Source organism: Oncorhynchus masou, chromosome 2, assembly GCF_036934945.1.
Source record: "Oncorhynchus masou masou isolate Uvic2021 chromosome 2, UVic_Omas_1.1, whole genome shotgun sequence".
NCBI classification, from domain to species: domain Eukaryota; kingdom Metazoa; phylum Chordata; class Actinopteri; order Salmoniformes; family Salmonidae; genus Oncorhynchus; species Oncorhynchus masou.
This window is the reverse complement of record NC_088213.1, coordinates 33,701,539-33,957,358: the sequence shown is the minus strand read 5'-3', so window position 1 is coordinate 33,957,358 and position 255,820 is coordinate 33,701,539. Positions and strand designations below refer to the sequence as shown.

The 255,820-nt window shown below is 46.7% G+C and overlaps 5 protein-coding genes across 6 annotated transcripts; 3 read left to right on the top strand and 2 right to left on the bottom strand.

Moving 5' to 3' along the window:
• Positions 1–34,339: 34,339 nt before the first annotated feature.
• zgc:162592 (uncharacterized protein LOC561993 homolog) lies at positions 34,340–37,614 on the top strand. The gene is made up of 2 exons (XM_064986069.1): positions 34,340–35,138; positions 36,147–37,614. Exons 1-2 carry the CDS (start codon positions 34,340–34,342, stop codon positions 36,443–36,445), a joined length of 1,098 nt encoding a protein of 365 aa, XP_064842141.1. The 3' UTR covers positions 36,446–37,614.
• A 24,305-nt stretch (positions 37,615–61,919) lies between these two features.
• On the top strand, positions 61,920–63,668 carry LOC135552988 (cytochrome b5-like). Its single transcript, XM_064984993.1, has 3 exons — positions 61,920–62,242; positions 63,300–63,428; positions 63,597–63,668. The coding sequence occupies exons 1-3, from the start codon at positions 62,048–62,050 to the stop codon at positions 63,666–63,668; spliced, it is 396 nt and encodes a 131-aa protein (XP_064841065.1). The 5' UTR covers positions 61,920–62,047.
• A 3,679-nt stretch (positions 63,669–67,347) lies between these two features.
• LOC135559391 (pre-mRNA-splicing factor ATP-dependent RNA helicase PRP16-like) lies at positions 67,348–85,283 on the top strand. Of its 2 annotated transcripts, none has more exons than XM_064993558.1 (25): positions 67,348–67,624; positions 68,081–68,418; positions 68,574–68,776; positions 68,891–69,049; positions 69,161–69,329; positions 69,466–69,584; positions 69,692–69,765; positions 69,870–70,025; positions 70,178–70,339; positions 73,918–74,025; positions 74,112–74,236; positions 74,352–74,489; positions 74,834–75,020; positions 75,521–75,706; positions 75,994–76,134; positions 76,881–77,108; positions 77,305–77,412; positions 77,501–77,613; positions 79,187–79,395; positions 80,058–80,212; positions 80,348–80,503; positions 80,678–80,938; positions 81,194–81,289; positions 81,398–81,519; positions 83,285–85,283. In XM_064993558.1, exons 2-25 carry the CDS (start codon positions 68,093–68,095, stop codon positions 83,364–83,366), a joined length of 3,783 nt encoding a protein of 1,260 aa, XP_064849630.1. In that variant the 5' UTR covers positions 67,348–67,624; positions 68,081–68,092; the 3' UTR covers positions 83,367–85,283. The 2 variants fall into 2 exon arrangements, with proteins under 2 accessions (XP_064849630.1, XP_064849624.1); XM_064993552.1 differs by having other exon boundaries at positions 68,571–68,776.
• Positions 85,284–95,948: 10,665 nt separating this feature from the next.
• On the bottom strand, positions 95,949–116,616 carry LOC135559371 (polyamine-modulated factor 1-binding protein 1-like). Its single transcript, XM_064993535.1, has 15 exons — positions 116,506–116,616; positions 116,022–116,268; positions 115,187–115,376; positions 112,703–112,856; positions 112,061–112,228; positions 110,695–110,850; positions 110,445–110,612; positions 110,099–110,266; positions 103,969–104,136; positions 103,584–103,646; positions 103,371–103,480; positions 103,198–103,272; positions 102,634–102,727; positions 102,414–102,490; positions 95,949–97,822 (listed from the first exon to the last, which is right to left on the bottom strand). The coding sequence occupies exons 1-15, from the start codon at positions 116,614–116,616 to the stop codon at positions 97,732–97,734; spliced, it is 2,040 nt and encodes a 679-aa protein (XP_064849607.1). The 3' UTR covers positions 95,949–97,731.
• Positions 116,617–116,737: 121 nt separating this feature from the next.
• Positions 116,738–221,322, bottom strand: LOC135552979 (golgin subfamily A member 6-like protein 24). Its single transcript, XM_064984983.1, has 19 exons — positions 221,233–221,322; positions 219,189–219,272; positions 216,653–216,799; positions 212,110–212,193; positions 211,109–211,243; positions 209,878–209,952; positions 138,431–138,577; positions 137,336–137,428; positions 134,276–134,338; positions 132,875–133,159; positions 130,774–130,932; positions 130,602–130,694; positions 130,315–130,470; positions 127,888–128,055; positions 122,793–123,014; positions 122,387–122,617; positions 120,502–120,732; positions 118,175–118,297; positions 116,738–116,912 (listed from the first exon to the last, which is right to left on the bottom strand). The coding sequence occupies exons 3-19, from the start codon at positions 216,761–216,763 to the stop codon at positions 116,763–116,765; spliced, it is 2,526 nt and encodes an 841-aa protein (XP_064841055.1). The 5' UTR covers positions 216,764–216,799; positions 219,189–219,272; positions 221,233–221,322; the 3' UTR covers positions 116,738–116,762.
• Between the last annotated feature and the right edge of the window lie 34,498 nt (positions 221,323–255,820).

The following is a 255,820-nucleotide window of genomic DNA, read 5'->3' as shown; positions in this document are numbered from 1 at the left end:
AGAGTACAGTATATACGTATGCATATGAGATGAATAATGTAGGGTAAGTAACATTATATAAGGTAGCATTGTTTAAAGTGGCTAGTGATATATTTACATCATTTCCCATCAATTCCCATTATTAAAGTGGCTGGAGTTGAGTCAGTGTCAGTGTGTTGGCAGCAGCCACTCAATGTTAGTGGTGGCTGTTTAACAGTCTGATGGCCTTGAGATAGAAGCTGTTTTTCAGTCTCTCGGTCCCAGCTTTGATGCACCTGTACTGACCTCGCCTTCTGGATGATAGCGGGGTGAACAGGCAGTGGCTCGGGTGGTTGATGTCCTTGATGATCTTTATGGCCTTCCTGTAACATCGGGTGGTGTAGGTGTCCTGGAGGGCAGGTAGTTTGCCCCCGGTGATGCGTTGTGCAGACCTCACTACCCTCTGGAGAGCCTTACGGTTGAGGGCGGAGCAGTTGCCGTACCAGGCGGTGATACAGCCCGCCAGGATGCTCTCGATTGTGCATCTGTAGAAGTTCGTGAGTGCTTTTGGTGACAAGCTGAATTTCTTCAGCCTCCTGAGGTTGAAGAGGCGCTGCTGCGCCTTCTTCACGATGCTGTCTGTGTGAGTGGACCAATTCAGTTTGTCTGTGATGTGTATGCCGAGGAACTTAAAACTTGCTACTCTCTCCACTACTGTTCCATCGATGTGGATAGGGGGGTGTTCCCTCTGCTGTTTCCTGAAGTCCACAATCATCTCCTTAGTTCTGTTGACGTTGAGTGTGAGGTTATTTTCCTGACACCACACTCCGAGGGCCCTCACCTCCTCCCTGTAGGCCGTCTCGTCGTTGTTGGTAATCAAGCCTACCACTGTTGTGTCGTCCGCAAACTTGATGATTGAGTTGAAAGCGTGCATGGCCACGCAGTCGTGGGTGAACAGGGAGTACAGGAGAGGGCTCAGAACGCACCCTTGTGGGGCCCCAGTGTTGAGGATCAGCGGGGAGGAGATGTTGTTAACTACCCTCACCACCTGGGGGCGGCCCGTCAGGAAGTCCAGTACCCAGTTGCACAGGGCGGGGTCGAGACCCAGGGTCTCGAGCTTGATGACGAGCTTGGAGGGTACTATGGTGTTGAATGCCGAGCTGTAGTCAATGAACAGCATTCTCACATAGGTATTCCTCTTGTCCAGATGGGTTAGGGCAGTGTGCAGTGTGGTTGAGATAGCATCGTCTGTGGACCTATTTGAGCGGTAAGCAAATTGGAGTGGGTCTAGGGTGTCAGGTAGGGTGGAGGTGATATGGTCCTTGACTAGTCTCTCAAAGCACTTCATGATGACGGAAGTGAGTGCTACGGGGCGGTAGTCGTTTAGCTCAGTTACCTTAGCTTTCTTGGGAACAGGAACAATGGTGGCCCTCTTGAAGCATGTGGGAACAGCAGACTGGTATAGGGATTGATTGAATATGTCCGTAAACACACCAGCCAGCTGGTCTGCGCATGCTCTGAGGGTGCGGCTGGGGATGCCGTCTGGGCCTGCAGCCTTGCGAGGGTTAACACGTTTAAATGTTTTACTCACCTCGGCTGCAGTGAAGGAGAGACAGCATATTTCCGTTGCAGGCAGTGTCAGTGGCACTGTATTGTCCTCAAAGCGGGCAGAAAAATCAGGTCTTGCTTGACTGATCTTATGTCTTATGTCTGAAATATGCCGCTAACCCAAAAGTTCACATAGGTTTGTGGGGGTATGATTAATTAGGCCATCAATGGTCGAGAAGAGCACTCTCAAATTATTCTGATTAATAGTGATCAAGTTAGAAAAATGAGCCCGTCTGTCATTTCTAATTGCCTTGTTATATATGCCAAGTTGCTCTCTCAGAATATCATAATGGACCTGTAACTTTGACTTTCTACACTTCCGCTCTGCCTTTCTGCAAATTCTCTTTAATTGATTAGTTTCCTCACTCATCTAAAGTGCTCTCCGTTTTGATGTGGCCTTTTTCAAGTTTACTGGAACTATGTTGTCAATGGTTGCCCTTCATTTGCTATTAAAGTTATAAACGAAACAATCACAAGAAGAAGGCAGAATAGGTGGAGGAGTATTATGCATACACTCAAAATCTGTAGCAACTTCAGAGGTAAGATAGCGTTTATTAATAATTCATTCAGTAATACCCTGTGCTATGGGCAACAAGATAGTAAAAAACACACAGTGGTGACCAGATAAAGCAACATCAACAATAGAGGATATGTCAATAGAAAGCCCCTTGGTAATAACCAAGTCCAGAGTATGGCTATGTATGGGTGGGCCCAGTAACATGATGGATAAAGTCCATAGAGCTCAAAAGATTCATATATTCAATGGCCTTGGACTCAGACTCTTAGTCAACATGAATATTAAAATCGGTCAACACAACAATTTCATCATAGTTCTCAAGGACAACAAAAAATCATTCAGATAGATCAGTAAAGAAAGTGGGGCAGTGCTTATGTGGCCATTACAAGGTCATGGCCAGCACTGGTGGCTGACATTTAAACAGTATAGCATGATGCTCAAAAGACCCAAAGTCACCAAACAAAAATGTCCTTACAGCTGAGAGCATTAGTTAAAATAGAGGCTGTCCCACCAACTTTTTCCCTTTTCTGATAGAGTATGAAAAGCTGTACTCCAGGGGGAGGCTTCATTAACAGCGGCACTACAGTCTGATGACAGTGAGAAATATGCTATCAACTTTGCGCTCAGTAATGAGGTCATTCATGAGAAAAGGTTTTACTTGTGATTGCTCTAACATTTAAAAGCGCCATATTCAATGAGTGTGGGCCACTCTGCCTCGAGGTAAGTAATGGAATAAACAAACAAATTACGAACCTGCCAAGCCGCACTGCTTCTTGACACAATGCTCGCTTAACCCGGAAGCGAGGCGCACCAATGTGTCAGAGGAAACAACGCTGGGCCAATTGTGTGCCCCGTCGTGGGTCTCCCGCTCATGGCCTCAAGCACTGCAATGCAGTGCCTTAGACCGCTGCACCACTCTGGGCCCAAGGGTCAGCTTTTGAAGACCACATGTCCACCAAGAAAATAACCTGCAGCCGTCCGGCTCTGCAAACTTGCGCACTAATCATTACTTGATTGCCTCCACCTGTGGGCTTAATAATACTTGGCATAGCACCTGCCCCTGACTCGGTTGGTGCTGCCACCTGGGGATAGAGTGTGGAAGTGTATCCAGGTAGTGTGGTGCCTATGTGCCAACACGAACTACCCCCCATATCATAACACACGTTCAGTAAATATTGGGTTGCTGTCATAATAATACAGTTATTATAACATTCAGTAATTTAACAATTTGAGGGTTCCCCTGTTAATGACAGCATACTGTATTTGACTGTCACATTCTTGTTCAATTGAATAATCATAGCCATTCCATCGCTTCACACTGACTGTGAAAGTAGCATGCAGTATGTATTTTAGTAAATTATGTACCAGTTCTTTGTTAGTTTAGTCTGATATTCTCTTTGGCTGCGACAGTTTTTATGTACAAACCCTCTGGCCGGTGAAAATGGAAATGAAAATAACCTATAGGAGGAGATGAAAGAGAGCTGTCAAGGCACTGACAAATATATGACTAAAGCCAGGCACTCACCTTTCGCTTACTGCCAGAGCTAAAATGCCCACACACTACAGCTTGTGTGGACATGTAGAGGTAACCCATCACACATCATTGAGGCCATCAGGACCTATGATGACATGCATCTAAACCTAAGCTGACGAGGTGGAGCAGGCAATTTACCTCCTCTCTCAGAGCCACGGGAGTTTGCGGACATGTGTTTCTCACCCATTACTAACTCATGGGTAAATTTGGCAGTGATTATGGGAGTGTGATGAGGCACAGATTATCCATTATATTGACCAGATACTCAAGTGGCCAGACTAACAATGACAATAAATGTCTTGAAAAATGGAAGGCAGTCGGGAGGGGGCAAGATCAGTTGGGATCATTCTAGCCAATGAGAGGGCAGATATGCGTGTGAACAATAGGTTTGAACGGTGTCCACTAGTTACCACAGCCACAAAGTCACAATTGGCGAGATCCTAAAAATGTATGAAAACAAAAAATTGCTTTTTGGTCTTAAATTAAGGTTAGGGTTAGGCATAATGTTAGCAGTGTGGTTAGGGTTAGGTCTAAAAGCACATTTTAAGAAGAGAAATTGTAGAAATAGGCAAGGTTTATGACTTTGTGGTAACTAGTGATGACCAGGCATAACGCTGATATGGTGTTTTTTTGTCACCTGTCCTACTTATATCAGTACACTTGGTAAAAACCTAATCATTATGAAACTTATATTCGATCAAATAAGCCACCAACAGCTAACAAATAACAACATTTGACACTCTCATTGACCTCCAGTTTGGCCCAGAGGCTTTGGCCCACGGGCCCAATTATGCCTCTCACTTCACCTCATCCTCTCTGGATGAGAGCAGGGTTGGCAGAGTGAGAAGAACAGCAGAAAAGACAGAGACAGGTCAGAGACAGGCCAGGAAGGCGAGATGATGGGGTGCTGGTGAAGGTCTCTGGTCCTCTGTGGGCCCGTCCATCCATCATAGGAAGTCACCTCATGGAGCAACAGTTTGGATTTCACACCTGAGGGGAGAGGAGAGAAAAGGAGGCCTGACCTTATCTAGATAGTGTGCCATTTAGACTGCTGAACAGGTCTGAGCATAGACAAGGGTAGAGAATCTATTTCTACTTGACTGGGTACAGAAATTTCTCTCTCTCTCTCTCTCTCTCTCTCTCTCTCTCTCTCTCTCTCTCTCTCCTTATATATGCCTCGGAGCGAGGGTCATGTTTTATCTGCTGTGATTGGAACTTAATTATTGTGTCATTGCATGTGTTGGCTCATTAGTGATTACTGGGATTACTTTTACTGTGCTTCCTTAGCACTCCTGGCATTGCTCTTAGCAAACGAGGTAATGACGATGACTTACAGTACCTTCTGTTCAAGGACAGCTGAAGACCTTACTGTACTTGCAGGGTTAGCTCACCAATGGTGTGTATGCACCTTGAGGTAGCTAGTGGGATGGAGAGGAATCATCTCCACATGCCTCATGCTGACCACCATCATTAGTGTTCCCAATAATTCTAAGGCTACCTGCCACAATGACTACTGCCCTGTAGCACTCACATCTGTGATCATTAAGTGCTTTGAAAGGCTGGTCATGGCACACATCAACTATTATTCCAGACACCCTAGACCACATATGTCAGAGTCAAGGCCCGCGGGCCACATCCGGCCCGCGAGAAGGTTTTTTACGGCCCCTGGGATGATCTTGATTTATTATTAGAACCGGCCCGCAGACCGCAGCAAGCCGGCAGCCCGCAGATCTTTTACACGCACCAATACTACATTTCCCACAATGCAACGGTGACGCACCGAGCAGTAGGCTGCTTCATTTCAATATTTATTGGCACAGCAGTCGTCAGCATCACAGTAAAATTAACTTTCAGATACCCATCAAAAATGGCAAAACGGAAGGTGGACACTGAGAACCGGGGTTTCAAACAAGGTGGGAGTCGGAGTATATGTTCACGGAGGTAGCTGGAAAACCTGTGTGTCTTCTGTGTGGAGAAAGTGTGGCGGTACTGAAAGAGTATAATCTGAGACGACATTATGAAACGAAACACGCGGACAAAAACAAGAATATGGACATGGAACAAAGGCTACAAAAGGCAGAGGAATTAAAACGAGGCCTCAAATCTCGACAGGCTCTGTTCAAAAAAGCCAAATCACAAGGCCAGGCTGCTGTCAAGGCCAGTTTTATTTTGGCAGAAGAGATCGCTAAATCAGCCCGGCCATTTCCTCCCCGACACAATGCCCCAGCTGCGCATCCAGGCTGCTCAAACGTTGTCTATGTTTGGCAGCACATACCTGTGTGAACAACTTTTTTCTTTGATGAACCTGAACAAAACATCACACAGAAGTCGACTTACTGCTGAACACCTCCACTCAATTCTGAGGATTTCCTCAGCTCAGAGCCTTACCCCGAACATTGATGAACTTGTGGAAAAGATGGGACACCACCAAGTATCACCCTCAACCTCAAACAAGTGAACATTACTGTGCAATCACATATTTAGAGTTTTTACTCAGTTCAAGTTTAAAAGTTAAAGTTTAATATTTGTTTTCACTGCATGTTACTTCTCCTTAAACAAAGTGTTGTTTTTGATTAATAGATTTTTGCACTTTATTTTATTGTATTTCAATCCAATTATATTTTAAAAATATTTCAGTTGAGTGGATGATAGAAAATTGCTATTATTGTTTTTTTCTTTGAAGTAAATTTAGCCCACTTTTGCTAAAATAGAAAATATAGGCTACTGATGGTGCCTTGAATACCGGTTTCTTTCATTTAATGTTCATGTTATGGGGATTTTTATATAAAGGAAATTTGTCTTTTGTGTCTGTTGAAAATTAAAGATTACTGACAGAGCCATAAGAAAATATTGCTTTATTTATCTGATCATATTGGAATATATTTGTTAGGTTTTCAGTAGGTTCAATTAGGTTCACTAGACTATATGCGTCATTTAAAAATTTTTCAATGAACATTCGAACAGTCCGGCCCTCGGCTTGTAGCTAAATTTTTTATTTGGCCCTCCGTCCATTTGACTTTGACACCCCTGCCCTAGACCCACTCCAATTTGCATACTGTCCCAACAGATCTACAGATGATGCAAACACAATTGACACTCCACACTGCACTCTCCCACCTGGACAAGAGGAATGCCTATGAGAGAATGCTGTTCATTGACTACAGTTCAGCGTTTAACACCATAGTACCCTCCAAGCTTGTCACCAAGCTCAGAACCCTGGGACTGAACACCTCCCTCTGCAACTGGATCATGGGCTTCCTGACAGGCCGAACCCAGGTGGTGAGGATTGGCAACAACACCTCTGCCACGCTGACCCTCAACATGGGGGCCTCCCAGGGGTGTGTGCTTGTCCCCTTATTGTACTCCCTGTTTACCCACGTCTGTGTGGCTATGCATGACTCCAACTCCATTATCAAGTTTGCTGACGACACAACGGTGGTGGGCCTGACCACATACAGTGCCTTGCAAATGTATTCATCCCGTAGGTGTTTTTCCTATTTTGCTGCATCACAACCTGTAATTTAAATTGATTTTTATTTGGATTTCATGGAATGGACATACACAAATAGTCCAAATTGTTGAAGTGAAATTCAAAAAATTACTTGTTTCAAAAAATGTTAAAAATGTAAAACTGAAAAGTGGTGCATGCATATGAATTCACCCCCTTTGCTATGAAGCCCCTAAACAAGATCTGGTGGAACCAAGCAGAAGTCACATAATTAGTTAAATAAAGTCCACCTGTGTGCAATCGAAGTGTCACATTATCTCAGTATATATACACCTATTCCGAAAGACCCCAGAGTCTGCAACACCACTAAGCAAGGGGCACCACCAAGCAAGCGGCACCATGAAGACCAAGGAGCTCTCCAAACAGGTCAGGGACAAAGTTGTGGAGAAGTACAGATTAAGGTTGGGTTATAAAAAAAATATCAGAAACTTTGAACATCCCACGGAGCACCATCAAATCCATTATTAAAAAATGGAAAGAACATGGCACCACAACAAACCTGCCAAGAGAGGGCCGCCCACCAAAACTCATGGACCAGGCAAGGAGGGCATTAATCAGAGAGGCAACAAAGAGACCAAAGATTACCCTGAAGGAGCTGCAAAGCTCCACAACGGAGATTGGAGTAGCTGTCCATAGGACCACTTTAAGCCACACACTCCACAGAGCTGGGCTTTACGGAAGAACGGCCAGAAAAAGCCATTACTTAAAGAATAAAATAAGCAAACACGTTTGGTGTTCACCAAAAGGCATGTTGGAGACTCCCCAAACATGTGGAAGGAGGTACTCTGGTCAGATTAGATTAAAATGTTGCTTTTTGGCCATCAAGGAAAGCGCTGTCTGGCGCAAACCCAACACCTCTCATCACCCCAAGGACATCATCCCCTGTCACCACCATGCTGTGGGGATGTTTTTCATGGACAGGGACTGGGAAAATGGTCAGAATTGAAGGAATGATGGATGGCGCTAAATACAGCGAAATTCTTAAGGGAAACCTGTTTCAGTCTCCAGTCTTGAGACTGGAACGGAGATTCATCTTCCAGAAGGAAAATGACCCTAATTATACTGCTAAAGCAACACTTGAGTGATTTAAGGGGAAACATTTAAATGTCTTGGAATGGCCTAGTCAAAGCCCAGACCTCAATCCAATTGAGAATCTGTGGTATGACCTAAAGATTGCTGTATATCAGCGGAACCCATCCAACTTGAAGGAGCTGGAGCAATTTTGCCTTGAAGAATGTAAAAAAATTCCATTGGCTAGATGTGTCAAGCTTATAGAGACATACCCCAAGAGACTTGCAGCTGTAATTGTTGCAAAAGGTGGCTCTACAAAGTATTGACTTTGGGGGGGTGATTAGTTATGCACGCTCAAGTTTTCAGTTTTTTTCTTTTTTTTCTTGTTTGTTTCAAAATAAAAAATATTTTGCATCTTCAAAGTGGTAGGCATGTTGTGTAAATCAAATGATACAAACCCCCCAAAAATCTATTTTAATTCCAGGTTGTAAGGCAACAAAATAGGAAAAATGCCAAGGGGGGTGAATACTTTCACAAGCCTCTGTATGGAGCTGAGACAACCTACAGGGAGGAGGTCAGAGACCTGGCAACAACTTCTCTCTTAATGTCAGTAAGACCAAGGAGCTGATTGTGTACTTTAGGAAACAGGGGGGAGAGGGCCAAGGAGAGGAGGAGAGGGTCAAGAGCTTCAAGTTCCTTGTGTCAACATCACTGATGTCTTAACATGGTCCCCTCACACCAGCACAGCAGCACCTCCTCTCCTCAGGAGGCTGAAACAGTATATGGCATGGCCCCTTAGATCCTCAAGAAATTTTATAGCTACACCATGTATCACTGTCTGGTATGGCAACTGGAGCAACCTATGACAGGAGGGGCCTACAAATAGTTGTGTGGACAGATCAGCACATCACTGGGGGTGAGCTCCCAGCCATCAAGGATGTACATGCTAGGCAGTGTCTGAGAAAGGCCCCCAAAAATTGTACTGTACTGTTCTCTATGCTCACATTCGGCAGGCGATACCGGTGCATCAAGGCTCAGACCAAATGACCCCATAAAGAACTTCTATCCCTTGGCCATAAGACTGTTAAATGACTAACAACTACTGCTTTCCCTCTCCCACAGACTATTAACACTGACTCTATGCCCATTCAAAGGTCTCTCAACACACCTTCACTGTCAGTCTTACTCACACAGACATACACTCACAACTGACACCATACACTTACACCCACACGCATACACCCCCTCACACCTACGCTGCTGCTAAAATGAATATTTATTAAAAGTATTACTACTATGCTACCTGCTGCTAAAATGATAACTGACTTGATGCATTACTATCATTACGCTGTTGTTTACATGTACATTTTACTATTAGTATATTACCATAAGTATTTATACAGTCCTGCTACCAGTCACTTTTCAGGCCTGTTTACATGTATATCCACCTATTACGCCTACACTGACACTCTTGCACCCACACACGTAAACACACATACACACACACCACCACGCACCCACCACCATTTATGCTACTGCCATACTATTTACTATTATTATTATTAATAATCCTGCTACCAGTCACTATCTCCTAATCCCTGCCTTTACGTACATATCTACCTCAACTACTCCAGTGTCCCTGCATTGTTTGGTACTGGCGGAAAAGGCGACTCCGGGATGCTGGCCTTCGATGCAGAGTTCCTCTGTCCAGTGTCTGTGTTCTTTTGCCCATCTTAGTATTTTATTTTTATTGGCCAGTCTGAGATATGGCTTTTTCTTTGCAACTCTGCCTAGAAGGCCAGAATCCCGGAGTCGCCTCTTCACTGTTGACGTTGAGACTGGTGTTTTGTGGGTACAATTTAATGAAGCTGCAAGTTGAGGACTTGTGAGACGTCTGTTTCTCAAACTAGACACTCTAATGCACACTCCTCTTGCTCAGTTGTACACCGGGGCCTCCCATTCCTCTTTCTATTCTGGTTAGAGACAGTTTGCTCTGTTCTGTGAAGGGAGTAGTACACTAATTTTGCACGCCCAATTTTTCAGTTTTTGATTTGTTAAAAAAGTTTGAAATATCCAATAAATGTCGTTCCACTTCATGATTGTGTCCCACTTGTTGTTGATTCTTCACAAAAAAAATCAGTTTTATATCTTTATGTTTGAAGCCTGAAATGTGGCAAAAGGTCGCAAAGTTCAAGGGGGCCGAATACTTTCGCAAGGTACTGTATATATGTTTTATTCCTCGTGTTTTTTAGTTATACTATTTTGGTATTGAATAATAAACTGCTGAGAAGGGCTTGCAAGTTAAGCATTTCACTGTACTTGAGCATGTGAGAAATACAACTTGAAACCTGAAACTTGGAACTCATACAACTCATGGGGGTAATTAGCTAGTTTTGGCACAGAGATGTGTGTATTGATTCAAAGAGAAAATACCTCCGTGAAACCTCTGGGACAAGCTATAATTGAAGTTTTGCTGTGCTTCACTGTACACAGAATAAGAGAGATTTTTCAAGTGTTCTCCTTTCATTTAGAACAAACAGACTCGGCTCTCTCATGTGCTCTCACCCACTAGCTGATCAGACGCGGATGGAAGGAGCGAGGTAGATCTGCACACAGGTGCTCATGCCTACAGCAGTGGGATAGAGGGATGGAGGATAAAAGACACCGATGCTGACAGCCAGATGTGTATTAGACACACCGGCAAGACACACTCCAGGTCTCCACACCGAACTCCACCACCACCTCAGTCTTCCGCTGTGCTAGTCTTGTCAGCTTCATTGTTACCCAGGATCCCCTGAGTGTTGTCAGTCTGACAGGATAACAACTTGGTCTCTACTCTCTATCACTCTGCTCAGTCTTCTATCACCTCTCCTCCTATCACACTGACAGGTAGGGAGTTCCTCTTCGAATCAAAGAGATCCACAAGAGAGCAAGGTCAGATGCTTAGTAAACAAAGAAGCTAACAGCAATTATTCAGCACCACTGATACAGACAACGACGGAATCAGAATGTCAGAGTTTCAGCGTCACTGAACAGTGGACAGCTCCTGGCTCATGCGCCCCAACTTCAGCATCACAGGAAAGTAGACAGCAATTGTATCCGGCGTCGGAAGTTCAGCGTCACATGAAAGTGGACAGCGATCGCCTCCAGGAAATAAGTGAACCTGGGAAGTAGACCTAAACAGAAAGAATCCTAGAAACCTGGGAGAGAAAGGGCAGGGAATAAAATAAACCCCTCCATTGTTTCTGATACCATATGATACCATATGACCTTTCAGGCACAGATGGACAACTAACAGGTTTCATTAGAAGTCAAGAAAATCATGAAAAACAATTACAAGGAATTTGCGATTAATTTATATTACTATATTAGGTTATATTACTACACAGTATCACGTTTCAGGAGATGTTCACAGAAAGCTATTCCCACTGTCTTTAAGAAAGCTATGAGGCAGATTCATTCATGTCAGCCGGATCTATTTTGAGTCTGTGTTATCCTTCTCAGTGATTTTACATGCTGCATTATGTCATTTTAGACAATGAGACTCCACCTCTCAGTCAACAGTTCTCTCTCACTGGTGTCAAACTAAACGTGAGTACAGCACTGGAACCGGCAGAGGTGTTACAAGCTCAATAGAAAAACACAATCCTGGTGTATTATTCGGCAAGCACTGGCTCCCACTTAGATCAACAGCAGCCAAGCCAGAACAAGGGGAGATGGAGACCTAGCGCTGGCTTCAGGCAAGAACTGGAGGTGAGAGAAATAGAGAGAGAGAAAGAGAGAGAGCTGGGTGGGGCTTTGGACGTTTGGATGGCAGCAGATATTTGTAATGCTGAATGGTCTCCAGAATAACAGTGTGCTCTCACTCATTCATTAAAGAAACATTGCTATTGTCTCACAAGGATAAAACAAAAGATGAAATGATTATCATGCTTTGATTATGTCCTGATTGTCTGCACTTTGTACTACTGCTACATGCAATGACAAGAGAGCAACAAGAGCCTCTTGGTTGATGGCTGTTGGCTTTTGAATAAAATTCTAACCACACAGACAATTCATGGTAATCCAAGTTGGCATTGCAGTCGGACGTGTGTTTTGTCTTGTCCCGTCCTGTCCCATGTATATTTCATTTTCTTCATGTATATTTAGTATATATTTTAATCTCACTTTCCATCTACGGACTGCAACCCCCCTTACCCAATGTGGTATGGATCTGCTATTTTTATACTTTAGAACCGGAACCCACCATCAGAAGCTAGCCAGCTAACACGTCTGTTAGCCTCTGCTAGCGGTCCTTTCCGTTAACTCGGACATCAGCCAGCCTCAGCCCAGTCAATTCCTGCCAGTCTCCACAGTGCGATATCAACCCAAAGCATATCGGACTGCTTTTTCTCTACCACATCTTCGGATTCCTATCGCAAGCTCTGAACCTTTACACCGGATCATCGCAGCTAGCTAGCTGCTATCCGAGTGTCTACTCCTAGCCTGGAGCTAGGCCCATCTACTGGCTAGCCAAAGAGGTTCACCAGTCAATTCTTGGGCTACAATACCGCTTTTGCCAATTGGCCTGGAACCTTTACTGCCGACATGGAGCCCCGCCGATCCATCATGACTTGTCTGCCGATGTAACCGTCCGAGGTGGTTTCAACAGGCTCTTCCGTTGCTACGTCGCTGGAGGCCCATCTGCTAGCTGCAGCTCGCTAGCTGTCTGAATCACCGTGTCTCCAGCTCGCCAAGCGTAGTATCGACAACTGAATTGGCTCCCTGACTCATCTATCGCTACTCTTTGGACCCTATGATCACTTGGCTACACATGCCTCTCCCTAATGTCAATATGCCTTGTCCATTGCTGTTTTGGTTAGTGATTATTGTCTTATTTCACTGTAGAGCCCCCAGTCCTGCCCAATACTCCTTAGGTAGCCCTTTTGTCCCACCCCCCACACATACAGTGACCTCACCTGGCTTAACTGGTGCCTCTAGAGACAAAACCTCTCTCAGCATCACTCAATGCTTAAGTTTACCCCCACTGTACTCACATCCTACCATACCCTTGTCTGTACATTATGCCTTGAATCCATTCTTCCGCTCCCAGAAATCTGCTCGTTTTACTCTCTGTTCCGAACTCACTAGACAACCATTACTTATAGCCTTTAGCCTAGTCCTCCTCTGTTCCTCTGGTGATGTAGAGGTTAACCCAGGCCCTGCAGCCCCCAGCACCACTCCCATTCCCTAGGGGCTCTAATTTGTTGACTTCTGTAACCGTTAAAGCTTTGGTTTCATGCACGTTAACATTAGAACCTCCTCCCTAAGTTTTTTTTATTCACTGCTTTAGCGCACTCCGCCAACCCTAGCCGTGTCTGAATCCTGGCTTAGGAAGTCTACCAAAAATCCTGAAATGTCCATCCCTATCTATAACATCATCCGACAAGATAGAACTGCCAAAGGGGGCGGAGTTGCAATCTACTGCAGAGATAGCCTGCAGAGTTACTTACTATCCAGGTCTGTGCCCAAACAAATCGAGCTTCTACTTTTAAAAATCAATGAGGCAGTGATCGCTGAGATCCTGGTTGAAGACAGCAGAGGTGTATTTAGAGGGAAATGGTTACGGATTTAGGGTTGTACCTGGTATGTTCATTGATAATTTGTGTGAGATTGAGGGCATCTAGCTTAGATTGTAGGATGCTCTTTCTAAAATTATCTGCCGGAATTGTTGCAACCCCTATTACTCGCCTGTTCAACCTCTCTTTCGTATCATCTGAGATCCCCAAAGATTGGAAAGCTGCCACGGTCATCCCCCTCTTCAAAGGGGGAGACACTCTAGACCCAAACTGTTATAGACCTACAGTTGAAGTCAGAAGTTTACATGCACTTAAATTGGAGTCATTAAAACTAGTTTTTCAACTACTCCACAAGTTTCTTGTTAACAAACCACAGTTTTGGCAAGTTAGTTAGGACATCTACTTTGTGCATGACACAAGTAATATTTCCAACAATTGTTTACAGACAGATTATGTCACTTATAATTCACTGTATCACAATTCCAGTGGGTCAGAAGTTTACATACACTAAGTTGACTGTGCTTTTAAACAGCCTGGAAAATTCCAAAAAACGACGTCATGGCTTTAGAAGCTTCTGTGGATGTATTTCAAGGCCAACCTTCAAACTCAGTGCCTCTTTGCTTGACATCAAATCAAAAGAAATCAGCCAAGGCCTCAGAATACAAATCGCAGACCTCCACAAGTCTGTGTTATCCTTGGGAGCAATTTTCAAATGCCTGAAGACACCACGTTCATCTGTACAAACAATAGTACGCAAGTAGGAACACCATGAGACCACACAGCCATCATACCGCTCAGGAAGGAGACGCGTTCTGTCTCCTAGAGATGAACATACTCTTGTGTGAAAAGTGCAAATCAATCCCAGAGCAACAGTATCAATATCCACAGTAAAATGAGTCCTATATCGACATAACCTGAAAGGCCGCTCAGCAAGGAAGAAGCCAGTGCTCCAGAACCACCATAAAAAAGCCAGACTACGGTTTGCAACTGCACATGGAGACAAAGATCGTACTTTTTGGAGAAATGTGCTCTGGTCTGATGAAACAAAAATAGAACTGTTTGGCCATAATGACCATCGTTATGTTTGGAGGAAAAAGGGGGAGGCTTGCAAGCCGAAGAACACCATCCCATCCTTGAAGCATGGGGGTGGCAGCTTCATGATGTGGGTGTGCTTTGCTGCAGCAGGGACTGGTGCACTTCACAAAATAGATGGCATCATGAAGGAGGAAAATTATGTGTATAGATTGAAGCAACATCTGAAGACATCAGTCAGGTAGTTAAAACAAATGTTCATCCAAATGGACAATGACCCCAAGCATACTTCCAAAGTTATGGCAAAATGGCTTAAGGACAACAACGTCATAGTATTGGAGTGGTCAACACAAAGCCCTGACCTCCATCCTATATAAAATTTGTGGGCAGAACTGAAAAAGTGTGTGAGAGAAAGGAGGCCAACAAACCTGACTCAGTTACACCACCTCTGTCAGGAGGAATGGGCCAAAATTCACCCAACTTATTGTGGGAAGTTTGTGGAAGGCTGCCCGAAACGTTTGATCGAAGTTAAACAATTTAATGGCAATGCTACCAAATACTAATTGAGTGTATGTAAACGTCTGATCCACTGGGAATGTGATGAAAGAAATAAAAGTTTAAATAAATCATTATCTCTACTATTATTCTGACATTTCACATTCCTAAAATAAAGTGGTGATCCTAACTGACCTAAGACAGGGAATTTTTACTTGGATTAAATGTCCGAAATTGTGAAAAACTGAGTTTAAATGTATTTATCTTAGGTGTATGTAACCTTCCGACTTCAAATGTAGTTAGTGATTTTGTCAGCCTGAAAAGATGATTCCACTGAATGACACACACACACACACCCACACACACACACACACACACACACACACACACACACACACACACACACACACACACACACACACACACACACACACACACACACACACACACACACACACACACACACACACACACACACACACACACACACACTGACGGAGAGAGAGAGGGGGGGAGAGCGAGAGAAAGAAAGATACATTATTGTAGTGTAATTCATAACTTTTACATTATCACAAATTGCATTCTGAATGAATGTTCTAATGTTAAGTGCAAACTAGGCCAAGGCTGGTTGCTCATGATATTTTATGTTACTTTTAACAGACCCATATGTCTCTTATATTGAATATTGATGATGTTGCCTGTTTTTTCTCCTAATGTAGCTGCATTTCTTGCGTGTTATGTATCATTAAAACAGTATCTGTTTTTTTGCCATACTGTCTGGAAATACAAATTACAGATTCAACAATGTATGCAGTTACAAGCAACTCTCCCTGAATGGATGTCCTCTTTGGAATACAGCAGTCCCATTTGAGAGGACAAGACACATAACACAGAGAAGGAAACAGGAAACAGTCCAGTGGCCCTTAAATTCAATTTTCCAGCTCTCAGTTTTGATCATCCATTAGTGTCCTTTCAAAGGAGAAATACAACTTTTTGAGAGATTACTAGCTATGCTTTAAAAAGGAACATGACGTTATTATCATTTCATTTTCTGCATGATGTGATAATTGTGTGGAGTCATAACTATGACAGGCTTTAAAATTGCATTACACTGTAAAACATTCAAGATTTGAACGCCCCTTTGGAATTGTTTTGCATGTACTTGAGTCCAATCGAAACTATAGCATAAACTATTAAGCTTGGGGTTGTATCACACTAATGGTATATATTATATCCCCAGACATAGTTATCTCTTTGATCCTAAAGTTTACAGCAGTGTTTCACTAAGGAGAGGCTTTTTTTGCCTTGGGTTGAAACAACTTAAAGTTATTATACTGTCTGTGTGGTGTGCTGGATGTCTTTATGGCTCCTGTCTCCAGTGGGAAACAGGGTTAAGTAGACTGTAACGCACCTCCATGCTCCGTCAGTCATGCAGACTGCTAATGAATTAGTAGCCCTCTGGGAGAAGACATGCATTGCCAATTACACAGGAAAAAAAGTTACAGTATGAGGTCTCAAGTTGGATGACCTACCCTTGAAAACTCTCCATGAAAGATTTCCTCCACACCATGTCAAAGGGCATACGGCGGAGCAGGCACCTCCATCTGTTAAAGAAAAGCAAGAGGCTCTGTCCCTGTCATCACCACTGGTGGACAGGTCTGCTCTCTGATAGAAATAATAGGTGTCTGAAAGGCCAATCAACAAACAAGTCTTGGGAGCTGCTCAGTAAGCTAGGCCACCAGAGGGATGTGCTGTTTTGATTGCCTACTAAATACCGTGTCCAGGAAGTAAGATGATTCAAAGACCAGGCTTAGCCCTACAGTACAGTAAGTTAGAGGTGAAGTTTATTTAGCAGTTCCAACAGCCAAACGTTTCCGAGCCACATCATCTTCACATTTCATGATGAATGTATACATTTATTCAAAACTTTGTTCCCTCGTGAAAAGGGGGTTGATCTGGTAAAGATGTGGGCTGGTTCTCTTCCTCCTTGCCTGCATTTTAATGATTGGTTATGAAACTTTAATGAAGGGAACCTGCAGGCTCTCCAAGAGGATGATTACCATTGCCACACTTTCATTTATTCATTAATTCTTCATGCTTTATTTATTTATTCATAGCAAAGAGAGATCATGCTCTCGAAGGCGAGGTGCCAATAGACTGCAGATGCGGACGGTATCCACCACTGCATGTTCTGGAAACCTTACCGGGCCCTCTCCCCTCCGTTGCCTCCCCACACCGTCTGTGGGGAGAGCAGCAAACAAAGGAGCCTTAACATTATGCAGTGCACAGCTTCCCTGCATCTAGCAACCAGCCTCTGCACTCCCAAGAGCAGAGAGGAGGGGTTAGGGGTTACAATCAATGTTGTGGCATAGAAAAACAACAGAAGAGGCAAGACATTTAATGAATGTCAATAGCTCATACCATAGCAGAGCTCTTTTCGTGTGAGAGGGGAGGAGTGATTATGTAATGCTGAAATGCTCTAGCCTCAGGATTGGCATTCCTGTGTGAGGGTGGGAGGCAGAAGCACAGTGGCATAGGTATTGCATAACTCTGTCAATATATGAACTAGTGCAGCAGGTCTTACCCAGGAGGAAAAACAGTTAATGGTCATCATTCATACCCACCACACAGATAATTGAAAAGGACTTCGCTGTATTTTTTATTTAACATTTAAATAGGTAAGTCAGTTAAGAACACAATCTTATTTACAATGACGGCCTACCAAAAGGCCTTGTGCGTGGAGAGGGGCTGGGATTAAAAATGTAAATTAAAATAGGACAAAACTACATAGAGACCTAAGTCAACACAACATGGCAGCAACACAGCATGGCAGCAACACAGCATGGCAGCAACACAGCATGGCAGCATAACAAAAAAGGGTACTGACAACAGCAAAGGCCAAGGAGGTAGAGACAACACATCACGCAAAGCAGCCACAACTGTCAGAGTGTCCATGATTGAGTCTTTGAGATAAAGCATTGTTTAGCCAAAATGTTGCAAAGAACATACTTGTCTATTTATATTTCACCATCTATAGGGCTCTAACACTCAAACCCTATCAGGCTACTATGTGTGGTTTGGAGCTGTGGAGTTCAATGATATATGTCTGGTTATCAGACTATTAAATTACTGACTTTATGCCCTCATTGCCTTAGTAAAGTAAAACACTCTGTGCTTACTAATGGACTCACTTGTGCCTTGATCATGTAAATCTCAATGAGATGTCAGATTGCTGTGGGGATTGTGCACATGGCTCACTAAATGTTCTAATGAATCATGACAAGGAAAAAGTTCAAATAAGAGTTATAGTGCATAGACCACTTCTTGTCAGTGCCTTTTCCCGATTTGTAGTGGGTCTTGAAAGAACCAGAATCATCTGCATAAGATTTCACTGCTCTAATGACAGTTCCCAAGTGAAGAAATATGAGAAAGTCAATTTCTCTGGAGGAATATAAGTTTCCTTGAGTTGGGGTTTGGAGCCAAAGAGCCAATGTAATTATATGAATAGCTTTCCTCAATTATAATAGTCACATAAGAGAGGGGTCACATCAAGTGGGAGGTTGACATTATTCCTCTGGATACATTCTCACTGGCCACAGACATCAGTTCCATTGTCAAGTTTTGATTGATAGTTACCATTGTCAATTAAATGAAATAAGCATGCCATTGAAATTTGAACGAAAACGCTGTGAATCAAGAAGCAGGTGAAACGTTTAATAAAACAAACATGAATACCGACTGAGGAACAAACATAAGGGAGGGACAGATAAGAGGTGTGAATCATGATGATCAACATGTGCATGTAATGAAAAATCCCAGGCCCGGTGGTTAGTATTTTGGCAACGCCGGAGGAGCAGTAGACGTGACAGTAATCCCCCTGACGCGCTGCTCCTGCTGCAGGACGACTCCGACCAAAGAGACGACCTTGAGGAGCAGATCGGTCTGGACAGCGAAAGAGGAAATCACGGCTGATGTTGGGATCTTGAAAGTCCTCCACCGGAACCCTACATACCCCTCCCAGTCCACCAGGTACTGGAGCTGACCCCCACGACACCGGGAGTCCAGTAGGGCTCTGACAGCATATGTCACACTCCCCTCGATGTCCGGGGGGGGGGGGGGGGCTGAGGAAACATGAAAAGAATCAGCTAAAGGACTAGGAACCACCGGCCTGAGGTAACATGAAAAGCAGGTGAGATGCGATAGTGAATGGGAAGCTGTAACATATACATCACCTCGTTGACCCTCCAGAGAACCTTGAACAGCCCCCCAAACCAGGGGCTCAGTTTCTAGCAGGGCAGGCGGAGTGAAAGGTTCCTGGTAGAAAGCCAGACACGATCCCCAGGATGGAACACAGTGGTCTCACTGCAGTGGACGGCGTGCTGGAGTCTTACGTGAGCGTCATGCCACACTTCTGCACGCCAAAACCACTCAACCGCAGGAGCATTGGTCTGGCTCGGGGTCCACGGAGCCAGGGCTGGCTGAAAACACAAAACACACTGGAAGGTGGTCAACCCAGTGGAGGAGTGACGTAGCGCGTTCTGGGAGTACTCTGCCCATGGAAGGAAACGTGCCCACTCACCCTGCCGGTCCTGACAGTGACTGTTCAGGAAACTCCTGAGCTCCTGGTTCAGCCGCTATCTGCCCGTTTGTCTGAAGCCGGTACCAGGAAGTGAGGCTGACCGTGATCCCAAGCGTCTCCCTAAAGGCCCCCCATACTCGTGATGTGAATTCCGGGCCACGGTCAGAGACGATGTCCTCCAGAAGGCCATAATGCCAGAAGAGTGCCTCAGCGACCTGGAGAGCAGTGGGGAGACCAGGAAGAGTGATTAAAAACAGGATTTAGACACCCTATCCACTACCACCAAAATGGTGGTGAAAGCATTAGAGGAAGGGAGATCGGTTACAAAGTCAATTGATAGATGTGGCCAGGGTCGCTGAGGCACGGGAAGGGTGAAGGAGTTTGCCCTGCTGGAGCGTTCTGGGGGGGGTTGTTTGAGCACATATAGAACAGGAGTTGAAGTAGCGAGTGACATCCCGCGCTCAAGTGGGCCACCAGTATTTCCCATAGATGAAATGGATGGTGCGAGAAATACCTGGATGTCCAGCAACGACAGCTGTGTGCCCAGGTCAGCAGCAAATCCCTTATCAGTGGGAACGTAGATGTGTGTGCCCAGGTCAGCAGCCGATCCCTTATCAGTGGGAACGTAGATGTGTGTGCCCAGGTCAGCAGTCAATCCCTTATCAGTTCGAACGTAGATGTGTGTGCCCAGGTCAGCAGTCAATCCCTTATTAGTGGGAACGTAGATGTGTGTGCCCAGATCAGCAGCCGATCCCTTATCAGTGGGAACGTAGATGTGTGTGCCCAGGTCAGCAGTCGATCCCTTATCAGTGGGAACGTAGAAGAGTGTGCCCAGGTCAGCAGCCGATCCCTTATCAGTGGGAACGTAGATGTGTGTGCCCAGGTCAGCAGCCTATCCCTTATCAGTGGGAACGTAGATGCGTTCAGGAGGACAGTTAGTGGGTGCGGGCTCCTTCTCCAATGCCTGGCGGATGTCTGCATCTACGTGCCATACCACAAGAGCTATGACTAGGGAGGATGGGTCCACTCTGTATAGGACCCTCTCCCCCGAATCGTAGAGCCGGGACAGGGCATCAGCCTTGGTGTTCTTTGAACCTGGGCGATAAGTTGGCGTGAAGTCAAACCTTGAAGAACAGCACGGATTCAACCTCCTCGCTGTCCATATGTACTCCAGGTTCCGATGGTCAGTGAGAATGACGAATGGAGGGTGCCAAGGAACCAGCCAGTGTCTCCAATCCTCTAATGACAACTTTACCGCCAGGAGCTCCCGATCACACGACATCGGAATTCCTCTGCAGGGGACAGTTTTAGAGAAAGAAAAAAAAGCACAGGGGGTACAATTTCAGTGTCGTTGAGACAGAACTGCCCCCACGCCAACCTCTGAAGCATCCACCTCTACCACAAAGGATCTTGTGGGATCTGGATGTTTGAGCAGTGGGTGGAGGTGAATCGTCCCTTGGGACAGAAGGCCTCGTCGGCTAATGGGCTCCACACCAACCTACAGGGCCCTCCCTTAAGGAGAGGAGCAGCAACAGAGCTGACATTCCTGATGAAGAGGAGGTAGAAGTTGGTAAACCGCAAAAAAACGTTGTAATCCCTTTATGGTGGTTGGGACTGGCCATGTCATGACTGCATCTACCTACTGGTCTTCCATCCTCACACCCTGATTTGGTAACCTAAGGATACCGACCTCTGGTGGAATTGGAACTTCAGGCTTGACAAACAGATGGTCAGCCAGGATGCATTCCAGGACTGCTCGAACTGAGGTGATGTGATCCTCCAGGGTAGTCGAGTAGCTCAGGATGTTATCGATATACACAATCTGGCATCCGAGCATGTCCCTGAACACTAACGGAGCATTTGCTAAGCCAAAGGGCATCACCAAGTACTCGTAGTGACCAGACATGGTGCTGAATGATGTCTTCCACTCATCCCCCTCCCGGATGAGATCGTAAGCGCTCCGCAGGTCCACTTGAGTTTTTTAAAATAAAAAGCTGCGTGATGGCACCAATGGGAGAGGGTACCGATACTTGGTGCTGATTTCGTTGAGTCCTCTAGAGAATGCAGGGACATAACCCTCCATATTTCTTGGCTATGAAGAAAAATAAAGCTGACGCAGGACAAGTGGACTTGCGAATGAAACCTTGTTGGAACGCCACTTGAATGTAATCCTCCATGGCCTGGGTCTCAGCCACCGACAGAGGGTAGATGCATCTGCGCAGAACCTGAAAGCAGGTCGATGGCACAGTCCCAGGGGCAATGAGGAGGAAGACAGTCTTGGAGAATACCTCCTGCAGGTTCTGATATACCTCTGGGATGTTGGGCAACCATAGGACTCTCAACCGACATGGAACCACAAAGGACAGGGAAGCAGGTCTGCCGGCATTCAGGCGACCAGTCTGTAATTGTCATCCTTGACCATGAGATGGTAGGGTTATGGCGTTGAAGCCAAGGGAGGCCGAGGATGATCTTGTGGACTGGTAATGAAAAGGGGGATGGTCTCCTGATGACTGGACTCCACAGGGAGGGTGAGTGGCTGACTGGCCAGGGCTTGAAACGGAAAAGGAGAGGAGAGCGGGTATGAGTTATGATGTTAAGGGAGGAGGCAAGGGTCTGGTCAATAAAGTTCCCCCGCGGCACCAGAATCCACTAACGCTGTAGACACCGTACATAAGTGACAGTCAGTGTGAGTCCAAAAAGAGCCTAGTAGACAGTGATGGAACTCACTCTTGTCCCAGGGGGTGGAAGATCATGCGACTGTCCCTCTGCTCTTGTGAATCCCAAGTTTTGACCTGCCCGACAGCTCTGGAGCTTGTGTCCTCCTTGTACACAGTACAGACAAAGCCCCAGCTGTATCCGTCTGCGGCTATAGCTGGGGAGACGAGTGACCCCCTACCTCCATGGATTCAGGCTCTGATCCGAGTGTTCACTGAGGGAGGAAGCGATGAGTGTACCGGCGCTCCCGAAGTAGGTTATCCAGATGGATGGCCATCGCAATGAGTGCGTCCAAGGCAAGGTTGTCGTCGCGACAAGCCAATTACGTCTAGGACCTCTTCTAAATAGTGTATGGAGCGCCGGCTCATTCCATCCACTTGATGCCGCTACTGTCCGAAAGATGAGCACGTACTCTGCAGCCGTCTGGTTCTCCTGCTGCAATTGCAGTAGCCACTCACCTCCCTCTGACCTCCAGGGGATGATCAAAAATACATTTAAAACAGAGCCATGAACCCCTCATAAGAATCAAGCTCCTCTAACGGAGTGCCCAGACGGCCCTGGCACATTCCAACACCCTCCCAGTCAGCAAGGAAATCACAGTGGCAACCGTAGACCTCCGGGTGGTAGGAGCTCCCATTTAATGCCTAAAATAGAGGGAGTAGCTTACTAGGAAGCCATGGCATTTGGATGGTGTACCGTCATGTTTATCGGGGAGGGATAAACGGGCGTCGCTGACCTGAGTGGGGGTCACTGAATGGGCTGATGTGCTAGGGTGACTGGCTGAAGAGTATCCTCCGCTGGATGAAGGCAATGCCTCTCGTGTGTGTTTGAGACGTTGCATACTACGAAGAACCTCCATAGCCGATCCCAGTTGTTCCAGCTGGTCATGGTGTTGACGTAGAAGATAACCCTGTTCATTAACCATCTGAGAGAAAATTTAATTTCCTGCTGCAAGAGTAGACGTGACGGTAAAATAATCAGTATAAACATTCGGAATGCTTTCTTCAGCAAAGGTTCTTCTGTATAACTATATATGGCATCTGATTTAATTGAATCCCCTCCTCTGAACTGCCTTGTTTTTTTTACATCTTCTGGCTCAATTTGAAAGAAACTATGCCATGTTAAAATCACATGATAGCTTTAGAGTGCCTGTAAACTCATATTTATGCACTTGGTCCTGTTATTAATCTAATATTTTAACAAGCTAATCTGCATCATAAAGCAAAGAACACTTCACGCATGATTCCTCCATCATCACCTACCAAGCACAAATCATACATTAAGCTGTGTGGTTGGGGGATATTCCCAAAATGGAATTTCCATTGAAACCATATTGCTCAAGTACAAGTGAGCTGAGAGCAGTTGCGAATTACTAATTTCTGTTGTGGTTATATTACTGCTATCATACTGCACATTGTACCATTTACCACTTGACAGTGCCAGTTGCTTTACATTGTTTTGAATGCATTTGACCAACTTGGGGTTGATTAATGAAACAGTCAAGTGTTGTTATGTACTTGAGTGAAGACCCAAAAGCGGTTTAACAGAAACAGAGTTCTTTTAATGAAAAAACAGGAATGGCATAGATCCTCTTCCGACGTTGTCAATGGCACAATAGACTACCCGCAGAGAGGGCGACAAATGAAACATAAAGTCCCTCTGATGAATAGCTGGGTAGCGGCGACAGGCTGCAGGTCGCTCTGGGTCGGTGCGGGTCACAGAGGAACGGTGGTAGCTGATCACACGTAGCATATGATGAACTGGACACGGTGCAAACAAAAGATAGTTAGTAGTGTACAGGATGCACCTGCCAGGCAGACTCCGACAGGATAGGACTAGGAGGAAGCAAACGAGACGATAGCTTGCTTCTGGCATGAGAAACACAAACGAGAATCTGACACCGAAAGTAGCAGGAACAGAGAGAGAAATAGAGACCTAATCAGAGGGAAAAAAGGGAACAGGTGGGGAAAGGGTGAACGAGCTAGTTAGGGGAGATGAGGAACAGCTGGAGAAGGAGAGAAAGAGAAGGTAACCTAATAAGACCAGCAGAGAGAGACAGAGTGAAGAGAAAGGACAGGAACAGACATAATAAGACATGACAGTACCCCCCCCACTCACCGAGCGCCTCCTGGCGCACTCGAGGAGGAAACCTGGCGGCAACGGAGGAAATCATCGATCAGCGAACGGTCCAGCACGTCCCGAGAGGGAACCCAACTCCTCTCCTCAGGACCGTACCCCTCCCAATCCACTAGGTACCACCACCGTCCACCACGGCCCCGAGGACGCATGTCCAAAATCTTACGAACCCTGTAGATAGGTGCGCCCTCGACAAGGATGGGGGGGGGGAGGGACGAGCGGGGGCGCGAAGAACGGGCTTAACACAGGAGACATGGAAGACCGGGTGAACTCGACGAAGATATCGCGGGAGAAGAAGTCGCACTGCGACAGGATTAATGACTTGAGAAATACGGAACGGACCAATGAACCGCGGGGTCAACTTGCGAGAAGCTGTCTTAAGGGGAAGGTTCTGAGTGGAGAGCCATACTCTCTGACCGCAACAATATCTAGGACTCTTGGTTCTACGCTTATTAGCGGCCCTCACAGTCTGCGCCCTATAACGGCAAAGTGCCGACCTGACCCCCTTCCAGGTGCGCTCGCAACGCTGGACAAAAGCCTGAGCGGAGGGACGCAGGACTCGGCGAGCTGAGATGAGAACAGCGGAGGTTGGTACCCGAGGCTACTCTGAAAAGGAGATAGACCGGTCGCAGACGAAGGAAGCGAGTTGTGGGCGTACTCTGCCCAGGGGAGCTGTTCTGACCAAGACGCAGGGTTACGAAAAGAAAGACTGCGTAAGATGCGACCAACAGTCTGATTGGCCCGTTCGGCTTGACCGTTAGACTGGGGATGGAAGCCGGACGAGAGACTGACGGAAGCCCCAATCAAACGGCAAAACTCCCTCCAAAATTGAGACGTGAACTGCGGGCCTCTGTCCGAAACGACGTCTGACGGAAGGCCATGAATTCGGAAAGCATTCTCGATAATGATCTGAGCCGTCTCCTTAGCAGAAGGGAGCTTAGCGAGAGGAATAAAATGAGCCGCCTTAGAGAATCTATCGACAACCGTAAGAATAACTGTCTTCCCCGCTGATGAAGGCAGTCCGGTGATAAAATCTAAGGCGATGTGAGACCACGGTCGAGAGGGAATGGGAAGCGGTCTGAGACGGCCGGCAGGAGGAGAGTTCCCAGATTTAGTCTGCGCGCAGACCGAACAAGCAGCGACAAATCGACGCGTGTCACGTTCCCGAGTGGGCCACCAGAAACGCTGGCGAATGGAAGCGGCGTACCCGAACGCCGGGGTGGCCAGCTAACTTGGCAGAGTGGGCCCACTGAAGAACGGCCAGACGAGTAGGAACGGGAACGAACAGAAGGTTCCTAGGACAAGCTCGCGGCGACGGAGTGTGAGTGAGTGCTTGCTTTACCTGCCTCTCAATTCCCCAGACAGTCAACCCGACAACACGCCCCTCAGGGAGAATCCCCTCGGGGTCGGTGGAGACCTCAGAAGAACTGAAGAGACGAGATAAAGCATCAGGCTTGGTGTTCTTTGAGCCCGGACGATAAGTTATAACGAACTCGAAACGAGCGAAAAACAGAGCCCAACGAGCCTGACGCGCATTAAGTCGTTTGGCTGAACGGATGTACTCAAGGTTCCTATGGTCAGTCCAAACGACAAAAGGAACGGTCGCCCCCTCCAACCACTGTCGCCATTCGCCTAGGGCTAAGCGGATGGCGAGCAGTTCGCGATTACCAACATCATAGTTACGTTCCGACGGCGATAAGCGATGAGAAAAAAACGCGCAAGGATGGACCTTGCCGTCAGAGAGGGAGCGCTGAGAAAGAATGGCTCCCACGCCCACCTCTGACGCGTCAACCTCAACAACAAACTGTCTAGAGATGTCAGGTGTAACAAGAATAGGTGCGGATGTAAAACGATTCTGGCGAAGATCAAAAGCTCCCTGGGCGGAAACGGACCACTTAAAGCACGTCTTAACAGAAGTAAGGGCTGTGAGGGGAGCTGCCACCTGACCGAAATTACGGATGAAACGACGATAGAAATTAGCGAAGCCAAGAAAGCGCTGCAGCTCGACGCGTGACTTAGGAACGGGCCAATCAATGACAGCCTGGACCTTAGCGGGATCCATCTTAATGCCCTCAGCGGAAATAACGGAACCGAGAAAAGGGACAGAGGAGGCATGAAAAGTGCACTTCTCAGCCTTCACATAAAGACAGTTCTCTAAAAGGCGCTGGAGGACGCGTCGCACGTGCTGAACATGAATCGGGAGAGACGGTGAAAAAAATCAGGATATCGTCCATGTAAACGAAAACAAAAATGTTCAGCATGTCTCTCAGGACGTCGTTAACTAGTGCCTGAAAAACAGCTGGAGCGTTAACGAGGCCGAAAGGAAGAACCCGGTATTCAAAGTGCCCTAACGGAGTGTTAAACGCCGTCTTCCACTCGTCCCCCTCCCTGATGCGCACGAGATGGTAGGCGTTACGAAGGTCCAATTTGGTGAAAAACCTGCCTCCCTGCAGGATCTCGAAGGCTGAAGACATAAGAGGAAGCGGATAACGATTCTTAACTGTTATGTCATTCAGCCCTCGATAATCCACGCATGGGCGCAGGGACCCGTCCTTCTTCTGAACAAAAAAAAACCCCGCTCCGGCGGGAGAGGAGGAGGAGACTATGGTACCGGCGTCGAGCGATACAGACAAATAATCCTCGAGAGCCTTACGTTCGGGAGCCGACAGAGAGTATAATCTACCCCGGGGGAGTAGTTCCCGGAAGGAGATCAATACTACAGTCATACGACCGGTGTGGAGGGAGAGAAGTGGCCTTGGAACGACTGAACACCGTGCGCAGATCGTGATACTCCTCCGGCACCCCTGTCAAATCACCAGGCTCCTCCTGTGAAGAAGAGACAGAGGAAACAGGAGGGATAGCAGACATTAAACAGGTCACATGACAAGAGACATTCCAGGATAGGATAGTATTACTAGACCAATTAATAGAAGGGTTATGGCGAACTAGCCAGGGATGACCCAAAACAGGTGTAAAAGGTGAACGAAAAATTAAAAAAGAAATGGTTTCGCTATGATTACCAGAGACAGTGAGGGTTAAAGGCAGCGTTTCATGCTGAATCTTGGGGAGAGAACTACCATCTAAAGCGAACAAGGCCGTGGGATCCCTTAACTGTCTGAGAGGAATGTCATGTTCCCGAGCCCAGGTCTCGTCCATAAAACAGCCCTCCGCCCCAGAGTCTATCAAGGCACTGCAGGAAGCAGATGAACCGGTCCAGCGGAGATGGACCGGAAACGTAGTGCAGGATCTTGAAGGAGAGACCTGAGTAGTTGCGCTCACCAGTAGCCCTCCTCTTACTGATGAGCTCTGGCTTTTACTGGGCATGAGGTGACAAAATGACCAGCGGAGCCGCAGTAGAGACAGAGGCGGTTGGTGATTCTCCGTTCCTTCTCTTTGGCCGAGATGCGGATACCCCCCAGCTGCATAGGCTCAGCACCCGAGCCGGCGGAGGAGGGTGGCAGTGATGCGGCAGGTGGCAGTGATGCGGAGAGGGGGGCAACGGAGAACGCCAGCTCCTTTCCACGAGCTCGGCGACGAAGATCAAACCGTCGCTCTATGCGAATAGCGAGAGCTATTAAGGAGTCCAGGCTGGAAGGAACCTCCCGGGAGAGAATCTCATCCTTAACCTCGGCGAGGAGACCCTCCAGAAAATGAGCGAGCAAAGCCGGCTCGTTCCAGTCACTAGAGGCAGCGAGAGTGCGAAACTAAATAGAATAATCCGTTATGGATCGATTCCCCTGACATAGGGAAGACAGGGCCCTGGAAGCCTCTTCCCCAAAAACAGAACGGTCAAAAACCTGTATCATCTCCTCCTTAAAGTCCTGATACTGGTTAATACACTCAGCCCTCACCTCCCAGATTGCCGTGCCCCACTCACGCTCCCGTCCGGTAAGGAGAGAAATGACGTAGGCGATGCGAGCTGTGCTCCTGGAGTAAGTGTTGGGCTGGAGGGAAAACACCACATCACACTGAGTGAGGAATGAGCGGCACTCAGTGGGCTCCCCAGAGTAACACGGCGGGTTATTGATCCTGGGCTCCGGAGACTCGGAAACCCTGGAAGTGGGCGGTGGATCGAGGTGGAGTTGGTGAACCTGTCTTGTGAGGTCGGAGACTTGGGCGGCCAGGGTCTCAACGGCATGTCGAGCAGCAGACAATTCCTCCTCGTGTCTGCCTAGCATCGCTCCCTGGATCTCGACGGCGGAGTGAAAAGGGTCCGGAGCCGCTGGGTCCATTCCAGGTCAGATTCTTCTGTTATGTACTTGAGTGAAGACCCAAAAGCGGTTTAACAGAAACATAGATCCTCTTCCGACGTTGTCAATGGCACAATAGACTACCCGCAGAGAGGACGACAAATGAAACATAAAGTCCCTCTGATGAATAGCTGGGTAGCGGCGACAGGCTGCAGGTCGCTCTGGGTCGGTGCGGGTCACAGAGGAACGGTGGTAGCTGATCACACGTAGCATATGATGAACTGGACACGGTGCAAACAAAAGATAGTTAGTAGTGTACAGGATGCACCTGCCAGGCAGACTCCGACAGGATAGGACTAGGAGGAAGCAAACGAGACGATAGCTTGCTTCTGGCATGAGAAACACAAACGAGAATCTGACACCGAAAGTAGCAGGAACAGAGAGAGAAATAGAGACCTAATCAGAGGGAAAAAAGGGAACAGGTGGGGAAAGGGTGAACGAGCTAGTTAGGGGAGATGAGGAACAGCTGGAGAAGGAGAGAAAGAGAAGGTAACCTAATAAGACCAGCAGAGAGAGACAGAGTGAAGAGAAAGGACAGGAACAGACATAATAAGACATGACAAGTGTAAAGTGTTTTAAATATATTTCTGAAGTTCTCTTTAATGGTTTGTGTGATCATGGGACACCACAATCATTATGAATGATAGTTTTCATCCAAAGTGTATCAGTGAGGGTGTTTCATCCAGAGGTCGACCGATTAATCGGAATGGCCGATTAATTAGGGCCGATTTCAAGTTTTCATAACAATCGGAAATCTGTATTTTTGGGCGCCGATTTCAGATTTTTTTTATACCTTTATTTAACAAGGCAAGTCAGTTAAAGAACACATTCTTATTTTCAATGACGGCCTAGGAACAGTAGGTTAACTGCCTGTTCAGGGGCAGAAGGACAGATATTCACCTTGTCAGCTCAGGGGATCCAATCTTGCAACCGTAGAGATAACTAGTCCAATGCTCTAACCATTGCACTCCACGTGTTGCCTGCCTGTTACGCGAATGCAGTAGAAGCCAAGGTAAATTGCTAGCTGGCATTAAACTTATCTTATAAAAGACATTCAGTCATAATCACTAGTTATTTTTTATTTTATTTAACTTGGCAAGTCAGTTAAGAACAAATTCTTGTTTTCAATGACAGCCTAGGAACAGTGGGTTAACTGCCTGTTCAGGGGTAGAACAACAGATTTGTACCTTGTCAGCTCAGGGGTTTGAACTTGCAACCTTCCGGTTACTAGTCCAACGCTCTAACCACTAGGCTACCCTGTCGCCCCTAATCCTGCCGCTACTAATCCAATTTAGCAGGCAATATTAACCAGGTGAAATTGTGTAATTTCTCTTGCGTTCATTGCACGCAGAGTCAGGGTATATGCAACAGTTTGGGCTGCCTGGCTCATTGCGAACTAATTTGCCAGAATTTTACGTATTTATGACATAACATAGAAGGTTTGTTACGGTTGTTGGAAGGAGAGGACCAAGGTGCAGCGTGGTATGTGTCCATTTTTATTTAATGAGCACTGAAATGACAAAAATAACAACGCGAACGACCGAAACAGTTCTGGCTGGTGCAGACACACAACAGAAAACAAAACATAGAATACCCACCCACTTCACACCCTGACCAAACTAAAAATAGAAACATACAATGCAATCTACGGTCAGGGCATGACAAGGTTGTGCAATGTAAACAAGAATATTTAGACTTAGGGATGCCACCCGTTAGATAAAATACCGAACGGTTCCGTATTTCACTGAAATAATAAACGTTTTGTTTTCGAAATGATAATTCCCGGATCCGACCCTATTAATGATCAAAGGCTCGTATTTCTGTGTGCTATTATGTTATAATTAAGTCTGATTTGATAGAGCAGTCTGACTGAGCAGCAGCAGGCGCGTAATCATTCATTCAAACAGCACTTTTGTGCATTTTGCCAGCAGCTCTTCGCAAGCACAGCGCTGTTCATGACTTCAAGCCTATCAGCCTAATGCCTGGTGTAACCAATGTGAAATGGTTAGCTGGATGTGCGCTAATACTGTTTCAAACGTCACTCGCTTTTAGATTTGGAGTAGTTATTCCCCTTGCGCTGCAAGGACTGCGGCTTTTATGGAGCGATGGATAGCGTTGCTTCGAGTGTGGCTGTTGTCGATGTGTTCCTGGTTCGAGCCCAGGTAGGGGCGAGGAGGGGCACGGAAGCTATACTGTTACACTGGAAATACTATAGTGCCTATAAGAACATCCAATAGTCAAATGTATATGAAATACAAATGGTATAGAGAGAAATAGTCATATAAATACTATATTAACTACAACCTAAAACCTCTTACCTTGGAATATTGAAGTCTCATGTTAAAAGGAACCACCAACTTTCATATGTTCTCATGTTCTGAGTAAGGAACTTACACATGAGCTTTTTTACATAGCACATATTTTACATGGCACACATTTTTACATGGCACACATTTTTACATGGCACATATTGCATATTGGCACATATTACTTTCTTCTCCAACACTTTGTTTTTGCATTATTTAAACCAAATTGAACATGTTTCATTATTTATTTGAGGCTAAATTGATTTTATTGATGTATTATACTAAGTTAAAATAAGTGTTAATTCAGTATTGTTGTAATTGTCATTATTATAAATACATTTTTTTTAAATTGACGATTAATCGTATCGGCTTTTTTGGTCCTCCAATAATCGGTATCGGCGTCAGTCGACCTCTAGTTTCATCGTCACCCTGGAGATCTCATACCAGTGTGCATCTGTCAGAGTGCTTTTATACACAATGCCAGAGCCCTGTTATCATGTGGAGGTAGGGAGACTGTCAGACAGACAGAGAGCATAGTGCTGCTTATGTCCCTTCACATAAATCCTAGTGATAATGAAAGTTAGTAGTGGACCATCTACTACCCCCACATCCACCCTTCAGCCTCCATTCCAACTTGTGTTAGTCGCCTACTATCTCTCCTCAGCATATGTTATGTGTCACCATCCACTTGTAGAAGCACTCAGAGTGATGGAGCCCACGCAAAACAATCGAAGTCCACCCACTCACACAAAAAACAACACTGCACATTTTCCCTATCTTGCAGGAGCAGATACACAAAACATCATGTACACACACACACAGAAAAAACATCCTGTGTGCACACACACACCTACATGTGTACAATGGGCACACACACAAGGAAACCTACACGTGTACACGGACATACACACTCTTTCCCTAACAGCTACTCATTTAAAGTATTCACCCTATCCATATTTGAGCTGCACAGATAAAGACTCCCGTTAAATAAATTGATAATAGGAATTCATTCTACTTGTCACATCCCTATTTCTTAATGGGAATTCAAATTATTATTGAAAAGAGACGGAAAATTAACCAAACTATAGCACATAAGAGATTAGGGAAAACTTGCAGAGGGATTTAAGAAGATAACCCTGGTTGTTTTGCTTCGATGCCAGAACCATTTGACCTTCTGCACCCTCTTTTCTGTGAACTTCTAGAAGATTCTAATCCTGTTAGTCCTGCTATTCTGAGGAGGCACATGAGATAATTCAGAGGTTCAGTTGTCCAATATGGGATGATTGCTGCAGTGCAACACACTACTTACAATGTACATCAAAGTCAGATTTATCAAAGCATCCAATCATATTGTCCCTGCACTATTAAAAAAATACCATTTGCGATAATATTCTGACTAATTATATTTCCTGTGTCATTTTGATTATATTATGAAAGGGTGCTTGAATTCTGATTGAATGTGTCAAAAAACCCTAAAGCATCATTATCCTACCCCATGTATTACTGACTCAATGTAGGCTAATGATCTCCTACCTGACTTGAACCCTGGTTTATGAGTAATTCATCTTCACTGGGGTAGAAGTTTAGTTGTTGCAATGTAAAACTCACAAGCACAGAGCAGCCTCTCGAACAGAGAGAAACGGTCATAAATCAGCACAGAAAATCCAAAATATAATGAGGACACTTATCACCATGCTTCAGGTAACCAATGGCAAACCGAAATGTGCATCAGCCCCACTCTCCTGGGACTCAAAATAGAAAATGGATGTGCTGAGTGATTACAGAAAGGCACAAATTGGCCCTGTACTTTTAGCTTCAGACTGTTACAATGCCCTGTCTCTGAAGCATAGCGGTGCCTATCTACATCTCAACACATACATCTCCTTTTCATCCTTTTATGTGCATAAAAAATGTATGTAGCATGTGATCGTGATGGTGTTTTTTAATGGCCAATATGTATTTAAAATCTCACGGCAGCTTGTGTCTTCATTTGTTCTTGATGATTCGTGCTTATTCACCTCAACAGTTTGATTCATTTTGCAGACATTAGAAAGTAATGGAATATTATTTTTCTGGGCAAAATCTTTAAATTTAAAGATAAATTCACTCTATCAACTTGTCACATTTAGAAGAGCTAAGGAATGACTACAAGTAAGCCTTCTGGTAATAACCAAAAAATGGATTCCAACAATTTGTTACATCTTTTTTTCATACAAAGTGAAATATATTCTGTAGAACCAAATGAAATAACCTTGTATTGGGGTGTGGCGTAATGAAAATATTATTATCCGACTGATATTTCTCAAGAAGGCCCTTGGATAGATAAAATAAAAGTTCTGCCTCAGCCACTTCAATGAGAGAATGTGAACTATCTGTACAGTATCAATGTTTGAACAGTGAAGTCCTGCGGCTATGGAGGCCCATCAGAGGGGCTGCTTCCCCAGCAGGTAGGCTAGTAGTGTCAGCTAGCCATGAACATGCCACTCTGTGGAAGGAGGACGGTCTGGAATACGCCTTTGATATATGCACTTGTCACTGTCCTAATGACGAATCCATCTGTGCGGAGTCCAGCGCAGGGCTTGGAGGAGATGGTCTCATCCTTCAGCTATTGAGGTTAATGTCCTCGCACTCTTCCTCCCCAATCCACTCCCCCATGTAGCTCATCTCTGCCTGCTCACAGGTGGTCTTCACCTGATTCCGCCTGTAGAGGAATTGAGTGGCGATAGAGCCATTGCTCATACAACTGGGCCACAACAGAATGATCCTAGTGTAAATGAGTGTTTCAATACAATGTCGACTACATTACACAACAAAACAATGACAATACATGGTCACCAACTCTGAAATGTGTTGAAAGGTCCTTTGAATGTGTATATTATCATAATGGCCAATGAAGAATAATTTGCCTCTATGTTGATCTTTTTACTTGCATCAGATCCACGTATTTGATTGGGGCACGTGACTACCACCTAACGTGCCACAGGTGTGGTAGTGGTATTTATTGTTGTGCATACCACGGCTTGGTAAGTTGATTTTATCATGTAAATTCACCTGAAATAATTTTGAAGAGCATGCCCTTGGGTTTTCTTTTTTTAGGTTTCACAGAGGAAGTGGCTAACAATATGACCTACAATGTTTGCAACACTCAATTTGTCTGAGTCGGAGGACACCAATCTAACCAGCGCAGATACGCAAATGCTTCTAGAACGGCACAGGCCCATTAAAATTGGCATAATATCAGTTTTAGGAGCGATGATCACGTTGGGGAATATTGCAGTCATTCTGGTGATTTCTTCATCGGTGTCCGGCTGGTCAAGGAACTCTCGATACTTTTTACTCTCACTCACAGGTGCTGATTCGGCGTTTGGACTGATCATCACGCCCTTGAATCTGTGCGTCAGTCTGGCGAAAGACTACAGTGAAGGCCCAGACTCCCTCTGTCACATTGTGGCTTTCTTCAACGCGACGATTTATTCGACTTGCATGTACACGCTGGCTACAATAAGTCTAGAGCGATACATAGCAGTGTTTTACCCACTTAAGTACTCATCACTGATGACAAGGAGAAGAACGCTGTTTCTGATCGCGTTTGCATGGTGTTTTCCTCCATTTTTACTTGTGCCCATATCATTCCCTAACGGGATAATTGAGGTCCACTTTTCTACAGCGTCACTGGTTTGCAATCCATCGTACTCTACTAACGTTGTGTACACTCTAACGTTGACGTGCCTCATCTTCTTTCCTTGTTCAATCATCATGACTTGCGCAAACCTGCGCCTTTGGTTTGCTGCAAAGAGACAGCGGGTAAAGATGCGGGCACAACACCTGGGTCGTCACAACAGACCCGACGTAGCCTCCAGGGTGCTTGTCCCTGTAATGACCGTGTACTACACATGTTGGACGCCGTGCATGGCGGCAATTATCTATAATGGTGAGTAGGCCTATAGAAGGAACCAGTTGGTTTACATTTAGTGGATAAAGGAACTTTGTAGTTGGAACTTCTAAAATTCAGTCACGGTGCATGTTTTTCCCAAAGTCACTCACCACCCTTCTAAATGATCTCAGGAAAATGACCGTAACAAATGTAGGCTACAAGACTGTAAAGTGGAAATGCCAATGTGCTGGGTGTAAGATGACCGAGGTAGGCTGATGAATCAGACTGATATGGGCAGCTTCTGGTATACGGCCTGAAACTAAGCCGTCTCAACGGGAACGTTTCTTTACATTCAAGACCCTAGAATAAAATTACAATTTACACTACCGGTTGTCAGTATAGTTGGTTCATCAAATTGGCCCCAGGAAAGTGTTATTTACCCGACTTTTTGGAGCGCTGGTATTGCTGCTGAAATATCACCTGGCACATGCGAGAAACCATGTAAACACCTGCAAGACTTTGGTCAGTATGCATGCATCAAAGTGCAAGTCCTTCAGTCTTGTGCACGTGCCTTGGATCAGGAGCAAACGCATCTTGATTGTCCCCACATTTTGAAGTCTTTTAATAGTACTTTTCTGTGGATATTTTGAACCACTGATGAACCAATCCCACGGATAATCGGCAGTAAATTCAAATTGTATTCAACTTTCGTGATAGACAAGGGAAGATGGGTTATTTGTACATGTGTTTGCAGGGCACCGCATACTAGTTTGCTTGCTTTAACTCGGCTAATTGATGTTTTTGCAGAGAAGATCATAGTCGTGCAACGTTACATACAACTATGTTTGGTGCAGTATTTCTCAAGTGAAAATAATTGCATGAAAACTAGTCGTCTCATTTGAATGACAAAGAACACTTAATTGAAGATTCCTGTCCATAGTTCACACTCCTGCTAGAAGTAGTACTGTTGACAAACTTTCTTCGACTGACTATAGTCCGTCTTATTTCATAGCCTATGCTGTCCCTTTTTATGCATTTTTCTCTCTCTGTTATGTTTTCCACCAGCCATCTCGGGCAACAGAGTTCCAGAGTGGATGGAGTTTTTGGTGGTGTGGCTCCCAACCTCCAACGGTTTCCTCAACTGCATCTTCTACTTCTGGATCAACCGCAGCTTCCGTAGAAAGTTCTGCCTGCTCTTCCAGCGGCTGTGTCTCACATTGTGCCCAGATTTGGCCAAGGCCCTGGGCTGCACAGCCAGCTCACAGCATGTAGTCTGGGACAATAACAACACCCTCCAGGAGCGCTGCTCCAGTGTGTCATCAACCTGCACCCTGATCACCCTGGCCAGTGACACCCCCTTCTGAGGGATTAGGCTTCTCATAGACATGGTACTCACTCACATTATTCAATGATACATCTGGTAAGTTTCAACACCAAACACCCGAAGGACATTTAGGAGAGCTGCTTGTATTGAGATCGTGGTATCAGGTTATATTTAAAAACAACGTGTGGCAAGGAGACATGGGAGTGCTGTCAGGCCATGGTGTGGTGTTTGACAGGGGCTTTGAAGCATTTATCTTCCTCACCATCACTATGCAGTTAGAGTTAGTTTGAATATTTTTTTGTTTGTTTTTGGAACCCAAACATAATTCTTTAATTTTATTCATCCCCGATTGACAGTGTTTGATCCATGCTGGAATGTTTCTTTTTTTTATATAGATGTATTTTTTGTTTTACATTTTACTGTCACACCAAGTGTTGTCAGAATTCCATGCACCAACAGTGAAAACCTCTTAAACCACATTTTTAGTAACTTCTTTTAGTTTGTAAATCCATCTGAATGTAGCCCTCAACCAGCCATGTCTCCCGCCACCTTGTTTGTATTTGCATTATCAGTATTTTACGTGGTGCTACAATTTTATCTGCAGGTTGTCTACAGCCCCATCAATATGTTGCACTTAAATGTCAATAATGTTTAATTAATCGAAATATTTAGCCATCAAACAATAAAATGTATTTGGTGAACTTCACTAGGAAATGTTTCCAAGCTCTTTGATGGTCTGCAGGCCATCTACTCTGTACACCTATATCTTGTATATCAAAGGCCCGGCGTCTACATAGCAGCCTTGCAAGGTAAACCTTTAAGTCATTGAATTTCATCTCCTGAGAAAGGTCATTAAACGGCTCCAGTGTATAAAGGTCACCACCACACTCATGTCTGTCGGCGTTACCCTTTGCCTCCCTTTGACTTCTCATGTCACCAGGGTCACCTCCCAATTCGTGGTCCCTTTTTTAAAGCTGTTAAGACTACTTATGTGTAACCATCACTCCTACTGTCCGCCCGACATTGTTATGATATTGGGCAGCTCTCTTATACTATTTACAACTTCCTTTAGACATGCTATTATGGTAAATGTTGACAGTGAAACCTGTTGATTGTGAACCCATCTCTTTGAGATTCATGACCTGGCATGTATAGTGTTTGGCCGAAATCTGAAAATATAGTCCATAGTTATTATGAAACTTGCCAGACTCTTATTGGTGCTTTCAAATGTAAAAATAAGTACTTGGACTTTTACGAATGATGTATGTTTAAATTGTATTTTGTGAATAGTTGAGTGACTTGGCTGTGTACATAACAATTTTATATTGTTTATAAATAAGTGAAAATCCCCCAAAATGTTTGTGATTGGGAAATAAAGCATAATGCCTTTATTGTGTTAATTAGTCATTTAGTGTGGCATGGAAAAGGAGAGGCAGATTTGAGAAGCTGCCTAGATGGGAATTATGCTCTGCAAGAGGCTTCACTGAATATCACTGTTTTCCCACACCATATTTATTCCAGTTTGAGGTCAAGTCAGACTCACACAGGTTTCTGTGCCTTAGCTCAGGAGATCCAGTCATAGGTGGTGGGCTGACACATTGTATCTGCTTTAGTTTTCAAGATGATTGGTCTCTGCTGAGTGAGGGAGGAGCTGTTTTCTTTTACATAGTGTATATATTTTTTTCTGCACACATTTCTGTTTGATGGCATTGCCCTATTGTACATAAGCACAGTTGGTGACACCTCGAGAGAGAGAGAGAGAGAGAGAACTCAGTCCGACAAACTGCTATCAGGTAAAGTGTTATTTATTTTTTGGTATCTATTTAGTTATATAGACGTGATGCCATCAATGCAATCTGTAAAATAACTCCTAACTTTACGTAAAATGTAACCTTAAAAATGTAGCTAGCTACAAAAAGTAGACCTTTTGCTAGCTGGCAGGAGCAGATTACTTCATCACTAGCATGTCATTCTGGGACAGGGAGCTTTCGCTATTATTCCAACTAGCAATTTAAGACTACAAAAATCTATAGGACAAGTATTGTAAAGCTAATACAGTCATCAAGGCAGAACTCACTAATTGAATTCATGCTGACAAATAAGAAATTATACATTATCCCTGTAAATAGACCTAGTTATCGTAGAATGCAGAGCACCCTGCATTTATCCCCGTAGCCTAGTTGTAATTTAAGACTCAAGATGTCCATTTCTACAATCCTTTGCTGCTGTGATTTCTTTGATTCAATCTTGTCTCTCACGTTTTATCTTCCACAATCTATTCCGCTCTTTCCTGTGTCCTGCTCCCAGAGATCAACTAAGTGCTGCTCAGTTGATTCACTCACCTGTGTGGAGAACCATCCTACTGCAGTTTGAACTATCCCTGCCATCACTATTAAAAATTGAGGCCTCATATGCATTTGTCTGTGGATTTTGTCTTACACTAGACTTTGTATTTTAGAGCTGAGAAGCACCCACGACAGATACACATGCTTGTTAGACTAAATTCAATAATAAATCAATTTTGTTGAGGTGATAACAGATATATATTTTACTATTGTAACACAGTGGGGAGAATTCTGTTGTCCCTGTCAGGAGCCTAGGCTTTTGTTGTAGATGGTTGAGTTCTCGTCTCTGGACCACAAGATCTTAAGATTGCGTTGTGCTTAAAGCACTTCTCTACAGTGGGGACCAGGGTGTGATCCTTTCGATACAACTATGGGGCCTGGGCACACGATTGCTCGTAGAGAGGGGAAATACTGAAACGTGTTGTTCTACAGTCTCCATCAGAGGATCATGCTTTTGGCATAGATGGTAAAAGTTATCAATTCTGGACTACAACATTGTAAGTGTATTCTCTCTCTCTCTCATATATCTATATATATATATATATACTGGAAGCCTACAATTTATTTAGATACTTCAAATACTGCCTGAGTCACCTTTGCTGTTTGTCTCTGTACTCAATAAATGGTGAAACACAATGTGATGTTCTTTGTTTGAATATGTATGAAATGTACGTCTCACTCAGTCATAGTTAGTAGTAGAATAATGGATTGTCAAGAATTTGGCACTCAACTTTTAGAAGGTTAGTAGGAAAGTTAGGTTAATCATTTAAACCACAAATCTATTCACATTCACTGAACACTGAGTATTTGAAACTAGTGCTGCAGACTATCATTCTCCATATCTTCTATTGCAATGCATCCAACATTATGCAAGCCCTCTGTGGCATTGGGCAGCTCTGGTGTAGGAGTAAAACTGGTCATCTTATTACAGAGCACATTATATACAGTGGGGCAAAAAAGTATTTAGTCAGCCACCAATTGTGCAAGTTCTCCCACTTAAAAAGATGAGGCCTGTAATTTTCTTCATAGGTACACCTCAACTATGACAGACAAAATGAGAAAACAAAATCCAGAAAATAACATTGTAGGATTTTTAATGAATTTATTTGCAAATTATGGTGGAAAATAAGTATTTAGTCACCTACAAACAAGCAAGATTTCTGGCTCTCACAGACCTGTAACTTCTTTAAGAGGCTCCTCTGTCCTCCACTCGTTACCTGTATTAATGGCACCTGTTTGAACTTGTTATCAGTATAAAAGACACCTGTCCACAACCTCAAACAGTCACACTCCAAACTCCACTATGGCCAAGACCAAAGAGCTGTCAAAGGACACCAGAAACAAAATTGTAGACCTGCACCAGGCTGGGAAGACTGAATCTGCAATAGGTAAGCAGCTTGGTTTGAAGAAATCAACTGTGGGAGCAATTATTAGGAAATGGAAGACATACAAGACCACTGATAATCTCCCTCGATCTGGGGCTCCACGCAAGATCTGGGGTCAAAATGATCACAAGAACGGTGAGCAAAAATCCCAGAACCACACGGGGGGACCTAGTGGACGACCTGCAGAGAGCTGGGACCAAAGTAACAAAGCCTACCATCAGTAACACTACACCGCCAGGGACTCAAATCCTGCAGTGCCAAAAGTGTCCCCCTGCTTAAGCTAGTACATGTCCAGGCCCGTCTGAAGTTTACTAGAGAGCATTTGGATGATCCAGAAGAAGATTGGGAGAATGTCATATGGTCAGATGAAACCAAACTCAACTCGTCGTGTTTGGAGGACAAAGAATGCTGAGTTGCATCCAAAGAACACCATACCTACTGTGAAGCATGGGGGTGGAAACATCATGCTTTGGGGCTGTTTTTCTGCAAAGGGACCAGGACGACTGATCCGTGTAAAGGAAATGAATGGGGAATGAATGGGGCCATGTATCGTGAGATTTTGAGTGAAAACCTCCTTCCATCAGCAAGGGCATTGAAGATGAAATGTGGCTGGGTCTTTCAGCATGACAATGATCCCAAACACACTGCCCGGGCAACGAAGGAGTGGCTTCGTAAGAAGCATTTCAAGGTCCTGGAGTGGCCTAGCCAGTCTCCAGATCTCAACCCCATAGAAAATCTTTGGAGGGAGTTGAAAGTCCGTGTTGCCCAGCAACAGCCCCAAAACATCACTGCTCTAGAGATCTGCATGGAGGAATGGGCCAAAATACCAGCAACAGTGTGTGAAAACCTTGTGAAGACTTACAGAAAACGTTTGACTTCTGTCATTGCCAACAAAGGGTATATAACAAAGTATTGAGATAAACTGATGTTATTGACCAAATACTTATTTTCCACCATAATTTGCAAATAAATTTGTTAAAAATCCTACAATGTGATTTTCTGGATTTTGTTTCTCATTTTGTCTGTAATAGTTGAAGTGTGCCTATGATAAATTACAGGCCTCTCTCATCTTTTTAAGTGGGAGAACTTGCACAATTGGTGGCTGACTAAATACTTTTTTGCCCCACTGTTAATTTTTTCCAGCTGTTTTTAGAGTTTTTATTGCAAGGCATATGTGTAGGATACACCGTGTTGGCTAACATGAATATGCAACTGTTTTTAATTTAAACCACCAATTATGCATACGGTGCCTATAGAAAGTCTACATCCCCCTTGGGTGTCTTCAAATGTTATTGTTTTACAAAGGATTAAGGTGAATTCCTCTCCCAGTGTCCATGTATAGCAGACTGAAGCAGGTTTTCCTCTAGTGTTTTGCCTTTGCTTGGCTCCATTCCGTTTCTTTTCATCATTATAAAAAACTCCCCAGTCTTTGCCGATGTCAAGCATACTCATACCATGCAGGCACCGCCATGCTGGAAAATAAGGAGGCAGTTACTCAAATCAAATCAAATTTTATTTGTCACATACACATGGTTAGCAGATGTTAATGCGAGTGTAGCGAAATGCTTGTGCTTCTAGTTCCGACAATGCAGTAATAACCAACAAGTAATCTAACTAACAATTCCAAAACTACTGTCTTATACACAAGTGTAAGGGGATAAAGAATATGTACATAAAGATATATGAATGAGTGATGGTACAGAGCAGCATAGGCAAGGTACAGTAGATGGTATCGAGTACAGTATATACATATGAGATGAGTATGTAAACAAAGTGGCATAGTTAAAGTGGCTGGTGATACATGTATTACATAAGGATGCAGTAGATGATGTAGAGAACAGTATATACGTATACATATAAGATGAATAATGTAGGGTATGTAAGCATTATGTTAGGTAGCATTGTTTAAAGTGGCTAGTGATATATTTACATCATTTCCCATCAATTCCCATTATTAAAGTGGCTGGAGTTGAGTCAGTGTGTTGGCAGCAGCCACTCAATATTAGTGGTTGCTGTTTAACAGTCTGATGGCCTTGAGATAGAAGCTGTTTTTCAGTCTCTCGGTTCCAGCTTTGATGCACCTGTACTGACCTCGCCTTCTGGATGATAGCGGGGTGAACAGGTAGTGGCTCGGGTGGTTGTTGTCCTTGATGATCTTTATGGTCTTCCTGTAACATCGGATGGTGTAGGTGTCAGTGATGTGTTGTACTGATTTGCCTGAAACATTTGCATTTAGGCTAAGAAGTGTATTCCTTTGCTGTGCTTTTTTGCAGTATTACTTTAGTGCCTTGTTGCAAACAGATGCATGTTTTGGAATATTTGTATTCTGTATATTTGTATTCTTCTTTTCACTCTGTCATTTATTGTGGAGTCACTACAATGTTGTTGATCCATCCTCCGTTTTCTCCCATCACAGCAATTGAACTCTGTAGCTGTTTTAAAATCACTAATGGCCTCATGTTGACAGCCCTAAGCAGTTTTCTTCTTGTCATGCCGTCAGTTCAGTGCGTCTTTGATATGTCTGGGGGGTTAAATACATCACCCACAGTATAATTATTAACTTGACCATGCTTAAAGATATATTCAATGTCATTTGTTATTGTTACCAATCACAGAGACAGAGGAAGGGGTAGTCATTTAAAAAATCATGTCAACCCATATTATTTCACAAATTTGACTTCTGAACAAATTTAGGCTTGCCTAAACAAAGAGTTTGAATACCTATGCAACAATTATATTATAGTTATTATAAATTTGGTTAATTTGTAAAAATAAAAAATAAAAACCTTTTCACTTTGACATTATGGAATATTTTGTGTAGATAAATGACACAATATACAAATAAATCTATTTCAATCCCACTTTGTAATGCAACAAAATGTGAAGAAAGTTCAAGGGGGGTGTAGACTTTCTATAGGGACTGTACATGACACACACATATTTATATCAACATCAAATCACACTGTATTTGTCACATGCGCTGAATACTGCAGGTGCAGAACTTACAGTGAAATGCTTATTTACAAGCCCTTAACCAACAATGCTTTAAGGGGGGAAAAAAAGTGTTAACGAAAAAAAATAGAAAATAAAAGTAACAAATAATCAAACAGCAGCAGTAAAATAACAAGCGAGGCTATATACAGTGTCAATGTGCGGGGGCACCGGTTAGTTGAGGTAATTAAGGTAATATGTACATATAGGTAGAGTTAAAGTGACTAGTCATAGATTATAAACAGAGAGGAGCAGCCGCATAAAAGAGGTGTCTGGGTAGCCCTTTGATTAGCTGTTCAGGAGTCTTATGGCTTGGGGGTAGAAGCTGTTAAGAAGCCTTTTGGACCTCGACTTGGCGCTCCGGTACCACTTGTCATGCGGTAGCCGAGAGAACAGTCTATGACTAGGGTCGCTGGAGTCTTTGACAATTTTTAGAGCCTTCCTGTAACATCGCCTGGTATAGAGGTCCTTGATGGCAGGAAGCTTGGCCCCAGTGATGTATGGGCCGTACGCACTACCCTCTGTAGTGCCTTGCGGTCGGAGGCTGAGCAGTTGCCATACCAGGAATTGATGCAACCAGTCAGGATGCTCTCGATAGTGCAGCTTTTTGAGGATCTGAGGACCCATGCCAAATCATTTCAGTCTCCTGAGGGGAATTGGCTTTGTCGTGCCCTCTTCACGACTGTCTTGGTGTGTTTAGACCATGATTGTTAGTTGGTGATGTGGACACCAAGGAACTTGAAGCTTTCAACCTGTTCCACTACAGCCCTGTCGATGAGAATGGGGGCGTGCTCGGTCCTCCTTTTCCTGTAGTCCACAATCATCTCCTTTGTCTTGATCACGTTGAGAGAGAGGTTGTTGTCCTGGCCCATCAAGAAGTCCAGGATCCAGTTGCAGAGGGAGGTGTTTAGTCCAAGGGTCCTTAGCTTAGTGATGAGCTTTGAGGGCACTATGGTGTTGACCACTGAGCTGGAGTCAATGAAAAACATTCTCACATAGGTGTTCCTTTTGTCCAGGTGGGAAAGGTCAGTGTTGAGTGCAATGGAGATTGCATCATCTATGGATCTGTTGGGGTGGTACACAAATTTGAGTGGGTCTAGGGTTTCTGGGATAATGGTGATGATGTGAGCCATGACCAGCCTTTCAAAGCACTTCATGGCTATAGACGTGAGTGCTACGGGTCGGAAGTCATTTAGGCAAGTTACATTAGTGTTCTTGGGCACAGGGACTATGGTGGTCTGCTTGAAACATGTTGGTGTTACAGACTCAGTCAGGGACAGGTTGAAAATGTCAGTGAAGACACTTGCCAGTTGGTCAGCGCATGCTCGGAGTACAAGTCCTGTTAATCCGTCTGGCCCTGCAGCCTTGTGAATGTTGACTTGTTTATCACTCTACGGAGAGTGTGATCACAGTCGTCCGGAACAGCTGGTGCTCTCATGCATGTTTCAGTGTTACTTGCCTCGAAGCAACGCTTTGCCTGTTTGATGGTTCGTTGGAGGGCATAGTGGGATTTCTTATAAGCTTCCGGGTTAGAGTCCCGCTCCTTGAAAGTGGCAGCTCTACCCTTTATGTCAGTGCAGATGTTGCCTGTAAATCCATGGCTTGTGGTTGGGGTATGTACTTACTGTCACTGTTGGGATGACATCATCGATGCATTTATTGATGAAGCCAGTGACTGTTGTGGTGTACTCCTCAATGGCATCAGAAGAATCCCGGAACATATTCCAGTCTGTGCTAGAAAAACAATCCTGTATCTTAGCATCTGCTTCATCTGACCACTTTCTTATTAACCGAATCACGGGTGCTTCCTGCTTTAGTTTTTGCTTGTAAGCAGGAATCATGAGGATAGAATTATTGTCAGATTTGCCAAATGGAGGGCGAGGGAGAGCTTTGTACACACCTCTGTGTGTGGAGTAAAGGTGGTCTTTTCACCTCTGGTTGCACATGTAACATGCTGATAGAAATGAGGTTAAATGGATTTAAGTTTCCCTGCATTAAAGTCCCTGGCTACTAGGAGCGCCACCTCTGGATGAGCATTTTCCAACATGCTTTTATATGGGTTGATATGCAAATTAAATGATTTAATGTTTCTTTAAGCCTACAGCTAGTTACTTGAAATGAGACACATGACCATGACAGCACATGATTAAACATTTGAATTCACTGACAGAGAGAGTGCTAAAGAAAGAATAGCTTCCTGGAAATCAGGAGATCTGTTTCCTTTCAGAGAAACTGAACTGTGTAGTTTCAAGGACAACAAAGTTGTAGCCTATTTCTCAGAACTGTAATATGGAGTGATTTTTTAATGGGAAGGGTCAGTTTGTTTGAACCAAAAATCTGGCAAGCCTTTTCTTGTCAATAATAAAGGTGGACTAGACGAAGTCAGAATAACTGTGCATTTACACACTGATGTATTCATTTATTGGCATTATTACGGAATCAGAAATCTAAACGTTGAACTTCTGTAGTTGTGCTCTGCTGTAAAGGCCATACTCTTTGTGTCACCTTTCATATCTCTCCAATTATCTTGAATGAACAATTTAAGACCATTAATAAAATAATAGCAAATATGTGGATTAAAGGTTATTTCTCTTCTTTTTTTTCTCTCCTGTTTTTCCAGACATTATCACGTCTACCAAGATCCTATTACAGTGATGTCATGAAAACATCCCTCATTTGCTGTGCACTAGCTAGATTTCCATCCAACTGGCGACAGATTTTCATGCGAATATTCCAAAATCCACATTAAGAAAATATGCGCATTTTCCCACCAGTGGTGTGTTTCCACCAAACGTACTTGTTGCAGATAAAAATCGGTGCGTGATGACGTAGTGCACACAAAATGTAATTTTTCGCTCAGGTTTTCATGCAAAATCTAATGTTCAATGTGTTTCCATCGAATTTTCAAATTTACTGTTAGTTTTGTCACAAAACTGTTAAATAACAAATATGTCAAGTCTGTTTTTGACACATGCGCTCTAGCCAACAGCTCGTAGATACAGTGCGGGTAGGCTCTGTGGGTTGGTTAGTCTACAGTACACGATAAGATTATTGTGGATAAGAGCGATAATATTTGTATTTGTCAAAAGTCAGTCAAGCATCGATCATAAAGTCATCAGAATAAGACCAACATTTTAATTGCAAAGGAGCAACAAGCTCGTACTGTACACTTTCACCACCCTGTGAAATTCATCATAATTTATTTAATCTGTAGCCTAATAAACTGCATCGTTTCTTGAGCCGTAGTGGGAAGAGCACACGCCATGTCATTACGTGACTCCAAGTTTACTTCGATATGATGGTTATTATATCAACATTTGCGCATAAAGGCGTTTTCTTGCATCTGTCGACATAAAATTGTACAGAAACTTCCTGTTTCCATCACAGTTGTCGTGATTTTTAAAATATACGGTATGACTACACGCATAAAAACTGGATAGAAACGTTTGTGATATACAAAAAAATAAACTCCTCGCTCGACAGGGATCGATCAACTTCACGTTTTTCGGATTCGGCCCACCACCTAGCATTCTAAACTCCTTATTCCATTACCCTCCCAGTCTACAAAGAATGTATTTAGACAGGCAGCCCAATTTATATATTATTTCCTTCCACTAATTGGTCTTTTGACCAATCACATCAAATCTTTTTCTGAGCTTTTTCAAAGACCAATTAGTGAAAAAAAATATTGGAATTGGGCTGCCTGTCGAAATGCAGCCAGAGACATAATGCCTCTGCCTGCCATTTTGTGCTTGTTCTACATGTTCACAAAGCCAGGAGTCAGAAACATTGCAATTAAAACATCAGTTTACTGAGCAGGGACAGCTTGTGCAAACACCATCCTCCCCTTCTAATTTCCTCTTTGATAAGCTTCAGATGGCTGTGTCATGAGCCTGTTGTCTGTCAGAGCTGTGGATGAGAGCACAGCTGCATGCTTTTAGGGCCTTGTGTCATAAAGACTTCAGGCTGCTGACGGCAGGGTAGGAGGTGCCGGCTTGTCAGACAGTGTGGTTGGGTCTCTGTGATTTTATGGAGGACACACGAGCACTCAGCCATACAGCGGGGGCTATTTTGTCAGGGAAAGGTCTGATGTACTCAACGATTAAGTACCATTTACAGATACAGTTGAAGTCAGAAGTTTACATAAACCTTAGCCAAATACATTTAAACTCAGTTTTTCATAATTCCTGATATTTAATCCTGGTAAAAATTCCCTGTCTTAGGTCAGTTAGGATCAGCACTTTATTTTAAGAATATGAAATGTCAGAATAATAGTAGAGAGAATGATTTATTTCAGCTTTTATTTCTTCCATCACATTCCCAGCGGCTCAGAAGTGAACATACACTCAATTAGTATTTGGTAGCATTGCCTTTACATTGTTTAACTTGGGTCAAACGTTTTGAGTAGCCTTCCATAAGCTTCCCACAATAAGTTTTGGCCCATTCCTCCTAATAGAGCTGTTGTAACTAAGTCAGGCTTGTAGGTCTCCTTGCTCACACACGCTTTTTCAGTTCTACCCACAAATCTCCTGTAGGATTGAGGTCAGGGCTTTGTGATGGCCACTCCAATACCTTGACTTTGTTGTACTTAAGCCATTTTGCCACAACTTTGGAAGTATGCTTGGAGTCATTGTCCATTTGGAAGTCCTATTTGCGACCAAGATTTAACTTCCTGACTGATGTCTTGAGATGTTGCTTCAATATATCCACATCATTTTCCTTCCTCGTGATGCATCTATTTTGTGAAGTGCACCAGTCCCTCCTGCAGCAAAGCACCCCCACAACATGATGCTGCCACTCCCGTGCTTCACGTTTGGGATGTTGTTCTTTGGTTTGCAAGCCTCCCCCTTTTTCTTCCAAACATAACAATGGCCATGATGGCCAAACAGTTCTATTTTTGTTTCATCAGACCAGTTGACATTTCTCAAAAAAGTATGACCATTGTCCCGATGTGCAGTTGCAAACCGTAGTCTGGCTTTTTTTATGGTGGTTCTGGAGCAGTGGCTTCTTCCTTGCTGAGCGGCCTTTCAGGTTATGTCGATATAGGACTCGTTTTACTGTGGATATAGATACTTTTGTACCTGTTTCCTCCAGCATCTTCACAAGGTCCTTTGCTGTTGTTCTGGGATTGATTTGCACTTTTCACACCAAAGTATGTTCATCTCTTGGAGACAGAACGCGTTTCCTTCCTGAGCGGTATGATGGCTGCGTGGTCCCATGGTGTTCCTACTTGCGTACTATTGTTTGTACAGATGAATTTGGTGCCTTCAGGCGTTTGGAAATTGCTCCCAAGGATGAACCAGACTTGTGGAGGTCTACAATTGTTTCTCTGAGGTCTTGGCTGATTTCTTTTGATTTTCTCATGATGTCAAGCAAAGAGGCACGGACCTTTAAGGAAGGCCTTGAAATACATCCACAGGTACACTTCCAATTGACTCAATTTATGTCAATTAGCCTACCAGAAACTTCTAAAGCCATGACATCATTTTCTGGAATTGTCCAAGCTGTTTAAAGGCACAGTCAACTTAGTGTATGTTAACATTTGTTGGAAAAATGACTTGTGTTATGTACAAAGTAAATGTCCTAACCGACTTGCCAAAACTATAGTTTGTTAACAAGAAATTTGTGGAGTAGTTGAAAAACATGTTTTAATGACTCCAACCTAAGTGTATGTAAACTTTCGACTTCAACTGTACATTTTTCCTCCAGCTAGTATCCATGGATATGAATGAAGTGTGTCACCACTCTTGAATTCAACCAATTCAGTTTTATTGAACAGTGGCATGCCAGTTTTGTCCCAGAATTGGGCTAATGTTAATTAATTGCAAAATGTTGCATATGGTTGCATGCAGTACTGAGTAACATTGCACGGTGTTGAAAGATTAAATCAAGCCATGGGTATAATGTAAGTAAGTAGAACATTTTGATTAAGCAGATAAGAAAGTAGCAGCTGCCAGTAACATGGATTTACTTTAGGAGTAATTCTTAAGCAACCCCACACATCCTGATGAGGATCCCTGAGCACCTGCTGTGCTGTTCAGCACAGCGCAGCCTCTGCCTATTATGGGATGTGAAGGGGGCACCATCAAAGCAGTGCAGAGGCTGGCAGATTAAAACTATAGCCATTTCACTGCTTCTGAAAAGGGCAAATGAAGAGCAGATAAAGCAGCAGGGCCTGAACATAATACTCTTACTGTGATATATTTAGATCTATTTCACATGACGGCTCCCACACCACTCAGGGTTACCCTCCACATCATGTGATCATCCTTACAGGCCCTTCAGACGGATACTTTTGAATGGACTATACGTCAAGGTGGTCATATCGGGTTGTATATAAATTGAAGACATAGATTTTCTTTATGGCTCAGTAAAACTAAAGTGAAATCCTCTTCAGGAGTTATAGAGGACCTCTGGATGTGGTAAATGTCATATGATCAGATAATACAGATGGCCCTCACTGGACATTGAGTAATAAAAAAAGAGGTGGGGAAGTACATCAAGATGGATCCAATTTCTGCGCCTCAATGTGGAATTATACAATTAATGAACCTCTTTGGTGGCATAGGGCTTACCAATTAACGTTGGTCTTCCTATTCCTTGGAATTCATTCCACAGGGAAGGAAGGCCAAGATGATTGCCATCTTTTGGTTTGTGAAAACATCCTCTGACAACTTCGGAGGAATTCTATGCATATGGTACTTTGTAGACTGAACTGGGCAATCTTTATCATCTCAAAAATGGAATACACATTAAAGGGCTCTCCGCCTTCCCTGGTGTTTGATGCTGTCAGACACTCTTGGCGTAAGCTTTTTCTTATTTTGAGGTCCAAAGGCCCATCAAAGTGATGTCCAATAACTGGGACTATAGCAGCCCTACCAGGGGATTGGAACCATTATCATATTAGCCAAATTAGTATTATCTAAATCTGATTATCAGTCCGTCCAGCAATTTTTGGGCAAGTTGTGTATAGTAGCTTAGTGGATTCAGCAGATGATTTGATGCTAAAGCTGAGCTGGGTTTTGCTGAACTGACAGAGATAACTCTCCTTAGCCGTGGTCTCACGTTGTAACAGTGATTTAATGGGTCAATGACTGGGTACAACATTAATCCCTCCAATCCCAATGAAAAGGTCAACAGTCACAGGTCTGTCTATGACTCAGCTCATTGCCAGAGACTATGACTGTGCTAATTACTTGTTGTTAACACGCTGAATTAATCAGATCTTATGAAGGAATTCTTGATAGGAAGGAAGCACTTCAGGATAGTTCAGTTTCAGCTCTCGATACAATTGGTTTCATCTCATGAGTGTTTGGAGGTTTGTTTTTGTTATTTTATCTCCTCTCTCTGTGTCTATGCTCTCATGGCAGAGTGCATTTTCATTGATATGCTGACATCAAGGCAGATCTGTCAATCTTTAGAACAGGGGAACACTTTACTTGGCCTACCAGCAGACCCTGAGGACATGGCAACACACCACTGAGGTAGACTGGTAAGAATGTACTTTGTATTATAAGAGCACCGCATATTGCATTTCTGAAACCTCTCCATGAATCTGCTCACTGAAATATTGACATCCCAATATTGTGTGTCCTTCTGGAGGATTTTAGTTCAATATGACTGAATCCAAACACTTGGAAATAACGTTTTGAAAAAATGTAAAACAAGCTATGAAAAACTGTTTTGACATCTGTAAGTAAGAATTCATTGTCACAATGCAATTACATTTGTAACAATTGGTAGTTCTAGCCTACACTGTCGTGGGTGATATGCAGTTATTCAGTCATAGGTCTGATTTGGCGGAAATATCTCTGGGCTAACTTATTAATAAGTTCAGGAATTGATCTAATTTATCCAGTGAAAAGTAGAGCAGGATCCTCATTATCCCACAAAAGTTATACAGTACATCTTTTCAGCTGCAGTCATAGCCGGACTACAAACATTTTCAGTGATTTGAGAATAGAATAGAATAGAATAATAGTCCTTTGGAAAGGAAGTTTAATATCTGACAATTCACCAAGTATCAGCATCATATGAGACAAACACTGGCAAATTGACACTGTACAATTACCTATTTTATATTGACCACATCTGATATGGGCTCAGGCTTGGGTTTGGGCAAAATATTGGGCTTGAGAGCAGTGCCGGCTAGAGAGCAGTGCCGGCTGGTGGAAGGGGCCATAATAGGATGGGCTCATTGTCATGGCTGGAATGGACGGTATCAATCACATGGAAATCACATGCTTGACTCCATTCCATCGATTCCGTTCCAGCCATTACAATGAGCCCATCCTCCTATAGCTCCTCCCACCAGCCTCCATTGCTCGGCAGTATGCATGCTGTGTTTTCATAATTTTACTCAGTTTGATGGAATGTTCACTACATGTACAGTACAAAAATGTGTTGGTGGACCTTTCATACGAGGGTGGAGGCTGCTATTTATATTGTGTGTGCATCTGACATGAGTGTAAAGCTTGATTTTCATCTGAAGGTCCTTTGGCCACTCAAATGAAGTGGGATGAATCACTCATTCATTCTGCTCTGAATGGAAGTATTGTAAAAAGCAGTAGTTCTAAGTATGTAACTCTATGATATAGAAGGGATAGCATCACATAATACTAGAATGTTTAATTGATAAATTACAGTTTTTTGCAGTCTGAATATAATTGATTAATAGTGAAAGCAACAGAAGGCCTTGATAAATGTGTGTAATTTGATTGGCTCTAACCACTGCCTGTCATAGTCGATAGCACTGATATGGAAATACTAAAGGGACTGAATTGTCAGTGTTACTAATACCAACATATGCATCAGGTGTTTGTTTGACGGACACATGTATAGACAGGCTTTGGTCCAATCTGTTGATCATAGTCCCCAAATGTATTTAAATCTGGACCTGGGTATTGAATATATCTAGATTCAGTACTGATTCAGTACAGCTAGACATATTATTCATATATTGAATACTCCGTTGATTCCATTTATAGCCAAAAAGGTAATTCCAGGCCGGTGAGGATTTGACATAGTACGGAGACTGTCAGTCACCGTGGGCATTGTGATGTTGTGCATTGGCAGCCGAGGCTCTCCTTGAAGAGTGGCTGTGATGGATCTGACAGCTGCCTCAGCCATGGGGACTGATGTCTTCATCTGCTCCCAACCGTGCCGCAGATATATAGTACTACAGTCTACACTGTGATCTCCAATAACATTACTGCCTGCCCATTACCTTTTCCACAACCCAGAGAATAAATGTAGCCGACAAAATGCTCTGTGGCCAAGTGCACCTTACATAGTTGAGTCAGTAAGAAAGTTTAATGCTGGTATACAAAAATCAAGTATTTAGATTTTAATATTAGAGCTGCTTCTGCTACTTTCCTACTGCTTTTACCACATAAATGTTTATTCAGACTAATCTATTGACTTACCATACAATTAATATCAGGCTGACATCACTCCCTTTATGCAGCTTGGGGCTATTGAACATGTCTCATAGCTATGGGAAAAATGTTTTCTTCTTTGCAGTGATAACTTTGAAAACCTGTCACAAATATAAAGTATGTCTGTCTCAGGGGCAATATATGGGGCATCAGCGCTCCAGTCTAGATACTGTATATTATTCCTCAATAAATACACACAATGATTACAGTACTATACTGCAAATAGGGTGTTGTCATACAACAGGTTGGGTTGAGATATGGTGCAATGATTGACAGTGTCGACAGCTGTGTAACCAAATGGAAGATTATGCAAGGGCCGTGGATGCAACTGTGGTTGCTCTTAAGTCTCAGTCAGTCTGACCAGAATGAATGATCTAAATGCCCACTCCACATGGCAGATAGACACAGAGAGGCACAGAGCAGGGAAATCGCTGTCCAATTTTCTGTGTGTAAACACCACCATCTGTCTGGTCCAAAGAATCTGCTGTGTGCATAGTGTAAATCCAAGGAAAGGCAAGATAAAGGAGGTAACAGATAGAATGTTGTCATCAAATGACCTGCTTTAAGGAATAGGCTATTGTCAATGGGGCACATAGCAATTTTGTCATTAGATGGCCAAGAGGGTTTCTAGTGGCATCGAAATCTTTTCATGCGAATGTTTCCCCCAATTATCCATCATGATAGTCTTTGTTGGTTGTTGTTTGTTATTGCTGTTTTGGTTTGGTGTTTAATGTCTCTCCCATCATGCGTGACACCACCCACTGTGTTCACTTCCTGTGCCCCCTGGACATGCTGAGTGGTGTTCCTTTGATGAATATATTATAAATAGGAATAATGAATCTGGATGTGTGAATCAAATCAACCACGTGAATGTTGTGTTTTCTTTCTTTTCAGTTCTTCCTCTTCACAGAAAATGTAACAATTGATGCGACTGAGGAGTAAGTTGGCAGCATAAATTTGACCTTGTAGTGCCATCTAGTGTTCATGCATATTGGCCTACTGATATGTACAGTATGTTCCACAATGTGTGACGTGATCATATGGCTCTCTCTCGACACCTTTATGGTGACAGTCAGTTGTAAGAACTGAAGTAAAACTCAGACAATAATGTATAGATTAATGCACGGAAAAATGTCTAATCTGGTATCCAGCCTTCCAGTTAACAAGTAAACTCCATGTAGCTGGAGTTATGTCCATTTTCACCTGCTCTTTTGCCATCGTTTCTCTTTGTCTACTTGTCACATTCTGTGGAGTGGCCATTATGTTTTATGTTTGTGCCACACCTAATTATGATTGATGAATCAGTGACTGTTGATCTGTGCCACCTGTGGTTTGCCGGGCATGGGCACACTCTCCATGAGGGCTCTTGTTGGGACTGGAGGCGGCAAAGCTTTTATTTCAACAACCACCCACTCTTCATCACGGAAGTGCCTGGAGGAAGGAAGGCATTATTCAGTGTGTCTTTGTATTGTGCCATGGAATGACTGTTTAAGAGAACAATGAATATGAGTGGGTGGCCAGTGACCACATTACCTTTTTGTGTTTATGTGCCACCCTCCTCCCTCAAAGTCATTAGGTATTGGATGTGAAAATGAATGAATTGAGACAGCTAATTGAGACAACAGCTCTCCTAAAGGTTCTGTACATGTGAAAGTAATAGTTCATTAATTTGTAAGAACAGAGAAGTAGCTACTTGAGTTGTCACACAAATGCCTTTCTAAATTGGGCTTACTTAACCCATTTACTTTCATTCTCAATGGCAATTCATGGGAGTTACATGAACAACTGTCCTTGGATCAACATGATATTAAACAGCATATCTGCTGAAGATTAGGTGAATGTGTTATTTAGACATAGGTGCACCATGACTGAGACTGTGTGTGTGTGTAGAATAGAGTTTGCTGAACTGTCTGTGACAGGCTGAAAATAAGGAGAACGTGGTCTGTACCCTGTGACCCCTCTGAATATGGGCAGCAAAACACTAGCTTCATACAATTGATCTGAGGTGCTGTTGTTCATACAATAGGGTCACTAAGAATAAAAGCCTGCCAACAGAAGTCACATTACACAGATATCACAGGTCTCAGCTGTACTCTGCTAACCAACGTGAAGATCACAGTGGAAATGCCAGATGTCAAAGGTTCATATCATCATTCTCACAGTACTTTAACTAGTTTGTTGAATTTAGTTAAAAGGTGGTGGTTGACTAGGGGTGGACTGAATTTATGTCATAACACAGGGTCATTTTTAAGCTATGAAAATATACTTGATGGAAAGATAGGTCAGATGAAGTGCGGTCTTCCATACACAAATCCCAGGGGGAGCAGGAACTCTACAAGAATATGAAACGTCTTATTATGATTCCGCTTGCAGCCAGTCAGCTTCTAGACCAGTATCTACCTGCCTTGAGGGCAGGCCTAATTGCACAGATTATGTCACAGGGAGTGTGGCCTTTGGTGACACCGGGATGCCTTGTTTCCCCCTAGTGAGAGCAATTAGTCTGTGAGGGCAAGGACAAGACAGGAGTATTCATGACACACTGTTCCGCTGCTGGCTGACTGTTCCTTCTGTTATCGAAGTGTTTAACACGGGCCCCCCTGAGATGTGGCTACAGCTCGAGAGATAACTCAGACCCCTCCCCAAAGATCCCGGTTGAAGATGCAAACAATTTATCTGCTGGAGATTAGGTGAACGTGTTATTTTGAAATAAGTGCATTTGAAAGATTGAAAGAATGTTCTCCCGTTTATGGGAGGCTTAATTTTACTCAACATTAGAGTAGATATTTTCAGGGGAGATCTTTCATATAAGAGGTTGATGACACCTGTTTTGTTATTGGTGGATATTCTGTATGTATGGTTTGGCACTGCCATTCTTACACATTTCTTCATATCATTCCCTACAGATGTAGGATCTTAATTTGATCACTCTTTTAATGCTGAGAATTTTCCTGCACAGCAGGAAATGCAAACTTGTGGTGTATTCAAAGTTTGTAATTCCCACTTTAAAATGTCAGACTTGATTTGCTATAATTAAAAATGTATCAACCCCTACAAAAAAATGCAATTAATTGTAATCCGCATAATAATTCACATTTCCTGTTGCAGCAGGATTATTTTCCTGCTGTAGCAAACTAGCTAAAATTAAGATCCTACATCTGTACGTATATTGAATAGTGCAATGATGACCCAAGAGGGACCTCTGTGAACAAAGCAAAATAAATCCAAAAGTTCAAGGTGTTTGGTCTTTAGTTTAGACACAGGTGCCAAAGGGTATTAACTTACTGCCATCTTGTGGAGCATGTGAAGATCACCATTTTTGTTTTGTTTTGTAGCATTGTAGCAAACGGTGGGGCAGGGAAGCAAACCTGGGTCACTAGCGTGGAAGGCAAACACCCTGCACACCACGCCAATAGGGTTAACACACTTGGTGGGAATTGTAACGTGGCTCATACATTATAACATGGATTGCTACACTGCTTCCTTTCAAACGAGAAGGCACGTCCCTGTGCTTCGACATTTTTTCAAGCCCCTTCACACGTCTGCCCGTGTGTTCCGATGTCTTCATGGCCGCCATCCCACTTCTGACACCAATGCAGTGAATGGCAGGGAAGCGAACCCGCGAATTACATAACTTTTTATGAATTCCTATTCATGTTACTACATTATCATCTGTTATTAGTTCAAACTCAGAGCAATGTTTGCTTGGGGTTGTCTATGTTGGTGATGAGATGACAGTAATGCATGACATCTGTGTGTATGTTATTAGGCAGGCCTGATAAAAACTCTCTGCTACACTCCTGTCAGTGCCCCCCTTATCCAGCATATCAATGTTGTACATGTAGCCTCCCACTGCCTCCTTATCACTGGATGGAGAGAAACATACTACACTGAACAAAAATATAAACACATGTAAAGTGTTGGTGTTATAGGCCGTCATTGTAAATAAGAATGTGTTCTTAACTGACTTTCCTGCTTAAATAAAGTTTCAATAAAAATAACAAATGTTTCATGAGCTGAAATTAAAGATCCCATACATTTTACATAAGCACAAAAAGCTGATTTCTCTCAAATTTTGGATACACATCTGTTTACATTCTTGTTAGTGACCATTTCTCCTTTGCCAAGATAATCCATCCACCTGACAGGTGTGGCATATCAAGAAGCTGATTAAACAGCATAATCATTACACAGGTGAACCTTGTGCTAAAATGTGCAGTTTTACATTTACATTACATTTAAGTCATTTAGCAGACGCTCTTATCCAGAGCGACTTACAAATTGGTGAATTCACCTTCTGACATCCAGTGGAACAGCCACTTTACAATAGTGCATCTAAATCATTTAAGGGGGGGTGAGAAGGATTACTTATCCTATCCTAGGTATTCCTTGAAGAGGTGGGGTTTCAGGTGTCTCCGGAAGGTGGTGATTGACTCCGCTGTCCTGGCGTCGTGAGGGAGTTTGTTCCACCATTGGGGGCCAGAGCAGCGAACAGTTTTGACTGGGCTGAGCGGGAACTGTACTTCCTCAGTGGTAGGGAGGCGAGCAGGCCAGAGGTGGATGAACGCAGTGCCCTTGTTTGGGTGTAGGGCCTGATCAGAGCCTGGAGGTACTGCGGTGCCGTTCCCCTCACAGCTCCGTAGGCAAGCACCATGGTCTTGTAGCGGATGCGAGCTTCAACTGGAAGCCAGTGGAGAGAGCGGAGGAGCGGGGTGACGTGAGAGAACTTGGGAAGGTTGAACACCAGACGGGCTGCGGCGTTCTGGATGAGTTGTAGGGGTTTAATGGCACAGGCAGGGAGCCCAGCCAACAGCGAGTTGCAGTAATCCAGACGGGAGATGACAAGTGCCTGGATTAGGACCTGCGCCGCTTCCTGTGTGAGGCAGGGTCGTACTCTGCGGATGTTGTAGAGCATGAACCTACAGGAACGGGCCACCGCCATGATGTTGGTTGAGAACGACAGGGTGTTGTCCAGGATCACGCCAAGGTTCTTAGCGCTCTGGGAGGAGGACACAATGGAGTTGTCAACCGTGATGGCGAGATCATGGAACGGGCAGTCCTTCCCCGGGAGGAAGAGCAGCTCCGTCTTGCCGAGGTTCAGCTTGAGGTGGTGATCCGTCATCCACACTGATATGTCTGCCAGACATGCAGAGATGCGATTCGCCACCTGGTCATCAGAAGGGGGAAAGGAGAAGATTAATTGTGTGTCGTCTGCATAGCAATGATAGGAGAGACCATGTGAGGTTATGACAGAGCCAAGTGACTTGGTGTATAGCGAGAATAGGAGAGGGCCTAGAACAGAGCCCTGGGGACACCAGTGGTGAGAGCGCGTGGCGAGGAGACAGATTCTCGCCACGCCACCTGGTAGGAGCGACCTGTCAGGTAGGACGCAATCCAAGCGTGGGCCGCACCGGAGATGCCCAACTCGGAGAGGGTGGAGAGGAGGATCTGATGGTTCACAGTATCGAAGGCAGCCGATAGGTCTAGAAGGATGAGAGCAGAGGAGAGAGAGTTAGCTTTAGCAGTGCGGAGCGCCTCCGTGATACAGAGAAGAGCAGTCTCAGTTGAATGACTAGTCTTGAAACCTGACTGATTTGGATCAAGAAGGTCATTCTGAGAGAGATAGCGGGAGAGCTGGCCAAGGACGGCACGTTCAAGAGTTTTGGAGAGAAAAGAAAGAAGGGATACTGGTCTGTAGTTGTTGACATCGGAGGGATCGAGTGTAGGTTTTTTCAGAAGGGGTGCAACTCTCGCTCTCTTGAAGACGGAAGGGACGTAGCCAGCGGTCAGGGATGAGTTGATGAGCGAGGTGAGGTAAGGGAGAAGGTCTCCGGAAATGGTCTGGAGAAGAGAGGAGGGGTTAGGGTCAAGCGGGCAGGTTGTTGGGCAGCCGGCCGTCACAAGAAGCGAGATTTCATCTGGAGAGAGAGGGGAGAAAGAGGTCAGAGCACAGGGTAGGGCAGTGTGAGCAGAACCAGCGGTGTCGTTTGACTTAGCAAACGAGGATCGGATGTCGTCGACCTTCTTTTCAAAATGGTTGACGAAGTCATCTGCAGAGAGGGAGGAGGGGGAGGGGGAGGAGGATTCAGGAGGGAGGAGAAGGTGGCAAAGAGCTTCCTAGGGTTAGAGGCAGATGCTTGGAATTTAGAGTGGTAGAAAGTGGCTTTAGCAGCAGAGACAGAGGAGGAAAATGTAGAGAGGAGGGAGTGAAAGGATGCCAGGTCCGCAGGGAGGCGAGTTTTCCTCCATTTCCGCTCGGCTGCCCGGAGCTCTGTTCTGTGAGCTCGCAATGAGTCGTCGAGCCACGGAGCGGGAGGGGAGGACCGAGCCGGCCTGGAGGATAGGGGACATAGAGAGTCAAAGGATGCTGAAAGGGAAGAGAGGAGGGTTGTCATACAAGACAATGTCACAGATGTCTCAAGTTTTGAGGGAGCGTGCAATTGGCATGCTGACATTAGGAATGTCCACCTGAGCTGTTGACAGATAATTGAATGTTCATTTCTCTACAATAAGCCGCCTCCAACTTCGTTTTAGAGTGTTTGGCAGTACTTCCAAACGGCCTCACAACCGCAGACCACGTGTAATCACGCCAGCCCAGGACCTCCACATCTGGCTTCTTCACCTGCGGGATCGTCTGAGACCAGCCATGCGGACAGCTGATGAAACTGTGGGTTTGCACAGAATTTCTGCACAAACTGTCAGAAACCGTCTCAGGGAAGTTCATCTGTGTGCTATTGTGTGTGTGTTTTCATGTTATTTGTAACGTATTTTGTACATAATGTTTCTCCCACCGTCTCTTATGACCCAAAAGAGCTTCTGGATATCAGGACACGAAGGATTTACTTCAGACACAGGACAAGGCCCAAATCCCAGTCATTCGCATGAAGAAGAGACAGAGTGGGTAATCCGAGTGGGTAATCCGCCTCTACCATCAGTCCTATTAACCAATGTGTAATCACTGGATGTGCTCCGATCAAAACTATCCTACCAATGGGACATTAAAAACTGTAATATATTATATTTCACCAAGTCGTGGCTGAATGGCAACATGGATAACATACAGCTGGCTGGGTTTTCCATTCATCGGCAAGACAGAACAGCTGCCTCTGGTAAGACAACGGGTGGCGGTCTGTGACTATGACTGGTGGCAGTCTGTGACTATACTACAAAATCCAATATTAAGAGGAAGTCTCAAGATTTTGCTTGCCTTAGGTAGAACATCTCCATGATAAGCTGTGAACCACACTATTTCAGCTAGTGCACAAAATCTAATATTAAGAGGAAGTCTCAAGGTTTTGCTCGTCTGAGGTAGAGTATCTACATGATAAGCTGTGGACCACACTATTTACCAAGAGAGTTTTTTGTAGCTGTCTATTTACCACCACAAACCGATGCTGGCACTAAGACCGAACTCAACGAGCTGTATAAGGCCATAAGCGAACAAGAAAATTCTCATCCAGAGGTGGCGCTTGTAGTGGCTGGGGACTTCTTCACAATGCAGGGAAACTTAAATCCGTTTTAACTCATTTCTACCAGCATGTTACATGTGCAACCAGAGGGAAAAAAACTCTAAACCACCTTTACTCCACACACAGAGACGCATACAAAGCTCTCCTTCGACCTCCATTTGGCAAATCTGACCATAACTCTATCCTCCTGACTCCTGCTTACAAGCTAAAACTAAAGCTGGAAGTACAAGTGAATTGCTCAATACGAAAGTGGTCAGATGACACAGGTGCTAAGCTACAGGATTGTTATGCTAGCACAGACTGGAATATGTTCCGGGATTCTTCTGATGGCATTGAGGAGTACACCACATCAGTCACTTGCTTCATCAATAAGTGCATCGATTACATCGTCTCCAGAGTGACCGTACATACATACCTCAACCAGAAGCCATGGATTATGGGCAACATCCGCACTGAGCTGCCGCTTTCAAGGAGCGAGACTCTAACCTGGATGCTGACAGGAAATCCTGCTATGCCCTCCGACAAACCATCAAACAGGCAAAGCGTCAATACAGGACTAAGATTGAATCGTACGACACCGTACCACGGCTTGCAAACTATTACAGACTACAAACGGAAGCACAGCCGTGAGCTGCCCAGTGACACGAGCCTACCAGACGAGCTAAATTACTTCTATGCTTGCTTCGAAGCAAGTAACACTGAAGCATGCATGAGAGCACCAGCTGTTCCGGACGACTGTGTGATCACGCTCTCTGAACCGATGTGAGTAAGACATTTAAACAGGTCAACATTTACAAGGCCGCAGGGTCAGACGGATTACCAGAACGTGTACTCTAAGCATGCGCTGACCAACTGGCAAGTGTCTTCACTGACATTTTCAACCTGTCCCCTTGCTGAGTCTGTAATACCAACATGTTTCAAGCAGACCACCATAGTCCCTTTGCCCAAGAACACCAGGGTAACCTGCCTAAATGATTACTGACCCATAGCACTCACATCTGTAGCCATGAAGTACTTTGAAAGGCTGGTCATGGCTCACATCAAAACCATTATCCCAGAAACCCAAGACCTACTCCAAATTGCACCTTCGATAGTATTGTGTCAGGTTGCATCACTGCCTGGTATGGCAACTGCTCGGCCTCCGACCGCAAGGCGTACGACCCAGTACATCACTGGGGCCAAGCTTCCTGCTATCCAGGACCTATATATCAGGCGGTGTCAGAGGAAGGCCCTAAAAATGGTCAAAGACTCCAGCCACCCTAGTCATAGACTGTTCTCTCTGCTACCGCACGGCAAGTGGTACCGGAGTGCCAAGTCCAGGTCCAAGAGGCTTCTAAACAGCTTCTATCCCCCCAAGCCATAAGACTCCTGAATATGTAATCAAAGGGCTACCCAGACTATTTGCATTGTCCCCCCCCCCCCCTCTAGCTGCTGCTCCTCTCTGTTATGATCTATGTATAGTCACTTTAATAACTCTACCTACATGTACATATTACCTCAATTACCTCGACACTGGTGCCCCCTGTATATAGCACCATTATTATTATTTTACTGCTGCTATTTAATTATTTGTTATTCTTATCTCATACTTTTTTTTGGTATTTCCTTAATACTACATTGTTGGTTAAGGGCTTGTAAGTAAACGTTTCACTGTAAGGTCTACGACACCTGTTGTATTCGGCGCATGTGACAAATACAATTTGATTTGATTTGATGTGCTAATTGACGAGGTCTCGTGATCATCCAAAGGTCACCTGTGATTGGTTACAATTATACAATGTTGCCTTTCATTGGTTACTTGTCTAAAATGTAATATACGTTCATTGGAAGGTGACACCGGAGTGAAATCATTGGTCCTTTCCTTTCCATATGCCGGTTGAAAAGGGGGGAAACAGTGGCTTGCTGTGTATCTTCCTACGAAACACAGGTATTTGGATATACGAGCCGGCAGTCTGTCTCATTAACGTTGGATAATCAAAGTGTATAGCTAAGGGACTTAGCGTGTTAAACTGGACAGAATGGGCGAGGAAATTAAAGATAACATGACCAACACAAACGGTGCTGATAACGTGGACGTGACTCACACAGAAGAGACAGCAGACCGCGATGTGACATACTACACCTTGGAAGAAGTAAAAACTCATAATAAGCGCACGGACGCATGGCTTATCATCCACGATAAAGTCTATAACATCACCAGTTTCTTGGCAGAGGTAAGCTCAAAATACCACTGTTACAAGCTAACGTAACACATTCGCTAGATAACCACCTAATTTGCAAAGTAACAATGCGCCTGTGTGAAGGTATGGGTATTTCTAACTAGCTACCATAGCCTAACGTTAGTTATACAACACCCAGTCAACACAGGCTGAGGGAGGCAGCTTGCCAGCGATAGTATTTGCTATTTTGGCTAGTGTGTTTTGCCGGTTTAACTAGCTAGGTAATGTGGGTAACTTTGAACTGTTTGCTTTCTTTGTCTACCTGCATAGTCCCAATAATATTAACAGATGTGGTGTAATGTTGCGCCTGGAGATACGTTCCATAATGCAACGTTAGCTAGTTAACGCGCAAATAGTTTGCTAGATTTGAACTAGCTACTGGGTATCTTAATTTTCTAAATATAATTGTGCAACATTTTGAAACGACCACTCCTAATTCATTAGTTCATCCTTGCCTGGTCCTCTTATTGTACCTATAACTACTAGTGGGACTTTAGTCCACTCGTCACTTGTAACATTTGCCGAGGGCGGTTTCAAGAGGTCAGTTGCGCGACTCACTATGTAATGTTAAAGGTATAATGGGAAAATAAGTCCAAATACAATGCAAATGGCACAGCATCATGGTGTACCAGTCTGTTTAGTTATCATTCATTCCACTCCATGTCGTGCTTTACAATTTGACAATGGCAGAGTATAAGGAGTGGAATGTTAGGAAAACAGGTTCTGGATTTCAGGAGAACATCTTTCATGTGTTACATTATCACAGCTGTATTTGTGAAAAGCCACATTAAGATTTGTTTACCCTCAAAGAGTAAGCCTGCCAACAAAAAATTAAACAAAGCTTTGACCATTATGATGATTCAATCTATCCCAATATGTAATCATTTGAGGATATCAGAGAATAAGATTTCAGAGCTTTATTTAACACTTACCTTATTGATATTTATGTCAATATAAGCCATCATGTCATGCTACAATTGTCTAGTCTGTGATTACATTCCAACTGTTGGTAGTGACTGATCATGATTAATGTAAGTTTACTTGTTTCCAGCATCCAGGAGGTGAGGATGTTTTGATGTCACAGGCAGGTACAGATGCCACAGTGAGCTTTGAGGATGTTGGTCACTCTAAAGATGCCAGAGCGATGCTCATCAAGTACTACATTGGGGAGCTCCAGATGGTACAGAGATTACTTTCGCTCAGCTGTTGAACTCTCCATTGCAAAATCGTTTGTTTGTTCATTCAAAAGTGTCTTTGAAACAGCTTTCAATTTAATGATCGAACAAAAATCTGTGGCATGATTTATTCGGATTGTAAGTGTAAATTATTATTTCACCTTGTCTTTTAGGATGGCCGGCAGGACGGCGCAAAGGTACAGTATTCAAGTAAATGTTCTGTAAAAATGTTTTATAATATTTGAACACCTATTTTGCTAATGCTAACTCTTGAACTTTGTTTTAACAACATTCTCCCATAGGAAGAATTCATTACTTCAGGAGATGGCTCCAGGTCAGTCATAAGCGATAAGAATTTGATTATTCCATTTGCATTGACTAAGTATTCTGTCTCCTAATAATTCTTCACTGAGCTGTGTTTGTTCCCTGGCTGAATGTTTAAGTGCTCTCTGTCTTTCTGTAGCTCGTGGACAACATGGTTGATACCTGCCATAGTTGCAGTTGTTGTGGGTATCATGTATCGATACTACATGCAGGAGCGCAAGTCTCCCTGAGCCCTGATGCTTCTGTTATCATTCTTTCTGTCTGGAGGCCTTGACATGTTTGACCCCCCCCCCCCCCATTGAACACAACTTTTCAGAGGTGTGGACAAGGACAAAACAATCCCCTTGCCCCTCGGCTTTCTTTTCTACACCTCATCCAACAGGCATTGGGCGAGATTCATCTGAACTTTCTACCCTCAGTGTCTTTACATTGGTTTCTTATCTATTCATATTGTTTACTCACTCTGCCTTTTGTAGTCATTCTTGTGTGGTGTCTTAAGTTATTCATATGCAAATGATCTAAACTGTTGCTTTCTGCTTTGTGGGACTCTTACAGTAAGCTCCAAAGGTATTGGGTGATTATATTTTTTTGGGGCTCTGTACTCCAGCACTTTAACAGCAAGTCATTGTATCATTTAAAATCTAAAGTGCAGACTGTCAGGGTATTTGCATCCATATCAGGTGAAAGGTTTATAAATTACAGCATTTTTTGTTCATAGTCCTGGTCACTTCACTGTCACAATACTTTTGGAGCTTTCTGTATTACACGATTTGTTCAGTCATGTTTTGTGGCTAACCCCACATCTGTGACTGTAGGTCTAAGAAGTAGAAATATATTTGTGTAGTAGAGCATAGCAACACAGGTTATGGGGTCATATCTATAAGAAATAATGCTGTTTTCTTACGGAGAAATCTGAATAGCGTTGAGTTGCATACTCCTTGTTAGTCTTAATTCTCCTCAGACTGCTGCCTAGTTTAATTTCTGGTGACTGAATAACCTAGGAAAAGCTAGCAACAAAGCATTCTAATGTATGTTTGCATGAGAGTACATTGTCATGAAACTTGTTATTTCAAACTTAAATCATTGATTTGAACCAATGACTTGATTGCACAACATGCCTCATTAAAAGTACTTCATTTATGTTCAGCTATTCGTTGCATGCATTGCCTGATTTTGAGTAGGCCTCATTCTCTCAATCAACATGTATTATTACGAAGGCTGCACGCAATGTACAGTTATCTTTTGATGTATTGCTTTAAAGTGAAATGTACTTATCCCCAACTCCCCTTTTCTAGTCTTACACTAAGCATTTATTTGGTGATACTTTGTTTTTTTAAAGCATAGTATGAGAATTGGTGTGTATTGTAACCTGGATTAATTCAATTGCATAACACTGTGCAGGACATGTCTCTCTTCCTATGCACATCCTTTAGCACTTAACTGCTGCCCTGTGAGTGAATTCTAATGGTTGGATAAATTGTTGACCTCTTGCAGGCATAAAACACTTTTGCATTTGTCTTGTGTCAGCTGTTCATTTATTGTAGTGTTGCTCACCGTGCTATTTAAGTGTACATTTGGATCTGTGGCTAAATGGCAGTACTCGAAAGCATGTGGATATTCAATTGCACTACCAATTTCAATTGGTATGTCAACAATATATTTAAAATTTCAGTTGTCATATAAATGTTGCTATCCACTACTTGAGAAGCACCTGAAAACAATCTGCCCAAGACTCTATAATACTGTGTACATATAACCAACAGATTCCATTTGGACACTCAATGATTATACTTCACAAAGACCAGTCCCATTTGAAATTATAATTCCAGTCGAGTCTGACATTGCCCTTGTCGTGGAACGTAAAAGGCTGAATCGTGCTATCATTTTAATACAAATGTGAGTGACATGCTTCGATTTTATAAGCTTTGTGCTTTTATATGCTATTCATTTTCTATTTGAGGTGTACTCGTAAATATTAAGGAAATATTTGTTTACTGACAGCTCAGTTCATTCAGATATCCACTATGTAACCTCTACTGACATTTCCTATAAATCTTAAGTAATCTCACATATTTTGAAAGTTGTATTATAAAATTCCATTTAATAGCTACGGTCGGATTGTTAACATTCTGCAGTTGAATCATCACTTCAGTATACAGCATTCATGTAGTTCCTGCCTATATAATCTTGTCCTACACAGAAGTAGATTGTTGGGAATCTGGGTAGGACATTAGACAGCTGGAAGAAGTGCGATGGTGTGAAAGTGTAAGAATGGCACTTAAGATCATTTTTGTCTACTGAGTATATACCTTTGAGGTGTACATTTCCAGATTACAAACCAAGTAGTCTAACTAACCATATAGTGGGCCTACATGTAGTGACAGGTGTGGTAGTCTTCCAACGTTTGCTCTGGGAATCCTACCAAGGATGATTTTGGAACTGTAGGAGTGAGATATTTGGAAAGAGTGGATTCCTGTTTTTTGGCTGACCCATATGTTGTCACTGGGTTAAGGACAAACTGGGAATGGTAACATCTGTGTAAGTTTCAATTTCTTGTGTATGTGCCTCCCAGAGCAAGCGGGTGCTTCGAGTCATGCAGTTTGGGCTCAACCTGTGGTGTGCTTTGCTCTCCGGAGCAAGGTACAACTAAAAGGGGTGATCAATGAGGTAGCATTGAGTGTAGAGGTCGATCAAATTGAAGGGAATATGTTTGTGATTTCCACTGTTTGAGACGTAGACCCAGTGGCAATGGCTAGTCTGAGAATACCCTGTATGTCTTGTTGATCTTTGACACAGAGCTTCTACCTGATCAGGTTAGATTATATTTGCATTCTGTGAGGGTTCCGAACCCGCTTCGGTGCTTTAGGTGCCAAGGATTCAGACATGTTGCAGCAGTGTGTTGAAGAGAGGTCCCAAGATGTGAGAAATGTGCAGGAGGGCATAGTCAGAGGGAGTGTACAGCTGGGATAGAGAAAGCACTGTGTGTCAGCTGTGGGGGTGCCCATTCAGCTGGAGATCCAAAGTGCCCTGTGAGAGACAGGTTGAGATTGCCCGAGTTTGAGTGGGGCAGAACATTTCATATGCTGAGGCAGTGAAGAGAGTAGAGGATAGCTGAAGGGTGAGTGAGTTGATTGGGAGGTACCCAGTGAGTTAGCCCGAAGAGAGAGAGCCAGAGAAGAGCTTTTTAGTATGGTTGGATTTCTTGCGTTTATAGCCATGGTGATCAACTGCAATGCACTGATGGAGCGGAAATGATAAGTGAGAGATTTTAGTGCCGAAGAGCTACAGGTTGTTTTGAGAGAAGGGGTTCCATCCTCCCAGTCCAACGGCCGGGTGTAGGATAATTTAGGACCAAAATAGTGGGATGGGGTGGTGGATTTTTGGGGATAGTGTATAAGTGCAGAGTGAGATGGTGGTGCAATTGAAGTTTTTCCCCGTTATGCTTTTCCCTTATTTTGTGACAAAAAGGTGCAAATTGCACTCCAACCTGCGAATTGCAGCAATATGAAACTAGTCTGCCGGGAAAACCACAGGAAGAAGAAAGTAGATTGTCCATTGTTCATCGTTTTAATAAAGTTTTTTTAGGAATATCCCGTGGAATTGTGGGATAGCAATGGCGACTTCTGTCTTTGTAAACACAAAACGCATTATTTACAAAAGATAATAGCTATTTCATAATGGTTTGAATCATCTCAAGTGGGTGGCACAGTTTCGTACTTACATAAATGGTATTTTCCCAGTAACTCGGGTTAATGTAATTGAAGTTCGTTTTTTGAGTTACAATAAATACATGTGGCAGGTTTAGCTAACGTTAGCTCGCTTAAAACATACTAGCTAGCGTGTCAGGATCTTGATAGACTCACCACCTATTGTTAAGGTAAGCAAGCCGGTGTTAATGAATGGGATTTGACAACTGTAATATCAGGTGTATAGTCGTAGCTATTAGTTAATTTCCTTTTTGTAACGTAATAGCTTGCTAATTAATTCATTGGCTGAGCGATATCCAGTTAGCTATCTGGGTACTATAGCTACTTAAACAATATATATATTTGAAGTCACGTTTGTCATTAAGTTTATAATAGTTTCTGCTGGTTGTTCATTGGCGTTAGATGTAGTAGTAACAAATATACTATAATTAGCTAGTGCAGCTACAGTAGTGACTAAATAGCTGCGTACCTAGCTAGCTACTGTAGCAATCTAAAATACATCCCGTGAATTATTCGGGCGCAATTGTATACTTTGGATCGATTAGTTTAATGTAATTTCCATATGTAACATTACAGAATTAATAGTTGGCTAATCTCCCAAAAAATGTGGTATCCAATCCGGACAGTTGTTTGAGACCATGGAGGATGATGCGTCGCTGCACCGACTGGAGGGCAGTGACCCCACTGCGCAGGTCTGCGGGTTGATCGTGAAGAAGAGTGCAGCAGTAGAGCCTCATGTCTTTCGTGCACCCACTCCACGCACCTCTCTCCTGGGCCTGGATCTGCTGGCAGCTCAAAAGAGAAAGGAGCGAGAGGGCAAGGAGCAGGCTGAGGCTGACAGCGATGACAGGAATAACAAGAAATCCAAGGTGTCCTCCTACAAGGACTGGGAGGAAGGGAAAAGTGATTCTGGGTCTGATGAAGAAGACAAAGACGAGGAGGACCAAGGTGGTAGAAAAGAGAGGTATGTTGTTTTGAAGTGATTTGGTTTGAGTTAGTGTAGCCTCTTCGTAGTGGCATAGAATACATAATCTCTCCCTATCAAGAGATCACATCTAAACTGGTGTCATGCATGCAGTGTTGTCTTACTGACACTTTATTCTATGTTTCATAAAGCAGCAGGAAATACCGTGTGACTGGCTCAGAGACACCCTCTAACCCTGGAGGGGTCAGTGAAGAGTTCCGTCGCAAACACCAGCAGAGGGAGAAAGACCGGCGTGAGCATGGAATGTATGCCTCCTCCAAAGAGGACAAGAACAGAGAGAGGGAGAAGGACAGAGAGAGGATCAGAGATGCGGACAGAGATCGAAGGGGTGAAAGAGGTGAGTAAAAAATGTATACATCTGCATGCACAATGTTAATATTCAGGCAATAGCAATCTTTTCTATCTGTTGTGTATTTGTAACTGAAGTAATGACTAACTGTTTTGATGGCAGATGAGCGGGAGCGCAGTAACAGCCGCGGCAGCAGCCGGTCGGAGCGTGGAGACCGCAGTGAGAGGAGTGAGCGCTCACAGAGAGAAGGCTGGTCCTCCGAACGCATCAGCCGGGGTAGCAAGAGAGAGGAGCCTCCAACGCCCCAGACACGCCCCAAAGGTCAGTAACCCTGCCTCACCCCCGGATAGGCAGTTCTTTAAGGTCCTTAGGTCATGCTTAAAATACACTAAGCACTCTCTCTCCCTCCATTCCTCATACCCTTTGAATCAGATGGCACTCCCTCGCGCACCAGCTGGGATGAGGATGACGGTGGCTATGCCAGCTCACGCCGTTCCCACTGGGAATCTCCCTCTCCTGCCCCTTCACACAAGGATTCTGACAAGTCTGAACGGTCGGAGCGCAGCCCCCGCTCTGGACGGGAGAGCGAGAGGAAGGACAAGTAAGCAACTGCAGCTCAACACTCGTATGTTAATTTAACTGGGTTTTATACTACTATTAAAGGACACATTTTCTGTGGCTATTAGAAATGTGTTATTTTCAGCTTTGAAATGAACTTTTCTTGTTTCTGTTCCCAGGTCAGTCAGAGGCCGGTATCCTGATGACACGCCCCTTCCCACCCCATCATACAAGTACAACGAATGGGCCAATGACAGGAAGCACTTGGGCTCCACTCCTCGTCTGTCCCGTGGGAAAGGTAAGCCCCTCCTCCTTCCCCTCTGTCTTCCCCCAGTCACGTTTGAGCTCTTATTAATGCTCTGATAAGGCTTGCTGATGTTTGTGGATTGTGTCTCTGTGCCCCAGGTAAGAATGAAGGAGAGGATGGCATCGCCTTTGATAATGATGATGAGAAGCAGCAGTGGGAAGAGGACCAGAAGGTGTGTGGACATGTGGAGTTTTAGCAAGAACACAAATTAACAGTGTTCCCAACATTCATAAATGCACATTTCTTTGTATTTACTATTGCCCTGTGGTGTTGCAGCAAGCGGACAGAGACTGGTACATGATGGACGAAGGCTATGATGAGTTCCACAACCCACTGACCTCCACCTCTGAGGATTATGTGAAGAAGAGAGAGCAGATCCTGCAGAAGCAGACACAGAAACGCATCTCTGCCCAGAGACGACAGATCAATGAGGTATGGCACTGTGTTGCTACTCTATGACCACCACCAGCCCTGGGTGTATGTAGCCCGTTTAGTTATCGTTTTGATTGTTATTACCATCCGTGGATTAGAATTGTGTGTGTGTTGTCTGTGTTTAATGATGCGTGTTGTGTTCCTCCTGCCAGGATAATGAGCGCTGGGAGACTAACCGTATGCTGACCAGTGGAGTGGTCCAGAGGCTGGAGGTGGATGATGACTTTGAGGAGGACAACGCTGCCAAGGTTCACCTGCTGGTTCACAACCTGGTCCCTCCCTTCCTGGACGGGAGGATAGTCTTCACCAAGCAGGTAATGCATCATTACAGCATGTTATGGGCCAATGAAATGACTAACACTCTCCTACCTATTCATTTGGACAGAGAAGCTACAACTTTTAATTTGGCTCTGTACTCCAGCATTTTGGATTTGAGATCAAATGTTTTGTGAGGCGACACTAGGGCTCCGACGATACCAGTGTAGCAATATTTTTTTCCATGGCAAAAACGAAAACACAAAGCAGACCACTCTCTTAGGTCCTTTAAAAAACTGCTGTATGTAAAATATCATGTTCTATAGGAAAATAAATAAATGTGACTCTGGGTGACCGTAATGATTGTTTCTAACATTAGGGCAGTTTTCCTAAAGAAGTTAAAGTTGCTTTGTGTTTTTTTTCCTTTACCAATAACGGAGGGTAGCATTGTTTGGGGGGTATGAATGATATTTATGCCTCTAACTTTCTCACTCCTCATTCTTCACGATTCATTCATGATTATCTGTAATCATGCTATCCACATTTAAAGTAGAAGTGTTCAGAAACATATTCTCATTTACAATGAAAGTGACTACAAAATGACACAATTTACCATTGGGCACAACATAATCTGAAACGCAACCAAAACAAACTGCACATGCATCCAACACGTTTGTAGAGTCAAAGCTTAATGTTTTTTTTATTTATTTTACCTTTATTTAACCAGGCAAGTCAGTTAAGAACAAATTCTTATTTTCAATGACGGCCTAGGAACAGTGGGTTAACTGCCTGTTCAGGGGCAGAATGACAGATTTGTACCTTGTCAGCTCGGGGGTTTGAACTTGCAACCTTACGGTTACTAGTCCAATGCTCGAACCACTAGGCTACCCTGCCGCCCCAATGTATTCATTGCTTGCTAGGAATATGGGACCAAATACTAATCTTTCACAGAATTGAATACACTATAAGTGAATTTGTCCACAGGGCCTTTAGAAAGTATTCACACCCCTTTTCTTTTTCCACATTTTGTTTGTTGCAGCTTGGGTTAAAAATGTATTCAATTGAGATTTTGGGTCACTGCTACACACTACCGCATAATGTAAAAGTGGAATTATGTTTTTAGGAATGTTTGCAAATTAATTAAAAATGAAAATCTGAAATGTCTTGAGTCAATAAGTATTTAACTCCTTTGTTATGGCAAGCATAAATCAGTTCAGGAGTAAACATGTGCTTAACAAGTTGCATGGACTCACTCTGTGTGCAATAATAGTGTTCTACGGGATATTTTTATGAATACCTCTGTACCTCACACAAACAATTATCTGGGTAAGGTCCCTCAGTCGAGCAGTGAATTTCAAACAAAGATTCAACCACAAAGACCAGGGAGGTTTTCCAATGCCTCGTAAAGTAGGGCACCTATTGGTAGATTGGTAAGAAAAAACAAAAGCAGACATTGAATATTCCTTTGAGCATACTGAAGTTATTAATTACACTTTGGATGGCATATCAATACACCCAGTCACGACAAAGATACAGGTGTCCTTTCTAACTCAGTTGCCAGAGAGGAAGGAAACCACCCAGGGATTTCACCATGAGGCCAATGGTAACTTTAAAATAGTTACAGAGTTTAATGGCTGTGATAGGAGAACATTGAGGATGGATCATTAACATGGTCAGTTAGGGTAGTATTGTGGTGTAACTACAGAGTGAAAAGCAGGAAGCCGGTACACAATAAAGTATTCCAAAACATGCATCCTGTTTGCAATAAGGCACTAAAGTAAAACAGAAAATGTGGCAAAGAAATGTTTGGGGCAAATTCAACACAACACATCATGGAGTACCAATCATCATATTTTCAAGCATGGTTGGTGGTGGCTGCATCATGTTATGGGTCATTGGTGAGGAATAGGGAGTTTTTTTTTTAGCTAAGCGCAGACAAAATCCTAGAGCAAAACCTGGTTGTCTGCTTTCCACCAGACATTCGGGGAGGCAAATTTGCCTTTCAGCAGGACAATAACCTATAACACAAGGCCAAATATACAGTGCATTCAGAAAGTATTCAGACCCCTTGCCTTTACCTAATTTTGTTATGTTACAGCCATATTCTAAAATTAATTCAATCGTTTTTCCCCCTCATCAATCTACACAATACCCCATAATGACAAAGCAAGAAATGTTTGCAAATGTATTCACTTTTATTCATGCGTATTCCTGCCCATTTACTCAGTACTTTGTGGTGTACCTTTTAGCAGCGAATTACAGCCTCAAGTCTTCTTGGGTATGACGCTACAAGCTTGGCACACTTGTATTTGGGGAGTTTCTCCCATTCTTCTCTGGATCCTCTCAAGCTCTGTAAGGTTGGATGAGGAGCGTCGCTGCACAGCTTTTCCAGGTCTCTCCGGAGATGTTTGATTGGGTTCAACTCCGGGCTCTGGCTGGGCTACTAAAGGTCATTCGGAAACTTGTCCCGAAGCCACTCCTGTGTTGTCTTGGCTGTGTGCTTAGGGTCATTGTCTTGTTGGAAGGTGAACCTTTGCCTCAGTCTCAGGTCCTGAGCACTCTGGAGCAGGTTTTTATCAAGGATCTCTCTGTACTTTGCTCCGTTCATCTTTCCCTCGATCCTGACTAGTTTCCCAGTCCCTGCCGCTGAAAAACATCTCCACAGCATGAAGATGCTGCCACCACCATGCTTCACCGTAGTGATGGTGCCAGGTTTCCACCAGACGTGACACCTGGCAGTCAGGCCAAAGAGTTCAATCTTGGTTTCATCAGACCAAAGAATCTTGTTTTTCATGGTCTGAGAGTCCTTTACGTGCCTTTTGGCAAACTCCAAGCGGGCTGTCATGTGCCTTATACTGAGGAGTGGCTTCCTTCTGGCCATTCTACAATAAAGACCTGATTGGTGGAGTGATTCAGAGATTGTTGTCCTTCTGGAAGGTTATCCCATCTCCACAGAGGAACTGTGGAGCTCTGTCAGTGTGTCCATCAGTTCTTGGTCACCTCCCTGACCAAGGCCCTTCTCTCCCGTTTGGCCGGGTAGCCAGCTCTAGAAAGAGTGGTGGTTCCATTTAAGAATGATGGAGGCCACGGTGTTCTTGGGGACCTTCAATGCTGCAGACATTTTTTGGTACCCTTCTCTAAATCTTTTTGCTCTGGCGTGCACTATCAACTGAGACAGTGCACGCCACAGGTGTGTGCACCTTTCCAAATCATGTCCAATCAATTTGATTTTTACAACAGGTGGACTCCAAGGTGTAGAAACATCTCAAGGATGATCAATGGAAACAGGATGCACCTGAGCTCAATTTCGAGGTTCTTAGGAAAGCGTCTGAAATACTTATGTAAATAAGGTGACATTCTGTTCTGTCGCCTCATGTAAAACATTTGTTCTCAAATCCAAAATGTTGGAGTATAGAGACAAATATTTTTTTCTTTCTTCACTGTCCAAATATGTTGGGGAGTGTATATACTTTTAAGGTCTGAGCCATTGGGGGAGAGCTGTTGCAGGCTTGTTGAGGGATTGTAAGAATCTCCTGATTAAGTTTTTGGAACTGGCTGAGTAATAACTAGTAGACTTACTATCAGAATTGCTGTGTACTGAATAGGATACTGTTGCTGATGTCTCTCTGTGCTGTAGCCGGAGCCTGTCATCCCTGTGAAAGACGCCACCTCTGACATGGCCATCATCTCCCGCAAGGGCAGCCAGCTGGTCCGCAAGCACCGCGAGCAGAAGGAACGCAAGAAGGTAGGCAATGTTTAAAACAGCTATGCAGTACTTGATGGTATGGTACCTGGCTAAATATCTGACTGTCATTTTGATTGTTTCTTCAGGCTCAACAGAAACACTGGGAGCTGGCAGGCACCAAGCTGGGTGACATTATGGGCATCAAGAAGACCGAGGACGGGGATAGCTCTGGGGGAAAGCCAGTGGGCGAGGATGGCAAGGTGGACTACAGGTAACAAGCCTTTTACTAAAGGCTTATTTTGTGTCCATTTTGAATGTTTATTAAACATCCGTTGTGACAAGAACGACCTCATTATTTCCCTGTCTCTTCTCCTTCTTCCCTCCAGAACGGATCAGAAGTTTGCAGACCACATGAAAGATAAGAGTGAGGCCAGCAGTGAGTTTGCTAAGAAGAAGACCCTGCTGGAACAGAGGCAGTATCTGCCCATCTTTGCTGTGAGGCAGCAGCTGCTCAACATCATCAGGTAGCTACTCTACTGGACCCGGCCTGGCTGTCCTGGGACCACTTATCACCCCCAGCCTTCCCCCAGATGCAGGCTTTCATTCAGGGTGTAGGATAAGACATGTATGGCATTGAAGGGGGGAGTTGGGGGCTGTGAAGTCAGAATGATCATATGTGATTTAACTTTGGTTAGAGAATGACCACATTAATGCTAACTTAGGTAATGTTAAACAGCGTTTGTAAATAATTGACAAATACACTTCGGGATCTGTTTTCTTAAGCCGTTATTCATGTTTCCACAGTTTCGTAAGGTTGAACGTCCCATCAGGATTGTAATGTTATTGGTTGTGATGTGATTCTGTCCAGGGACAACAGCATTGTGATCGTGGTGGGGGAGACGGGCAGTGGGAAGACCACCCAGCTGACCCAGTACCTTCACGAGGACGGCTACACCAGTTACGGCATGGTGGGCTGCACCCAGCCCCGCAGAGTGGCAGCCATGAGCGTGGCCAAGAGAGTCAGCGAGGAGCTGGGCAGCAACCTGGGAGAGGAGGTGAGCATTCAGCTGGCTTATGGAGGAGCCACTAGACAAACATTAACTAGATCTTAGAAACAGTGATCTATGGATCAGTCAAAGCAGTAGATAACTAGTCTTATCAGTTAACCCAGTGTAACAGACCTGGCAAGAGTTTATGAACTGCAGTCAACTTGTTTATAGAGGGATGGAACTACCCCAGAACAGAATAAGTGTTTTTTTCCCACCAAATATCAATGTTCACTGTTTTTATAGAGGTCAATTGTTGGCGAGTCATGGTGTTGTCTTGGTTTTCTCCTTATGGAGTTGACGCTTGTATTCATATATTGTGCAACACTGCTATCTAGTGGTGATTCAGAGATTGTACACCGCTTCCATTCTACAACTTGTCATGGAACTCTCCTCGCCAGCTCGTTTCTTTGGTTGACCTGTAGCACTGTCGTTTGAACGCTGTAATTCATACGTGGAATGTAAATATATGTTGTTCACTACTAAACCATTTATTTTTTGCTTTGCAGGTGGGTTATGCGATCCGTTTTGAGGACTGTACGTCAGAGAAGACTGTGATAAAGTACATGACAGACGGCATCCTGCTGAGAGAGTCTCTCAGGGAGTCCGATCTGGACCACTACAGTGCTGTCATCATGGACGAGGCCCACGAACGCTCCCTCAACACAGACGTGCTGTTCGGCCTGCTACGAGAGGTCAGAGAGACACCTTTAAAAAAAGTATTTTGTATGTTTATTGGCATAGAGCGATATAGAGCTGAAAGGTTGGAGAGAGAGAGCTGAAAGAGCAGTGGACTGGATTCAAACTCATACTGGCAGTGATATGTGTTTCAGGGACAGTGGCTTAGACTGCTAGACCAGAGAGACATGTTCATAGCTCACTGGATGTTATTCAATTGTGATTATTTTGCATGCATATTTTTTATTCGGAGGCTTTGGTTGTCTTGTAAGCAGTAGTAGAACTCTCTGTCCTTTTCTTCCAGGTTGTATCGAGGCGTTCTGACCTCAAGCTGATAGTCACCTCAGCCACCATGGACTCTGACAAATTTGCTGCATTTTTCGGCAACGTTCCCATATTCCACATTCCAGGAAGAACATTCCCTGTAGACATCTTATTCAGCAAGGTATTGTGTCCAACTCTCCATTCAACATCCATTTATTGTTATTTGTTTCAACACAGCCATTTCATTTGTATAATGACTTACACCCTGACTAGACCGGCCACATTTCGTGGGCGGGCGCTGCAAAATAAATGTACACATGTACACAATGTACACATGCAATCATTTCATCCACACTACTTGGTTTTATTTCAGGTGCTCGATGCAATGCAAGTCCCGACTCTTCCATCTCCTTATTGGTTTTCACAAAGATACAAACCCACGTGGGTGCTTTAAAGACGAACAAGGAGAGATTAATCAAAGATAACTAAAAAAGTAACTTGGTTTCACTTTTGTCTATAGATTAATCGTCAGAGTAGAGGAACACACTAATTTGTAAATGTACATAGAACCAGCTAAAAAGTAGATTAATCGTCAGAGTAGAGGAACACACTAATTTGTAAATGGACAAAGAACCAGCTAAAAAGAGGACCATTTGCATGTCACGTAAAATAACATCCCTGGATAAACTGCTAGCAACAGCTATCTAGCTGAATGTTTCATGTGTTTTGACCTTCCCCGAAATGTATATAATTGATTCAGTTGGTTTTGGTATTTTAACATCATCGCTTCTGGTGGGGATTGACAAAATGATCATGTGCGGAATGGCAGCCGCGGGCCTGGTTTAGTCATGGAGTAAGACTACTGTTATTTGTACCGAGGTAGTGTGTGGTTGCTGTGTATTCTAACAGCGTTGTGTGTTTGTGCAGACTCCCCAGGAAGACTATGTGGAGGCAGCAGTGAAGCAGGCCCTACAGATCCACCTTAGCGGTATGGGGGGAGACATCCTCATCTTCATGCCTGGTCAGGAGGACATCGAGGTGACGTCAGACCAGATTGTGGAGCGTCTGGAGGATCTGGAGAGCGCCCCTCCTCTGACTGTACTGCCCATCTACTCCCAGCTGCCCTCTGACCTCCAGGCCAAGATCTTCCAGAAGGTAACCAATAACACCCAGTTACTGTTACACTAACATGTACAGTTGGAACTCTTAACATACTGCAGTATCCTTTGTACACAAGCATACTTGCTATTAGGTAGTTGGAATGCATATACTTAACACAAAAAAGAACTCGTCCTCCTTACTGGTAAAGTGACGTGTGGGTAATGTCTTTGTTGTGTTCTCTAACCGCCAGGCTCCTGATGGTGTGAGGAAGTGCATCGTTGCCACCAACATTGCCGAGACCTCCCTGACTGTGGATGGTATCATGTTTGTTGTGGATGCTGGATACTGCAAACTCAAGGTACCCTGTCACCCTCACTATCTTCCCCAGACTATCACATGATAAGACAAGCCATGTTAGGATAGTATTTCTGTGTTTTCTTTGACAGGTGTTCAACCCTCGTATTGGCATGGATGCCCTGCAGGTGTACCCCATCAGCCAGGCTAACGCCAACCAGCGTGCGGGCAGAGCAGGACGTACAGGGCCAGGCCAGTGTTACAGGTAAGTCACTGTCTACACACACACACTTACTCACAAGCAACCAGTCTCACACTCCAAATGTGCAGTCCTCCCACCTTCCTCAGTTTCAAGGGGGCTTCCTTTGTCCTCCAGTTGTGGTAGAGAAGTATGGAGCCATAATGAAGGTGTAATGAAAGGCAGTTATTTGAAGGTGTCACCTTGGTGTGATGTTTGAGTGTTCCAGTCAGGGCTAGCAGGAAGTAGTATTCACATGGCTGTCTATGTCAAGTGTCCTGTCTTCTAGAAAGATACTTCAGTACTCCTACACCTGACTGAAGCAGTCTGGAACTAAAACTTAGATCAGCCATATCATCCCCCTTTCATGTCTATCTGGTGCCTGGATACAGGAATAAACAGGCTGAATTACACAATTCTCCTCACTCTGCCTGCTATCTAATTCCAACCGCTCCTATCCTCCAAAAAGGTAGAAAGCCAGATACAAACATTAGCATCCTTTTGTATGGTGAGTCGTGCTGAAACGGGTGTCTATCTGAAGCTTGTGTGTGTGTGTGTGTGTTGTTGTGTAATGCCGCCGCCGGTGTTTCATCCTCTGGCTGATGCACATCAGAGCTCAGATGGGCTGTCCAGGCCTCGGATCTGCAAGGCGGCCGGGTTGCTTTCAAAGCCATCAGAGGCTGGGAGGGAGGGAGAATCCTAATCTCCACAGGATTTCATGCAGTTTAACTCTGTTTACTGCAGGGAAAATGTGACACAAAAGCCTGTTCTCTCTGAGATTTCACATGACCTTTCTCCTATCTGTCATACTTCCCCAAGTTGAGGGAGATGGTGACACACACCAGACACGTGATTGTTTTGCCTTGTAAATGAGCTGGGAATTTTATAAAAGCGCCCTCTACCAAGATTACGCCCCTCACACACACGCACAGATCTGTGAAGAATCAATTTGGGAGTGGAGCTTTAGAGTGAGTGGGGCCTAGGCGTTTGGAGGGGCGGGAGGTGACGTGTGTGTGCGCCGTGCTGGGTGACTCGACTTGTGTGGAGAATCTGCTACTCAAAGCACCTCTTAGCTGTGACCGCACATCTCCAGCCCCGAGGACATTCACACAACCTGGCGTAAACAAGCACAGATCATTCCCTCATAATGCACACACTTCAGAGGGATTAGCCACTAACTGAAATGGTTGAGAGATGCTTTGTTAGACCAGACCTATCAGTCTGAAGCAGCAATGGGAGCTGCTCTAAATAGTTTGGATAGTAAATACCTCATAAGTAGCTTGGTTAAATGTTTAATGTGCAGTAGGCCTGTTTCTTTGCCCTTCTCTAAATGTCAGTTGGGGAGAGTTCAGCTTTCATGGAAACGGAGGCTTCTCAATCACGGTGCCACTGTTACAGATGTGAGCATGGTGTGAAATCATATCGGTGCCATTCAGAGCGGGTTTAACCAGGTGGTGAAGACAGCGTCTCCAGACCTGTTACTCTATGGAGCATTTGTGCGTTTAGAAAAATGGTGCGTCTGCTAGATGATTCAATAACCTCCCCACTGTCATTGTCTCTGTCACGCCTTCTCTCCCTCTCTCCTTCTCTGTCCATCCAGGCTGTACACCCAGAGCGCCTTCAAGAATGAGATGTTGACCACCACCATCCCAGAGATTCAGCGGACCAACCTGGCCAACGTGGTGCTGCTGCTCAAATCCCTGGGGGTCCAGGACCTGCTGCTCTTCCACTTCATGGACCCCCCGCCTGAGGACAACATGCTGAACTCCATGTACCAGCTGTGGATCCTGGGGGCCCTGGACAACACAGGTGGGTCTCTGTCCTGGCCTGGACCACATCACTCAAGATTAGGCCACTAAATGTACAAACTGATCAAATAGAATAATTTATCTCAGAAAACAAGGTTAAAATATGTTGGGATAAGTATGTGTTCCTCACCAGCAATACAGCCAACAGATTAACAATAACTACTTCATGTGCGAGGAGAGACTTGGATGATGGAACTAGTCAATAGGTTGCTGTAATGGTATGTACATGCACTGCACACCGTAAAGTACAGAGCTAGGTAGCACTGTGGTGTAGGTAGTGGAGTAATTGCATAGTGCTTTATCCTCTGTTAGATTTGACTGGCTGAGTCTCATCTCTGTCATCTGAGCCAGATCCCTGGGGATTAGGGGATTTGGTGTCTGTGGAGGACTTTTGACGTTTGCCTGTGTGGTGTGTTAACGGCAGATCATCTCTGATTAAGGTTTACCTGGCCAATACAGCCTGTTCTGCCTCTGAACTTTCCCTCTAAGCTCCTTATAGTCAGTCTGTCATGTAATCATTTAAATCAGAGCTGGCAAAGTTTGATGTAAATATTTTTTACAACCCTCCTCCACTGTCAACATAGGAAGGTGTCACCTGTATTGTGTTCCCCCTCTCCTCTGTCTGTAGACAGGAAGTGCGTAAGTTATTTGTGTCCCCCTCAGGTTCCCTGACGCCCACTGGGAGGCTGATGGTGGAGTTCCCTCTGGACCCGGCTCTGTCCAAGATGCTGATTGTATCATGTGACATGGGCTGCAGTGCTGACATCCTCATCATCGTCTCCATGCTGTCTGTACCGGCCATCTTCTACAGGCCTAAGGTAGATGCCATTGAGATCACCAACCGATTCATGTCTTAATGTGTTGCTAATGTTTGTTTCTGTTAAGAAAAGTTCACATTACACACTGGACAGTTGTGTGACCCCTGTATTTCCTCTGTGTCCTGACCTTTCCAGGGTCGTGAGGAGGAGAGTGACCAGGTGAGGGAGAAGTTCTCTGTCCCAGAGAGTGACCACCTGACCTACCTGAACGTCTACCTGCAGTGGAAGAACAACAACTACTCCAGCATCTGGTGCAACGAACACTTCATCCACACCAAGGCCATGCGAAAGGTCAGACCACGCCCTTGTCCTTTACCCTCTCTGACCAGTCTCCTTGGCTTAGGATCGAAATGCACTTGATTACCACTTTGCATCACAATAGTCACACACTGAGCAATGTGTATTGAATGTCCTCTTGTGTTGGTTCTCCGGTAGCTAACGTGTCTCTGTGGGTGGGTGTTGCAGGTGCGTGAGGTGCGCTCCCAGCTCAAAGACATCATGGTGCAGCAGAGGATGAACCTGGTGTCCTGTGGCTCAGACTGGGACATCATCAGGAAGTGTATCTGTGCTGCCTACTTCCACCAGGCAGCCAAGCTGAAGGGCATAGGGGAGTATGTGAATGTGAGGACAGGCATGCCCTGCCACCTCCATCCCACCAGCTCTCTGTTTGGTATGGGCTACACCCCAGACTACATCACCTACCACGAGCTGGTCATGACCACCAAGGTAACAGACCCAGCCTCCACACAGCTACGCTATGATCTGGACTGTTCAGAGATGATGTTCTACACCTTGACTCACCAGAAAGAGCTGTCATTCATATATATATATATATATACATATATACACACACACATATATATACACACACACACACACACACACACACACACACACACACACACACACATATATACACATATCAGCCTTCAAGCGCTGTTACTGTGTTGTAACCTGTGTTGTTTGATGTCCCTCCTGTAGGAGTACATGCAGTGTGTGACTGCGGTGGATGGGGAGTGGCTGGCTGAGCTGGGGCCCATGTTCTACAGCGTCAAACAGGCAGGAAAGAGCAGGATGGTAAGCTCTTGTTACTCAGCCCTTCCTCTCTTCCTACGTCTCATGGTTAGTTCCTCCTCCCTCTGTCCTTTTCTCTCCTCTCACCCCTCTGTTCCTCTCTCTGTGCAGGAGAACCGGCGGCGGGCCAAGGAGGAGATCACTAACATGGAGGAGGAGATGTCTCTGGCGGAGCAGCAACTGAGGAGCAGGAGAGAGGATCAGGACAGGAAGAGTAACGTGGGCAGCGTCAGGTATACACTCATCTACCTTCATCTATTCTTCAGAGAGGTTTCACTCTGACACTAGTCCCAGTCGCTATTAAATAGACCGCCGAAGCCCCACCCGCCTGTGGGGAAAAACAACAGTGGTGTTAAACAGACTGTACTTAACAAGTTAAATGTCTTCCCTGTGATTTAAATGTTGTTTTTTTACACACATAGCTACGTGTAGCCTAATTGGACACCGCGCCCCTACATTTCCCACTCTGAATAGCCTGAGTCCACAGGGCTCTGCTCACAGGCTCTATTTCCCTACGTGGGGGCATTGCGAACCGTAGGTTGTGATTTTTGACCTGGCTACATGTACAGCAGCTTTTCTGCATATTTTGTTATTTCTGTATAAAAAAAAAAAAAAAAAATTGAAGTTTGCTCTTTGACAATGGGGGTCATTGGGAAACAATGTTAGTTTTCCAGAATCTGCCCCTTCTGAGTTGTAGAAACTGGTTCATTTAGCTGCTTCTCTACCCAGCTCTCTCTAATTCTCTCTGCCTTTCCTTCTCTCTTATCATCTGTCTTTTCTACCTCTCTCACTTTCCATGATGAGCTTTTCTCACCTCCAGTCCCTCCAGACGAGACAAAAAGAAATAATATTGACTCCTTGCTGACCCCCATTACTGCTGCAATTTAAATGGTGCCACAGCAGAGGGGAGAAAGGAGACAGTGTTAATTTTCAAATTAGAAAGGACATTTTTTCGCACCCGTTCGTTCCACAAGGCTCACAAAAGAGATGGGTTTGGGAGGACAGAAATAACACTATTGTTAATGAATCAGCAGATGTATTTCTATATCAGTCTGTGTGTCTGTCAGCCATTCTCCAAAATAATCACATTAAAACACGGAGGATTAAGGAATAGATTAGAGCGAAGGCCTTAGAATTATGATAATAAACATGGCTGGCTCTCAGCTGCTTTTGTCCTCCTCTGCCTGTGAACACAAGCATCCCTTCACTGTGCCGGGGCCCATGAAACACTTCTACTACACATTTTGATCTGGTTCCGGTCTGTCATTCAGCAACCCCCCCACCACCCATACTCAGATAAGTGGGCTCAAAGCTTTATGTCAGAACTTAGGGATGAAGGGAAGGACTGGGTTATGACCTGATGGCTGTAATTGCTGGTGTGTGTGAGGGCTGAGGAGAGAATGCTGGGTAGTGTCAGGGTGTTGAACTGAGGGCTGAGGAGAGAATGCTGGGTAGGGATGAACTGGGGCTGAGGAGAGAATACTGGGTAAGAGAATGCTGGGTAGTGTCAGGGTGTTGAACTGAGGGCTGAGGAGAGAATGCTGGGTAGTGTCAGGGTGTTGAACTGAGGGCTGAGGAGAGAATGCTGGGTAGTGTCTGGGTGTTGAACTGAGGGCTGAGGAGAGAATGCTGGGTAGTGTCAGGGTGTTGAACTGAGGGCTGAGGAGAGAATACTGGGTAGTGTCAGGGTGTTGAACTGAGGGCTGAGGAGAGAATGCTGGGTAGTGTCAGGGTGTTGTTCTCTGCTGTAATTAAAGATTAATTATAGATTTCTGTCAGCCTGTCCCTCCATACTATCCTCCCCTCTGCTGTAATTAAAGATTAATTATAGATTTCTGTCAGCCTGTCCCTCCATACTATCCTCCCCTTCGAGCCTGTCCCTCCCCATGACCCTGTCCCTCCCCGCGAGCCTGTCCCATTATGTTTGACATAGCAAGTTTTTTTTATTTTTACTTTTGTTATTTTTATTGCCAATTGTTTATTCTTTTGTCTCAATAGGGCTGTGAAAATCTGCACCCCAGGAAGGAAGGAGGAGGCACCTATGACCCCAAAGCGCACCCCAGCTCGTTTTGGGCTCTAGTACTTCTCTGTTAAAAGTTAAACACTTGAACTCCCCACCAAATATCACCTGTATGTGTACCATACCATCACTGGAGGAGCCTTGCTGAGAGGCCTTGGAACACTGTCCACCCTATTGTCTGGATCCAGCCGCAGTTCAGACAGAGGCCAGCAGAGGTAGAACTTGTATAAGGCATGAGGCTCCCATAAAAGACCTTTTCTGTCAGCAAATCCACATAGCGTCGTTCCATTTTTATGTGCAGAGATGTACGGCTGTTAGAATGCAGTATTTTCTATTTCTGTGATTGTAAAAAAAATATAAACACAATGATGAAACATCATTGAAAAGGTATCGTCTTTAAGGAGTATTTGATATACCTTGAAAATCTGTCAAAGCCTTTATCATAATCGTTCACTAGCTACAGTGTCCAAGCGGGAAATGTTTAGTTGTTCCATCTCCTGCTGTACCCTACAAGGGGCTGTTTTCTTGATGGTAGTCTCTCCCGATCAATATAAGCTGTGTTCAATAGGGCTGGGAATTGCCAGGGACCTCACGATACGATTTTAGCATGGTACTTTGGTGCCGATACGATGTGTATTGCGATTATCACGATTATGTATTGCGATTCGATACTGTGATTGAGTTGATGTTCCAAACATATTGCTCACCATATATCTTCTGCAGAGGGACGAGAGAGATCCATGAGAAACGAGTTTTGATCATTCATGGAAATAAAAGTTCTGAATATAAAAGAAGACGGAGAACAAGATATGAAGGAAAAATACTGGTGTTTGTGCAGTTGTGCAGTTTGTGTACAGCCAACTAGTGCGATATTGTCAAAACAATATATCCTGATATGTAACTGTATAGACCCTCCCCCCACATAGTGTGTTCATTGGGCTGTATGTCATTCAGTGTGAGTAGAGAGAGGAGGCCGAAGTAGTACTGTGTCGTGTGTTCATGAATTCTGCCCAATTTTCAATTTCATCATGTCCCTCTCAAATCTCCTTCAAGAGATAATTTTCACATTGTACAACTGGCTGACCTCTGTATCCTTTGTATGTTGTGTGTAGCAAATGGCCTGTGCCATGGTGAAGTGCCCCTTCACTGACTGAAGCATTATCCAAACTGTGCTTGTGGCATGAGTGTCTCAGACCTTATATCTGCAGCTACCTTAACAACACCCTTCATGCAAACTGTTTGGAGGACAAGCTTTAGCAACTGAGCTTTTCCTATTAGCCATTAGCCCTTCAAAGCACTGACAGGCGGCAGGTTTAGCAACTGGTTAGAGCGTTGGGCCAGTAACCGAAAGATTGCTAGATCGAATCCCGGAGCTGACAAGGTAAAAATCTGTTGTTCTTCCCCTGACCAAGGCAGTTAACCCACTGTTCCCCGGTAGGCAGTAATTGTAAATAAGAATGTTCTTAACTGACTTGCCTAGTTCACTTAAAAAAAAAAAAGAGTAAAATATTCCTCAGCTTCTCACCGTTTACACATGAATGTCAGAACCTGGATGAAACGCATGACGGCCTCAGCCTCATGATCCTTGTGTTAAAAATGCCCACCAATTTTTATCTTGAGATTCCCCTCTAAGTCAAGTGGGTGAATGATCCCAGAAATCATTAAGTTTTGAATCAGTTGTGTAGTGCTAGGGCAAAAACCCAACCGTGCACCTGGGGGGCCCCAGGACCCCAGACTGATATGTCCTGCACTTGAGTAGTCAGGTTCAGCAAGTTCCAGACTTGATTCTGAAGTCATTCATTCTCTGTACTAGATTGACTTTGTATAGTTTTGTACAGACTATATTGTCTTGTTGGTGGTCAGTGATTCTGTTTTGTGATGTGAAATTAGGCTCTGGTAACACCAGCACATGGTTTGCAAATATAATTTTTAACTTGACTACTTTTGGGAACTGAAAATAAATGGTCTTATTTTTTACTCTGTTGGTTTATGTGTCCGTGATTCACTCACCACAGGTAAAACAAAGTAAACACTAATTTAGTCAGAGCCTAAGGGCTCGATTCAATCCGTATTGCAGAAGTTATGTGGTATAGCGCAATTGAAATGTAAAGGTTATTTCTGATTGAGCCGACATGCAGCCTCCATGAACGTGGGAGCATTGCCTTTAAGGGCTGGAATCAATCTGTAGTGCCGAAGATCAGCATTATGGCGTGATTTGAAATTTAAAGGCAATGTATCCGCGGAGACTGCATGTCTGCTCAATCGAAAATGATCGTAACATTTGTACCGGGCTACAACGCTAATCTTCGGTACGGATTGAATCCAGCCCAACATTCCAATCATGCTATACCGCGGAACTTCAGCGATACGTATTGAATCCATCCCATAAACCTCATATCTGAACGAATGATCAATGCTTAAAGGGCTGGATTCAATCCGTATCAAGATCTGCGTTTATAGCTCGTTTCTAGTTTAAAGGCACTGTTCGCAGAGACTGCATTCACGGTAAACACTGCATATGCTATGTCGGCTCAATCGGAAATTACTTTTACATTTGAACACAGATCTTCTGTGATACGGATTTTATCCAGTCCATGTAGTTTATATACAGGTAAAAGACCGGACTAATCACCTGCTAATGATTGACAGGTGGATAGGTTTTCCTATATATTTAAGTCATTTAGCAGACGCTCTTATATATATAACCTGCTAATGTCTGACTAGTAGTGACTACAGTTCCAACAGCTTTTCTGCCAGAAAATGGTGAACCTTGCCTAACAACCAATGTGAATAAATAAGCAGATAGTCACTGCTCGCTCATTAGTGGCGCCAGACCTGTGCGTAATTAATTTTGCTTTTCCCAGCAGCCCTTAGGTTTTACACACACATGCTCGCACATACACACGCAATTCAATTATTGGCTGCAGCCAGAGAATATTTAATCAGCCGCTGATCTGGCAGAAAGGTGAGGTGACACTTTCTAATTCTAATTATGATGGATGACCCTCCTTGGCCAAACAAAGCAGTGTCCTTTTTACTCTTTTCTAAATGTTTCTCCCAGCCAGCTAGCATAGATCTACATGGCCTTTTGTGCTTTTTTCTCATGTTTGACCATAGTGGTGAAGTGCAATGGTCATGACTGATTTCACTGTGTAGTAGAGTAGATATGGCCCGGGTGCTCAACACTTGCTCTGACAGAAGATCAAATTGCGGTGACGTTTAATTGACATAGGAGAGTGAACACAATTTGAGTTTAGATGAGTAAACCTGTCAGATGAAACAATGCATCCCCCTCACACAAACACAGGTAGCCTGTCGTTAACAGTGTTCGGACAGTAACTGAAAGGTCGTTGGTTAGAATCCCTGAGCCGTCAAGGTGGAACTATCTGCTGTTCTGCCCTTGAGCAAGGCAGTTAACCCCAGACAACTACTCTGGACGTCGATTAAGCCAGCCCTCTCTGATTCTGAGGGGTTGGGTTAAATGCATTCAGTCGTGCAATTGACTAGCTATACCTTTTCCCTTCACATATGCAGTGGTTAAATTGAGCCAGGCTACCCAGAGCCAGACTCCTGCACCACGTTAATGGGAGTGTCAGACAAAGTTGAGCTTCAGCACCTTACGGGTCCAAAAGGAAAAGTAAAATAAAAGTATGATAAACCAAGGTTACGGTTATGCTAAAATTAGGGTTGCAGCCAGCTAGGGTTAGGATTTAACCATGATTAAAGCTGTGGTTGATGCTATGGTTGAACCTTGATGTGGACTTGAAGATAGTGTACTGAAACAGGCAGGGAGCAGGTCTCAAACCCTCGGCTCTTATAAACCCAGAGTCGTTACACTACTCCCTCCTTTCAAATGCGCGTCCTCGCGCTAGTACTCCCTCCTTTCAAAGAGCGCGTCCTCGCGCTAGCTTGCGACTCTACGTCTTACAGGAACGCGCTCACAGGCCAAGCCACTGTCGTGGATGCGAGGTCCGATCACTTCTGACACCAGTGTAATGAAACAGACAGGGAGCCGGTCTCGAACCCTTGACCCTCTAGCCCGAGTTCCGGCGCGCTATCTATGCCGGCGCGCTATCTATGCCGCAAAAGCATGCTCGTGCAGCAGGGTCGATTTTCGCGGTTATAAACTCAGGGTCGTTACAGTAGATAGGGTTGAGGCTAGGGTCAGATTTTAACTGTGATGTGGACTTGAAGCTAGGGTTGAACCGTGACGTGGACTTGAAGATAGGGTTAGGGATTGAGCTATTGTCCCAAGCCTTATATTTGACCGCTAGTTCAACCCTAACCCTAGCTCCAACCCTGCCTGCATATGCAGCGTATACCGTGAATGCAGTCGGCGCTAACGCAGGAACATTGCCTTTAAATTGTAATTGCACCAATAGTGCTGAACTTCCACAATATGTATTGAATTGAGCCCTATCCCTAATCTTGGCATAACTCCCCAACCTCTGAATTCCCAACTAAACCCCAGCACATAGGGTCCAATTCAGACATAGGAAATGTATGCCTCTTTACGCATTTTGATTTAAGCACTTCTCAGTATTTGGTATTCAGACTTACCCTATGCATGTGTGTAACGAGGTTTGCGGGTGTGGCTCCCTTTCCACGCACTGAATACATTTGTATTAAAGTGATCAGGGAGTTGTTCTTCAATTTGTTTTCCTCTTCATTTATCTAATGCAATCCCTGTAAATACTGTGTACCTTTTAATTTGATCAGCACAACAGTAGAATGGAGCACTAATATATATATATATAATTAATAAAAAAAAAGTGGTTGGATTCGTTCTGAAAATGGCCACATTCAGTTCTTCAACCCATGGTAATGTTGTAATACTAATGTGCGTATAATTATTATAGGGAGAATAGTATACCCTGACCAGTTGCTGACCTGACTGACTATGGAACTGTATGATGATACGCCAAGTATTGCACCATGCATCCGTTTCAATGCAGCATTTTTTATATATATTTTATCTCCGTATCAAATCATTTCTGGGTAACGATTAAGTACCTTACTGTAATTGATTTAAATGAAAATGGTAAACAAATAAACTAAAATAGCTTCTTAGCAAAGACCAATTTCTCAAGCAAGAACTTTGCTCGGACTGTCTGGGAGTTGTCTGAGTGGGGAGGGGAAAGCTGTTATTGGCAGAGAGGTTTGGAACTTTCTTATTGGTCTATTAAGTAAGTGATGTCACCAGGCAAGCCAAATACAGAAATTTCAGGCGCCTTTTCAACTAACACTAAAAGGGCATTACAGTTTCTACAAGTTCACAATATTATTCCAAACAAATTGCCAGTTAAATATGTGTGGTTATTACTGACAGCCAATACTGATAGAGGCTAATATTTGACATGAATAAATAGTAGGATACAGAGAAAGAAACCTAAATTTGTGTGTATTAGGTAGTTGATGTGGAATTGTTAGATTGCATGTTAGATATTGCTGCACTGTCGGAACTAGAAGCACAAGCATTTCGCTACACTATCAATAACATCTGACCATTTGTATGTGACCAATAACAATTTATTTTATTTGATTGATGTGAAGCCCATCTATGCTGTCTGGTCAAAAAGAGTATGACATTGTTGCCACTCATAGCATTGAATGCAAGGGAAGCCAGCGGGCATTTGGCCTCTTGCTATTTTTGTAAATAAAATAATAGCTAATCAGCGTTGAGCTGAACTGAGTGAGCTCAGCTGTGGATGGTCCTGTCGTACCAAAAAAAGTATTGACGGAAGCTAGTTTTGATTCGGCTTCACATCACATTAGAAGCCAAACGTTTTGAATTGTTCCATCTCCTTGTGTCGTTGTCCTCCAGTGGCTAGCTAAAAACATCCCTTTCCTAAACTAGCCATGGATGTAGATGTTACTTAATTCTCCGTACTGGCCAATGCTTTTAAATGTGATTCTGATCTAACCATAAATTCAGACATTTGCTCCTGGCCTGAGGATGGAAGTTAAACATGCAGCCGGATGTAGTAACGTTAGGCTAATGTTAACTCGCTGGACACGGCGCATCGTTGCCCATGAAAGGAATCTAGGCTAGCGAGCAAGCATTTTAGCCAGGTAGCCAAGGACAACAAAACTAAAAGTCTGTATGACAGAGTCATAGACCGTTTAGGCAACCTGAAAGAGGAGGATGGCATAGTAATTTTTCTACTAGTAGGGTGAGTAAAAATATATATAAATCTACTTACACACACATACATCAGTACCATTGACAGCCACATCATATTTAGCTTGGACTAAATTATTTTTGGTTTCTTTTAGTTATCACTGTATTAGACTAAGTATAGGTGATTAGATGATGTTGAAATGGTGCTGGAATAATAGTGGAGGCAGCGCTTGTTTTCTTTGCGACTTGCTGTAACTCTCTATGGTTCTATGTCAGTAGTTGTTTAGTAGTCAGAAAATGTCGGAAATATTAACTTTCTTGACCATGCTGTAGGTCATGTAACTGTTAATAGCATGCAATATGTTCCTTGGACAGTTGCTCTCTGATTTTGTGATGAAAGAAAGGTGTGGTTGAATTTATTCTGCCATTGTGTCTTATTGTCTCGGCCTTTGGCCTCTATATCACAGTGGCAAGGCCTATGCACTTACAGGTTATAGAGCAACAATACAATTATCACAACACAGGTTATAATGTGCTTTTTTTCCCCAGATTTGGCTTCCCTGGTGATTTTACCCACATGCAACCGATGTGAAATGGCTAGCTAGTTAGCGTGGTGCTCGCTCATAGGGTTTCAATCGGTGACGTCACTCGCTCTGAGACCTTGAAGTAGTTGATCCCCTTGCTCTGTAATGGTCGCGGCTTTAAAGGAGCGATGGGTAATGATGTTTCGAGGGTGGCTGTTGTCGATGTGTGCAGAGGATCCTTGGTTCGAGCCCAAGTAGGGACGAGGAGAGAGACTGACGCAATACTTATTAATTGATGCTATTTTCTCAGCTGTGAGTGTTAGATATAAAGAGAGGAGCTATGTAGATCTCTCTGAGTTTGAAGCCGTATGAAAATCCTCTGAGGTCACACCCAGTATGAAACAAACAGCCTTAATGATGTGCCAGTGTGTTGCTGGTGACATGGTTTGATATCTTTGTTTTCTAGTTGGCAACCATTTGGAGGACTAGATGGAAATTGGATGCTTTGTTGTGAATTATTCCTTCTTGAGTAGTGTGCAACAACTTGCTGCCTATGCTGTGTGGAGGCATCCTCCCTTTTGAATTTTCATTTCTACTTGGTCAATTTAGTTCTCTCTCCCAGTAACCCTTATGCAAATGAAGATGATTGTGAACATTTTCTTCAAACTCTCAATTCCCCAAGTCTGCTTGATTGAGAGTAGGTGGCTATAATGGACTTTAATGAGACATTTTTTAAACTAGGCAAGTCAGTTAGGAACAAATTCTTATTTACAATGACAACCTACCCCGGCCAAATCCAGACGATCCTATGGGCCTGGATTCAAACCAGGTACAGCAGTGACGCCTCTTGCACTAAGATGCAGTGTGTTAGACCACTCCGCCACTCAGGCTATAGACTGACATTTTGAAATAGTCCTTATGCATTTGTGTCAGCAGTCACCTTTAAATTTTTTTTTTGCCAATTTAATATACATAAACACCCAGCAAGACATACTGTATACCCCAAAATGGTATTCAATCACAACAATGGTATGCCTGGCACCTACTACCATATCCTTTTCAAAGGCACTTAAATACAATCCATTTCTCAATTGTCTCAAGGCTTAAAAATCCTTCTTTAACCTGTCTCCTCCCCTTTATCTACACTGATTGAAGTGGATTTAACAAGTGACATCAATAAGGGATCATAGTTTTCACCTGGATTCACCTGGTCCTGGAAAGAGCAGGTGTTCCTAATGTTTTTTACACTCAGTGTAGACAAAAAGGCAAATATACACACATAGAAAATCCCTCCAATAGAGCAGGGTGGTTTACATTATTAACCAAGCCCTGCAAGAGTGTTTTAAACTATGACTGTCAAACTGTTTTTATTGCAGCCAAGCCCTGCAAGAGTGTTTTAATTGGTAGAGTTTGTTCCACTCTACCAATGCTGTATATAAAAATGTTTCCCCCAGTCCACCTCTTAAAACATATCAAATGTTATTTGTCACATGCGGCGTGAAATGCATACTTACAAGCCCTTAACCAACAATGCAAGTTCAAGAAATAGAGGTTAAGAAATAACTAAATAAACTAAAGTAGAAAATATGGCACAATGTTTGTGGCACTGCCTCATGGCATAAGAACGTGAGTCCCTTATTGAAGTAAAATAGCTTTTTAGATACAGGGGGACTGTGTCATACAGGATTTTGTGAGTCAACAATTCCCTTTTATCAACTGTTAGCCACTGGAGTTCTCTGAGTTGAGAAGGGCCAACCTGAGAACGAGGCCTAAGATTCAGTATCACCCTTACCACTTTATTCTGCTCCGTTTGCAGTTTTGTTCTTAACGACCTTTGGGGAACTACTGTACCAGTAGTACAATCATAGTGGGGCTGCACTAAGGCTGTTGAAAGTATTTTCAAGGTATCCAGAAAGGTGGCTTTTCTGGCAAGAAATTTGACTTTCTGGTTCACCTTGGCAATAACTTTCTGTCCCATGCCCTCCTTGGTCAAAAACCTGTCAAGTTCACAGCCTAATACAGTTCTTGGCTGTAACCGATGTCACCAACCATGACTCTGAAGCGTGGTGATCTACCTAGCCTAATCTAGAGCCAAATAAAATTGACTCAGTTTCCCCCAAATTAATAGACAACTTGTTATCCATCCAACAGCCAGTTACAGATAACCTCCAGTTCTGCAAAAGCTGGCTACCTAGTCTCTACCATGGTCTTTGTGTGAGACCAAAATAGCTGAATTGTCTGCATACAGAAAAAGCTGACAGGAGCAAGCTGATTTCATATCGTTGATATGTAACAGGAAGAGGCCCTAAAACACTCCCTTGTGGTACTCCACAGCTGATTAACCTGGCATTAGACAAAGTGCCATTGAAATCAACCCTCTGATACCTTCCTGAAAGATACGACTTGAGCCACTCTACTGCCATGCTGTTAAAACCTATGGCCCTTAGCTTGTAGAGTAGAATCTAGTGGACTACTGTATCAAAAGCTTTCTGGAGGTCAAGCAACACCATGCCACAGAATTTCCCAGCATTAATTACCTGAGCTTGCCAGGTTTCCAGGGAGTCTGTGTAATGATGAAAGGAATTAAAATGGCCTCCAAGGTGACTGGGATGGGAGTTCCAGGATTAGGGGGTAAAGCCATACCTGACTGGTCTTCAGCCTCAACATCCCTGAATAAAGAAGAGGGCTGTCGTCCTCTCACAGAGCTGCAGTATCTACACCCACCCCCAACTTACATCCTCAATGGGAGAATTAAAGGTAGAAGAATCATGTTGTGTATTAGTTGTTGACCACAGAAAGATTTGCTGAAATATACTGTCCCTCATACCCCCTCCTCTCCCCTGCTGTGTGGCAGACCGGGACAAGCCTCACTGTCATTACAAACGTAATAAGAGCACAAGTGAGATTGATGAGGAAAACAGTGGCATCAACTGCTCTTTTAATTAACTCCAATCCCATAATGGCGCTGGGACAGAGCGGAGGGCGCAGAGTGGAGCGAGGCATTTATTTCCTTTCCACCCCTGTTTTGTTGCCTCACTCAGCCCCGATAATGAACAGCCTTCTGGGACCCAATTACATCCAAGGCTGCATTAGGAGCCCAGAAGGCCCAGTGGAAACTTAAGTTGAGTTTCCCCTCATCTCCCCCATCCATCCCCTCTCTCTCTCTCTGTGTCCCTGCCTGCTGGGGACGGCCTTCACTTTATTGAATTTAGAACCCCCCCACTTGTGGTTTTCAATGGAAAGAGGAGGTAGGAAATGTATGCTTGGAGTTTACTGTCCTTCACTTTCCACTGCTAGAGCGGCTGTTGTGTCGTGTGGAGTGGTGGTGCTTGAGCGAAATAAAAGCAATTCCGAGGGCCCCTCTCCCTTGAAGCAGTCCTACTCTTTCTGTTGCTGCCCACCCGATGGGAGATCTTGTCCTTGCAGCACGTACGTACAGTGTGTATTTAGGCCTTGTGAAAGGACGATGGCTTACATTTAAAACCTGTGAACTCTGACCTCGTACTTTCAGAATGAATTAACACATAATTGGATGGAATTCAAAACTCCATACAGGACAGCCCACATCCATGCTGGAGTAGATTCTCATGGTTAAGTCAATTTTGAAGTTGGATTCTTTATTACTTCCTGTAATATTAAAATACAGCAGATGAAAAGCATACTTCAGGAGGTAGGGTTGTTGGGAGAAAGGTCATATTTTAAAACATCAATTTTACTGTGATCTTATTCATATGGCAGGCAATGCCTAGAATTCATTTTTTTTTTTTTTTTTTTTTTAATCTTCCTGACAGAGCAGCTTCAAAGTGGCAGAGGTATAATTATGATCCTTGAGAAATCAGACAAAATTATCAATGCCTTTCTTTGGCTCTCAGAAAAAAGTCCTCTTGATCTTGGAGGCAAGGAGAAAGGCATTAAAATGTGCTATTTCTTTAATGTCTGTCATCATGTTTCATAACACTCCACAATCAACACAAATCCATTCCTCAGCACGTGGCCGGAATAACACCTGCTATTAAAGACACACACACAATGTTCAACATTTTATTAAATGCCATTATAAACCGGGTACTTTGGGTCCTGGATGCTGATTTGCTGAGACAGCATTCCAGCTGTGTGTATATCAGACAATTTACCATCAGGTATAACGCAAAACTACTTGTTAACTGTTATATTTATGTTGTTAATCAGTTTATAATAGCAATAAGACACCTCGGGTTTGTGGCATTATTATGCAATTAGGCACCAGGGGGTGTGTGGTGTATGGCCAATATAACATGGCTAAGGGCTGTTCTAACGCACAAAGCATTGCGGAGTGCCTGGATACAGCCCTTAGCCGTGGTATATTGGTTATATACCACAAACCCCCGAGCTGCCTTATTGATATTATACACTGGTTACCAATGTAATTAGAACAGTAAATATAAATGTTTTGTCATTCCCGTGGTATACGGTCTGATATACCACAGCTGTCAGCCAATCAGCATTCAGGGCTCAAACCAACCAGTATATAATTAAGCAATAAGGCACGAGAGGGTGTGGTATATGGCCAATATACCACGGCTAAGGGATGTTCTTAGGCCATTATAAACTGGGTGGTTCGGGCTATATCAGACTGCATACCACGGGTATGACAAACCATTTATTTGTTCTGCTCTAATTACATTGGTAACCAGTTTATAATAGTAATAAGGCACATCAGGGGTTTGTGGTATATGGCCAATATAACACGGCTAAGGGCTGTATCCAGGCACTCCGCATTATGTTGTCTTAGCACATCCCGTAGCCGTGGTATATTGGCCATATACCACACCCCCGTGCCTTATTGCTTAATATACCAAAGGCATATCAGGCATACTGATTAAACTAGCACCTATTGGATTTCAGTGAGACCAATTTCTCCATAAGGCCTGAACGGGCCAAGGTTTTACCCAGAGCACGGAGCTGTAGCTCACTACTCAGTACCATTATAGTATCAGACTCAAAAGAGCAATACCATTTATAATTGGGTTACAAACACTATACTTATTTGAAAAAAGGATACACTTACATTTTGTAGATTTTTTCCCCATCTTTGTATTTGTGTATAGGTTTCTTAAAATGTATACAATACGTCTCTGGAGGGCATTGGTGTTGTGTGTGTGATGTTGGTTGTCTGTTACACCGGAATTACCCTATAAATGCAGTACTTGGGGAAATCCTAGGCATTAATAACAATTATTGGCATTCTTTAGTTTCCTCAGACACCTTAAGTGTTGGGTATTGACTGCTGTGCTGGAGAGAATGTTGCCTATTGATCCGGCCAAGGCAGAAAGAGATGGTGTCTTCTTCCTGTAAGGCTGGGATTAATCCTAGCACGCTGCCAGTGAACAACAGCCACTGCTCGATCCCATCGACTGACTAGGGCCTCTTTAGGACACATAACTTCCCTGTTAACACACCTCCTCTAAAGTTCGCCCTGCATGCTGGTGTGGATCATTACAATGATGGGCATGGTTTATTACTGTATTTGGGGGGAGGGGGGCTATAGTTTGGATATCTTTAATATCTGCAAACAATAGTATTACATTTAGCTTTTAACTAGATCGATAAAATATAATTGTTTAATTTATTTTTGTCTATATATGTATTTAACGTTATGTTAAAATAAAACCACTGACCTCTATCAATAAATTAAGATCTAATCTCCAGTCTTGCTAGTATTGCCTGTTTCACATGTTTTATTCTTCACCACTGCACTATGTATAGTATGCTGCCATGTTGTCTCACTCCCAGTGGACTGTGTGCTTACTAACAGCTCATCTACTATTGCTTAGGGCTCTTATTTCTTCTAGTCAGAAAAAATACTTTCTACTGTCAAGCTCTGACATCCCCAGTGATTGAAAGCTGGTGGGCATGGAACTCAGAGTTGCTCTTAAAGCTGCAGCAATGCCTGGATTCACACAGCCGACTCATGATGAATAGAGTAGTGCTAGAACAAAGGAACACTTGTTATGGGTTTAGATGCCTTTACCAGACTTGTATTTGGCCACAAAGACTTCTCTGCCTACACAATTCATTAGGATTTACATGAATGAACTCAAGGATGTATTGCTCTAGGTGACTAAAAACATGAAATCCCCCAATACATTTATAGGACTTTTATCTAGACATCAAGTCATCATTTGACAACCACAGAAATAAGCAGGACACTTTCTCATACCACAATAAAAGGCTGGACACTTTTTTTCTGATTCTTTCTTTCTAGGTTTATATAAAAATGTAAATTAAACTCAAAAACCTGAATGGATAGATACAAGTATTTGTCAGATGGGTAGTTCCACGAAGAGTGCCTTTTGATATTTTAAGTAGAAATTGTCCACCAATATTGATTTTAAAAGCCTGTTATATTCAATGAAGTGCCCTTTAATATAGACCGCATGGAGAATTCAATAAAAAAGATTTTTGAATATGAATAAAGGCTTGCTAAAGTGCCAACCCTGTGTCACTTCTAGGAAGATTTCAACCCATTTAATCCAAACATTTCTCCATCATTGTAAATCTCTAGCTATTTTAAGTCATTTCTGAAGATATTTATTTCATTTGATTAGTGATTAATTTACATCTGTCCCTCATTTTAAGGTCAACTGTCTCGTTTGAATATGTTAACTATTCCGTTACAAAATAAACCTTGAAAATCTAATAGTTAAATCATAGTGTAAAAGCAGGTGAGCTGGTTCTACTTGTTTGGCCATTTTCTGTTTTGTTGTAGAAAACTAATGGGTCGAGCATAACACAAATAACCCTGTTACCCATAGATAGACAGGCTAGAAATGTTTTAGCAACTAGATTTTTTTTTGTGTGAAGCTTGCATTCAATTGCCACTCCCTGTTGCACACAACAAGCTTCCATTCACACTGTCACGAGGGGATTTATGGCTGATTGAAGATGAGATCATCAACCCTGATACAATCAACCCTGTTACAGTCAACCCTGATACGATTAACCCTGAGAATTTATTCGGTTCTTAATAGGCACTAACTATAGTAATTTTTTTATTTAACCTCTTGAGATGGCAAAGTGTTGAACATGTGCTCTTTAGGACAGAATGTCAACATTTTGTGAAATCACAAGTTTACACTTCTAAAAAGGCATCGAATTGGTGGAAGGACCCAGATACTGTACAGGTAAGATTGTAATCTCTTACCATTACTTCTTCAGCCCAATTCTACATTATGATAATCTACTTATTCACAACAGAATTTCTGTACATTCATACATAAAGTTGTAAATTACAATCTAAGTACTGAGCTGATTTCTCAATAAATTGTAAGGCAAAGGTAGTAGTGCCACAAAATCACATTAAGTCATCGAGAACACAGGAAAGAGAACATATTGTGCCACAAAGATAACATTTAGGAAAAAAAGGATATACTGAAAATAACAAAGAAATTAAAGTATTCAAGTTTAGTATTCTCATTAAATAATCTTAAATATAATACAATCATGTATTCATATCTATCAAACTACAAATCAAAAATATATATTTTTGTGCTGTATTCTCTTGAGTCATAATAACTACTTGTACTTCCCTTCTCACTGGTTCATACTAGCACCCATCAGTGTCCCTCCCTGAGATGTGTAGGGTGTGGACCGTCCCAGCTGAGAGAGCGGGGTCTGCTCCAGTGGTGGTGGCCACATGGCAGGGGTCTGCGCTCCAGGGCCCTAAGGGCCACTCTTCTGGCCACCTCCGCAGCAAACGTGGCCCCCCTCCCTGCCAGGCAGACACAGGCTGCGTCTGGGGCTAGCGCAGATGCAGATTGGCAGTTAGAGCCTTCCTCCTCCACAGGTTGTCTCCCTGACCTCTCAAGGTTCCTCTCGCAGTCAGAGCAGATCTGAGACAGAGCAGCGGCAGACAGAAACAGATTACTGTACATTCAAATAAGATACCGTCAATAGTCAGCCTCAGAGCTCAGTGTTACTATTGGTATGTTGGCATCACCATGGACCTTAACTTTGCATATTTATCATCATGAATATTATCCATAGAATTACTGTTAATACATGACTCATTATGAGGTATCATCCACCTCCCACTGCAGAAATACTGCCAATCATTCCCCTACCTAATACTATCCCACTGTGTCCTCTGTTGAGTTGATATCCATTTCCGTGTATTAACCTACCGGTACACTACTGAACAGGTCTCCTGCTGCTAGCTTGTCCCTGCTCTGGAACTGGCTCAGTTCTCTAAACTGCTGGGTCTCTCTAGAACTCTCCTCTTGGTGTGGGGCAGGGAGGGTCTCCCCACTGTAGGGGAGGAGAGGGCTGATGGTGGTCAATGGGTCAGAGTGGAGAGGATCTGCACTACCCACCTTAACCATGACCTCTATTGACTACAACTAGTTTAACTTCACCTCACTGCATGTATCCATGTCAAAACAGAGCCTGTCTCATTACCTGATGGACCAAATGTTGATGGCTCTGTTTGTCAACAGCCCTCTAACCAAATGCAAATTCTGTCTGCTTATTTTGGTAAACCTTCCACGATGTCCCAATCCCTGTTAAGCTTCTTGTTGACCGCGTCTGCCAGCTTTGTGTACACAACTGGTTCCTCGGCTATTCCAGTCGCATCGTTAATGTGTGCCCTTTTGTGCCGTTTCAGTCCGCCGGGATAAACAGGCTCACAGATGCAAAATTATTCCAACACAGATAATTAGCCGAAGAAACAATCACAAGTATGAATAATAATGTGCATTGGGAACATTAGAACTTTTAAACATGGGAACAGGGGGGATTCTGGGTACCAAGGGAAATGAGCTTATTAAATAAAGCTTGGAAAATGTGCAGTGAATGAAATAAGTCAATCATTTTAATGTGAGAGAGGAGCCCTGAGGAGAATAAATAAGCAATCGCCACATCATGCAGGAAGAACAAATGAGCATGGCGCACAATTAGGCAAGGTCACATTCTGTTGGAGCTGTGAGCACCGGGTGCGCTAATGAGCTCCCTGTGTGTGTGTGTGTGTGTGTGTGTGAGTGTGTCTATTTGTGTGCAAGAGTCCTGAGGGAGGAAGAAAGGAGAGAAGAAGAGTAAGAAATCAAAAACTCTTTCCATCAAAATTCTGATGATGTACAGGCTCCTTTAAGGCAGACAGATAGACAGATAAGGCGAGGGGCAGGCTTGAAAGTGAGAGGGCTATCAGACATCTGGGCCAAGTAGACATGTAGGCAGGCAGGCAGTCAGACAGACAGAGAAATAGGCAGGTGTGTCAGCCAGACAACAGGACGTTCAGCAGGAGCCACGTCACAGGCTTTCAAAGGAAAATCAAAGTTATTAACTATTCAATCACATGAAGGGGAGGTGAAGGTGTGAAAGGTTGCAGACCAAAGCACTTTCTCTCCCGCGCATTAAGAGCCTGGTCCAGTGCTTCGGTGCTCTGTGTGGAAGAGAAATAGATTGCCTCCCAGGAAGACGACTGCTCACACAGTCTTTTTTCACCTTTTTCTCCTGTAATAACAGCAATCTGCTGTGAAAATCTAATCCCAAATACCATTTACACTGCATCCAGATAACTTCTGCTTGGGAAAGCGGATGACATGAATATTTAATTTGCTGATATCCAAATAAACAGCACAAGCCATCAATCAGCAGGCCTTCTAACAGGAAGTGAACTGGAAAAGGACATTGATAATGAACACCATGCGTAGAAGGAAATGCACATCTCACATCAGCTGCATGCCTTTATTAATGGCTACTGGCCATGAGGGCTGGGAATGGCCCGGCACCTCGCCATACGATATTATTGTGATACTTAGGTGCTGATACGATGTGTACTGCGATTCTTACGATTCTATATGTATTGCGATTCAGTATTTGTGATCAAAACTCGTATTTGTGATCAAAACTGCAGCAGACAGTGATGAGAGTCATGAGAAAACGAGTTTTGATCAGTCATGGAGATAAGTGCAGAATTTTTTTGCTCCCGCATTAAAAAGAAAATGAAGAAAAAAATACTGGTGTTTTGGTGTAGGTACAGCCAACTAGCGCACAAATTATATTGCGATATAGTCAAAACGATACAATAAATTGTAAAAAATGATATCCCGATATGTAACTGTATCGATATGCACTAAAACTCCTAGTCATCCTTATCTACAACACACTGCAGTGTACATGGCCCTTACAATCACGAGTGTACAAGTGTACAAACACTCTAAATGTGGATAACCCGACCAGTATGACATATTTATGACAACAAATCAGGCATGAATACTGTCCTTCATTTAAGTAATAGCTATATCCTAGCCATTAAAGTCAGATAGCTGTATCCCTCTCTCCTCTCCTCTCCTCTCCTCTCCCTGGCCTAATTCTCCCTCCTCAGTGGCAGATAAGAGGATCAGCAGTCCCTCCATATGCACACATATCTATGGAGTGGATGTCAGGTCTCAGCTTGGCTCTAGCTCTGAAAGCCCTGGTAATGCCACTTAATGAAAGCTGGGGAGAAGAGCCAGGCATGCATAAAGAAGGAGAGGCCCAGTGTCCTCCCACAGCACCCTCCTCCTCCCCCCACCAGCCCTGCTCAGGCCCTCAGACACCATAAATAAACAAACACAGTGCGTGCGTGAGAATGGACGACAGTTCCCTCCGCTCCTCTCATGCCATTCACTTATTTATCTATTTATTTGTATTTACTCTCTCTCTGGCTGCTTTTAGAGCTCCTCTGTGTTCTCCCAGCTCCCTACAGGCTTCCTGGATGTCCTGGAACATTAGCTGAGTGAAGTCGCAGTCATCCAGTGGGCCTTTATGGGCTGAGTTTGCATCTGCCCTCCATCGGTATCAGGCAAGGCAACACACACAACACACACACAAACACTTATTAGCCTACAGTACGCTCTCCAGAGCAACGTCCACCCAATGCCTCAGTGCTCCTCAACTTCATATTGCAACTTTTTCAAATGTTTTATTTTTTTTAACACTCAGCCAACCAGTTAAACTAACTGTTCTTTCAGCTCAGTGTGGCGTGCTGTAAGTGACAGCATGAGGATGAGGTTAGGGACAGGTTAGGGACATGATGAGTGTTGAGGCTCCGTTATCAGAGCAAACACAGGGAATGATGGGATAGAAAAGATCCCACTCACTACAAGCCTCTAATCAGCACAGTCAGCACAGGGCTCTGATTGGGTTCACACAACTAACCTCGTCTCTTCCTCTATCTCACACTCAACAAAAGTTATCCCACCAATCAGCCCTAACTTTACCTCATTTCAATTTAGGAGGAAATCAGACGGGAATGTATTACAGGGAGATGCCAGGACTGGCTTACTTTAAAGTGAGGAGGTATAGGCAGTGCGAAATGAGACGGCTTCAACTGTCAAACAACCAAATGCAGCACAATTTCACCAATAAATCGCCTTTTCTCAGCATGACATATAAAATGCAAGTTCAATTTAAAAAATATATAGTCGGTACCATGGCAATGTGTGGGTGATGTCTGTCTGAGTGTCTAGACTCGTTTCTGAAAACAGACATGACTAAGACCTGGCTGGCCCAGAGGAGAGGAGATTGTGTCCTTGGATGGCTCTGACTGCCCGCCTGTCTGTCTGTCCATCTGTCGGTCTGCCTATCCACCAGTCTACCTGTGCTTGCCTCTCTGTTTGTCTGTCTGCTGTCTCTGTTAGGTGGGACGATCAGACCTGATAGGAGGCCAGACTAGAGGTCATCTCTAAGCCCTCCTCCAGTCCTCAGTGTCAGAGCACCAGGCTTTTGATTACCACCGTCCATAGCCACCTCTAGGATTTCCCGCCTGACTGCACAAATGCATCTTCGTTGTTAACAAGCCGCAGTGGTCCTGTGGGGCAGGAAGGGCCGGTGGCGTCTGGGCCCAGGCGTGGGGAGACTGCAGTGGGGGTCACCCAGGGTGCGGAGGGGGAACTCGGAACAGTGAAACTGTTCTACTCTGGGAGATGGAGAGAGTGGCTGAGACGGGCTGGGCTGCATTAAAGGGGGGTGGGGATTTGAAACACCAATCTGCAGGCTTCTCAGAGGCTCTCAGGCCACTGATTTCACAGCCGGACGACACAGACCATTAGCCCCAAGAAACACAGAGAGGCCTATGCTAATCCCAGAACAACAGAAATCAACATGGCTGCCAATAGCTCTTATGAGTTACAGACGGGCTCCCATTCTTAACCAATACTGTCTGAAATGTGTTGGTGATTGTTGCTATTGACCAATGTCTCAGCTCTACTCTAGAAACACACAGAGAGGAATTCACTCAGTCCGGGAAGTCACTGCTTTGTCACTGATGCTGTCTCTAGAGCCCCAGCAAAGAAACTAGTGAGGAGTTAGAGGACATGTAGTCATTTGCGTCGTATGGACCTGCTGCAACTTGTTCCTGGAGAACTGGGAAGTTGCCAGGGGATGGACTAGAGCCAAGCCCACTGATCCAGTGTCTCAGGTCAGTGTCAGTGGTACAGTACTCACTCTGTGTGGAGCAGCTGGACAGGAATTCTGGCCAGGGCACTGCGCTGGTGCTGGTCACTCATACTGGCTTGAGAGGCCTGACACAAAAACAAGTGACATTACGCAATAGAAAGGAACAATGCTCTTCAATTAGTGTTGTTATATTACAGTATATCAGGGTGGTAAATGTGTGGAGGTCTGACAGTGTTATCCAGTGTGTGTAACTGTGTATGGTACGTACCCTGAACCTCTCGGCTTCAATCCTGCTCTCATCCAGCTCAGCCTTCAGCCTCTTCATCTCCTCCTGCAGACCCTCCACACTCTCCTGCAGGTGACTGGACACACAGGTAATAAACCGGGTCACAACTCCTGGGTGGCTCCATTTATACTTATTTCACAAGTATAGCATGTTCCCTGCTCCATCTAATCTAAAGCCACCTAAAGCCTGTACACTTGTTAACCAGTGCTCGAAACATGGGGACCTGATCATAATAAAATATTGGGTGGTTTGAGCCTTGAATGCTGATTGGCTGACAGCCACGGTATATTTAAGCAATAAGGTCTGAGGGGGTGTGGTATATGGCCAATATACCATGGCTAAGGGCTGTATCCAGGCACTCCATGTTGCGTCGTGCTAATAACAGCTCTTGGCCATGGTATATTGGCAAGATATCACACCCCCTCAGGCCGTATTGCTTAAACAGAGCACCATTTATCACGATCATGTCTCCTGTGAATAAAATAAATCAACAATGTGAGTTGAACAATAACAGGGCAGGCTGGATGTGTGTGGAAGAGCTCTTACTCCTTCTCTGCAGTGAGATGGATGATCTTTTTGCTCTGGTCTTTGATCTTAAAGTTCAGTTTTTCATTGCCTTGCCTGTCGACAGGGTTAAGACGGGGTTAATGCTGCGTAGTGAATGTAGAGTAGAAAGTGACTGGGTATCAGTGTGTGTGTGGAGTTAGGTATGCTCTCACTTCTGCTCCTTCACCCACTGGTTGACGTTGGTTACCACCAGCTCACTCTCCCTGTGTAGAAGAGAACTGTCTGAACGAGCATTACCCAGAGACTGGCGCAACACCTCCACCTGAGACAGCAGGGGGGGAGAAAGAGAGAGAGAGAAGGTAATGAGAGTCTACAACTCTAACAGTGTCTATCTGACATATCTGGAGGTTTTAAGGGTTCACTACCTCATTAGCTGCTGTGCTGTACTTGTGCTCCATGGAATGGAGCTGTGAGTGTAAGGCATCCACCTGAACAGAGACACATGAACAAACCCCTGCTGCACATTGTAATGGCTATACAGCTCATTTTCCATTGAGAGGTGATTACTAACGATGCTGTTTGGCCTTTCTGTGCCAGTGCAAAGTGTGAGGATATATGTCATAACTAGAGCCAAGAGGTTTTCATGAGCACATCAATTGATCAGGAAATCTTTGGGCCTAGTTACACAGTAAGGCTACTGGCTATAATAAGGGCCCAGAGTTTTTCCTGATCAGGTCACATGCTCAGCCTACCAGAATGTAAACCCTACCAGAATGTCCCCAGAACCCATTGTGTAAGTGTGTGTCTGACCTGGGCCACCTTGGCATGGTAGTTCTCTTTGAGAGAAGCCATCTCCACTTTCATCAGCACCACCTCCTCCTCCCGGATCTCCAGGGCTACCAGCTGCTCCTGGCCCCAGCGCTGAGACCTCCCCAGCTGGGCACTCAGCTCTGCCAGCCTGTCCTCACAGGACCGAGTCTTGGTGAGAGAGGGATGATACCTGTCATTGGCATTTCCTAATATACTATTTGTTCTAATTTCTGAAGACTGATGGACCTTTTAAAATGAATGATGAACAATGAGTCACAGCAACATGCAATGTATATTCATGAGGGTTTCCTATAACCCTGCCCAGGTAGGAAACTGGGAAACGATAGTTGATTACATTGTAGTGAAATCCTCCATAAACATCTCATTCTAGTAACATTGTCCTGTCATAGTCACATTCATCTGACTCTAAATCCCTCTTAACAATGCTTGCGTATGCTAACATGCATGTACATGTTGAGACACTACATCAAAGAACTGGTCAACATAAATTACACGTTTTTCTTTATAGGAACAATGTGAAGGACAGCAGTAACCAGTCCTCCCTAGCCACATCCCCCGCCCTATCCTCTGTCTGCTTGGCTGGGACACACAGAGGCTGTGCAGTGTTCACATCCCCCGCCCTATCCTCTGCCTGCTTGGCTGGGACACACAGAGGCTGTGCAGTGTTCACATCCCCCGCCCTATCCTCTGTCTGCTTGGCTGGGTCACACAGAGGCTGTGCAGTGTTCACATCCCCCGCCCTATCCTCTGCCTGCTTGGCTGGGTCACACAGAGGCTGTGCAGTGTTCACATCCCCCGCCCTATCCTCTGTCTGCTTGGCTGGGACACACAGAGGCTGTGCAGTGTTCACATCCCCCGCCCTATCCTCTGTCTGCTTGGCTGGGACACACAGAGGCTGTGCAGTGTTCACATCCCCCGCCCTATCCTCTGTCTGCTTGGCTGGGACACACAGAGGCTGTGCAGTGTTCACATCCCCCCGCCCTATCCTCTGTCTGCTTGGCTGGGACACACAGAGGCTGTGCAGTGTTCACATCCCCCGCCCTATCCTCTGTCTGCTTGGCTGGGACACACGGAGGCTGTGCAGTGTTCACATCCCCCGCCCTATCCTCTGTCTGCTTGGCTGGGACACACAGAGGCTGTGCAGTGTTCACATCCCCCGCCCTATCCTCTGTCTGCTTGGCTGGGACACACAGAGGCTGTGCAGTGTTCACATCCCCCGCCCTATCCTCTGTCTGCTTGGCTGGGACACACAGAGGGTGTGCAGTGTTCACATCCCCCGCCCTAACCTCTGTCTGCTTGGCTGGGACACACAGAGGCTGTGCAGTGTTCACATCCCCCGCCCTATCCTCTGTCTGCTTGGCTGGGACACACAGAGGCTGTGCAGTGTTCACATCCCCCGCCCTATCCTCTCCCGTCTGCTTGGCTGGGACACACGGAGGCTGTGCAGTGTTCACATCTCCACCATAATGACCTTTCCACAAGCCCAGGGAGCACGCAATGCAGAGGACAGGCAATACATGTAATGAAAGAAGCAAAGGCAATTAAAGTGGTGTGTGTGTGGGGAGTGGGGGTGAGCCTGACTGGAGGCTCCAAACTGCAGTACTGCAGCTCTGTATTCCCCCTAACCCCTGTGTGACATCATCGCAACCCCAGTCTGACCATCCTCTTGCTGCGTTCACCTGCTAGTCCGGACAGGTTTAGGACAGCCGCCCCCCCCCCCCCATCTAAGATACACATACGTACAGTATGTAGATACACATCAAGCACATAGAAAACACAGACACCACACACTGATGTTAACACATTCACACACGTAAACACACGTTTAGGTGTGTGAAATGAGTTGCTCTCCCCCAGCCCAGTGTCTTCCCTCCCCAGAACCCAGCCATACCACACGGCCAGAGAATCATTACTCCCTTCCTCTGATCCCACCAAGCAACCAACAATTATTTATAAAAGTGGAAAGTAAAAACAGACAACCAAACACACACTTCTTCCGGCGCCGACAGAGATGGCCGCCTCGCTTCGCGTTCCTAGGAAACTATGCAGTTTTTTGTTTTTTTACGTGTTATTTCTTACATTAGTACCCCAGGTCATCTTAGGTTTCATTACATACAGTCGAGAAGAACTACTGTATATAAGATCAGCGTCAACTCACCATCAGTATGACCAAGAATATGTTTTTCGCGACGCGGATCCTGTGTTCTGCCTTACAAACAGGACAACGGAATGGATCACATGCAGCGACCCAAAAAAACGACTCCGAAAAAGAGGGAAACGAGGCGGTCTTCTGGTCAGACTACGGAGACGGGCACATCGTGCCCCACTTCCTAGCATTCTTCTTGCCAATGTCCAGTCTCTTGACAACAAGGTTGATGAAATCCGAGCAAGGGTAGCATTCCAGAGGGACATCAGAGACTGTAACGTTCTGTGCTTCACGGAAACATGGCTCACTGGAGAGACGCTATCCGACGGTGCAGCCAACGGGTTTCTCCACGCATCGCGCCGACAGAAACAAACACCTTTCTGGTAAGAAGAGGGGTGGGTGTGTATGCCTTATGGCTAACGAGGCATGGTGCGATGAAAGAAACATACAGGAACTCAAATCCTTCTGTTCACCTGATTTAGAATTCCTCACAATCAAATGTAGACCGCATTATCTACCAAGAGAATTCTCTTCGATTATAATCACAGCCGTATATATCCCCCCCAAGCAGACACATCGATGGCTCTGAACAAACTTTATTTAACTCTTTGCAAACTGGAAACCATTTATCCGGAGGCTGCATTCATTGTTGCTGGGGATTTTAACAAGGCTAATCTGAAAACAAGACTCCCTAAATTTTATCAGCATATCGATTGCGCAACCAGGGGCGGAAAAACCTTGGATCACTGTTACTCTAACTTCCGCGACGCATATAAGGCCCTGCCCCACCCCCTTTCGGAAAAGCTGACCACGACTCCATTTTGCTGATACCTGCCTACAGACAAAAACTAAAAAAAGAAGCTCCCACGCTGAGGTCTGTCCAACGCTGGTCCGACCAAGCTGACTCCACACTCCAAGACGGCTTCCATCACGTGGACTGGGACATGTTTCGTATTGCGTCAGATAACAACATTGATGAATACGCTGATTCGTTGTGCGAGTTCATTAGAACGTGCGTTGAAGATGTCGTTCCCATAGCAACGATTAAAACATTCCCTAACCAGAAACCGTGGATTGATGGCAGCATTCGAGTGAAACTGAAAGCGCGAACCACTGCTTTCAATCAGGGCAAGGTGTCTAGTAACATGACTGAATACAAACAGTGCAGCTATTCCCTCCGTAAGGCTATCAAACAAGCTAATCGTCAGTACAGAGACAAAGTAGAATCTCAATTCAACGGCTCAGACACAAGAGGCATGTGGCAGGGTCTACAGTCAATCACGGACTAGAGGAAGAAATCCAGCCCAGTCACGGACCAGGATGTCTTGCTCCCAGGCAGACTAAATAACTTTTTGCCCGCTTTGAGGACAATACAGTGCCACTGACACGGCCTGCAACGGAAACATGCGGTCTCTCCTTCACTGCAGCCGAGGTGAGTAAAACATTTAAACGTGTTAACCCTCGCAAGGCTGCAGGCCCAGACGGCATCCCCAGCCGCGCCCTTATGTACATATTCTTTATCCCCTTACACTGTGTATAAGACAGTAGTTTAGGAATTGTTAGTTAGATTACTTGTTGGTTATTACTGCATTGTCGGAACTAGAAGCACAAGCATTTCGCTACACTCGCATTAACATCTGCTAACCATGTGTATGTGACAAATAAAATTTGATTTGATTTGACACACACCCTGCTGCACATAATCATTTTTTGTGGGACGGGTTGTGCGGGGAGGGGGCAACTCGCACTTCATTTTCTCTGGCGGAGTTTGCTGACCGCAAAATGACAAGGATCCTCTTCCTAAACCAATTAAGAAGGCAGAGCGCCGCTGTTACCATGCAACATTGACAGCACTTAAGGAGGATGACGTGAGACCACAGCGATGAGCCACAGAGATGTGCCCTCGACTAAACACACATACAAACACATTGTAGAGAGGTTTGGCACTGCAGGACAAGCACACACAGCTCTTATGTGCCTGTGTACACAAACAAAGTGCTTTGGATTTGTCACAATACAAACACAATGCTTAGAATATTTAAACCATAAGGTCTCTTAGACATTTTCAAATTTTCAATTGAAAACCTGTTACTACATTTCTGTACTTTATGAGGCCTTAAGAGTATCTCAGATAAACTGTGATTATTATTTTGGCTATTATGTGAGGCAGTTCCTCTAAGTAAAATTGTGTGTGTGTAAATGTTTGTGTCTTTGCAAACCAAACTCTTTCTCTATGTATGTATGTATGAATGAGTGTGTGTGTGTGTGTGTGTGTGTGTGCTGTACATGCGTGTGCTGTACATGCAAACTCTTTCTCTGTGTGTGTGCGTGTATGTGTGTGTGCGTGCATGCATGTGCGTGTGCTGTATATGCAGACTCTGTGGGGGTCTGGGAGAGAGGTCTCATTATCCAATCAGCTAGGAATACAGCCCCGGACACACAAAGGGCACTGCTTCAAGTCACACCTCTTTGCTATACAACATAACCTGCTCTCTCCTATAGTGGTCAATTAGTGTACAGCGCGACCTGTGGAGGTTAAGTCTCTACTTCAGAGGGGCTGTGTGCTCCACACTAATGACTAATTCTAAGGGTGTAGTGTTCATTTCCATCCCTGGGTATATATTACACTAGAACCCCCTTTCCTATTATACAACACGAAAGATTGAGCCATCACACTTCTAATCATGTGATGGTGTAGTGGTTGGCTACAGACTATAACAGTCTAGGATTTAATGTGAGGTTATCTGGTCCATGACCTAATGGTTGGATACAGGTTATAACAGTCTAGGATTTAATGTGAGGTTATCTGGTCCATGACCTAATGGTTGGATACAGGCTATAACAGTCTAGGATTTAATGTGAGGTTATCTGGTCCATGACCTAATGGTTGGATACAGGTTATAACAGTCTAGGATTTAATGTGAGGTTATCTGGTCCATGACCTAATGGTTGGATACAGGCTGTAACAGTCTAGGATTTAATGTGAGGTTATCTGGTCCATGACCAAATGGTTGGCTGTCCCAGGCAGACTAAATAGCATTTTTGCCCACTTTGAGGACAATACAGTGCCACTGACACGGCCCGCAACCAAAACCTGCAGACTCTCCTTCACTGCAGTCGACGTGAGTAAAACATTTAAACGTGTTAACCCTCGCAAGGCTGCAGGCCCAGACGGCATCCCCAGCCGCGTCCTCAGAGCATGCGCAGACCAGATCACCGGGGGCAAACTACCTGCCCTCCAGGACACCTACACCACCCGATGTCACAGGAAGGCCATAAAGATCATCAAGGACAACAACCACCTGAGCCACAGCCTGTTCACCACTAACATTAAACAGCCACCACTAACATTGAGTGGCTGCTGCCAACACACTGACTCAACTCCAGCCACTTTAATAATGGAAATTGATAGCCACTTTAAACAATGCTACTTAATATAATGTTTACATACCCTACATTACTCATCTCATATGTATTTGTATATACTGTACTCTATATCATCTACTGCATCTTTATGTAATACATGTATCACTAGCCACTTTAACTATGCCACTTTGTTTACATACCCTACATTACTCATCTCATATGTATATACTGTACTCGATACCATCTACTGCATGTTGCCTATGCCCTTCTGTACCATCACTCATTCATATATCTTTATGTACATATTCGTTATCCCTTTACACTTGTGTGTATAAGGTAGTAGTTTTGGAATTGTTAGGTTAGATTACTCGTTGGTTATTACTGCATTGTCGGAACTAGAAGCACAAGCATTTCGCTACACTCGCATTAACATCTGCTAACCATGTGTATGTGACAAATCAAATTTGATTTAATTTGACAGTGTCAGATCTAGAACCAGATCAGTGGTTATTGGATATTGACAATGAAATGGATGGTTATTGGTTAATTGCCATGAGGATGAATGGAAATGTTGATGTGTAGATCCTCCTCTCTCACCTCATCCAGTGACTGTCTGCTGGCAGTGCGTAGTCTGTGGAGCTCTGCAGCCAGCTGCCTGGTTCTCTCTTCCTGGCCCCCTCTCTCCTCTGACAGCTGGGAGCTCCTCTGCTGCAGGCGGGACAGCTCACTACGTAGACCTGCAGCCTCACCACTCTGCTCAGCCAGCTGACCAGTTCCACCACACGCACAGCCGCACATCACAAAACAAACATTGTTAGTCCCACTACACATTATTTTCTCCAGTCATTACCCTAAAACAAGTCGAGAGTTACTGTCATTGTTTTAACGTCAGTATTTTCAATACATGCCTGACAGAGTACCAGTGTGTAAGCAGGGCACCCACCAGCTCCATGCTCTCTCTATGGGATGCCTGGGTGGAGGCCAGCTCCAGTCTCAGCTCTCTGAGGCTGTGTTGTGCTGCTGCAGTGTCCCTGGTCCCCTGCCTGCTGCTGGCCTGGGCCTCCTCTACACACTCCCTCAGCCTGGACACTGTCTCCTGAAGGACACTCATCTGAAGAGGAGAACACACACATGGATCATGGGCCCCAAACTACACACAAAATACACTCATATGGACAGTATGTGACTATGACCTCGTGGCTGTGGCCCTCCCTGCTCTCCAGCTCCCTCCTGCACTGCTGTAGCTGAGCCTGGCAGGCTGTCTGTTCCTCCTGCAGCCTCTGGGTGGTGCTCTGCAGCTCTATCACGCGCTCCTGCAGGCACCCCACAGTCCTCTCCCGCTCCCTCAGCTGTAGGACAGACAGGAGACACACCCCTATCAGAGCTCCCATCAGGTGTGTGTGCCACTGTGTGTATATCAAGCTCAAAGATAGATGGGACTAAATCTGACAATCGCAGCGCCATCTTAGCTCTCTGTTCCAGGATTAAGTAACATGGATGGGCAAATAGATGAGAGATCTGCACTTATATGCATGACAGATTTTAAATTGGGATTAAGGAGATTAATTTCAGGCCGTAATTGAGTGAGAAACTTTTTGATCAGATTGATTTAACTTTCTAAAGATATGAATTATGTGCTTCAATTAAATTTCCTAGCAGCTGAACAGTTGGTAAATTGCTGCGCTTCAAGCTTGTATCCCTTTGGCTGGTGGAAAACTATTATTTCACAAAATTCATGACGTGTGCAGATCTGACTCATTTCTCTTGCTTCCTTGGGGGTTAAAAAAAGAATTACTATTTTTGAAACACAAATTCAGAGACGGAAACTAATTCAATTTGCGAGCACGGCTGGAGGGGGAATCTGAGTGGTTTGTAGATGAGTGTAGCCAGGCTTCAGTCAGACACTATGTGAGGAGAAGACGCTCTCCTGATGAATGGATAAACAACATCCCGTAAAGACAAAAAATGCCTTTTGAAACGTTTAACTGTCAGCAAGCACAGGTTAAATTCATGAAGCTCACTGACACTAATTATTTGTGTTGGAAAATTGCCTTTAGTCATAAATCAACAGACAAACACTACAGTATGATTAACATATGTTGTGTGAGTGTGACATGCATTAGCAATATGTGTGAATTTATTGACTGCATATTTCTAGTTGAGTGCTAGTTTTTGGATACATTAGTATGTGTGTGAAAGCACCTGGTTGAGTGCTGAGTTGTTGACTGCACATGTCTAGTTGAGTGCTAGTTTTATATACATTATTATAAACTGGTTGGTTCGAGCCTGAATGGTGATTGTCTGACAGCCATGGTATATCAGACCACGGGTATAGCAAAACATTTATTTTTGCTGCTTTAATTAAATTGGTAACCAGTTTATTATAGGAATAAGGCACCTCTGGGTTTGTGGTATATGGCCAATATACCACAGCTAAGGACTGTATCCAGGCACTCTGCGTTGCGCCGTGTCTAAGAACAGCCCTTAGCCGTGGTATATTGGCCATATTCCACAAACCCCAGAGGTGCCTTATTGATTAATAATAGTGTTTGAATCTACCTGGCTGTGAGCTGCTTCCATGCTGGTTCTGAGCTGGTTTCTCTCTGACTCCAGCTGGGCTTCTCTCTCCCTGGCCCCCTGGTTCCTCTCCTGCAGCTCCTGCTGCCTGTCCTGCTCCTGGGACAGCTCTGCCCGCAGTGCCCGGCTGGCATCAGCCTGCTCCTGCAGCTGGCACACAGAGAGATGACCACAGTCACACAGCCAACCAACCGACCACATGTTTACAGGCAATATTCTGAGGTTAGGCTACATTTACATTTTAGTCTTAACATAGTGGTTCCCAAACCTTTCCAGCCGGGGCCCCCCTTCCAGCATTGGGGAACATCTCGTCCCCCCCCTATTTCTATGGGCAAATCAACATATTGATCTAGTGTAACGGGCCAACCTCTTTTCACGCCTCTTTGATACAAAGTGATTTTCGTAGCAGGTGAGGAGAGCATTTTCGCTAAACCTAACTATTTTCCTAACCGGCTACGACAAATTCACTTTGGTATTGAAGTGGCGTTAAAAGACTGTTCCTCTAGTGTAACAGACCCTAAGTGACTGGGAGAGGCTCCCAAAGGTGGTGACTGGTTTCAGGACACTGTTTGTAGGAACCAGTTGGTTGGTTGGATAGCTTTATGTGTTAATGTTGGGTCTTACCTGCTGCTGTAGAGTCCTGAGTGTGTCCTTGGTGGTGGTCAGCTCTGCCTCCAGCTGCTGAGTCCCCTGCTGGTGTGTGTTGGCCTCCTGCTGAGCACTGAGCTGGGCCTGCCTGCTCTCCCCTGCCTCCTTCTTCAGACTCTCCACCTGGGTCCTGATACACACACACAGCCAAACACACCGTCAGTCAGGGGCTCCCAGTCTTTAAATGACCACTACTTTCAAACTGGCATGTTTGATACCTCTCTCTGCCAACGCTACCTCCCACATGCTGTAAACTTTGTTTTCACTATTGTTCACATTTTCAAAATCAAAGGGAATTTAAATTATCTTGTGATGTAATGCGAGAAACATAATCATTGGAGAGTAAATGCGTGTGTGTTTGTGTCTGCCAGATTTAATCTGAGCAGGCAAGCCTGAACATTTAATGAGAGGACGTTGCACTAATTCTGTCTGTGCGGTGCTTTGCGGTGTGGCATGGTGTAGTGGGGCGAGCGTTGGACTGACGGGGCGCCGGGGTGTGAGTGATGGGATCAGAGCTGTGTGTGTGTGAGGGATGGCCAGGGCCTGTTTACCGCCAGGTGAAGCAGCTAATCAAATCCCAGAGAGCGGCCCAGTTCAGTGCCCTCTCTCCCTGAGACATTAACTCAGACCACAGCCAAGCGTCAAAGCCCTCGCCTGCCCAGGGAGGGACACACCACGCGTTAGGGAGGGTGACGAGGGACACACCAGCAGAGTGTGAAGGGGGAACTTATACTGTATGTAGAGCAAAGTTTGAGGGTGGCGTTCCCTAGGGACATGTTCTACCAAGGAGTTGCCCCTCCTCTCTGCCAATATCCATCCGAGAAGCAACACCTTTAGACAGTCTAAGACAAAGAGAGAACGAGCGATATCGAGGAGGTGGGCAGGGGTTGAGGGGTAAAGCCCTTCCCGGAGTGAGTGAGTGTTTGAGAGTGTGTGTGTATGTGGGGGGGGGGGGCAGAGCCTTCTCAGTGCTCACCTCCTTCTTCCATTGACAAGGCGGCCGCAGTAACAGCAAATCGATGGCTCGTGAATCCCCTGCATCCCCCCCTCTCCAGTCTGATCAATATCCCTGGCAATTAGAATCCCCTATCTGCATGGCTGTGGGGACCTCTGGGTGGCTCGCCAGCCCACAAACACCCAATTTAGTCCTCAGCCTATCACTTAATTACTAAATCCTCCCTAATGCCTATTGGCAGGCAGTGGGCGCACTCCAAGCGGCGGGACGGCTGACTGAACAGGAGACCTTTGGCAAGGTGTTGGTTAAGACGCTCCCATCTCTCTTCTCCTGGCCAGTTAAACATCTGATTTCACAAGAGGGCCCCGACCTGGAATGATCTGCCTATCGAGCGGCCGGAGCACACACAGCCCAGATGGACAGGGGGGAGGAGGGGGAGAGCGGGGGAGGCAGAGTGCCAAGGGTCACAAAGCCAAAACACTTTTCTCTCTTTCTCTCAGCCACTAAGATACAGACAAGGTTGAGAGTGTGTGTGAGGCACAGTGGGTTTCTAAACACATTTAACATCAGATGGGTGTTTTTTTTCACAGGCATTATTTAGAGTGATTGTTTGAGAGGCTTGTCTGAGTCATAAAGATACTGTGGCCTTACTGACCAAAAGGTTCAGTTTGGATCTAAATGGGAATAAGACAGTCTTACAGGCTCATGGCAATCAGTAAATACTCAAGTCACTGTTGAACTAATGGCTCAGTGAAATGTGAAGGATTGTGGTTAAAGACAGGGTTCATGACATGCTGTGTGCTAGGTGGTAGAGGGCTGCAGGTCCCAACAGAGATCATTGAGTCGCGGTCAGCATTTTTCATCCTGCATTCATCATTCATCAGACAGACAACTTTGGGATGAATTTTGATGAATCTTTCCAAGGAAATGAACTTAAATATAATTAGGCTATAGTTTACTACACTGCCTAGTAATAAATATTGATCACCCATATTATTTTGTCTCTTTCTGAAAATCGTCCCGATCCTAAAAAGTAAGCTGTTGAACGTAGCTCAAGAGAAAATGCAAGTGTCCTCTCTCTCTCTCCAACTCTGCTCTCTTCAAACTACGTCTAACCTATTGGCTGATATAGCCCTGTAATACTGATAGCCTAATATAATGGAGAATGTGAGGATCTCTGATAATTTAACCTATTTCCTAGGTTATTTTTGCACATTCTGATATTGACTGTAGAGCACAAAATTGCTAGGACCATGGCAAGCAAACTAGCTGCATCACATACACCTAAAATAACTGCGGGACTGCGGTTGGGTTCGGGACCAGTTCTTGCGGGAGCGGGTGGGAGTTAGACAGAAAGCCAGCGGGAGCGAGTAGGTGTGGTATGAAAAGCTGCGGGTGCAGGTGGGAATGGCATGAATAAATCAGTCATGCACAGACCTCTACTTGGAGTCAGATAGAGGCAGACAGTCAGAGGGCTTTAGGGAACCCAAAGCCCTGTAGAATACCTGTAGCCCTGCAGCTCATGTTCTGTGGTGTGCAGTCTCTCCTTTAAGGTGCGTAGCTCTGCCTGTAGCTTCCTCTGGGCCTGCTCTGCCCTCACCACCTCTGCCACCCGCTCTGCCAGGTGTTCCTGTGCCCGATGCTGCCCCCCCTCCACCAGCAACACCTTCTCCTCCTGACGAGCCAGCTCCTGGGCTGAAACACAGACACAAACACATAGCATATTTTGATCATTTACTATCAACAACGCTATTATATTACATATCTTATCTGTTATCTTGTGCGCTGATTTGCCCTTCTTCTGCATCTACGCATGTTCTGTTATTTCTTATTTTTATGGTCCCTCTGAGTGCATATGCATATGTTAGTATGCATGTGTGAGTGAGAGTGAGTGTCAGACAAAAGGCCCCAGGCTGTGAATTGATGGGCTGTTTCATTGCTGGCTAGCTGCTGAGGCTTCTGGGGCAGGCAGGACGTAAACAGGTGACCATCTCAGACTGCTCATTAAAGTCAGCCCTAGAGGCTGCACTGCTGCTGCCACTACAACCATGTCACTCTCCTCTTTCTCCTCTTCTCTCCTTCCATCAGCATCACTCTCATTCCTTCTTCCTCATGCCTCTTCTGCTTTTTGCTCATGCCTCTAACTGTTTTTAGAACCTATTCTCCACCAAGGGAAGGAGAGAGAGAGACAAACAGACAGACAAAGAGAGACAAAGCAAGATAGAGAAATAGGGAGAGAGAGAGAGCTACAAATGTACCTGACTACACTCTGAAACACGACTCCACCTGTATAGACACCAGTCACCCAGCTCACCCCCCAGGACTGTGTCCTCCTCCTACCCGTGTCCCTGCAGCGTCCCTGGGCCTCCTTTAGTTCATCCCTGAGGGTCATCAGCTGGGTCCTAAGAGAGCCACACTCTGCCTCTCTCTGCTGTCCTTCCCTCCTGGCCCTCTGGACGTCAGCCTCCAGGCCCCTGACTGCAGCTGCCTGCCGCTCCACTTCCACAGCCCGACTCCTCAGAGTCTCCCGGGCCTCCAGCAGGTCAGCCTCCGAACGCCTCAGGAGGTTATCCCGCTTCTGCACCGCCTGGGAGGGAAAAGAGAGAAGGCTCAGTCAAAGTGTGAGTGTATGAACATATACTTCTGTGTGTGTATCTTCTTACCCAGAGTGTTCCATTTATGTGTGTGTGCGTGTTTTCCACTTTCTGAAGTTCTGAGTGAGTATGTCAGTGAGTGAGTAGGTGAATGTAAGCTCTTTCTATCCTATCCGCCAGGTATGTTGGAGGTGAGGGGGCCTGGCCTGGCATCATGCCACAGTGTGTACCTGCTGTCTCTTGGCACACTGGGTGTGGGCGGCCTGCAGGTCCTGCTCCAGCCTGGCAGCCCTCTGCTCTTGAGCTCCCACCTCCTCCAGCCTGCGCTGGCCCTCCATCATGGTCTCTGCCTGGAGCTGCCTCCCAGCCTCTTGCAGCCGCAGCACCTCTGCAGCACACACAGTATACCGTAAACACACACATGGATGGATACACACACCCACATTGCAGTAAAAAATAAACTATGTATTCTATCGTAAACACAAAGTTATTGGTTGAGTTGTGTCATGCCCTCCACAGTGCTGTCCTTGAGCTGGGTGAGTCTGGACACCTCCTCTCTCAGCTGACGAACCTCCGACTGGCACACACTGAGGTCCTGGCTAGCCTGGGCACACTGCTCCACGGTCTGGGAGAATGCCTACACACACACACACACACACACACACCTGTCACACACCTATGACTATGCCTGAGGGGAACGGGAGGACCAAAGCCCCCCTCCCCCTCTCCTCCACCCCCCAGGACATCTCCACACCTGCTCAAGCGCGTTCAGTGAAGCGCCTGCCCCTAATTTGGCATTTCCACCATGACGGCATATGTATCAGAGTGTGGAGGAAGTGTCCTGTGTTAGGGGAGCACCTATCTGACAGGTGTCACATCCAATCTGCACAGACCTACTGATGTTTTAACTATTCAATTAACCAGCCAACTGCACTGTGTGGCTGCCATGACATATTTACCTAAGATAACTTGTGTGTGTGTGTGTGTGTGTGTGTGTGAGCACAGGCAGCTGACAGGTCAACATGTCACTGTCACTCTTCCTCCAGTAGAGTGTGTGTGTGTATGTGTGCCAGCCATCTCCCCAATGCTCTCAGAGCCTATCAAGCCAAAGCCAACAGCTTTGAGTGAAATATGTACATAAACATTAAGTTAAAAAGTATAATTCAGCCATGTTGTGGAGGGAAGATCCTGCCATCTTCCCCCTTCATCTCAGACCATTAAAATAACGAGTTGTCACCAGGCTCTGCTTTCACCTCCTGACGCTGACACCCGTCAAGACAAATCTAGATTTCATGGCCACTTACAGATGTATAAATAGTCAAACGAGGTGCTCTAATCATCTATAAAATGCAGCTAAAAGGTTGCCAGAAGATGGCGGGCATCGTGGGCCCAGCCGGGCTGGGTAATCAATCTGGGCTGAGTCGGAGTGGAGCGGGGAGCGGTGGCTGCGTGCGTTAGGAGCAGGGCAGTAAATCACGTCAGCGCAGCGCGGGCGCTCCTCTAACACGCCAGCCACTCCAGCTGACACTGGGCCTGCTCGACAGCCTGATGGATCGCCCCACTACACTCCATTAAAGGCAAACGGGCACACGCACACTGACATAACAAACAATTAGTCACCGTGGCTGTTATGGACCTTGGTTGGTGCGGGTCGGCGTCTGTCTGGCAATGGCTGCTCTGACTTCCTGTCTAGGGTCAATTTAAAGCCAGGGTTGGAATACACAGAACTACAGTGAACTTACTGAACATACAGTAGGACCAAACTTTTAAGTATAGTTGATAAGTGAACTTTTAAAGACAATGACTTTCTCTGGTCACTGTGATTTCACTGGCCACAGTGACTGGTTGTGTTAGCAGGACTCCAGCAAGAAGAGGTGAAGTGTTCTGCCCCTATTGTACCTGTTGTAGTTCCTGGATGCGGCAGAGCTGGGAGTCGTAGTCTGAGTCAGAGTGGATGTGACTGGCTCTGTAGACAGAGAAATCAGCTTGGCTCTTCACCACATTCTCCTCCTGTTCCTCCACCTGAGATAGGCACACAGGAACAAACATAGTACACAGATATATCTGTTGACAGACCGGTACAGAACCACTGTCATGCGGTTGACTTTAGTAGGTCTCTCGTCCCATTTCCTTCCTGTGTTGTGAAGTTGAGTGTTGCGAGGTAGAGACAGAAGGACTGGCTGGAGCTCTGTGAGACTATGGTTGAAGGGCAGACTGCATGGGGTCCTCCTGTCTGACTGTGGGTGAGGTAGGCAGGGGGTCACTATGAGACTAAGTTTGGGGCTGAGGTGCTGGGTGAGTTCACACTAATGAAACAGAGACAGGCAAACAGAACGTTTCCCCTCAGTCTCCCCCGTCTGCACGATGCTGGGCCTGATGGCTCGTGACTGGAGCACATTCTGCTTCTCACAGATGAGCCGGTCTGTCTGAGGCGCGCACACACACACACACACACACACACACACACACACACACACACACACACACACACACACACACACACACACACACACACACACACACACACACACACACACACACACACACACACACACACACACACACACACACACACACACACACACACACACAAAATGTCCTATCGGGTGTCGGTGGTTTGTCAGGAATACTTTGTGCTGCTGCACTTATAAAACACTCCCAAATGGCCTGTATGTTTACGAGGATAATATATCTATCTGAATGCGATGTTCCTCTCATTACCCACTGTTGTTTGTTGTCTATGTTTTCCAGACAGCCTTCACTGCAGTGTGTCTGTAGTGTTCATAAAGCCAGGGGCCGTTGGAAGATGGAGAAGGAGAGAGAGGTGAAATCAGCTGGTTGTATTGATGTCTCACAGCAGTCAGAGCGATCGGCTCATTAAATGAAATCAGACTCTCTACCTCTCTCTCTCACACAGACATACACCCCCCCAGTTTTTAGACAACACATGTACACTTGGGAAAGAGGTAAAGAAACATTGGTGTGAAAAAATACCTTGGCAGGAAGTGATCACTTAAAAGGTATGCAGGTCAACACTCACTCACGCACACACCACACACACACCGTGGGTCAGAGATAGAGACTGATGAACCGAGTGGGTGATGTGTCGCCCTGTGTGCTCTAAGGACCCAGCTGAGGATGAGAGAGATCAATACTGTGTGTGTGTGTGCGATTGAGAGCTTCTGTGTTGCTAATGGAGCTCTGCTGTGTGGGAGGGGTGTTGTTAGGGACTCAGGTGGTGTGTATACAGTGGAGAGGGAAGGCCTTGGTTACAGCAGTGGAGAGGGCACGGTGAGAGCTGGAGGTGATGGGAACGGCACCTCCATTAAGGGCTCACAGAAGGAGGTAAGCGCCCCACTGGATCTCCAGCCACCTCCACACCACATAAACACTGAGCTCCACTGGGCACGGCCGCCATTATTTCAGCCACATATCGCATCCCCAGCATGATTTTCCACTTTGCTCCTTCCCTGCATGGAGCTGTCAACCACCCCGTGTCTCACACACACATGCATGCACACAACCACACACACCTAAACAAGTCCAAACATCAAATCTTCCTCTCCACTGCTCTGCCCATGTAATCCAGTCTTCCCCTCCTCTCTGCTTCCTCCTGCCAGCCATTAACGGCTGTGCTCTGTGCTGTGCTCTGTGCTGTACTCTGTGCTGTCCAGGGAGCTCACACTGCCTGTGTTTTCTCATTGTGTTTCCTCCTGTATGGGGGCCATGAAGCCGATCAATAAGAATCAGTGAAAACACTTCCAGAGGTCCCCAGGCCTCCGACTCCCAGTGTGTTGTACCCTGTCTGACTCCACCCGTTTACAGATCAGCAGCAGAGATGGAGCCTTACCTACAGAGGTGTGGCGCGACAACTGACCTGCATGTAGCTTCACTCACCTGAGAGGCCAGTTGGGTATACTACAGTGCTAGTACTACTTGACTGGCTTTGACTTCACCGCATGACTGGCACTGTTCTAGGTAGCAGGGGTAGCGAGCAGGACGAGTTGGCTGACTGTGTAGAGGGAAACCACTGAGTGGACTAGTAAATTAATCTATGTTTGTAGTGGAAAGGGAGTGATCAGCACAGTGTGACCGGGTTTGTCCGTGTCTGTGGACGAGTCTGGGAAGCTACAGCCCTGTGGATGAGGCTCGGCCTGACTGACTGATCCACTGACCGATCTGCCTGACTGACTGGCTGGCCTAACTGGTGTGACTGACTGTCTGACCTGTCGTCTCAGTGCAGCGATGCTGTCTCTCATAGAGCTGATGACCATCTCACACTCCTGGCTGTGTTTGCAGCTGGACTCCAGGTCTCTCTGGGTGTCTCGGAGGTGCTGGCTCAGGGCACTCAGGGCGTCATCCCCGCTCTCCAGCTGGGCACAGTGGGCCTTCAGCTCCCCCTGCAACACCAACGCCTGGGCACACAGACGCAGCACATGCTCGTCCCGCTCCTCCACCTGGGACACAGGGACAAGCAGGCAGGCACACAAACACACATACAAACGAGACATGCTATTAACACTCATAAATCAGGCCTAGAGATGTACGCAAGAACAACTCCTGGCAACATGGGTATCAACAGCAGAGATAAAACCACAACACATGGAGCGCTTGGGGCTATATGGTTCTATCTGCAATTTTGTCCAAATTGAGTTATTGACAGCCTTGTTCTGTTTAATGTTCTCTACCTATATAGTGCTCTAAACACCCCAATTTATGTTGTGTAAAAAAGAAATACTAGATAGAAATTGCTGACACCGTTCAAACCAATAGGGGTTTGTAAGTAACTTTAACACCAATCATCTTCTAGCAGACAGAACCTCTAGCAGACAGAACCTCTAGCAGACAGAAGCTTTAGCAGATAGAAGCTCTAGCAGATAGACACTCTAGCAGACAGAGCCTCTAGCAGATAGAAGCTCTAGCAGATAGACCCTCTAGCAGACAGACCCTCCAGCAGATAGAAGCTCTAGCAGACAGAACCTCTAGCAGAGAACCTCTAGCAGATAGACCCTCTAGCAGACAGAGCCTCTAGCAGATTGAAGCTCTAGCAGATAGAAGCTCTAGCAGACAGAGCCTCGAGCAGATAGAAGCTCTAGCAGACAGACCCTCGGGCAGATAGACCCTCTAGCAGACAGAACCTCTAGCAGATAGAAGCTTTAGCAGACAGAACCTCTAGCAGATAGAAGCTTTAGCAGATAGAAGCTCTTGCAGACAGAACCTCTAGCAGACAGATCCCCAAGCAGATAGAAGCTCTAGCAGATAGAAGCTCTAGCAGAGGTTGACAGAACCTCTAGTTGACAGAAGCTCTAGCAGACAGATCCCCAAGTAGATAGAAGCTTTAGCAGATAGAAGCTCTTGCAGACAGAATCTCTAACAGAACCTCTAGAAGACAGAACCTATAGCAGACAAAACCTCTAGCAGACAAAACCTCTAACAGATATAACCTCTAACAGATATAACCTCTAGCAGATAGAACCTTTAGCAGATTGAACCTCTAGCAGACAGAAGCTCTAGCAGACAGAACCTCTAGCAGACAGAACCTCTAGCAGACAGATCCCCAAGCAGATAGAAGTTTTAGCAGACAGAAGCTCTAGCAGACAGATACTCTAGCAGATAGAAGCTCTAGCAGACAGATACCCAAGCAGATAGATGATTTAGCAGATAGAACCTCTAGCAGATAGAGGCTCTAGCAGACAGAACCTCTAGCAGACAGAAGCTCTAGCAGACAGAACCTCTAGCAGACAGAAGCTCTAGCAGACAGAAGCTCTAGCAGACAGATCTCCAAGCAGATAGAACCTTCAGCAGATAGAAGCTCTAGCAGACAGAACCTCTAGCAGACAGATCCCCAAGCAGACAGAACCTCTAGCAGACAGAACCTCTAGCAGATAGAAGCTCTAGCAGATAGAACCTCTAGCAGACAGATCCCCAAGCAGATAGAAGCTCTAGCAGACAGAACCTCTAGCAGACAGATCCCCAAGCAGATAGAAGCTTTAGCAGATAGAAGCTCTTGCAGACAGAACCTCAAGCAGATAGAAGCTCTCAAAATACTAGAAAAAGCTCCAGTATCAGCTCTTAGTTTTCCTGCAGGGTGAGGATGGCGTGGGAGCTGACCTGAGCCCTGGCTTCCTTCAGGTCCTCGTCCTGGGCCTGTAGAGTGCTGTCCTGCTGGGAGATCTTGGTGAGGCAGGCCTGGTACTTGACCCTGTACAGCTCCAGGGACTGGGTCAGGGGCTGCAGCCTGGTCTCTGTGTCTGCTGCTCTGCTCTCAGCCTCCTGCAGCACAGCCCTCAGCCTGGACAACTCTGCCTCCTGGCCCCACAGACGGTTCTCCCTATCAGATGCCTGTGGGGGGACACATTCTCAGAACACTGTAGTCTACTTCAATATGCCTGTATAATGGCTTACATAAACCTGTAATAGGCATAGTACTGAGGGTACTTCACTGCCTATTAAAGTGAAGACAAATCCATGTTCCTGTCTTTCTGTGTACTGTACTCCTCTCACTCCTCTCACCCACCTCCTCCTCTGCCTGCCTGGTCTGTCTCTGGGCGTGCTCCAGGTCAGAGCGGAGGTGCTTCATGGTTGCTCTACACTGCTGCAGCCTGCCCTGGGTCTCCTGTAGCTCAGCCCTCAGCCCCAACACCTCCTCCTCCCTGCTCTCCTGCTGAGCCCGGGCCTCCGCCTGCCACCGCTGCAGCTCCCCACGCAGAACACACACTGCCCCCTGCTGGTTGTCCCGCTGGAGACAGAGGGTAGTGTCAGTGAGGGAGTGTGTAGGGAGAATGTGTATGTATGTGCATGTGTGTGTGTGTGTATGTGTTTGTATTTGTGTGTGTGTGTGTGTTTGTATTTGTTTGTGTGTATGTGTGTGTGTATGTATGTATGTATGTTTGTATTTTTGTGTGTGTGTGTGTGTGTGTGTGTGTGTGTGTGTGTGTGTGTATTTGTTTGTGTGTATGTGTGTGTATGTATGTATGTATGTATGTATGTATGTGTGTGTGTGTGTGTGTGTGTGTGTGTGTGTGTGTGTGTGTGTGTGTGTGTGTGTGTGTGTGTGTGTGTGTGTACGCACATATGGGGGGTGTAGGGGACACACAGACAGAACAGACAGATATGATACAATACACTCCTTCAGCCTTCCTTCCTCTCCCTGCAGCTCCACCGAGGCACTTTAATGACACCACATTACACTACATTACATTATTACACTCCAGAGTACAATATCCCAGATGAGATAATATTAGTTTTCCCCTGGCTGATGATGCATTACAAAAATAAGGAGCAGTGTAACAGATGGCTCTCAGGGTAAAAATAATAAATCCCACAGACTTGTAACATGGCTGGGAGACACGCACCCACACCCACAAAACACTTCTGTGATTCATCTACTCCTTCGTTCATACTGACTTCTAAGCCAGAAGAGTGAGAGAGAGGAAGAGAGAAACACGATTAGTTTGCATTTAACTTACAAACATCATTAAGACCCCATCACTAATTGTGTTCTTTTAAATGAGTTAAATCTGTTAATGACTCCATTAGTGACTCCAGTACATTGATGTCTCCCAGGAATGGAGGGAGGGAGGAAGTGAGAGGATGGATTGAGGCAGTCTGTGACATAACAAGCTGTGTAGACATACACAAATATGGAGGTAAAAGATACATGCAGAGAAAAGAGGACAGATGAAGAGGATAAATATAATAATACTAGGACAGATATAGGGAGGGGGACTGATGTGGAGAGAGAGGGGGGAGCTCTAATCCATAATACAGCCAGCCTGCCAGTCTGCCTGGCCTGCTGCATACATTACTGCATCAATCAGTGCTAAGCTGCAGTGTAATCTTCTAACTCCCTATTTCTCTCCCAACCTCATCACACAGACAACACCCCATGGCTATTTTTGATGAGATTCAGTGCTAGAGAGAGGGAGAGAGAGGTGGTGAGGGAAGGGGGGAAGGGTGTTTATAGAGCAGCCTCTCTCTCTCCCTCCCTCTCTCTAGCAGCTCAACCACTGATTAATTTCCAACTAGATCGCTTGGCTAGCAGTATTATTAGCATAACATTTCCATGGATCAGGACCTGCAATGAAACCCTTTCATCAAGTCACTTGTCGAACATAACATTTCGAATCTCATTTTGTTTCTAATATAATTTTCTTACTGGGTGTGTGTGGAAGGCAGCGGGAGCTGGGAAAATGGAGAGTGGGGGAGGTGGGGGTGGAGGGTTGTTATGCAGAAGATAAACGTTTTCATCAATCAAAATTAAAAGAGCTCTGGGTTGGGAAGGAGACGTTGGTGTTAACCATGGCGTCTGTAGCCGCTTCGACACACCCAAGGTGCGTGCTCTCAGGGCTGTCTGTCTGTCTGTCTGTCTGCCTGCCTGCCTGCCTGCCTGTCTGTCTGCCTGTCTGTCTGTCTGTCTGTCTGTCTGTCTGTCGAGTGTACAGAGGCTGAACACTCAGCTAAAGACAAAAGAGCAGTCTGACTATCTTATCTTGTGACTGAGGCAGAACAGAACACCAAACTTGGTCGATCACACAGGTCCACAAACTCAAAAAACGCCTTTCACATCACAACAATGTGACAGCACATGCAATAAATAACGATAAATCTAACCGTGATTACAAAATGGTCAAAGCTGTCACTATTACAAACCCCAGCCCTAGTCCCAGACTGTACCAGTAATTAGGAAAAATAACATAGCAGGGGGGAGGAGGAGGAATGGGGATTTCTTTTGGATAAGGATACAGAATCAATGCAATTTCATCAATCTTAGCTAATTAAAATAAATCTATATTGTGAAACAATCAAGGTGCATAAACAAGATTCAAAGAAATGAAGGAACTGTGCCAAGAGGCTGCCTACTTCTAATTAAATGATACTAATTGGAATTCCACGGCTGTGCTGTGCTGTGTTTGTTGATGCCGTGGAGAGAAAGAGAGAGGGATGGCTGACTGCCCACTCCTTTGTCTCTGCTGCTTCTCCTCAACAGCACACATTACTGCACACAACACAGCCACACCATGGGCTCTCTCTCATAGTTTGTGTCTGTCTTTGTGATTGTCTCCACCCACTTCCAGGTGTCACCCGTTTTCCCCATTAGTCCCTGGCTACTTATTCCGGTGTTCCCTGTTTGTCTGTTGCCAGTTCGTCTTGTCAAGTCAACCAGGGTGTTTTTCCGTGCTCCTGCTTTTCTTTTCTCCCTTTAGCTAGTCCTCCCGGTTTTGACCCTTGCCTGCCTTGACTCTGAACCCACCTGCCTGACCATACTGCCCACCCTGACCTTGAGCCTGCCTGCCACTCTGTACCTCCTGGACTCTGACCTTGTTTATGATCTTTTGCCTGTCCACGACAACTCTCTTGCTTGTCCCTTGTATTATAATAAATATCAGAGACTCAAACTATCTGCGTCCCGTGTCTGCATTTGGGTCTCGCCCTGTGCCCTTATAGACCTCTATAAATATTGGGAGAGTGACATTTCTTGTTGTTTTGGCTCTGTACTCCAGCACTTATGGATTTGCATCCATATCGGGTGAACTGTTTAGAAATTACTCTTTTTGGACATAGTCCCCCCAATTTAGGGGACCAAAAGTATTATCTGCGTTAAAGTAGTATTTGGTCCCAAAGTAAACAAAGATTACATCAAGCTTGTGACTCTACAAACTGCATTCCTTTAAAACCGGGGAGTTTTGGTAAAGTTACCTCCATTTTACAACCCTATATGGGGATGAGAGGGTTAGACATATTGTAATAGGAGGGATGAGAGGGTTAAACATGCTGTAATAGGAGGGATGAGAGGGTTAGACATACTGTAATAGGAGGGATGAGAGGGTTAGACATACTGTAATAGGAGGGATGAGAGGGTTAGACATACTGTAATAGGAGGGATGAGAGGGTTAGACATACTGTTATAGGAGGGATGAGAGGGTTAGACATACTGTAATAGGAGGGATGAGAGGGTTAGACATACTGTTATAGGAGGGATGAGAGGGTTAGACATACTGTAATAGGAGGGATGAGAGGGTTAGACATACTGTAATAGGAGGGATGAGAGGGTTAGACATACTGTAATAGGAGGGATGAGAGGGTTAGACATACTGTAATAGGAGGGATGAGAGGGTTAGACATACTGTAATAGGAGGGATGAGAGGGTTAGACATACTGTAATAGGAGGGATGAGAGGGTTAGACATACTGTAATAGGAGGGATGAGAGGGTTAGACATACTGTAATAGGAGGGATGAGAGGGTTAGACATACTGTAATAGGATATAGATTATGATGGTTATACATATTGTATAGTTATATAGATATGTGTGAATACATAGTGTATATTATATAGATTATGGTGTAGAAACATGTGAGTGACAAGTGATATAGATTATGGTGTGTGTATACATATTGTATAATTATATAGATTATAGTGTGTGTATACATATTGTATAGTTTATATAGATTATAGTGTGTGTATACATATTGTATAATTATATAGATTATGGTGTGTGTATACATATTGTATAGTTATATAGATTATGGTGTGTGTATACATATTGTATAGTTATATAGATTATGGTGTGTGTATACATATTGTATAGTTTATATAGATTATAGTGTGTGTATACATATTGTATAGTTTATATAGATTATAGTGTGTGTATACATATTGTATAATTATATAGATTATGGTGTGTGTATACATATTGTATAGTTATATAGATTATGGTGTGTGTATACATATTGTATAGTTTATATAGATTATGGTGTGTGTATACATATTGTATAGTTATATAGATTATGGTGTGTGTATACATATTGTATAGTTATATAGATTATAGTGTGTGCATACATATTGTATAATTATATAGATTATGGTGTGTGTATACATATTGTATAATTATATAGATTATGGTGTGTGTATACATATTATATAGTTATATAGATTATAGTGTGTATACATATTGTATAGTTATATAGATTATGGTGTGTGTATTAATATTGTATAGTTATATAGATTATGGTGTGTGTATACATATTGTATAGTTATATAGATTATGGTGTGTGTATACATATTGTATAGTTATATAGATTATGGTGTGTGTATACATATTGTATAGTGTATACAGATTATGGTGTGTGTATTAATATTGTATAGTTATATAGATTATGGTGTGTGTATTAATATTGTATAGTTATATAGATTATAGTGTGTGTATAGATATTGTATAGTGTATATAGATTATGGTGTGTGTATACATATTGTATAGTTATATAGATTATGGTGTGTGTATACATATTGTATAGTGTATATAGATTATGGTGTGTGTATACATATTGTATAGTTATATAGATTATGGTGTGTGTATACATATTGTATAGTGTATATAGATTATGGTGTGTGTATACATATTGTATAGTTATATAGATTATGGTGTGTGTATACATATTGTATAGTGTATACAGATTATGGTGTGTGTATTAATATTGTATAGTTTATGCAGCTATATAATAGGCCTGGCACCAAGCCCATCTATCTGAAGATCATCATTCCAGTAGCTACTGTAAACAGTGTTGAATAGTCTCACTAAGGATGTGGTATGATGTGTGTGTGTAAGCTGACCTGTGTGAGCAGGCTGTCCCTCTCCTGCTGTAGCTGGCCAGTTGTCTGTAGTTGTGCCTCCATGTCCTCCTCTCTCTGACTCAGGCTGCCCTGGAGACAGCTCACCTCCTTCTGCAGCCTCTGCACCTCCTCTCCAAGGGCCTGCTCCTGCTGAGCCTGCACTGACAGCTACACACACACACACACACACACACACACACACACACACACACACACACACACACACACACACACACACACACACACACACACACACACACACACACACACACACACACACACACACACACACAATATACATATAATTTAATGTTTAGTGACACATTACCCCTTATCAGGAAACAATTGCTCCATGTGTGGACGCAAGTGTGAAATTGAACAAAATCCCAGTCCATATAATTAAAGAAAACAGTGCTGTGAGCAGACAAGAAGAGAAGGCAGGGGAGCATGGAGACAACCAGAGACAAAACCACTGTGTTCTCCTCTATTCTGCTTGTAGTCAGACCTGTAGAGCTTGTTGTCTGGAGAAGTGGAATCAGATTCCCTGTAATATATGTGGATATATGTGGTTTCCCCCCTGGGGCGGCAGGTAGCCTAGTGGTCACAGCGTTGGACTAGTAACCGAAAGGTTGCAAGATTAAATCCCCGAGCTGACAAGGTAAAAATCTGTCGTTCTGCCCCTGAACAAGGCAGTTAACCCACCGTTCCTAGGCCGTCATTGAAAATAAGAATATGATCTTAACTGACTTGCCTTGTTAAATAAAGGTTAAATAAAAACACCACCCACTCCAGCAGCAAGTTTCGAGTGAGTGATAAACTCCTCTCCCCTCCCATCCCCACCTCTCAACCCGACCCATTCCATCTCTCTCTCTCAGTCCCTCTCTTCACCCGTCTGTTCAGTTTAAATGACATCTCCCGTGAGTCTCAGGAAACGCCACGTAAAGCAATTACTAACAGGCCTGATGTGCCCCCTTCCCTTTATGTAGGGGGGGGGGGCATGTGCCCTTCAGCAAAAAATGAATTTTCCAATTGCAGTTAGTTCTGCCATGAATAAATAAACAAATGAATATTTGAGAGGGCAACATAAATAAATAACATCACAAACATTTCACTGGCACTCATAAGTATTCTGCAGATAACTTGGGCTGCATGCTAATGATAAAAACAGTAGATGTAGCAGGTTCCCAATGCATTATTCACCACTCTCCTCCAACCCAAAATTAAATAAATAAAAATCTTTCAAGGAAGTCAAAACATCCTCTCAGCATTGAAGTGACAGGCCTGTCCCATTTATAACACAAGGACATTCTGGGAAACAAATATCTGACCAGTCAGAGAGAGAGAGGAATAAATAAACCAGCACAACACAGCGTACGGCCATTGACATGTCCTCTACAAGTTCTCCATCAGGAAGAAAACTCTGAAATAACACAGAAGGTTCATGGGACACAGTCAGGTGTCTTTTCTAAGTCCCAAGGTACAGGGCTGGCTGGACACTAACAAGGTCACCATGTCCTTGAGCTTTCTCCTCAGGGAGACACGGGGGGGGGGTCTGTGCTGAACTAGCCCCTCTATAAACCGGCAGCACTTGGACTCGTCTTCGATGGCTGTAGAGACTGCATTAGGCAGGTCTGTACAACCCCATCCATGTTGACTAATTAAAAAGGGATGCGTTAGATCTCAGGCCTCACCCCATCCTGAGCTGATTTCAGGTGTTCCTGGGCGGTGCTCAGTTCTGTGGTCAGTCTCAGCACTGTCTCAACCCTGTTGGTCACCTGAGCACAACCACACACCTTGGTCAGTCCCTACTTCCACACACTGCCTTTACCTGTCAGTATGTATGGTTCTTCTTCTGCTGTGAAGACTTAAAACAACACTCCTGTCACGACTTCTGCCGAAGTCGATTCCTCTCTTTGTTCGGGTGGTGTTCGGCATTCGACGTCGCTGGTCTTCATTTTCCATTTGATTTGTCTCATTTTCCCACACACCTGGTTCTCATTTCTCTCATGTCTTTGTGTGGTATTTTTTACGTTTTCATGTATGCGCACGTTAGGCTGGTTGCGCGAATTTCGTGTTTGTTTGTGCAGTGTGCTTTTGGTTCGCCAAATAAAAGGCTCCAGTTTGCTACCAAATATCTGCTCTCCTACACCTGACTTCCTACAGCCCTTCACGCATACCCTGACAACTACACTATATCGACACATTCTTAACAATGACCTTGGTAAAGACATTTTGTATTTCACATCCATTATGAAACATGAAACATCCTGATCCAAGTTAAATAAAGGTTCAATTAAAAAAAGTTTAAAAAAGGCCATGACATTTCTGATTGCCTGTTTGTGAGCTGACCAGCTAAGGGGCATTACAACGAGGGTTGGTTGGATGAGGGAGAGGAGACAGATGGAGGAGAGATGTTAAGGCCAGTACCTCATGCTGTGCAGCCTTGTGTTTCTCATTGAGCAGGTCCAGGTCATGGCTCAGGTCCTGGTTCTCTGTCACCTGAAAGGCCAGTCTGTCCCTCTGTTCCCCCACCTCACGCAGCTCCTCCCTCAGCCTGCCCACCCCAGCCTCCTCCTGGACGAGCTACACACAGACAGAGAAATAGTATGGGTCTAACAGAAAATAGGCTAATAACAGAGGTACAGTATATGGATAAACCTACAGACCATTTTAAAATATTATGTACGAGTGACTTTCTATCAAGGTTCAAGTACCTGGGCATAGCAGGTGGTATACTGCTGCTGTAGTTGGACCAGATCAGCTCTGATCTCAGCCAGTCTCTCCTCTGTCTCCACACACTGGCTATCCTGCGACAAGTGTCATTCCATTGTCATAAACATGCCAATACATGGCTCTTAATGGGTCAAATGAAACTCCTTTTCTTACCTGCTTCTCCCTCTCTCTTTTACATGACCTCAGCTCGGCAGCAACTTGCTGCAGTGCATCTTGGGAGGAGAGCAGCTGTTGGCGGAGAACGCGGGCATCTTCTTCATGGTCCTGCAGCTTCACTCTGAGAGCCACGACCATCTCTTCCTTCTGGGCAAGCTGCGGGACAGGAGGGAACGAAACACACTGAAGAACACATCAAGGACAGGATAGAGAACAGGCTGATTGTACAGTAATAGCTATGTGGAAAGCACTTTCCTGTTCAAATCACAGGCATTATTTGCAATCAGCAAGAAGCAAAAAGGTTCAAATCAAACGTTTATTTACTGTTGTTCTCTATGTTCCGTCTTACTGGGATACAGGAAAACAATGACAAAGAGCGTGATGGTTTTAGTTCCATCCTATAGACACACATAATAACACATAAATAGGTAATAGCCCTACGAACCATTTAATGGTGGCAACACTCACAATTGTACATTAGAAAAGAACACAATATATATATAGACATTCTGTCCAGTTAGTTTCCCATTTGGACAAAAAACATGTCCTAGATAAGCAAGACGATGTTTCCTGTTTTAGGGAAATGGGTTTGTCTGCTAGCTCCATCCCTCCATTCCACTGCAAATTGGAGAATAAGAGTTTATCCAGAACCATTTCTGCTGCTGTTATTGAGCTTCTGTGAAATTGTTGTGGATTACACATAATTATTGATAAAGCAGCTTTCTCTCTCTGTTTTTGTTGCCCAAATCTGTTAAAATATGATGAGACTCCACATTGGTACCCGAATAATGAAAACACACGGCTATAGTGATAGTGTTATTTTGTCGTGAGTAATCATACGCATGAGAGACAGAGAGAGGCTGACTGGGATGAGGCAATTAACAACAACACTGATACCGGAAACATGTGGAATGGGTGAGTGGGCTGGGGAGGAGAGGGCTGGTTGTCGATTGGGGTATCTAAAGAGTGGCTGAGGATTTCAACACACACACACACACACACACACACACACACACACACACACACACACACACACACACACACACACACACACACACACACACACACACACACACACACACAGAGACAGACAGACAGACAGACAGACAGACCAGACAGACAGACACAGGAGAATGAGCAGACAGACAGACCAGACAGACAGACACAGGAGAATGAGTAGACAGACAGACAGACACAGGAGAATGAGCAGACAGACAGACAGACACAGGAGAATGAGCAGACAGACAGACAGACAGAGGAGAATGGGCAGACAGACCAGACAGACACAGGAGAATGAGTAGACAGACAGACAGACACAGGAGAATGAGCAGACAGACAGACAGACACAGGAGAATGAGCAGACAGACAGACAGACAGACAGACACAGGAGAATGAGCAGACAGAGAGCCACAAGGTCAGTCTGAGGTTCACCACACATGCTTTCACAGAGGGGGGGGTCTGAAACAGAGGAGCCTTATTTCCACATAGAACATTCTGATTGTGAGAGGGTTATGGCTGAGTGATTTTCAGTTTACCGACAGGAGTTATTTCTAACAGTCGTAGTTAACTGGGTTATAATGTCCTTTTTAACACAATAAACAATCAAATGACAAGAAAGAAACACATCAGTAAAAAAATAGCAAACATCCTTTCTCTCTGTGAGGCTAATTTTCCACAGAGCCGATTAAGGAGCGTCATTAACCTGCCTGCTAAGCACAACATTGTAATTAAAACCAAGGGGGTCATATGCATTTAACACGGCCATGCACTTGAAAGCGAGGAGTGAAAAAAAAAATGAATTTCCTGTACATGTTTGCAGATTGCAACCTAATGTGGAGCTCAGTTTAATTAGACCCCAGTGACCTGATGTGATGGAGCCTGACCGGGTCCTCACTACACCCACACTGCAGCCACACCACCGTCACCAACCCTGCTCCCTCCCTCCGACCCCCACAGCTCCTAGAACCATGCCACCTCCCCCTCCTCCCCAGGCCCAGACTCCCTTCCACCTCTCCCCTCTTCTTCCTACCTGTCCCTCGACCCCCCCCCCCACACCCTCAACCCTGCTCCCTGTACCTCCCCAGTCCCAGCCACTCACCCTGCCCTGTAGGCTGTCCAGGCTGTGCTGCAGCTCCTGCATCTGGGCCCCCAGACTGTAGGTCTTCTCCTCCTGTAGTCTCAGGCCTCTGAGGGCCGTGTCCCTGGCCCTCTGCACCTCCTCAAGCCCAGCCTCCCTTAGCCTAAGTCCCTCTGAAGCAGCATGGTAGCGGTCCCTCCACTCCCAGAGCTCCCTGTCACGCTGGGCACTCTCCTCCCAGAGCTCCCGACCCACCACGTCAGCCTGGCTCTGCAGCCACACAGCCTGCACATCGCTCTCCCTCACCTGCACATAGACACACAGTCACAGTCAGTTATATCCTCAAATAGACATCTTCAGTCATTCATATCAGTCAGGAGACATCTAGAAACGCAACTCACACACACTAAGAACATACACATTAACGGTCAAGGACATAGTACAGACACTCATGTAAACACGCTCGTCATCACGGTGTCTGCTGTGGCAAAGAGCAGACTGTCCCTCCTGTCACAGCTAGTTCCCAGGATGTTAAAACAACAAATCCACAGCAGCCCCAGTGAGTTTCCACTAAAACCCACTGAAAGAGCAGGACTATTCTTTATGAACTGACAAACTCACACAGTAACAGGATCAGCACATAAAAGTCCATGCGAATGAAACAAACGAGTGTTAGCGGGGTGTGAATAAACACTGTGGCGCGCACCTCTACAGACCCTTCTATCAATCAACCTGTCTGCACTTTGTTTTGAGAGTAATCTTGTCCAACCACCAGAGAAGCACTCAGCAGTTAGTGGAGCTGGGCTGTGCTTTGAAGGCCGTGGTTTATTGCGGTCCCAGAGCACAGTGAGGCCGCGCTGTAAAAACACGCAGGCCCAGCGCTCAACACTCGTCCGGGGTTACTCACCCTCACACAGGGATCTAGCGCAGACCTGCAGACCACCTAAAACGCCCGTCTGACCCTTTTCTATTTCTCTCTTGTTCCCTCTCTTCCTCCGTCTACAGATTATCACCCTCTGTCCCAGGTCTTCCCTCTGCTCTGTCCCACTTTCACCCTCTATTGACTGGGACAGGGCTTGTCTGAGCCCTCATTAGTGTGGGCTGCCAAGGCCATGCCCAGTAGACATGTGCATACACGCAGACACACACACACACCACACCAATCACCGTGAACGCTCCTGACCCACTCTTTGGCCTTTAAGGGCCGACCAAAAGCCTCATTACACGTCGGCTCCCACTGCTTAAGAGGCAAATGTGAAGTTGAAGGGTTGAAAGCAGGCGTTAGAAGATGCCTACGCTGTGTCAGTCAGTCAGGCACCTCACAACACAGCAGCGTGAGAGGAGAGGCCTTGTTAAGCAGCATTGTGTGTCATCCTGTTCGGGGTAGCACAAAGTTGTCAGCCAGAGCCCAGAGCCACAGACCTTGTCCTTGAGCTGATGCTGCTCATCTCTCAGCCTCTTCAGCTCCTCTTCTCTACCACAAAGCTGAGGAGAAACACACACAACATGTTAAGTACACAGAGGGTGAAGAGATAGAGTGTGAGGTTACACAGAAGGGCTGTTATAACAAAGCAGCCATTTTATATCAATATAAAGTCAGTTCTGAGTAACAATTAAGTACCTTACTGTATTAGTTTTCCAATAAAATGGTCAAATAAAAAGATTTATCAAGCAAGAATTTTGCTGGGACTGTCTGGGAGTGATGTCGCTCTTGCTGCGGGTGATTCCCTGATCCACCTCTACGCAGACTACACCATTCTGTATACATCTGGCCCTTCTTTGGACACTGTGTTAACAAACCTCCAAACGAGCTTCAATGCCATACAACACTCCTTCCGTGGCCTCCAACTGCACTTAAACGCTAGTAAAACTAAATGCATGCTTTTCAACCGTTCGCTGCCTGCACCCGTTGTCACCAAAGCCCCATACACCACCCACTACTGCGACTTGTATGCTCTCGTTGGCTGGCCCTAGCTACATATTCGTCGTGAGACCCACTGGCTCCAGGTCATCTATAAGTCTTCGCTATCTCAGCTCAGTGGTCACGATAACAACACCCACTCGTAGCACGTGCTCCAGCAGGTATACAGTGGGGCAAAAAAATATTTAGTCAGCCACCAATTGTGCAAGTTCTCCCACTTAAAAAGATGAGGTCCACTTCAATAATTTGCAAATAAATTCATTAAAAATCCTACAATGTGATTTTCTGGATTTTTTCCCCTCATTTTGTGTCATAGTTGAAGTGTACCTATGATGAAAATTACAGGCCTCTCTCATCTTTTTAAGTAGGAGAACTTGCACAATTGGTGGCTGACTAAATACTTTTTTGCCCCACTGTATCTCACCGGACATCCCCAAAGCCAACATCTTCTTTGGCCGCCTTTCCTTCCAGTTGTCTGCTGCCAATGACTGGAACGAATTGCAAAAATCGCTGAAGCTGGAGACTTATATTTCCCTCACTAACTTTAAACATCAGCTATCTGAGCAGCTAACCGATTGCTGCAGCTGTACATAACCCATCTGTAAATAGCCCACCCAATCTACCTACCTCATCCCCGTATTGTTTTATTTATTTTTCTGCTCTTTTGCGCACCAGCATTTCTACTTGCACATCATCATCTGCACATCTATCACTCCAGTGTTAATTTGCTAAATTGTAATTACTTCGCTATTATGGCCTATTTATTAACTTACCTCCTCACGCCATTTGCATACATGGTATATAGACTTGATGTTTTTCTATTGTGTTATTGACTGTACGCTTGTTTATTCCATGTGTAACTCTGTGTTGTTGTTTGTGTCACATTGCTTTGTTTTATCTTGGCCAGTTCGCAGTTGTAAATGAGAACAGGTTCTCAACTAGCTAACCTGGTTAAATAAAGGTAAAGAAAAGAAAAGTGGTCTGAGTGGGGAGGGGGAACTGAGAACTTGCTGTTATTGGCAGAGAGGTTTGAAACTCCTTGTCATTGGCCTAACTAATTTACTGCCTAGTGATGTCTACAGGAAAGCCAAAACTTCACCCAAGCAAAACCTGCTGATTAGAAGGTATTGTGTAGATTGTTATTTCCTGAATCTGATTGGAAATACAATGATCACATTTACAGAGTTTTTCCACACATGTACAGTGTTCTTTCATCAGCTGTTGCACAATATGTTACAAAAAGACAGAATTTTGACTGTACTGGGACTTTAATAGCGTTCACATTCTCAATAGTGCTAAGTCTCCTGACATTCAACAACAGGTCCAGTCCAGATGAATAACTAATGCTGCTATCTAGTCCTACTGAGTGGTTGGACCCCCCCTCTCAACCCTCACTAGACCTGGAGTGAGAAGCATCTGAATCCTTAATAAGACAAAGTGCCTCTCCTTTCTTTCCTTGACCTCTTCAGAAATACCTCTTTAAATATTAAGAGAGAACAGCAAAAACTTACAGCAGGAGTAAAAAGTGCTGAAATATTGGTGCTGTGGCTGGGCAGTTTGGGAGAGGTAATGCAGGGGAGAGGGATGGCGGGGGTGAGGGAGGGCGAGGCAGGGTGGGAGTGAGGGAGGGCAGGAGCAAGGGATGGACGGTGCGAGGGTGTGTGTGGAGGAGAAGAGGGGGAAGCGACAGCGATATAGACCTCCCAGGACAGGAGAGGCTGACGCAGGTACCTCAGGCCCCTGGGCTTTATTAACAGTGGCCCCTGGCAGGGAGGTGACATTCAGCTGTACTGGAACTCTGGCAGTTAGGGAAATGAAGCCGAACTGAGTGGAGGCCTTAGAGAGCGCTTTACGGTAAACAGCAGCTATTGAGCAAGGAAAGACTTGCCTGATGGAAAATAAATCTTCAGAAACTTCTTAAGTGATAGTTCAATCTGAGTGTGAACATCTTGAGAGTCGGAGGGCAGAGAATGGCACATGAACCCAGTCTGGGTGGGATTGCTCTTATAGAGGTGACCTCTCTTCTTCCAGATCCAAGGAGGATGACATCACTCTTGACCTCTTCTCTCGCAACACAAATACCCTGTATCTGAATGCAACATTCCTCCCCCAGGGACACAGAGATGTAATATCCCCCCCCTCCTTGGGATGAAAAGAGGCTTTAACCCACGCCTTGAAGGTAGCAGAGTTGCGCCTCATCTTAAAGCAGATGTCTTTTTTTCCTCAATAGCTCAGGGTCGGCAGTGTCAAGGCACGCAGCCCCACAGCAGTTCCAGTCTTTTGTGGAGCCTCTCTTTGAGCTCAATGAAAGGAAGGGATGTGCAGTCCAGCCAGGCAGTATGAAGAATGAGCAGTTGATGGTACTGGACTGTACACATGTGTGTGTGTATATGAGTAGGGTTACTGTTTTTCATTGAGCAAAGGAAGGTTGTTATAGACAGTGTGTGTGTAATGTCACATGCACAAGTACAGTGAAATGCCTTTCTCGTAAGCTCTCTCTGTGTGTGTGTGTGTGTGTGTGTGTGTTACTGATGCTGTCAATAGACAGAACACTCAATTACCTTTTTTCGCATCTCCTGTCTCTCATTCTTCAGTCTGTCCACCTCCCTCTGCAGCTCACCAAACAGCTCTTCCTTCTGCTGCTGTTCCTGCCTCTGCTCAAAACACACAAATGCCCACACACACACGCACACACCCGGAGGGCAGAGGTGAGGCACACAAGGGAGAGGGAAGTGTCTGTTTTTAAAGGTGTCAGCGGAGACATTTGCATTATGCATATCACACCTCTGAAATGATCCATTAGCAGGTTAGAGCGTGAGAGCTGCTAAATCAGCTGACAGGACACTACGCCAGCACAGACAATATCCTCTACTTTCACTGCCAAATGAGAGGGAGTGTTTGTCCCTACGGAGCAGAGACAGAGAGGGTCGCTGGTCCAGAGAGAAGTCCCTGTAGGACCAGACACCCTCTGCTGTCCCCAGAGAAAGAAAGAGAAGCAAGCGAGACAGACAGAGAGAGAGAGAGAGAGAGAGAGAAAGGGAGGGACATGGAGAGAAAGAGAACACTCAGCCTCTCCTCAACACCCCCTTGCACATCCAGACACTGATTTATAATTTTAATATCTCTAATTTCCACAGCAGCGGCCGCTTTCCAAATGTCATTTTCCAATTTATGTCAAACCGTGTGACCATTTTTCTTAATACGGCTTATGACAAGCCTGGTCGCCAGGCAGATATGCAATTCAGATTGAGTGTTTTACAGGCGCGGGAGCCATCAGGCTGGGGTGTTTGTGTGTTTATCTTTATCAGTGCCCATTCAATATTTTTGAGGGGGGAGACCGAGAGCGCCATACACAAGGGAAAATGTGGTTTTATGGGGATGGCTGCAGGGAACAAAATAATAATTCTGTCATAAATCGAATAATTACAGTTACCATAATGAGAATTATGATGGTGGTAATGATAATGTATTAAAATATGTATTAACACTAAGAGCCTGAAATGGAACGTGGGATGGCTTCACGGTCATTATATGAATATTTATGCTAATTAAAACAGGGCCTCCCCTTTTATGTACCACTATATCTCAGTGCTAATCGTCTGAGTGGAACACAATGGGGATCGCTGCGGAGGGGCAGGATGCAGTTCGGGGCTCACCCTGAGGATGGCGCTGTGGAGCTCCTCTCTGGCATGGCCCAGCTGGCCCTGCAGGGCAGATGTCTCTCTCTCCCACTCCATCTCTCGTCCATGTAGCTCAGCCAATGACCTCTGAAGCCTCTGCACCTCAGCACTCCTGTCCTGCAGCTAGAGGGCATAGAAAGGAGAATAATGTCAAACACACACACACACACACACACACACACACACACACACACACACACACACACACACACACACACACACACACACACACACACACACACACACACACACACACACACACACACACACACTTTTGCTCAAGAGAGGTAAGGTATGGTCGCACATCCTGGTCGAAACCACAACCAACAGCATCCTGCTAAACTAAAGGCTTGACAACAAGCAGCTCATCAGACTAGAGAACATCATCAGACTAGAGAACATGTTGGGTAGTTCCTCACAAGACTCTTCATTTGGCTATAAAACTCCATACGATCCATATGTTTGAGAGGATGTTGGCACTGAGTTCCAGCTCTTTCTGTGGGTGTTGGCTGGCTCTGTGATGTAGCTGTGACTCTCCATTCAACTGGCTGCTGACAGGCCTGAGAGACCTGAGAGCCGGGCAGGCTGGCCTACGGCAGGCCCTAATAGCCCATAATGATCACTGGGAACTTCAATGAGGAATTCATTCCTGGCTGTCCATGGCTGTACACTACAGTGCGGTCTGGTATGACATAGCGAGTCTCACCCCACTGCTCCTCCCTCCGCCAACCGCCTATTGACTCGCCAGCGCATGTTCGCCACCCTCAAAAAATGGGTAAAAATAACAGGAACAAGTTGTCGGAAATGAAATTTCAATTCATCCAGTCCCTTTATACACTGGTGCGGGTAGCCTGCCGTCGAGAGGGAGGGATCAATAGTGTTTAGACAGCAGAGCAGATTTTCTAAGCGCCGGATCAATAGGAAAGAGAGAGGGGAAAATACCCGGCTTTTCTTTGGGTGTTGTAGTAAATACGAACAAATCAGTGGCCTTAGGCTAAATGGATTGACCAGCTGTTTCCAACTTCTGTGCTGTAAATAAAGATCTATTCTGGAGTCTCTGACGGAGGCCCAAAGCCACCAATAGCACTAGGCTGCCTCAGACACACACCTGACAGTACAAGGGGAGCAGGGGACATATGGACATGGGGGTAGTGGGGGATCTATAGAGAGGATTCAAGGCCAGGGGGCCTGGAGCAACTAGGACTAATAAAATGCTGCTAGAAGAGCGACCCTCCGTAGGACAGGTGAAACAAAAGGGTTCCCAGAGCTAATCAGACGGGCCAGTGAAAATCATGGAGGGCGATATACACTGCTCAAAAAAATAAAGGGAACACTAAAATAACACATCCTAGATCTGAATGAATGAAATATTCTTATTAAATACTTTTTTCTTTACATAGTTGAATGTGCTGACAACAAAATCACACAAAAATAATCAATGGAAATCAAATTTATCAACCCATGGAGGTCTGGATTTGGATTTACACTCAAAATTAAAGTGGAAAACCACACTACAGGCTGATCCAACTTTGATGTAATGTCCTTAAAACAAGTCAAAATGAGGCTCAGTAGTGTGTGTGGCCTCCACGTGCCTGTATGACCTCCCTACAACACCTGGGCATGATCCTGATGAGGTGGCGGATGGTCTCCTGAGGGATGCCCTCCCAGACCTGGACAAAAGCATCCGCCAACTCCTAGACAGTCTGTGGTGCAACGTGGCGTTGGTGGATGGAGTGAGACATGATGTTCCAGATGTGCCCAATTGGATTCAGGTCTGGGGAACGGGCGGGCTAGTCCATAGCATCAATGCCTTCCTCTTGCAGGAACTGCTGACACACTCCAGCCACATGAGGTCTAGCATTGTCTTGCATTAGGAGGAACCCAGGGCCAACCGCACCAGTATATGGTCTCACAAGGAGTCTGAGGATCTCATCTCGGTACCTAATGGCAGTCAGGCCACCTCTGGCGAGCACATGGAGGGCTGTGCGGCCCCCCCAAAGAAATGCCACACCACACAATGTCTGACCCACCTCCAAACCAGTCATGCTGGAGGATGTTGCAGGCAGCAAAACATTCTCCACGGCGTCTCCAGACTGTCACGTCTGTCACATGTGCTCAGTGTGAACCTGCTTTCATCTGTGAAGAGCACAGGGCGCCAGTGGCGAATTTGCCAATCTTGGTGTTCTCTGGAAAATGCCAAACGTCCTGCACGGTGTTGGGCTGTAAGCACAACCCCCACCTGTGGACGTCAGGCCCTCATACCACCCTCATGGAGTCTGTTCCTGACCGTTTGAGCAGACACATGCACATTTGTGGCCTCCTGGAGCTCATTTTGCAGGGCTCTGGCAGTGCTCCTCCTGCTCCTCCTTGCACAAAGGCGGAGGTAGCAGTCCTGCTGCTGGGTTGTTGCCCTCCTACGTCCTCCTCCACGTCTCCTGATGTACTGGCCTGTCTCCTGGTAGCGCCTCCATCTTGCACAAAGGCGGAGGTAGCAGTCCTGCTGCTGGGTTGTTGTCCTCCTACATCCTCCTCCACGTCTCCTGATGTACTGGCCTGTCTCCTGGTAGCGCCTCCATGCTCTGGACACAACGCTGACAGACACAGCAAACCTTCTTGCCACATCTCACATTGATGTGCCATCCTGGATGAGCTGCACTTCCTGAGCCACTTGTGTGGGTTGTAGACTCCGTCTCATGCTACCACTAGAGTGAAAGCACCGCCAGCATTCAAAAGTGACCAAAACATCAGCCAGGAAGCATAGGAACTGAGAAGTGGTCTGTGGTCACCACCTGCAGAACCACTCCTTTATTGGGGGTGTCTTGCTAATTGCCTATAATTTCCACCTGTTATCTATTCCATTTGCACAACAGCATGTGAAATGTATTGTCAATCAGTGTTGCTTCCTAAGTGGACAGTTTGATTTCACAGAAGTGTGATTGACATGGAGTTACATTGTGTTGTTTTAGTGTTCCCTTGATTTTTTTAAGTAGTGTATTTTGATGATGTGTATTTTAGTATGTCTGTGACCTTATATACTGAAAACTCTGAAAATGCCACAACAAAGAGATGGATGTTTTTCAGCTTTTCGTAAGAGAAGAATCAGATAAATAAACTTGATTCACGATAGGTCACAAAAGATGACTTTTTGGCTAACTTAAAAATAGTCATTAGGTGAACAGTCGTTTGACATTGTGGAGTGTGGCAGGTCAGATATGTCAGCCAGAGTACTGGGCTAATCAGAGTTGAGCATCCTGACAGGATGACTGATCACATGGTGTGCTCCCCTCACCTCTAGACTTATTAAAGAAAAACCCCACCTGCCAACCTCGCCTAGACCCACACCACTCATTGGTCAACCGCCCTAGAAAATGTTACATTCATCACCAAGTCCTCAGCCCAAACAAAACACACATTGGACCATCAAACAATAAAAGAACCCCTGGTCATTCCTGATTGCCTACAAATACAGTGAAACGACACATTCAAAGAGAACGAGCGTGTTAAAGGATGGCTGTTGACTCTAGCTGCAGGAGGGGGAGGGGGGCGAAGGAGTGGGGGCTGAGGAATGATTGGCTTGGCTGTGCTTGGACACTTAATACAGGGGTTGACTAAACCCCCCTCATGGTCTCCTCCCTGGAGGGGGTGCTGCTGATGGAAGAGGGTTACAGCAACAGAGGCATACTGGTACCTCTGTGCTGCTGGTCTGGTCCAGCGGTCCATCCATTACTGGAACACACACTCACTAAGTGATTTATAATTGCCCTCATTCTGCCACTCTGTCAGGGAGAATGCCGGTGACATGAAAGGGCTCCGCTCTGCATATCAGCTGACAGACAACCCGGAGTTTGGTGACGCTGTGGAGGCTGCAACACTCCAGACTAACTGATCCCAGACAGACACAAACCTCCAATTACACACTCATATCCACACTGGACGGATCTTTATCTCCAAACAAATAGAACAGAGTCATCAGCCATGTTGTGTGATTGATTTAGAGGACATTTAACACAATAATCTATATGTTAAATGTGTACATTATATTTGTTGTTCAATATGTCTGGTGGGCTGTGTGTGTGTTTGTGTGTGAGTTACTAAGCTCTCTCCTCTCTCTGTGGTAAAGGTCACTGTAGATTGGGCATTTAAAGCTTCTGGTGGCTGAGCCGAGGAACCTGCCCACGTTAGATCTCAACTCATTGCCTTCCCAGGCACATTACCTTAATGATGCTATTCTTTACACCTCCATCTCGGCAGATGGGGAGATACAGAAATGAGAAAGGCAGTAAAGACATTCTAATGTCCTTCCCAGCCATTCAATTCCGGCTCTCTCTGCCTGCATCCACACAAAGGAGCAGTGAAGCAATACTCCTTGTTTTTCCCTCAACAACCAACCAAGCTATATATGCGGATACAAAAGCTGTATGCAGAAACTGCCATTAAACATTTATATTGCAGGTTTCCCGAAATCCTTGCTCTATTTTTGTTCGGTAATAGGATTGTTTTTTAAAATATTAAAACTGTTGGTCTTGACAAATGTAAAGCCTGCCTATTCTGGTCCTTCCTGGCGCCTGATCAAAACCCATTTACTCCACCGGGGGGATTGAACGAGACGTCTGATCGTTAACCCCGTCTCACCTTCTGCCGAGGCCTCACCCATGGGGGAGATGTTTACTGCCTGTTGTGTCAGCTGTTCACCCCCAAGATGTCAGCCCTGCATCTCAGTCTCAGCGGCCCTGGGTGGGTGCACCCTGTACACTGAACAGTCCCAGCTCCTTCTCACACGCCCTGCTGTTCAGTCTATGCTGTCTTTGATGCCACATGTCAAAAAGCGCACCCCATCTTCTTCTCCCTCCGCCCCTCACCCATCCTCACAGCGATGAAGCTAATTAAGTAGTGTATTTGTTAGCAGAAATGCTGCAGTCACTGTTCTAAGATGTACCGGGTGTTTGTCTGCTGGGACAGGCCACATAAGTAAGAAGGGGTTACTGTGCTATGCTTGGCAGGTAAAAGTCACAATGCTTTAAATAGGACTGAATATCTCCTCATTCTCTAGAGAAAAGATCTTGAATGCTTTTTAAATATGTAATGGCAATTTAATTGCTGATGAAATCTAGGCATTTTCTCCATATTGTCTATGAAAGCTCACCTCAGGATTGAGCTGAGGAGGTTCTCAGAGAGTGGTCATTAACGTGGTCACGTCCCTAAAGACTATCTGATCCACACTGTGGCCTGTCTGTGTAAGCCGTTTCCCCTCCCTGTCTTTGATGTATTTGGGGTATCCGGGGCGGAGGGGGAGACAGGGGCTGTTGAGAGTGTTTATGTTGCGGATCTGGACACAGGCTTCTAATGTGTAACACAGGACACTCCAGTATGCAGATGCCCCGGGCTATTCTCTAAGTGGTCTTTACTTTGAAAACACAGGTACCCTCCAGGGGGATGGGGTGGGCCTGCTGATGCAGGATGGGGGGCAAGAGCCCTGCTCAGAGCCCCATGCAACGCTCTGAATAATATATCCATACATCATCAGTCCGTGTCAGACTTTGATTCACGGCAGAGGACTTGCCGAAACCACTGTGGTATTAGCTTTAATAATGCAAGCTGGGGTTAGGCGCTTACTCTTTTCTGACAAATATGGGCAAATCAATTAATTCCACTGACACTCTCCCAAAGCACATATATAAATCCAACATGGACGCTTGCTTTTGTGTTTTTGTTTTATCAAGCAAAGCAAGCAAGAATATCGTTATAAACACATTTTTAAAGTAGATATTGACTTTAAAAATCTCAAATGAGGTCTGGAACACTTTGATGAGAAAATATGTTTTATATGCTAGTGCATTATGAGAATCATTCAAAGCAGCAGGACATGATAATATGACACATATTGACCAAGTCCAGAATGCACCCAATGCACCTAACATAACAAGCACACTAATATCCCCACCTAGAAAACCTCCTACACACAACACTTTAATTATGCACATAGAACATATCCAACATCTTGTCAATAGCCTCATATCAGTAAACAAATGCTACCACAGCAAATTTAAAAAATGCATTGTTCTTATTCACATTTGTAGCTGGCTTTCACAGCTCGCTGTCAATTTCAAGCTATACAGTGAGAACGAGACAGTTTTTTGTGTATGGAGTTTTGCCATGAAAACTTTTACATGTTTCCAATCTCAGAGGAGAAGACTATCGACTTCAGGTGCTAAACATGATAGTGGTGACCTTGGTAAAGAGCACCAGCGGGCCCCTCTCTCTCTCTCTCTCTCTCTCTCTCTCTCTCTGTCTCTATCGGTCTCTCGCTCTCTCTCTCTGTCTTTGTCTGTCTCTGTCTTTGTCTCTGTCTCTATTGGTCTCTCTCTCTCTCTCTCTCTTTGTCTCTGTCTTTCTCTCTGTCTGTCTTTGTCTCTGTCTCTATCGGTCTCTCTCTCTCGGCCAATACAAAGGCCAGTACGTTTGCTGGTCTTATCAATACTTCTAAAAGCAGAACATCAATAGTGAGGGGCACAGGATGTTTCGGCTAGTGAGACACAGTCTTGTAGCACTGATAAAGCTGAGAGATGCTCACCAGAAAGGTGACATGGAGGAGAGGGTGACCCAATTAAAACAATGGAAATTCAGACTCCACTGCCAGTCACACAGGCAATGAGCTAAAGCCCGTGAGACAAAAGGGAACAAGCTTTATCAGTCCCAAAAAAGCACTGTCCCGAAATTAATATTCTATCCTAATGAAACCTTTCTACATTTCTTCATCGCTCTACACTTGTCTGTCAGTCGTGGCTCATAAATATTGTCTTATTATTATCATCATCGTAATTTCTTCCCTGATACACTGGAAAATTCTGTGGCAATTATCGAAGTGACAGGTGAAACAGGAACGAGCTGAAAAATAAATGAAGGGTTGCCATGACGACGTGACCGGCGAGAGGGAATCAGATGTGCGTATGTGTGGGCGTGCGTGTTGGTCACGTGACCCAGCCAGCCTCGGCTGCACAGCGCTACATTGAAGCCCCGCAGACTACAGGACACTTAACCTCAATAGCTGGCAGCAATCGGAGGCCCATTTATTAGCTATTTCTGTCTAAAGGTCAGGGTGGCTATATGTCTGGGGCTGGGGCTCCAAGCAGGCAGGATGCTCTGCTCTTCTCTCCCCAAAGACAGGCTCTGTGGGCTGGGTTAGAGTCAGGCACCGGGGCAGGCCACTGTGCTGTGGCGTATTTACAGCCTGCATTTAAAGCATATGACAGTGTTATACCATAGCTGGGCTACAGCTGACCATATGGTCAGGTGGAATATATACGCTCATGAACAGACAAACGCACACATCTGCGGTACAGGACAGCCTGCTACAGTGATATGCAGTGAGACAACAGGGTTGAGGAGGGCGAGATGTTGAACATGACAGAGACAGATTGAAGTGGCTTGTGAAAGTGCAAGGATGAGAGCCAGCTGCCTAAGGGTGCTGTTAGGAGTTGAATTATGGATCATTGTCATCCATATAATGAATGTATATGTTCATTAACATGACAAACCCATGGCTGTCTGTGTGAACGGTCTCCGTCCATCTGTGATTCCCCCCCTTATTATGAAAACAATACCCGATGCACAGACCAGGGTTAATATTTGAGCAGGTGTAAAATGGAATTGGAAACTAAATGACTTGGTTCAGATGTTAATTATGAAACACCTTGCACAAATATATCGAGATTGTGCCAAATATATCTAGATTGCGTGTTTTCCTGGAAACAGGTGGCTGGTTGATTCAAATTGGTTCAAACACATTGTAACTGGGTGACCCATAAAGCAGCTAAATGTCCGTTTACAGTATGATCAGATGAAATAGAGGTGTTTTAGTGGGACGCTCCAAGGATAGAATCTACCTTTAGGATCTAAAACCATATTCTACAGATCTGAACACAGTACAGAAAATATTCACCAATACATAGTGAATATAGTGAAAGGTCACATAAACAAACTTCCACATAGACAAAGACTTTGTGGAGGAGTATTTTTCTTCCAACCACAATTACCACTGATTAGCATTGACTTAAAAACGTAAAACAACAACATACCAAAACAATTCTGTCGATTCTGACACCGGAGCGAATGGAGAAGCTTAAAATATACACATATATATATATAAAAAATCAAACGAGCGGGAGAAATGCTTTCATCCCACTGCAGCAATTATGGATCTAATCAGAGCTTTCTGCATGAAGGTACCGCTCTCCTATCTCGCTCCCATTTGCATCATAACACAGCGTGCAATATTAATTTCCGAGTTTACTGCTTATTGGAAGAGCAAAGTATGAAAAGCCATTAAGGGCTGCAAAATGGGAAAGCTATTTGCTGTCACACGGATTCGGCTCTATTAAAAAGAAAAATCTTGTTAACTGTTTGGAATTAGAGTCATTTGGCAAAAGGCATTCTGCCGCACTCCACTAAAATACGTAATTATGCTTCTCTTCTTTCTTCCCCCTATTTCTCTTTCATTTGCACAAGCGTGGGAGGCAAGAAGGGTGGATGGGGTTTGAGAGCATCAGGGGTGAGTAAGTGGAAGCAAAGGTAATTAAAGTTGGTGGCTATCTGTTTGGTTAATGCATGGAGCAGGACAACAGGAACAGAGCCACTCACACTCACACACAGCCTGGGGGGTTGAAGGAAGGAGATGAGGAGAATCAGCCTTCTGTCTCTCTGAGTCTCTGGCAGGTCCCCAGGCTCTCATCTGGAACACATTTTACCCAATCCAGCCCTCTTGTAGCCCAGCATAATAGCCCAGTCCAGCCCTTCTGAAGCCCAGCATACTAGCACAGTCCAGCCCTGCTGTAGCCCAGTATACTAGCACCATACAGCCCTCCTGTAGCCCAGAATACTAGCACCATCCAGCCCTCCTGTAGCCCAGAATAGTAGCACAATCCAGCCCTGCTGTAGTCCAGTATACTAGCACCATCCAGCCCTGCTGTAGTCCAGAACACTAGCACAATCCAGCCCTGCAATAGTCCAGCATACTAGCACCATCAAGCCCTCCTGTAGCCCAGCATACTAGCACAATCCTGCCCTCCTGTAGCCCAGCATTCTAGCACAATCCAGACCTCCTGTAGCCCAGCAAACTAGCACCATACAGCCCTCCTTTAGTCCAGTATACAAGCACAATCCAGCCCTGCTATAGTCCAGCATACTAGCACAATTCACCCCTCCTGTAACCCAGCATACTAGCCCAGTCCAGCCCTTCTGTAGCCCAGCATACGAGCACAGTCTAGCCCTGCTGTAGCCCAGTATACTAGCACCATACAGCCCTCCTGTAGCCCAGAATAGTAGCACAATCCAGCCCTGCAATAGTCCAGTATACTAGCACAATCCAGACCTGCTGTAGCCCAGGATACTAACACCATCCAGCCCTGCTGTAGCCCAGCATACTAGCACAATACAGACCTCCTATAGCCCAGCAAACTAGCACCATACAGCCCTCCTTTAGCCCAGTATACAAGCACAATCCAACCCTGTTATAGTCCAGCATACAAGCACAATCCACCCCTCCTGTAGCCCAGCATACTAGCACAATCCAGCCATCCTGTAGCCTAGCATACTAGCATAATCTAGCCCTGCTATAGCCCAGTATATTAGCACAATCCAGACCTGCTATAGCCCAGCATACGAGCACAATCCAGACCTCCTGTAGTCCAGCACACTAGCACAATCCAGCCCTCCTGTAATCCAGTATACTAGCACAATCCAGCCCTGCTGTAGTCCAGTACACAGTCCAGCCCTCCTGTACTACTGGCACAATCCAGCCCTGCTGTAGGTCAGTATACTAGCAGTATAGTATACTAACACAATCCAGACCTGCTGTAGTCCAGTATACTAGCAACCTCCAGCCCTGCTGTAGCCCAGCATACAAGCACCATAAAGCCCTCCTGTAGCCAGGCAAACTAGCACAATTCAGCCCTCCTGTACCCAGCATTCTAGCACAACCCAGCCCTGCTGTAGTCCAGTATACTAGCACAATCCATACCTCCTGTCGCCCAGCATACTAGCATAATCCAGCCCTGCTGTAGTCCAGTATACTAGCACAATCCATCCCTGCTGTAGTCCAGTATACCAGCACCATACAGCCCTCCTTTAGTCCAGCATACTAGCACAATCCATCCCTCTTGTAGTCCAGCATAGTAGCACAATCCAAACCCTCATGTAACCCAGCATACTAGCACAATCCAGCCCTGCTATAGCCCAGTATACTAGCACAATCCTGCCCTCCTGTCGTCCAGTATACTAGCACAATCCAGACCTGCTATAGCCCAGCATACGAGCACAATCCTGCCCCCCTGTAGTCCAGTATACGAGCACAATCCAGACCTGCTATAGCCCAGCATACTAGCACAGTCCAGCCCTCCTGTAGCCCAGAATACTAGCACCATCCAGCCCTCCTGTAGCCCAGAATAGTAGCACAATCCAGCCCTGCTGTAGGTCAGTATACTAGCACAATCCAGCCCTGCTGTAGTCTAGTATACCAGCACAATCCAGCCCTGCTATCATCCAGTATACTAACACAATCCAGACCTGCTGTAGTCCAGTATACTAGCAACATCCAGACCTGCTATAGCCCAGCATACGAGCACAATCCTGCCCCCCTGTAGTCCAGTATACGAGCACAATCCAGACCTGCTATAGCCCAGCATACTAGCACAGTCCAGCCCTCCTGTAGCCCAGAATACTAGCACCATCCAGCCCTCCTGTAGCCCAGAATAGTAGCACAATCCAGCCCTGCTGTAGGTCAGTATACTAGCACAATCCAGCCCTGCTGTAGTCTAGTATACCAGCACAATCCAGCCCTGCTATCATCCAGTATACTAACACAATCCAGACCTGCTGTAGTCCAGTATACTAGCAACATACAGCCCTCCTGTAGCCCAGCAAACTAGCACAATCCAGCCCTCCTGTAGCCAAGCATTCTAGCACAATCCAGCCCTGCTGTAGACCAGGATACTAGCACCATCCAGACCTCATGTAGCTCAGCATTCTAGCACAATCCAGCCCTCCTGTCGCCCAGCATACTAGCACAATCCAGACCTCCTGTAGCACAGTATACTTGCACCATACAGCACTCCTTTAGCCCAGTATACTAGCACAATCCAGTCCTGCTATAGTCCAGCATACTAGCACAATCCATCCCTCTTGTAGTCCAGCATAGTAGCACAATCCTGCCCTCCTGTAGTCCAGTATACAAGCACAATCCAGACCTGCTATAGCCCAGCATACTAGCACAATCCAGCCCTTCTGTCGCCCAGCATACTAGCACAGTCTAGCCCTGATGTAGCACAGTATACTAGCACCATACAGCACTCCTGTAGCCCAGTATACTAGCACCATCCAGCCCTGCTGAAGTCCAGAACACTAGCACAATCCAGCCCTGCAATAGTCCAGAATACTAGCACAATCCAGACCTGCTGTAGCCCAGGATACTAACACCATCCAGCCCTGCTGTAGCCCAGCATACTAGCACAATACAGACCTCCTATAGCCCAGCAAACTAGCACCATACAGCCCTCCTTTAGCCCAGTATACAAGCACAATCCAACCCTGTTATAGTCCAGCATACAAGCACAATCCACCCCTCCTGTAGCCCAGCATACTAGCACAATCCAGCCATCCTGTAGCCTAGCATACTAGCATAATCTAGCCCTGCTATAGCCCAGTATATTAGCACAATCCAGACCTGCTATAGCCCAGCATACGAGCACAATCCAGACCTCCTGTAGTCCAGCACACTAGCACAATCCAGCCCTCCTGTAATCCAGTATACTAGCACAATCCAGCCCTGCTGTAGTCCAGTACACTAGCACAATCCAGCCCTCCTGTAGCCTAGCATACTGGCACAATCCAGCCCTGCTGTAGGTCAGTATACTAGCACAATCCAGCCCTGCTATCGTCCAGTATACTAACACAATCCAGACCTGCTGTAGTCCAGTATACTAGCAACATACAGCCCTCCTGTAGCCCAGCAAACTAGCACAATCCAGCCCTCCTGTAGCCAAGCATTCTAGCACAATCCAGCCCTGCTGTAGTCCAGGATACTAGCACCATCCAGACCTCCTGTAGCTCAGCATTCTAGCACAATCCAGCCCTCCTGTCGCCCAGCATACTAGCACAATCCAGACCTCCTGTACCGCAGCAAACTTGCACCATACAGCACTCCTTTAGCCCAGTATACTAGCACAATCCAGTCCTGCTATAGTCCAGCATACTAGCACAATCCATCCCTCTTGTAGTCCAGCATAGTAGCACAATCCAGCCCTCATGTAACCCAGCATACTAGCACAATCCAGCCCTGCTATAGCCCAGTATACTAGCACAATCCTGCCCTCCTGTAGTCCAGTATACAAGCACAATCCAGACCTGCTATAGCCCAGCATACTAGCACAATCCAGCCCTTCTGTCGCCCAGCATACTAGCACAGTCTAGCCCTGATGTAGCACAGTATACTAGCACCATACAGCACTCCTGTAGCCCAGTATACTAGCACCATCCAGCCCTGCTGAAGTCCAGAACACTAGCACAATCCAGCCCTGCAATAGTCCAGAATACTAGCACAATCCAGACCTGCTGTAGTCCAGTATACTAGCACCATCCAGCCATCCTGTAGCCCAGCATACTAGCACCATCCAGCCCTGCTGTAGTCCAGCATACTAGCACAATCCATCCCTCCTGTAGCCCAGCAAACTAGCACAATCCAGACCTACTGTAGCTCAGCATTCTAGCACAATCCAGCCCTCATGTAACCCAGCATACTAGCACAATCCAGCCCTGCTATAGCCTAGTATACTAGCACAATCCTGCCCTCCTGTAGTCCAGTATACGAGCACAATCGAGACCTGCTATAGCCCAGCATACTAGCACAATACAGACCTCCTGTAGCGCAGCAAACTAGCACCATACAGACCTCCTTCAGTCCAGCATACAAGCACAATCCAGCCCTCTTGTAGTCCAGCATAGTAGCACAATCCAGCCCTCATGTAACCCAGCATACTAGCACAATCCAGCCCTGCTATAGACCAGTATACTAGCACAATCCTGCCCTCCTGTAGTCCAGTATACTAGCACAATCCAGACCTGCTATAGCCCAGCATACTAGCACAATCCTACCCTCCTGTAGTCCAGTATACGAGCACAATCCAGACCTGCTATAGTCCAGCAAACTAGCACAATCTCCCCCTCCTGTAGCCCAGCATACTAGCCCAGTCCAGCCCTTCTGTAGCCCAGAATACTAGCACAGTCTAGCCCTGCTGTAGCCTAGTATACTAGCACCATACAGCCCTCCTGTAGCCCAGAATACTAGCACCATCCAGCACTCCTGTAGCCCAGAATAGTAGCACAATCCAGCCCTGCTGTAGTTCAGTATACTAGTACCATCCAGCCCTGCTGTCGTCCAGACCACTAGCACAATCCAGCCCTGCAATAGTCCAGCATACTAGCACCATCCAGCCCTCCTGTAGCCCAGCATACTAGCACAATCCTGCCCTCCTGTAGTCCAGTATACTAGCACAATCCAGCCCTGCTGTAGTCCAGTGTACTAGCACAATCCAGCCCTGCTGTAGTCCAGCAAACGAGCACAATCCAGCCCTCCTGTAGCCCAGCATACTGGCACAATCCAGCCCTGCTGTAGGTCAGTATACTGGCAAAATCCAGCCCTGCTATCGTCCAGTATACTAACACAATCCAGACCTGCTGTAGTCCAGTATCCTAGCAACATCCAGCCCTGCTGTAGCCCAGCATACAAGCACCATACAGCCCTCCTGTAGCCCAGCAAACTAGCACAATCCAGCCCTCCTGTAGCCCAGCATTCTAGCACAATCCAGCCCTGATGTAGTCCAGGATACTAGCACAATCCAGCTCTGCTGTCGTCCAGTACATGAGCACAATCCAGACCTCCTGTAGCTCAGCATTCTAGCACAATCCAGTCTTCCTGTCGTCCAGTATACCAGCACCATCCAGCCCTGCTGTAGCCCAGTATACAAGCACAATCCAGCCCTGCTATAGTCCAGCAAACTAGCACAATCCACCACTCCTGTAGCCCAGCATACTAGCACAGTCTAGCCCTGCTGTAGCACAGTATATTAGCACCATACAGCCCTCCTGTAGCCCAGAATACTAGCACCATCCAGCCCTCCTGTAGCCCAGAATATTAGCACAATCCAGCCCTGCTGTAGTCCAGTATACTAGCACCATCCAGCCCTGCTGTAGTCCAGAACACTAGCACAATCCAGCCCTGCAAAAGTCCAGCATACTAGCACCATCCACCCCTCCTGTAGCCCAGCATACTAGCACAATCCAGCCCTCCTGTAGTCAAGCATACTAGCACAATCCTGCCCTCCTGTAGCCCAACAAACTAGCACAATCCAACCCTCATGTAGCCCAGCATACTAGCACAATCCAGCCCTGCTATAGCCCAGTATACTAGCAAAATCCTGCCCTCCTGTAGTCCAGCATACTAGCACAATCCAGACCTGCAATAGCCCAGCATACTAGCACAATCCAGCCCTCATGTAATCCAGTATACTAGCACAATCCAGCCCTGCTGTAGTCCAGTATACTAGCACAATCCAGCCCTCCTGTAGCGCAGCAAACTAGCACCATACAGCCCTCCATTAGCTCAGTTTACAAGCACAATCCAGCCCTGCTATAGTACAGCATAGTAGCACAATCCATCCCTCTTGTAGTCCAGCATAGAAGCACAATCCAGCCCTCATGTAACCCAGCATACTAGCACAATCCAGCCCTGCTATAGCCCAGTATACTAGCACAATCCTGCCCTCCTGTAGCCCAGCATTCTAGCACAATCCAGCCCTGCTGTAGTCCAGGATACTAGCACATTCCAGCCCTACTGTCGTCCAGTATACCAGCACAATCCAGAACTCCTGTAGCGCAGCAAACTAGCACCATACAGCCCTCCTTTAGCCCAGTATACAAGCACAATCCAGACCTGCTATAGCCCAGCATACTAGCACAATCCAGACCTCATGTAGCCCAGCATACGAGCACAATCCAGCCCTCCTGTAGCCCAGCATACTGGCACAATCCAGCCCTGCTGTAGGTCAGTATACTAGCACAATCCAGCCCTGCTATCGTCCAGTATACTAACACAATCCAGACCTGCTGTAGTCCAGTATACTAGCAACATCCAGCCCTGTTGTAGCCCAGCATACAAGCACCATACAGCCCTCCTGTAGCCCAGCAAACTAGCACAATCCAGCCCTCCTGTAGCACAGTATACAAGCACAATCCAGGCCTGCTATAGTCCAGCATACTAGCACAATCCATCCCTCTTGTAGTCCAGCATAGTAGCACAATCCAGCCCTCATGCAACCCAGCATACGAGCACAATCCAGCCCTGCTGTAGTCTAGTATACCAGCACAATCCAGCCCTGCTATCATCCAGTATACTAACACAATCCTGACCTGCTGTAGTCCAGTATACTAGCAACATCCAGCACTGCTGTTGCCCAGCATACAAGCACCATACAGCCCTCCTGTAGCCCGGCAAACTAGCACAATCCAGCCCTCCTATAGCCCAGCATTCTAGCACAATCCAGCCTGGTGTAGTCCAGGATACTAGCACAATCCAGCTCTGATGTCGTCCAGTACATGAGCACAATCCAGACCTCCTGTAGCTCAGCATTCTAGCACAATCCAGCCCTCATGTAACCCAGCATACTAGCACAATCCAGCCCTGCTATAGCCCAGTATACTAGCACAATCATGCCCTCCTGTAGTCCAGTATAGGAGCACAATCCAGACCTGCTATAGCCCAGCATACTAGCACAATCCAGCCCTGCTGTAGCCCAGCATACAAGCACCATACAGCCCTCCTGTAGCCCAGCAAACTAGCACAATCCAGCCCTCCTGTAGCCCAGCATTCTAGCACAATCCATCCCTGCTGTAGTCCAGGATACTAGCACAATCCAGCTCTGCTGTCGTCCAGTACATGAGCACAATCCAGACCTCCTGTAGCTCAGCATTCTAGCACAATCCAGCCCTACTGTCGTCCAGCATACTAGCACAATCCAGACCTCCTGTAGCGCAGCAAACTAGCACCATACAGCCCTCCTTTAGCCCAGTATACAAGCACAATCCAGGCCTGCTATAGTCCAGCATACTAGCACAATCCATCCCTCTTGTAGTCCAGCATAGTAGCACAATCCAGCCCTCATGCAACCCAGCATACGAGCACAATCCAGCCCTGCTGTAGTCTAGTATACCAGCACAATCCAGCCCTGCTATCATCCAGGATACTAACACAATCCTGACCTGCTGTAGTCCAGTATACTAGCAACATCCAGCACTGCTGTTGCCCAGCATACAAGCACCATACAGCCCTCCTGTAGCGCAGCAAACTAGCACAATCCAGCCCTCCTATAGCCCAGCATTCTAGCACAATCCAGCCTGGTGTAGTCCAGGATACTAGCACAATACAGCTCTGATGTCGTCCAGTACATGAGCACAATCCAGACCTCCTGTAGCTCAGCATTCTAGCACAATCCAGCCCTCATGTAACCCAGCAAACTAGCACAATCCAGCCCTGCTATAGCCCAGTATACTAGCACAATCATGCCCTCCTGTAGTCCAGTATAGGAGCAAAATCCAGACCTGCTATAGCCCAGCATACGAGCACAATCCAGCCCTGCTGTAGTCTAGTATACCAGCACAATCCAGCCCTGCTATCGTCCAGTATACTAACACAATCCAGACCTGCTGTAGTCCAGTATACTAGCAACATCCAGCACTGCTGTTGCCCAGCATACAAGCACCATACAGCCCTCCTGTAGCCCGGCAAACTAGCACAATCCAGCCCTCCTATAGCCCAGCATTCTAGCACAATCCAGCCTGGTGTAGTCCAGGATACTAGCACAATCCAGCTCTGATGTCGTCCAGTACATGAGCACAATCCAGACCTCCTGTAGCTCAGCATTCTAGCACAATCCAGCCCTCATGCAACCCAGCATACTAGCACAATCCAGCCCTGCTATAGCCCAGTATACTAGCACAATCATGCCCTCCTGTAGTCCAGTATAGGAGCACAATCCAGACCTGCTATAGCCCAGCATACTAGCACAATCCAGCCCTGCTGTAGTCTAGTATACCAGCACAATCCAGCCCAGCTATCGTCCAGTATACTAACACAATCCAGACCTGCTGTAGTCCAGTATACTAGCAACATCCAGCCCTGCTGTAGCCCAGCATACAAGCACCATACAGCCCTCCTGTAGCCCAGCAAACTAGCACAATCCAGCCCTCCTGTAGCCCAGCATTCTAGCACAATCCAGCCCTGCTGTTGTCCAGGATACTAGCTCAATCCAGCTCTGCTGTCGTCCAGTACATGAGCACAATCCAGACCTCCTGTAGCTCAGCATTCTAGCACAATCCAGCCCTACTGTCGTCCAGTATAATAGCACCATACAGCCCTCCTGTAGCCCGGCAAACTAGCACAATCCAGCCCTCCTATAGCCCAGCATTCTAGCACAATCCAGCCTGGTGTAGTCCAGGATACTAGCACAATCCAGCTCTGATGTCGTCCAGTACATGAGCACAATCCAGACCTCCTGTAGCTCAGCATTCTAGCACAATCCAGCCCTCATATAGCCCAGTATACTAGCACAATCATGCCCTCCTGTAGTCCAGTATAGGAGCACAATCCAGACCTGCTATAGCCCAGCATACTAGCACAATCCAGCCCTGCTGTAGTCTAGTATACCAGCACAATCCAGCCCTGCTATCGTCCAGTATACTAACACAATCCAGACCTGCTGTAGTCCAGGATACTAGCACAATCCAGCTCTGCTGTCGTCCAGTACATGAGCACAATCCAGACCTCCTGTAGCTCAGCATTCTAGCACAATCCAGCCCTACTGTCGTCCAGCATACTAGCACAATCCAGACCTCCTGTAGCGCAGCAAACTAGCACCATACAGCCCTCCTTTAGCCCAGTATACAAGCAAAATCCAGGCCTGCTATAGTCCAGCATACTAGCACAATCCATCCCTCTTGTAGTCCAGCATAGTAGCACAATCCAGCCCTCATGCAACCCAGCATACGAGCACAATCCAGCCCTGCTGTAGTCTAGTATACCAGCACAATCCAGCCCTGCTATCGTCCAGTATACTAACACAATCCTGACCTGCTGTAGTCCAGTATACTAGCAACATCCAGCACTGCTGTTGCCCAGCATACAAGCACCATACAGCCCTCCTGTAGCGCAGCAAACTAGCACAATCCAGCCCTCCTATAGCTCAGCATTCTAGCACAATCCAGCCTGGTGTAGTCCAGGATACTAGCACAATCCAGCTCTGATGTCGTCCAGTACATGAGCACAATCCAGACCTCCTGTAGCTCAGCATTCTAGCACAATCCAGCCCTCATGTAACCCAGCATAATAGCACAATCCAGCCCTGCTATAGCCCAGTATACTAGCACAATCATGCCGTCCTGTAGTCCAGTATAGGAGCAAAATCCAGACCTGCTATAGGCCAGCATACGAGCACAATCCAGCCCTGCTGTAGTCTAGTATACCAGCACAATCCAGCCCTGCTATCGTCCAGTATACTAACACAATCCAGACCTGCTGTAGTCCAGTATACTAGCAACATCCAGCACTGCTGTTGCCCAGCATACAAGCACCATACAGCCCTCCTGTAGCCCGGCAAACTAGCACAATCCAGCCCTCCTATAGCCCAGCATTCTAGCACAATCCAGCCTGGTGTAGTCCAGGATACTAGCACAATCCAGCTCTGATGTCGTCCAGTACATGAGCACAATCCAGACCTCCTGTAGCTCAGCATTCTAGCACAATCCAGCCCTCATGTAACCCAGCATACTAGCACAATCCAGCCCTGCTATAGCCCAGTATACTAGCACAATCATGCCCTCCTGTAGTCCAGTATAGGAGCACAATCCAGACCTGCTATAGCCCAGCATACTAGCACAATCCAGCCCTGCTGTAGTCTAGTATACCAGCACAATCCAGCCCAGCTATCGTCCAGTATACTAACACAATCCAGACCTGCTGTAGTCCAGTATACTAGCAACATCCAGCCCTGCTGTAGCCCAGCATACAAGCACCATACAGCCCTCCTGTAGCCCAGCAAACTAGCACAATCCAGCCCTCCTGTAGCCCAGCATTCTAGCACAATCCAGCCCTGCTGTAGTCCAGGATATTAGCACAATCCAGCTCTGCTGTCGTCCAGTACATGAGCACAATCCAGACCTCCTGTAGCTCAGCATTCTAGCACAATCCAGCCCTACTGTCGTCCAGTATAATAGCACCATACAGCCCTCCTGTATCCCGGCAAACTAGCACAATCCAGCCCTCCTATAGCCCAGCATTCTAGCACAATCCAGCCTGGTGTAGTCCAGGATACTAGCACAATCCAGCTCTGATGTCGTCCAGTACATGAGCACAATCCAGACCTCCTGTAGCTCAGCATTCTAGCACAATCCAGCCCTCATGTAACCCAGCATACTAGCACAATCCAGCCCTGCTATAGCCCAGTATACTAGCACAATCATGCCCTCCTGTAGTCCAGTATAGGAGCACAATCCAGACCTGCTATAGCCCAGCATACTAGCACAATCCAGCCCTGCTGTAGTCTAGTATACCAGCACAATCCAGCCCTGCTATCGTCCAGTATACTAACACAATCCAGACCTGCTGTAGTCCAGGATACTAGCACAATCCAGCTCTGCTGTCGTCCAGTACATGAGCACAATCCAGACCTCCTGTAGCTCAGCATTCTAGCACAATCCAGCCCTACTGTCATCCAGTATACCAGCACCATCCAGCCCTGCTGTAGCCCAGCATACTAGCACAATCCAGACCTCCTGTAACCCAGCATACTAGCACAATCCAGCCCTGCTATAGCCCAGTATACTAGCACAATCATGCCCTCCTGTAGTCCAGTATAGGAGCACAATCCAGACCTGCTATAGCCCAGCATACTAGCACAATCCAAACCTCCTGTAGAGCAGCAAACAAGCACCATACAGCCCTCCTTTAGTCCAGCATACTAGCACAATCCTGCACTCCTGCAGTCCAGTATACGAGCACAATCCAGACCTGCTATAGCCCAGCATACTAGCACAATCCAGACATCATGTAGCCCAGCATACGAGCACAATCCAGCCCTCCTGTAGCCCAGCATACTGGCACAATCCAGCCCTGCTGTATGTCAGTATACTAGCACAATCCAGCCCTGCTGTAGTCTAGTATACCAGCACAATCCAGCCCTGCTATCGTCCAGTATACTAACACAATCCAGACCTGCTGTAGTCCAGTATACTAGCAACATCCAGCCCTGCTGTAGCCCAGCATACAAGCACCATAGAGCCCTCCTGTAGCCCAGCAAACTAGCACAATCCAGCCCTCCTGTAGTCCAGCATTCTAGCACAATCCAGCCCTGCTGTAGTCCAGGATACTAGCACAATCCAGCTCTGCTGTCGTCCAGTACATGAGCACAATCCAGACCTCCTGTAGCTCAGCATTCTAGCACAATCCAGCCCTCCTGTCGTCCAGCATACTAGCACAATCCAGACCTCCTGTAGCGCAGCAAACTAGCACCATACAGCCCTCCTTTAGCCCAGTATACAAGCACAATCCAGGCCTGCTATAGTCCAGCATACTAGCACAATCCATCCCTCTTGTAGTCCAGCATAGTAGCACAATCCAGCCCTCATGCAACCCAGCATACGAGCACAATCCAGCCCTGCTATAGCCCAGTTTACTAGCACAATCCTGCCATCCTGTAGTCCAGTATATGAGCACAATCCAGACCTGCTATAGGCCAGCATACTAGCACAATCCAGACATCATGTAGCCCAGCATACTAGCACCATCCAGCCCTCCTTTAACCCAGCATACAAGCACAATCCAGCCCTGCTATAGTCCAGCACACTAGCACAATCCACCCCTCCTGTAGCCCAGCATACTAGCCCAGTCCAGCCCTTCTGTAGCCCAGCATACTAGCACAGTCTAGCCCTCCTGTAGCCCAGAATACTAGCACCATCCAGCCCTCCTGTAGCCCAGAATAGTAGCACAATCCAGCCCTACTGTCGTCCAGTATACCAGCACCATCCAGCCCTGCTGTAGCCCAGCATACTAGCACAATCCATCCCTCTTGTAGTCCAGCATAGTAGCACAATCCAGCCCTCATGCAACCCAGCATAAGAGCACAATCCAGCCCTGCTATAGCCCAGTATACTAGCACAATCCTGCCATCCTGTAGTCCAGTATACGAGCACAATCCAGACCTGCTATAGGCCAGCATACTAGCACAAACCAGACCTCATGTAGCCCAGCATACTAGCACCATCCAGCCCTCCTTTAACCCAGCATACAAGCACAATCCACCCCTCCTGTAGCCCAGCATACTAGCCCAGTCCAGCTCTTCTGTAGCCCAGCATACTTGCACAGTCTAGCCCTCCTGTAGCCCAGAATACTAGCACCATCCAGCCATCCTGTAGCCCAGAATAGTAGCACAATCCAGCCCTGCTGTAGTCCAGTATACTAGCACCATCCAGCCCTGCTGTAGTCCAGAACACTAGCACAATCCAGCCCTGCAATAGTCCAGCATACTAGCACCATCCAGCCCTCCTGTAGCCCAGCATACTGGCACAATCCAGCCCTGCTGTAGGTCAGTATACTAGCACAATCCAGCCCTGCTGAAGTCTAGTATACCAGCACAATCCAGCCCTGCTATCATCCAGTATACTAACACAATCCAGACCTGCTATAGCCCAGCATACTAGCACAATCCAGCCCTCATGTAACCCAGCATACTAGCACAATCCAGCCCTGCTATAGCCCAGTATACTAGCACAATCCAGCCCTCCTGTAGCCCAGTACATGAGCACAATCCAGACCTCCTGTAGTCCAGTATACTAGCACAATCCATCCCTCCTGTAGCCCAACATACTAGCACAATCCAGCCCTCATGTAGCCCAGCATACTAGCACAATCCAGCCATGCTATAGCCCAGTATACGAGCACAATCCAGCCCTCCTGTAGCCCAGTACATGAGCACAATCCAGCCCTCTTTTAGCCCAGCATACTAGCACAATTCAGCCCTGCTATAGCCCAGTATACTAGCACAATCCAGCCCTGCTGTAGTCCAGTATACTTGCACAATCCATACCTGCTATTGCCCAGCATACGAGCATAATCCAGCCCTGCTGTAGTCCAGTATACTAGCACAATCCAGCCCTGCTGTCCTCCAGTATACCAGCACAATCTATCCCTGCTGTAGTCAAGTATACTAGCACCATCCAGCCCTGCTGTAGCACAGCATACCAGCACAATACAGCCCTCCTGTAGCCCAGCAAACTAGCACAATCCAGCCCTCCGGTAGCCCAGCATTCTAGCACAATCCAGCCCTGCTGTAGTCCAGGATACTAGCACAATCCAGCTCTGCTGTCGTCCAGTACATGAGCACAATCCAGACCTCCTGTAGCTCAGCATTCTAGCACAATCCAGCCCTCATGTAACCCAGCATACTAGCACAATCCAGCCCTGCTATAGCCCAGTATACTAGCACAATACTGCACTCCTGTAGCCCAGCATACGAGCACAATCCAGCCCTCCTGTAGCCCAGCATACTGGCACAATCCAGCTCTGCTGTAGGTCAGTATACTAGCACAATCCAGCCCTGCTGTAGTCTAGTATACCAGCACAATCCAGCCCTGCTATCGTCCAGTATACTAGCACCATCCAGCCCTGCTGTAGCCCAGCATACAAGCACCATACAGCCCTCCTGTAGCCCAGCAAACTAGCACAATCCAGCCCTCCTGTAGCCCAGCAATCTAGCACAATCCAGCCCTGCTGTAGTCCAGGATACTAGCACAATCCAGCCCTACTGTCGTCCAGCATACTAGCACAATCCAGACCTCCTGTAGCGCAGCAAACTAGCACCATACAGCCCTCCTTTAGCCCAGTATACAGCACAATCCAGGCCTTTTGTAGTCCAGCATAGTAGCACAATCCAGCCCTCATGCAACCCAGCATACGAGCACAATCCAGCCCTGCTGTAGTCTAGTATACCAGCACAATCCAGCCCTGCTATCGTCCAGTATACTAACACAATCCAGACCTGCTGTAGCCCAGCATACAAGCACCATACAGCCCTCCTGTAGCCCAGCAAACTAGCACAATCCAGCCCTCCTGTAGCCCAGCATTCTAGCACAATCCAGCCCTACTGTCGTCCAGTATACCAGCACCATCCAGCCCTGCTGTAGCCCAGCATACTAGCACAATCCATCCCTCTTGTAGTCCAGCATAGTAGCACAATCCAGCCCTCATGCAACCCAGCATAAGAGCACAATCCAGCCCTGCTATAGCCCAGTATACTAGCACAATCCTGCCATCCTGTAGTCCAGTATACGAGCACAATCCAGACCTGCTATAGGCCAGCATACTAGCACAAACCAGACCTCATGTAGCCCAGCATACTAGCACCATCCAGCCCTCCTTTAACCCAGCATACAAGCACAATCCAGCCCTGCTATAGTCCAGCACACTAGCACAATCCACCCCTCCTGTAGCCCAGCATACTAGCCCAGTCCAGCTCTTCTGTAGCCCAGCATACTTGCACAGTCTAGCCCTCCTGTAGCCCAGAATACTAGCACCATCCAGCCATCCTGTAGCCCAGAATAGTAGCACAATCCAGCCCTGCTGTAGTCCAGTATACTAGCACCATCCAGCCCTGCTGTAGTCCAGAACACTAGCACAATCCAGCCCTGCAATAGTCCAGCATACTAGCACCATCCAGCCCTCCTGTAGCCCAGCATACTGGCACAATCCAGCCCTGCTGTAGGTCAGTATACTAGCACAATCCAGCCCTGCTGAAGTCTAGTATACCAGCACAATCCAGCCCTGCTATCATCCAGTATACTAACACAATCCAGACCTGCTATAGCCCAGCATACTAGCACAATCCAGCCCTCATGTAACCCAGCATAATAGCACAATCCAGCCCTGCTATAGCCCAGTATACTAGCACAACCCTGCCCTCCTGTAGTCCAGTATACGAGCACAATCCAGACCTGCTGTAGCCCAGCATACTAGCACAATCCAGATCTCCTGTAGCGCAGCAAACTAGCACCATACAGCCCTCCTTTAGTCCAGCATACAAGCACAATCCATTCCTCTTGTAGTCCAGCAGAGTAGCACAATCCAGCCCTCATGTAACCCAGCATACTTGCACAATCCAGCCCTGCTACAGCCCAGGATACTAGCACAATACTGCCCTCCTGTCGTCCAGTATACTAGCACAATCCAGACCTGCTATAGCCAAGCATACTAGCACAATCCAGACCTCCTGTAGCCCAGCATACTAGCACCATCCAGCCCTCCTTTAGCCCAGCATACAAGCACAATCCAGCCCTGCTATAGTCCAGCATACTAGCACAATCCAGCCCTCCTGTAGCCCAGCATTCTAGCCCAGTCCTTCTGTAGCCCAGCATACTAGCACAGTTTAGCCCCGCTGTAGCCCAGTATACTAGCACCATACAGCCCTCCTGTAGCCCAGAATACTAGCACCATCCAGCCCTGCTGTAGCCCAGCATACTAGCACAATCCAGACCTCCTGTAGCGCAGCAAACTAGCACCATACAGCACTCCTTTAGCCCAGTATACTAGCACAATCCAGCCCTGCTATAGTCCAGTATACTAGCACAATCCATCCCTCTTGTAGTCCAGCATAGTAGCACAATCCAGCCCTCATGTAAACAAGCATACTAGCACAATCCAGCCCTGCTATAGCCCAGCATACTAGCACAATCCTGCCCTCCTGTAGTCCAGTATACCAGCACAATCCAGCCCTGCTATAGCCCAGCATACTAGCACAGTCTAGCCCTGCTGTAGCCCAGTATACTAGCACCATACAACCCTCCTGTAGCCCAGAATACTAGCACCATCCAGTCCTCCTGTAGCCCAGAATAGTAGCACAATCCAGCCCTGCTGTAGTCCAGTATAATAGCACCATCCAGTCCTGCTGGAGTCCAGACCACTAGCACAATCCAGACCTGCTATAGTCCAGCATACTAGCAATATCCACCCCTCCTGTAGCCCAGCATACTAGCCCAGTCCAGCCCTTCTGTAGGCCAGCATACTAGCACAGTCTAGCCCTGCTGTAGCACAGTATACTAGCACAATCCAGACCTGCTATAGCCAAGCATACTAGCACAATCCAGACCTCCTGTAGCCCAGCATACTAGCACCATCCAGCCCTCCTTTAGCCCAGCATACAAGCACAATCCAGCCCTGCTATAGTCCAGCATACTAGCACAATCCAGCCCTCCTGTAGCCCAGCATTCTAGCCCAGTCCTTCTGTAGCCCAGCATACTAGCACAGTCTAGCCCCGCTGTAGCCCAGTATACTAGCACCATACAGCCCTCCTGTAGCCCAGAATACTAGCACCATCCAGCCCTGCTGTAGCCCAGCATACTAGCACAATCCAGACCTCCTGTAGCGCAGCAAACTAGCACCATACAGCACTCCTTTAGCCCAGTATACTAGCACAATCCAGCCCTGCTATAGTCCAGTATACTAGCACAATCCATCCCTCTTGTAGTCCAGCATAGTAGCACAATCCAGCCCTCATGTAAACAAGCATACTAGCACAATCCAGCCCTGCTATAGCCCAGCATACTAGCACAATCCTGCCCTCCTGTAGTCCAGTATACCAGCACAATCCAGCCCTGCTATAGCCCAGCATACTAGCACAGTCTAGCCCTGCTGTAGCCCAGTATACTAGCACCATACAACCCTCCTGTAGCCCAGAATACTAGCACCATCCAGTCCTCCTGTAGCCCAGAATAGTAGCACAATCCAGCCCTGCTGTAGTCCAGTATACTAGCACCATCCAGTCCTGCTGGAGTCCAGACCACTAGCACAATCCAGACCTGCTATAGTCCAGCATACTAGCAATATCCACCCCTCCTGTAGCCCAGCATACTAGCCCAGTCCAGCCCTTCTGTAGGCCAGCATACTAGCACAGTCTAGCCCTGCTGTAGCACAGTATACTAGCACAATCCAGACCTGCTATAGCCCAGCATAGTAGCACAATCCAGACCTCCTGTAGCCCAGCATACTAGCACCATCCAGCCCTCCTTTAGCCCAGCATACAATCACAATCCAGCCCTGCTATAGTCCAGCATACTAGCACAATCCACACCTCCTGTAGCCCAGCATACTAGCCCAGTCCTTCTGTAGCCCAGCATACTAGAACAGTCTAGCCCCGCTGTAGCCCAGTATACTAGCACCATACAGCCCTCCTGTAGCCCAGAATACTAGCACCATCCAGCCCTGCTGTAGCCCAGCATACTAGCACAATCCAGACCTCCTGTAGCGCAGCAAACTAGCACCATACAGCACTCCTTTAGCCCAGTATACTAGCACAATCCAGCCCTGCTATAGTCCAGCATACTAGCACAATCCATCCCTCTTGTAGTCCAGCATAGTAGCACAATCCAGCCCTCATGTAACCCAGCATACTAGCACAATCCAGCCCTGCTATAGCCCAGCATACTAGCACAATCCTGCCCTCCTGTAGTCCAGTATACCAGCACAATCCAGCCCTGCTATAGCCCAGCATACTAGCACCATACAACCCTCCTGTAGACCAGAATACTAGCACCATCCAGTCCTCCTGTAGCCCAGAATAGTAGCACAATCCAGCCCTGCTGTAGTCCAGTATACTAGCACCATCCAGTCCTGCTGTAGTCCAGACCACTAGCACAATCCAGCCCTGCTATAGTCCAGCATACTAGCAATATCCACCCCTCCTGTAGCCCAGCATACTAGCCCAGTCCAGCCCTTCTGTAGCCCAGCAAACTAGCACAATCCTGCCCTCCTGTAGTCCAGTATACTAGCACAATCCAGACCTCCTGTAGCCCAGCATACTAGCACCATCCAGCCCTCCTGTAGCCCAGCATACTAGCACAATCCAGCCCTCCTGTAGCCCAGAATAGTAGCACAATCCAGCCCTGCTGTAGTCCAGTATACTAGCACCATCCAGCCCTGCTGTAGTACAGAACACTAGCACAATCCAGCCCTGCAATAGTCCAGCATACTAGCACCATCCAGCCCTCCTGTAGCCCAGCATACTAGCACAATCCAGCACTCCTGTAGCCCAGTATACTAGCACAATCCTGCCCTCCAGTAGTCCAGTATACGAGCACAATCCAGACCTGCTATAGCCCAGCATACCAGCACAATCCAGACCTCCTGTAGCCCAGCATACTAGCACCATCCAGCCCTGCTTTAACCCAGCATACAAGCACAATCCAGCCCTGCTATAGTCCAGCATACAAGCACAATCCACCCCTCCTGTAGCCCAGCATACTAGCCCAGTCCAGCCCTTCTGTAGCCCAGCATACGAGCACAGTCTAGCCCTCCTGTAGCCCAGAATACTAGCACCATCTAGCCCTCCTGTAGCCCAGAATAGTAGCACAATCCAGCCCTGCTGTAGTCCAGTATACGAGCACCATCCAGCCCTGCTGTAGTCCAGAACACTAACACAATCCAGCCCTGCAATAGTCCAGCATACTAGCACCATCCAGCCCTCCTGTAGCCCAGCATACTAGCACAATCCAGCCCTCCTGTAGCCCAGAATAGTAGCACCATCCAGTCCTCCTGTAGCCCAGAATAGTAGAACAATCCAGCCCTGCTGTAGTCCAGTATACTAGCACCATCCAGCCCTGCTGTAGTCCAGACCACTAGCACAATCCAGCCCTGCTATAGTCCAGCATACTAGCAATATCCACCCCTCCTGTAGCCCAGCAGACTAGCACAATCCTGCCCTCCTGTAGTCCAGTATAATAGCACAATCCAGACCTGCTATAGCCCAGCATAGTAGCACAATCCTGACCTCCTGTAGCCCAGCAAACTATCACCAAACAGCCCTCCTTTAGCCCAGTATACAAGCACAATCCAGCCCTGCTATAGTCCAGCATACTAGCACAATCCACCCCTCCTGTAGTCAATAATAGCATAATCCAGACCTTGCCAATCCATCCTCCTGTAGCCCAACATACTAGCACAATCCAGCCCTCATGTAGCCCAGCATACTAGCACAATCCAGCCATGCTATAGCCCAGTATACGAGCACAATCCAGCCCTCCTGTAGCCCAGTACATGAGCACAATCCAGCCCTCTTTTAGCCCAGCATACTAGCACAATTCAGCCCTGCTATATCCCAGTATACTAGCACAATCCAGCCCTGCTGTAGTCCAGTATACTTGCACAATCCATACCTGCTATTGCCCAGCATACCATAATCCAGCCCTGCTGTAGTCCAGTATACTATCACAATCCAGCCCTGCTGTCCTCCAGTATACCAGCACAATCTATCCCTGCTGTAGTCCAGTATACTAACACAATCCAGACCTGCTGTAGTCCAGTATACTAGCACCATCCAGCCCTGCTGTAGCACAGCATACCAGCACAATACAGCCCTCCTGTAGCCCAGCAAACTAGCACAATCCAGCCCTCCTTTAGCCCAGCATTCTAGCACAATCCAGCCCTGCTGTAGTCCAGGATACTAGCACAATCCAGCTCTGCTGTCGTCCAGTACATGAGCACAATCCAGACCTCCTGTAGCTCAGCATTCTGGCACAATCCAGCCCTCATGTAACCCAGCATACTAGCACAATCCAGCCCTGCTATAGCCCAGTATACTAGCACAATCCTGCACTCCTGTAGTCCAGTATACTAGCACAATCCAGACCTGCTATAGCCCAGCATAGTAGCACAATCCAGACCTCCTGTAGCCCAGCATACTAGCACCATCCAGCCCTCCTTTAGCCCAGCATACAATCACAATCCAGCCCTGCTATAGTCCAGCATACTAGCACAATCCAGCCCTCCTGTAGCCCAGCATACTAGCCCAGTCCTTCTGTAGCCCAGCATACTAGAACAGTCCAGCCCTCCTGTAGCCCAGTATACTAGCACCATCCAGCCCTGCTGTAGCCCAGCATACTAGCACAATCCAGCCCTGCTGTAGCCCAGCATACTAGCACAATCCAGACCTCCTGTAGCGCAGCAAACTAGCACCATACAGCCCTCCTTTAGCCCAGTATACAAGCACAATACAGCCCTGCTATAGTCCAGCATACTAGCACAATCCATCCCTCTTGTAGTCCAGCATAGTAGCACAATCCAGCCCTCATGTAACCCAGCATACTTGCACAATCCAGCCCTGCTACAGCCCAGTATACTAGCACAATCCTGCCCTCCTGTAGTCCATAATACTAGCACAATCCAGCCCTGCTATAGTCCAGCATACTAGCACCATCCAGCCCTCCTGTAGCCCAGAATACTAGCACCATCCAGCCCTCCTGTAGCCCAGAATAGTAGCACAATCCAGCCCTGCTGTAGTCCAGTATACTAGCACCATCCAGCCCTGCTGTAGTCCAGACCAATAGCACAATCCAGCCCTGCTATAGTCCAGCATACTAGCACAATCCACCCCTCCTGTAGCCCAGCATACTAGCCCAGTCCAGCCCTTCTGTAGCCCAGCATACTAGCACAATCCAGCCCTCCTGTAGTCCAGCATACTAGCACAATCCACCCCTCCTGAAGTCCAGCATACTAGCACCATCCAGCCCTCCTGTAGCCCAGCATACTAGCACAATCCAGCCCTCCTGTAGCCCAGAATAGTAGCACAATCCAGCCCTGCTGTAGTCCAGTATACTAGCACCATCCAGCCCTGCTGTAGTCCAGAACACTAGCACAATCCAGCCCTGCAATAGTCCAGCATACTAGCACCATCCAGCCCTCCTGTAGCCCAGCATACTAGCACAATCCAGCCTCCTGTAGCCCAGTATACTAGCACAATCCAGCCCTCCAGTAGTCCAGTATACGAGCACAATCCAGACCTGCTGTAGCCCAGCATACCAGCACAATCCAGACCTCCTGTAGCCCAGCATACTAGCACCATCCAGCCCTGCTTTAACCCAGCATACAAGCACAATCCAGCCCTGCTATAGTCCAGCATACAAGCACAATCCACCCTCCTGTAGCCCAGCATACTAGCCCAGTCCAGCCCTTCTGTAGCCCAGCATACGAGCACAGTCCAGCCCTCCTGTAGCCCAGCATACTAGCACCATCTAGCCCTCCTGTAGCCCAGAATAGTAGCACAATCCAGCCCTGCTGTAGTCCAGTATACTAGCACCATCCAGCCCTGCTGTAGTCCAGAACACTAACACAATCCAGCCCTGCAATAGTCCAGCATACTAGCACCATCCAGCCCTCCTGTAGCCCAGCATACTAGCACAATCCAGCCCTCCTGTAGCCCAGAATAGTAGCACCATCCAGTCCTCCTGTAGCCCAGAATAGTAGAACAATCCAGCCCTGCTGTAGTCCAGTATACTAGCACCATCCAGCCCTGCTGTAGTCCAGACCACTAGCACAATCCAGCCCTGCTATAGTCCAGCATACTAGCAATATCCACCCCTCCTGTAGCCCAGCAGACTAGCACAATCCACCCTCCTGTAGTCCAGTATACTAGCACAATCCAGACCTCCTGTAGCCCAGCATAGTAGCACAATCCTGACCTCCTGTAGCCCAGCAAACTAGAACCATCCAGCCCTCCTTTAGCCCAGTATACAAGCACAATCCAGCCCTGCTATAGTCCAGCATACTAGCACAATCCACCCCTCCTGTAGTCAAGCATACTTGCACAATCCATCCCTCCTGTAGCCCAACATACTAGCACAATCCAGCCCTCATGTAGCCCAGCATACTAGCACAATCCAGCCATGCTATAGCCCAGTATACGAGCACAATCCAGCCCTCCTGTAGCCCAGTACATGAGCACAATCCAGCCCTCTTTTAGCCCAGCATACTAGCACAATTCAGCCCTGCTATATCCCAGTATACTAGCACAATCCAGCCCTGCTGTAGTCCAGTATACTTGCACAATCCATACCTGCTATTGCCCAGCATACGAGCATAATCCAGCCCTGCTGTAGTCCAGTATACTAGCACAATCCAGCCCTGCTGTCCTCCAGTATACCAGCACAATCTATCCCTGCTGTAGTCCAGTATACTAACACAATCCAGACCTGCTGTAGTCCAGTATACTAGCACCATCCAGCCCTGCTGTAGCACAGCATACCAGCACAATACAGCCCTCCTGTAGCCCAGCAAACTAGCACAATCCAGCCCTCCGTTAGCCCAGCATTCTAGCACAATCCAGCCCTGCTGTAGTCCAGGATACTAGCACAATCCAGCTCTGCTGTCGTCCAGTACATGAGCACAATCCAGACCTCCTGTAGCTCAGCATTCTGGCACAATCCAGCCCTCATGTAACCCAGCATACTAGCACAATCCAGCCCTGCTATAGCCCAGTATACTAGCACAATCCTGCACTCCTGTAGTCCAGTATACGAGCACAATCCAGACCTCATGTAGCCCAGCATACGAGCACAATCCAGCCCTCCTGTAGCCCAGCATACTGGCACAATCCAGCCCTGCTGTAGGTCAGTATACTAGCACAATCCAGCCCTGCTGTAGTCTAGTATACCAGCACAATCCAGCCCTGCTATCGTCCAGCAAACTAGCACAATCCAGCCCTCCTGTAGCCCAGCAATCTAGCACAATCCAGCCCTGCTGTAGTCCAGGATACTAGCACAATCCAGCCCTACTGTTGTCCAGCATACTAGCACAATCCAGACCTCCTGTAGCGCAGCAAACTAGCACCATACAGCCCTCCTTTAGCCCAGTATACATGCACAATCCAGGCCTTTTGTAGTCCAGCATAGTAGCACAATCCAGCCCTCATGCAACCCAGCATACGAGCACAATCCAGCCCTGCTGTAGTCTAGTATACCAGCACAATCCAGCCCTGCTATCGTCCAGTATACTAACACAATCCAGACCTGCTGTAGTCCAGTATACTAGCAACATCCAGCCCTGCTGTAGCCCAGCATACAAGCACCATACAGCCCTCCTGTATCCCAGCAAACTAGCACAATCCAGCCCTCCTGTAGCCCAGCATTCTAGCACAATCCAGCCCTACTGTCGTCCAGTATACCAGCACCATCCAGCCCTGCTGTAGCCCAGCATACTAGCACAATCCATCCCTCTTGTAGTCCAGCATAGTAGCACAATCCAGCCCTCATGCAACCCAGCATAAGAGCACAATCCAGCCCTGCTATAGCCCAGTATACTAGCACAATCCTGCCATCCTGTAGTCCAGTATATGAGCACAATCCAGACCTGCTATAGGCCAGCATACTAGCACAAACCAGACCTCATGTAGCCCAGCATACTAGCACCATCCAGCCCTCCTTTAACCCAGCATACAAGCACAATCCAGCCCTGCTATAGTCCAGCACACTAGCACAATCCACCCCTCCTGTAGCCCAGCATACTAGCCCAGTCCAGCCCTTCTGTAGCCCAGCATACTTGCACAGTCTAGCCCTCCTGTAGCCCAGAATACTAGCACCATCCAGCCATCCTGTAGCCCAGAATAGTAGCACAATCCAGCCCTGCTGTAGTCCAGTATACTAGCACCATCCAGCCCTGCTGTAGTCCAGAACACTAGCACAATCCAGCCCTGCAATAGTCCAGCATACTAGCACAATCCAGCCCTCCTGTAGCCCAGCATACGAGCGCAATCCAGCCCTCCTGTAGCCCAGCATACTGGCACAATCCAGCCCTGCTGTAGGTCAGTATACTAGCACAATCCAGCCCTGCTGAAGTCTAGTATACCAGCACAATCCAGCCCTGCTATCATCCAGTATACTAACACAATCCAGACCTGCTATAGCCCAGCATACTAGCACCATCCAGCACTCATGGAACCCAGCATACTAGCACAATCCAGCCCTGCTATAGCCCAGTATACTAGCACAATCCTGCCCTCCTGTAGTCCAGTATACGAGCACAATCCAGACCTGCTGTATCCCAGCAAACTAGCACAATCCAGCCCTCCTGTAGCCCAGCATTCTAGCACAATCCAGCCCTACTGTCGTCCAGTATACCAGCACCATCCAGCCCTGCTGTAGCCCAGCATACTAGCACAATCCATCCCTCTTGTAGTCCAGCATAGTAGCACAATCCAGCCCTCATGCAACCCAGCATAAGAGCACAATCCAGCCCTGCTATAGCCCAGTATACTAGCACAATCCTGCCATCCTGTAGTCCAGTATATGAGCACAATCCAGACCTGCTATAGGCCAGCATACTAGCACAAACCAGACCTCATGTAGCCCAGCATACTAGCACCATCCAGCCCTCCTTTAACCCAGCATACAAGCACAATCCAGCCCTGCTATAGTCCAGCATACTAGCACAATCCAGCCCTCCTGTAGCCCAGCATACTAGCCCAGTCCAGCCCTTCTGTAGCCCAGCATACTAGCACAATCTAGCCCTCCTGTAGCCCAGAATACTAGCACCATCCAGCCATCCTGTAGCCCAGAATAGTAGCACAATCCAGCCCTGCTGTAGTCCAGTATACTAGCACCATCCAGCCCTGCTGTAGTCCATAACACTAGCACAATCCAGCCCTGCAATAGTCCAGCAAACTAGCACAATCCAGCCCTCCTGTAGCCCAGCATACTAGCACAATCCAGCCCTGCTGTAGCCCAGCATACTAGCACAATCCAGCCCTGCTGTAGGTCAGTATACTAGCACAATCCAGCCCTGCTGAAGTCTAGTATACCAGCACAATCCAGCCCTGCTATCATCCAGTATACTAACACAATCCAGACCTGCTATAGCCCAGCATACTAGCACAATCCAGCACTCATGGAACCCAGCATACTAGCACAATCCAGCCCTGCTATAGCCCAGTATACTAGCACAATCCTGCCCTCCTGTAGTCCAGTATACGAGCACAATCCAGACCTGCTGTAGCCCAGCATACTAGCACAATCCAGATCTCCTGTAGCGCAGCAAACTAGCACCATACAGCCCTCCTTTAGTCCAGCATACAAGCACAATCCATCCCTCTTGTAGTCCAGCAGAGTAGCACAATCCAGCCCTCATGTAACCCAGCATACGAGCACAGTCTAGCCCTCCTGTAGCCCAGAATACTAGCACCATCTAGCCCTCCTGTAGCCCAGAATAGTAGCACAATCCAGCCCTGCTGTAGTCCAGTATACGAGCACCATCCAGCCCTGCTGTAGTCCAGAATACTAGCACAATCCAGCCCTGCTGTAGTCCAGCATACTAGCACCATCCAGCCCTCCTGTAGCCCAGCATACTAGCACAATCCAGCCCTCCTGTAGCCCAGAATAGTAGCACCATCCAGTCCTCCTGTAGCCCAGAATAGTAGAACAATCCAGCCCTGCTGTAGTCCAGTATACTAGCACCATCCAGCCCTGCTGTAGTCCAGACCACTAGCACAATCCAGCCCTGCTATAGTCCAGCATACTAGCAATATCCACCCCTCCTGTAGCCCAGCATACTAGCCCAGTCCAGCCCTTCTGTAGCCCAACATACTAGCACAGTCTAGCCCTGCTGTAGCACAGTATACTAGCACAATCCAGACCTCCTGTAGCGCAGCAAACTAGCACCATACAGCCCTCCATTAGCCCAGTATACAAGCACAATCCAGCCCTGATGTAGCCCAGCATACTAGCACAATCCTGCCCTCCTGTAGTCCAGTATAATAGCACAATCCAGACCTGCTATAGCCCAGCATAGTAGCACAATCCTGACCTCCTGTAGCCCAGCAAACTATCACCAAACAGCCCTCCTTTAGCCCAGTATACAAGCACAATCCACCCCTCCTGTAGTCAAGCATACTTGCACAATCCATCCCTCCTGTAGCCCAACATACTAGCACAATCAAGCCCTCATGTAACCCAGCATACTAGAACAATCCAGCCCAGCTATAGCCCAGTATACTAGAACAATCCAGCCCTCCTGTAGCCCAGTACATGAGCACAATCCAGACCTCCTGTAGTCCAGTATACTAGCACAATCCATCCCTCCTGTAGCCCAACATACTAGCACAATCCAGCCCTCATGTAGCCCAGCATACTAGCACAATCCAGCCCTGCTATAGCCCAGTATACTAGCACAATCCAGCCCTGCTGTAGCCCAGTACATGAGCACAATCCAGCCCTCCTTTAGCCCAGCATACTAGCACAATCCAGCCCTGCTATAGCCCAGTATACTAGCACAATCCAGCCCTGCTGTAGTCCAGTATACTTGCACAATCCAGACCTGCTGTAGCCAGCATACTATAGCCCAGCAATCCAGCCCTGCCTGTAGCCCAGCATACATAGCACAATCCAGCCCTCTTTAGCCCAGCATACAAGCACAATCCAGCCCTCCTGTAGCCCAGCATACTAGCACAATCCAGCCCTCTGTAGTCCAGTATTAGCCCAGTATAGTATAGCACAATCCAGCCCTCCTGTAGCCCAGCATACTAGCACAATCCAGCCCTCCTGTAGTCCAGTATACTAGCACAATCCAGCCTGCTATAGCCCAGCATAGCCCAGTAGCACAATCCAGACCTCCTGTAGCCCAGCATACTAGCACAATCCAGCCCTCCTGTAGCCCAGCATACTAGCACAATCCAGCCCTCCTGTAGTCCAGCATACTAGCACAATCCAGCCCTGCTATAGCCCAGTATACTAGCACAATCCAGCCCTCCTGTAGCCCAGCATACTAGCACAATCCAGCCCTGCTATAGTCCAGTATACTAGCACAATCCAGCCCTCAGCCCATATACATGAGCACAATCCAGCCTCCTGTAGCCCAGAATAGCATTCCAGCCCTGCTGTACCAATCCAGCACCTCCAGCCCTGCTGTAGTCCAGTATACTAGCACAATCCAGCCCTGCTGTAGCCCAGCATACTAGCACAATCCAGCCCTGCTGTAGCCCAGTATACTAGCACAATCCAGCCCTCCTGTAGCCATACCAGCACAATCCAGCCCTCCTGTAGTCCAGCATACTAGCACCTCCAGCCCTCCTGTAGCCCAGCACAATCCAGCCCTGCTGTAGTCCCAGTATACTAGCACAATCCAGACCTGCTGTAGCCCAGAATAGTAGCACAATCCAGCCCTCCTGTAGCCCAGTATACTAGCACAATCCAGCCCTCTGTAGTCCAGCATACTAGCACAATCCAGCCCTGCTATAGCCCAGTATACTAGCACAATCCAGCCCTCCTGTAGCAGCATACCCAGCATAGCACAATCCAGCCCTGCTGTAGCCCAGCATACTAGCACAATCCAGACCTCCTGTAGCCTGTAGCCCAGCATACTAGCACAATCCAGCCCTCCTGTAGCCCAGCATACCACAATCCAGCCCTGCTGTAGCCCAGCATACTAGCACAATCCAGCCCTGCTGTAGCCCAGTATACTAGCACAATCCAGCCCTCCTGTAGCCCAGTATACTAGCACAATCCAGCCCTCCTGTATAGCATACTAGCACAATCCAGCCCTGTAGCCCAGCATACTAGCACAATCCAGCCCTGCTGTAGCCCAGCATACTAGCACAATCCAGCCCTGCTGTAGTCCAGCCTATACTAGCACAATCCAGCCCTCCTGTAGTCCAGTATACTAGCACAATCCAGCCCTCCTGTAGCCCAGCATACTAGCACAATCCAGCCCTCCTGTAGCCCAGCATACTAGCACAATCCAGCCCTGCTGTAGCCCAGTATACTAGCACAATCCAGCCCTCCTGTAGTCCAGTATACTAGCACAATCCATCCCTCTTACTAGCACAATCCAGCCCAGCATACTAGCACAATCCAGCCCTAGTAGCCCAGCATACTAGCACAATCCAGCCCTGCTGTAGCCAGTATACTAGCACAATCCAGACCTGCTATTGCCCAGCATACTAGCACAATCCAGCCCTCCTGTAGTCCAGTATACTAGCACAATCCAGCCCTGCTGTAGTCCAGTATACCAGCACAATCCAGCCCTGCTGTAGTCCAGTATACTAGCACAATCCAGACCCTGCTGTAGCCCAGTATACTAGCACCATCCAGCCCTGCTGTAGCCCAGCATACAGCACAATCCAGCCCTCCTGTAGCCCAGCAATAGCACAGCACCCAATCCAGCCCCTGTGCTGTAGTCCAGGATACTAGCACAATCCAGCTCTGCTGTCGTCCAGTACAAGCACAATCCAGACCTCCTGTAGCCCAGCATACTAGCACATCCAGCCCTCATGTAACCCAGCATACTAGCACAATCCAGCCCTGCTATAGCCCAGTATACTAGCACAATCCAGCCTCCTGTAGTCCAGTATACTAGCACAATCCAGCCCTCCTGTAGCCCAGCATACTAGCACAATCCAGCCCTGTAGCCCAGCATACTAGCACAATCCAGCCCAGTAACCCAGCATACAATCCAGCCCTCATGTAGCCCAGCATACTAGCACAATCCAGCCCTCCTGCCCAGCATACTAGTCCAGCCCACAATAGCCCAGCATAGCACAATCCAGCCCTCCAGCCCTGCTAGCCCAGCATACTAGCACAATCCAGCCCTGCTGTAGCCCAGTATACTAGCACAATCCAGCCCTGCTGTAGTCCAGTATACTAGTCCATACCAGCACAATCCAGCCCTGCTGTAGTCCAGTATACTAGCACAATCCAGCCCTGCTGCCTCCAGTGTAGCCCAGCATACTAGCACAATCCAGCCTGCTGTAGTCCAGCATACTAGCACCATCCAGCCCTGCTGTAGCCCAGCATACATAGCACAATCCAGCCCTCCTGTAGCCCAGCAAACTAGCACAATCCAGCCCTCCTGTAGCCCAGCATACTAGCACAATCCAGCCCTGCTGTAGTCCAGCATACTAGCACAATCCAGCCCTGCTGTAGTCCAGTATACATGAGCACAATCCAGCCCTCCTGTAGCCCAGTACCAGCACCATCCAGCCCTCATGTAACCCAGCATACTAGCACAATCCAGCCCTGCTATAGCCCAGCATACTAGCACAATCCAGCCCTCCTGTAGTCCAGTATACTAGCACAATCCAGACCTCATGTAGCCCAGCATACGAGCACAATCCAGCCCTCCTGTAGCCCAGCATACTAGCACAATCCAGCCCTGCTGTAGTCCAGTATACTAGCACAATCCAGCCCTGCTGTAGTCCAGTATACTAGCACAATCCAGCCCTGCTGTAGTCCAGTATACTAGCACAATCCAGCCCTGCTGTAGCCCAGCATACCCAGCATACACACCATACAGCCCTCCTGTAGCCAGCAAACTAGCACAATCCAGCCCTCCTGTAGCCCAGCAATACTAGCACAATCCAGCCCTGCTGTAGTCCAGGATACTAGCACAATCCAGCCCTACTGTCGTCCAGCATACTAGCACAATCCAGACCTCCTGTAGCCAGCAAACTAGCACCATACAGCCCTCCTTAGCCCAGTATACATGCACAATCCAGGCCTTTTGTAGTCCAGCATAGTAGCACAATCCAGCCCTCATGCAACCCAGCATACTAGCACAATCCAGCCCTGCTGTAGTCTAGTATACCAGCACAATCCAGCCCTGCTATAGTCCAGCATACTAACACAATCCAGACCTGCTGTAGTCCAGTATACTAGCAACATCCAGCCCTGCTGTAGCCCAGCATACAAGCACCATCAGCCCTCCTGTATCCCAGCATACTAGCACAATCCAGCCCTCCTGTAGCCCAGCATTCTAGCACAATCCAGCCCTACTGTAGTCCAGTATACCAGCACCATCCAGCCCTGCTGTAGCCCAGCATACTAGCACAATCCATCCCTCTTGTAGTCCAGCATAGTAGCACAATCCAGCCCTCATGCAACCCAGCATAAGAGCACAATCCAGCCCTGCTGTAGCCCAGTATACTAGCACAATCCTGCCATCCTGTAGTCCAGTATATGAGCACAATCCAGACCTGCTATAGGCCAGCATACTAGCACAATCCAGACCTCATGTAGCCCAGCATACTAGCACCATCCAGCCCTCCTTTAACCCAGCATACTAGCACAATCCAGCCCTGCTATAGTCCAGCACACAGCATCCACCCAGCCTCCTGTAGCCCAGCATACTAGCCCAGTCCAGCCCTTCTGTAGCCCAGCATACTTGCACAATCCAGCCCTCCTGTAGCCCAGAATACTAGCACCATCCAGCCCTCCTGTAGCCCAGAATAGTAGCACAATCCAGCCCTGCTGTAGTCCAGTATACTAGCACCATCCAGCCCTGCTGTAGTCCAGACCAATAGCACAATCCAGCCCTGCTATAGTCCAGCATACTAGCACAATCCACCCCTCCTTTAGCCCGGCATACAAGCACAATACAGCCCTGCTGTAGCCCAGCATACTAGCACAATCCAGCCCTGCTGTAGCCCAGTATACTAGCACAATCCAGCCCTGCTGAAGTCCAGTATACCAGCACAATCCAGCCCTGCTATCATCCAGTATACTAACACAATCCAGACCTGCTATAGCCCAGCATACTAGCACAATCCAGCCCTCATGTAGCCCAGCATACTAGCACAATCCAGCCCTGCCCTAGCCCAGTATACAAGCACAATCCAGCCCTCTGTAGTCCAGTATACTAGCACAATCCAGACCTGCTGTAGCCCAGCATACTAGCACAATCCAGCCCTCCTGTAGCCAGCATACTAGCACAATCCAGCCCTCCTGTAGTCCAGCAACTAGCATACCCTCCTTTAGCACAATCCATCCCTCTTGTAGTCCAGCATAGTAGCACAATCCAGCCCTCATGTAACCCAGCATACTTGCACAATCCAGCCCTGCTCCAGCCCAGTATACTAGCACAATCCTGCCCTCCTGTCGTCCAGCATACTAGCACCATCCAGCCCTCCTGTAGCCCAGCATACTAGCACAATCCAGCCCTCCTGTAGTCCAGTATACTAGCACAATCCAGCCCTGCTATAGCCCAGCATACTAGCACAATCCAGACCTCCTGTAGCCCAGCATACTAGCACCATCCAGCCCTCCTTTAGCCCAGCATACAAGCACAATCCAGCCCTGCTATAGTCCAGCATACTAGCACAATCCAGACCTCCTGTAGCCCAAATACTAGCCCAGTCCAGCCCTCTGTAGCCCAGCATACTAGCACAATCCAGCCCTGCTATAGCCCAGTATACTAGCACCATCCAGCCCTCCTGTAGCCCAGAATACTAGCACAATCCAGCCCTGCTGTAGCCAGCATACTAGCACAATCCAGACCTCCTGTAGCCCAGCAAACTAGCACCATACAGCCCTCCTTTAGCCCAGTATACTAGCACAATCCAGCCCTGCTATAGTCCAGCATACTCACAATCCATCCCTCTGTAGTCCAGCATACTAGCACAATCCAGCCCTCATGTAACCCAGCATACTAGCACAATCCAGCCCTGCTATAGCCCAGCATACTAGCACAATCCAGCCCTCTGTAGTCCAGTATACCAGCACAATCCAGCCCTGCTATAGCCCAGTATACTAGCACAATCCAGCCCTGCTGTAGCCCAGTATACGAGCACCATCCAGCCCTCCTGTAGCCCAGAATACTAGCACCATCCAGTCCTCCTGTAGCCCAGAATAGTAGCACAATCCAGCCCTGCTGTAGTCCAGTATACTAGCACCATCCAGCCCTGCTGTAGTCCAGAACACTAGCACAATCCAGCCCTGCTATATTCCAGCATACTAGCAATATCCACCCCTCCTGTAGCCCAGCATACTAGCCCAGTCCAGCCCTTCTGTAGCCCAGCATACGAGCACAGTCTAGCCCTGCTGTAGCACAGTATACTAGCACAATCCAGACCTGCTGCAAACTAGCAGCATACTAGCACAATCCAGACCTCCTGTAGCCCAGCATACTAGCACAATCCACCCCTCCTGTAGCCCAGAATAGTAGCACAATCCAGCCCTGCTGTAGCCCAGCATACTAGCACAATCCTGCCCTCCTGTAGTCCAGTATACTAGCACAATCCAGACCTGCTATAGCCCAGCATACTAGCACAATCCAGACCTCCTGTAGCCCAGCATACTAGCACAATCCAGCCCTCCTGTAGCCCAGCATACTAGCACCATCCAGCCCTCCTGTAGCCCAGCATACACTAGCACAATCCAGCCCTGCTATAGTCCAGCAGCATACTAGCACAATCCAGCCCTCCTGTAGCCCAGCATACTAGCCAATCCAGCCCTTCTGTAGCCCAGCATACTAGCACAATCCAGCCCTCTGTAGCCCAGTATACTAGCACAATCCAGCCCTCCTGTAGCCCAGCAATACTAGCACCATCCAGCCCTGCTGTAGCCCAGCATACAGCACAATCCAGCCCTCCTGTAGCCCAGCATACTAGCACAATCCAGACCTCCTGTAGCCCAGCATACTAGCCACCATACAGCCCTCCTGTAGCCCAGCATACTAGCACAATCCAGCCCTGCTGTAGCCCAGCAAACTAGCACAATCCAGCCCTCCTGTAGCCAGTATACTAGCACAATCCAGCCCTGCTATAGCACAATACAGACATCCTAGCACAATCCAATCCAGACCTCCTGTAGCGCAGCAAACTAGCACCATACAGCCCTCCATTAGCCCAGTATACAAGCACAATCCAGCCCTGCTGTAGCCCAGCAAACTAGCACAATCCTGCCCTCCTGTAGTCCAGTATACTAGCACAATCCAGACCTGCTATAGCCCAGCATAGTAGCACAATCCAGACCTCCTGTAGCCCAGCATACTAGCACCCTCCAGCCCTGCTGTAGCCCAGCATACTAGCACAATCCAGACCTCCTGTAGCCCAGCAAACTAGCACCATACAGCCCTCCTTTAGCCCAGTATACAAGCACAATCCAGCCCTGCTATAGTCCAGCATACTAGCACAATCCACCCCTCCTGTAGTCAAGCATACTTGCACAATCCATCCCTCCTGTAGCCCAACATACTAGCACAATCCAGCCCTCATGTAACCCAGCATACTAGCACAATCCAGCCCTCCTGTAGCCCAGTACATGAGCACAATCCAGACCTCCTGTAGTCCAGTATACTAGCACAATCCATCCCTCCTGTAGCCCAACATACTAGCACAATCCAGCCCTCATGTAGCCCAGCATACTAGCACAATCCAGCCATGCTATAGCCCAGTATACGAGCACAATCCAGCCCTCCTGTAGCCCAGTACATGAACACAATCCAGCCCTCATGTAGCCCAGCATACTAGCACAATTCAGCCCTGCTATAGCCCAGTAAACTAGCACAATCCAGCCCTGCTGTAGTCCAGTATACTTGCACAATCCATACCTCCTATTGCCCAGCATACGAGCATAATCCAGCCCTGCTGTAGTCCAGTATACTAGCACAATCCAGCCCTGCTGTCCTCCAGTATACCAGCACAATCCATCCCTGCTGTAGTCCAGTATACTAGCACAATCCAGCCCTGCTGTAGTCCAGTATACTAGCACCATCCAGCCCTGCTGTAGCACAGCATACTAGCACAATACAGACCTCCTGTAGCCCAGAATACCAGCACAAAACAGACCTCCTGTAGCCCAGCAATACTAGCACAGCATATACAGCCCCCTCCTGTAGCCCAGTATACTAGCACAATCCAGCCCTGCTAGCCAGTATACTTGCACAATCCAGCCCTTCTGTAGTCCAGTATACAAGCACAATCCAGACCTGCTGTAGTCCAGTATACTAGCACCATCCAGCCCTGCTGTAGCCCAGCATACTAGCACAATCCAGACCTCCTGTAGCCCAGGATACCAGCACAATCCAGACCTCCTGTCGCCCAGCAAACTAGCACCATACAGCCCTCCTTAGTCCAGCATACTAGCACAATCCATCCCTCTTGTAGTCCAGCATAGTAGCACAATCCAGCCCTCATGTAACCCAGCATACTTGCATCCAGCCCTGCTGTAGTCCAGTATACTAGCACAATCCAGCCCTGCTATAGCCCAGTATACTAGCACAATCCAGCCCTCCTGTAGCCCAGCATACTAGCACAATCAGCCCTCCTGTAGCCCAGCATACTAGCACAATCCAGCCCTCCTGTAGCCCAGCATACTAGCACAATCCAGACCTCCAGCACAGCAAACAGCACCATCCAGCCCTCCTGTAGCCCAGTATACAAGCACAATCCAGCCCTCCTGTAGCCCAGCATATAGCATACTAGCACAATCCAGCCCTCCTGTAGCCCAGCATACTAGCACAATCCAGCCCTCCTGTAGCCCAGCATACTAGCACAATCCAGCCCTGCTATAGTCCAGCATACTAGCACAATCCAGCCCTCCTGTAGCCCAGCATACTAGCACAATCCAGCCCAGCATACTAGCCCAGTCCAGCACCATTCTGTAGCCCAGCATACTAGCACAGTCCAGCCCTCCTGTAGCCCAGTATACTAGCACAATCCAGCCCTCCTGTAGCCAGCAATACTAGCACAATCCAGCCCTGCTGTAGCCCAGCATAGCTAGCACAATCCAGCCCTCCTGTAGCCAGCATACTAGCACAATCCACCCCTCCTGTAGCCCAGAATAGTAGCACAATCCAGCCCTGCTGTAGCCCAGCATACTAGCACAATCCAGCCCTCCTGTAGTCCAGCATACTAGCACAATCCAGACCTGCTATAGCCCAGCATAGTAGCACAATCCAGACCTCCTGTAGCCCAGCATACTAGCACCCTCCAGCCCTGCTGTAGCCCAGCATACTAGCACAATCCAGACCTCCTGTAGCCCAACATACTAGCACCATCCAGCCCTCCTTTAGCCCAGCATACAAGGACAATCCAGCCCTGCTATAGTCCAGCATACTAGCACAATCCACCCCTCCTGTAGTCAAGCATACTTGCACAATCCATCCCTCCTGTAGCCCAACATACTAGCACAATCCAGCCCTCATGTAACCCAGCATACTAGCACAATCCAGCCCTCCTGTAGCCCAGTACATAGCACAATCCAGACCTGCTGTAGTCCAGTATACTAGCACAATCCATCCCTCCTGTAGCCCAGCATACTAGCACAATCCAGCCCTCATGTAGCCCAGCATACTAGCACAATCCAGCCCTGCTGTAGCCCAGTATACTAGCACAATCCAGCCCTCCTGTAGCCCAGCATACAGCACAATCCAGAGCACAATCCAGCCCTCTGTAGCCCAGCATACTAGCACAATCCAGCCCTGCTGTAGCCCAGTATACTAGCACAATCCAGCCCTGCTGTAGTCCAGTATACTAGCACAGCATCCATACCTCCTATCCCAGCATACTCACAATCCAGCCCTGCTGTAGCCAGTATACTAGCACAATCCAGCCCTGCTGTAGTCCAGTATACTAGCACAATCCAGACCTCCAGCTCCTGTAGCCCAGTATACTAGCACCATCCAGCCCTGCCTGCTAGCCCAGCATACTAGCACAATCCAGCCCTCCTGTAGCCCAGAATACCAGCACAATACAGACCTCCTGTAGCCCAGCATACTAGCACCATACAGCCCTCCTGTAGCCCAGTATACTCGCACAATCCAGCCCTGCTATCGTCCAGTATACTTGTACAATCCAGCCCTTCTGTAGTCCAGTATTCAAGCACAATCCAGACCTGCTGTAGTACAGTATACTAGCACCATCCAGCCCTGCTGTAGCCCAGCATACCAGCACAATACAGACCTCCTGTAGCCCAGAATACCAGCACAATCCAGACCTCCTGTAGCCCAGCATACTAGCAATATCCACCCCTCCTGTAGTCCAGCATACTAGCACAATCCATCCCTCTTGTAGTCCAGCATAGTAGCACAATCCAGCCCTCATGTAACCCAGCATACTTGCACAATCCAGCCCTGCTACCGTCCAGTATACTAGCACAATCCAGACCTGCTATAGCCCAGTATACTAGCACAATCCTGCCCTCCTGTAGTCCAGAACACTAGCACAATCTAGACCTGCTATAGCCCAGCATACTAGCACAATCCAGCTCTGCTGTAATCCAGTATACTAGCACAATCCAGCCCTGCTGTAGTCCAGGATACTAGCACAATCCAGCTCTGCTGTCGTCCAGTACATGAGCACAATCCAGACCTCTTGTCGTCCAGTATACCAGCACCATCCAGCCCTGCTGTAGCCCAGCATACTAGCACAATCCACACCTCCTGTAGTCCAGCATACTAGCACAATCCAGCCCTCCTGTAGCCCAGCATACTAGCACAATCCAGCCCTCCTGTAGCCCAGCATACCCAGCAGCACAATCCAGCCCTCCTGTAGCCCAGCATACTAGCACAATCCAGCCCTCCTGTAGCACAATCAGCCCTATAGTCCAGCATACTAGCACAATCCAGCCCTCCTGTAGCTAGCATACTAGCACAATCCAGCCCTCCTGTAGCCCAGCATACTAGCACAATCCAGCCCTCCTGTAGCCCAGCATACTAGCACAATCCAGCCCTGCTGTAGCCAGTATACTAGCACAATCCAGCCCTGCTGTAGTCCAGTAGTAGCCAATCCAGCCCTACTAGCACAATCCAGCCCTCCTGTAGTCCAGCATACTAGCACAATCCAGCCCTCCTGTAGCCCAGCATACTAGCACAATCCAGCCCTGCTGTAGCCCAGCATACTAGCACAATCCAGCCCTGCTGTAGCCCAGTATATACTAGCACAATCCAGCCCTCCTGTAGTCCAGTATACTAGCACAATCCAGACCTGCTGTAGCCCAGCATACTAGCACCATCCAGCCCTCCTGTAGCCCAGCATACTAGCACAATCCAGCCCTGCCTGTAGCCCAGCATACTAGCACAATCCAGACCTCCTGTAGCCCAGCATACTAGCACCATCCAGCCCTGCTTTAGCCCAGTATACAAGCACAATCCAGCCCTGCTATAGTCCAGCATACTAGCACAATCCACCCCTCCTGTAGTCAAGCATACTTGCACAATCCATCCCTCCTGTAGCCCAACATACTAGCACAATCCAGCCCTCATGTAACCCAGCATACTAGCACAATCCAGCCCTCCTGTAGCCCAGTACATAGCACAATCCAGACCTCCTGTAGTCCAGTATACTAGCACAATCCAGCCCTCCTGTAGCCCAACATATACTAGCACAATCCAGCCCTCCTGTAGCCCAGCATACTAGCACAATCCAGCCCTGCTATAGCCCAGTATACTAGCACAATCCAGCCCTCCTGTAGCCCAGTACATGAGCACAATCCAGCCCTCATGTAGCCCAGCATACTAGCACAATCCAGCCCTCCTGTAGCCCAGCATACTAGCACAATCCAGCCCTGCTGTAGTCCAGCATACTTGCACAATCCATACCCTCCTGTTGCCCAGCATACTAGCACAATCCAGCCCTGCCTGTAGTCCAGTATACTAGCACAATCCAGCCCTGCTGTAGTCCAGCATACTAGCACAATCCAGCCCTGCTGTAGTCCAGTATACTAGCACCATCCAGCCCTGCTATAGCACAGCATACTAGCACAATCCAGACCTCCTGTAGCCCAGAATACTAGCACAATCCAGACCTCCTGTAGCCCAGCATACTAGCACCATCCAGCCCTCCTGTAGCCCAGCATACTAGCACAATCCAGCCCTGCTGTAGTCCAGTATACTAGCACAATCCAGCCCTTCTGTAGTCCAGTATTCAAGCACAATCCAGACCTGCTGTAGTCCAGTATACTAGCACCAGCCCTGCATCCAGCCCTGCTGTAGCCCAGCATACTAGCACAATACAGACCTCCTGTAGCCCAGGATACCAGCACAATACAGACCTCCTGTCGCCCAGCAAACTAGCACCATACAGCCCTCCTTTAGTCCAGCATACTAGCACAATCCAGCCCTCTTGTAGTCCAGCATACTAGCACAATCCAGCCCTCATGTAACCCAGCATACTAGCACAATCCAGCCCTCCTGTAGCCCAGTACTGCTAGACCTGCTGTCCAGCATACTAGCACAATCCAGCCCTGCTATAGCCCAGTATACTAGCACAATCCAGCCCTCCTGTAGTCCAGCATACTGCTATAGCCCAGCATACTAGCACAATCCAGCCCTCTGTAGCCCAGTACCAGTCCTGTAATCCAGTATACTAGCACAATCCAGCCCTGCTGTAGTCCAGTATACTAGCACAATCCAGCCCTCTGCTGTAGTCCAGCATACTAGCACAATCCAGACCTCTGTAGTCCAGCATACCAGCACAATCCAGCCCTGCTGTAGTCCAGCATACTAGCACAATCCAGCCCTCTTGTAGTCCAGCATACTAGCACAATCCAGCCCTGCTGTAGCCCAGCATACTAGCACAATCCAGCCCTCCTGTAGCCCAGCATACTAGCACAATCCAGCCCTGCTGTAGTCCAGCATACTAGCACAATCCAGCCCTGCTGTAGCCCAGCATACTAGCACAATCCAGACCTCCTGTAGCTCAGCATACTAGCACAATCCAGCCCTCCTGTAGTCCAGTATACTAGCACAATCCAGCCCTGCTGTAGCCCAGCATACTAGCACAATCCAGCCCTGCTGTAGTCAGTATACTAGCACAATCCAGCCCTCCTGCTGCACAGTCCAGCACAATCCAGCCCTGCTGTAGCCCAGCATACTAGCACAATCCAGACCTGCTGTAGTCCAGTATACTAGCACAATCCAGCCCTGCTGTAGCCCAGAATACTAGCACAATCCAGCCCTGCTGTAGCCCAGAATACTAGCACAATCCAGCCCTGCTGTAGTCCAGCATACTAGCACAATCCAGCCCTGCTGTAGTCCAGCATACTAGCAATATCCAGCATACTCTCCACCCCTCCTAGCCCAGCATACTAGCCCAGTCCAGCCCTTCTGTAGCCCAGCATACTAGCACAGTCTAGCCCTGCTGTAGCACAGTATACTAGCACAATCCAGACCTCCTGTAGCGCAGCAAACTAGCACCATACAGCCCTCCATTAGCCCAGTATACAAGCACAATCCAGCCCTGCTGTAGCCCAGCATACTAGCACAATCCTGCCCTCCTGTAGTCCAGTATACTAGCACAATCCAGACCTGCTGTAGCCCAGCATACTAGCACAATCCAGACCTCCTGTAGCCCAGCATACTAGCACAATCCAGCCCTGCTGTAGCCCAGCATACTAGCACAATCCAGACCTCCTGTAGCCCAGCAAACTAGCACCATACAGCCGTCCTTTAGCCCAGTATACAAGCACAATCCAGCCCTGCTATAGTCCAGCATACTAGCACAATCCACCCCTCCTGTAGTCAAGCATACTTGCACAATCCATCCCTCATGTAGCCCAACATACAAGCACAATCCAGCCCTCATGTAACCCAGCATACTAGCACAATCCAGCCCAGCTATAGCCCAGTATACTAGCACAATCCAGCCCTGCTGTAGCCCAGTATACTAGCACAATCCATCCCTCCTGAAGCCCAACATACTAGCACAATCCAGCCCTCATGTAGCCCAGCAAACTAGCACAATCCAGCCATGCTGTAGGTCAGTATACTAGCACAATCCAGCCCTCCTGTAGTCCAGCATACTAGCACAATCCAGACCTGCTATAGCCCAGCATAGTAGCACAATCCAGACCTCCTGTAGCCCAGCATACTAGCACAATCCATCCAGCCCAGTATCCTTTAGCCCTCCTGTAGCCCAGCATACAAGCACAATCCAGCCCTGCTATAGTCCAGCATACTAGCACAATCCACCCCTCCTGTAGCCCAGCATACTAGCCCAGTCCAGCCCTTCTGTAGCCCAGCATACTAGCACAGTCTAGCCCTGCTGTAGCCCAGTATACTAGCACCATACAGCCCTCCTGTAGCCCAGAATACTAGCACCATCCAGCCCTCCTGTAGCCCAGAATAGTAGTACAATCATGCCCTCCTGTAGTCCAGTATACGAGCACAATCCAGACCTGCTATAGCCCAGCATACTAGCACCATCCAGACCTCCTGTAGCCCAGCATACAAGCACAATCCAGCCCTGCTATAGTCCAGCATACTAGCACAATCCACCCCTGCTGTAGTCCAGTATACTAGCACCATCCAGCCCTGCTGTAGTCCAGACCACTAGCACAATCCAGCCCTGCTATAGTCCAGCATACTAGCACAATCCACCCCTCCTGTAGCCCAGCATACTAGCCCAGTCCAGCCCTTCTGTAGCCCAGCATACTGGCACAATCCAGCCCTGCTGTAGGTCAGTATACTAGCACAATCCAGCCATGCTGTAGTCGAGTATACCAGCACAATCCAGCCCTGCTGTAGTCCAGTATACTAGCACCATCCAGCCCTGCTGTAGTCCAGAACACTAGCACAATCCAGCCCTGCAATAGTCCAGCATACTAGCACCATCCAGCCCTCCTGTAGCCCAGCATACTAGCACAATCCAGCCCTCCAGGAGACCAGTATACTAGCACAATCCAGACCTGCTATAGCCCAGCATACCAGCACAATCCAGACCTCCTGTAGCCCAGCATACTAGCACCATCCAGCCCTGCTTTAACCCAGCATACAAGCACAATCCAGCCCTGCTATAGTCCAGCATACTGGCACAATCCAGCCCTGCTGTAGGTCAGTATACTAGCCCAGTCCAGCCCTTCTGTAGCCCAGCATACGAGCACAGTCTAGCCCTCCTGTAGCCCAGAATACTAGCACCATCTAGCCCTCCTGTAGCCCAGAATAGTAGCACAATCCAGCCCTGCTGTAGTCCAGTATACGAGCACCATCCAGCCCTGCTGTAGTCCATAACACTAGCACAATCCAGCCCTGCAAAAGTCCAGCATACTAGCACCATCCAGCCCTCCTGTAGCCCAGCATACTAGCACAATCCAGCCCTCCTGTAGCCCAGAACACTAGCACAATCCAGCCCTGCTATAGTCCAGCATACTAGCAATATCCACCCCTCCTGTAGCCCAGCATACTAGCCCAGTCCAGCCCTTCTGTAGCCCAGCATAATAGCACAGTCTAGCCCTGCTGTAGCACAGTATACTAGCACAATCCAGACCTCCTTTAGCGCAGCAAACTAGCACCATACAGCCCTCCATTAGCCCAGTATATAAGCACAATCCAGCCCTGCTGTAGCCCAGCAAACTAGCACAATCCTGCCCTCCTGTAGTCCAGTATACTAGCACAATCCAGACCTGCTATAGCCCAGCATAGTAGCACAATCCAGAACTCCTGTAGCCCAGCATACTAGCACCCTCCAGCCCTGCTGTAGCCCAGCATACTAGCACAATCCAGACCTCCTGTAGCCCAGCAAACTAGCACAATCCACCCCTCCTGTAGTCAAGCATACTTACACAATCCATCCCTCCTGTAGCCCAACATACTAGCACAATCCAGCCCTCATGTAGCCCAGAATAGTAGCACAATCCAGCCCTGCTGTAGTCCAGTATACTAGCACCATCCAGCCCTGCTGTAGTCCAGAACACTAGCACAATCCAGCCCTGCCATAGTCCAGCATACTAGCAATATCCACCCCTCCTGTAGCCCAGCATACTAGCCCAGTCCAGCCCTTCTGTAGCCCAGCATACTAGCACAGTCTAGCCCTGCTGTAGCACAGTATACTAGCACAATCCAGACCTCCTTTAGCGCAGCAAACTAGCACCATACAGCCCTGCATTAGCCCAGTATACAAGCACAATCCAGCCCTGCTGTAGCCCAGCATACTAGCACAATCCTGCCCTCCTGTAGTCCAGTATACTAGCACAATCCAGACCTGCTATAGCTCAGCATAGTAGCACAATCCATCCCTCCTGTAGCCCAACATACTAGCACAATCCAGCCCACATGTAACCCAGCATACTAGCACAATCCAGCCCAGCTATAGCCCAGTATACTAGCACAATCCAGCCCTCCTGTAGCCCAGTACACGAGCACAATCCAGACCTCCTGTAGTCCAGTATACTAGCACAATCCATCTCTCCTGTAGCCCAGCATACTAGCACAATCCAGCCCTCCTGTAGCCCAGAATAGTAGCACAATCCAGCCCTGCTGTAGTCCAGTATACTAGCACCATCCAGCCCTGCTGTAGTCCAGAACACTAGCACAATCCAGCCCTGCTAAAGTCCAGCATACTAGCACATCCACCTCCCTGTAGCCCAGCATACTAGCATACAGTCCAGCCCTTCTGTAGCCCAGCATACAGCACAGTCTCCCTGCTGTAGCCAGTATACTAGCACAATCCAGACCTCCTTTAGCCAGCAAACTAGCACCATACAGCCCTCCATTAGCCCAGTATATAAGCACAATCCAGCCCTGCTAGCCCAGCATACTAGCACAATCCAGCCCTCCTGTAGTCCAGCATAAGCACAATCCAGACCTGCTGTAGTCCAGTATACTAGCACAATCCAGCCCTGCTGTAGCCCAGCATACTAGCACAATCCAGCCCTGCTGTAGCCCAGAATACCAGCACAATACAGACCTCCTGTAGCCCAGCAAACTAGCACAGCATACAGCACCCCCCAGCCCTCTAGCCCAGAATACTAGCACAATCCAGACCTCCTGTAGCCCAGCATACTAGCACAATCCAGCCCTCCTGTAGTCCAGCATACTGTCCAGACCTGCCCCAGCATACTAGCACAATCCAGCCAATCCAGACCTCCTGTAGCCCAGCATACTAGCACCATCCAGCCCTCCTTTAGCCCAGCATACAAGCACAATACAGCCCTGCTATAGTCCAGCATACTAGCACAATCCATCCCTCCTGTAGCCCAGCATACTAGCACAATCCAGCCCTCCTGTAGCCCAGAATAGTAGCACAATCCAGCCCTCATGTAGCCCAGCAATACTAGCACAATCAGTATACTAGCACAATCCAGCCCTGCTGTAGTCCATAACACTAGCACAATCCAGCCCTGCAATAGTCCAGCATACTAGCACTATCCAGCCCTCCTGTAGCCCAGCATACTAGCACAATCCAGCCCTCCTGTAGCCCAGAATAGTAGCACAATCCAGCCCTGCTGTAGTCCAGTATACTAGCACCATCCAGCCCTGCTGTAGTCCAGAACACTAGCACAATCCAGCCCTGCCATAGTCCAGCATACTAGCAATATCCACCCCTCCTGTAGCCCAGCATACTAGCCCAGTCCAGCCCTTCTGTAGCCCAGCATACTAGCACAGTCTAGCCCTGCTGTAGCACAGTATACTAGCACAATCCAGACCTCCTGTAGCGCAGCAAACTAGCACCATACAGCCCTCCATTAGCCCAGTATACAAGCACAATCCAGCCCTGCTGTAGCCCAGCATACTAGCACAATCCTGTAGTCCAGTATACTAGCACAATCCAGACCTGCTATAGCCCAGCATAGTAGCACAATCCAGACCTCCTGTAGCCCAGCATACTAGCACCCTCCAGCCCTGCTGTAGCCCAGCATACTAGCACAATCCAGACCTCCTGTAGCCCAGCAAACTAGCACCATACAGCCCTCCTTTAGCCCAGTATACAAGCACAATCCAGCCCTGCTATAGTCCAGCATACTAGCACAATCCACACCTCCTGTAGTCAAGCATACTTGCACAATCCATCCCTCCTGTAGCCCAACATACTAGCACAATCCAGCCCACATGTAACCAAGCATACTAGCACAATCCAGCCCAGCTATAGCCCAGTATACTAGCACAATCCAGCCCTCCTGTAGCCCAGTACATGAGCACAATCCAGACCTCCTGTAGTCCAGTATACTAGCACAATCCATCTCTCCTGTAGCCCAGCATACTAGCACAATCCAGCCCTCCTGTAGCCCAGCAAACTAGCACATCCAGCCCTGCTGTAGTCCAGAACACTAGCACAATCCAGCCCTGCTATAGTCCAGCATACTAGCAATATCCACCTCTCCTGTAGCCCAGCATACTAGCCCAGTCCAGCCCTTCTGTAGCCCAGCATACGAGCACAGTCTAGCCCTGCTGTAGCACAGTATACTAGCACAATCCAGACCTCCTTTAGCGCAGCAAACTAGCACCATACAGCCCTCTATTAGCCCAGTATATAAGCACAATCCAGCCCTGCTATCGTCCAGTATACTTGTACAATCCAGCCCTTCTGTAGTCCAGTATTCAAGCACAATCCAGACCTGCTGTAGTCCAGTATACTAGCACCATCCAGCCCTGCTGTAGCCCAGCATACTAGCACAATACAGACCCCCTGTAGCCCAGAATACCAGCACAATACAGACCTCCTGTCGCCCAGCAAACTAGCATCATACAGCCCTCCTTTAGTCCAGCATACTAGCACAATCCATCCCTCTTGTAGTCCAGCATAGTAGCACAATCCAGCCCTCATGTAACCCAGCATACTTGCACAATCCAGCCCTGCTACAGCCCAGTATACTAGCACAATCCTGCCCTCCTGTCGTCCAGTATACTAGCACAATCCAGACCTCCTGCAGCCCAGCATACTAGCACCATCCAGCCCTCCTTTAGCCCAGCATACAAGCACAATCCAGCCCTTCTGTAGTCCAGCATACTAGCACAATCCAGCCCTCTGTAGCCCAGCCCTAGCACAATCCAGCCCTGCTGTAGTCCAGTATACTAGCACAATCCAGCCCTGCTGTAGCCCAGTATACTAGCACAATCCAGCCCCCTGCTATAGTCCAGCATACTCCTGTCGCCCAGCACCATCCAGCCCTCCTGTAGCCCAGCATACTAGCACAATCCAGCCCTCCTGTAGCCCAGAATAGTAGCACAATCCAGCCCTGCTGTAGTCCAGTATACTAGCACCATCCAGCCCTGCTGTAGTCCAGAACACTAGCACAATCCAGCCCTGCTATAGTCCAGCATACTAGCAATATCCACCTCTCCTGTAGCCCAGCATACTAGCCCAGTCCAGCCCTTCTGTAGCACAGTATACTAGCACAATCCAGACCTCCTGTAGCACCAGTATACTAGCACAATCCAGACCTCCTGTAGTCCAGCAAACTAGCACCATCCAGCCCTCTATTAGCCCAGTATATAAGCACAATCCAGCCCTGCTATCGTCCAGTATACTTGTACAATCCAGCCCTTCTGTAGTCCAGTATTCAAGCACAATCCAGCCCTGCTGTAGTCCAGTATACTAGCACCATCCAGCCCTGCCTGTAGCCCAGCATACTAGCACAATACAGCCCCCTGTAGTCCCAGTATACTAGCACAATCCAGCCCTGCTGTCGCCCAGCATACATACAGTATACCACAATCCAGTCCAGCATACTAGCACAATCCAGACCTCCTGTAGCCCAGCATACTAGCACAATCCAGCCCTCATGTAACCCAGCATACTAGCACAATCCAGCCCTGCTACAGCCCAGTATACTAGCACAATCCAGCCCTCCTGTCGTCCAGTATACCACAATCCAGTATACCCAGCACAGCATCCAGACCTCCTATAGCCCAGCATACTAGCACCATCCATCCTTTAGCCCAGCATACAAGCACAATACAGCCCTGCTATAGTCCAGTATACTAGCACAATCCAGCCCTCCTGTAGCCCAGAATACTAGCACAATCCAGCCTCCTGTAGCCCAGCATACTAGCACCATCCAGCTAGCACCATCCAGCCCTCCTGCCCATCCAGCCCTAGTCCAGACAATAGCACAATCCAGCCCTGCTATAGTCCAGCATACTAGCACAATCCACCCCTCCTGTAGCCCAGCATACTAGCCCAGTCCAGCCCTTCTGTAGCCCAGCATACTGGCACAATCCAGCCCTGCTGTAGGTCAGTATACTAGCACAATCCAGCCCTGCTGTAGTCGAGTATACCAGCACAATCCAGCCCTGCTGTAGTCCAGTATACTAGCACCATCCAGCCCTGCTGTAGTCCAAAACACTAGCACAATCCAGCCCTGCAATAGTCCAGCATACTAGCACCACCCAGCCCTCCTGTAGCCCAGCATACTAGCACAATCCAGCCCTCCTGTAGTCCAGTATACTAGCACAATCCAGACCTGCTATAGCCCAGCATACCAGCACAATCCAGACCTCCTGTAGCCCAGCATACTAGCACCATCCAGCCCTGCTTTAACCCAGCATACAAGCACAATCCAGCCCTGCTATAGTCCAGCATACAAGCACAATCCAGACCTCCAGTTGTGCAGCAAACTAGCAACTTACAGCCCTCCTTTAGCCCAGTACAAGCACAATCCAGCCCTGCTATAGTCCAGCATACTAGCACAATCCATCCCTCTTGTAGTCCAGCATAGTAGCACAATCCAGCCCTCATGTAACCCAGCATACTAGCACAATCCAGGCCTGCTATAGCCCAGTATACTAGCACAATCCTGCCCTCCTGTAGTCCAGTATACGAGCACAATCCAGACCTGCTATAGCCCAGCATACTAGCACAATCCAGACCTCCTGTAGCCCAGCATACTAGCACCATCCAGCCCTCCTTTAGCCCAGCATACAAGCACATTCCAGCCCTGCTATAGTCCAGCATACTAGCACAATCCACCCATCCTGTAGCCCAGCATACTAGCCCAGTCCAGCCCTTCTGTATCCCAGCATACTAGTACAGTCTAGCCCTGCTGTAGCACAGTATACTAGCACCATCCAGCCCTCCCGTAGCCCAGAATACTAGCACCATCCAGCCCTGCTGTAGTCCAGAACACTAGCACAATCCAGCCCTGCAATAGTCCAGCATACTAACACCATCCAGCCCTCCCGTAGCCAAGCATAGTAGCACAATCAAACCCTGCTTTAGTCCGACATACTAGCACAATCCAGACCTCCTGTAGCCCAGCATACTAGCACCATCCAGCCCTGCTGTAGCCCAGCATACTAGCACAATCCAGACCTCCTGTAGCCCAGCAAACTAGCACCATACAGCCCTCCTTTAGCCCAGTATACAAGCACAATCCAGCCCTGCTATAGTCCAGCATACTAGCACAATCCATCCCTCCTGTAGTCCAGCATACTAGCACAATCCAGCCCTCATGTAGCCCAGCATACTAGCACAATCCAGCCCTGCTATAGCCCAGTATACTAGCACAATCCAGCCCTGCTGTAGTCCAGTAACTTGCACAATCCATACCTCCTATTGCCCAGCATACTAGCACAATCCAGCCCTGCTGTCCTCCAGTATACCAGCACAATCTATCCCTGCTGTAGCCCAGCATACTAGCACAATCCAGCCCTGCTGTAGTCCAGCATACTAGCACAATCCAGCCCTGCTGTAGTCCAGTATCCTGACACAATCCAGACCTGATGTCGTCCAGTATACCAGCACCATCCAGCCCTGCTGTAGCCTAGCATACTAGCACAATCCAGACCCCCTGTCGCGCAGCAAACTAGCACCAAACAGCCCTCCTTTAGCCCAGTATACAAGCACAATCCAGCCCTGCTATAGTCCAGCATACTAGCACAATCCACCCCTCCTGTAGCCCACTATACAAGAACAATCCATCCCTCCTGTAGTCCAGCATACTAGCACAATCCAGCCCTCATGTAGCCCAGCATACTAGCACAATCCAGCCCTGCTGTAGTCCAGTATACTTGCACAATCCATACCTCCTATTGCCCAGCATACTAGCACAATCCAGCCCTGCTGTCCTCCAGTATACCAGCACAATCTATCCCTGCTGTAGTCCAGTATACTAACACAATCCAGACCTGCTGTAGTCCAGTATACTAGCACCATCCAGCCCTGCTGTAGCCCAGCATACTAGCACAATACAGACCTCCTGTAGTCCAGAATACCAGCACAATACAGACCTCCTGTCGCCCAGCATACTAGCACCATACAGCCATCCTGTAGCCCAGTATACTCGCACAATCCAGCCCTGCTATTGTCCAGTATACTTGTACAATCCAGCCCTTCTGTAGTCCAGTATTCAAGCACAATCCAGCCCTCCTGTAGCCCAGCATACTAGCACAATTCAGCCCTGCTGTAGTCCAGTATACCAGCGCAATCCAGCCCTGCTGTAGTACAGTATACTAGCACCATCCAGACCTGCTGTAATCCAGTATACTAGCACCATCCATTGCCATTACAATATCCAGTGACTTAGGACTCAAATTGCAGTTCCTATGCCTTCCACTAGATGTCAACAGTCTTTAGAAATCGTTTCAGGCTTGTATTCTGAAAAATGAGAGAATATGAGCAGTCTGAATGAGTGGACCTGCCGTTTCACAGAGATTTTTCATGTGCGCGACCAGAGTGCCATTCTTGTTTACCTTTTATATTGACGACTTTATTGTCCGGTTGAAATATTATTGATTATATAGGCTAATAACAGTCTGAGTATAAACATTGTTCAACATGTTTCTATGAACTTTACGGATACTGCGTTTGAGCCTGTGGATTACTGAAGAAAATGCGCAAACAAAACAGAGGTTTTTGGATATAAAGAGACTTTATCGAACAAAAGGAACATTTATTGAGTAAATTAATGTCTTCTGAGTGCAAACATATGAAGATCATAAAGGGAAGGGATTAATCTTATCTCTATTTCTGACATGTGTAACTCTTCTACTTGGCTGGTTACTGTTTGTAATGATTTGTCTGCTGGGCTATGTTCTCAAATAATCGTAAGGTATGCTTTTGACGTAAAGCATTTTAAAAATCTAACACCGTGGTTGGATTCACAAGAAGTTAATCTTTAAACCTATGTAAAATATGTTTTTATAATGAGTATTTCTGCATTTGAATTTGGCGTTCTGCAATCTCACTGGATGTTGACCAGGTGGGACGCTAGCGTCCCACTTACCCTAGAGAGGTTAACCTTGTCAAACATTACAGGAAAAGACCATGCTGTTATCCTTGCCAGAGGTGGTGGCACTAAGTACTAAATGAGGAGTGCCAATAATTATGAAACCTTGATTTTGGTGAAATGTATGTTGTATTAAATAATTGTATGATTTTGGTGGGTTCCATTGAAACATTAATAAAGTACAGTATTTCTCACATGTTGGTATTTTGAGTTTATCTCCATAATTATATTGTTTATATATTTTTAAGTATTGTTTGTGCATTGCCAGTCAGGGGTGCCAGTAATTTTGGAGCCCACTGTAATAGCACAATCCAGACCTGCTGTAGTCCAGCATACTAGCACCATCCAGCCCTCCTGTAGCCCAGAATACTAGCACCATCCAGCCCTCCTGTAGCCCAGTATACTAGCACAATCCAGACTTGCTGTAGCCCAGCATACTAACACCATAGAGCCCTCCTGTAGCCCAGTACACTAGCACCATCCAGACCTGCTGTAGTCCAACATACTAGCATAATCCAGACCTCCTGTAGCCCAGCATACTAGCACCATACAGCCCTCCTGTAGCCAGTATACTAGCACCATCCAGACCTCCTGTAGCCAGTATACTAGTACAATCCAGACCTCCTGTTGCCCAGCATACTAGCACCATCCAGACCTCCTGTTGCCCAGCATACTAGCACCATCCAGCCCTCCTGTAGCCCAGCATACTAGCATCATAGAGCCCTCCTGTAGCCCAGTACACTAGCACCATCCAGACCTGCTGTAGTCCAGCATACTAGCATAATCCAGACCTCCTGTAGCCCAGCATACTAGCACCATACAGCCCTCCTGTAGCCCAGTATACTAGCACAATCCAGACCTCCTATAGCCAGCATACTAGCACCATCCAGACCTCTTGTAGCCAGTATACTAGCACCATCCAGACCTCCTGTAGCCAGTATACTAGCACAATCCAGACCTCCTGTTGCCCAGCATACTAGCACCATCTAGACCTCCTGTTGCCCAGCATACTAGCACCATCCAGCCCTCCTGTAGCTCGGCATAATAGCACCATCCAGACCTCCTGTAGCTCAGCATACTAGCAACATCCAGACCTCCTGTAGCCCAGCATACTTGCACCTCCAGACCTCCTGTAGCCCAGCATACTAGCACCATCCAGCCCTCCTGTAGCCCAGCATACTAGCACCATCCAGTCCTCTTGTAGCCCAGCATACTAGTACCATCCAGACCTTTAACCATAATAAAACACTCCAGACTAGCGATCTCAACACAAGAACTAAACAAGTGTGCTTGTTCTGACCCAAATCAAGGAGTGTATGTTTATCTTCCAAAGACACAACACAAAACCCAACCTGTCATTTCCCTGGCCAATGCTTATTGATTATAGGTCTCTAAGGATACAGATTAACAGCTGGAACCACCCTAGTGTCATACTCCCTAACCTCTATACCACGCTATCCTAACCCAGCTCATGGACCACGCTATCCTAACCCAGCTCAAGGACCATGCTATCCTAACCCAGCTCATGGACCACGCTATCCTAACCCAGCTCAGCTACTCTTGGGCTTGCTCCAATAGAAAGAAAGAAAAAGGTGGGCATTTATGGGTCCACCAGGTTGGCCTGTGAGGTGTTTTATGGTGGGACCTGCGGGGCCTATTTAGGATGCGTAGCACAGCAAAGTGCGGGCTGCTCCGTCCTGACCACAGGTATTGATCTGCAGCGACAGCCTGGTTGCGGCCGCATGGCTAACTTAGAGCCCTGATCTCAGCCTCAGCCTGCCTGGCCGTGAGATGAAAACCAGGCCTCTGTGTGTAATGATGTGTGTATGATCAAAGTGAGTAGGCCACTAAGACAAAAAGGAGAAGAAATGAAATCATTCTTTTTCCTCTTTCAGGATAGCCACTGCAGCCAGCCATGCTTGGCCGCTTGATGGGAGACCTTTTTTTTCAGAGGAGATGAATGGTAGGATCTGGAGGAGGTAAATGAGAGCATCCTGATGCAGAGAGATGTGTGGATGTCCCTAATGGGCCCTGCTCTGATGAGCTGTGTGCTGCCTCTGTCTGTCTGTGAGGCTAGCAGACGGACGGACGTGGTTAGGGCGGAGGCTCAGCGCCTGTCCGCCTGTTGCCCGCTCCCTACCAGGGCTCTCAGAGCGTCAAGTCGGGCACGCTCCACGCTAATTGCCGGAGGTCACAAGTAGAGGAGACATCGGCTTTAATTTGAGAAGAGGGTGAAGAAAATGCATCTAATCATGCGAAGTGCTTTGCTGTCTGGGAGGGAGCTAGGGGCTCTCTCTCCCCTGGTGGACCATGCCCAGCATAAACAACCACCCACCTCCAGCCTGGCTAACAGCTCTGACCACACAGAGGTATGGATTACCCAGAACTTTACTGCTACGTTAATGTATCTTACTGCTCACACAGGACCAGACAGCTAAATAAACAAGAGAGAAGTTTAGTGGAACAGGAGCCCCCACAGAAAACACATGGACACACAATAATGAGGGGAAAGATAGGAGAAATGCTGATAGGAGAAACAGACAGACGCACATAAACACACAGAAAGCAAGGCATATAGACAGAAAGACACACAGGCAACCACACAGACACACAGACACAAAGGCCGCAAATGAAACCGCAGTGGTGTGTGGAGAGGGGAGGTGGGAGGGGTGAAGGGGTTGCCTGAAAGTGCACCCCCCCCACCTCACTTCTCCACCCCCAGAGCACTGCTCCCTGAGCCAGGGTCATTAACACACACCTCTGACATCATTAAGACGTTTCCAGGAATATGTATTGAAAGACAGATTAAAAATAAATTAAGACAAATGTGTAGCAGAATGCCTACGCGCACTTCATAAATCATTGGGCCAAGCCAGGAGCCGGCTCCCCATAATTAACGGTAGACTATTTATTTTATCCTGACGGTATAAATTAGTATTCAGACACATAGATTATATTAGGGATATCTGCGATGCGGAACTGCTGCGGGATGTGCAGAATATTTGAAGGATACAAAGAGGAGCGAAGAAGGGGCGAGGGAAACAGAGAGAGGGATAAGAAGGGGAAAGGAGGGATAGGGTTTTGAAAAGCAAACACTATTTAAATGCACACATACCAGGGAGATAGCATTTTACCCATGAAGCATCTGTTTATTCAAGCATTGACACAGTGAGAAAGGAGAAACAACTGAGTGAATGAAAAACAACAACCTCTAAACTGGCTAGCAGGATTATTATTTGAGACTATAAACGACTGCATAAATAGCATTAATTGCTCTAAATCCCCATTGTCCACTAGAGTCTGCATATGTTGCATGCATTGGAGATTAACTGAAAATGCAGACACTAAATAGGCAATGATGTCCAAGGAGTCGCTAAGGCACTGAATGACATGGCACTATCCAACATCAACCTTTTCTCTCTCCTCTCAAATCCATTTAAGGGCTTTATTGGCATGGGAAACATATGTTTACATTGCCAAAGCAAGTGAAATTTATCATAAACAAAAGTGACATAAACAATACAAAAATGAACAGTAAACATTACACTCACAAACGTTCCAAAATAATAACGTAATTTAGTATAGCGTGGTCCATGAGCTGGGTTAGGATAGCGTGGTATAGAGGTTAGGGAGTATGACACTAGGGTGGTTCCAGCTGTTAATCTGTATCCTTAGAGACCTATAATCAATAAGCATTGGCCAGGGAAATGAGATTTGCATATTATGTGCAAATAGTTAAAGCACAAAAGTGAAAATAAATATGGGTTGTATTTACAATGATGTTTGTTCTGCACTGGTTACCCTTTTCTAGTGGCAACAGGTCACAAATCTTGCTGCTGTGATGGCACACTATGATATTTCACCCAATGGATATGGGAGTTTCTCCCTCTTTCTCATGGTGGTCCTGCCCACCCATCACACACCAGGGGGGAGTTTCATTCAACCCAGACTCCTCTGACAGTCAGTCTTACCAGCTTCAGTACAGCCTCCCCCTCTGTCTCCTGCCTCTCTGTCTCCTGCCTCTCTGTCTGTGGCACAGCGCTGGCTACAAAATGCCTCCCCGTGGGCACACTGCCCAGGCTGGCACAGGGCCAGATACATCAGCTCTGCCACACTGTCCTGGCAAAACAATGCTCCTGATATTCATCTCTCCTCACTCCTCCCTCCATCAGAGAGCCCCTGGCCCCAGTCCTCTCCTCACTCCTCCCTCCATCAGAGAGTCCCTGGCCCCAGTCCTCTCCTCACTCCTCCCTCCATCAGAGAGCCCCCGGCCCCAGTCCTCTCCTCACTCCTCCCTCCATCAGAGAGCCCCTGGCCCCAGTCCTCTCCTCCCTCCTTCAGAGAGCCCCTGGCCCCAGTCCTCTCCTCACTCCTCCCTCCATCAGAGAGCCCCTGGCCCCAGTCCTCTCCTCCCTCCATCAGAGAGCCCCTGGCCCCAGTCCTCTCCTCACTCCTCCCTCCATCAGAGAGTCCCTGGCCCCAGTCCTCTCCTCCCTCCATCAGAGAGCCCCTGGCCCCAGTCCTCTCCTCCCTCCTGCAGAGAGCCCCTGGCCCCAGTCCTCCTCCTCCCTCCATCAGAGAGCCCTGGCCCCAGTCCTCTCCATCAGAGAGCCCCTGGCCCCAGTCCCTCCTCACTCCTCCCTCCATCAGAGAGTCCCTCCCCAGTCCTCCCTCACTCCTCCCTCCATCAGAGAGCCCCTGGCCCCAGTCCTCTCCTCACTCCTCCCTCCATCAGAGAGTCCCTGGCCCCAGTCCTCTCCTCCCCTCCATCTCCTCCCTCCATCAGAGAGCCCCTGGCCCCAGTCCCCTGAGCCCCCGGCCAGTCCTCTCCTCACTCCTCCCTCCATCAGAGAGCCCCTGGCCCCAGTCCTCTCCTCACTCCTCCCTCCATCAGAGAGTCCCTGGCCCCAGTCCTCTCCTCACTCCTCCCTCCATCAGAGAGCCCCCCCAGTCCCCAGTCCTCTCCATCACTCCTCCCTCCATCAGAGAGCCCTGGCCCCAGTCCTCACTCCTCCTCCATCTCCTCCCTCCATCAGAGAGCCCCTGGCCCCAGTCCTCTCCTCACTCCTCCCTCCATCAGAGTCCCTGGCCCCAGTCCCTCCTCACTCCTCCCTCCATCAGCCCCTGGCCCCAGTCCTCTCCTCATCAGAGAGTCCCTCCTCCCTCCATCATCAGAGAGCCCCTGGCCCCAGTCCTCTCCTCACTCCTCCCTCCATCAGAGAGCCCCTGGCCCCAGTCCTCTCCTCACTCCTCCCTCCATCAGAGAGCCCCCGGCCCCAGTCCTCTCCTCACTCCTCCCTCCATCAGAGAGTCCCCGGCCCCAGTCCTCTCCTCACTCCTCCCTCCATCAGAGAGCCCCTGGCCCCAGTCCTCTCCTCACTCCTCCCTCCATCAGAGAGCCCCTGGCCCCAGTCCTCTCCTCACTCCTCCCTCCATCAGAGAGTCCCTGGCCCCAGTCCTCTCCTCCCTCCATCAGAGAGTCCCCTCCATCAGAGAGCCCTGGCCCCAGTCCTCTCCTCACTCCTCCATCAGAGAGCCCCAGTCCTCTCCTCACTCCTCCCTCCATCAGAGAGCCCCTGGCCCCAGTCAACTCCTCACTCCTCCCTCCATCAGAGAGTCCCTGGCCCCAGTCCTCTCCTCACTCCTCCCTCCATCAGAGAGCCCCTGGCCCCAGTCCTCTCCTCACTCCTCCCTCCATCAGAGAGCCCCTGGCCCCAGTCCTCTCCTCACTCCTCCCTCCATCAGAGAGCCCCTGGCCCCAGTCCTCTCCTCCCTCCATCAGAGAGCCCCTGGCCCCAGTCCTCTCCTCACTCCTCCCTCCATCAGAGAGCCCCTGGCCCCAGTCCTCTCCTCACTCCTCCCTCCATCAGAGAGCCCCTGGCCCCAGTCCTCTCCTCACTCCTCCCTCCATCAGAGAGTCCCTGGCCCCAGTCCTCTCCTCACCTCCATCAGAGAGCCCCTGGCCCCAGTCCTCTCCTCACTCCTCCCTCCATCAGAGAGTCCCTGGCCCCAGTCCTCTCCTCACTCCTCCCTCCATCAGAGAGCCCCTGGCCCCAGTCCTCTCCTCCCTCCATCTCCTCCCTCCATCAGAGAGTCCCTGGCCCCAGTCCTCTCCTCACTCCTCCCTCCATCAGAGAGCCCCTGGCCCCAGTCCTCTCCTCACTCCTCCCTCCATCAGAGAGCCCCTGGCCCCAGTCCTCTCCTCACTCCTCCCTCCATCAGAGAGTCCCCGGCCCCAGTCCTCTCCTCCTCCTCCCTCCACTCCTCCCTCCATCAGAGAGTCCCCGGCCCCAGTCCTCTCCTCACTCCTCCCTCCATCAGAGTCCCCGGCCCCAGTCCTCTCCTCACTCCTCCCTCCATCAGAGAGCCCCTGGCCCCAGTCCTCTCCTCACTCCTCCCTCCATCAGAGAGTCCCTGGCCCCAGTCCTCTCCTCCCTCCATCAGAGAGTCCCCGGCCCCAGTCCTCTCCTCACTCCTCCCTCCATCAGAGAGCCCCTGGCCCCAGTCAACTCCTCACTCCTCCCTCCATCAGAGAGTCCCTGGCCCCAGTCCTCTCCTCACTCCTCCCTCCATCAGAGAGCCCCTGGCCCCAGTCCTCTCCTCACTCCTCCCTCCATCAGAGAGCCCCCGGCCCCAGTCCTCTCCTCACTCCTCCCTCCATCAGAGAGCCCCTGGCCCCAGTCCTCTCCTCCCTCCATCAGAGAGCCCCTGGCCCCAGTCCTCTCCTCACTCCTCCCTCCATCAGAGAGCCCCTGGCCCCAGTTCTCTCCTCACTCCTCCCTCCATCAGAGAGCCCCCGGCCCCAGTCCTCTCCTCACTCCTCCCTCCATCAGAGAGCCCCCGGCCCCAGTCCTCTCCTCACTCCTCCCTCCATCAGAGAGTCCCTGGCCCCAGTCCTCTCCTCACTCCTCCCTCCATCAGAGAGCCCCCGGCCCCAGTCCTCTCCTCACTCCATCAGAGAGCCCCCGGCCCCAGTCCTCTCCTCACTCCATCAGAGAGCCCCCCCCAGGCCCCAGTCCTCTCCTCACTCCATCCATCAGAGAGCCCCCGGCCCCAGTCCTCTCCTCACTCCATCAGAGAGCCCCCGGCCCCAGTCCTCTCCTCACTCCATCAGAGAGCCCCCGGCCCCAGTCCTCTCCTCACTCCTCCCTCCATCCATCAGAGAGCCCCCGGCCCCAGTCCTCTCTTCCTTCCATCAGAGAGCACCCGGCCCCAGTCCTCCCATCATTCCCCCTTCTTTACTCTCCACTACAGCTGAGAACAACACTTTGGAAGCATGCCCTCTAACCAAGCAATGAAAAATAACTGTCTGCTACCAGTGCCAGGAACAAATAATACACTCATGTACCAAATAAAACTACCAGCCTTTAAACATGTTGCCAATATCTTATCATATGGTTAGTTATTGCACTCAGTGAACCCCTGCATTATCAAACTATCAATGAATTCTAGCAGAGAGGAAATATAGAAGACAACAACATCGCCATTACATCTAATAGCTTCTGTACTTCCAGGAGAATAAGCTTGTATGTGAACTCCAGCCTGGTCCGGACGGTCACTCTGTGTCATGGGTCCACATCTGTCTCAACTGTCAAACACACAGTGTCTCTGCTAAACCATAGAAACCCACGACAACCACGAGACAAACACTCACGCACACCACTAAAATACAACTTCAAACACCAATACAAAGCCAGTATGAGAAAATATTTGGCTTATATAAACCAAGCCACGGAGTTGTAGCAAATATCAGAATACATTGTTGTACATAGTCTACTCAGAGAGGAAAAACTGTTCTGAGACCAGCATAGAAAAGGAGAGAGAAATGAGCACATTAGCAATGGAGAATCGTCCCATTTCACAAAGACCAACAGGAGAAAGGGGAAGAGATGAGTATAATGCACATATGAAATCTAAATGCTACTAGGAGAATGGGAGAGACATAGAGCTCTGACATCAACAATAGTGTCCCATTGAAAAACACTTCATGCTTTTGACAGAGTGTACAAGAGGCTTTTGCGCATGCACACACACACACACACACACACACATGTGCACCACACACAGACACACACACACATGCACACACACACACACACACACACACACACACACACACACACACACACACACACACACACACACACACACACACACACACACACACACACACACACACACACACACGTGCACACACACATGTGCACCACACACAGCACCACACACAGACACACAGACACAGACACACACACACACACACACACACACACACACACACACACACACACACACACACACACACACACACACACACACACACACACACACACACACACGCACACACACACATGTGCACCACACACAGACACACTGAAAGAGCGGGACACGTCTGAGACGTTGTCCTCATGAAAGAGCAGAGAGGAGGCTGCCTCCATATTTTTTTTTTCGGGGTACATTAAGTCAGTCTTTTGAGGCCAGAAATGTTAAAACAAACCCACATAGCTGAGCTAATCAATGAACAGCATCAGACACACTGGACCAAAAGCTTCTACACTAGCATTTACTTCTGAAAAAACGCTGTTTGATTCAATTTTTTTGTTCTATTCAGTGGTGGTCTCACAGAGGGAGGTTCGCACCACAAGGCTCAGAGCACCGAATACATTTAAAGCATACTGTTTCATGGGATTAGATCTACTTCCCCTCAGAGTATAATGTCCATTTCAGGCTTCCATCAACCATGTGTGTTTGTGTTAGTGTTTTTATTTTAAACCTCTTTGCATGGCTCCATCAGATCTCACTCAGGGGGACAGGACTGGAGATGGGAGGGGGAGTGTGTGTGTGTGTGTGTGTGTGTGTGTGTGTGTGTGTGTGTGTGTGTGTGTGTGTGTGTGTGTGTGTGTGTGTACGTTAAAGACACAGGGTGCTCTATAGGGGGTGTAGCAACACAGGATAGGCAATCAGAATGGCAGGGTCCGAGCCCCACAGCTTGCCTAAATATACTAAATTCTGCCTCACTGCCAGACAAGGTGCCATTAGACTGGTATTTAACCAAGTCAACACCGAACACCACCATCTGTAAACAAAAAAACACGAGGCTGGAATGGGGGCATTTAATTTATACACATCATAAAAAACATCCAAACCCTCTCTATCAACTGGATAATATTGTGTCTCCGGTGTGTAAAAAAGCCTTGGAGGTGAGTGCATACGCAGCAGTCATGTTCATTAAGATGCACTGCTGCCCTCTTTTTCCCAAGCACCGGAAACACCCGGAAATCACCACCGCAGAAAATAAATGTACACTTATTACATTATACATGCTGCATATATTCACCTCCTTCACATATTGCATAGGCACAGTGCCACCGCGCAATGCTGCACCCGAAAACACGCCATGAAAAATGACAAGAGGCGAGGGGGAACTGTGGACCTGGTATATATGGTGCGGCAGAGCGGAGGAGAAATAATCCTACCTTAGAGCAGCGTGGGGAAGAAAGAAGGGAGAGGAGGCGGGGGAGATGAGCCCCTGCACCACACCAGAGAAATGGAGCCCCCTACTCCTATCTCGGCTGCCTCAGTCTCCCCTGCTACGCTCCACCGCAATCTCCATTACTGAGCAAAGCGGAAAAACACATATACGTGGACATACTATCTTTAATAATATACCTCTATATACTCTGTCTGTATACGAGTATAGAGACGGAGGCTAAAACTAACGTGAATGTTTGGAGGACACAAGGACATTCCTAGTGAATGGCTCCTTGAGAAAATAAGAATCACTGAAAGCTATTGTTCAGCCTGAACTTGTGGAACACATATACTCTACCACAGACAAAGCAAATTACACAGCACAACAACACATGACTGACAGTGAACTGACAACCGCCTTCCTCCATCGATTGCCAGCAGAGCAAAACTTGCCTGCAGTTCCTGCCGTGGCCATTAGGTGTCTCTCTTCCACTGTGCATGGCCGAGGCTCTGCCTCTCTCCCAGCAGAGCCCCTCCCCTCCTCAAATCCCATCTCCATGTAATATATACACCATCGTTTGAAAATGGCAGCTTTTTGAAAATTCACCTTGATTATCAGACATTAAAAGTGACTTCTCCAGCGCTGAGTGTCTGGCTGGGGGGATGGCTGCAGACGGCAGAACAATGAGGCTGGCTTGGTATTAACGCCGAGCTGGGGTGTGCAGGGAGGGAACGAGAGGCAGCCCTTTGTTCTCTCCCACATCCAATTATTTTTAACGTGTGCCTCTTTTTACAACAAGAGAGAATTTAATTTTAATGCACTCTGGAAAAAAATACATCAGTATTCTTAAGCAGAGAAGGCGACTATAGCACTAGTATACATGCACAGAGCCCTGCACAGGAAATGGACAAATGACATAGATGACTAAAATCCTCTCCGCCCAAACATAGCCGACACCAACACAAAAACCTAACAAAATGTAAACCCACACAGCACCATACTATACACAGACCTACACTATGTAGCACTGCCTCCGGCCCCACCCTTCATTAGAAACCACACTGAGACAGACAACATTCACTACATTACTACATGGTAAATGGTTCATCAACATTCCATGGCCGTGCAATAAAATGTATATACACAATGGTAGGAAAACATACAATAAAAATAGCAAGGATTCAAATGGCTTGAAAAATACAAGCCCAAGCTCCATTGGTAGGTAGGTGACCAAATATTTTTCTAATTGGATGAGCACTTTATCTTGCTGTCAGAGCGGCAGTAAAAAGCAGCGCTGTTCCCAGAAGCAGAGGAGCTCCAACATGGTTGGCCTTTTATTACCTCTGCCTGGGCTGGAGTCTGATATACGCTTCTACCCTTTCATCATAACCCAGCCCCACACCCCAAAACATGGTTATTACAGTATATACCCCACACACCCCAATACACTGGTGTTATACCCCACCACACCAACACCCCACCGCACTGATGGTATAACCCACAAAGACACTCAACTACCCCAACACACCCATTATGCATTTTATACACCCTGCACAGAACCAACATACACCAGCATTAAACATAGTGGTCTTATACTGTATCAAGCTATATACCCACCCCAGCAATCATAGAGCACCTTAAACACACACCAACAAGACCCATCAGTCCCATGAACACACACAGAATACTGTAGTAGAAATACATACCAGTAAGCATAACAGCCTCTCAGTTTCACTCAGCAACAGCAACCAGACAGCGATACCAGCCATACAGTATATGCACTACCAAGACACTGCCAACAACCACCATACAATATATCTAACACAAAGTGCCCACAACATGCTGGTAAATTACAGTAGAATAGCCACATCCTGTAGTCAAACACAGTAGCTAAACACAAGCCTGTACAATAGCTCATCACTACAGACCTGCCACACAAAGAGCAGAATGAGGGGAGATTGCAGAGGGCTCAGCAGTGCATTCACAGCTCTGCAGTGGCCATCTTGGTAACTCTATGGTAATTTCCCCACTGCAGTATGAAATTATTGTTCTCTCTCTCCTTATCTGTAGCAACACTGCTGCACCTATAGGGACGGGAGATTTCACATCTAGAAAAACCCTGGCTCATTTCTATAAAATAGGAAAGTATAAAATACACACACCACATTACACCTGCACATGTGCTTATACACTCGTACACACAAACACGCACACGCACGCACCAAATTAAATTCCAGTCCTAGGGCAGACAACTAACTGCTTGTGTGTGAGTCGCTCTGCGGCACAGCAAAACCAATTCTCTGGAGATGGCCAAATGAAAGGGCAGAATCCAGCCTGTTTATGGTTCTCACTCTGTTCTTCTCTCAATCAAATGTTTTATTAGCAATCATTTGCTGTCCGCCTGGCCCTAACAGTCATCTAACCTGGGAGGGGCCCGCGTGATGCCAGCAGGCAGGTCCAGCAACCAGTCCAGTTACAGAGGAGAACATTTGGGCTCGCACAACTTAATTACACCTGGAGTTGCTGGAGCAGGATGGGGCTGCTGGAGTCTGGGAGGGGAGGGTTAATTAACCCCAAGGACAACTAGGCAGAGGAAGGGGCTCGCTCACTCTGACCCCACGCCCCTGTCATCGCCACAGGATGCGCAGTGCCAACAGAGTGTGTGTGTGTGTTGTGTGTAGGTGTGTGCACTGCGTGTGTGAGATGGAGACAGACAGACAGACAGACAGACAGGTCCTGAATGGCAGCTGATCCTTCATGTTTCACAGTCTGTGAAATACATGACAAGCCGCATGGAGTCTGAAACAAACTGAGCTGGGGATGTGTGTGTGTGTGATAGACAACACATAGTGTGAGAGAGAGATCAAACAAAGACATGTTTCATAAGACAAAAATACTCAATAAATGACTGTTTTGTTCAGAAACAGCGAGAATGGAAAAAGGCAACACAAAAGGTAACAGGGTGAGGTAGGGATGGTAACAGCAGGGTGAGGTAGTGATTGTAACAGCAGGGTGAGGTAGGGCCAGTAACAGCAGGCTGTGGTAGGGCTGGCAACAGAAGGGTGAGGTAGGGATGAAAACCACAGGGTGTGGTAGGGCCAGTAACAGCAGGGTGTGGTAGGGCTGGTAACAGCAAGGTGAGGTAGGGATGGTAACAGCAGGGTGAGGTAGGAATGGTAAAAGCAGGGTGAAGTAGTGATGGTAACAACAGGGTGTGGTAGGGCTGGTAACAGCAAGGTGAGGTAGGGATGGTAACAGCAAGGTGAGGTAGGGATGGCAACAGCAGGGTGTGGTAGGGATGGTAACAGCAGGGTGTGAGGTAGGAATGGCAACAGCAGGGTGTGGTTGGGATGGTAACAGCAGGGTGAGGAAGGGATGGTAACAGCAAGGTGAGGAAGGGATGGTAACAGCAAGGTGAGGTAGGATGGTAACAGCAGGGTGTGGTAGAACTGGTAACAGCAGGGTGTGGTAGGGATGGTAACAGCAGGGTGAGGTAGGGATGGTAACAGCAGGGTGAGGAAGTGATGGTAACAGGAGGGTGTGGTAGAGCTGGTAACAGCAGGGTGTGGTAGGGATGGTAACAGAAGGGTGTGGTAGGGATTTTAACAGCAGGGTGTGGCAGGGATGGTAACAGAAGGGTGTGGTAGGGATGGTAACAACAGGGTGTGGTAGGGATGGTAACAGCAGGGTGAGGAAGGGATGGTAACAGCAAGGTGAGGTAGGGCTGGTAACAGCACTGTGTGGTAAGGATGGTAACAGCAGGGTGAGGAAGGGATGGTAACAGCAGGGTGTGGAAAGGATGGTAACAACAGGGTGAGGTAGGGATGGTAACAGCAGGGTGAGGAAGGGATGGTAACAGCAAGGTGAGGTAGGGATGGTAACAGCAGGGTGTGGTAGAACTGGTAACAGCAGGGTGTGGTAGGGATGGTAACAGCAGGGTGAGGAAGTGATGGTAACAGGAGGGTGTGGTAGGGCTGATAACAGCAGGGTGTGGTTGGGATGGTAACAGCAGGGTGTGGTAGGGCTGGTAACAGCAGGGTGTGGTAGGGCTGGCAACAGCAGGGTGTGGTTGGGCTGGTAACAGCAGGGTGTGGTTGGGATGGTAACAGCAGGGTGAGGAAGTGATGGTAACAGGAGGGTGTGGTAGGGCTGATAACAGCAGGGTGTGGTAGGGTTGGTAACAGCAGGGTGTGGTAGGGCTGGCAACAGCAGGGTGTGGTTGGGCTGGTAACAGCAGGGTGTGGTAGGGCTGGTAACAGCAGGGTGTGGTAGGGCTGGCAACAGCAGGGTGTGGTTGGGCTGGTAACAGCAGGGTGTGGTTGGGATGGTAACAGCAGGGTGATGTAGGGATGGAAACAGCAGAGTGTGGTAAGGATGGTAACATGTGCCTGTGTACCTGCTGACTAACACAGCCATGCTGGCTCTTCAGACTGGACTCCTTGGCCTGGAACTTCTGGGTCTGCTCCTTAGCCTGGAGGGAGGGAGGGAGGGAGGGTGTCAGAAACATGCAGTTTGAGCTCATTAAGGAGCTAGAGGTGAGATAGACATTTGTCGATAGAGAGGGCATTGAGTAAGGTGATTCATCCTAACATGGAAATTTCCACCATGAAACCCACTGCATACTCTGAGAGAGTGTTGGTGTGAACCTGGACAAGGATTTCTGGCTGTACACAGAGTCCATCACAGCAAATGAGGATGAACAAAAGCAGTGGATGGAGTTTTTAAAATAATTTTCTGTCTGAGACAGGGTTGTGGGCATGTACACTTTCACATACATGTGCTGGACCCCTCTGTCTCCCTGTGGATCGTCTCATTGAGGCGTCGCTCTCTCTTTCTCTCCCTCCCTGCTCTTTACTTCTCTCATGTCTGGGAGCAGTAATCTGTTCCTGAGCCAGCACTGCTGGGATTAAGCAGTGACTGAAGATAGGATATATGCGTCATTAAAGCCGAGAGCACAGAGACAAAGTCAACAAAGGTGACATGGAAAGAGAGCAGACAAATCACGCACGCCTCCTGTGAATAGTAACACAGCAGCAGTGAGGCAGCTTCATTTCCATGTGAGGAGCACGGCTCGCATGGCATCAGGTGGATTAATGCTGCTGTCCTGGAGGGCTGTAATGGATGCCTGGGCAGAGGAGCTGGGGCTCAGGGTGGACTCAAACCCCACTACTAAAGGTTACAGGGAAATGCAGAGAAATTATAGTGGGAGAGCATGCAGAGTGCAGAGGCCCGGGAAAATGACTAATTGTGTTCAGATTAAGGCTCTGGCCGTATGCTGAGCACTTGAGGAAATGTGCCGGACTTCCACCACCTCACATGGAGAGGCTGGATCAGTGGGAGGCTTTTGAACAAGGTTCTGAGCCACGGCAAACACAATTCCAGCTTATTCAACATGAGCGTAGCTGCCTTTACAATGGCATGTACTCTAGGAGTAATCCAGTATACCCAAATAAGCACTGACATCAAGTATCTCATCGTGGGTGAGATGGTAAGACGAGAACTGAAGTAGACTCATTGAGTGTAACAGTCAGGTCAACATGACATTATCTTACAGAGTGGTAGTGCCTGTGTGTCTGTATTTCTCTGTACAGCTGGGTTGATGGTGGTGTATAGCATGGTGGTCTCACCCTCCTCCTGGCTTCCTGTAGCCTGTCCTGGCACTCCGTGAGCTGGGCACGGGTCTCTGTCAGCTCCCCCTCCAGGTCCACACACCTCCGCTCGGCCTGGACACTCTCTGTGCCCTCTCTGTCCCTGGCCGAGCTCTGCAGAGAACACACCACCAATGCCAGCCTTTCAACCTGCACGCATGCACGCACGCACACAGGACATTACTGTAAGGTTAGCACAACAGTAGGTCTCAGCTCCATCTTCTCCCAGTGGGATAGTAGGCTGGCCCGAGTCATTGTGACCCCTTACTAATACTGGAGGGGAATCCATGGCAATCAGGTAAGAGTAGCTCTCATTTCCCTCTCATTATACATCCTCATTCCCAGCACTAGCAGAGCCCATATCCACCCAGCCCCTGAGCCATGTCTATGTTTAACTCATCCATATTCCCCTAGTCCCAGGGGAGAGCACAGTTTCCTGAGTGGGAATCTGTCTGTCTGTCTGCCCAGGTTAATGGAGAAGGACTGGGTCTCTGAGAGGAAGAGACCATGGAAAGACACAAACTTGCATACAAGCATTCACACAATCGCATGTACACACACACACACACACACACACACACACACACACACACACACACACACACACACACACACACACACACACACACACACACACACACACATGCACACTCACATTATGTAGGCATGGATATGAGCAGACTCTCAATGGTAATAAACAACATCTTACAGAGACATTATAACAGGCAGAGACTCCAGAGTAACCAGTACTGTGAATGTGAGCATCAAGGTCTCCATTGTCAACAGAGATGGACATAGTATATGGAGGTCTCCAAGTCTGTGGGGAGATGTTTGTTACGGGGGACAATATGAATCCGGGTGTGAATCAGCGTGTTGCTGATGATGGACTTTGGGTTATGAAAGTGTTTCCACTAGAGTGTGTGTATTGTGTTAGTGGTGGACTCCAGTCACTGTGAACCACGACAGGCACCCAGTCTGACCTCGGCTCCCTGCTCCCGCTTATATCCCATGAGTGCCTCATTTTCTCCCTCCACCTGCACAAGACGCCCTTTGACCTCAGCCAGCTAAGGAGACAAAAGAGACATGATGTCAGAGAGAGAGGAATACTACAGTACTGCAGCGTACACGAGGTCTACACTGGAATACGGTAAATATATATCCACACTATTCAATACAGCATTTCATTATTTCTTACAGCAACACTGTTACCAAAGCTTCTGTAGAAACTGCAAGAGTGAACTCATACACGGCGAAGGTAAATTGGTTGTGTCATTATATAGCCTAATTAGCCTACTCCTATCTATACAGAAATAAAAAGGCTACTACACCAGAAAGCGCAATTTGGCCACAGGAGATCATTCGATTCTTTAAATCGCATTGCATACAGTCGGAAGTGCCCGCAATTTGGGCAACGCTCGTTAAAGTCCAAATAGATGACTGTAGAGTTGAGACTGTCAGTAATAAGTAGAGAAGCCCTGCCAGGCATATCGCAATATTTCAAAATACAATTGTGGGAAAACATATTTTGGAAAGCAAATGGCTATTGCCATAGAGAGAAGACAATGAAAACACTCTAATCGGTCTTTTAGTTATTCAAATTGTCATTGAGCGAACAGTAGTCTAGCTCATTGGCACCAGAGGAGAGCAACGACCATATCCCCGTGGTGAGTGTGCATATTCACTCTTTATCATTGTTGGCTCAGTGCCACTTGAAAGTTTGTTATTCCCTCCCCCAGTTTAGATGAACATCATATTGTGTTTGCGTCTCCCCTTCTCATAGTGTCACATCCATCGTAGAAATTAGTGGACCAGGGCGCAGCATGAGTAGAGTTCCACATATTTATTTCAGTGAAACCAAAAACAACAAAGAATAAACGAACGTGCCATTCGTAGCGCGCATAGGCACTAAACCAAACAATATCCCACCACTACAGGACCAAGCAGCGTGCCATGGAGGAAAAGGAGAGCTGGACACTGGAGGAAATAATGAGTGGATGCGAGACCCTTCCTTGGCGGGAGTCGCCAAGGAGTATAGGAGGACAGCAACAACACCGGGGTCCGCGGCCACAAAAATCGGGGGTGGCAAACAAGGGGCGGTTGGTCGAGCCGAGGAGAGAGCCAGAGACCGTCGGGGAGTCGATGGAGCAGTGAGGAGGGAGATCGGAGGGAGATGTTGGTTAGGTGTATTCTGCAGCGCATTCGCCCTGAAGAGCGCCTCCTCAGCCCGGTACGTCCTGTGCCGGCTCCCCGCACTCGCCCTGAATTATGTGTCATCAGTCCGGTGAAATGTGTGCCGGCTCCATGCACCAGGCCTCCAGTGTGCCTTCCCAGCCCAGCAAGTACTGTGCCGGCTCCCCGCACTCGCCCTGAAGAGCGTGTCTTCAGTCCGGTGAAACCTGTGCCGGCAACCCCGCACCAGGCCTCCAGTGCGCCTCCCCAGTCCGGTACGTCCTGTGCCGGCTCCCCGCACTTGCCCTGAAGAACGTGTCATCAGTCCGGTGAACTCTGTGCCGGCTCCCCGCACTCGCCCTGAAGAGTGTGTCACCAGCCCTTAGTCCTCAGCGCCGGTGCCCAGTCCAGGCACGCGTCCAGTCCCGCTCCAGGGCCTGAGCCTTCCTCTACGCCGGTGCCCAGTTCAGGCACGGTGTCCAGTCCCTCTCCATGGCCTGAGCCTTCCTCTACGCCGGTGCCCAGTTCAGGCATGGTGTCCAGTCCCTCTCCATAGCCTGAACCTTCCTCTACGCCGGTGCCCAGTTCAGGCACGGTGTCCGGTCCCTCTCCATGGCCTGAGCCTTCCTCTACGCCGGTGCCCAGTTCAGGCACGGTGTCCAGTCCCTCTCCATGGCCTGAGCCTTCCTCTACGCCAGTGCCCAGTTCAAGCATGGTGTCCAGTCCCTCTCCATGGCCTGAACCTTCCTCTACGCCGGTGCCCAGTTCAGGCACGGTGTCCAGACCCGCTCCATGGCGGAGCCTTCCTCTGCACCGGTGCCCAGACCAGGCACGGCGTCCAGTCCCGCTCCATGGCCGGAGCCTTCCACTGCGCTGTTGCCCAGTCCAGGCACGGCGTCCAGTCCTGCTCCATGGCCGGATCCACGGTCTGAGAGGAACCTGCCCATCTAGGTTCAGGTTTTGCGGTCGGAGTACGCACCTTTGGGAGGGGGCGTGACTAGGGAGTTTTCTAGTTGTAATTTTCTATGTTGGTGTGAGTATGGTTCCCAATTGGAGGCAGCTGATGATCGTTGCCTCTAATTGGGGATCATACTTAGTGTGATCCGTTTCCCACCTGCGTTGTAGGATATTGTTTGGTTTGGTGTCTATGTGCGCTACGAATGGCACGTTCATTTATTCTTTGTTGTTTTTAGGTTCACTGAAATAAATATGAGGAACTCTACTCACGCTGCGCCTTGGTCCACTCATTTCTACGACGGATGTGACACATAGGCCTATTATATGGATCAGACAACGTAGTTTTTAATGATCTGTTTGCATTTTTTATGGTAAAAATGTGATTCCCCAAACTTAAAACTCACGTGCCGCCTATGAATGAACTTCTTTCAGGTTAGGCAGAAGCTTGTATGACTAATATGGACAGGGACCAGAGTCACCGCATTAAAATCTATTCAATCTCGGGAGAAAGGACAGTGACACGTCATTATGGAGAGTAGAAAATGGCCTTTAAATTAAAGGTGGTTGACACAGCAGTGATAATGACTATCTGAGTCATGGAGGGCCTGGAATGAAACACACAGGGAGTAAGGACAGGATAGGACGAGACAGTTGATTAGTTCATCCTTAATGGACACTGATAGCACATGGAGGAAATAGGCTGGTAGTGACTTTAGCATAATGCCCAATTGGTGTCCGGAGCACTTGGATATCAATACACAGCATCCATTAATTGGACATAACTGATGTAAACATCCGTTCTAGCCATGACTGTACAGTTACAGGAGGTTACAGAATATAGTAATACTATGAGGGAAAAGAAACTGACTCGTTCATTTTATTCCATATAGATAGAAGGGGGAGATAAAGGCAGAGAGCTCAGGGAATGGTGCAGTCATTGATAGAGTGACAAGTGTGAATGAGATCCCATCAGGCATGTAGAGCAGATCGCTGCTGTGGATCCCTTCAGCTCAAGGCAGAGAGTCTGCCTAGAGACCTAGCGACAGGTGACACAGGCGCTGACAGCCAGCACTGGCTCTGAATATGATTGGTTTGCCGTTCTCTCCAGGAGGGGAGGCCAGCAACAGCTAGAGATCTCCTTCAGCTGACCACAACACTGACCTTTTTTTTACCGGAATGTATAACTGTTTAAGTATCTAACTACTCAGGCCTCCCGAGTGGTGCAGTGGTCTAAGGCACTGCATCGCAGTGCTAGCTGTGCCACTAGAGATACTGGTTCGAGCCGTGCGCAATACACGCTGACACGGTCGCCAGGTGCATGGTGTTTCCTCCGACACATTGGTTCGGCGGGCTTCCGGGTTAAGCGAGCAGTGTGTCAAGAAGCAGTGCGGCTTGGCTGGGTTGTGTTTCAGGTGACACACGGCTCTCGACCTTCATCTCCCCGAGTCCGTACGGGAGTTGCAGCGATGGGACAAGACTGTAACTACCAATTGGATACCACAAAATTGGGGTGAAAAAGGGGTAAAAAAAAATATATAATAAAAAAGTATCTAACTACTGTATATTTATGAATGTCAATTTTTCTACATGTCTGTCTGGTCTGCCTTATTGTGTGCATGTCTGACTATCTACCCGTCTGTCTGTGTGTGTCTGTCTGTCAGTCTGTTGTTGACAGACAGGCTCCTCATGGGGGATGAGTTCTCTGTAGTAAACAACATAGTCATCCTGCTCTGACTCATGTTTCCTGGCCTGCCAGTTAGACTGTAGAGAGGAGAGAGGTGGTCTGGGCCAGAGGCAGACAGGGCCAGCTGCTCAGCACATGTTCCCACGCCACGACCCAGCATCAGATAGCACAACTGTACTAATGGAACCAATACAGGGCTGTCCCGCTATGGCACTTTGGTCCATAAGACAGGATGTTGTGCCTCCATCAACATGGAGGATTATCGCCCATTATGCTGCTATTGGATCATTGTGCAGATTTTACCTAGGCTTACGTACCCTGACTATGTAGTTTTGCTAGAAAGTGAGACATCTTCAAGTTTCTAAAGGATGAGTTATTTTATGGTCAACAGATAAGCTCCTCTATAAGATGACGCACTTTCACAGTTTAGCTAATTCGGCAACAGATGGTTATGATGCTTTCTATACAAAACACATTTAAATGATAGAGACACAAGAAAGTGGACACAACCTGTATGATGTGTTATTCTACATTTTTCAAACACATTTGGATTAGATTCCTGGGGGTAAATTGGTTGGTTCTAGACCGTGCACTAGTGAACAGACACCCAACACACACGTTCAAAGAACTGTAGACACAAAGCATCATGGCTGAACAAGAGCTAACAGGGAGAGGAGGCCTGAGAAGCCTGAAACTGGAGGTGAGTTCTCTACCTGAGTGTGGAGCTCCTCTGCCTGCTGTGTCTGGGTCTGCAGGTCCCTCTGCTGCTGCTCTCTTCGGCTGTGTCCCCTCTGGAGCTCCAGTTGGCTCTCCTGTAGCTCCATCTGCAGCTGAGAGATCCTCTGCCCATGGACATCCAGCTATCGAACCACAAAAGAAGGCAGGGCGGCAGAGGAGGAGAAAATCAATCCAGTACAAAGAGCCTCTCCTCTCCTTTCGTCTTGGCTCTGCCTGCCTGTCTATGTGAGACATGGCTACACCACGGGTCCCAGATCAAAACCACCAGCTGCCTAAGTCCAGACACCCTGAGTCCCAGGACTGCTCTCCCAAAACCAGCCCTGACATCCGCCTCAAACCGCCTGCCTCAGATGAGTAAGAAAGCGCCTGGATTAATTAAATAAGAGCAAAAAATCTATCTGACGAATACAACCTACCGTATTGAAATGGTTGCCATTTATGCATTGTCCAAACCCAAAACGAGTACTGATGGTGAGAGATTGTCCAGTTCTTATTCTGAACAATAACAGCGGGTCAATGATGGGTCAATAAAGAATAATCACCATGGAACTAATCTGAATGTCTGATGTTAACTAATCTAAATACCTTTTCAATTTCAACGTTATCATCTCCTAGAAGCGGGGGTTTGCGTCAGTGAGTGTCAACACATGATAACAGACTGCATGTATGTTTACATATAAATACTACAATGTTACTCATATGCAGTTAATGCATTGACCACCAACTGCTGAAGTGTTATTAAACGAAGAAAAGGAAATAATCATTATAATATGAGAAATAGTAGAATTCATCATATAATGTAAAACAACTTAAAACAGCATAACAACTAATAACAACATTTGAAATCATTGTAATAATCACTGGACAGGATTCCTAGAACCGATAAGGCATCACTCGGCTGTCCCCATAGAAGAACCCTTTGAATAACCTTTTTTGGTTCCAGGTAGAACCCTTTTGGGTTCCATGAAGAACCCTTTCCACAGAGGGTTCTACCTGAAACCAAAAAAGGGTTCTACCTGGAACCAAAAAGGGTTCTCCTATGGGGACAGCTGAAGAAACCTTTTGGAACCCTTTTTTCTAAGAATGTCTAGTGTTTTTACCATCAATATGTAACCAAACAAACTACTGGACCAGTGAGGGATCCCACTGATCCCAGTCTGACACCTGCAGAAGGCTGGCCAGTGGGCTGGCCCGGCACGCCAACACAGCACTAACTCTAATAAACTACCTCTAATTAACACAACACAGTCACCTGCTAAATCATATTAGAGAGAGGGGGGAGAAGGGAGGAAAGGGAGGGAGGAGGGAAAGTAGGGAGAGTGGGATAGAAAGAGAGAGAGGAGGGAAAGGAAAACCCATGAAGGTGCTGGTCTAGTTGGTCAGAGACAGAGACATTGTCTTGTTTCTGTATGTGAGATGGTGATGGTGGTAGCTAATCACAACAGCAGCAAGAGGAGGAAAGGAAAACAGACAAGATGGAGTCCCAGACGACTCCCAGGACGACCCATTAATCAAACATCTGCATACAGGCTGAGAGATAATCCACAAATCCGCCCAGAACAGGACCCGCGCGGGCGTTTCTCCCCTTCCTTCTCAGTTGAAAAGCATCATGGCTGCCTCCACCTGTCTCCCTCTTGGAAAGCCTGATGAGGTGACTGCTGCTTATTCCTCAATTAGAAAGTAGCAATGAAATAGGAATCATTTCCACGGAATCCCACCAAAAACCTGGCTCATCCCTTTAGCTCTCTCTTTCTGTGTGCGATCCACGCCGATAACGCTGCTCTTGCTTTCTTTCCCTCACAATCGCTCCCTCTCTCTATTCTCCCCTCCTAAACTGATCAATACTTCATTTAAATCATGACATTAGCACACTACAACTGGAGAAAAACAGAGAGTAGGAACACAAAATGCGCTTCGTATGTTAAGCGGATAACAGATAACAGTATATTTTTTGGGGGGAGGGGGGGTAAAGTTTAAATATTTGTTTTAACAAGAAGTAAAAACAAAAGGTAGAAATGTATGCAAGTGCGCGGGGCTGTAGCACTGTTATGATTTGAGCTCTCGAGCCTCACACTGATCAATATCACATTTAAATCCCAGACAGAGGAGCAGTATCATCACATCAGAGGAAAAGAGAAACACGCTTCCTAATTCTCATGTCAAATAACCAACGCTGCGGATGCCCTAGTTAGACGGTGCTGATAGAGACATATTTCATATTTATTCAAGCAGAAATCTTTAATATTTTCCATTTGGACCTGAATAAGTAATACCGTTATATATATGCACTCTCACGCATTTATCTATTCACGTAATTCACAATGAATCCAATCAATAGTGCCCTCCCCACAGCCGGCTTCCTGGTCATATACATCTGCGTAGGATCACATAATAAACTGTTCAGAATGCCAAAACGAGCCCATCTGATTTCCTGCCGCTGATTGGAATAGCTGGCGCTGCAAATGACTGGCTACTCTTGGTGCTGGTCATTAATCCTAGCTGGATATTTACCTGAGCAGACTGGGAGTCGCGGGCCTGGTGAGAGAGCAGCACGTCTCGCCGGAGCCTCTGGATGGTTGCGTCCCGACATGATAACTGGGGTGCAGCCAGCCCAATGGGTCAGGTTTTCCATCCCGAACGTGAGTGAACAGAGGAGAGGAGAGAGGGGCAGAGTGTGAACCCAACACTAGGCGTGAGGTGGGATAGAGAGAGGCAAAGCCAGACGATCACTCAGACAACATGCACTTACATATAGCCTGGCGCCAATGTCAACCAACGAGCAATTAGGCAGACAAGACTAACGCTATTGATCGTGGGTTCTAGCTTTTTTATCCAGGGCTAACTAGGCTGCCTGAGGTTGTGTGACGGCTGCTGTGGCTGCAGACTGGGAGGGGAGGGTGGGATGGAGGGAGGTAGAGGGCGACGGACAGGGTAGGGCAGGTCCTTCTCTCCCCAGGCCTTGAGCTCTGAGTTGGGGACTGGTCATTACCATTTAGCCTGCTATTGATCTGCCTGCTAAATAAGGCTGGACCCCATGCAGTCACACACACAATCCCAGAGATGCATACTCAAATACACACAATCCCAGAGACACATACTCAAATACACACACAATCCTAGAGACACATACTCAAATACACACACAATCCCAGAGACACATACTCAAATACACACACAATCCCAGAGACACATACTCAAATACACACACAATCCCAGAGATGCATACACAAATACACACACAATCCCAGAGACACATACTCAAATACACACACAATCCCAGAGATGCATACTCAAATACACACACAATCCCAGAGATGCATACTCAAATACACACACAATCCCAGAGATGCATACTCAAATACACACACAATCCCAGAGACACATACTCAAATACACACACAATCCCAGAGATGCATACTCAAATACACACACAATCACAGAGATGCATACTCAAATACACACACAATCCCAGAGATGCATACTCAAATACACACACAATCCCAGAGATGCATACTCAAATACACACACAATCCCAGAGACACATACTCAAATACACACACAATCCCAGAGATGCATACTCAAATACACACACAATCCCAGAGATGCATACTCACACATACATACAAATACACACACAATCCCAGAGATGCATACTCAAATACACACACAATCCCAGAGACACATACTCAAATACACACACAATCCCAGAGACACATACTCAAATACACACACAATCCCAGAGATGCATACTCAAATACACACACAATCCCAGAGATGCATACTCAAATACACACACAATCCCAGAGACACATACTCAAACACACACACAATCCCAGAGATGCATACTCAAATACACACACAATCCCAGAGATGCATACTCAAATACACACACAATCCCAGAGATGCATACTCAAATACACACACAATCCCAGAGACACATACTCAAACACACACACAATCCCAGAGATGCATACTCAAATACACCCACAATCCCAGAGATGCATACTCAAATACACACACAATCCCAGAGACACATACTCAAACACACACACAATCCCAGAGATGCATACTCAAATACACACACAATCCCAGAGATGCATACTCAAATACACACACAATCCCAGAGACACATACTCAAATACACACACAATCCCAGAGATGCATACTCAAATACACACACAATCCCAGAGACACATACTCAAACACACACACAATCCCAGAGACACATACTCAAACACACACAATCCCAGAGACACATACTCAAACACACACAATCCCAGAGACACATACTCAAACACACACAATCCCAGAGACACATACTCAAACACACACAATCCCAGAGACACCATGGCACCACAATAACATTACTAGTAATTCATCAATAGTTAAGGGTCTGGTTTCCAATCAACAGGTTATTGGACAACATCAGTACAATGGAAAGACTAGATTACTTCATGGTGTACATTGCATTTTGGTCATGTATGGGGGACACTGGGACTTTATTGGGTGATTATTGCTACATTACAGTAGCCATTGACTTGATGGGTGTGACTACCTCAGTCTTCAGCAGTTCTCTGCCCCTCTGTTCTGTAAGATGTGGGACTGGACTGGATCCTGTCGGGTCAGTAGTACTCCCCTAGAAAATAATGACAGAATATGATTGTTGTGACTTCAGTGTGACATCTAATTCTCATGAGAAATTGGGTTCGATCCCTGAATGCTGAAAGTCGTGGTATATCAAACCGTATAACACTGGTATGACAACAAATTATTTTTACTGCTCTAATTACATTGGTAACAAGTATATAATATAATATAATAGCAATAAGACACCTTGGGGGTTTGTGGTATATGGCCAATATACCACGGCTAAGGGCTGTATCCAGGCACTCCGCATTGCGTTGTGAATAAGAAGAGCCCTTAGCCGTGAAATACTGGCCATATACCACACTCCTTCGGGTCTTATTGCATAATAATAACACCAGTCTTACCATATCAGGACTGACAAATACTCAGTAGTATATGACAGACAGACAGACAGACAGACAGACAGACAGACAGACAGACAGGCAGGCAGGCAGGCAGGCAGGCAGACAGACAGACAGACAGACAGACAGACAGACAGACAGACAGACAGACAGACAGACAGACAGACAGACAGACAGACAGACAGACAGACAGACAGACTGTGTGGTTTGGACAGCCAGTTGATGGCTGAGAAGGACGACAGTTAAACAGAGACAGAGAGTACTGCCTGGTGCTGGAAAACCCATCTTCCAGTCAGACAATGAGTAACCGGGAAACATGTATTTTATGAGCATTCCTTCATTGTGAAGACAGAAAGTTAAGTTGAGTTCATGAAAGCTGGCGGGGATCGTGATGGGGACACCTGATCTGCTCTCCATGCCGAAGACGCTTGCCTCCACATTAGCGTCTACAGTGTGGAGCCCAGTTAGCTAATGCTGAGAGCATTTAACCCGGTTTACAATGCACCCCCACCACCCACCCCACCCGGTTCTCGGCCTCCACTTCTACATCCTCAATTATATCCTAACCTCCAACTACCAAGGACATTCTCCCAGCTAGCACACAATCACGGGCCATCGCCTTCAGAGACTCAGTGCATTAGAGATGTGTGGAAAGCACATTAGGACCTCTGCTATTTTACAAGAATGTGGAGAATCTGCTGTCCTTGGTCATTTATACACAACTAGCTGCTTTCACACAGATGAGATGGTACACACTATTTAGTATGAGCAGCGTGATGTTCGAGATGCATAGACATGAGGAAATGAGGAAATTAATGAACAACCAATCATACTGTTGTTTATCTTTTTCTTCCATCCTGGCATCTTTTCTGCAAACCATCATTTGGTGTGTGTTTGAAAATCAACCCTGATATTCCAAAGAGAGAGACAAAAAAAGTCTCTCAGAGGTGATTGCTCATTCCTCACAGCTTCAAACAGCACTGCATCAGAAGGACACCTTTAATATTCAGACTTTTCACGTCACTCTAGGCTAAATCCCTAGCAACCACCATAGCAACACCCTCTGAGTTGGACGTGAAATGCATGGCAAGTTCCCTCCTGCCACCAGGCAGAGACGGGGGAAAGAGAAGAAAAAAGAGAGAGACGGATATGCCTCAAAGAGCTGAATTAAAGCATAGATGAGAAACAGACACACAGGAACAAACCAGACGAATACCCATATCAATAATCTCACATGCATGTCTGTGTGACATACGCTACACAGAACACAGTGGAGGCTGATAAACACAGTCTAGACAACAGTAGGGTAATACATGTAAAAACATGAAAATGGATAGTTTATTTGCCAAAAGACATATACTCTCAAATATAAATTCTCGTTTTGGCAAAAGATCTCTCCTCCGTGACTCTGAAACCGATAAGTGGTCGAGGAGTGTGTAATTTCATTAGTAGGCAAATGGAAATGTCCTCCGCTCCTCGATAGCCACCTTTCATCGAGGATACTTGTGTATCCTACCTCGGTATGTTTTGTAATCTGCTACACCCCCTCCCTTTGAATTAGCTTTAGAACAATATACTACTTAATGCTTTATTTATCAAATGTATTACATAACTAACTCAATTTCTTTTGATCACTTTACACATTTATCCACCCCTGTAAACATAATTTGCCTATTGACACATGAGTGGAGAAGGACCATCTCATTTCACACAAATGCATTTCAATCCACGTTCACTTTCCTCACCGACTCTCCTCGATTACCTTTGACCTTTTTCAAAAAGAGGCGAGAGAATACGGAGGAGAGAGGATGCAGGAGATGAGGAAATCTAATTGACAAAAGGTCATAGGCCAGTTAAAATGTATTTTTCAGGTTCTCCTCCTGCAAGGGACAACAACAGCATCTCTGTCTCATTTGGGCTGAGCTGGGAAGAGCTGGAGTGTGTAACAAATATCTGTTTTATTGTCACATACACCGGATAGGTGCAGTGAAACGTGTTGTTTTACAGCGGTTTAAGGGTTATGTGCCTTGCTCAAGGGCACATAAACAGATCACCTAGTCAGCTCGGGGATGTGAACCGGCGACCTTTCGGTACTGGCCCAACGCTCTTAACCGCTGGGCTACCTGCCCCCTCAAGTGTGTGTGTGTGCCATCAGTCATGGGTGGGGTGTGGGAGGGGCAAAGCAGATGGGCCGCCCCTGTCCACCCCCCCATCCATAGACACTTCCTGTACCACAGTAATGACCTCCAAGTGAGCCTCTTCCATCGAAATGTTTAGGTCCCCCCCGCATCTGGTTTCCTAGTCTCTTGGATTCTAGCTCTCAGAAGCTGATGAGTTCAGTCAAACTTCATTAAGTTTATAGGCGCAGCCCAGCGGTCCCTGGTGGCACTCTACACAGAACAAGCCCCTCGTCTGGCAGAGAGTGATGGGGCTGCTCTGCCTGAGAGAGGCCCTTTACTGCCTCAGCTCACAGGTGGAGGGGAGACTCTTTATCCCCCCGCCTCTGTCTCTATCTATCTCAGTCCTCTCTGTCTCACCGCACTCCTCTCTGTCTCCCCCACTGTCCTCTCCGACTCCCCCTCTCTCTGTCTCTATACATCTCATTCCTCTGCGTCACTCTCTGACGACCCCTCTCCCTCTATCTGTCTCTCTCACTACCCTCACTCCTTCTGAATCTTTCTCTCGATATCTCCCAGTCTCCCTTCTTATTCTCCCTGCCTTTCTCTCTGGGGGTGGCCTGGGTGAGGAGTCCACAATACTGCTCATCATTCTCCACTTGGGCAGTAATACATGCAGGACAATAGTACATTTATGAATGTATTCATGTGAGCTGGGCACCATCTCGGTCTCCAGCAGCTGTCATGTCCACAGAGAGGAGAGGTGCTGGTTCTCCTCCATACAGTGTGGACCAACCCGGGTCCCCAACCAAATACTGACCAATACTAACCAACTAACCAGACCCCAACAGAGAGAGATAGCTATTATAGTCTTCACTTCCCCAAGACTTCATATTACCCAAAGATGTGCAACAGCTTCACAGTCCACCACCCCAACTATTCCATCCGACCTGGGTAGAGGCTCACTGGTGAGAGAGAGTGGAGGAAGAAGATGGACCAGAAAGTAAGAGGTGTCCCTTTAAAGGGCCCGGTGGGGAAAGGTAAACATGGGCCCATCCAGTGAGTATTTATTGCAAGTCGGGGCAGACACACACTCGCTTAGGTGCTCTGAGTAGCTATTAAACAAGTCTGGGGCTGACCTCTGGTTTTAAGCGGCCGTGTGTCTGACAGCCAAGGCTGCGAAGGCCGCCATAAATGGATTTCTTAAAGTTTCATTCAGGAAAATAAAAAAGGCTGTAGTGTGCAGGAGGGTGATTCAGAGGCAGGGCTGCGTGAGAGAACAGTGTTTCTATCCCACGCTGGGCTAGACTCGGCTGCCTGAGTGGTTCTCTCTCCACAATACAGAGGAATATACTGGAGGAGCAGGAACCCAAGTAGAAACACGCTTTATCCAAATAGAATGCAAGAGCCCGGAAAGGGTTTCTGTAAAAAGTGTTTTTACTTTCTCTTTTGTGAGCGGAGTGGAATAGAAAATGATCGGCCACATGTGTGTATACCAGGCCATTAAAACACTACATCCCTCCTCAGACACAAATGTCTGCAGCAGCTGCGACGACCGAGAGGCTGCCTGCCTGTTCAATTCATTTCAGCAAAGACACAATGTGGCCATACTGCTGTAAAACTCACAGATAAAAAGCACTGTAAATTTAAAAATCTGAAAACACGCTTAGGCCAGTCCCTTTAGCCTTTGAAGTGACAGAGGCTTTATGTGGGGAGAGGGCTGAGGCTGGCTCAAAGGCAGGCCCTGAATCAGCTAGATTGCATGCAATGTTAAGTGCAATTAATGAACCCCACAAAGGAGGATTATGCTGACAGAATTATTCTGAACAACAATGCAGCACCCGCTGCCAATTACACACCAGCAGGACCTCAGAGCTCCTCTTCTGCTGGACTGCAGATTAGAATTATGCACACACACGCATATACACAACAACAAAAACACAAACACACATCCAAATTACATACATTGGATTTGCTGAGCTGATTCCCTGCTGTTTCAGTTTCTTTATCCTTCCTGCCACAGGTACACTAACGCTCAACTAAATTTATCCCATCTCTACTTCTTCCACCACATCTCTAGTTCCTCTATCCCATATCTACTTTCTCCACCCCACCTCCAGTTTCTCTATCCCACCTCCAGTTTCTCTATCCCATCTCTAGTTTCTCTATCCCATCTCTAGTTTCTCTATCCCATCTCTAGTTTCTCCACCCCACCTCTAGTTTCTCTATCCCATCTCTAGTTTCTCTATCCCATCTCTAGTTTCTCTATCCCATCTCTAGTTTCTCCACCCCACCTCTAGTTTCTCTATCCCATCTCTAGTTCCTTTATCCCATCTCTAGTTTCTCTATCCCATCTCTAGTTTCTCCACCCCACCTCTAGTTTCTCTATCCCATCTCTAGTTCCTTTATCCCATCTCTAGTTTCTCTATCCCATATCTACTTTCTCCACCCCACCTCCAGTTTCTCTATCCCACCTCTCGTTTCTCTATCCCACCTCTCGTTTCTCTATCCCACCTCTCGTTTCTCTATCCCACCTCTCGTTTCTCTATCCCACCTCTAGTTTCTCTATCCCATCTCTAGGTTCTCTATCCCATCTCTAGGTTCTCTATCCCATCTCTAGTTTCTCCACCCCACCTCTAGTTTCTCCATCCCATCTCTACTTTCTCCACCCCATCTCTACTTTCTCCAACCCATCTCTACTTTCACCAACCCATCTCTAGTTTCTCTACCCCATCTCTAGTTCCTCTATCACATCTCTAGTTCCTCTATCCCATCTCCAGTTTCTCTATCCCATCTCTAGTTCCTCTATCCCATCTCTACTTTCTCCACCCCATCTCTAGTTTCTCCACCCCATCTCTAGTTTCTCTATCCCATCTCACTTTCTCCACCCCATCTCTAGTTTATCTATCCCATCTCTAGTTTCTCTATCCCATCTCTAGTTCCTCTATCCCATCTCTAGTTCCTCTATCCCATTTCTAGTTTCTCCACCCCATCTCTACTTTCTTCACCCCATCTTTCTCCACCCCATCGCCAAACTTACCCTAGTAAAACTGACTATCCTACCGATCCTCGACTTCGGCGATGTCATCTACAAAATTGCTTCCAACACTCTACTCAGCAAACTGGATGCAGTTTATCACAGTGCCATCCGTTTTGTCACTAAAGCACCTTATACCACCCACCACTGCGACTTGTATGCTCTAGTTGGCTGGCCCTCGCTACATATTCGCCGCCAGACCCACTGGCTACAGGTCATCTACAAGTCCATGCTAGGTAAAGCTCCGCCTTATCTCAGTTCACTGGTTACGATGGCAACACCCATCCGTAGCACGCGCTCCAGCAGGTGTATCTCACTGATCATCCCTAAAGCCAACACCTCATTTGGCCGCCTTTCGTTCCAATACTCTGCTGCCTGTGACTGGAACGAATTGCAAAAATCCCTGAAGTTGGAGACTTTTATCTCCCTCACCAACTTCAAACATCTGCTATCTGAGCAGCTAACCGATTGCTGCAGCTGTACATAGTCTATTGGTAAATAGCCCACCCATTTTCACCTACCTCATCCCCATACTGTTTTTATTTATTTACTTTTCTGCTCTTTTGCACACCAATATCTCTACCTGTACATGACCATCTGATCATTTATCACCCCAGTGTTAATCTGCAAAATTGTAATTATTCGCCTACCTCCTCATGCCTTTTGCACACAATGTATATAGACTCCCCTTTTTTTCTACTGTTATTGACTTGTTAATTGTTTACTCCATGTGTAACTCTGTGTTGTCTGTTCACACGGCTATGCTTTATCTTGGCCAGGTCGCAGTTGCAAATGAGAACTTGTTCTCAACTAGCCTACCTGGTTAAATAAAGGTGAAATAAAAAAATAAATAAAACAATCTCTAGTTTCTCTATCCCATCTCTAGTTCCTCTATCCCATCTCTAGTTCCTCTATCCCATCTCTAGTTCCTCTCTCCCATCTCTAGTTTCTCTATCCCATCTCTAGTTCCTCTATCCCATCTCTAGTTCCTCTATCCCATCTCTAATTCCTCCATCCCAACTCTAGTTTCTCTATCCCATCTCTACTTCCTCCACCCCATCTCTAGTTTCTCTATTCCCTCTCTACTTCCTGTCATCCATATCTACTTACTCTACCCCCCCTCTAGTTTCTCTATCCCATCTCTACTATCTCTGACTAGCTCATCCAAAGCCTTCTGTCATTTAGAATACAGCGCTTGTAACTCAATCAGCCTCTTGAACTTTGTAAAATGCTGGAAATGTTGATCTTGCATTGCTGTTTGGTCTTAAGCTCCTGACAAGGATCTCAAAAAGTCTACAGTTGAATCAGAGCTGTCTGGCATTTCTTGAGGCAGTGCTAAATCAAATTAGCCAAAGCAATGTTAATTCGGAGCAGCATTTCATTAAAAAGGAAAAGGTAATCAGTGCCAAAGACTCCATGTCCTTCTGACTAATCTAATAATGCTGCGTTTGTTTGCTTTAATCATGTTTAACGATTAAGAGGCTAAATCATGTAGACAGAGGGATCTCATAATCTGCCTGTCATGGCCGCCTCCTGATTTCCTGCCATTCGTCACAGCACGGACGGCATATCAACCTCCAGCAGAGAGAGAGAGAGAGAGTAGAAACTTGTGAGGTGCACCAGCACCAGCTCAGGGATGGCCAGAGCAGGTCTTCAGGGAACCAGGAGGGTTTCCAAGTGTTATTTTACTTCACAGAACTGCATTACTGAACTGGAGTCACTGGGAAGTCTGGGCCCAAAATACCTACAGAAGCAGTTTTTATTTATGGAATTGAGTTTGGAATGCTTGGACGTGTTGGCAGCCATATTGCTGCTGTTTGTAGTTATTTTTAAAGTAGATTCTGCTATATGAAACACAAATTTATGATGCATATTTAGTTACGTGTGACTGCAAAAACAGAGAACATCACTGAATAAGGGATAGGCCGAGCTAAGAAAACACTTAATTCGCAATCACTTTATTAAATTTGGGGAAAAAACTACTTAAAAAAGAAAAATAACTCATTCCTTATCAGCGGGTTTGATCACTTGAATGGAATCAATCAATCGCGTTCCGCTCGGCTTTGCTCTTCTTTGCTCCACGTTTCCAAATCCAATCTCTTCTGTGTCATCTCAGCGCACATTTATAAGGGCCAGGGCTCTTGATTATCTCCCTCCTTCTCTGGCGCACCACGCCACCACATGCTCCAATGTATTAAATGAAATGAGGTGTCTGTCCACGTCACCCCCTCTCCCACCTCCCCCTCTCTCTCTGCTGGTAATCAGGGGAGAGGGCCCCTCCCAGCCCTGCTTTGTGCCAGCAGAGGCTGCATAAATTAGCATTAATCAGGGCCTGAAGGGAGCAGCTAGCGGGAGCCAGACGTCCCTCTAAAACACAGAGAAGGAGAGAGAGAAGGAGGGAGGGCTCAGCACACACCCCAGTCACAAACAAAAGGTTACACCTCTCCTTCCATCGGCACTGTCTCTGTCCAGTCCTCGCTCTCTCTCCCCCTGCTTTCCTGTCCTCCGTCCCATCCCAAGTATATCCACTGTCTTATCTCCCACAGACAGGCGAGACAAATGCTTTAAAGAGTGAAAAAGTGCCGGCTTGGGCTCTGGCACCAGATAAATCATAGATGAGCTTGTGTGAGCACTGTTAACATAATCCCACCATTCAAGATCACAAATACTGCAGGGTGCTAACTCATGTGTTCTTTATCAAATATCGATGCATGCATAATTATACACGTATATGTGTGCAGATGGTGGTGTCTCTATACATTTCTGTGGTGGTGAAAGAGAGAGAGAGAGAGAGAGAGAGAGAGAGAGAGAGAGAGAGAGAGAGAGAGAGAGAGAGAGAGAAACAGAGATAGAGAGTATGATTGCACATATGAATTAATCCACGCAAATGTAAAGCCAAGCATACTATTTTCCTCCTTCTGCTTTGGACCTGTGCAATTTAGAATATGTGTGTGTGTGTTTTTATATGTATACAATGCATACGTGTGTGTATCACGTATGTATAGTATAACCTTGATTGTGAGTGAGTATAAAGGACTTTCAGTAGAAGATACCAATATTGTTGCCGTTCCCCCCCTTCTCTGCCCTGCTCCCCTGTGATCACCAGTCATAGCGAAGGCAATTACTGCAAAAATCATTGCATCACTTCATTCTTTTGCGCCCTAACTTTAATTGCTTAATGCATCCTTTACTGCCGCACTGCTCCCCTCCCCCCTCCCCCGTCTATCCTCCCCCCTCCCTTTCCCTTGTCCTCCGCCCCCTCCCTCCCTTTCTCAACTCATCCTCCGCCACTTCATTTAGTGCTGAGTCGTTCTGGTAATTAAAGCTGAACTTAGACATAAACCTAGAGATCGAATCCACCACTCTATACTGTGCTGTATGTAGGCTCTTAAATAGCATTCCCTTAATGTATTATACAAATCAAATCAAATGTTATTTGTCACATACACATGGTTAGCAGATGTTAATGCAAGTGTAGCGAAATGCTTGTGCTTCTAGTTCCGACAATGCAGTAATAACCAACAAGTAATCTAACTAACAATTCCACAACTACTACCTTATACACACAAGTGTAAAGGGATAAAGAATATGTACATAAAGATATATGAATGAGTGATGGTACAGAACGGCATAGGCAAGATGCAGTAGATGGTATAGAGTACAGTATGTACATATGAGATGAGTAATGTAGGGTATATAAACATAAAGTGGCATAGTTTAAAGTGGCTAGTGATACATGTATTACGTAAAGATGGCAAGATGCAGTAGATGATATCATATCGTATACTGTATGGATATAATGCTAAAGCTGGAAAACAGGTAGAGTTGCTAGGTAAGGTATATACTAATGTACAGAGTGTGCTTGTTAGTGTGCATGCGTTTGTTTTCTTGTTTGTGTGTGTGTGTGTGTGTGAGTGAGTGCATTCTTAGGTGTGTGTATTTGTGTGAGAGTGTTTTGATATGCCCACGTTTCTCTTTCAAATGTGCCAAAAAAAAAGAGTGCATCGCTGTATGCCAGAAGAAAAATGAGCCACATTGATTCAAATCACCCAATCCTCCTAAAACCCAAACTCCCCACTGAGATTCCCAAAATACTCTCAGAGCAGAGCAAAACAAATATCATTAAAGCAGTGGCAGGAAGGGAATATAAATAAGGACTACTACATAAACCCTGATATATTCCACATAGCGTGACTCTATGTAGACACCCAGTGCACTGCAGTATTCTGAGGTATTCGCCACATGGGGACATGGCTTTCAAGAGAATCAGGTCTTTATCGAGCCATGGTGGAATCACATGACTAAGGTAGGTGAAATCCAAGTCCTCAGATGTCGTTAGGTGTGGCTCAACCTCTTCACAAATAAAACAATGAAATATTGAGTGGTCTTTGTAGGAATAGAAGGACTATGTACAATAGAATATCATCACTGTAATGTAACAACACAGTCCTACCAACACAGAACGAATCCCTCTGGCACATGAGCAAATTAAAACACACACACACTCACACACTCACACACACACACACACACACACACACACACACACACACACACACACACACACACACACACACACACACACACACACACACACACACACAGTGCCATTATTCTGCTTTGGTGCTCCTCTTGACAGCAGCTCCAGGAGAGGCTATTATTAAGCAGCAGCCGTGCTCCAGCAGCACAGCATAATAAAAATTCCTTTTTTCTTTAATTAACTTTTATGGCCGGCGAAGAGGACACGCTGACACCTTATGCAGTGCTGCAGCTTATTTCTTTCCCCTCATCTCCACTATAAATGTGTGTGTGTGTGTGTGTGTGTGTGCGCAGGCAAGGCCAGAGGGTATGCCAGAAGCGTAAGTCAACTAGGCCTTCACTACGAGAGCCCACTGTTAGGAGGATTTGAGACTACTACTTAAAAATGTAAAAGCTATTTAAAAAGCAAAGAAACCAACAACAAGAACACAATGAAATCATGGTCAACAACAAGTGATTGTGTCCTCTGCAGCTCCACCACCCACGTCCCCAGCACGCTGAAGTGAGCACTCACTAATACATGTGTTTTCCCAGAATCTAATCATGCTGTTTGTTTACGGAATGCTCCCTCCACCTAGTTGTAAACTGTGTTATATCATGCACCACCCACACACAGCCACACACCAAAACAGATGCAGCTACAAGGACACACACACACACACACAGACACACAGAAACATGCACGCACACACACACACACAAACAAAAAGAGTGCCCTGCTAGTGTTGGTGGAGATTGGATCATCTAAAAACAGCCATCTTTTCAGAAGCACAGCAGCAGGTTATCTCCAGCTGAAACTATCACGACTCTCCTTGGATTGCAATTAAAAAGTTGCTCAGTTAGTGGTAGAACACTAATGACTCACACACACCCAGTAAGAGTTGTAAAACATATAAACATAAATAAAACATGTAGTACTGATAGGTACAAAGCACTCATCTCTGCTTAGATTCATCTCCTGTACCTCGTCTGGTGTGACAGGATAAAATACATGTTGTAAAGTAGTGGAAATTAATGTGCGACACCTTTCAAGACTGGGCCTGGAAGGCATGCATTTTATGTCCATTCCTTGTAAGAGGCATAGTTTGAGGTGAAATGTTTTTTTTTTCATCCATTCTTTATTAAGAAAAAGTCAATAACTTGTTCTCGTCCACAATGACGGCCTGGCCCAGAAGTTTCAAAAACATAAACCAATTATCATCAAGAGTTTCGCTATTGTTAAACTCACACCTACACAACTCTATTGTATTATATCAGTACAGGACAATAACTGTATTGTTACATTTACCAGAATCTATTTTTGATATAAAAAGAAAGCCATGAAGACCTAGCCATGGAGACCTAGCCATGAAGACCTAGCCATGAAGACCTAGCCATGGAGACCTAGCCATGAAGACCTAGCCATGAAGACCGAGCCAAGAAAGCCATTAAGATCTAGCCATGAAGACCTAGCCATGAAGACCTAGCCAAGAAGACCTAGCCGTGAAGACCTAGCCAAGAAGACCTAGCCAAGAAGGCCTAGCCAAGAAGACCTAGCCAAGAAGGCCTAGCCATGAAGACCTAGCCATGAAGACCTAGCCAAGAAAACCATTATGATCTAGCCATGAAGACCTAGCCGTGAAGACCTAGCCAAGAAGACCTAGCCAAGAAGGCCTAGCCAAGAAGGCCTAGCCAAGAAGGCCTAGCCAAGAAGGCCTAGCCATGAAGACCTAGCCAAGAAGGCCTAGCCAAGAAGACCTAGCCAAGAAGGCCTAGCCAAGAAGACCTAGCCATGAAGACCTAGCCAAGAAGACCTAGCCATGAAGGCCTAGCCATGAATACCTAACCATGAAGACCTAGCCATGAAGACCAAGTCATGAAGACCTAGCCATGAAGACCTAGCCATGAAGACCTAGCCAAGAAAGCCATTAAGATCTAGCCATGAAGACCTAGCCATGAAGACCTAACCAAGAAGACCTAGCCAAGAAGACCTAGAAAAGAAAACCATGAAGGCCTAGCCAAGAAGGCCTAGCCATGAAGACCTAGCCATGAAGACCTAGCCATGAAGACCTAGCCAAGAAGGCCTAGCCAAGAAGATCTAGCCATGAAGACCTAGCCATGAAGACCTAGCCATGAAGACCTAGCAAAGAAGACCTAGCAAAGAAAACCATAAAGGCCTAGCCAAGAAGGCCTAGCCAAGACGACCTAGCCATGAAGGCCTAGCCATGAAGACCTAACCATGAAGGCCTAGCCATGAAGACCTAGCCAAGAAAGCCATTAAGATCTAGTCATGAAGGCCTAGCCATGAAGGCCTAGTCAAGAAGACCTAGCCATGAAGGCCTAGTCAAGAAGACCTAGCCAAGAAGGCCTAGCCGTGAAAGCCACGAAGGCCTAGCCATGAAAGCCACGAAGGCCTAGCCATGAAGGCCTAGCCATGAAGGCCTAGCCACAAAGGCCTAGCCATGAAAGCCAAGCCACGAAGGCCTAGCCATGAAGGCCTAGCCACAAAGGCCTAGCCATGAAAGCCAAGCCACGAAGGCCTAGCCATGAAGGCCTAGCCACAAAGGCCTAGCCATGAAAGCCAAGCCACGAAGGCCTAGCCATGAAAGCCAAGCCACGAAGGCCTAGCCATGAAAGCCAAGCCATGAAGGCCTAGCCATGAAAGCCACGAAGGCCTAGCCATGAAGGCCTAGCCACAAAGGCCTAGCCATGAAAGCCATGAAGGCGCAGTCATGAGGCTTCAAACACACAAAACTAAAAACATCAACAAGAATGTTCAGTACTCACACCTACAGTACAGTAGTACATTTACATTTACATTTAAGTCATTTAGCAGACGCTCTTATCCAGAGAGCGACTTACAAATTGGTGAATTCACCTTCTGACATCCAGTGGAACAGCCACTTTACAATAGTGCATCTAAATCATTTAAGGGGGGGGTGAGAAGGATTTCTTATCCTATCCTAGGTATTCCTTGAAGAGGTGGGGTTTCAGGTGTCTCCGGAAGGTGGTGATTGACTCCGCTGTCCTGGCGTCGTGAGGGAGTTTGTTCCACCATTGGGGGGCCAGAGCAGCGAACAGTTTTGATTGGGCTGAGCGGGAACTGTACTTCCTCAGTGGTAGGGAGGTGAGCAGGCCAGAGGTGGATGAACGCAGTGCCCTTGTTTGGGTGTAGGGCCTGATCAGAGCCTGGAGGTACTGCGGTGCCGTTCCCCTCACAGATCCGTAGGCAAGCACCATGGTCTTGTACCGGATGCGAGCTTCAACTGGAAGCCAGTGGAGAGAGCGGAGGAGCGGGGTGACGTGAGAGAACTTGGGAAGGTTGAACACCAGACGGGCTGCGGCGTTCTGGATGAGTTGTAGGGGTTTAATGGCACAGGCAGGGAGCCCAGCCAACAGCGAGTTGCAGTAATCCAGACGGGAGATGACAAGTGCCTGGATTAGGACCTGCGCCGCTTCCTGTGTGAGGCAGGGTCGTACTCTGCGGATGTTGTAGAGCATGAACCTACAGGAACGGGCCACCGCCATGATGTTAGTTGAGAACGACAGGGTGTTGTCCAGGATCACGCCAAGGTTCTTAGCGCTCTGGGAGGAGGACACAATGGAGTTGTCAACCGTGATGGCGAGATCATGGAACGGGCAGTCCTTCCCCGGGAGGAAGAGCAGCTCCGTCTTGCCGAGGTTCAGCTTGAGGTGGTGATCCGTCATCCACACTGATATGTCTGCCAGACATGCAGAGATGCAATTCGCCACCTGGTCATCAGAAGGGGGAAAGGAGAAGATTAATTGTGTGTCGTCTGCATAGCAATGATAGGAGAGACCATGTGAGGTTATGACAGAGCCAAGTGACTTGGTGTATAGCGAGAATAGGAGAGGGCCTAGAACAGAGCCCTGGGGGACACCAGTGGTGAGAGCGCGTGGCGAGGAGACAGATTCTCGCCACGCCACCTGGTAGGAGCGACCTGTCAGGTAGGACGCAATCCAAGCGTGGGCCGCGCCGGAGATGCCCAACTCGGAGAGGGTGGAGAGGAGGATCTGATGGTTCACAGTATCGAAGGCAGCCGATAGGTCTAGAAGGATGAGAGCAGAGGAGAGAGAGTTAGCTTTAGCAGTGCGGAGCGCCTCCGTGATACAGAGAAGAGCAGTCTCAGTTGAATGACTAGTCTTGAAACCTGACTGATTTGGATCAAGAAGGTCATTCTGAGAGAGATAGCGGGAGAGCTGGCCAAGGACGGCACGTTCAAGAGTTTTGGAGAGAAAAGAAAGAAGGGATACTGGTCTGTAGTTGTTGACATCGGAGGGATCGAGTGTAGGTTTTTTCAGAAGGGGTGCAACTCTCGCTCTCTTGAAGACGGAAGGGACGTAGCCAGCGGTCAGGGATGAGTTGATGAGCGAGGTGAGGTAAGGGAGAAGGTCTCCGGAAATGGTCTGGAGAAGAGAGGAGGGGATAGGGTCAAGCGGGCAGGTTGTTGGGCGGCCGGCCGTCACAAGAAGCGAGATTTCATCTGGAGAGAGAGGGGAGAAAGAGGTCAGGGCACAGGGTAGGGCAGTGTGAGCAGAACCAGCGGTGTCGTTTGACTTAGCAAACGAGGATCGGATGTCGTCGACCTTCTTTTAAAAATGGTTGACGAAGTCATCTGCAGAGAGGGAGGAGGGGGGGAGGGGGAGGAGGATTCAGGAGGGAGGAGAAGGTGGCAAAGAGCTTCCTAGGGTTAGAGGCAGATGCTTGGAATTTAGAGTGGTAGAAAGTGGCTTTAGCAGCAGAGACAGAGGAGGAAAATGTAGAGAGGAGGGAGTGAAAGGATGCCAGGTCCGCAGGGAGGCGAGTTTTCCTCCATTTCCGCTCGGTAGTAGTAATTTTAGTAGTAGTAACCTATTCCCTCTCAAGAAACTGAAAAGATTTGGCATGAGTCCTCAGATCCTCAAAAGGTTCTACAGCTGCACCATCGAGAGTATCCTGACGGGTTGCATCACTGCCTGGTATGGCAACTGCTCGGCCTCCGACCTCGAGGCACTACAGAGGGTAGTGTGAATGGCCCAGTGCATCACCGTAGCCAAGCTTCCTGCCATCCAGGACCTCGATACCAGTCGGTGTCAGAGGAAGGCCCTAAAAATTGTCAAAGACTCCAGCCACCCTAGTCATAAACTGTTCTCTCTGCTACCGCACGGCAAGCGGTACCCGGAGTGCCAAGTCTACATCCAAGAGGCTTCTTAACAGCTTCAACCCCCAAACCATAAGACTCCTGAACAGCTAAATTAAATGGCTACCCAGACCATTTGCATTGCCCCCCTACGATACCGCTACTCTCTGTTATTATCTACCTCAATTACCTCGACACCGCTGTCCCCGCACATTGACACATTTGCTCTGTACCAGTACCTCCTGTATATAGCCCCGCTATTGTTATTTTCTGCTACTCTTTAATTATTTGTTATTCTTATCTCTTAACTTTTTAGGGATTTTCTTAAAACTGTATTGTTTCCCTTAAGGGCTTGTAAGTAAGCGTTTCACTGTAAGGTTGTATTCAGCGCATGTGAAAAATACAATTTGATTTGGGTAGCAGTAGCATATTATTATTATCATTACATACATTACATACTATTACGTACTTGGCAGCTAAAAGCTGAACTGCAGCACACTAGCCACTCCTCTCCACAAACACTGTGTGGCACCCACTTTGGCAACAACTGACTTAAACATTTCTCAAGATAACGAAGTGTAACCATTTCTAAATAAGCAAATAAAAAATCTAAATCTGATGGACAAACTACAATTCAAATGACACTTAAAAAGAACAAAGAAATATACCAATGTAAAAAAAAAGTATGGAAATGGCAATGAAAAAACCTAACTGCATTGTAACCTAACTGTACAGTAACTGTATTGTTACAATTACCAGAATTTCTTCTTAAGATAATAATCATACGGTGGTATTGTATTTTGTAGAAGCTGAGATTTCTTAGGCTATTGTGAGAGACAACGGTCAGTAAGGGACATGGACTTAACAGAACACAGAGTAGCCTACATATGTCAAACTACATTGTACAGAAAATGACAGGACATTGGACAAGGCATACAACATCTAACTCTTATCAAAGATGATAAGTTTACCCAAATATGGCGGACACTACAGCGTATCTCAACGATCTGATATAGACTCAACTAAGGACAGATAATGAAAAGTCCAAATGAGATGCGGCCTTAGTGGTTTTGAGAACTTGTCTTTGGTAGCCACTGCCTGTTCACCCCGCTATCATCCAGAAGGCGAGGTCAGTACAGGTGCATCAAAGCTGGGACCGAGAGACTGAAAAACAGCTTCTATCTCAAGGCCATCAGACTGCTAAACAGCCACCACTAACATTGAGTGGCTGCTGCCAACACACTGACACTGACTCAACTCCAGCCACTTTAATATTGGGAATTGATGGGAAATTATGTAAATATATCACTAGCCACTTTAAACAATGCTACCTTATATAATGTTACTTACCCTACATTATTCATCTCATATGCATACGTATATACTGTACTCTATATCATCGACTGCATCCTTATGTAATACATGTATCACTAGCCACTTTAACTATGCCACTTTGTTTACATACTCATCTCATATGTATATACTGTACTCGATACCATCTACTGTATCTTGCCTATGCTGCTCTGTACCATCACTCATTCATATATCCTTATGTACATATTCTTTATCCCCTTACACTGTGTATAAGACAGTAGTTTAGGAATTGTTAGTTAGATTACTTGTTGGTTATTACTGCATTGTCGGAACTAGAAGCACAAGCATTTCACTACACTCGCATTAACATCTGCTAACCATGTGTATGTGACAAATAAAATTTGATTTGATTTGGTAGGGTGTGTGACTGTGGAGGCAGGAAAGGCAGGCTTCCATAGCAGCGTAGCACAGCTTTGGTGGTGGGAAGCAGGAACGTAGCGGTGGGTCCAGCTATTGACTCGCTTTATTGATTTTGGCAAGGGAGTTGAGTACTTAAAATCACAACAACTTTTAATCCAATGTGATGATTGTGTGTGAAGGCAATCCCCACCAGAATCAGAATGGAGTTCAAATCAGGCCCCAGCAGCTGCACTGGCTTAGGATAAACTGGCACTCACTACTGGTTCATAATAACATGGGGAGTCACCAACCACAAGCATAACCAAGCCCTGATAAAAAGGAGAGAAAATAAAATAAAAGTCACTAAAAGTCACACTCCAACAGCCATACTTTCTAAATTTCTAAATATTTCTATTTCTAAAAAAAAGTCAAGTTGATAGCTTGTACCAAAGAAAATCTTCCCACTTGAATGGTGAATAAAACCTATTTTGTCATTGAGGTGATGTATGCAGGACTGTGACTGTATAACTCTGTTAGTCAGTTTTATTATTCAAGTTTCACACCTCCTAGCTCCCTCCCTATGACCCCACTGTCCCTCCTAAACCCCTCTGGAACCTTCCTCCCAGAGCTCCAGTCAAACTTCTCACCTCAACCAACCTTCAACAGTGTCAAAAGCTGCAGACTGAATCAGAACCCGGCGTGTTTATGAGTTCCTGATGCAAATAATGAATAATGTAAAAATACTTAAATAGGGCTAATCATTCTAAGCGTAGTGGGAAGGCATTAAAAGTGTCCTTGTGATGCGGTACTTTAGGAGCGTTGTTGTGGAGGTGGCAGAGTCCTGATTGGTGGGCAGGGATGAGTGATTAGTGGCGAGCTGCAGTAATATCCTCCACGGCCTGGCTGCGGGAGCCAACCACAGCGCTGTAAACATTTCACTGCGTCCCGGCATTGCTTTACTGCCTGTAGAGGAGGGGAGTTGTGCCTTTAATACTAAAGCGGGCTGCTGCCGAGCCTTATTACCACAGCCCTGTCACCAGACACACACACACTGACCCCCCCCCCCACACACACACACGCCTTTGGAAATGAATTCCATTGTCACCCAGAGTCAATTCCCAGCTGAATTGGAGGAGCTGCTATTGCTCCTGCTCTGTCCATGTGACTAAGTGTCTCCTGCCTGCTGCTGTGGCTGCCGCACCTCCATTTTGCTGCAGGGATATTTGGTACAGTGTCTGGCTGATGAATAATATAACAGCATTGGTTTGCTCAGGGAAAAGCAGTTTATGCAAACATACATAATAGTAAAGCCCACATTCTCCTCAATTAATTTGCATTGACAGTGCATGAACAATACACAGTGATTAGTGGACCTTCCTATAATTAGATTGCTTAAATACCATCTACATGTTTTAAGATGATAAATATATTTAGCAGTTCTTCCAGAAAATATGGTATTAATGTGAATGTTGTCAGGCAGTTCAGCAGGTGCATGGAAAAGCCTGTCAATAAGGTAGAGAAAATAGGTGACATTCATTATGTAATTGACATTATGTAATGTGACTGGAGATATAGGGACCGTCATTTCAACTGGCAGATAATCTGTGTAATTGACTTGAGTACTATTTTTATGAATACTTTATGCTTTATACTTTAAAGGAATGCTTAAAAGAGCATACAATCACACCATTTTCCTTTTGGTTGGTTCTTGAAGCTTTTAGATAAAGCCAGGCTACACTCACAATGCAACCACAGAAAAAACATTTCTTACATTATCTTGCAATGCAGGTTTTCCCCCCTTAAATTCTTCAGATTAAAATCATCCTGGACTGAGGGAATTCTTACCACAGAGTGCATTTCCAATGCAATAATAATATCATAACAGTTACACTCTCGAAAACAGAAGCTGATGAATATAAATCCCCACAGTATGATGACATATGATATATGAGGAGTAGATAAACACAACTGTTCCCACACTGTACCCATGTTGACGCAGTCAGATAAATGGATGTAAATGGGCCCGGCGGTGAATGACGCATCATGGGGGTTGGCATGGAGAGGAGCAGCGTGCCGTGGAGGTGGTGTGTCCAGTGCTGGGCTGTGTGTCACCGCTGTGGTGCATCGGACAGAGTTTTGGAAAGTTTCCAGGGGCTGCTGGTGATAAGGATGAGCGAGTGGCCCGTTACGAGAAATGTCTCTCAAAGTGCACAAGTCAGAGCGAGATGGATCAGCCCCACCCACTGGACTGAAGGGTGCTTCTTTACCAGCCTCCCCGGGACGCTCTCTGCACTCTCTAGTAAACAAATATCTCTGTCTCTCTCTCTGTAATGCCGAGTGGGATCATTCTGGAGAGCTGCAAATCAAGCCCACTCTGCATGATGTGCATATTGAGCCCAGAACAGCCAAACAAATCATGGCAAGCCCACAGCTTCAGGAGGATCAGATTAGGGGGCTATCTCTATGAGGTACTTTATATCCATTACTCCCCATGCACATCGCTGTAGTCTACGGCACACACATATACTCGTGCACTCGAACTAGGGCTGTGATAGTCATGAAATTTTGGATGACGGTAATTCGTCAGCCAAATAACCGCAGTCGACGTAATTAACGTTTGAATGGCACAGTTGGGACGCACATTTTCTCCTCTCCTTCGCTCCTGACTGCATGTGCTGCCATAGAAATAGAATGAATAGAACAGGCATCCCCATTCAAGTCAATGATGGTATAATGGGTGGACTGGCGGCCATTGTGAGTGTACCCATAAGAGCAAAGCAGGAAGTAAAATATGTGCTAAAATATGTGATGTGATCTGTTGATTCAACTCGGCCGTCTGCACTGATCTGTCTGATAGTGCTGAGAGATTAGTGAGTTTTTGAAGTCAGTTCGTTTTTTGTTAGATTATTTTTAAAATGTTTTTTTATTTTGGTTTTGTCCCGCCTTCAGTCAGGTGTTTGTTCCACAATTTTCTTCCAACACCCTCCATCAATATGAAACAATCTCTGATAGTAAATCAAACTGCCCACACTGACCACAGGAGAAAGGAAATCATCTACAAAGAATCCCAATATAACAATTCTGCACCACAGGGCCATGTCTGATTCAATGGCTCGACTCAATCACATGCTCCCTCTCTCCCTTCTCTCGCTCACTCTACTCTCTTTCTCACGTTCTCTCTCTCCCTTCGCTCACGCTCTCTACTCTCTTTCTCATGTTCTCTCTCTCCCTTCTCTCACGCTCTCTACTCTCTTTCTCCTGCTCTCTCTCGCACTTCACTCACTCTCTCTACTCTCTTTCTCATGTTCTCTCTCTCCCTTCTCTCTCTCTACTCTCTTTCTCCTGCTCTCTCTCGCCCTTCGCTCACTCTCTCTACTCTCTTTCTCCTGCTTTCTCTCTCTCCCTTCTCTCACTCACTCTACTCTTTCTCCTGCTCTCTCTCTCCCTTCTCTCACTCTCTCTACTATCTTTCTCCTGCTCTCTCTCTCCCCCCTTCTCTCTCTCTCTACTCTCTTTCTCCTCTATCTCCCCCTTCTCTCAATCTCTCTACTCTCTTTCTCCTGCTCTCTCTCTCCCCCTTCTCTCACACTCTCTACTCTCTCCTGCTCTCGCTCTCCCTTCTCTCACTCTCTCTACTCTCTCCTGCTCTCTCTCTCTCCCTTCTCTCACTCTCTTTCTCCAGCTCTCTCTCTCCCTTCTCTCACTCTCTCTCTCCTGCTCTCTCTCTCCCCCTTCTCTCTCTCTGTAGCAGGCACCAGAAAATGTAGGGATTAGTGATGTGTATTGGTGCTTAGCACTGGACACAGTAGCCATTTTAGAGCAATGATGAACTGTGTGTAAGAGTGTGTGTTCTTACTGGCTTTTCACCCTGGCTAACCCACTATTCTCCACACTGGCTAACCCACTATTCTCCACACGGTTACATAGGAGTTGGTCCAGGGCTAGTGTGGTGGGTGGTTATAGAGACTTAAAGGTTTGACACACTGCCTTCGGTGAATGGCTGATGTTGGCACTGCCTGTTAACCCTGCTAAAGGAACGGGAGGGCACCTGAACTAAGAGAGAGAGACAGTCAGAGACAGAGAAGGGTAGAGAGAGAGTGGGGGAGAGGGGAAAAGATTGATAGAGAGAGAAAGAGAGAAAGACAGAGAGAGGAGGGAATGGGGTAGGAAGGAGGGAGAGGGGAGAGCGGTATGCAGGCATAAGGGAGGAATTGCTGAAAGAGAGGAGTGGAGAAGATAAATTATGTTGTTATGAATATCACGGGCAATTCACACTGGCACACATTCCATCTGAGATCCCATCAGCTGTCAAATTGGGAAAGCGATGGGAATGCAAGGCACCAAGCATCTCAACAAGACCAGAGCGGGGAGCACCACTGAGACCTCATCAAAACACAATCACGTCCACAGCCAGACCCCTCAGATGGACGCAGCCAGACACACACTCACCACACCACATACACATACTCAGAACCTTCAGAATTTACCCAAATCTGTAAATAATCGCGCACACACTCACCTCGCCACATACACACATACTCAGAACCCTCACATTTACCCAAATCTGTAAATAATCGCACACACAAAAATACATTTGTTTGTAGTCACACATGAACACATTTTCGCTCCATACAATACTACCCAGTTAAATAGTATTCATCATCTCTTCCTATCACCAGCGAGTATATCTCCATTATAAAGAGGCTCGCCTCAAAAGCTCCACCGAGCCTGAGACTCTGTTGTTGATGTGGAACGTAGCATGCACAGGCTACTGAGCTCCTGAGCTCAATGAGGTCCAGCCCACGCAACCTAGCCAAGTCTAGTCCAACCCAGCCAAGTATAGTCCAACCCAGCCAAGTATAGCCCAACCCAGCCAAGTCTAGCCCAACCCAGCCTGGCTCAGCCCATTCCATCCCATGCCAGTTGACTTTAGCCAAGCCTATCTCAGCTCAGCCCTAGAGTGCCCAGTCAGGTGTAACCACATCATGCTCGACCAGCTCCCAGATCAGCAGTCCCTCAGCTAATCCCAGCAGATAGCCCAAACGCTGACCAAAAGCAAATAATTGCTTCCAGTTGGCTGGCTCCCCCAAAGCCACTCTAAGGCAGGGATAGGTGTTTCCATGTAGGGAATTTCTTCCTTCCCAGGGACTTATCGTGATCTGTTCAATTCTGCTAAATTAAGAGATCCAACCTGATATGTGTTGGTGTCACTGATAAGATCTGGTGTGGTGTCTGCCAGATAATGTTCCCCTACTTTAACGCTAATATTACATGTTTACTTTTTTGTATCATATCCAGGAGCCAGGAGGGATCTCGCTGCATGCCAAGTGTACAAATACATGTCTGGTTCTTCATCTGCTGAGAAATATTGAATTTGATAGCTTTCCCTGTTTATTGCTTTGGAATGCCTACAGCACCTTTCCCTGCGAGAACAAAGGGAGTCTGCTGCCAAGTGCTTGCTGTGTCAAGAGCCCTATCAAAAAGTCTGACTTCACAGGGCCAGGGAGGGAGGGCAGACAACATCGAAGCATACTCACAAAGCTAAACCAATGACACGACAGCGATTCACAACTCTTCTCTTAATAATACAGAAAACCACTATAAATAAAACAATATGCCCTTAAAACGAAAACAAACAAAATGAGCTACTAACATCTCTCTCTCTCAACGTGATTTGCTTTGCTGTAGTTACACTTATAAGAGGCTCTGTCTTATAGTGAAGACGAGACTCACAGACACAGGTGGTGCTGCAGGAGATGGAGGAAGGGTAGATGTGGTGATAAAATGGCTGGGCTAACAGATGGATAAGGACTGAGTCCCTACATTTGCAAATAAAATATCCGTCCTTCATTTGCCATCACTAAAAACACAGCATCTAACTATCTTATGTCTCTTTTGTCCTGTGTTCCATTCCGTTACAGTGCATTCATAAAGTGTTCAGACCCCTTGACTTTTTCCACATTGTTACGTTACAGCTTTATTCTAAAATGTATTAAATTGTTTTCCCCCTCATCAATCTACACACAATACCCCATAATAACAAAGCAAAGACAGATTTTTAGAATTAAATGTATAAAAAAAAAATTAAATATTACATTTAAGTATTCAGACCCTTTACTTTGGCAGCGATTACAGCCTAAAGTGTTCTTGGGTGACGCGACAAGCTGTATTTGGGGAGTTTCTCCCATTCTCTGCAGATCCTATCAAGCTCTGTCAGGTTGGATGGGGAGCGTCACTGCATTTTCAGATCTCTCCAGAGAAGTTCGATCAGGTTCCAGTCTGGGCTCTGGCTGGGCCTCTCAAGGACATTCAGAGACTTGTCCCGAAGCCACTCCTGCATTGCCTTGTCTGTGTGCTTAGGGCCCTTGTCCTGTTGGAAGGTGAACCTTCGCCCCAGTCTCAGGTCCTGAGTGCTCTGGAGCAGGTTTTTATCAATGATCTCTCTGTACTTTTCTCTGTTCATCTTTCCCTTGATCCTGACTAGTCTCCCAGTCCCTGCCGCTGAAAAACATCCCCACAGCTTGATTCTGCCACCACCGTGCTTCACCGTAGGGATGGTGCCAGGTTTCCTCCAGATGTGCCACTTGGCATTCGTGCTAAAGAGTTCAATCTTAGCTTCATCAGACCAGAGAATCTTGTTTCTCATGGGCTGAGAGTCCTTTAGGTGCCTCTTGGTAAACTCCAAGCAAGCTGCCATGTGCCTTTTACTGAGGAGTGGCTTCCGTCTGACCACTCTACCATAAAGGCCTGATTGGTGGAGTGTGGCAGAGATGATTGTCCTTCTGGAAGATTCTCCCATCTCGACAGAGGAACTGGAGCTCTGTCAGAGTGACCATCGGGTTCTTGGTCACCTCCCTGACCAAGGCCCTTCTTCCCTGATTGCTCAGTTTGGCTGGGCAGCCAGCTCTAGGAAGAATATTGGTGGTTCCAAACTTCTTCCATTTAAGAATGATGGAGAACACTGGGTTCTTGGGGACCTTCAATGCTGGAAAAAAAAAGTTCCCTTTCCCAGATCTGTGCTTCGACACAATCCTGTCTCGGAGCTCTACGGACAATTCCTTGCTTGGTTTTTGCTCTGAAATGCACTGTCAACTGTAGACAGGTGTGTGTCTTTCTAAATCATGTCCAATCAATGGAATTTCCCTCAGGTGAACTCCAATCAAATTGTAGAAAAATCTCAAGGATGATCAATGGAAAGAGGATGCACCTGAGCTCAATTTCGATTCTTATAGCAAACGGTCTGAATCCTTATGTAAATAAGCAAACATTTCTACCAACCTGTTTTCGACTTGTCATTATGGGATATTGTGTGTAGATTGACGACAAACGTTTTTTTAAACCATTTTAGAATAAGGCTGTAACGTAACAAAATGTGGAAAAGGGGAAGGGGTCTGAATACTTTCCGAATGCCCTGTATATGGCTCTTTATATATTACACAAAGCTACATAATGTACAGAGAACCAGACAGGATGGTTGCTGTCAGATCAGCTACAGAAGTCAGTGTTTCCATAGAAATGTGCAGAAGGCCACAGGGCCTCTGGGGCAGCAGACAGTGGAGCCCTGAGGATGAGCTGCTACTATCCCCACTTCCTGCTTTCTCCCCAGCGAGAGACATGGAGGGGTGGGAGGATAAACGCTTGAATCATGCAGAGCCTTGTGGGGGTCCTGCAGGGCCAAAGAGCCAGCCTCAGGAACGTGGGGGAACAACAGAGGAGGAAAGAGGAGAGAGAAAACGCCTCTCAGAAAAGAGCCAGTCAATCTCCAGCACATATACACATAACTAACCCTAGCATCTGCCTTTGAGCTGGATTATGGGGTTTAGGCCCTACAGTAGAGCGTCAGAAGTAGAGGTCCACAGCAGCCCAAAGCTCAGTATCAACTTAACACTGACACACCATGGCACGGCTTCAGAGATTACAGTGGAGCAGAAGGAAGACGTTCCCTCGCTGACACAAAGTGCAGCGTTGCAGGGTTTAATATTCCCTTTCTCTCCCATCTCCCTCTTTCTTTCTGTCAAGAGCATGGGGCGAACGAGGGGTGAATGGCTACCTATGCTTAGTGGGGCAGGTGAACATCTGAAATGACAGGGACAAGGACTTCTTGAGTGCTCTGTAGAATGCTGGCAGCTCACTGAGAGACCATTAGGGAGAAGTGTTCTGATCAAATGCATCATCATGCATGTAGACAGAGAGACGCAGAGACAGACAGTGGGGTCTGGAACACTCACCTTGAACAGCCTGATGTGACCCAGACAGGAGGGCCATCAGATGGTCATTACGCTTCTATCAACCTCCATTCAAACTGCCATCCAACTACCTTTCCCCTGGAGATGTTAGCTGTGCAGCCTGAAACGAACATCCGTCCTAGAAGTTATCTAAACATGGAAAGTCCTACATGCGTGTGGCATCATAAGCCTACACTGTATCTCCCATTGTATTACTTTGTAGTCATTCTACTGTGTCTGTCTGTTCCGCATCGGCCCTATGAGCAACAAGATGTGAGAGTTAATAATAAAGGATCTACAGTAAGCTTTGTTTTCAGGGGTGAGGCTTGACTCAAACACAACACAGGAGAAGAAGAGGAGATAAAATAATGTAACCAAGTTTGCCAATGACAGGATCTCAGAGACCTGGCAGTGTGGTGCCAGGACAACAACATCTCCCTCAACGTGGGCAAGACAAAGAAGCTTATCGTGGACCACAGGAAATGGAGGGCAGAACACGCCCCCTATTCACATCGACGGGGCTGTAGTGGAGCGGGACTAGAGCTTCAAGTTCCTCGGTATCCTCTTCACTAAGGACCTATAATGGTCCAAACACACCAACACAGTCGTGAAGAGGGCACGACAACACCTCTTCTCCCTCAGGAGGCTGAAAAGATTTGGCATGGGCCCATAGTCTCAAAAGGTTCTACAGCTGAACTGATGAGAGCATCTTGACTGGCTGCATCACAGCTTTGTATGGCAACTGCTTGGCATCAGACCACAAGGTGCTGCAAAGGGTAGTGCGGATGACCCAGTACATCACTGGAGCCAAACTCCTTGCCATCCAGGACCTCTATACCAGGCGGTGTCAGAGGAAGGCCTACAAATTCTCAAATACTCCAGACACCCAAGTCATAGACTGTTCTCTCTGCTAACTCACAGCAAACAGTACTGGAACGCTAAGTCTGGGACCAAAAGGCTCCACAACTGCTTCCAACCCCAAGCCATAAGACTGCTAAATAGTTCACCAAATAGATACCAGGGCCATCTGCAATGACCCTTTTTGCACTAACTCTTTTCGACTTCATGCACAGACACAGTGGTATGTGTGTGTGCATACGATATCATAACCGCCATCGATAAAAGACAGTATTGTGCAGCCGTCTTCATCGACCTTGCCAAGGCTTTCGACTCTGTCAATCACCATATTCTTATCGGCAGACTCAGTAGCCTCGGGTTTTTCGGATGACTGCCTTGCCTGGTTCACCAATTACTTTGCAGAGTTCAGTGTGTCAAATCGGAGGGCATGCTGTCCGGTCCTCTGGCAGTCTCTATGGGGATGCCACAGGGTTCAATTCTCGGGCCGACTCTTTTCTCTGTATATATCAATGATGTTGCTCTTGCTGCGGGCGATTCCCTGATCCACCTCTACGCAGACGACACCATTCTTGGACACTGTGCTTGGACACTGTGCTATCTAACCTCCAAACGAGCTTCAATGCCATACAACACTCCTTCCGTGGCCTCCAACTGCTCTTAAACGCTAGTAAAACCAAATGCATGCTTTTCAACCGATCGCTGCCTGCACCCGCATGCCCGACTAGCTTCACCACCCTGGATGGTTCCGACCTTGAATATGTGGACATCTATAAGTACCTAGGTGTCTGGCTAGACTGTAAACTCTCCTTCCAGACTCATATCAAACATCTCCAATCGAAAATCAAATCAAGAGTCGGCTTTCTATACCGCAACAAAGCCTCCTTCACTCACGCCGCCAAACTTACCCTAGTAAAACTGACTATCCTACCGATCCTCGACTTCAGCGATGTCATCTACAAAATTGCTTCCAACACTCTACTCAGCAAACTGGATGCAGTTTATCACAGTGCCATCCGTTTTGTCACTAAAGCACCTTATACCACCCACCACTGCGACTTGTATGCTCTAGTCGGCTGGCCCTCGCTACATATTCGTCGCCAGACCCACTGGCTACAGGTCATCTACAAGTCCATGCTAGGTAAAGCTCCGCCTTATCTCAGTTCACTGGTTACGATGGCAACACCCATCCGTAGCACGCGCTCCAGCAGGTGTATCTCACTGATCATCCCTAAAGCCAACACCTCATTTGGCCGCCTTTTGTTCCAGTACTCTGCTGCCTGTGACTGGAACGAATTGCAAAAATCTCTGAAGTTGGAGACTTTTATCTCCCTCACCAACTTCAAACATCTGCTTTCTGAGCAGCTAACCGATCGCTGCAGCTGTACATAGTCTATTGGTAAATAGCCCACCCATTTTCACCTAACTCATCCCCATACTGTTTTTATTTATTTACTTTTCTGCTCTTTTGCACACCAGTATCTCTACCTGTACATGACCATCTGATCATTTATCACTCCAGTGTTAATCTGCAAAATTGTAATTATTTGCCTACCTCCTCATGCCTTTTGCACACAATGTATATAGACTCCCCTTTTTTTCTACTGTGTTATTGACTTGTTAATTGTTTACTCCATGTGTAACTCTGTGTTGTCTGTTCACACTGCTATGCTTTATCTTGGCCAGGTCGCAGTTGCAAATGAGAACTTGTTCTCAACTAGCCTACCTGGTTAAATAAAGGTGAAATAAAAAAATTAAAAATAAATTAAAAAACCCACACACTCACACATACTTACACTGACACTCAAAACACATACATACATACACACACACTCACTCACACATAACAAGTACACATAGGCCCACTGTCAGCACACACACATCTACTTTATGGATGACACAAGTCATTTTTCCAACAATTGTTTACAGACAGATTATTTCACTTATAATTCACTGTATCACAATTCCATTGGGTCAGAGGTTTACATACACTAAGTTGACTGTGCCTTTAAAAAGTTCACTTGTACAAACAATAGTACACAAGTATAAACACCAAGGGACCACGCAGCCATCATACCGCTCAGGAAGGAGACGCGTTCTGTCTCCTAGAGATGAACGCACTTTGGTGCGAAAAGTGAAAATCAATCCCAGAACAACAGCAAAGGACCTTGTGAAGATGCTGGAGGAAACAGGTACAAAAGTATCTATATCCACAGTAAAACGATTCCTATATCGACACAACCGGAAAGGCCGCTCAGCAAGGAAGAAACAACTGCTCCAAAACCGCCATAAAAAAGCCAGACTACGGATTGCAACTGCACACGAAGACAAAGATCGTATTTTTTGGAGAAATGTCCTCTGGTCCGATGAAACAAAAATAGAACTGTTTGGCCATCATGACAATCATTATGTTTGGAGGGAAAAGGGGGAAGCTTGCAAGCCGAAGAACACAATCCCAACCGTGAAGCTCGGGGGTGGCAGCATCATGTTGTGGGGGTGCTTTGCTGCAGGAGGGACTGGTGCACTTTACAGAATAGATGGCAACTGAGGAGAGGGAAAATTTTGTGGATATATTGAAGCAACATCTCAAGACATTAGTCAGTGTGTGTGAGCAAGGAGGCCTACAAACCTGACTCAGTTACACCAGCTCTGTCAGGAGGAATGGGTCAAAATTCACCCAACTTATTGAGGGAAGCTTATGGAAGGCTACCTGAAACGTTTGACCCAAGTTAAACAATTTAAAGGCAATGCTTCCAAATACTAATTGAGTGTGTGTAAACTTCTGACCCACTGGGAATGTGATGAAAGAAATAAAATCTGAAAAAAATCATTCTCTAATATTATTCAGACATTTCACATTCTTAAAATAATGTGGCACTCCTAACTGACCTAAGACAGGGATTTTTACTAGGATTAAATTTCAGGAATTGTGAAAAACTGAGATCAAATGTGCTTTGCTAAGGTGTATGTAAACTTTCGACTTCAACTGTACATATCTACCTCAATTTCCTCATACCCCTACACATGATCTCAGTATTGGTACCCTGTGTACAGTGGGGGAAAAAAGTATTTAGTCAGCCACCAATTGTGCAAGTTCTCCCACTTAAAAAGATGAGAGAGGCCTGTAACTTTTCATCATAGGTACACTTCAACTATGACAGACAACATGAGGAAAGAAAATCACATTGTAGGATTTTTAATGAATTTTTTTGCAAATTATGGTGGAAAATAAGTATTTGGTCACCTACAAAAAAGCAAGATTTCTGGCTCTCACAGACCTGTAACTTCTTCTTTAAGAGGCTCCTTTGTCCTCCACTCGTTACTTGTATAATGGCACCTGTTTGAACTTGTTATCAGTATAAAAGACACCTGTCCACAACCTCAAACAGTCACACTCCAAACTCCACTATGGCCAAGACCAAAGAGCTGTCAAAGGACACCAGAAACAAAATTGTAGACCTGCACCAGGCTGGGAAGACTGAATCTGCAATAGGTAAGCAGCTTGGTTTCAAGAAATCAACTGTGGGAGCAATTATTAGGAAATGGAAGACATACAAGACCACTGATAATCTCCCTCGACCTGGGGCTCCACGCAAGATCTAACCCGTGGGGTCAAAATGATCACGGTGAGCAGAAATCCCAGAACCACACGGGGGGACCTAGTGAATGACCTGCAGAGAGCTGGGACCAAAGTAACAAAGCCTACCATCAGTAACACACTACGCCGCTAGCGACTCAAATCCTGCAGTGCCAGACGTGTCCCCCTGCTTAAGCCAGTACATGTCCAGGCCCGTCTGAAGTTTGCTAGAGAGCATTTGGATGATCCAGAAGAAGATTGGGAGAATGTCATGGTCAGATGAAAACAAAATAGAACTTTTTGGTAAAAACTCAACTCGTCGTGTTTGGAGGACAAAGAATGCTGAGTTGCATCCAAAGAACACCATACCTACTGTGAAGCATGGGGGTGGAAACATCATGCTTTGGGGCTGTTTTTCTGCAAAGGGACCAGGACGACTGATCCGTGTAAAGGAAAGAATGAATGGGGCCATGTATCGTGAGATTTTGAGTGAAAACCTCCTTCCATCAGCAAGGGCATTGAAGATGAAACGTGGCTGGGTTTTTCAGCATGACAATGATCCCAAACTCACTGCCCGGGCAACGAAGGGGTGGCTCCGTAAGAAGCATTTCAATGTCCTGGAGTGGCCTAGCCAGTCTCCAGATCTCAGAGAGTTGAAAGTCTCCCAGCAACAGCCCCAAAACATCACTGCTCTAGAGGAGATCTGCATGGAGGAATGGGCCAAAATACCAGAAACAGTGTGTGTATACCTTGTGAAAGACTTACATAAAAAGTTTGACCTCTGTCATTGCCAACAAAGGGTATATAACAAAGTATTGAGATAAACATTTGTTATTGACCAAATACTTATTTTCCACCATCATTTGCAAATAAATTCATTAAAAATCTTACAATGTGATTTTCAGTTTTTTTTCCCTCATTTTGTCTGTCATAGTTGAAAATTACAGGCCTCTCTCATCTTTTTAAGTGGGAGAACTTGCACAATTGGTGGCTGACTAAATACTTTTTTGCCCCACTGCTCAATGTGTATTTATTCCTTGTGTTATAATTCTTTTATATAATTATAATAATTATTTTATGTATTCTGCATTGTTGGGAAGGACCCGTAAGTAAGCATATCATTTGTTGTTTACGAAGCATGTGACAATTAAAATTAGATTTGACGTCAGTCACAATATGAGGCTGAATGTTCACTTACGTATCCCGCACTCCAGAGGACCCCGAGACTGTGGCATGCATTTAACCCTGTGTATATAGTACAGTATATGAACTCTAACATGGAGGAGTCACTATCAAATGCGACATGAGTTGTGAAGTATGGGGGATCGTCAAACGGCAAGGAGTGATCAGTGAGCGCCAGAGAATACTGCTTCAGTTTGCATTTCATTCTGCTGCTGTACAGGCACAACGTCAATTGGACACCTTTCAATTTCCAGTTACTGGGAAGTGAGTATGTTTGTAAATATGCGTGCATGCATGTGTGTGTGTGGTGTACATAAGAGGCTTGTGGAACCAAGGAGAAGAAGAAATATTACCCAAGCATGTTCCCCTCCCTCCAAGCTAACCTTGGGTGTATGTGACCTTGTTAGCTGGGCCACTGGTAGGGACAAAGGAGCAAAAAAACGGCCTCAGTATGTCTCTCCCTCCCTATGGATCTCACACACGTCCACACACACGTTCCAGCGTCTGCTCGCTTCTCCCTGCCACTGTTTGCAGAGTTTGAAATTGCTTTAATAATTGACACCGTTAATAACCAGGCTGGTCTCTGCGGCACAGAGGGGCCCTGTTCAAACACAGGTGTGTGTGTCCTGCTCGGCCCAGGCGTGGTGCAGAGGGGGGCAGTGTTTGGAGAGAAGAGCTAGTGTGTGAGTGTGTGCGTGTGTATGTGATTTTAGTCTGAGCCATCAGAAACTGTGCAGAATTGACTGATCTGCTAGTTGAGGGCGGTAATAGGATGGGCTCCTGTGTAAACACATAGGAAACTACAACGGCCTCGTCTGAGCCACTGACACAGAGCTGAAGGTCATAGAGACAAGGTGAGAGATGCTCCTCCAGGCTACAGAACAGGACTTTATCTGGGTTAACCTGAGCCTCCACCATCCCAGGACATTACCTGCATTACCTTAGTCCAACCCAGATGTTATGTCATTCCCACCCTGGATAATGAGGGAGTCTGTACAACAGGGTGGCCACTGGACGTCAGCAAGACAAAGAAGGCAACCGTAATGGAATTGTAATTCTATGAAGGCAGCAGTGACTGAATGGTCACATTCATATACTGCAATCAACAGGGGGAAAACAACTTATTCATTACTGTTCTGTAATCAACAACAGCCTGTTATCCCTCCCATGGAAATGGACATCGTCCTATTCAGACAGACAGGGCCTTGATGATAGGGCCCACAGACAGGGCCCATCACCACCTCAACACCACCCATCATCCATTAGATCTCCCCCCCCTTCTCTCTCTGCTGACCGTCAGTCCACAGGCTCTACTCTGGGAAACTATTCTGAGGAGAGGAAGAGGAAGGCAAATCTTTTCAGAGTGACATTGGAGAAAGTCTGCCTTTTGAGTGAAGAGAGGCAATATTAACAACAATAGAGAAATTAATAAGACGGCCAGGTGGCCCGAAGGTTGGGCTGTGGGGGGAGTGATGGGGAGTACAGTGTTGGGGGGGTTGTAGTATTGTGGATGGGGGTACTGCTGGCAAAGGAGGGAGAGGAGGAGAGGGAGGAGGAGGGAGAGGTGATAAGTGCACGATTTCCTCGGCGGCTGTGTGGTGCTGCAGCCGTGCCGCTGTCACACGTCAGAGGGAGCAAATCAAAGGCAGCTCTTTTGATGAATATAAAACAGATTCCTGCTGAGAAGCACTCTGCCTCTCCCTCTCTCTAATCACAGAGCCGCAGCACAGAGCAATCCCCCCAGCCCTGCACAAAATGAAAGAAGAGTGGAAACAAGGAGAAGGGGACGGAGAGCACACACAATCACAACAAAGCCTGCTTTAGAATGGCAATAAACATTGGTCCTCTGGAGAGGTCTGCACAGGTCTGCACAGTGTGGTGTCGGGAGGAGATGGAACAGCATAAAGCATTCTATTCCCTCTCAAACAGCACAATGTACATGTCTCATCTGAAAACAATGGACAACCCAGCAGCTGGTATGTATACCACACCTGCATCAGTGCCTGTGGCTTCAGAACTTATAAAGGCTTTAGTTTTGTTCAAATGATGTCTACATCGTCAAATCAACACATTTTAGACAAACGTATGACACAAAGACGCTAATGTATTGAGTGAGCAATGAGAATCCTCGCCTTTTTCAGAGAATGCTCTCCACAAAACATGAGACCAAATTGTCATTAGCTCAATCTCTTTCATAGACGAGGCACAACAGCTCTTAACAGGCATAGCGTGTGTGTGTGTGTGTGTGAGCTTGTGTGTCTGGGTAAGTGTGCGTACGCCTGTCCCTTTTCAACGCCCCTACTGTGTTCTAGGAGTGGGGTCCCATAGCATCCCCTACTACATAGGATTTATTGTCGAGCGAGACCACTTCACTCTCCTCCTTAACCTCTCCTTTCATTACTGCTCCCCATACGGGTGGCTGCGGACAGAACAGCCCTTATGCTCCAGACTGCAGGCTGAAACCAGCCACAGAGAAGCCCACCACCTAGCACTTTCCCTGGGTCCTGCTGCATCCCCCCGTCCATCCCCCCAGTGGGGCACCTAACTATCCTCCTTGTAGGAGTCAAAATTCATCAAATAAGAGACAGCGGGCGCTGCAAATATCCCATCTACTGCAACACACTCTAGAACTGGCTAGCTCATTACCACCCAGTCCTTTTGTGCAGTAGATGGGTTCAATCAGGTCAAATACTAGTGGCCAAAGAAAGGTAGGGAGGTTAAGACCTCATTTATTGGTAACTAGTTCTACCCCTCCTCTGCACCTCCTCTAAATCCAGCGTGGTTCCCTGCATGTCCAGAGCCCAGCTCAGCCAGCCTCCCCTGGGCAGCTCTCCTCTACTGCTCCCCAGGCAGCGCTTGTCTGTGGCACCGGAGCCTGCTCCCACCCAGGTCCTGGGCCCTGAAAGTGACACATGCGTGGGTGTCGCCGACGTGTCACCTTCCTGCCCGCTGAAGTATGAGGCAATTTCCTGCGAGTGGCGCATGGCGAGGGAGAGCGAGGGGCTCGGCGCGACCCAGCTCCACCGTTCTCTATGATACTGTCAAGGAAGAGTAATGGCTTTCTGCAGCGGCAGCCACTACCAAACTAATGTTGTGTGACTTTGGCTCTCCTTTCCAATGCATTTCCTCCACATTGAGAGAGGGAAAGGGAGAAGGAAAAGGGATGAGAGGTGAGGAGAAGAGAGGAAAAGGCAGCAGTGATGGAGAACATAGTCAGGAATCCCATAGATTCCTTCAGTGTTAGAATATTCTGTTTCAGCACCAAAGACATTCTCTCTTACACAACGACATCCTCTCTTACACAAAGACAATGCTGTTTCACTAAAACACCAAATACATGACAGGAACATTTCTCTCATTTGCATATGCTTTCTACGGCTCCCTCTATCCTCTACCATCTGGCTATGAGGCTGTTTCCTCCTCCACCCCCACGCAGCCAAACAGGATACCAGTCAGTGCTCTGTGAGCCCACCAGGGATGCCTGACTAATCAACAAGCCAATTCAACCAATCAGGAAGGTTCTAACTAACATTTGGATGATTTGAAGGTCAAAATCCACCAGAGAGAAAAAAAAATAATCTATCAATCTTACCTACCATCTCTGAGGACTAATAGGCCAATCTACCTACCATCTCTGAGGACTAATAGGCCAATCTACCTAACATCTCTGAGGACTAATAGGCCAATCTACCTAACATCTCTGAGGACTAATAGGCCAATCTACCTACCATCTCTGAGGACTAATAGGCCAATCTACCTAACATCTCTGAGGACTAATAGGCCAATCTAC

Excerpts from the sequence above, each read along its gene's own strand:
- zgc:162592 (XM_064986069.1), top strand. The coding sequence starts at position 34,340 with ATGTTTGCAACACTCAATTTGTCTGAGTCGGAGGACACCAATCTAACC. Across the intron at positions 35,139-36,146 it reads GGCGGCAATTATCTATAATG|CCATCTCGGGCAACAGAGTT; the intron begins GTGAGTAGGCCT and ends GTTTTCCACCAG.
- LOC135552988 (XM_064984993.1), top strand. The coding sequence starts at position 62,048 with ATGGGCGAGGAAATTAAAGATAACATGACCAACACAAACGGTGCTGAT. Across the intron at positions 62,243-63,299 it reads TCACCAGTTTCTTGGCAGAG|CATCCAGGAGGTGAGGATGT; the intron begins GTAAGCTCAAAA and ends ACTTGTTTCCAG. Across the intron at positions 63,429-63,596 it reads ACATTGGGGAGCTCCAGATG|GATGGCCGGCAGGACGGCGC; the intron begins GTACAGAGATTA and ends CTTGTCTTTTAG.
- LOC135559391 (XM_064993552.1), top strand. The coding sequence starts at position 68,093 with ATGGAGGATGATGCGTCGCTGCACCGACTGGAGGGCAGTGACCCCACT. Across the intron at positions 69,330-69,465 it reads GAGAGCGAGAGGAAGGACAA|GTCAGTCAGAGGCCGGTATC; the intron begins GTAAGCAACTGC and ends TTCTGTTCCCAG. Across the intron at positions 80,939-81,193 it reads AGCTGGTCATGACCACCAAG|GAGTACATGCAGTGTGTGAC; the intron begins GTAACAGACCCA and ends TCCCTCCTGTAG.
- LOC135559371 (XM_064993535.1), bottom strand. The coding sequence starts at position 116,616 with ATGATGGAGGGCCAGCGCAGGCTGGAGGAGGTGGGAGCTCAAGAGCAG. Across the intron at positions 110,851-112,060 it reads TGGAAGCAGCTCACAGCCAG|CTGAGGGAGCGGGAGAGGAC; the intron begins GTAGATTCAAAC and ends TCTGTCCTACAG. Across the intron at positions 110,267-110,444 it reads ATAGAGAGAGCATGGAGCTG|CTGGCTGAGCAGAGTGGTGA; the intron begins GTGGGTGCCCTG and ends GGAACTGGTCAG.
- LOC135552979 (XM_064984983.1), bottom strand. The coding sequence starts at position 216,763 with ATGGAGCTACAGGAGAGCCAACTGGAGCTCCAGAGGGGACACAGCCGA. Across the intron at positions 134,339-137,335 it reads GACAGGAGATGCGAAAAAAG|CTTTGTGGTAGAGAAGAGGA; the intron begins GTAATTGAGTGT and ends GTTTCTCCTCAG. Across the intron at positions 116,913-118,174 it reads GCATCCAGGAACTACAACAG|GCATTCTCCCAGACCGTGGA; the intron begins GTACAATAGGGG and ends GTGTGTGTGTAG.